At 49.7% G+C, this 266,349-nt stretch overlaps 64 protein-coding genes across 68 annotated transcripts; 30 read left to right on the top strand and 34 right to left on the bottom strand.

Annotated features, from left to right (window-relative positions):
• The first annotated feature begins 8,183 nt into the window (after window positions 1–8,183).
• On the top strand, window positions 8,184–8,720 carry LOC136373228 (proline-rich protein 9-like). The gene has a single exon (XM_066338152.1). The coding sequence runs from the start codon at window positions 8,184–8,186 to the stop codon at window positions 8,718–8,720; it is 537 nt and encodes a 178-aa protein (XP_066194249.1).
• Window positions 8,721–12,837: 4,117 nt separating this feature from the next.
• Window positions 12,838–16,427, bottom strand: LOC136373191 (magnetosome-associated protein MamJ-like). The gene is made up of 3 exons (XM_066338115.1): window positions 16,282–16,427; window positions 15,252–15,885; window positions 12,838–12,881 (listed from the first exon to the last, which is right to left on the bottom strand). Exons 1-3 carry the CDS (start codon window positions 16,414–16,416, stop codon window positions 12,838–12,840), a joined length of 813 nt encoding a protein of 270 aa, XP_066194212.1. The 5' UTR covers window positions 16,417–16,427.
• A 12,490-nt stretch (window positions 16,428–28,917) lies between these two features.
• Window positions 28,918–30,936, top strand: LOC136373190 (TSC22 domain family protein 1-like). The gene has a single exon (XM_066338114.1). It carries the CDS (start codon window positions 28,918–28,920, stop codon window positions 30,934–30,936), a length of 2,019 nt encoding a protein of 672 aa, XP_066194211.1.
• A 23,096-nt stretch (window positions 30,937–54,032) lies between these two features.
• On the bottom strand, window positions 54,033–54,593 carry LOC136373189 (scale keratin-like). Its single transcript, XM_066338113.1, has one exon. It carries the CDS (start codon window positions 54,591–54,593, stop codon window positions 54,033–54,035), a length of 561 nt encoding a protein of 186 aa, XP_066194210.1.
• Window positions 54,594–66,287: 11,694 nt separating this feature from the next.
• On the top strand, window positions 66,288–67,033 carry LOC136373188 (scale keratin-like). The gene has a single exon (XM_066338112.1). The coding sequence runs from the start codon at window positions 66,302–66,304 to the stop codon at window positions 67,031–67,033; it is 732 nt and encodes a 243-aa protein (XP_066194209.1). The 5' UTR covers window positions 66,288–66,301.
• A 10,333-nt stretch (window positions 67,034–77,366) lies between these two features.
• On the bottom strand, window positions 77,367–77,723 carry LOC136373187 (scale keratin-like). The gene has a single exon (XM_066338111.1). The coding sequence runs from the start codon at window positions 77,721–77,723 to the stop codon at window positions 77,367–77,369; it is 357 nt and encodes a 118-aa protein (XP_066194208.1).
• Window positions 77,724–81,870: 4,147 nt separating this feature from the next.
• LOC136373218 (scale keratin-like) lies at window positions 81,871–82,230 on the top strand. The gene has a single exon (XM_066338139.1). It carries the CDS (start codon window positions 81,871–81,873, stop codon window positions 82,228–82,230), a length of 360 nt encoding a protein of 119 aa, XP_066194236.1.
• A 2,562-nt stretch (window positions 82,231–84,792) lies between these two features.
• On the bottom strand, window positions 84,793–85,140 carry LOC136373166 (scale keratin-like). Its single transcript, XM_066338094.1, has one exon. The coding sequence runs from the start codon at window positions 85,138–85,140 to the stop codon at window positions 84,793–84,795; it is 348 nt and encodes a 115-aa protein (XP_066194191.1).
• A 4,534-nt stretch (window positions 85,141–89,674) lies between these two features.
• Window positions 89,675–90,148, bottom strand: LOC136373227 (scale keratin-like). Its single transcript, XM_066338151.1, has one exon. The coding sequence runs from the start codon at window positions 90,146–90,148 to the stop codon at window positions 89,675–89,677; it is 474 nt and encodes a 157-aa protein (XP_066194248.1).
• A 4,431-nt stretch (window positions 90,149–94,579) lies between these two features.
• Window positions 94,580–95,053, top strand: LOC136373226 (scale keratin-like). The gene has a single exon (XM_066338150.1). The coding sequence runs from the start codon at window positions 94,580–94,582 to the stop codon at window positions 95,051–95,053; it is 474 nt and encodes a 157-aa protein (XP_066194247.1).
• Window positions 95,054–96,900: 1,847 nt separating this feature from the next.
• On the bottom strand, window positions 96,901–97,515 carry LOC136373213 (scale keratin-like). The gene is made up of 2 exons (XM_066338134.1): window positions 97,301–97,515; window positions 96,901–97,147 (listed from the first exon to the last, which is right to left on the bottom strand). Exons 1-2 carry the CDS (start codon window positions 97,513–97,515, stop codon window positions 96,901–96,903), a joined length of 462 nt encoding a protein of 153 aa, XP_066194231.1.
• A 4,250-nt stretch (window positions 97,516–101,765) lies between these two features.
• On the top strand, window positions 101,766–102,380 carry LOC136373214 (scale keratin-like). Its single transcript, XM_066338135.1, has 2 exons — window positions 101,766–101,980; window positions 102,134–102,380. The coding sequence occupies exons 1-2, from the start codon at window positions 101,766–101,768 to the stop codon at window positions 102,378–102,380; spliced, it is 462 nt and encodes a 153-aa protein (XP_066194232.1).
• A 3,127-nt stretch (window positions 102,381–105,507) lies between these two features.
• On the bottom strand, window positions 105,508–105,900 carry LOC136373215 (scale keratin-like). Its single transcript, XM_066338136.1, has one exon. The coding sequence runs from the start codon at window positions 105,898–105,900 to the stop codon at window positions 105,508–105,510; it is 393 nt and encodes a 130-aa protein (XP_066194233.1).
• A 1,634-nt stretch (window positions 105,901–107,534) lies between these two features.
• On the top strand, window positions 107,535–107,927 carry LOC136373199 (scale keratin-like). Its single transcript, XM_066338122.1, has one exon. It carries the CDS (start codon window positions 107,535–107,537, stop codon window positions 107,925–107,927), a length of 393 nt encoding a protein of 130 aa, XP_066194219.1.
• Window positions 107,928–109,354: 1,427 nt separating this feature from the next.
• On the bottom strand, window positions 109,355–109,747 carry LOC136373206 (scale keratin-like). The gene has a single exon (XM_066338128.1). The coding sequence runs from the start codon at window positions 109,745–109,747 to the stop codon at window positions 109,355–109,357; it is 393 nt and encodes a 130-aa protein (XP_066194225.1).
• A 1,462-nt stretch (window positions 109,748–111,209) lies between these two features.
• On the top strand, window positions 111,210–111,778 carry LOC136373196 (scale keratin-like). Its single transcript, XM_066338119.1, has 2 exons — window positions 111,210–111,244; window positions 111,362–111,778. Exon 2 carries the CDS (start codon window positions 111,386–111,388, stop codon window positions 111,776–111,778), a length of 393 nt encoding a protein of 130 aa, XP_066194216.1. The 5' UTR covers window positions 111,210–111,244; window positions 111,362–111,385.
• Window positions 111,779–113,209: 1,431 nt separating this feature from the next.
• Window positions 113,210–113,602, bottom strand: LOC136373198 (scale keratin-like). Its single transcript, XM_066338121.1, has one exon. It carries the CDS (start codon window positions 113,600–113,602, stop codon window positions 113,210–113,212), a length of 393 nt encoding a protein of 130 aa, XP_066194218.1.
• Window positions 113,603–115,256: 1,654 nt separating this feature from the next.
• Window positions 115,257–115,649, top strand: LOC136373175 (scale keratin-like). The gene has a single exon (XM_066338102.1). The coding sequence runs from the start codon at window positions 115,257–115,259 to the stop codon at window positions 115,647–115,649; it is 393 nt and encodes a 130-aa protein (XP_066194199.1).
• Window positions 115,650–117,046: 1,397 nt separating this feature from the next.
• On the bottom strand, window positions 117,047–117,439 carry LOC136373161 (scale keratin-like). The gene has a single exon (XM_066338090.1). The coding sequence runs from the start codon at window positions 117,437–117,439 to the stop codon at window positions 117,047–117,049; it is 393 nt and encodes a 130-aa protein (XP_066194187.1).
• Window positions 117,440–119,077: 1,638 nt separating this feature from the next.
• On the top strand, window positions 119,078–119,470 carry LOC136373157 (scale keratin-like). Its single transcript, XM_066338086.1, has one exon. The coding sequence runs from the start codon at window positions 119,078–119,080 to the stop codon at window positions 119,468–119,470; it is 393 nt and encodes a 130-aa protein (XP_066194183.1).
• A 1,474-nt stretch (window positions 119,471–120,944) lies between these two features.
• Window positions 120,945–121,337, bottom strand: LOC136373172 (scale keratin-like). The gene has a single exon (XM_066338099.1). The coding sequence runs from the start codon at window positions 121,335–121,337 to the stop codon at window positions 120,945–120,947; it is 393 nt and encodes a 130-aa protein (XP_066194196.1).
• Window positions 121,338–122,972: 1,635 nt separating this feature from the next.
• LOC136373159 (scale keratin-like) lies at window positions 122,973–123,365 on the top strand. The gene has a single exon (XM_066338088.1). The coding sequence runs from the start codon at window positions 122,973–122,975 to the stop codon at window positions 123,363–123,365; it is 393 nt and encodes a 130-aa protein (XP_066194185.1).
• A 1,416-nt stretch (window positions 123,366–124,781) lies between these two features.
• LOC136373200 (scale keratin-like) lies at window positions 124,782–125,174 on the bottom strand. The gene has a single exon (XM_066338123.1). The coding sequence runs from the start codon at window positions 125,172–125,174 to the stop codon at window positions 124,782–124,784; it is 393 nt and encodes a 130-aa protein (XP_066194220.1).
• Window positions 125,175–126,808: 1,634 nt separating this feature from the next.
• Window positions 126,809–127,201, top strand: LOC136373195 (scale keratin-like). Its single transcript, XM_066338118.1, has one exon. The coding sequence runs from the start codon at window positions 126,809–126,811 to the stop codon at window positions 127,199–127,201; it is 393 nt and encodes a 130-aa protein (XP_066194215.1).
• Window positions 127,202–128,674: 1,473 nt separating this feature from the next.
• On the bottom strand, window positions 128,675–129,067 carry LOC136373171 (scale keratin-like). The gene has a single exon (XM_066338098.1). The coding sequence runs from the start codon at window positions 129,065–129,067 to the stop codon at window positions 128,675–128,677; it is 393 nt and encodes a 130-aa protein (XP_066194195.1).
• Window positions 129,068–130,714: 1,647 nt separating this feature from the next.
• On the top strand, window positions 130,715–131,107 carry LOC136373193 (scale keratin-like). Its single transcript, XM_066338117.1, has one exon. The coding sequence runs from the start codon at window positions 130,715–130,717 to the stop codon at window positions 131,105–131,107; it is 393 nt and encodes a 130-aa protein (XP_066194214.1).
• A 1,416-nt stretch (window positions 131,108–132,523) lies between these two features.
• On the bottom strand, window positions 132,524–132,916 carry LOC136373169 (scale keratin-like). Its single transcript, XM_066338097.1, has one exon. It carries the CDS (start codon window positions 132,914–132,916, stop codon window positions 132,524–132,526), a length of 393 nt encoding a protein of 130 aa, XP_066194194.1.
• Window positions 132,917–134,538: 1,622 nt separating this feature from the next.
• Window positions 134,539–134,931, top strand: LOC136373174 (scale keratin-like). Its single transcript, XM_066338101.1, has one exon. It carries the CDS (start codon window positions 134,539–134,541, stop codon window positions 134,929–134,931), a length of 393 nt encoding a protein of 130 aa, XP_066194198.1.
• A 1,382-nt stretch (window positions 134,932–136,313) lies between these two features.
• Window positions 136,314–136,706, bottom strand: LOC136373160 (scale keratin-like). The gene has a single exon (XM_066338089.1). It carries the CDS (start codon window positions 136,704–136,706, stop codon window positions 136,314–136,316), a length of 393 nt encoding a protein of 130 aa, XP_066194186.1.
• A 1,636-nt stretch (window positions 136,707–138,342) lies between these two features.
• LOC136373220 (scale keratin-like) lies at window positions 138,343–138,735 on the top strand. Its single transcript, XM_066338141.1, has one exon. The coding sequence runs from the start codon at window positions 138,343–138,345 to the stop codon at window positions 138,733–138,735; it is 393 nt and encodes a 130-aa protein (XP_066194238.1).
• Window positions 138,736–140,149: 1,414 nt separating this feature from the next.
• Window positions 140,150–140,553, bottom strand: LOC136373219 (scale keratin-like). The gene has a single exon (XM_066338140.1). It carries the CDS (start codon window positions 140,551–140,553, stop codon window positions 140,161–140,163), a length of 393 nt encoding a protein of 130 aa, XP_066194237.1. The 3' UTR covers window positions 140,150–140,160.
• A 1,622-nt stretch (window positions 140,554–142,175) lies between these two features.
• LOC136373168 (scale keratin-like) lies at window positions 142,176–142,568 on the top strand. The gene has a single exon (XM_066338096.1). The coding sequence runs from the start codon at window positions 142,176–142,178 to the stop codon at window positions 142,566–142,568; it is 393 nt and encodes a 130-aa protein (XP_066194193.1).
• A 1,391-nt stretch (window positions 142,569–143,959) lies between these two features.
• LOC136373205 (scale keratin-like) lies at window positions 143,960–144,352 on the bottom strand. Its single transcript, XM_066338127.1, has one exon. The coding sequence runs from the start codon at window positions 144,350–144,352 to the stop codon at window positions 143,960–143,962; it is 393 nt and encodes a 130-aa protein (XP_066194224.1).
• A 1,619-nt stretch (window positions 144,353–145,971) lies between these two features.
• On the top strand, window positions 145,972–146,364 carry LOC136373185 (scale keratin-like). The gene has a single exon (XM_066338110.1). It carries the CDS (start codon window positions 145,972–145,974, stop codon window positions 146,362–146,364), a length of 393 nt encoding a protein of 130 aa, XP_066194207.1.
• Window positions 146,365–147,732: 1,368 nt separating this feature from the next.
• On the bottom strand, window positions 147,733–148,125 carry LOC136373173 (scale keratin-like). The gene has a single exon (XM_066338100.1). The coding sequence runs from the start codon at window positions 148,123–148,125 to the stop codon at window positions 147,733–147,735; it is 393 nt and encodes a 130-aa protein (XP_066194197.1).
• A 1,636-nt stretch (window positions 148,126–149,761) lies between these two features.
• Window positions 149,762–150,154, top strand: LOC136373201 (scale keratin-like). The gene has a single exon (XM_066338124.1). The coding sequence runs from the start codon at window positions 149,762–149,764 to the stop codon at window positions 150,152–150,154; it is 393 nt and encodes a 130-aa protein (XP_066194221.1).
• Window positions 150,155–151,529: 1,375 nt separating this feature from the next.
• On the bottom strand, window positions 151,530–151,922 carry LOC136373197 (scale keratin-like). Its single transcript, XM_066338120.1, has one exon. The coding sequence runs from the start codon at window positions 151,920–151,922 to the stop codon at window positions 151,530–151,532; it is 393 nt and encodes a 130-aa protein (XP_066194217.1).
• A 1,631-nt stretch (window positions 151,923–153,553) lies between these two features.
• On the top strand, window positions 153,554–153,946 carry LOC136373204 (scale keratin-like). Its single transcript, XM_066338126.1, has one exon. It carries the CDS (start codon window positions 153,554–153,556, stop codon window positions 153,944–153,946), a length of 393 nt encoding a protein of 130 aa, XP_066194223.1.
• A 1,395-nt stretch (window positions 153,947–155,341) lies between these two features.
• Window positions 155,342–155,734, bottom strand: LOC136373203 (scale keratin-like). The gene has a single exon (XM_066338125.1). It carries the CDS (start codon window positions 155,732–155,734, stop codon window positions 155,342–155,344), a length of 393 nt encoding a protein of 130 aa, XP_066194222.1.
• Window positions 155,735–157,433: 1,699 nt separating this feature from the next.
• Window positions 157,434–157,853, top strand: LOC136373184 (scale keratin-like). The gene has a single exon (XM_066338109.1). The coding sequence runs from the start codon at window positions 157,434–157,436 to the stop codon at window positions 157,851–157,853; it is 420 nt and encodes a 139-aa protein (XP_066194206.1).
• A 1,368-nt stretch (window positions 157,854–159,221) lies between these two features.
• On the bottom strand, window positions 159,222–159,614 carry LOC136373154 (scale keratin-like). The gene has a single exon (XM_066338084.1). The coding sequence runs from the start codon at window positions 159,612–159,614 to the stop codon at window positions 159,222–159,224; it is 393 nt and encodes a 130-aa protein (XP_066194181.1).
• A 1,642-nt stretch (window positions 159,615–161,256) lies between these two features.
• Window positions 161,257–161,649, top strand: LOC136373158 (scale keratin-like). The gene has a single exon (XM_066338087.1). It carries the CDS (start codon window positions 161,257–161,259, stop codon window positions 161,647–161,649), a length of 393 nt encoding a protein of 130 aa, XP_066194184.1.
• A 1,414-nt stretch (window positions 161,650–163,063) lies between these two features.
• Window positions 163,064–163,632, bottom strand: LOC136373167 (scale keratin-like). Its single transcript, XM_066338095.1, has 2 exons — window positions 163,598–163,632; window positions 163,064–163,480 (listed from the first exon to the last, which is right to left on the bottom strand). Exon 2 carries the CDS (start codon window positions 163,454–163,456, stop codon window positions 163,064–163,066), a length of 393 nt encoding a protein of 130 aa, XP_066194192.1. The 5' UTR covers window positions 163,457–163,480; window positions 163,598–163,632.
• A 1,452-nt stretch (window positions 163,633–165,084) lies between these two features.
• On the top strand, window positions 165,085–165,477 carry LOC136373163 (scale keratin-like). Its single transcript, XM_066338091.1, has one exon. The coding sequence runs from the start codon at window positions 165,085–165,087 to the stop codon at window positions 165,475–165,477; it is 393 nt and encodes a 130-aa protein (XP_066194188.1).
• A 3,784-nt stretch (window positions 165,478–169,261) lies between these two features.
• Window positions 169,262–169,627, top strand: LOC136373164 (scale keratin-like). Its single transcript, XM_066338092.1, has one exon. It carries the CDS (start codon window positions 169,262–169,264, stop codon window positions 169,625–169,627), a length of 366 nt encoding a protein of 121 aa, XP_066194189.1.
• A 703-nt stretch (window positions 169,628–170,330) lies between these two features.
• LOC136373183 (scale keratin-like) lies at window positions 170,331–171,212 on the bottom strand. Its single transcript, XM_066338108.1, has 3 exons — window positions 170,810–171,212; window positions 170,620–170,719; window positions 170,331–170,448 (listed from the first exon to the last, which is right to left on the bottom strand). Exons 1-3 carry the CDS (start codon window positions 171,210–171,212, stop codon window positions 170,331–170,333), a joined length of 621 nt encoding a protein of 206 aa, XP_066194205.1.
• A 3,554-nt stretch (window positions 171,213–174,766) lies between these two features.
• Window positions 174,767–175,615, top strand: LOC136373182 (scale keratin-like). The gene is made up of 3 exons (XM_066338107.1): window positions 174,767–174,955; window positions 175,097–175,181; window positions 175,257–175,615. The coding sequence occupies exons 1-3, from the start codon at window positions 174,767–174,769 to the stop codon at window positions 175,613–175,615; spliced, it is 633 nt and encodes a 210-aa protein (XP_066194204.1).
• Window positions 175,616–177,152: 1,537 nt separating this feature from the next.
• Window positions 177,153–177,497, bottom strand: LOC136373165 (feather beta keratin-like). Its single transcript, XM_066338093.1, has one exon. The coding sequence runs from the start codon at window positions 177,495–177,497 to the stop codon at window positions 177,153–177,155; it is 345 nt and encodes a 114-aa protein (XP_066194190.1).
• A 6,439-nt stretch (window positions 177,498–183,936) lies between these two features.
• LOC136373181 (feather keratin 4-like) lies at window positions 183,937–184,284 on the bottom strand. The gene has a single exon (XM_066338106.1). The coding sequence runs from the start codon at window positions 184,282–184,284 to the stop codon at window positions 183,937–183,939; it is 348 nt and encodes a 115-aa protein (XP_066194203.1).
• A 4,918-nt stretch (window positions 184,285–189,202) lies between these two features.
• Window positions 189,203–189,550, bottom strand: LOC136373216 (feather keratin 4-like). Its single transcript, XM_066338137.1, has one exon. It carries the CDS (start codon window positions 189,548–189,550, stop codon window positions 189,203–189,205), a length of 348 nt encoding a protein of 115 aa, XP_066194234.1.
• A 4,694-nt stretch (window positions 189,551–194,244) lies between these two features.
• On the bottom strand, window positions 194,245–194,595 carry LOC136373207 (feather keratin 1). The gene has a single exon (XM_066338129.1). The coding sequence runs from the start codon at window positions 194,593–194,595 to the stop codon at window positions 194,290–194,292; it is 306 nt and encodes a 101-aa protein (XP_066194226.1). The 3' UTR covers window positions 194,245–194,289.
• Window positions 194,596–196,751: 2,156 nt separating this feature from the next.
• LOC136373210 (feather keratin 1-like) lies at window positions 196,752–197,129 on the top strand. Its single transcript, XM_066338131.1, has one exon. The coding sequence runs from the start codon at window positions 196,769–196,771 to the stop codon at window positions 197,072–197,074; it is 306 nt and encodes a 101-aa protein (XP_066194228.1). The 5' UTR covers window positions 196,752–196,768; the 3' UTR covers window positions 197,075–197,129.
• A 3,338-nt stretch (window positions 197,130–200,467) lies between these two features.
• LOC136373208 (feather keratin 1) lies at window positions 200,468–200,818 on the top strand. The gene has a single exon (XM_066338130.1). It carries the CDS (start codon window positions 200,468–200,470, stop codon window positions 200,771–200,773), a length of 306 nt encoding a protein of 101 aa, XP_066194227.1. The 3' UTR covers window positions 200,774–200,818.
• A 2,302-nt stretch (window positions 200,819–203,120) lies between these two features.
• Window positions 203,121–203,481, bottom strand: LOC136373211 (feather beta keratin-like). The gene has a single exon (XM_066338132.1). The coding sequence runs from the start codon at window positions 203,479–203,481 to the stop codon at window positions 203,176–203,178; it is 306 nt and encodes a 101-aa protein (XP_066194229.1). The 3' UTR covers window positions 203,121–203,175.
• Window positions 203,482–228,037: 24,556 nt separating this feature from the next.
• LOC136373225 (claw keratin-like) lies at window positions 228,038–228,415 on the bottom strand. The gene has a single exon (XM_066338149.1). It carries the CDS (start codon window positions 228,413–228,415, stop codon window positions 228,038–228,040), a length of 378 nt encoding a protein of 125 aa, XP_066194246.1.
• A 1,847-nt stretch (window positions 228,416–230,262) lies between these two features.
• Window positions 230,263–230,607, top strand: LOC136373229 (claw keratin-like). Its single transcript, XM_066338153.1, has one exon. The coding sequence runs from the start codon at window positions 230,263–230,265 to the stop codon at window positions 230,605–230,607; it is 345 nt and encodes a 114-aa protein (XP_066194250.1).
• Window positions 230,608–232,857: 2,250 nt separating this feature from the next.
• Window positions 232,858–233,334, bottom strand: LOC136373222 (claw keratin-like). 3 transcript variants are annotated; one of them, XM_066338144.1, is made up of 2 exons: window positions 233,016–233,334; window positions 232,858–232,967 (listed from the first exon to the last, which is right to left on the bottom strand). In XM_066338144.1, the coding sequence occupies exons 1-2, from the start codon at window positions 233,332–233,334 to the stop codon at window positions 232,858–232,860; spliced, it is 429 nt and encodes a 142-aa protein (XP_066194241.1). The 3 variants fall into 3 exon arrangements, with proteins under 3 accessions (XP_066194241.1, XP_066194242.1, XP_066194240.1); XM_066338145.1 differs by having other exon boundaries at window positions 233,028–233,334; XM_066338143.1 differs by having other exon boundaries at window positions 232,858–233,334.
• A 1,848-nt stretch (window positions 233,335–235,182) lies between these two features.
• On the top strand, window positions 235,183–235,662 carry LOC136373224 (claw keratin-like). 3 transcript variants are annotated; one of them, XM_066338148.1, is made up of 2 exons: window positions 235,183–235,486; window positions 235,553–235,662. In XM_066338148.1, exons 1-2 carry the CDS (start codon window positions 235,183–235,185, stop codon window positions 235,660–235,662), a joined length of 414 nt encoding a protein of 137 aa, XP_066194245.1. The 3 variants fall into 3 exon arrangements, with proteins under 3 accessions (XP_066194245.1, XP_066194244.1, XP_066194243.1); XM_066338147.1 differs by having other exon boundaries at window positions 235,183–235,504; XM_066338146.1 differs by having other exon boundaries at window positions 235,183–235,662.
• Window positions 235,663–237,842: 2,180 nt separating this feature from the next.
• Window positions 237,843–238,187, bottom strand: LOC136373180 (claw keratin-like). Its single transcript, XM_066338105.1, has one exon. It carries the CDS (start codon window positions 238,185–238,187, stop codon window positions 237,843–237,845), a length of 345 nt encoding a protein of 114 aa, XP_066194202.1.
• Window positions 238,188–240,034: 1,847 nt separating this feature from the next.
• LOC136373221 (claw keratin-like) lies at window positions 240,035–240,412 on the top strand. The gene has a single exon (XM_066338142.1). It carries the CDS (start codon window positions 240,035–240,037, stop codon window positions 240,410–240,412), a length of 378 nt encoding a protein of 125 aa, XP_066194239.1.
• Window positions 240,413–243,271: 2,859 nt separating this feature from the next.
• On the bottom strand, window positions 243,272–243,514 carry LOC136373177 (scale keratin-like). The gene has a single exon (XM_066338104.1). The coding sequence runs from the start codon at window positions 243,512–243,514 to the stop codon at window positions 243,272–243,274; it is 243 nt and encodes an 80-aa protein (XP_066194201.1).
• A 4,328-nt stretch (window positions 243,515–247,842) lies between these two features.
• Window positions 247,843–248,085, top strand: LOC136373176 (scale keratin-like). Its single transcript, XM_066338103.1, has one exon. The coding sequence runs from the start codon at window positions 247,843–247,845 to the stop codon at window positions 248,083–248,085; it is 243 nt and encodes an 80-aa protein (XP_066194200.1).
• Window positions 248,086–256,581: 8,496 nt separating this feature from the next.
• On the bottom strand, window positions 256,582–256,929 carry LOC136373212 (keratin-associated protein 6-5-like). Its single transcript, XM_066338133.1, has one exon. It carries the CDS (start codon window positions 256,927–256,929, stop codon window positions 256,582–256,584), a length of 348 nt encoding a protein of 115 aa, XP_066194230.1.
• An 8,381-nt stretch (window positions 256,930–265,310) lies between these two features.
• On the bottom strand, window positions 265,311–265,685 carry LOC136373156 (claw keratin-like). Its single transcript, XM_066338085.1, has one exon. It carries the CDS (start codon window positions 265,683–265,685, stop codon window positions 265,311–265,313), a length of 375 nt encoding a protein of 124 aa, XP_066194182.1.
• Between the last annotated feature and the right edge of the window lie 664 nt (window positions 265,686–266,349).

The following is a 266,349-nucleotide window of genomic DNA, read 5'->3' as shown; positions in this document are numbered from 1 at the left end:
GCTGCCAAGATGTCACCAGATGTGTCACCACTTGCCAAGGTCCCTGTGGTGTCACCAGATGTGCCACCAGGTGTGTGGATCCCTGCTGCCAGGGGATGACCACGTGCCAGGGAGTGACCACCTGCCAAGACCCCTGCTGCCAGGGAGTGACCACCTGCCCCACCACGTGCCAGGGAGTGACCACTTGCCAGGGGATGACCACTTGCCAAGGAGTGACCACCTGCCAAGACCCCTGCTGCCAGGATGCCACCAGATGTGTCACCACGTGCCAGGGAGTGACCCCTTGCCCCACCCCCTGCCGTGTCCCCACCTGTGCCACCTCTCAGCCCGTCCAGGTTGTCACCAGGTGCTCCGACTCCTGTCTCACCACCTGCGTCACCCAGACCTGCCCCGTGTGCGGCCGCTGCTGCTGCCCCAAACCCGGGGCTCCCTGAGGGGGGATCCCCCCAAAGGAGACACCCCTCAAAAGGAAGAGGAAAATCTTAATTTTTTATTTTTTTCCCCAGGAGGTTCTGCCCCGTTCCCGCCGTTTTTAACCCCAAGAAAAAGCGCCTTTCCTCGCGGGATGTGACCGAGAGATTTTTGTGCCCCCGGGGGTTGTTCCCTCCGCTCCCCCGGGTGAGAGAATCCTCTTCCAGGGATTCCCCTCTTCCAGGGATTCCCCTCTTCCAGGAATTCCCCTCTTCCAGGGATTTCCCTCTTCCAGGGATTCCCTTTCCCATGGATTTCCCTTTCCCATGGATTTCCCTTTTCCAGGAATTTCCCTCTTCCAGAGGGCTCAGCCTGGAGAAAATGGGGATCCGGGGGGAATTTTGGGCTGTTCCAGGGAGGATTTGGGGTTTCCCCTCCTTCTTTCTCCTTTTTTCCTTTCCATGTCTGAAGAAATAAAAGGAACGATCTCGACCTCGGCCTCGTGAGTTTCCTTCCTCCTCTCCCTTCCTTTTTTCCTTTTGTTTCTTTTCCTAAAATCCCGGTTTTTGCTATTAAAAAAATTGCTTTGGGGAGGTCTCAGTGGGATGGAGGAATGGCCCTGGGATGGGAGGGACACACAGAGGTCATCAAATCCTGCCCAGGACATCCCAAAAATCCCTGGGAGAGCTGTCCCTGAGCTCTGCTGGGTTCGGGGTGAGGTTTGGGTTCCCAGGGGTCAGCGCTCCCTGGGGTTTTGGGAGAAGCTTTTCCCCAAATTTACCCCAATTCCCACCCCTGGCCCTTCCCTCGGGCCTGAAATCCCAGATCAATGTCCCAAACTACAGATAAATCAGTGTCTGATGTCCCAGATCAATGTCCGATATCTCAGATCAATATCCGAAATTACAGATAAATCAATTTCTGATGCCCCAGATCAATGTCCGATATCTCAGATCAATATCCGAAATTACAGATAAATCAATTTCTGATGTCCCAGATCAACGTCCAAAATCCCAGATCAATATCCAAAATTACAGATAAACCAATGTCTGATATCACAGATCAATGTCTGATAACCCAGATAAATCAATACCCAATACCCCAGATCAATGTCCAATGCCCTAGATAAATATACAATATCCCAGATCAATGTCTGATATCCCAGATAAATCAATGTCCAACATCCCAAATAAATCAATGCATGATATCCCAGATAAATATCCAATACCCCAGATCAATATCCAATATCCCACATAAATCGATGTCCAACACCCCAGATAAATCAATATCCAATATCCCAGATCAGCGCCTGAAATCCCAGATAAATATCCAATATTCCAGATAAATATCCAATATCCCAGATAAATATACGATATCTCATATAAATCAATATCCAATACCCCAGATCAATCAATATCCAATACCCCGGATCAATACCTGGTCCCCCATTTATCCCCACGGGCTGCACAAACCCCTTTAAACCCCCCCAAAAAACCGAATTTCCCTCGCTCTCCTCCACCCTCCTTGGCGCCTTCCTGATCCCAAATTCCCGGGGCCTGTCCCGGGATTGTCCCGGGAGGATTTGGAGGAGAAAATCCCGCCGGGAATTCGGGCGGGGGCGGCTCCAGACGGGGCGGGAACGTCTGGGATCAGCCAGGGATGTCCCGAGGGCCGGGGATGATCCTCCCTCGGTTCCTCTCCAAAATTCCTCCAAAACTGCCCCAAAACTGCCCTAAAACTCATTTAAAACTCCTCTAAAATTCCTCCAAAACTGCCCCAAAACTCATTTAAAACTCAGTTAAAACTCCTCTAAAATTCCTCCAAAACTGCCCCAAAACTCATTTAAAACTCAGTTAAAACTCCTCTAAAATTCCTCCAAAACTGCCCCAAAACTCATTTAAAACTCAGTTAAAACTCCTCTAAAATTCCTCCAAAACTGCCCCAAAACTGCCCTAAAACTCATTTTAAAACTCAGTTAAAACTCATTTAAAGCTCTTCTAAAGCTCCTCTAAAACTCATTTAAAATTCTTCTAAAATTCCTCCAAAACTTATCTAAAATTACTACAAAATTCCTGTAAAACTGCCCTAAGACTTATCTAAAATTCCTCGAAAACGACTCCAAAATTCCTCTAAAACTCTTCTAAAACTCATTTAAAACTCCTCTAAGACTCCTCTAAAATTCCTCTAAAACTGCCCTAAAATTCCTCTAAAAGTGCCCTAAAACTCCTCCAAAACTCCTCTAAAGTTCCTCCAAAATGTCTCTAAAACTCCTGCAAAATTCCTTTAAAACTCCTCTAAAATTCCTGCAAAATTCCTTTAAAACTCCTCTAAAACTGCCCTAAAACTGCCCTAAAATTTCTCTAAAACGCCTCCCAAATTCCTGTAAAATCCCTAAAAATCCCTAAAAATTCCTCCCCTCCTGCTCCCAAATCCTGCAGTTTTCTGGGAAGGAAAATGTAGATTTAAAAAAAAAAAAAAGGTTTTGGGTTATTTTTTTTCCCTTCTGGTGGAGTGTTTAATGCTTCATAAAATTCGGATTTAAATCGTCAAGCTCTAAAATTTCTAAACCAAAAATCGTATCTAGTAAAGTAAATAAAATAAAATAAAATAAAATAAAATAAAATAAAATAAAATAAAGTAAAATAACTAAAAATAAACATAAAACCAAAATAATAATAACAATAAATTTAATAGTAATAAATGCAATAATGATGATAATAATGATAATAATAATAATAATAATAACAAATTTATTTTTTTTTAAATCTGGAGGAAATCCAGAGATTTTTTTTCCCTAAAAAAACCCAGAGAAAAATCAAAGCAAAGAAGTCAAAGAGCTAAAAGAGATGAGGAATTTTTTTTTTTTTTTAAATTATTTTTGCATAACCGCAGCCAGTTCCTCCTGGCCGGGGATTAATTACTCAGGTGCTAATTGTCATTCTTACCTGAGCCATCACCTTCCGGAGTAAACAGGAAAAGAGCTCGGTGGGATTTGGGTTCCTCCGGGAATGGCTGGATCCCAAATAATTATCCCAAATAATGATTATCCCCAAAATTATCCCAAATTATCCCTGGGGCACGGACTCAGCTCCATGTGAGCCTTGATGTGTCCTCTCCTCATCCTGCCGCCATCCCAAAAATTCCGGATCGGTGGAAAAACGTAGGAATAAATCCTCTTCTTTTTTTTTTTTTTTTTTTTTTTTTTTTTTTTGGTGAGGATTAGTGGAAAAATGTGAGAATAATTTTTTTTTTTTTGTGGGGATCGATGGAAAACATGGAAATAATTTTTTTTTCTTTTTTTTTTGGTCAGGATTGGCAGAAAAAAGTGGGAATAAATAAATTTTTTTTTGCTAGGGAAAATGGGAATCCTGCACAGGGCTTGGAGCTCGACCCCGTGTCCGGATCTGGATAATCATGGAAAGAGAAACACGGGAAATATCCCGGGATGGGAACGGGGCTGGAAAAGGGTCTGGAGATTCCTGAGGGAGCTGGAGGAGCTCAGCCTGGAGCAAAGGGGGATCCAGGGGGGATTTGGGATCCTCCAGGAGGAATTTGGGATCCTCCAGAGGGGATTTGGGATCCTCCAGGGGGAATTTGGGATCTGATCCCAAAGAACGGGGCTGGGCCAGGGTTGGAAATTTGGGATGATTTTTCCATGGAAAAAGGGTCGGGAATCATCAGGAAGGGCTCAAGGAGGGGTTGGATCCCCATCCCTGGAGGTGTCCCAGGAATTCCTGGGGTTTGGGCTGGACTCGACGCTCTGGGAGCTCTTTGCCAACTTCCAGGATTTTGGGAATCCTGGAAAAAAATCTTCGTGTCCCTTCAGCACAAGATGGGATTGGAGCCCCTTGGAGCCGGGGCGGAATTCCCTGACGGAATTCCCTCGGGAACACCCGGAAGAGTCACCAGAGCCACCCACACCCCATGTGACAACTCCAGTGACTCCAATCCCCCACAAACGGAGATTCTCAAATTAACCCTAATTAGTGATAACGACCCAAAACCCCGTGACATCGGATTCCGACTCCCGTGACTCCACGAACTCAATGGAAATTCCCAAATTAAATTAATCCAAATTAGGGATAACGATCCAAACTCCGTGATGTTGTATCCCAACTCCCCACAAATTCAATGAAATTTTCTAATTAAATTAATACCAATTAGGGATAACGATCCGAACCCCGTGATTTTGGATCCCAACTCCAGTGACTCCAATCCTCCATAAACTCAACGGAGATTCCCAAATTAACCCAAATTAATGATAATGACCCAAACCCCATGACGTCGGATCCCAACTGCAACTCCCCAACAAACGTGATGAAAATTTTGTCATTAAATTAACCCAAATTAGGGATAATCTGGAAATTTTCTAATTAAATTAACCCAAACCCCGTGATGTCGGATCCCAACTCCAATCCCCCACAAACGCAATGGAAATTCCCAAATTAACCCTTAATTAGGGATAACGACCCAAACCCCGTGATGTCAAATCCCGTTTACGTCCCACCCCCCAATTAACCCTCTCTTGGAAGGCCCCAAATTTCTCACTAATCATAATTAACAACAGGGTGTAAAAACTACTCGGGGTAGAAAGGGAGGTGCGGAGATGGTTCTGAGGTGAGATAATGAGGAGATAATGAGGAGCTGTTCCGACCGGAATGTGGGATATTCCTCACAGAAATCACGAGCTGGGAGCTGCTCTGGGGCAGGGAAAAGAAAAAAAAAAAAAAATTCCACACTCAGCAGTTCCAGAAGGAGAAAATGAGGAGGGAATAAAAATAAAATTAAAATAAAAAATTCCTCTCCCAAATCCCAGATTTGTTGGGTGGAATTTCTCCTCTCGTGGCCAAGGAGATGTTGAAGATCTTGGAAAAAATTCCAATTTAGACCTTGGAAAATTCCAATTTATCCCCAGAAAATCCTCTGGAAGCAACAGGAGCTGCTTGGTTGGGTTTTGGGGTAGGGGTTTTCCCTCTTTTTTTCCCCTTTTTCCCCCTTTTTTCCACTTTTTGTGATGGTCACGTTCCCACCACAAAATTGATGGTATTGGGAATTATCTGGGAGAAGCGTGGGGTTTTCCATAATCAGCAATAAAATGAAATTTAAATAAAATAGTGATTTAATAAAATAAAATTAAAATTTAATTACAGTTGTAATTTTTTTTTCAATTAGAAAAAAAAAATCCCATTTAAACCAGAGCACTTTTGCACTTTTCTGGGAGGGTAAAACCTCTTTAAAATGAGGATTATTTTGCCTTGAACACCTCGAAATGTTCCTCAAAGCACCTGGAGTTGTGTCCCCGTTGGGATTTCCAAGCACGGATGGTGTCAACCCATGGAAAGGAACAGGCTGGACAGACGAAATAATTTAATTTATCAGGCAAACCTGCCAAATTAAAATAATCTATAAATAAATAATTATAATTCAATAATTGAATTAATTTAATTGATCAGGCTCAAAGTTTCGTGGGAGCGCTGGAGGATCCACTGTGCCTTTCCATGAGAATTAGGACGGGCTATTTCTCATAATAAATCCAATTAATTATCCACCTCCCCTAATAACACCGTTGGAAAAAAACAGCCTCACCTACCAAAACCCGACATTTATGGAAATAAGGTTGTGGAAATCAACGCATTAAAGCCCTTTCTGAAAAACCAATTAATTCAACACCCGCTTGGTTATTATTTTTGGTGTGGTGTTTTTTTTTTAATTACCCATTTTTTTAAATTATCCAATCATTCCCGTTGGGAATGATTGGGATGGGAGCTGAGGCTTGCTCAGCATCACCTGCTTTCCTGGAAGATGGGTTTCCACTAAAAAAAAACCCGTAAATTAGGATGCAAATATGCAAAGCATGTGGAGGTGGAGCCTGCCGGGGCAGTTTGTGGTCACTTGTCCATCCCCCTGGGCTCCCGCGTTTCCGGGGCTGACGTTGCTCCTGCCATATAAAAGTTTGGGATTTTGGAGGCTCCCGCCAGTTTCTTTTGGCTCCTCCGTCGTTCGTCAGGACCTGTGATCCAGGTAAGTCCTCCTGGGTTTTATCAGGGGAGTTGTTTTTAAATCAGGATTTATCTCGTGGAAAAATTGAGTTTATTACGGGGTCGCTTCTTGGGATTTGTGCTGGAAAAATCTCCCCGGGGGTTTTTTGGGATTTTTTGGGGGGTTTTGTTTTAAGGTTTGCTCTCCCTGGAGGGGTTTGGAGATGTCACCTACTCCAAAAAAAGAAACCAACCCGTGGTTGCCTCTCCTGTTCCCGTCCTGGTTAATTTATTCCTGCCTCGTTAAGGCCGGGAATTAAATAAATGGAAGTTGTGGAGCAGCTCCTGGGACTTCAAACAGGATGGGTGAGAAGGAGCTGGAAAATTCCTGCAGGCAAAGCCCAGAGGAGGAACCGAGTTGGAAAATGGGAGTTGCGGCCTCTGGGCCAACCTTTCCCTCAAGGAAGGATGAGCCCCAAAATCCCACCCCCCCCAAAAAATAAAATTCCACCGATGTCCCAGGAGGATCATCAGGATGGGAGAGTTGGGAATGTGGAGCCCTTTCCAGGAGCTCCAGAAGGGATTTTTCCTCAGGAATCGGAGAGACGGGAAATAATGGGGAATGGGTTAATAGTGAAAGACGGGAATTTTAGGTTGGATATTGGGAAAAAACTGAGGGCGTCGAGGCCTTGGCTCGGGTTTTTCCATGGATTCCCCATCCCTGGAAGTGTCCGAGGCCAGGCTGGACAGGTCTTGCAGGAATTTGGTCAGGGTTAGAAGGAGATGTTCTTTGAGATTCCCTCCCAACCCAAACCACGGCATGATTCCATCGGGATAGTGGCGGGATTTGTGGCCTCTGGGCTCTGTGGTTGGGAATTCCCAGCACGGGGTGGGGGATGTGCTGAGGATCTGATAAGGAGGAGATAAGCCCTGGAGTTTCTGCTGGTGGAGCTGAGAACAGGAGAAGTTGAAATATTTTTTCAGTTGTGGCTTCTACAAAGTTGGGCCACCCCGTAAAATTCAGGATTTTTTTTTTTTAAGGAAGTGAGGCTTCTTCCTAATGGGTTCCCAAATTCCATAAATTCGTCTGGCGGTTTGAGCGTTTGTGGAAATGATTCCAACAGTTCAAAATTTCAACACATTCTCGACGATTCAAACGAATTTCAACAAAATTTCAATGATTATTAATTAGATTTGCTATGACCTTTTTAAAAAGGAATCGGTTCCTTCCCAAACCGCCGTGATTCCAGAATTCCGTGGGATTATCCTGGAGCTGAGCCGGGGCCACTCTCTGAAGGGTTGGACTTGGTGATCCCTGAGGGTCCCTCCCAATTCCAGACCCCAGGAATTCTGGGCACACGCGGCTTTTCCTTAAATTCCTTCAATTCTCTAAATTCCTTGAATTTCCCTAGATTGCTTAAATTTCCTTTAATTCCTTAAATTCCTTGAATTTCCTTAAATTCCTTCCCTCAGCCCAACACGAACTCACCGACACCTCCCACCACGAGTCGCTCTTTAATACCCATAATCCTCATTTATTTTATTTTTGTCTCTTCCCCATCTTTTTTCCATCTTTTTACCAGAACCCAGAAATCCTGGGCACAGATGGCTTTTCCTCAAATTCCTTAATTCCCCTAAATTTCTTATATTTTCTTAATTTTTTTCCTCTCAGCCCAACACGAACCCACCGCTTTTTGCGCTTTAACGCTCATAACCCTGATCATTTTATTTTTGTCTTTTTTCCAGGTTTTTCCAGCTTTTTCCCCCCGGTTTTATCCCAGCTTTTTCTCCAGGATGTCCTACTACTACGAGCAGTGCAAGCAGCCCTGCGTGCCGCCCGCCATCTTGGCGCAGAAATGCGGCAAGTGCCCTCAGCCCTGCGCCACCCAATGCGTCGAGGTCTGCCAGGCGCCTTGCGCCACCAGCTGCGTCCCTCAATGCGTGGACACCTGTGCCACCAGTTGTGTCCCTCAGTGTGTGGACACTTGTGCCACCAGTTGTGTCCCTCAGTGCGTTGACACTTGTGCCACCCAGTGTGCCACCAGTTGTGTCCCTCAATGTGTGGACACTTGTGCCACCCAGTGTGCCACCAGCTGTGTCCCCCAGTGCGTGGACACTTGTGCCACCCAGTGTGCCACCAGCTGTGTCCCTCAATGTGTGGACACTTGTGCCACCCAGTGTGCCACCAGCTGTGTCCCCCAGTGCGTGGACACCTGTGTCACCCAGTGCCCTGAGCCTTGTGCCACCAAGTGCGTGGAGCAGTGCCAGGCTGAGGTTTGCAGCACCAAGTGCGTGGAGTCGTGCGAGACCGTGTGCCTGAAGCCCTGCTGATCCCGATCCCGATCCCGATCCCGATCCCGATCCCGGGGCTCCGGTGACCCCGTGAGAAATTCCGGGATGGACAAAATGGCGCAGACCCGTCGGCGACGCAACGAGGATTCTCCTGCTCTCATCGTTCCGCGTTTTCGTCTTGAAAAATGTCTTCATCTTGAAAAATGTCTTCGTTGTAAAAAATGTTTTTGCCTCAAAAAATGTTTCCTCCCTGCTGGTTTCAAGTTTTTATCTTAAATTAATGTTTTCCTCTTGAAAAATGTTTTTGTCCTAAGAAATGTTCTCGTCTTAAAAAAAAATGTTTTCCCTCTGAGTGTTCCCCGTGTTTTTGCTCCTGCTCCTGCTCCTTTTTATTTTTTTGGGAAGTGCTGCTCACAACTCTTCCTGAGATTCCCAGTGTTAAAATATTGGGGATTTTGGTGGGAAATGTCGGGTTTCCTTGGGAATTCCTGACGTTTTAGCATTTGGAATGTCGGGAAGTCACCGTCAGCAGCTGGTGGTGGAGGATGTCAAACTCTTTTCCCCTTCCCTTTCTTCCTTCTGTATCTCAGTCTCATAAATTCCCCGTGCAGCAATAAAAAAAAAAAGGCCACGATGGCAACCGGGTGTCTTTTGTCTTTTTCTTCCCATCAAAATTAAATTAAATTAATCAATTAAGTAATTAAAGTGTTTGGGGAGGGGTTTGTGCCTGAAGTAAAAAAAAAATATAAAGAAGTTTTAAGGCTGAAAAATTTCCTTCTAATCCTACAAGGAAATAAATGTCTGGTCAATCCTTTTCTGAGGGATTAATTTAAACTGTTGGCAGAATTTCCATTTTCAGATGGAATTCTGTTCCTCACAGCTCGGGGTTTCGCAGGCAAATCCTAGAAATTCATTAAAAGGTGAATTTAGGTGGGAAAAAGCATTAAATTAATAAAAGAATTGAACATCTGAGTTTAATTGGGAGAAAGCATCGAATTAATAAAGGAATCGAACGTCTGGAATTTTAAATAAAATTTTAATGCGAAAAATTTGAATAAAGTTTAAATAAAAAAGTAAAATAAATAGAACTAGAACTAGAACTAGAACTAAAAATAAAAATAAAAATTAAAAAAAACCATAATAAAGCATAAAATAAAATTTAAATGCATCTTTATTCCTGATTACCTGAAGGCTGAAGGGGACCCCATTGTCCGGAGGGAGTTAAAACCATTAAAAACCTCCAAAATTTAATTTAAATTTAGTTTTAATTGAATTTTTATTTAAAATCAAATCTCCCACTGTGTCTTTCCTCACCGCTGGCTCGGCGCCGGCCGCGCCATCCCATCGTCTGGGAATGCTGAAAAACCTCTCCCCACCCACCCCCTCATTAGGGGAAGGGTGGGGAATATTTAATCAGGAGAAAAAAAAAAATAAAAGAGAAGATATTTATTTTTAGGGGCGTGCCGGCGCCCGTTTCCAAATCGCATTTTTTAATGTGAGGGTGGGAGCAGGTTCCTCTTTGAGTCGCTGACGACACCCAGGGAGGTGACACCGAGAGGTGACACCGAAATGTGACACCCAAAGAGGTGACACACCCTGGGATGGGGATCACTGGGGGTCAAAAAAAACCAAAAAAACCCCCACAAAAAACATGTTTGGGGGATTTTTGGGGGCAGGTTTTGGAAATTTTTTTTGGAAATTTTTGGAAAAGGTTTTAGGAGTTTAGCAACCCCAGAGTTGGACCAGGAATTCCCAGGGAAAATGGACAAGAAATGAGGGATTTGATAGGACCAGAAATTCCCGGCAAAATGAGGATTTTTCACTTCAAATTCCTCCAAATTTTGGAGGTTTTCCTTCCTTCCACTCATTTTTTATTCCCTGGGAATCTCGAATTTTAACAAGTGTGGGTTTGGAGGGAAAAGCTGAGCTCCAGGAGAAGCTCCAAGAAAAGCCAGGTAAGAGGAGTGGAAAACTGGGAAAAATCTGTGGATTTTTGAGTTTTATCAGGGAAAAATCCTTTGGTGACAATCCCAACGTTGGAAACCAACCCCAATATTTGATAAATATTCCCAGTATTTCATGATTTTCCCAATATTTGGGAATACAGGGAGATTTGGAGATCCAGGCTCTGGAACGTCACTTTTGGGTTTCCTCAGAGGCCTGGGGAAGTTTTAAATCGTGAATCGTGACCAAAAATATTAAATTTCTAATTCAGGAATCAACCGGAGGAAATCCCAAAATTCCAACCCGAAATCCTGAAAAATTCCCCCAAATTCCAGCCCAAAAATCTCCAAATTCCAGCCCCAAAATCCCCAAATTCCAACTCCAAAAATCCCCATGATCCTGATCTGTGGCCTGGAATTTTTCCCAAATTTTTTTTTTTTTTTGGAACAGAGATCAGCTGGAAAATCCAGAGGAAGTGGTTGGAAGGACGTCATGTGATCCAAGAATTTCCTGTGGTCAAGTTGTGGTGGAATTGTTGGGATTCCCGGGATATTTGCAATAAACGAGGGATATTTCATCAGGCGCTGGGAGGAGGAGCCTGGAATTTTTTCCTCGTGTCTTGAGAGGAAAATAAAATTTTTTTCTTTCTTTTTTTGGGGTGGGAAATGGCAAAATTCGGTTCCAAACCAGAGTCTCAAAAGCTGGGGGAGATTCCAAACGCCGCTGGGATTTTTGGGGATTCCTCTGGGTGTTCCCCAGCCAAAATCATCCCAAAAATTCATCTGTGGGGTCTCTGCCCTGGACGGGGTGAAATATTAATAAATTGTTAATAAATTGCTAATAAATTGTTAATAAATTGTTATTAAATTGTTAGTAAAGTGGTAATAAATTGCCAATTAATTGTTAGTGGATTACCAATAAAATGTTAATAAAATATTTTGAAATGTTTATCATTGACTAGATTAGTTAATGATGAATTGGATAAATAATAAATTATATTTAAAATAAAGACATTTAAACATTACATTACATTACATTGTATTATTTTATATTATTTATTATTATTTCATATTGTTTTATATTATTTTATATTATATTGTATTAGATTAGATTAGATTAGAGTAGAAATATATGTATAAATTAAATACAAAATTAAATAGCAATTAAGTAAATATTTACAATTAACATCATTATAAAAAGTCCAAACTTAATATTTAACCATGAATGTGTCATTAAAGAAATACTTCATAAAATACCAACAAATTATTAATAAAATGTAGATTAAATTGTAATTAAATTAATAGCGATATATAAAAATAATCAAAATTTTAATAATGAAATATAAAATATATAAATAGATTAATAATGAAACATTGACCAACTACGAATAAATTAATAATAAATTATCGACGGAACATCGATAAATTAATGACGAAATCCCAATAAAACATAAATAAATTCATCACGAATGACCGACCAACTACAAATAAACGGACAATAAATTATTGACGGGATATTATAAAATTAATGACGAAACATTAATAAATTAATGATGAAACCCGATGGACTCATCCTGGGATGAGGAAATCTCCGCCAGACTTTGGCTTCGGGGTTGTGAAACATTCCGGTCACCGAGTTTATCCTGCGGGGGATAAAAGCGGCTCCTTGGGGATCTCCACACCCTCAGCGGCTCCTCCTCGGCTCCTTCCTCCCGCAGGACACTCAGGTGAGTCTTTACCTGCCCAGGTGAGACTTTTTTGGGGGAAAAAAATTGAGTTTTTCTATCAATTTTTGTCATTTTGGGGTTCTCTCCTTCCAACCCTCAAAAATTCTGCCCACAACCGGTGGAAATGATGAAATTCTGGGGGGTTTTGAGGCTCCAGTTGGAGGTTTGGGATGTTTTTGTCCTTTCCTCCCCAGGTGAGTCCTTACCTGCCCAGGTGAGGGTTTTTTGGGGGGAAAAAATGGGATTTTTCATAGTTTTTTTGTCATTTTGGGGCTGTCTCCCACCAACCCCAAAAAATTCTACCTCTGGTGGGTGGAAATGATGGAATTTTGGGGGGTTTTGAGGCTCCAATTGGTGGATTGGGATTTTTTTGGTCCTGTAATGAGGATCAGAGGTAAAACCCGCCCTAACAAAACCGGGGAGACAAAACCATCCGAGGATTTTTTCCTTCCTTCCCTCTGCTCCTTTTTTATTCCCTGGGAATCGTTAAAAAATGTGAGTTTTGAGGAAAATCCGAGTTCCAGCAGAAACTGCAGGAAAATCCGGGAAAGAGGAGAGGAAAAGTGGGAAAAATCTCAGGATTTGGGAAGCTTTGACCAGGGAAAAATCCTTTGGTGACAATTCCAGTGTTGGATACCAACCCCAATATTTAATAATATTCCCAATATTTGATAATGCTTCAAGCAAAGGAAAATTCAGTTTTATTTTTAATTCGAGCAAAAGAAAATTCGATTTTATTTTGAAATGTGAACAAAATAAAATTGGATTTTATTTCGAATTTTTTTTTGTTTTTAGGCTCGCCCAGGATGTCAGAGCAGCAGAAGCAGCAGCAGCAAATCCCGGCCCAGTGCCAGCAGAAATGTGGGGCCATTCCCAAAGGATCCCAGAAAAATCAGATTTCCCAAGGCCAAGTTTGCCAAAATCAGGCTCAGGCGAGCGTGAAGAGCCCCCAGCAACAGCAGCAGCAGCAGCAGAAATGCTCCAAGCAAAAATAGGAGCAGAAATCCTAAAATCCAAAAAAAAAAATTCTGAATTTTCCCAGACCTGCAGCCGCCCGCTTCGCCCTCCAGCAAAAAAATTAACCTCGTTAATGACGAAATGGGTTTAATTAAGCTTAAAAAAATAATTATAAATCAGTTAATTTCGTTAATTACGGGTGATTTCCCTTTTAATTCTGGGGTTTAATTTGGGATGTGGTGCAATAAAATGATGGAACTGCCTCGTGGTGGGTTTTTTCCTTCAGTTTTCCCTTCACTTTTTAAAAAAATTTTCCTACCCCAAAAAAATCAGATTTAAGTACATGCAAAGGCTGGCTTTGGCAAGCTGAGCCTCGTCCGTTTTATTCCAATAACTTGGAATAAAAATCCCCAAAACACGGAATAAAAATCCCCAAAATTTGGAGTAAAAATCCCCAAAACTTGGAATAAAAATCCCCAAAACTTGGAATAAAAGTCCCCAAAATTTGGAGTAAAAATCCCCAGAACTTGGAGTAAAAATCCCCAAAACTTGGTATAAAATCCCCCAAAACCTGACACAAAAAATCCCCCAAACTGGTAAAAAACTCCCCAAATTTTGGTATAAAACCCCCAAAATTTGGAGTAATAACCCCCAAACCCTGGTATAAAACCCCCAAAACTCAGTATAAAACCCCCCAAATTGGTACCAAACCCTCCCAACACTGAGAGAGGAAATACAGATCACAAAAGTGTGAAAAACACGAATTTAGCACAGCAAAGAGTGGAAAATTGTGAAGTTTTGGGATTTTTTAGGATGGGGAGACAAAATGGCGGATTTGGGGCGGGGCCTTGGGGCCTTCTCCTTGGCCGCCATTTTGTGATGGGTAATATATGTTATAATAATAATATAAAAAATGTAAATAATAATTATAATTATAATATATAAAATAAAATATATTTGTATTACAATGTATTATATATAGTATATATAGTATAATATATAAAATAATACTTATTTATATTATATAGCATATGGTACATATGATATATGATATCTAATATATGATATCTAATATAAAATATATTATATGTCATGTATTTTATATCATAAATCATATATCACATATCACATATCATACATTATATATTATATATTATATATCATATATTATAATATATATGTGGTTTTATGTTTGCCAAATTTTGTTTGCCAACTGGGAGATAGGATTATATAATTATATAGTATATATAATTATATACATTAAAATGTATATCTAATGTTATATATAATTTATATTATTAATAATATAAAAATATAAATTTTTTATAGCCGAATTTTTTAATGAATTTCTCTCTTGATAAAATCCGCTGAGCATTTATTATTACGATAAACAACACGAGAAACCTTGAAAAAAACCGAGACCTTGAAGACATGATTCCATTAATTTTTTTATTAATATTATTTTTGTTCTTTTTCCCCTCTGGGCATTCCAAAGCCGCGGGATTTCAGGGAATAAAAAAGGAACAGGAATTTTTTGGGAACTGCTGGAATTCCCGACGGGAATTCCCCCCCACTGTTAGTAAAAGGATAAAAACGCGTTAAAAGCTCTGCAGGGGATTAAAAAAAACCCCAAAACCCAACAAAAAACCAACCTCCCAAAAAAACCCAAAAAGAGGTTTGGAAAAACCTCTGGATGAGGAAAAATTCGGGATTTCCCTTTTATTTCTGCTCCAGGGGAGGGAATTTCTAAGGAAGTGAGCGCTGCTCTGGGATTTCCTGGAATTCCTGTTTTTTTTCTGGGATGGACACTGGGATTTCCTGGAATTTCTGCTTTTCCTGGCAACAAGGAATGACCACAGGGATTTCCTTGAATTCCTGTTTTTCCTGGGAACACGGGACAGGATCAGGTTGATTTTCCGGGATGGACACCGGGATTTCTTTACATTCCTGCTGTTTTTCCGGAATTTCCTGGAGTTCCTGTTGTTTTTCCGGGATGGACACTGGGATTTCTTGACATTCCTGTTTTTCCTGGGAACACGGGACAGGATCAGGGATGGACACCGGGATTTCCTGGTGTTCCTGTGGTTTTTCTGGGATGGTCACGGGGATTTCCTGGAATTTCTGTTTTTCCTGGGAACAAGGAGTGGGCGCTGGAATTTCCTGGAATTCCTGTTGTTTTTCCGGGATGGTTATCGGGATTTCCCGGCCCTGCTGCGTCTCCTGGGAACACGGGACAGGATCAGGTTGTTTTTCTGGGATGGTCACCGGGATTTCTTGGCATTCCTGTTTCTCCTGGCCACACGCAACGGGTTCAGGGACCGAAACTGGGATTGAGACAGGGATTTCTTTGCATTCCTGCTTTTCCTGGGAACACGGGACAGGATCAGGGATGGACACCGGGATTTCCTGGTGTTCCTGTTTTTCCTGGGCGCATGGAATGGATTCAGGGCACGAAACTGGGATCGAGACCGGGATTTCTTGGTGTTCCTGCTGTTTTTCCTGGATGGACACAGGGATTTCTTTACATTCTTGTTTTTCTGGGATGGAGACCGGGATTTCTTTAGATTCCTGTTTCTCCTGGGCGCATGGAACGGATTCAGGACACGAAACTGGGATTGAGACCGGGATTTCCTGGAATTTCTGCGTTTCCTGGGAACACGGGACAGGATCAGGTTGTTTTTCTGGGATGGACACCGGGATTTCCTGGAATTCCTGTTTTTCTTGGATGGTCACTGGGATTTCTTTCCATTCCCGCTGTTTTTCCGGGATCTCTTCGTCCTCCCGGCAGGATTTCCCCTCCTGGGCCGGGAGTTGGGTTTGGTGCTCCTCAGGTACCAGATTTTCCCCTTTTCCAGGTTCTGGGATGGATTTTTGGGGGATTTGGGGACACTGAGGTGGTTCAGGTACCGGATTTTCCTCTTTTCCTGGGATGGATTTTTCCGGGATTTGGGGATGTTGAGGCGGTTCAGGTACCGGATTTTCCCCTTTTCCTGGGATGGGTTTTTCTGGGATTTGGGGATGTTGGAGTGGGCTGGGTTTGGGGCTGGGTTTGGCCAGGCCCGGGGGCAGCGTCAGCTCCTGTTTGATTTGGGTTTGGTTCAGAGACATCTCTGCGGGACAACGGGACGGCCTGAGGGGGAAAGAGGGAATAAAATATAAAATAATATAAAATATAAAATATAGAATATAAAATATAAAATATAAAATAGAAAATATAAAATAGAAAATAGAAAATAGAAAATAGAAAATAGAAAATAGAAAATAGAAAATAGAAAATAGAAAATAGAAAATAGAATTGAAACCACAATAAAATATAAAATAAAATAAAATAAAATAAAATAAAATAAAATAAAATAAAATAAAGTAAAATATGGGATTTTTTTTTGCATTACTGGGAGGAGGATGACACAATTATTAATTATATTACATCACAGTATATTATACTGTATTTTATTGTATTATACTATATTCATTATATAATATATATTATATTTTATAGTTTATATATATGATATATATTATGTAGTATAGTATAAGATATAGTATATATATTATATATAACAGATATTTTATGCATAATATTATACAATATTAAATTATCTATTGATTCAAAAACAATTAAAATTATAAACAATTATTAACAATTCTTTAAAATATTTTTTATTATTTTAAGTTATTTTGTTTTATCTTTATTATTTAGTATAATTATTTTAATTATTAATACTACTACTACTACTGCTACTACTACTACTACTATTAGCACTACTACTTGTTATTATTACTATTATTTAAAAATAGGCTGAACCCAAATATTTCAGGGCCTTTGACGTGCCAGAAAATAATAATTAAAAAAAAAAAAAAAAAAAAAAAGGGAAAAAAAAAAGGGGAAAAAAAAAAAAAAAAAAAAAAAAAAAAAAAAGAAAAAAAAGAAAAAAGGAAGAAAAAAAAAGAAGAAAAAAATCTAAAAATAGAACAAATCAATGTGAGGCCAGGGGGATGCTTTGGACCTCTAAACTCCAAACAATTCCCACTTTTTGCCCCTCGATTTTCAACTTTTCCCTGGAATTTGGGGATTTTTCCAGCGAGCCGAGAGTTAAAATCAGAGAAAATCCCTCCCATTGCTCCACTCCGGTCCAAAATTTGTCTGGAAGGATTTGAGCTCCTCCCTGAGGCCGCGAGAGGAAAAATTACTCTCTTCCCTTTTTAATTATTTTTTTTTTTTTTTTTTTTTTTTACATCTGATAAAGCCTCAATTAAATAAGCAAGTCTTTAATTAAGATTAAAGAGCGCCCTCGTGCTGCCAAATTTGCATTTTTAAATTTGGTTTTTTCCTCCCCCCAAGGAATATTTTTCGTGATTAAAAATTAAATTACTGGATGAAAATGGAAGGGTTAAAAAAAAAAAAAAAAAAAGGGTTATAAAGTTACAGAAAAATCCATTTGGGTCGGGTTTTTTTTTTTTTTTTTTTCCCCAAAAAAGGAGAGAATTTCTGGATGATTAAAAATTAAATTACTGGGTGAAAATTGATTTTTTAAAAAAAATTTGGTTTATAAAATCACAATAAAATCCATTTTGCAAGAGAGAATTTGGTGCCTTTCCTTGGAACCCACAGAATTCCATCCCACCCCTGCCTCAGGACGGGTCTAATTTAGGATTTAATTACCCCCCGATTTAGGCTCGGCCTTAATTTGCCTCCCGGAGCCGTTTCCAACCGCCCACAAATTCCCTTTCCAGGAACCCTCCGCTGATCCCAAAGCCAAAATTTCCTGAAAGGCTCTGCCCGGGGAGCAGAATCCCAAAAATCCCCCCCAAAATATAGGGATTTTTCAGTCCCAAATATCTCCAAACTATTGGGGTTCTCAGTCCCAAATATCCCCAAAAATCTCAGGATTCCCAACCCCAAAACTCCCCAAAAATCTGGATTCCCAATCCCAAATATCCTCCCAAAATTTCAGGATCCTACATCCCAAACCACCTCAAAAAAAATCTCAGAATTCTGAACCCCAAACCTGCCCGAAAATTCCAAGATTTTCAGCCCCAAAACCTCTCAGAATTCTGAATCCCAAATATCTCCCCAAATTCTAGGATTTTCAGCCCCAAAATCCCGGGATATCCAACCCCAAATATCCTCCAAAATTCCAGGATTTTCAGCCCCCAAATCCCGGCATCCTCAACCTCAAATATCACCCAAAATTCCAGGATTTTCAGCCCCAAATATCACCAAAAATTCCAGGATTTTCAGCCCCAAAATCCTGGCATCCTCAATCCAAAATTCCAGGATTTTCAGCCCCCAAAATCCCAGCATCCCCAACCTCAAATATCACCCAAAATTCCAGGATTTTCAGCTCCAAACCTCCCCAAAATCTCGAGATCCTCAACCTCCAAACATCTCCCAAAATTCCAGGATTTACAGCCCCAAATTCCATAATTTTCAGCCCCAAACCTCCCCAAAATCTCGAGATCCTCAACCCCCAAACATCTCCCAAAATTCCAGGATTTACAGCCCCAAAATCCGGGCACCCCCAACCTCAAATATCACCCAAAATTTCAGGATTTTCAGCTCCAAACCTCCCCAAAATCTCGAGATCCTCAACCCCCAAACATCTCCCAAAATTCCAGGATTTTCAGCCCCAAATTCCATAAATTTCAGCCCCAAACCTCCCCAAAATCTCGAGATCCTCAACCCCCAAACATCTCCCAAAATTCCAGGATTTACAGCCCCCAAATCCGGGCATCCCCAACCTCAAATATCTCCCCAAAATTCCAGGATTTTTAGCCCCCAAAATTCCAGGATTTTCAGCCCCAAAATCCCGGCATCCCCAAACCACCTCCCCGGCCTCACCCAGGCGGTGCCGAGGGAGCAGCGGGAGCGGAGCCGGTGCCGGAGCCGAGGAGATTTGGGATCTTTTATAGGGTTTGGGAGCTCCGGGAACGAGTCCGGCTGGCCCCGATGAGCTCACGGCTCTTTCACAAGAGCCCGGCCCCGCCGCATTTCACACGTAGGCGCTTCCCAGGGAGAGGATCCCGAGTTCATTCCCTGGTGAAATGTGGATTTTTTTTATCCTCTGGAAAAATAGATTCCAGGGGGATTTGTTCCCTGCGTGAATCTCAGGGGATTTCTGCCTGGAAAAAAAAAAAAAAATCTAGGGAATTTATACAGGTTTTTGGGGTTTTTTTCCCCCCCTGGAAAAAGTTTTGGTGAATTTATTCGCTGGATAAAGTTTCAGGGAATTTGTTCCCTGGATGAAGTTTCAGGGGATTTATACAGGAATTTCTCCCCTGGATAAAGTTTCAGGGAATTTCTCCCCTGCATAAAGCTCAGGGAATTTCTACCTGGATAAATCTCCAGGGAATTTCTCCCCTGGAAAAAGCTCAGGGAATTTATCTCTTGAATAAAATTTCAGGGAATTTATTCCCTGGAAAAAAGCCCGGGGTCATTCCATAGCTAAAATCTCCTCTCTGATATCTGAAATTCCTGGGATTTATTGGGAATTTGGGATAATTTGTGCTTCTCTCCTCTGCTCTTCATCAATGAATCCTCCAAAGCGGGATTTATTTGGAGCAGGGATGGGTTTTCCCAGGAAGAACTTCCTGGATTTCCTTCAGCTCAGAAGGATTTCCTGGAAATTCCAGGGATTTCTTCCTGGAAAAGGAGGAATTCCCAGTCAGGGTCTGCCCAGGGAGGTTTTCCAAGGGATTCCTGGACACACCTCAGGGCCTTTGGAAAGGTGTCGATCCACCAAAAATTTGGCTCCATGATCTTGGAGGGCTTTTTCCAACTTTTCCAACCTCAGTAATCCTGGAATTCTCTGGATCAGCAGGGAACTGAGCTATCTCCAGGATTTTTATTTTATTGTATTTTTTTAAACAATATTGAAAGGGGTGGTTTTATTTTTTCCCATCCAAATGGGGGGGAATTCCAGGCCCCGTGGAATTCCGGAATGGGATTTAGAAAGGTTCTCCAGCCTAGGTGTGAGATAAAGGGGAATTTCTTCTCAGGATTCCTAATTCCTAATCTCCCCAAATATCTCGGGATTCTGAATCCCAAATATCCTCCAAAAATCTCGGGATTCTCAACCCCAAATATCTCAGATAATCTCACAATCCCCAATCCCAAATATTCCCCCCAAAATCTTGGGATTCCCAACCCCAAATTTCTCCAAAAATCTTGGGATTCTCAACCCCAAATATCCCAAATAATCTCAGAATTCTGAATCCCAAACCTCCCCCCAAATCACGGGATTCTCAATCCCAAACCTCCCCAAAAATCTCAGGACCCCCAATCCCAAATACTCCCAAAAATCTTGGGATCTCCAATCCCAAATTTCCCCGCAGAATCCCGTATGCCGCACATTCCCTGAGGATTATTTCATCTTAAAATAAAACATTTCTGGAGCTGGAAAACCCTCAGAAATCCCATCCCAATGCCCCAAATCCGCGGGATCCATCGGGAGCCGTGAGGGGAGGACGAATTCCCGCTCTAGAGACGCCGCCGTGTCCCAACCCCAACCCCAGACGGGGAATTTTGGGAATTTCATCACCTTTTGGTCACCCCGAGGGAGGTTTTATCAGATGGAGATCCCGACTGACTGATCCGGTCCTGAATCACCTCCCGGAATTCCTGGGCAGAGCCTGGAAACGTGGAGAAACTTCCTCTCATCCTCTTCCTCAAACCGTCCTCCGGAATTCCAGAAAATCCCGGGATTTTCTGCCCCGTTGTTTTATTTCCTAAAGGTTAGATGGGGCCCACGGAGAAATCCGGGATAATGGGAATTGTCATGGGAATTGTCCCTGGGTTTGGAAGGGGATGATCCCAAAAGTCCTTTTCCAACCCAAACCGCTCCATGATCTTTGGATTTTTTTCTCGGATTTTCTCATTATTCCAGGATTTTGTGTTTCTGTCGTTCCACCATTCCGTGATTCCCTGATCCTCTCATTCCATGGTTTTCTGATTCTCTGATTCTCTAATTCCATAAGTTTCTGATTCCCTGACTCCGTTATTCCATGATTTTGTCATTTTATGATATTACAATCCTTTTATTCCATGATTTTCTGATTCCCTGACTATGTTATTCCATGATTTTATGACTCCATGGTCCTCTAAATCCATAATTTTGTGATTTTTCTGATTCCATCATTTTCTGATTTTCTGATTTTCTGATTCTCCGACTCCATTATTCCATGATTTTCTGACTCCTTGATCCTTTAATTCCGTGATTATCCCATTCTACTATTTCCTGATTCTCTGATTCCCCGATTCCCTATTATTCCACAAGTTTTCCATCATTCCACCATTTTCCCATTCCACAATCCTCCAATTCCATCATTTTCCCATTCCATGACCCCCCAATCCCACAATTTTCCCATTCTCCGACCCTCCACCATTCCCTAATTCTATTTTTCCCACCATTTTGTCATTCCCTGACCCCGTTTTTTTCTTTTTTTGCCCTGCCAAGGAGCAAACAGAGAATTTCACCACCTCCAACCTTCCACCTGGATTTTTGTGCAACATTCCCGAGGGAATTCTCCTCCACCAGCTTGGGACATTTTTTATTTCAGAAAAAAAAAATATATATATAAATATATAAATATATATAAATATTCCTGGAATATCTCGGTGCCAAATTTAAACCCTGAAGTTGCGACACCCAGGGAATTAAACACAAACACCGGGAGGGAGAGACCTGACCCCAAACCTAATCCTAAACCCGATCCTAAACCCCGTCTGGAGATCAGGAGATGCAGCCTGACCTCAAACTGGTTTGGATCCAGTCTGGGAACAGCCCCAGAGGTCACTGAGCTGCAATTTCAGCATAAAAATTCTGAATATTTCTTTTTTAAACTGGTTTGGATCCAGTCTGGGAATGCTCCAGAGGTCACTGAGCTCAACCTCAGCACAAAAATTCGGGATTTTTTCTAATTCCTGAATCTAGTCTGGGAATGGCCCAGAGGTGACTGAGCCCTCTGGATTCAGGAGTTTGGAGCAGACATTGGAGGATCCAGTGGGAATTTTTTTGTCATAAAAAATGAATTTTTTCCCCCTAAATTTGGGATTTTTGGGCACACAGGGGAGGATCCAGTGAGAATTTTTTTCTGGAATAAAATTGATTTTTCCCCCCTAAATTCGGGATTTTTTGGCACACAGGGGAGGATCCAGTGAGAATTTTTTTCTGGAATAAAATTGCTTTTTTTCCCCCTAAATTCGGGATTTTTTTGGCACACAGGGGAGGATCCCGGGGACCTTTTGCCCCGCTGGATTTCAGCCGTGACTCAGGAGCCGCCGAACCGGCCCAGCCTCGCCCTTTCCCTCCTTGCTGTGTCCAGCACCGGGCTGGACTCATCAAACAAAAGATTTAATTAGCAGCTGCTGGATGACTTAATTAGCACCTCCAGCAGCGTCTGCCGGGGTCGGGCTGCGGCCCGTCCTGGAGCAGCTCCACGGCTGGAGAAGTTTTGGATTCCCTGGAAGTGTCTGAGGTCAGGCTGGATGGAATTCTGGAATGGTTTGGGTTTAGAAAGGACCTTAAAGCTCATCTGGTCCCAAATTGCGTTCCAATTCCACTTGGAATTCCAAATTCCAATCCAAATTTGGGACTGGAATGGACTTTAATGTTTGGAATTCTGGAACGGTTTGGGTTTGGAAAGGACCCTTAAGGCTCATCCGGTTCCAAATTGAGTTCCAATCTCAACTGGGATTCCAAATTCCAATCCAGTCCCAAATTGGAACCGGAGGAGCTTTAACGTTTGGGTTTCTGGAGTGGTTTGGAATTCTGGTTTGGAATTCTGGAATGGTTTGGGTTTGGAAAGGACCCTGAAGCTCATCCAGTCCCAAATTAGGTTCCAATTCCAACTGGGATTCCAATTTTCCAATCCAGTTCCAAACTGGAACCAGAAGAGCTTTAAGGTTTGGAATTCTGGTTTGGAATTCTGGAATGGTTTGGGTTTGGAAAGGATCCTGAAGCTCATCCAGTCTCAAACTGGGCTCCAATCTCAACTGGGATTCCAAATTCCAGTCCAGTTCCAAATTCCATGATCCCAAACCATCCCATGATCCCAAACCATCCCAGAATCCCAAACCATCCCAGAATTCTGGGCACGGGCCAGGCAGGGACCAAAGGGGACGTGGCTCAGACGCTCTTAATTATTAATCCGTAATTAAAGAGCTGCAAACGAGCTGCAAGACGAGAAAACTCCTCTCATTAAGAGCCCCAAATTCCCGATTTTGGCGATTTTACAGCGCTCAGGGCAAAAAAAAAAAAAAATCAGAGAGAACGAAACTCCTCACCCAGGTCACCCTGAGAGGGTTTAATGACTTAATTAACTCTCGGTTTTGCTAATTAGGAGCTCTTTTGGTCTGGGCCAGGCCCGGGGGGAGGTTAAACCTGGATTTAGGGTCAGGATAACCCCGGTGACTTTTCTGAGCTCAGGTTTTTTGTGGGGTTCATCTCCTCCGCTGGGATTGGGAGAAAACGGCGAGCCCGGGGTTGTGATTTTAATTATTTTAATGATTTTAATGATTTTTAACGATTAACTCTCACCCCCAGCTCATGGAACTCACAGAAAGGAGTAAATCCAAAAGAAATACCTTTTTTATTTGAATTTTTAAAATTATTTTTGGGAGCTCAAAGACCGATAATGGCCTTTCCCAGCTGCATCAGGAGTTGATACTCTATTAAAAAATCGGAAGTTTTTTTAAACTTAAAAATATAATTCTTTTTTTATTTAAAATTTTTAAAAAATTTAATTTTTCTTTTTCCAAGAGGTCAAGGAAGGCTCAACCGTGTCCCTGTATCCCAAATTCCTTCCAATCCCCTGCTCCTGGAAAAACAGGTCCTGGAAAAAGCTGGGAAAGGATGAACTTGCAGCGAGTCCGTCACCCGGGGGGAAAAATGGAGCAACGGGGGAATTGAGTTCTTTGATGGGATGGGGAAAGTTGTGGGGTTGTTTCAGTGAGGCAACCGGGGCCCTGCGGGGGAAATTAGGGGTGAAATTAGCGCCGGGAATTAATTAGCAGGAGGTTTTTAAAGAGACAAGAAATCAGGGCTAAATTTAGGCTGGGAATTAACCGGAGGTTTTCAAATAGGGAATAAATTTGGGCTAAATTTAGGCCAGAAGTTAGCAGAGGTTTTCAAGGAGCAGGGATGAAATGGAGAATAAATTTAGCCTGGAAATTGGCAGGAGGTTTTTAAAGAGAGAAGAAATCAGGACTGAATTTAGGTCGGGAATTAGCAAGAGGTTTTCAAATAGAGAAGAAATTATGGATTAATTTAGGCCTGGAATTAGCAGGAGGTTTTTAAGGACAGAAGAAATCAGGAATAAATTTAGGGCACGAATTAGGAGGAGGTTTTCAAGTAGAGAAGAAATTATGGATTAATTTAGGTCCAGAATTAGCAGGAGATTTTCCAGGAGCTGGGAAGAAATTAAGACTAAATTTAAACTGGGAATTAGCAGGAGGTTTTTGAATAGAGAAGAAATGATGGATTAATTTAGGCTGGGAATTAGCAGGAGATTTTCAAGAAGAGAAAAAAACTATGGATTAATTTAAACAGGGCATTAGCAGGAGATTTTTCCAGGAGCAGGGAAAAAATCAGGACTGAATTTGGGCTTTCCCAAGCTTTGGGCTGGAGCTTGGGGAGGATTTTTGGGGACATTTTACAGCCGAGTGTCCCAGACCTGAGCAGGAAAAATTTAATCGGAATTGTCCTGATCTTGGGCAGCTTGGGAGTAATGGAAACATTCTGGAATTATTCTGGAATTATTCTGGAATTATTCTGGAATTAATCTGGAATTATTCTGGAATTATTCTGGAATTCTGGAATGGTTTGGGTCAGGAGGGGATTTTAAAAAAGGGATCTTAAAAAATCATCTCCTTCCCACCTCCAACCACGGGACACCTTTGCTGTCCCTGGTGGCTCCAGGTTGGACTTGGACACTCCAGAGGTGGAAAAATCCATGGAATTCCTTAGATTCCCACCCAGGGGAACAATTCCTGCCCCCAAAATCCCATCCAAATTCCATCCCCTGATCCCATTCCTCGGTCCCTGAGGAAAAAAAAAAATCCCTCTGGAGCTTCGCTGGAGCTGCTGCAGATCCTGGGAGGGGCACGAAGGGTTTGGGACGAGCCAAATCCAACTTTTATTTTTTTCCTGGAGACGGGAGAGAGGGAGGATCCCAAGGGAGGATCCCAAAGGATTTTTTTTTCCAGAGATTTTCTTCCCTGAGCAGGGCGATGCTGCGCTCTGGTGGTTGGGGACACTCAGGAGTGTTGGGGACATCCCGATCCTGTGTCCCCTCCTGGGAAAAAAAGGGACATTGAGGAGTTGGAGAATGTCCAGGGATGGGAATGGGAACACTGGGAAAAATGGGAATGGAGAATCCCGAGGGAGCTGGAGGGGCTCAGTCTGGAGCAAAGGGGGATCCAGGGGGATTTGGGATCTTCCAGGGGGGATTTGGGATCCTCCAGGGGGATTTGGGATCCTCCAGGGGAATTTGGGATCCTCCAGGGGGATTTGGGATCCTCCAGGGGGATTTGGGATCCTCCAGGGGGATTAGGGATCTGATCCCAGGGAACGGCCTCGAGCTGGGCCAGGGTTGGAAATTTGGGATGATTTTTCCATGGAAAAAGGGTCGGGAATCATCAGGAAGGACTCAGGGATCCCCATCCCTGGAGGGAATTCTTGGAATTTTGGGGATTGTTCCCAACCTCCAGGATTTTGGGAGATTTTATTGTATTTTTTTCCCCTCACCTGGAAGACGCTGCCAGGTGAAGGAGGAGGGAAAAAATCCCTAAAAAAATAAAAAATAAAACGAACACGAGAGGAGGAGTCGGGTGGGGCCGGAATGAGGCTTTGGGAAGGGCGCCGCGCCCGAAATAGAAATTTTGGCAGCAGAACAAAGGGGGAGAAAAACAAATAAAAAAAGAAAAAAATAAAAAGGAAAAGAAAAAAAAATTAAATATTGGCTCTTTTGGGGGTTATTTTCCTCTTCAAAATGAACCCACGAAGGTGCTGAGCAGGTTTTTAGTGACTTAAAAAAATTCATCTCCTGTTTTTTTATGTTTTTGTGTTGAACCACTGAAAAAATCCCACCCAAATTTTTTTTTTTTTTTTTTTTTTTTTTTTTTTTTTTTTAGGAGGATTTTTATTTTTGGCTTGAGCTCGGCCGGTGTCACCTGAGAGTCACCGGAGTCACCTTCCCGCCAGGTGACAACCCTGGGGACACCCCGAGGTGACAAAAACTTCCTCCCGCCAGCCCCGTGTGACTTCCCCCGTCATCGCCTCCTTATCTCCTCCTTATCTCCCAGCCACAAAAACAGCAATTCTTTTTATTTATTATGATTATTTTTAAAAAGGTAATTAAAAATCTGCTCAGCGCCTTCGTGAGTTCATTAAAAAAAAAAAAAAAATTAAAAAAAAGGAGATAAATTTTTTAAGTCACTGAAAATCTGCTCAACACTTTCATGGGTTCATTGGGACACAAAATAAATTTTTAAAAAAGGGAGATAAAATTTGTAAGTCACTAAAAACCTGCTCAGCGCCTTCGTGGGTTCATTTTGAACAAAAAAATAACCCCAAAATCCAGAAGATGATTTGTTTGCTTTTAAAGTCACTAAAAGTCTCCTCCTGGTGATCCCGAGCAAAGCCTGGCCCTGGTGACACCAACTCTTGGAGAATTTGGGGTTCTTTTTATTACTTATTACTAATATATTATTTATTAAATAGAATCTGTTATTTTTATTTTATTGCATTTTAAATTTTTTTATTTTTTATTTGTATCCCTATTTCTTTTTCAATTTTATATTTTGCTTTAAATTTAATTCTTTCTTTATTAAATATATTTAGCACTACTCATTACTTATTACTCGTTACTTATTAATGAATATATTAAATATATTAGTATAGTAAAGATATTAAAGTTATTAAATATATGAAATATATTACATACTTATCTTCATTATTTATTATTTATTATTTATTATTTATTATTTATTATGAAGGTTTTGGTGGATAATGAGCTGCACCCACCACATGGAGGAATTTATTTCCCTGTTCTCCCTCAGCAGATCCAAATCCACATCCAAAATTTGCCCAAAACCCTCCAAAATTTGCCCAAAAACCTCCAAAATTTGGCCAAAAACCTCCAACATTTGGCCAAAACCCTCCAAAATTTGGCCAAAAACACCCCAAAATTTGGGCGTTGAGGTGAAACCGCAGAGCTGGAGAATTCCATGGAAAAAAATTAGGAAAAATTCCTTTCCCAGGGACGGAAAAAACCCCAAATCCTACAAATCCAAAGGGTTCAATCCCCCCATAAAACAGCCCCAGGGGGAGGCTGGGGCTGCTGGGGATGCCGGAGAGGATTAATTACATTAATTACCTCGTGTTAATTAGCCTGAGAAGGTGACACGGAACCCACTCATTGTCCGGGATGAGTCACCCAAGGGATCGACCCGGCCCTATAAAAACCCGCCGGGATTTGGGATTTGGGTCGCCGCTGGAAGCTCCTCCCGGCCCTCCCCAGGGAGCCGGGTGAGAATTTTGGGGGATTTTCAGGGAAATCTCTGGAATTTGGGGGATTTTCAGGGAATTTTCACGAAATTTTCAGGGAATTCTGGGGAATTTTCAGGGAATTTTCAGGATTCCCGGAGCACATGGATGGGGAATTTGGGGGGAATTTTCGAGGAATTCTGGAATTCTGGAGTGGGGATGGGGATTTAGGGAATTTTCAGGGAGTTTTCAGGGAATATTCAGGGAATTCTCTGGAATTTGGGGAATTTTCATGGAATTTTCAGGGAAATTGGGGAATATTCAGGGAATTCTCTGGATTCCCAGAGCAGGGATGGGAATTGGGGGAATTTCTCCATCCTTAAAATGTTCAAGGGAGAGTGGGGCAGAGTTTGGGGTTTTGGGGATTGGGGGTTTGATGTTTTGGGGATTTGGGGTTTTGGGATTTTGGGAATTTGGGGTTTTGGGGATTTGGGGTTTTGGGAATTTGGGGTTTTGGGGATTGGGGATTTGGGGTTTGGGGAATTTGGGGTTTTGGGGGTTTGGAGTTTGGGAATTTGGGATTTGGGGTTTTGGGGTTGGTGGGTATGCGGGGTGAGGTTTGGGAAAAAAAATAGCGGCTGCTTTTGGGGCGGGATTGGGGGATTCTGGGAAGAAATTTAGAATTGGTTTTAGAAAAAAATAAACTCCTCATTTTGGGGTGGGATCTGTAGATTTCAGGCAGAGATCTGGGGTGACTTTGGAAACAAAAAGAATCTCAGCTCATTTTAGGGTGGGATTCTTGGATTTCAGGGAAAAAAAATCCAGGATGGTTTTATCCTCATTTTGGGGTGGGATTGGTGAATTCCAGGGAGAGATCCAGAGTGGGTTTAGAAAAAAATCCCATCTGGTTTTGGGGTGGGATTGGGAGATTCTGGGGAGACATTTGGGGTCACTTTAAAAAAAAAAAAAATCCCAGTTTGTTTTGGGGTGGGATTGGTGGATTCCAGGGGGAAATCCTGGGTGGTTTTAGGAAAAATAACTCCTGATTTTGGGCTGGGGGTCGGTGTTTTCCAGGGACACGTCCCCATCCGTGTCCTTCCCGTCCCGCCACGCTGTCCCCAAGATGTCCTGCTACCTGCACCAGCACCCCGTGCCGCTGTCCCCTGGTGTCCCCTCCCTGTCCCAGCGGTGTCACTCCACCACCTGCGTCCCCCAGGCCACCCTCGGCCTTGTCCCCCTGCAGCGGGCGGCGTCCTCCAGCCTGTGCCACCAGCAGAGTGTCACCTGGGCCGTGCCACTCGCCAGGAAGGTGACAACGCCGGTGCCACACCAGCTGGGGGTCACCCAGACTGTCCCCAGGGGGGTGACAACGCCGGTGCCACACCAGCTGGGTGTCACCCAGTGTGTGCCACAGCAGCTGCAGGTGCCACAGCGGTGCCCACCTGTGCCACAGCAGCAGAAGATTGTCCCCAGGTGTGTCACCACCTGCGTGCCGCAGCAGAGTGTCACCGGTGTCACCCAGTGCGTGCCACAGCAGCTGGAAGCGCCACCTTCCCAGTGTGTCCCTCAGCAGCAGAAGATTGTCCCCAGGCAGGTGACAAGCTGCGTCCCCCAGCAGCAGAAGATTGTCCCCAGGTGTGTCACCACCTGCACGCCCCGGCCGCCGTTTGTCACCCAGGGGATCCCGCAGCAAGGTGCCACCAGGTGTGTCCCCCAGCAGCGTGTCACCGTGTGTCCCCAGCAGGGTGTCCCCAGGTGTGTCACCTCCTGTGTCCCCCAGCAGCGCGCGGCGCAGGGCGTGTCCTACCAGTGGGTGACAGTCCCCCGGCAGTGGCAGAGTGTCACCCCCAGTGTCACCCAGCAGTGGCAGAGTGTCACCAGCGGTGGTGGCCCTCAGCAGTGGCAGAGTGTCACCAGTGGTGGTGGCCCTCAGCAGTGGCACGGCAGGTGTGTCACCAAGTGTGTCCCCCAGCAGTGTGACAGTGGCGGGGTCAGCGTTTGTGTCCCCCAGCAGAGTGTCCCCAAAGGTGTCCCCCAGCAGCATGGGATAATTTGTGTCCCCCAGCAGAGTGTCACCCAGTGTGTCCCCCAGCAGAGTGTCCCCAAGGGTGTCCCCCAGCAGTATGGGACAATCTGTGTCCCCCAGGAGAGTGTCACCCCATATGTCCCTCAGCAAAGTGCCATCCAGTGTGTCCCCCAGCAAGGTGTCACCCAGTGTGTCCCTCAGCAAAGTGCCACCCCGTATGTCCTTCAGCAAAGTGCCACCAAAGGTGTCCCCAAGGGTGTCCCCAAGGGCGTCCCCAAGGGTATCCCCCAGCAGCATGTGACAATCTGTGTCCCCCAGCAAAGTGTGACCAAAGGTGTCCCCAAAAGTGTCTCCCAGCAGTGTGGGACAATCTGTGTCCCCCAGCAGAGTGTCACCCAATGCGTCCCCCAGCACGGTGTCACCCAGTGTGTCCCTCAGCAAAGTGCCACCAAAGGTGCCCCCAAAGGTGTCCCCCAACAGTACAGGACAGTTTGTGTCCCCCAGCAAAGTGTCACCCCATGTGTCCCTCAGCAAAGTGCCACCAAAGGTGTCCCCAAAGGTGTCCCCCAGCAGTGCGGGACAATTTGTGTCCCCCAGCAAAGTGTCACCCCATGTGTCCCTCAGCAAAGTGTGACCAAATGTGTCCCCAAGGGTGTCCCCAAATGTGTCCCCAAGGGTGTCCCCCAGCAGCATGGGACAATCTGTGTCCCCCAGCAAGGTGTGACCAAGTGTGTCCCCCAGCAAAGTGCCACCAAATGTGTCCCTCAGCAGTGTGGGACAGTTTGTGTCCCCCAGCAGAGTGTCACCCAGTGCGTCCCCCAGCAAAGTGCCACCAAAGGTGTCCCCCAACAGTACAGGACAGTTTGTGTCCCCCAGCAAAGTGTAACCAAATGTGTCCCCAAGGGTGTCCCCCAGCAGCAGGGGACAATCTGTGTCCCCCAGCAAAGTGTCACCCAGTGTGCCCCTCAGCAAAGTGTGACCAAATGTGTCCCCAAGCAAAGTGCCACCAAGGGTGTCCCCAAGGGTGTCCCCAAGGGTGTCCCCCAGCAGTCGGGTGCAGTGAAGATCTCCAGCCACTCCAAGAAATTCTGCTCGGCCCCCAAGTGGCCCTGGTGACACGGAGGGTGACGGGGACAAACGTACGAATATTTTATATTTATATAAGTATGAACTTAAATAAACATTCGTGTCTGATCTCAGATTAAAATCTTGAGTTTCTGCTTCTTGGTGGTTTTTTTTTAATCTAATTTTTTTAAAAAGTGCATTTAAGCATTATTATAATTATTTTATTAATAACTAAACATTAATAATTGATAATATAATATTTACGTAATGCGACATTTATTCAACATGAAATATTTATTTAAAGAGAATGTTTATTTAACAGAAAGACGTATTTAATATTAAATATTTTAAATCGGGATTATTAAATACTTAAAATCAAATCCTGGAATTCTTTGGGTTTCAGGGACTTTTTAGATCCACTTAAAATTGGGATAAAAAATCCTGGAATGGTTTGGGATTGAAAAGGAACCTGAAATCCCAAAAAATCCCATCCCACAGGCAGGGACTTTCCCTTATCCCCGCTTTGGACGTTCCCAGGGGTGGATTTATCCCAAATATCCCAAATAAACCAGCCCAGGGAATTCTGGGATGGTTTGGGATGGAAAAGGAACCCGAAATCCCAAAAAAATCCCCCCCAAAAATCCCACCCCAGTCCCAGGGGCAGGGACAGTCCCTTATCCCAAACGGATCCAACCCGGCCTTGGATATTCCAGAGGTGGAAAAATCCATGGAAAAACCTGGATTGAGGAACAATTCCTGCCCCCAAAATTCCCCCTAAATTCCCCCTGTCCCTACAATTCCTGAGGGAAAATCCCTCTCCAATTTCCCTGGAGATCCTGGGAGGGGCCATTCCCAAAAATCCCCCCAAATTCCACAAAATCCCCCAAAATTCCCGTGACTTTTCCCGTGGAACCTTCCAGAAAATCCTTCTGAGGTGAACAGGGAAGGGCGGGTCCCACGTTTTGGGGTCACGGGGATTTCGGGGACGTTTCGGGGTTGACGCCTGACTCAACCGTGCCTCAATTTCCCCCGGCTTTTAATTGGGAATAATTAAAAAAAACTCCCCCCTCCAATATCCCAGAAACCACCGGGAGATGAAAGGGCCTGGAAAATGTTAATTAAGGAGGTCACTAATTAAGGAGGTTTTTAATGGCAGGTCACAAGAGGGGGGAATTAGCAGCTCCCCTTGATCCCGAGTTTTTCCGAAGGATTTGGGATCGTAAAAACCCGGATTATTCCCGCCTCTGACGCTTGTTTATTCCCTAAAAAAAAAAAAAAAAAAAAAAAAAAAAAAAAAAAAAAAAAAAAAAAAAAATTAGGTGAAGGGATTAAAAATTTAATTGTTGTTGTTTTTTAGGGGAGGGAGAATCCATAAAAGGGAGAAAGAATCTGGGGTGGGGTCGGGATTTTTTTCTGAAGCCCTCAGAATTTTTTGGGATGGGCCTGGAAAAGGAATGTCCCTGTCCCATCCCTGTCCAGTATTAAAAAAAATCCAATATTCGAAAATAAAATTCCAATAATCCAAAATTCCTGTATTCAAAAATTCCAATATTTAAAAACCCCAATAATCCAATATTCAAATTTTCCAATATTCCAATTTTTTTGTTGTTTTTTGAGGGGTTTTTTTGGTGGGTTTTTTTGGGGAGCAAGAAATGGGAATTTTGTGGGGGTTTTGTGAGTTTTTTGTGGGTTATTTTGGGGTGTTTTTTGTGGGGGCTTTTTTGTGGGGTTTTTTGCTGGATTTTTTTGGTGTTTTTTATGGGGATTTTTTAATGGGACAAAGAGGGACCAAAAGCAGGAAATGGGAATATCTGGGTTTTTTTTATTTTTGGGATGAGCCCGTTCCCTTCTCCCCTTTTGTGGTGCCAGTTAAAGCGTCTCCTCTTTGTGACGGGGAAATTTTTTGGGAACTACCAAATCCCAGGAAGGAATTTCCATGTCCCAATAATTATGGGATGGGCCCGAATCCTTCCTGGGTTGACTTTCAAAGGGATTTTTCACCACGGGAATGAGGAATTCCTGCTTTCTTTTTCTGGGGGGTAAAAATTTGTGGGTTTTTTGAGTAAAAATTTGATTTTTGGAGGTGGTTTTTTGGGGTTAAAATTTGGTTTTGGGGGGTTTATTGGGGTAAAAAATTTGATTCTTGGGAGTGGTTTTTTGACGGGTAAAAATTTAATTTTTGGAGGGTTTTCTTTGGGTAAAAATTTTATTTTTTAAAGCTTCTTTTTTTTAGTAAAAATTTGTTTTTGGGGGGTTTTATTTTTGGCTAAAATTTTGATTTCTTTTGCTGGAATTTCAGGATCGAGGATGATATTTCCAGGATTTTATTTGAGGTTTTTCCTGCTCCAATTTTTTTTTTTTTTTTTTAGGATCCAGCACATCCCCTTGAGGAGCCGCACGTGGGTTAAACAAAAATTAAATTAATTAAAGCCTCGCTCGAGCCCAACCCAGAATTCTCCCTGGGGCCATTTTGAGCTCCCATAAAAACCCGGCCGAGGTCGGGATTTTCCTGGGCACTTCCCTCCGGATTTTCTCCTTCATGATCAGGGTAAGTCCTGCAAATTTACCCCCCAAATTTAATTTTTTTTTGTTTTGTTTTTTCTTTATTTTTAATTCCTAAATGAGGAAAAAATCGGGAGGGAATTTGGCCCAAATGGGATTTTTTTGGGGAGGGTTTTTGGGGGATTTTTTGGGGGTTTTTTTAGGATTTGGGTCCATAAAGGGAATTGGAAGAACCGAGGCAGCTCCTCTGAAGGAAACGGAGAAATTCGCTGCTGATTTTAGTATTTTAATTAAAATGATATAATAAATACAAAATTATATAAATTTTAGATATAAAAATAATGTATATATAAATAATATAGAAAAGTAATATATATATAAAAGGAAGGGGAGGGAAAAAAGGAGGGGGGGAAGGAAGAAAAAAAGAAGAAAAGAAAAATAAAGGTATAAAACCACCAGAAAAAAAGGAAAGGAGAGGGAAAGAAGAAAAAAACAAGAAAGGAAAAAAAAAATCACAAAAAACAAACAAACAAAACGGGAAAAAAAGAGAAAGAAACAACAACAACAAAAAAAACCCAGACAAAAAAAAAGAAGGAAAAAAGAAAGGAAAAATAGAATAGAATAGAATAAAATAAAATAGTAAAATAAAATAAAATCTAGATTGTAAAATAAAATAACATAACATAAAATAGAGTAAAATAAAAGAACATAAAAAACCATAAATAAATAAAATCTAGATAATAAAATAAAATAAAATCTAGATTGTAAAATAAAATAAAGCATAAAGCATAAAGCATAAAACATAAAACATAAAACATAAAACATAAAACATAAAACATAAAATGGAACAGAACAGAACAGAACAGAACAGAACAGAACAGAACAGAACAGAATAGAATAGAATAGAATAGAATAGAATAGAATAGAATAGAATAGAATAGGAAAAAAAAAAAAAAAAAAAAAAAAAAAAAAAAACAAAATAAAATAAACAGCGATTTGCCCTCAGGGCCCCAGCTCCGCCCCAGCCCCATTCATGACCCCAAATCCCTTTACGGAATCAGAGTTCCAGAAAACCCCAAAACCCGCCCCGAGCCCGTGGCCACCCCCGAGACTTCCACTGGGCGCCTCTTTCATCTCCCCGAGAACTAAAATTAAAAGGTTGAACCCGGGGAAGATTCTGGAAGAGCTGGCACAAACCGGTCTGGGCGGAAAATCCGGATTTCATTCCGGTTTGCCCAGGGCAGAGCCAAGGGATGGGAGTTTTGTTCTCTCCGCTCCCAAACCCAGCCCGGGTGGTGAGTCATGAAATGGCAAGTTCGGGTGATGGATCATCCCCAAAAGTTGTGGTTTTGGGGTTTTTTTGGTTGGAAATAATTGTATTATTTGAGTTTTTTTTTTTTTTGGAAATAATTGTGGGTGTTTTGTTGAAAATAATTGGGTTTTTTGTTGGAAATAATTGTATTTTTTGGGGGTTTTTTTGTTGAAAATAATTGTATTTTGGGGGGTTGTTGAAAATAATTGTATTTTTTTGTTGTTGGAAATAATTGTATTTAGGGGTGGGTTTTTTGTGTTGAAAATAATGGTATTTTGGATTTTTTGTTGAAAATAATGGCTTTTTTTTTTAATAATTTTATTTTGGAGGGGTTTTGTTGAGAACAATTTTTTTGTTGGAAATATTTGGGATTTTTTTTGGTTTTTTCATTGAAAATAATTGTATTTTGGGGGGGTTTATTCTTGGAAATAATTGTAATTTTGGAGTGTTTTTGTTGAAAATAACCGAGGGTTTGGGGGTTTTTGTTTATTTTTTATCCCCGCAGGTCTGAGGCCGCTCTCCGCCATGCACTGTCCCACCGGGCACCTCCTGCCCGGCCCCAAATTCATCACCGAGCTCCTCCCACCTCACCCCGAACCTTTCGCCAACACTTGTCACCCTCTGAGCATCACCAAGAGCCCGGTGGCGGCGTCACTTTGGTGTCCCCAAAGCGCCACCACCGCTGCCACCGCCATGTCCAAGAACCTGGTGGCGTCACCGTGGTGTCCCCAAAGTGTCACCACTGCTGCCACTGCCATGTCCAAGAACCTGGTGGCGTCACCGTGGTGTCCCCAAAGCGTCACCACCGCTGCCACCGCCATGTCCAAGAACCTGGTGGCGTCACCATGGTGTCCCCAAAGTGCCACCACCGCTGCCACTGCCATGTCCAAGAACCTGGTGGCGTCGTGTTGTACCCAAAGTGCCACCACCGATGCCGCCATGTCCAAGAATCCAGTGGTGGCGTCACCTTGGTGTCCCCAAAGTGCCACCACCGATGCCGCCATGTCACTGCTGCCGTGCCAACCTCTGATCCAAAAGTGCCTCTTGCTGGATCCTTGTGAGACCACCCAACTCCTGTCCTCCTCGAGGGTCTCCGGTGTCCCCCAGGTTTCGGGGAGTCCCCGAAGGGACAAGAAACGGGTGGCCCGGAGCCTCCCGCCCTGCGCTCCGCCTTGTCCCCAACCGTCCCGCCTTCGTTTTCCGCCCTGCGGGATCCGCTGCTCGTCCTCGGCCTCCTGCTGCGGTCAGTGCGGCTCCGGCCGAGTGACCAAATGTCCCCCAAGGTGCGCGGAGGTGACCGGCGGTTACTCGCCGCCTCTCCGAGGTGTCACCGAGTGTCCCCCGCAGCGTCACTCCTTCCTGCGGGATTACCTGCCCACTGAGGAGGTGGTGGCACCGCACAGGTGCTCCAAGGGGTACCCCACGCAGGAGTTTGTCACCTGCTGCTACTCCTCGGAGCAGAGGTTGAGTAGCGCCGGCGGGGCTGTCAAGGGGACAGAGGAGTGTCCCCAGATCAAGGGAGTGACCAAGGAGTGTCCCCCACTCAGGGGAGTGACCAAGGAATGTCCCCCGCTCAGGGGAGTGACCAAGGTGACCAAGGAGTGTTCCCAACTCAAGGGAGTGGTCAAGGAATGTCCCCAGCTCAGGGCGGTGACCAAAGGGACTAAGGAATGTCCCCAGCTAAGGGGAGTGGTCAAGGGGACCAAGGAATGTCCCCAGCTCAGAGGAGTGACCAAGGTGACCAAGGATTATCCCCAGCTCAGAGGAGTGACCAAAGTGACCAAGGAATGTCCCCAGCTCAGGACAGTGACCAAAGTGACCAAGGAGTGTCCCCAGCTCAGGACAGTGACCAAAGTGACCAAGGAATGTCCCCAGCTCAGGGCGGTGGCACTGCTGGAGGGGACAAAGGGCAGGAGCTGCTCAGCGCAGCAGCTCAGCCGGTGCCGTTGTCCCCAACACCTCCGAGGGACCCCCCGACCCTCCCGACTGACCACGGCAGGGGTCAAGCGCTCCGGACACTCCAAGAAAAGTCGCTGCGCTTCCAAGTGGCTCTGGTGAATGAGGAGAGGGAATTGAGCCCTGGTTTGGGGTGATCCTCCCTCCATGGAGCTCAAATTTGGGGTGATCCTCCCTCCAGCCTTTGGATCCATGGAGCCAAAGTTTGGGGTGATGCCCCCTCCATGGAGGTGAGATTTGAGATGATCTGTCTTCCATGGAGCTCAGATTTGGGGTGATTCCCCTCCATGGTGCCAAAATTTGGGGAGATCCTCCCTCCATCCTTTGGATCCATGGAGCCCAACTTTGGGATGATTCCACCTCCATGGACCCCAGGATTGGGGTGAGTCCCCCTCCATGGGCCCCAAATTTGGGGTGATCCCTCTCCATGGGGCCGAGGTTTGGGGTGATCCTCCCTCCAGCCTTTGGATCCATGGAGCCAAAGTTTGGGGTGATTCCACCTCTATGTACCCCAAATTTGGGATGATCCCTCTCTCCACAGAGCCCAAATTTGGGGTGATTCCCCCTCCAAGGACCCCAGAATTGGGGTGATCGCTCTCCATGGACCCCAGATTTGGGGTGATCCCCTCTCTATGGGGCCGAGGTTTGGGGTGATCCCCTTCCACAGACCCCAAATTTGGGGTGATCAATTCCCACTCCAGCCCCTCAATCTTGTTTTTTCCCCCATATCGTGCCCACATGAAGCTCACAGAGCCAATTCCCCGTTTTAATCGACCCCAAATTCGGATTTTCCAGCCCCGGGAAGGTGTCGGGGTGTCTGAGCCATCTGGAACCTCAACCCAACAATTGTGACAAAATTCGTGTTCGTTTTTTACCGTCGTGGGATCAATTCCGCTCTGGTTCTACCACGTGCAATAAACTCACAATAAATTCCTGCTCTCTGCCTCGTTCATTTTTCTTGTTTTAAAACAGTTTCTAATTCCTATATCTGGGGAAAAAAACAAAAACAACAAAAAACAAAAAAACCCAAACCAAAACCCAAAAAACCCCCAAACCGCAAGCAAACAAACAAAAAACCCAACCCCCCCCAAAAATTAAAAAAAATCAAAAAACAAAAAACCCCAAAACCGAACCTTTCCGTGTTGCTGCAGCAGTAATTTGTGTAAAATAAAGGAAATAATCAGAATTTTAGGGCTGGGTTCATTAGCACGGATTTACTTTTGGGAGGGGAAGATGTTTCTTCATGGGAATTCTTAATTCCTTCCCAGAACCCATTTCCACTTTTCCCGGTGCTCCAGGCCCTTGGAAAAAAATAAAAAAAAAAAAAAAAAAAAAAAAAAAAAAAAGAAAAAAAAAGTAAAAATGAAAATAAAAATAAAAGAATTTTTTAAATGAAAATGAAAATAAAAATAAAATCTCTCCCCATGTTCCCTTCAGCTCCTGCAAGGCCACAGTGGGGTCACCCCAAAGCTTCTCCAGGATGAATATTCCCAATTCCCTCTGCCTTTCCTCCTGGAGGAAAATAAAATTTAAAAATGGAGGGAAAATGGAGGAAGAGGCGACGGGAAAACCCCAAAAATCGCCTGGGGCCGGTGCTGCCGCCTGGTGGTGACGGGGGAGAACCGTCCTCGATCCCCAAAAATTCCATCCTCAATCCCGAAAAATTCCATCCTCGATCCCCAAAAATTCCATCCTCAATCCTCGCTTCCAGAATTCAGCTGATAAATCTTACTACAAGGACAATTTCTTCATATCAACCTACGATTTTAAGCAAATTCAAAATTATTATTATTACTAGTATTACTATTATTATTATTATTACAATTATTATTATTATTTTCAACTTCCAAAAGGACTCGCAGTGGCAAATTTTGTAATAATACATCCTTAGAACCTTTGTATTTTTTATATTCTTTATAAATATATATATTTAAATACTTAAATAATATGTAATATGAAAAAATATAAATATAAAAAGTTTTATATAAATATTATAAATATATAAATACATATAAATACATAAAATATATTTTGGGTGGGTTTGGATGCTCTGCAGGTTAAGCAGTGTCGGAATAAAAATCCCAATTTTCCTGGAGTTTTTTTGGTGGTTTTGGGTGGGGTTTTTTTGGTGGAGGAAAACTCCCAGTAGGGATTGGTTCAGAGCCTCCAAGAGATCTGTGGAATTCTCAAAGGACGTGAAATAAATAATAAAAATTTATAATAAATTATAAAATATTTCCAGAAATCTGCAATAATCCCTTATCTTGGCTGGGCTGGGCCTCGACTGGGAAGGAGGAATCCCAACCCTGAATTTTTATTTTTTTTATTGTGGAAAAAACTCTACAACAGCCTGGAATTCTCTTTTTTTTGTGAAGGGATGAGCAAAATTATCCCGATAATGAAGTTCCCACAAAACCATTGGGGCGTGTCCAAACCCATCGGGAATATTCACGATATGCAAAAATTTTTCTCCTTGGAATATAAATTAGAAAATTATACCAGAAGAAACAAATCCAGATCCTTCAGGGCCCTCTGGAATATTCTGCCGGGAGGGAAACGCCTCTTCCAAACATAAACAGGATGTTGTTTTCCAGCCCGACTCCGGGTTATTTTACATATTCATTAAGCAAAAAAAATCAATTTCTCATCAAAAAAATCGCCCTGAAATTTGGTCTGAAGAGGTCCCAGCTCAGCTAAAGGGGGGATTTTTGGGAGCAGGGATTGATTGCCAGGAATTTCCAGATATTCCAGGGAATGTTGGGATTGTCCAGGGAATGTTCCAGAGCCATCCCAAAAATCCCGAGGGTTTTTGTTTTTTATTTTTTGGGATCCTTTCCCACCTGAAGAATTCCCAAATCACCCCAAGAATTCCATAAAAATCCCAGTTTAATTCCCTGAAATCTCCATCCCGGAATCCTGGGATTCTCTCAGCCCCAAGGATCCACCCAAATCCTCGGGAAATCGCCAAAATTCTGTGAAAATCTTTAATTTTCCCCAGGTTCCAAGGGAATTAAAGTTAATTTTTTTCCCCAAATTTGAGGAAATTTTGGGGCATTTTTAGCCCCAGGAAAAATTGGGATGGGAATCTGGGATAGTGGGAATTGACAGCGACAGGAAAAAAGGTTGGAATAGGATGAGAATTAATCGGGGAAATTTAAAATTTTAAATTTCCAAAACCATCCCAGAGATTAGAAATGCAGGCCAAAAAAATAAAATAAAAACAAAATAAAACAAAACAAAATGAAATGAAACGAAATTAAATTAAACGAAATTAAATTAAATTAAATTAAAACAAAAGAAATCAAACGAAATAAAATAAAACAAAACAAAATAAAATTAATAGGAGGAAATTTACTTTTCCTTCAAAAAACCCAATGGGAATCCTTGAGGGGGGGAATCCTCAGCAGGAATTCCCACGGCAAAGGGAATAAACAACTCCCCCCCCAAATAATTAGAGTTAATTACGATTATTACACATGAAGGGAAGGGCAATTAAAACCTCGCGCCCAAAGGGTGCCTCAACTTCCTGGAAGTTGGGGGGTTCTTTATAAAACCCTGGGAATTTGGGGCTCCCCCCTGGATGTTCCTGTGGATTCCTTCCTGGAATTCTGGTGAGTCCTCTCTCCCTTCCCTTCTGTAATTAGGGGGAAATGGAAAAAATTAATAAATTCGGGTTTTGAGGGGATTTTGTGGCTCCAAAAAATTCCAAAGGGGATTATTTTTTTATATATATATATATATATACACACTTTATTTAATATTTTTTCTCTATTTTTATATATACAATATATATTCTAGTTTTCTCTATTTTTAATATTTCTTTTTCTATATTTCTATATATACGATAATATGTATTTGTATAAATATATAGTTAAAATATTATAATATATAATATAGTTAAAATATTAAAGCTATTATTATATACATATGTCTATACACATATATATATAGTATTTATATACTACTTTTATATATACATATATTTATAATTCCTGCTGGGAATTTATTTTGTTGGATAATTTGGGGGGTGAGTCCAGCCTTAGAAATAGGGACGGGAATTCTCGTTAAAATCCAAACCAAATAATTTCTGCTGGAATTATTATCAATTAATGGTCAATAACAATAAATGTAATTTCAGTTTTTTAATTCCAGTGGGATTTGGGATGAGTTTGTCATAAAAATCATGGAATGTTTTGGAGTAAACGGGATTCTAAAGATCGGGATGCTCAGCAACATTTTATCCATATTTTTCCGTTAAAAAAATCTGAGAAAAGCCTGGGATTTCCCTCTCCTCCCCCCCAAAAATTTATTATTCATTAACCCAATTAATGTTCTATGGGATAAAATGGGAGAAAAATCTTTTTTTTTTCTCCTCATTTTCCTGCCGGAACGATCCAAACCAGAGCCCATTTTCCCTAAAAAGTTCCTTCTCCCCAGTTTCCAACCGGACAGGAAATTTCTTTGGAGCAAAACCCCGTTTTTAGTAACAACTTTGGGAAGGAGAAACCCCAATTCCATTGTTTTCCCACCTAAAAAACCATTGGGGAGTTCTCCAAAAAGAGCATTTGATCCCCATCCGATAAATAATGGGATTCCCCCAGATTTTTCCAGCAGAATTTTTGGAGACAAAACCAAGAATTTGATGACTTAAGCCAAGACCTACCTCCGAAGGAGCCTCTGGAAGATCCCGGATTCCTCTAGAGATAAAAAAAAATTAAGGAATTTTTATCAGGAATTATCTACATCCCACAGGTAAAAATCCCTGGAGATATTCAGGAATTAATTCCACAGGAATTAAAAAAAAAAAATAAATCCGGGCACCAAAATTCCCTGTGGAGTTCTGGAATTCGTCTGGAGAAAGGATTTTTTTTGCCAGAATTCCGGGGATTTTGGAGTTTTCAGGGACGCGGATCCGGAGCCGGGAGCGATCCCAGGCTCTGGAATTTGTTCTGGGTAATTATCCCAGCGAGGGTTGGGCACGTTGAGATAAACAAATTATTGGGAAGGGATGGAAAATCCTGGAATTGTGGCCTGGATTAAGCCAGGGTTGGGTGGGTTTTTTTTGGGAAAAGGCGGGTGGGGAAAAGGGGGAACTGAATTTGTGGGGTTCGGTTTCAAAGTAACTTTTTAAAAAATTAAATGGATTTTTTTTTAAAAAATTGAAATGAAAAATTAAATTTAAAAAAATTTGAAAGTTAACGTTAAAGGTTAAAAGGAGCAAGTCAAATGAAAATACAAAAATTCAATTAAAAATTCAACATTCTTTTGGAGATTGACATTACGAATTAAATAAAAACATGACAAACTGATTTTTAAAAAATTAAGTAAAAACGTATGTGACATGAAATTTAGTAATTTCTTTAAAAAGACAACTAAGAAATAAAACAGAACTTTAAAAAAACTGTATTTAAAACCTGATGAACAGTTTAAAAACAACAATGGAAGTCAGATAGAACTAAAAAGAAAAGATTAAAAAAATAGAATGAAATTTAAAAATAACAACGGAAATTAAATAGAATTCTAAAAAGAAAAAATTAAACCCCTACATTTCAAAAATACAACAAAAAATTAAACAGAACTGTAAAACGTAAAATGAAAGAACGAAATAAATTTTTAAATGTAATCAAAAATATTTAATCAAAAATACAGTTAATAATATTACTAAAATACAACTAAAAATACTCTTTTAAATACAACTAAAAATACAACTAAAAATGCAATTTTAAACACAATTAAAAATACAACTAAAAATGCAATCAAAAATTGGATTAAACAAGAAACAGACATTAACTAGAGCAAGACTTTTTTCCTTTTTTTTTTTTTTTTTTTTTTTAAATAACCAGGAATAAACTCTTTTAACTCCAGGACATTTTTGGCTGCTGTGGCTGCAGGTTCTGCTGGATTCTTCCCCAGATGTGCTCGGAATTCCAGGGGCCGTGTCCGAGGCCCGAGGCCGAGGCCTCCAGCCAGCCCTGCGTGGTTTCCTGCGGCGCCTCCCGCGTCATCATCTTCCCTCCTCCCGTCCTCATCACCTTCCCGGGGCCCATCCTCAGCACCTGCCCCCAGGAGACCGTGCTGGGATCCTCGGGAATTCCAGAGGGAATTCCAGAGGGAGGAGCGGGAACCTCCTTGGGATCCCGTGGAGTGGAATTCCCGCGTTGCGCCCCAAAATTCATCTCCAGGCCTGTCCTCAATGTGGATCCACAGGAGAGCGTGCTGGGATCCCCGGGAATGATGTTGGGATCTTTGGGAATGCTGGAGGGAGGAGTGGGAATGTCGCGAACCTCCCTGAGATCCCGCAGAGCGCAAATCCCGGTTTCCGCGGGTTTCATCCCAAAATCCTGCCCCCGGCCAGCGTCGCGCTGCTCTTACATTTTTAATTCCCGTTGGATCCATCCCTGCCGGAGGAGCGGTTTTGGGAACCAGCAGCCGGGTGGGAATGGGGACGAGGAGAAAATTCCAGACCCGGAAAAGATGGGAACGGAAGATGCGGATGAAAGAAAAGAGGAGAAAGAGGTTCTGGAAGTGTGAGGCAGATCCAATCCCCACACAAATTCCTGGAGACTTCTCCAAAGCAGATTTGGGAATTTTAGTTTGGCTTAAATTGGTTTTTTTTTAATGGTTTGGAGTTTTTTTAATTGTTTTTTTTTTTCCCCCTCAGACATTCCCGAGCGGCGGAACGAAGCCGCCGTTAAATTCCATTTTCTCCAAATTTTGGGATTCTGGTTTGTGGGAGCAATTTCTCGGTGTTTTTTTTTTCCCGCGATTTTCCAGAGAAATCAAGATTGGGGAAACAACCTAAATGTGGTCAGACCGGACAAAGCCTTTCCCTGCCAGGCCTAATTAGGCCTAATTAAGCCTGGCTTAGCTTTTTGTGGGAATTATTCATCAGCAAATTCCCTTGGCGTAAACACAAACACGATCCCAGCTTTCGCTTTCACCGCAGGGAAGTCGGGAATGGGGAACAAACCAATCACCTCGTATTTAATTTTAATAAAAAGGGGAAAAAATATTTGTAGGAATTAATTATTTTTATATAAAAATTAACCCAGAAATTTGGCAAAAAAAGGAGTGGATTTTCCAACTTGGAAGTGTCCAAAGCCAGGCTGGAATAACCTGGGATAGTGGGAAGTGTCCCTTGCCCATGGATCTGGATGATCCCACCCAAATCGTTCCAAATTCCAGGATAAAAGTGAAGAACCTTCATCTGGACCTGTGTCTTTTATGCCTTATTTTATTTTATTTTATTTTATTTTATTTTATTTTATTTTATTTATTATCATATCCTATTTTATCCTATTTTATTTTATCTTATTTTATTTTACTTTACGTTACTTTATTTTATTTTATTTTATTTTATTTTATTTTATTTTACTTTACGTTACTTTATTTTACTTTATTTTATTTTATTTTATATTTCATCCTCCTTCTTCCCCCTTCCCAATAAAACTATTCTGCATTATCACAGTGGCTCCCTGGTTTTTCTTTTCCAGGGGAATTTCTCCTAACTGGGAAATCTGGATAAATTCCAATTCCCTGAGTTGTTTTTTGGGGCCTGGGAGGTTTGGACCAGCACTTGAATATTTGGAATTTTGGAATTCCTCAGGGTGGGCTCCTGGCACCAGCCCCAATCCAGGATTTCCCTTCAGAGGGAAAAGGGATTGGGGAAAACCTGTTCAAATATTTAAATTTATATTTAATTTTAAATATTTAATTTAAACAGCCAGAAGGAAGAATTCCAACCTCCGGGGGTTGCTTTTTCCGTGTTTTTTCTCCATATTTCTCTTTCCCCATTCCCACCCACCTCACCCAGGTGGGACACGGGAAGTTTCTTCCACGCTCCCAAATCCCCGCGAACCCGTTCCTGCAGAAAACAAACAAAAACCTCAAATATTCCCTGGAATTTTATTCCCTTTGCATTTCGGGAGCTCCCAAAAATCCTTTTGTTTATCTGGATCCCATTGGGCCAGTGACCTGATTTCCCCATTCCCGCTGATGATGTAACGACCCCAAAGGTGATGTAATGACCCCAAAGGTGATATAACGACCCCAAAGGTGATGTCACGATCCCAAATTTTGTAGGAACAGCCCCGTGAGCCACGAGCAGCTCAGGGATCCCATGTTCCTTGTCTGGCTCTTGGAGGAAAGGTTGGGAAAACTCCGGCAATGAGGTCACGGGCGAGGCGGAGCCCGAGACCTCGGGATTGACTCATCAGGGCTCCACCCCATCCAGAGCTCCAGGAGCTGGACAATCTCCAGTTCCAACCGGGGTTCAGGAAAAGGAGGAAGGGGGATTATTCCCTTTTTCAGGTTTTGAGGTTTGTTTTGTGTTTTTTTTAAGATCCTGGAATTGTTGGGGTTGGGAATGAACTCCAAGGTTGAGTCCGAGCTGTGCCCGATCCCAGAAAAATGTCCAGGGATTCCTGGGATACGTCCAGGGGTGAGGATCCAACCCCTTCCTGAGCCCCTTCTGAGGCCTTTTCCCCTTTTCTAGGAGGTTTTTCCCCAAATTTCCCACTCTGAGCCTCCCCTGGCCCAGCTCGAGGCCGTTCCCTGGGATCAGATCCCAAATACCCTCTGGAAGAGCCTAAAATTCCCTCCTGGAATCTCCTCACTGAGGCTTTTTTGGAGAAGAATCAGCAGCTTTTCCACTGAGAACTCAGAGCTGGATCCTTTTTGGATCAATCTGATCCCCTTTGGATCAATTTCATCCCTTTTGGATCAACCTGTTCCCTTTTGGATCCATCTGATCCAAATTTTTTCCTCTCTCTGAGCCCCACAGGTCTTTTTTGGATCCATTCCCTGTTTTTATTTCCCCCCTCATCAGTCTTTCAAACTGAACATTCTCCACCCATCTGCCTAAGATGATGATGATGATTTTTTTATTATTATTTTATTATTTGTTTATTTTTTATGATTATTATTTTGATTTTCAGCCCAGAAAACCAAGGATGCATCAGGAAATCCTGGATTTTACTGCCAATTTTACTTTTTTTTCCCCGCTGCCTCCCACAAACCCATCCCACCCCTTCCTCTCCCACCATTCCCATTTTTTTTTTTTTATGGCTTCCTCTGTTCCTCCTCCTTGGATTTTCACTGAATCTCGGGATGGTTTGGGGTGGAAGGAATCTCCAGGATGATCCAGATCCCTCATTCCCTTCCCCACATCCCACAAACTCCTCCTCTCAGCCCTTTCCCTTTTATTCCCCCCTTCCCAGCCCCAGTAAAATCCTCATTTATTAGGGGGAAAAGCGGTGCCCAAAAATTGCCCCAGCCTGCCCAAAGGGTTCTCCCTCAGAGGGTGGATCTGAGGCTGGGGCACACCCGGTTATTAATAGAGTTATTCCCAATAACCCGTCATTAAATTCCCAATATTGCACGGCAGCAAAATTCGGGATGAGGTCAGGGAGATCAAGGCTTGGCCCAGGCCCAGGGGGCTGCTTTTCCTTTTTAAATCCCTTTTCAGGCCTAAAAATCATAAAATCACAGAGTGGTTTGGGGTTGGGATGGGAAAAAATAATTTTATTCCAGCTCTTTTCCATTATTCCAGGATGCTCCAACCCGGCCTGGGAAAATTCCAGGGATGGGAAATCCATTCCAGACCCTCACAGGGAATAATTTTTTCCCTAAACTCAACTTAAATTTCGCCTTTTTCAGCTCGAACCCGTCCCCCCTTTTCCCATAACCACAAATTTCCTGCTGGCTTCCTGGAGCAAAGGAGAGCACCGGAATTTCTGACGGGTTTTTTATTCAGGCTGAATTTTTATTCAAGCTGAACCTTCGGCCTTGTTGAGCTGGACCAATCAGTGCTGTACAAATAATCTCAGCCGGGGGAAAAAAAAATCCCAAATATTTCCTCCGGTTAACAAAACTCTACGGGTTTGTTTTGGTGTTGGTTTTTTTTTTTTTTCCCTGGGCAAATTTCCCTTTTCTCCTCCTTAAATCCCAACTACAAATTCATTTTACGGGGTTTTGCGCCAACAGCTCCGGGTTTTAATCCTCGCAGGAACTCAGAGGAAGCTGCCAGGTTTTTCTTGCTGAGGCGAGCAGCTTTAATGAAGCAACGAAGGCAAATGAAGATTTTAATTAATGTCTATCTCATTAACGGGTGATTAAGTTGGGCCTTAGCACCGGCACGCCTCGGTGAGCCATGGGGCGGCGTTGGCTCATTCCACAGGCGCTAATGAAGCATTAAAATTAATTGTTTGCGAGGGTGGAGCTTTCGGGGATGCCCCAAATAACCCCAAAACTTCAGCCGTGAGCACCCAGTTCCCCGAGGAGCAGATCCTGCAGCTCTTTGGGATCCCAAAATTCCTGGGGCTGGGAAAGAATTCCAAGGTCACTGAGTCCGAGCTGTGCCCAATTCCCACTTGGTCATCTGGAGGAATGTCCAGGAATTGTTTGGACACCTCCAGTGATGGGATTCCAAACGCTCCCTGAGCCCCTTCCGAGGCATTTTCCCTTTTCCAGGAGGTTTTTTTCCCAAATTTCCCACCCTGAGCCTCACCTGGCAGAGCTCGAGGCTGTTCCCTCCTGTCCCGGCCCCGTTCTTTGGGATCAGATCCCAAATCTCCCCTGGAGGATCCCAAAATCCCCCTGGATCCCCCTTTGCTCCAGGCTGAGCCCTTCCAGCTCCGTCAGGATTCTCCAGTCCCATTTTTCCAGCCCCGTTCCCATCCCAAGCCACGCTCCAACTCCTCCATGAAGGTCAAATCCTCCTTCTCCTCATTTCTGAGGGTTTGGGATTGGGCTGAGCCTTCACCTGAGCTCTTTGTCCACTCCTGGAGGCTCCAGGTGACCCCAGGACCTCAAAAAACCCCCAAAAAAACCCCCACAAAAAAACTTCAGGGATTTTTGGAGATGGTTCTGTGCACGGCCAATGATGATCCTTGATGGTTCCACCTTGGGATATTTTGAGATCCTGGAGCTCACCTTGACCTGGAGAAGGTGATTTTTGGGGTGGTGGCCACCCAGAAGGGACACCGGGCCCAGCTTTTAAATAAAATTACACCCAGACACTCCAAGCTGTAATTCCCTCGAGTTTTAGCCAGGGAGGAGGTGGGAAATTAAAGATTTAAACGAGACGCATTTTTTGTTGTTGTTGTTTTGCAAGATGAAAAGATTTCATTTTAATGAGAATTGGGGTTGTCGTCGTTGTTCCTGGAGCTGCCAGCAAATCTCGTTGGATGATGGGGAAGGATTCCTCAATTTCCGGGGGTTATTTGTGTGTTTAATTCTTTAATTGCCTCCTTCCGTGGCACAAAAATGTCCCCAGATGTCTCCAGGAGGGTGGAAATCTGAGTAAAAATGGGGTCTTGTCCTTAAAATTCTGAGGGGTGAGGCTGAGGTGAGCAGAAGGAAATGGGAGGGTGCCAAAAAGTTGATTTTTTTATGGGGTTGTGCAGAGGGAATTGTATCAGACATGGACAGAAATTAATATAAATGATCAGAAGTGGACAGAAATGAAAATAAATCAACATAAATTATCATAAACGGGTGTAAATGGACAGAAAAGATCAGATATGGACAGAAATTAAAATAAAATTATATAAACGGACATAAATTATCAGAAATGGATATAAATTATCAGATATGGACAGAAATGGAAATAAATCGACATAAATTATCAGAAATGGACATAAACGGATAGAAACGGATATAAATGGATATAAATGGATATAAATGGAAAGAAATTGACAGAAATTAAAAGACATTAACATAAATGAACAGAAATGGGCAGGAATGAACAGAACTGAAATCCTGCTCCACCCTGAGCAATAAAACAACGCCGAAAACACAAATAATTAATAAACGATTGGCGGTGATTTAACTTAATCCCATATTTCCCCTCCGATCTCACAACCACCCAAAGGAAAAAAAAAAAAAAACAAACCCCAAAACATCATCCCTTTTCTTTGGAAATCGGATTCCAGGCCACAGCTCCAAAAAAACTGCCCCAAAACTGAGACCCCGGGGGTCCGAACCAGCCTGAATTCCGCCCAGAAATTCCCGAATTTTTTAACCTGTTTATTTTCCTGCTCCAAACATTTTCCTGATAAAATCTGGGGAGAGAGGAAGATGAGGGTTGGGGATGATGTTCTGCTCCGATCTGGGCTAATGACACCGGTGATTTTGCCTCTCCGCCAAGAGAAAATTATAGGGAAGGGCAAAAGCAGCCGCAGCGGCTTCCTCTGATTTCATCTCCCCTATGCAAAGCAGGCGGGAAGGATCAGAGCAGAGCCCTGGAATTCCCAAAGCCAGAAAATCAATTTACGGGCCACGACGACAACAACAAACAACGATGTCAACAACAACAACAACAACGTCAACGTGCCAGGAGGAGAAAAAAACCCAAAAAACAGGATGAGGAATCTGGCAGATAAATCTCTGGAGTTGGTTTGCACGAGGTGAGTCTGGAGCTCCTCGGCACCCAAACTGCTGCTCTTTGAATTTTTAATTTTATTTTTTTTTTAATGTTAAAAATACTTTGGATTTTGGTTTTTGATTGTTTTGTTTTGTTTTGTTTTGTTTTGTTTTGTTTTGTTTTGTTTTGTTTCCCTGCAAATCCTTTGTAGAAAAAACAAAAAAAATTCCTGATTTTTGATTTTATTTGTTTGAATTTACATTTCCAGAAGGATTTCTCTTCCAGCTGGGAAGGGAGTTTATCTCTTTCTCTTATCTCTTATGGGATTCTTTGATCCGAGGCAGGTTCAGGGGTTGTGAAAGGAGTTTTGAGCCCGTGCCAGGGGTTTACATTTGGGAGCTGATTTTTTTTTTTTTTTTTTTTTATTGGAAGGATCTCATTGGAATATCAGGGCTGTGAAATTCCACGAAGGAAAGGACCCCATTGAGAAAAAAAAAAAAAATCCCCAAATTCCAGAAACCAAACCCTTGAGATTTTTTGGGGGCAGTTTTGTGCTTTTAAACCGATTTTTTTCTCCGTTGGGAAAAAACCTCCGAGACAATGAGACGAGGTTCTTACGGGCTTTTCTCAAATATTTGGTTTGGTAACTCCCGGAATTGCCTCAGCTGTCAATCACTGTAATTAATAGGTGCTTTTAATTGCCATGAATTAAGTGAGTCAGACTGTTCTGTGCCGCTCATGTGGCTCCTTTGCTCATTAGATCGATTCCAGAGCCTTGAAATGTAAATAAAATCATTTGTTTGGGGCTTTGTTTTTTGCGTTTTCCTTTTGTTTCAATAATTTGCCTGAGAAGGAAGAGGGTTGTTTGTTTTTTTTTTAATGCAAATGTGAGCATGGAAATCACATTATCAGCATTTTTCCAGGCCTTGGGGATTTATTTGTGCTGAGTTTGTGGGCCTGGAGTTCAGGTAATGTTTGCTCCGAGTCCTCTAATTCCTCTCCTCATCTTGGTCTCTAAAAAACACATCCCCAAAAGAAAATTCAAAATTTTTCCCGGTTTTTAGCATTATTTTATGTGTTTATTCTGAAGGGAATGACCCTTGAGATGAGGAATTGCTGATAAAATATAAAACCCTGAGCTTTTATTTAGCTGAATTTTTTGGTGGAGTTCTTGCCCAGGAATTGCTTTGGTACCTCAGAATTCCTACTTGGAAGGTGAAAAGGAAATTACCTGTTCGAAGGACAGCTCCAAGAACACAAATTATAACTTTAAACATAAATTTAAATTTTAAATTCCATTAAAAAACCCCAAGGAGTGAACAGAGAGTGACCAAATGTGCACACAAAGTGAACATATAAGGGAAAATCCAAATGTTTTAGGGGAAATCCACCTGCTTTAGGGGAAATCCACCTGTTTTTAGGAGAAATCCACCTGCTTTAGGGGAAATCCACCTGTTTTAGGGAAAATTCTCCTCAGTAGATGAAGAGATTCCCAGCGAAGGTCCTGGAAGGGTGAAGTACCTGCAGTGCCCATAAATTCCATAAAAACCCACAGAGTGAACACCAAGTGAATACAAAAAATGGATATTTTCGGGGAAAATCCCTCTCAGTGAAAGACAGAATTCCCATCAAAGGTCCTGGAAGGGTGAAGTACCTGCTGTGACCATAAGTTCCAAAAAAACCCAAAGGATGAACACCAAGTGAACACAAAAAATGGATATTTTAGGGGAAAATCCCCCTCAGTGAAAGGTGGGATTCCCATCAAAGGCCCTGGAAAGCGTGAAGCACCTGTGTGGGATTGGGAATTAATATCCCAAGTCCCAAATCCCATAAGAAACCCATGGAGTGAACACAAAAAAATGAATATTTTAGGGGGAAATCCCCCTCAGTGAAAGGTGGGATTCCCATCAAAGGCCCTGGAAGGGTAAGTCACAAATCCCATAATAAACTCATAAAATAAGCACAAAATATGAATATTTTCGGGGAAAATCCCGCTCAGTGAAAGGCAGAATTCCCACCAAAGGCCCTGGAAAGGGTGAAGCACCTGCAGCAGCGCCCTGTGTGGGCCTGGAGGAATTATCTCCTAATCCCAAGGCGTTATCAAAACACTTGGGACGAACGGGGGAGGCAAGAGCCAGGGGAAAAACAATTCCATTTCACAAGGTGGAGGTTGCGTCAAGGTGTCTCCCAATTTCCTCTCCGTGTGATGGGATATAAAAGTGCTCCTGGCTGTCCGCCCCTGGAGCTGCATCCCGCTGACTCGTCCTCCTCACTCCGCCGGGTAAGTTTGGATTTAACTGATTCAGCTCTTTAATTAGAGGTAATTTATTTTATGGGGAAAGCTTTGATCTGTTTTATAGCCCTAAAATCAGGGTTTATCCTCTCCGAACGGGATTTGTGTGGGAAGCGGGGCTCGGGGTTGAGTGGGGGAAAGGGAGTTGTAAAAAATGCCCATGGGAAATTTTTTATAGGAAAATTGGGAGGTTTATCTGTGGAGAATTTATTTATTGATCCCACGGGGATTGGGGTGGGATTGATTCCTGAAAGGAAGAGGGAAGGGAATGACATGGGAGAAGGACAGAGAAGTTCTTCCCAGAATTCATTCTGGGAATAGAGACTGGACAAAAAAAACAAAGAGAAGCTTCGGGGTGATCCAATTGTGGCCTTCCAGGACCTGAAGGAGCCAAAAGGAACATGGGGAGAGACTTTTTTCTTCTAAAAAGCTGTCATTAAAGAACTAAAATCAGAAATATAATGAATATAATATAATAAGTAATAACATAAATAATATAATATAAATCATATAATAAATCCAGAATGGAGGAATTCTTCACCATCCTTCCTATGGGAACGTTTTTTTAACCTCTAAATGGTGACCATTAAATAACTAAAATCACAAATATAATAAATAATATAATAAATCTAGAATAGAGGAATTCTTCACCCTCATTCCCCTGGGAACATTTTTTAATGTCTAAAAGGCAGTGATTAAAGAGCTAAAATCAGAAATTCTTCATTCCTCTGGAAACATCTTTTTAAGCTCTAAAAGGCAGCCATTAAAGAACTAAAATCAGAAACAACCCTTGAAATAAGGAATTCTTCCTCATCTATCCAATCCTCTGGGTTAGAATTTGTGCTTTTAGCGGGTTGGGACATTTTTGTTTTCGTTCTCAGGTTGGATTGGGAAGGATGTCCTCCTACGGCCAGCTGCTGAGCGCCCACTGCGCCTCGCCCTGCGAGGTGACCTGCGGCCAGCCCTACGTCGACTCCTGCAGCCACCCGTGCGTGGCCTCCTGCGGGGACTCCCGAGCCATCGTCTACGCCCCGCCCGTGGTGGTGACATTCCCGGGGCCCATCATCAGCTCCTGCCCCACCGAGAGCATCGTCGGCACGTCCATCCCTGAGATCGGCGGGGGAATGGGGTCTGGAGGGGGTGGGATGGGGTCTGGAGGTGGAGGAATGGGGTCTGGTGGTGGTGGGATGGGGTCAGGAGGTGGGATGGGGTCTGGTGGTGGCATGGGATCAGGAGGAGGAATGGGATCCGGAGGAGGAGGAATGGGATCCTGCGGGGGAGGAATGGGATCCGGAGGTGGAATGGGATCCGGAGGAGGAGGAGGAGGAATGGGATCCTGCGGGGGAGGAATGGGAGGGGGCTCCCACGGCGGGGAGGGCTCCTGCGGGGGCGGCATGTCGCGACTGGGGAGCCTCTATCGCGGCTCCTATTCCTCCGGCTACGGCTACGGCTACGGCAGGAATTACTACCCCTATTTTTCCCGAGGCTACTACAGGTCTCGCTACGGGAACTACGGGCCTTTTTAACCCTTTTTTTAGGGACGTCTAGAGGGGAAAAAATTCATATAAAATAAATAGGATGCGAAGTATCAGGAATTCCAAGCGGTCTCCGCCCCAGCTGATGAGATGGGAGCTGGGGCTGTTTGGATTTTGCTGTGCTTTATCCAAGGTTTAGGATCCCCACGTTCCCTCCCTCTGATCCCTCGTTCCTTTTGTGCCCCCCTGAACCCGAGGAGTCAAACCAGTCGCGGGGACTTGGCTGGAAAAAAAAAAAAAGAATGTCTTGGAAGGACTATTGGAATAATGGGAATGCTGAAGTGATGGGAATGCTGAAGCTGGAATGCTGAAATGGAAACGCTGGAACAGGAATTGCTGAAATGGGGATTCCGTCCCTGGTCTCTGCACTGCCTCATCCCAATTTTTGTTTGTATTAAAGCCCCTTGTTGCATCACAGCCACTGGCTCCGGCTTTTTTTTTTTTTTGTTTCTCCACGGTTTCAGTAGGAAAACGATTAATTCTCACCAGAGGGGAATTAATCCCACTTTAATGAGAATATAATTAGTCTGAAATTCCTCAGCAAGCCGTTTTCCCTTTCTGATCTATTCCACATTATCCAAAAAAAAAAAAACAGAGAATGATTTCCACTAGGGGAAATGAACTGGTGCAGCTCCCAGTTAAAACCAGTTTACCAGCTGGGGCCAGGGTAATGGGGGATTTGGATGTTTGGGGGTGACCTCGTTTTGTGGGAGTCAAAGGCTGAACTTGCTGACCCTGGAGGTTTTCTCCAGCCTGAACAATCCTGGGATTCCGTGGGAAGGAAAAACCAGGAGGCTGCCAGTGCAATTCAGGAAGGCTTTTATTCTTGAAATAAAAATATAGAAATGAACGAAATAGAATAAAACAGAGCAATTTTTTGGTGGCCCAGGGGCAGCCAGGCCACCCCCCGCGGATGACAAAAGCCACTTCACAAGGTGAACACTGAGCCCTTTACAGAATTCCCCACCTGGAAATTCTGAAGCGTTTCCACCCCACCACCAAGGACATGGGAAAAGATTAATTAATCAATTAATTAAAGAGTTCCAGGAGAGACGTCATCATCCCATGGGACAACACTTGATTGTAGATGAGGCACAGGCAGGAGGAAGGCGTGGGTCCACTTTTGGAATTTCCTGGCTTGTGGATCCGGATCTTGGATTTTCATCTTCTGAGCGGTTTTTGGGTTTAGGACGAGCCTCCCAAAATGGATCCGTGGCGGCCGATCCGGGACCTCCGGCCGTAACAGGAGCCCCCAGACCCAAAGGCACCCCCAGACCCAAAGGAACCCTTGGGCCCCCCAGGGTACCCATAGGACCCACGGGAATTCTGCACCCCAAAGGGACCCCCAAATCCAAAGGGACCCTCAATCCCTGAGGAGCTTCTGTAGCCAAAGGAGCCCCCAGACCCAAAGGAGCCCCCAGGCCCAAAGGAACCCCCAGACCCAAAGGAACTCCCACCCCTGGCTAAGCCCCCAGGCCCAAATGATCCCCCAACCCCGTAGGATTCCTCGGAGATGTTTGGGATGGGAGCACCAAAAACGATGGGATGAGAGGCTCCCACCACGCTCTCCTGGGAGCAGGTGCTGAGGGTGGGGCCCGGGAAGGTGAGGACCACAGGAGGAGGGTAGACCACGGCTCTGGAATCCCCACAGGAGGCCACGCAGGGCTCCAGGCTCCTGCTGTAGGCGCAGGGCTGGGAGCAGGTCACCTCGCAGCTCTGCAGGCACTCGTTGGACACGTTGGACATCATTTCTTCTGGATTTGGAGGGGGTCAAGCTGGGGGAAGGAAATGGGCAGTCAGGTTCCCCCAGTTTGAACCAGTTGGGTTTTGTCCTTCTCCCCGTTCCACCTTGCCTCACAGATTCCCATTTTTCCTGCTGTTTCCTTCCTGACCCTTCTCAGCTCTTCCTTTTCTCCCACCACAACTCTTTTTCTTCTGAATCTCTCTCCCCCCAAAAAAAACCAAAACCCCAATCTTCCTCTTTTTCTCCCTGGGGCAGAACTACCTGACCCTTAAACAATTCCTTGCCCAGAAAAGTCCCAATAATTCCCTTTTCAAGGAAATCCACAAGATTCGCCTTCAGAAAATCCCCAAGAAAAAAAATCTTCCTTGCTCTGCTCTTCCCTTTCCCCCGACTTTTTTAAACCCACTCTTCTCTCCTTCAGCTTTTCTAAAACTGCTGGAATTCTGCGAGATTTAAAAAAATAGAAAAAAGAGAAATTTTAAAGTATGGAGGAGTGCAACGAAGTCAGACTCACCTCGTTGTCCGGGAGGGAATAAATCAGGGGAGCTGCAAGAATGCAAAATTGCTCAGGTGTCTCCCCTTTTTATCCCGTTTTTAGACAATGAGGAGGATGTGAAATCACCCATCATTTGCCAAATCCTTATCACTTACAAAGAGAAAAGATCCCTTTAAGCCCCGCCATTGTTTTCATTTTAATTCATAATTACTTCGTTTTAACTCCTTTTGTTTTCATTTTAACTCACAGTCGCTTCATTTTAACTCGTTTTGTTTTCATTTCGACTCACAACCACCGATCGTTTCCAGCCCTGCTTTGAGTGACACAAACCCGACAACCCCCAAATTCTCCTTTTGTTCTCGAGATTTGGGAAGAAAAACCCTCTCAGCATCGTTCTGGTTCCAAAGGAAACAGGAGCTGATCCCGGGGTTTGTTTTCCCTTGGTGACACGCAGCAAGGTGTTTCCCCACCTGTCACTCACACAAATCGGGGTGACAACCCCAGATTTGGGTCTGATCCCTCCCAAATGGGATCACCCGACCTCGGATTTGGGGTCAGGGCTCTTTGTAATTTTTGGATTGAGAGGGATGAGGCAGCAAAAAAAAACACGTTTTCAAAGGGGTTGGAGTGACACGTGAGGTCCTCTAAGCCCTGAAACCTCTGAGTAATTCCTAATCAAAACTCATTTTGGGGACGCTGAGCTCAGCGTTGTCAGCGGGATGTCACCAGCGCACGGCCCTCCGAGGCGGATCCCAAACCCAGAACCTTGGGAATCACCTCGGTTGGAAAAACCAAGGTCATTGAGTCCGAAATTCAACCCACTCGTCACTCAGAGGTCACCATGTCCAAAATTTGGTCACCCAGAGTGATGTCCAGCCTTTCCTCTGACACCTCCAAGGGATGGACACTCCAACCCCCCCCCCCGGACAACCCCTTTTCCAAAACTTGGCTGCCTCTTTCCATAAGGAAAAAAATTCCTCCTGGAATTCCTCACGAGCGGGTTTGACCTCCGAAATGATCTCCTCATCATCGAGGCAAGCAAGTTCTCCAGTGCAGACTTGCAAGGTTGGATGCGTCCAGGCCTCACTTAAATCATTAATTAATAAAAATGAAATAATTTAACAGGCGTGGAGGTCAGGCTCCGTTGTAAATCAAATCATCTCCCGGGATATTGCACAGGAAACCCGGGCTGTAAAATCCCCACACAATGGAAAAAGCCAGATTTTACGATACCACGCTCGGGCTGTATATGTCGAGGGTTGATTCGTTAATTGGAAACGATGAGAATAATTACAGGCGTTAGAGGAGTCACACAGAGGGGGGAAAAAGAAATAATCAGAATTTGGGAAGGGTGAGTAGTTTTATGGGATGTTTCATACCCCAGGAGCTGCCTCCAAAGGGGTATAAAAGCAGGAGCAGCTCTGCAGTCTCCTCAAACCTTCTCCTGACTTTCTCCTGCTACTCCAGGTGAGTTGGATCGAAGCTGATCTTTACTCTCTCTCATTCTCTCGGACAAAGGCTCCTTCTGGGATTTTTTGGGGAATTTTTTTTAGTCAGGAGATGTGGCAGCGAAATCCCGATTTTTGCTGGAGTCTCGCTCAGGCTGGAGCACTTGGAGAAAAAAAAAAGAATTTGATATTTAAAGACAGGATTTTTTGGGGGGTTATTTGGATTTTTTTCTTGTGGCTTTCAAAGCTCCAGGTGCAAATTTGAAGAATTTGAGAAACCAAGTGCCAGGTGTCCCAGGACAGGAGGGTTTGAGGGAGGAGGTGAAGACACCCCTTGATCCTGGGTCCAGTTCTGCATCCCCCAATTCTGAAAGGACATTGGAAAAGGGTCTGGAAATTCCTGAGGGAGCTGGAGGGGCTCAGCCTGGAGAAAAGGGGGATCCAGGGGGGATTTTGGGATCCTGCAGGGGGATTTGGGATCTGATTTCAGGGAATGGGGCCAGGACAGGAGGGAATGGCCTCGGGCTCTGCCAGGGGAGGTTCAGGGTGAGAAATTTGGGAAAATCCCTCTTGGAAAAGGGAAAAAGGCCTCTAAAGGGGCACAGGGAGGTTTGGAGTGTCCAAAAACTCCCTGAAATTCCGTGTGAACAGGCTGGGATCAGACACAACTCAGCGCTCTGGGAGCTCTTCCCCCACCTCAGGGGACCCCAGAATTCCACGAGAATTCACTTTGGGAGGGGCTGTGACATTCCCTGACCCTGTTTTTCTCTTCCTCCAGCTCTTCCTCCAACAAACAAAGAACCATGAGCTGCATCAGCTCCCGGTGCCTGCCCGGCTGTGAGGTGGCCTGTCCTGAGCCCTGTGCCTACAGCAGAGGCCTCGGTCCTTGTGTGGCCTCTTGTGGGGACTCCACAGCCCTGGTCTACGCCCCACCAGTGTGGATCACCTTCCCCGGCCCCATCCTGAGCTCCTGCCCTCAGGAGAGCATCGTGGCTTCATCCATGCCCCAGCCCTCTCCTGGGATGGGGGGTTCCTCAGCTGGCCTGTCAAGATTTGGGGGGTCTTATGGGTCTGGGAGTTCTTATGGGTCTGGAGGTTCTTATGGGTCTGGGGGTTCTTATGGGTCTGGGGGTTCCTATGGGTCTGGGGGCTCCTATGGATGTGGGAGGGTGATCTCCTCTGGATGTGGGGGTCCTTCCTCCTCCTCCTCCTCCTCGGGGGGCTGCTTCCTGCGGAGGTTCTACACCAGCGGCAGCAGCCGCGGGTCCCGCCTGGGAAACTGAGGAAGATGAAGATCCGCGGGGAGCCCAAGAGATCAAAAAACAACCCCAAGAAAAGGTCTCAGATCCTCCACCTGCTCTTGGAGATGGTGAAAACATCAACAGGAGTCACCCCGGCTCAGGAGCTCTGGACCCACATCTCTTCTCCCCTGCGTTTTCCCCCGTTTTGTGTTTAATTAACCGCGGTTAATCACCCTTCGGAGCCGGCTCCTTCTTGTTCCATTGTGCCAAGAGAAGAAAGAAGAAAAGAAAATAACAACTTGAAAGGCCTGGAGTTTGTCCAAGCTCTGACAGGAGAAGAACAATGGGTGGAAAGTGGATTTTGGTTTTTTTTTTGTTTTTCTTGGACGGTGAAGCTGAAGGGGAGGAGTGTCCGCTCGGTGTCATCCCTGTATCCCATTAAAATCCTCCTGCATCATGATCATCACGATTTGTCGGGATTTCCTTTCTCTGCCTCGGCCCCAGTCCTTCCCCTCTGCCTCCTCCAGAGCAGCAATTAAGAGGTTTTATGATAATTGGGCGGTAATTGTTGAAATAATCAGGGTTGTGAAACCGAGGGTTGGATGGGGAACTGGGAATTTAAGCCCAGAGGAGTTCAGGGGGTTCAGAGCTCTCAGGATGGACAGGTGAGGGATGGGACCTAAAAATTTGTTTTACACCCTGGTTCAGCTCAGTTCTTCCCTGCTGAGGGATCCTGTTCATCCCTGGAATGGTAAAAATTCCTGGAAGAGTAAAAACCCCCTCCAGGGATTCTGATTCCTGGAATGGTAAAAATTCCTGGAATCGTAAAATTCCCCTCCAGGGATCCTGTTCAACCCTGGAATCATAAAAAAATCCCCTCCTGGAGGCTGGGAAAAGATCTCCAAGGTCATCGAGCCCAACTTTTTGGTCAATCTCCACCTTCCACCAGACCAGTGTGATGTCCAGTCCTTCCTTGGACACCTCCAGGGGTGACCACTCCAAATCTCCTCCCTGGAAATGCTTTCAAAGGTTTTTTTTCTTCTTTTCCAGGAGGAATTTTCCCGAATTTCCCACCCCTCGAGGCTGTTCCCTCTCCTCCTGTTCCCTGGGAGCAGAGCCCAGCCCCAGCCATTCTGTCATCACGTTTAAAAACAGTTTTTAGGAAGTTTTTTGTGATTTCCTTGTGGGATTCTGAGGTTTAGGAAGGCCAGACATTTTTTTTAAAAATAAAAATAATAAAATAATAAAATATAATAAAAAGAATGAATAAAACGCAAATAATTAAAAAGAATGAAGATATATAAAATAATAAATAATAAATTAGAAAGAATAAAATAGAAATAATAAAAAGAAAATATAAATAATGAAATATAATTAATGAAATAGAATTATTTAAATATCAATAATAAAATGTAGATTATAGCATATAAAATAATAATAATAATAATAAAATAATAATAATAATAATAATAATAATAATAATATAGATGGAAATCCAAGCATTTGTGGATGGGAACTGAAGGAAATCCACCAAAACAAAAACCAAACCTCTCCCTGATTTCTGAGCTGTGACTCTGAGTTTCAGAGTGGCTCATTCACTGCCAAAACCCTTCAAAGACGTGGAGAAACTCCTGCCGGCTGTGGCATCATCTGAGAAAACGATTTTATGTGACAGCAAAAATGTCACCGGGCTGTGCAAGAGAGGATTTCCCAAGGCAGGAGGAGTGACACAAGAGCACAAATCCCCACCCGCTGCTGAATTTTCCTGTCCTTATTGACAGAGAGAACCCCGAGAGAGCCCCAGGCCTAAAAATGAGATTAAACCCCAAAAACTCGGATTTATTCCCTTGGGAAAACACAGGAGGGAGAGCAGGAATTCCCCACACCAAATAAAAAAATGTATAAAAAAGTTTTTAATATTTTATATTGGACTACGGAATGGTTAATATTTGTTAACTTGAGAAGGAGGAAGAACTGAAATACACCACATTTCAGGGAAAAGAAAGATTTCCATGAAAGATTCCAGCTTGGAAAATCGAATTTTTTGCTCTCTGTTTAACCTGAAAAATGGTCTAATTTTTTATTTTTTTTTTTTAATTGACAGCTCGGGACATAAATACAAAATTAGATGACACACGGCTGAAGTTGCACAAATTCCCCGTGTGCTTAAAGAGGTTTAGGAGTTTTAATCTGCCATTAATTTAATGATGGCACGCCATAAATGCATCGGCTCCCAGCAAAACATGAATGGGGCTGAAGGAACGGCTCAATTGGAAAATAATTGGATAATTTGTTTGCAATTTTGGTGGAGCTCTGGAAAAAGGAGGCAAAATTCCCACAGAATTCCAGCTCAGCAAATCCAGGGATGTGTCACAGGGTGAAACCAAAGTCCCAAATTCCTGTTAAAAATGGCCTGAAAGTCATTCCAAAATTTAGGACAGGAGGATTTCAGCTGCCTCAAGGTGGTTTCCAAACGAAGGGTTTGTAGGTGAGAAAGGGTAAAAGAAAAAGTGAGGGGAAATTTGGGATATAAAAGAGGTTTAATGGGAATTACTGGTGGTGGAAAATTTGTTTTCTACTCCTCAAACCCAGCACTGAGTGGGATAAAAGGGCCTGGTTCTCATCCAGGAACTTCCAACCCTCCCAAATTCCTGGAGACTCCAACCCTCCAAAATCCTGGACCTTCCAACCCTGGCCAAGCAACAAAAGGTGTCGTGAGCAAGAAATGGAAATAAATATGAATTATTCCAGAAGTTTGGGATGGAAAAGTCCAGAGGGAGCGGAGAGGGCTCCAACCCTCCCAAATTCCCGGATTAGGCAAAACAACCTAAGTTGGAAAAAGGAGTTACAAAGAAAAGAAAAAAACAACTCCAAACGAAGGGAATTTGAATGCAAGAGAACTTTAATGTCAGCGAAGCGCTCGGGGCAGAGTCACACGCAGGGAACAGCACAAAGAGCCATCCCTGGCGCTTTGGGAAGCGCCGCGGACACACCAAGGCTGGAGGAGGCGATTCCTTGGATGTCTCGGGCCCGCGGCTCCTTCCCCGGGAGCCGAGCCCAGCCCGGGGCAGCCTCATCAATAGAAAAAGCCGCAGTTGCCTCCTCCGAACCTCCCGGAGCCGGAGCTGCCGCCCCCGAAACCGCAGGAGCCGCCCCCGAAGGAGCCGAAGGATCTCCTGCCCCCAAAGGATCGGCGCCCTCCAAAGGATCCACCCCCGGAGCCCCCGAAGGATCGGCCCCCGAAGCCACAGGATCCGCCCGTGGAGCTGCCGCCCCCATAGGAACCCCCAATTCCCCCAGAGGAACCCCCAATTCCCCCATAGGAACCGCTGCCCCCATAGGAGCCGCTGCCCCCATAGGAACCACCAATTCCCCCATAGGAACCCCCAATTCCCCCAGAGGAACCCCCAATTCCCCCATAGGAACTGCTGCCCCCAAAGGAGCCCCCAGATCCCCCAAATGAGCCCCCAGAGCCCCCAAAGGAGCCCCCAGATCCTCCAAAGGAGCCCCCAGAGCCCCCAAATGATCCCCCAGATCCCCCAAAGGAGCCCCCGGAGCCCCCATAGGAGCCCCCGATGGCTCCCCCGGAGCCCAAGGGTCCCGCGGCCCCCGAGGGGAAGGAGGTGCCCACGAAGCTCTCCTGGGGGCAGGAGCTGAGGATGGGCCCCGGGAAGGTGATGACCACGGGCGGAGGGTAGACCACAGCCCGGCTGTCCCCGCACGAGGTGACGCAGGGCTGGCTCCAGGCGTCGGCGACGGGCTGGGGACAGGACACCTCGCACGGGGACGAGCAGCTGCTGCTCACCATCGCTCCTGAGGACATCTCTGTGGCTCGCACAGTCACCTGCGACAGCACGGAAATCAGAGCTGAAAATCCTCCCTCGAATATTCCGGAATGGGGAAAGGAATCCTGCTCCAGGGCAGGAAATAAAAACGGGGAGGGATGGCGCCAGGAGCTTTCAGCCTTCTGAGGTTTGACATTTTTGCTCCTGACAAAAACACTCACATTCTGGAAATACGCGTTCCTTTCCTGAGGGAAGGACAAATTAACAGGCTCCTGAGTTGGCCACTGGGCTCACAGAGGTGTTCCTCTCGTCCCCCAATCCCTGAGCAAACCCCATTGAAACCCCAAACCGCAGCAAACTTCCTCCTTCTTTCTCCTCTCACAACCTGACGGCCGAGCGCGGCTCTTTCGTGTCCTCCGGCGACAGAGGCAGGAGGAGAGTTTGGGGACAGTCGCCTTTGTCCCTTTCCTGCCTTTTCCTGCTGCTTCCCAAAGGGTTTCCTGCTGCCCCGGCAGCGCCGGGGATCCCGGGGAGACAAAGCCAAACTCCGGGAGGGGCCTCGGGAAGCTGCTCATCATCCCCAGGAGTTTGCCGGGCCCAGGGGAGATAAAAGTCCTGCTGCTGCTCACCAACAACCTCCGACCGATCCCAGAGCCCCGGGAAATTCCAGCCCTGGAATGGATCCTACAACCGCTGGCAGGGATGGGGATTTGGAGTTGGAAAGCCTGGAAAAGGCTCCCCAATGGAATTGCTGGGAGCCACAGGTTGTGCAGGAGAGCCCAAAACTCTCCTGGAGACACATTTTGGGATGAGGAGGAACCTCAGGCAGGGGATAAATCCTGGCTACAAAGCCCAAAATTCCAGGTGGAAAAAGAAATCCTGTTCTGGTGCCTTCCACGAGCAGGAAAATTGGAAAAGAAGAGCTTGGAAAGGTTCCTGAAAACATCTTTTGGGAAGGTAGAGGGAAAGACAGAAAATATTTTTCCTGTGTTCACGCAGAGGACAGAGATGATCCAACTCACCTGGCCTGGAGAAGTCTAGAGACAAGGAGAATCCGTGGATGGAACTGCAGAATTCCAGGAGCTCTTTTATACTTTTCCCGACCCCACAGTGGGATGGGAGCCTCACTTTGTTGCAAGAGCTTCCCACGCCTCACCAAACCGTGTTTTGCTGGCTGGATTATTTCATTAATTGTCCTAATTGTTCTCCTAAAGTGATGTGATAAATCCATTATTAATCCCAAGTCACGTTCCGAGCCTTGCAACCCCTTTGGGTTCGGTTCCATTTGCTCCACATTCCGACCCCTCTCTCCTCCAGGAAAGTCACCCCGGAGCTGGAGTCATCCCTGGAATTGAAGCTGGAATGAGTTTAAGTCCATTTGAAGGATTTATTGATCAATAAATAGGTTTGGTACACAATATTTCACTTCCCACTCCAAAAAATTCAGATCTTTTCGTGGGGGGAGCTGATGGAAGCACCGCCACTTCCCAGAGAGCTGAACGGGAGAACCAGCAGCAGGACCCAGGATTTTTGTTTATAAATCAATAATTCCCCACCCAATTGGAGGAATCCAGAAAGTCTCACGTTGATTGAGGAGTCGAGGAGGAATTGCTGACTGGCAGAGCTGTCAAAGCCGGGGATGTCACTGGGGCCTGACAGGGCTTGTCCGGGTTCTGTTGCAAGATCCCAACCCCGATATCGGCTCCTGGTGTTTTCTGTTTTCCAATCGGGTCAGGCGACGCCAGAAATGCTGGGAGTAGGAGTTATGTGAACACCCAGAAGAAACTTCTATCGCGACAGAAATGCGGGATATCGGGGTGATCTCACAGAATTTCGGGGTTGTTGAGGTTGGGAAAGAGCTCCAAGGGTCACGGAGTCCAAGCTGTGGCCAATCCCCAGCTGGTCACCCAGACCAATGTCCAGGTGTTCCCTGGACACCTCCAGGGAGACTTTTCCAAGGTCTGACCACCTGTTTCCAGGAAAAAAAATTGGGATGAAATTCCAGCTTCAAACTGGAGTCGCTTCCACAGCTCCTACTGAGAATCAAATATGGAATCTTGAGTCTTGAATTTCAAATATGGAATCTTGAATCTCAAATACAGAATCTCAAATCTCCAATATGCAATCACGAATCTCAAATCTTGAATCTCAAATCCCAAGATCTCAAATCTCAAATCTTGAATCTGGAATCTCAAATCTCAAATCTTGAATCTCGAATCTCGAATCACAAATCTTAAATCTTATATCTCAAATCTTGAACCTCGGATCTCAAATCTCAAATTTCAAATATCATATCTCAAATATCGAATCTCAAATCTCAGCTATCAAGTCTCAAATCTCAAATATCATATCTCAAATCCCAGATATCAAATCTCAGATCTGGAATCTCAAATCTCAAATCACTTCAGCTGACTGGATTAATAAAGGGGATTTGGCCTGGAATTCTCTCCTCCTATTATTCATTTCTGCCATTCACCAGACGAAGTTTAAACCCTGGAATTCTGCTGCGGCTTTCCCCCCCTTAAAAAAATAACCCCGACCAGTCTTGAGATGCTTTTATTGTATTTTAGATGGAATCAGCTTCATGTACTCAAAAATATTTAATTTTTTTCCCTCCAGTGATGAGTCCTGGACACGTGTCTCCCCGGAATATTGCAGCAGTCCCAAAAGGGGACAAAGGGAGAATTAGGTTAATTAAGTTGACAAAAGGAGAATTATGAAAATTAAAGTGACAAAAGGGGCATTACCGTAATTAAATGCTCTCACACAGGGCATCCCGTGGATGACAATGAGCACCCAAAGAATTAATTTAAGTCCTTTTTAACGAGTTCCTTTGGTTAAACAGGTATTAAAAAAAAAAATTATCCTTCCCATCTGAGGATTTATAAAGACAAAATCTGTGCGTTTTCCCAATTCTGGATTTCCAGGGAATTTTCTAACTGAAAACAATTCCCCTGACAAATTTTTGCTGAGGGAATTCCTGATCCTTCCCTCCTTCCACGCCAATCCCCAGGTCAAACCAGGTCAGGAAATGGCAGCAGTCACATAAAAATAATCTGAAAAAAATTATTAAAGGATTAAAGGAAACCGAAGGGTGTGTGCAGGTATTGGCTGATGAGGAGTTGATTTACCAACCATTAGCACTTATCGAAGCAATTATTACAATTACAAGGCGCTTATACAGCAAAAAAAAAAAAAAAAAAAAAAAGTGTCGCTGGGGATGTCCCAAAGTTGTGTCGCAGGTCCTGGAAGAGTATAAAAACAGGGATTTTCCTTCGGCCTCTCCAGAATCTTCGCCTCACTCCAGTTTTCCCTGCGAGCCCGGTGAGTTCTCCACCTCTAATTCTATTTTTTATTAACTGGGATGATGCTGTCGGTGCTGAATGGGGGAAATAATGGAAATAATTCCATGCCAGAGCTCTGAAATGAGCAGGAATATTGACTTTTTGGGCTCTTTTCCCAGCCAAATAATTCCATTTTATCGATGCTGTCTCTTGGGCCGGGAGGTTGTGGGGTTTTTTTGTGGCAGGGACTGTCGGGAGATGAAGATCTCAGAATGTGAGGTTGTGTTGCTCACAACCACAAAGGGAAAGTGTTAATTAAACCCTGATTATTTATTAGTACAACTTAACTAACTTAACTACCCTGAGCTCGGCTTTTACAAAGGACGGAGAGAAATGAGAGGAGATCTCGTATTTATGGGGCAATAATCCTTTCAAGGAGGAAATTACAGATTTTAATCATCCTGGTGATTGTGCAAAGATCTCTCTGAATATTTTAATTTTACTCCTGTGCGCCGTCACAGGTCTCCCTCTATCACGAAAAAAAAAAAAAAAATGAAATTTTCTAAATTATTCTTCTCCAATTTTCCTGCTCGTGGAAGGCACCAGAGCAGGAATTCTTCTTCCACCTGGAATTTTGGGTGTTGTAGTCAGGATTTATCAGGTTCCTCCTCATCCCAAAATGTGTCTCCAGGACAGATTTGCGCTCTCCTGCACAACCTGTGGCTCCCAGCAATTCCATCGGGAGCCTTTTCCAGGCTTTCCAAACCCAAATCCCCATCCCTGCCAGCGGTTGTAGGATCAGTTCCAGGGCTGGAATTTCCCGGGGCTCTGGGATCGGTCGGAGGTTGTTGGTGAGCAGCAGCAGGACTTTTATCTCCCCCGGGCCCAGCAAACTCCTGGGGATGATGAGCAGCTTCCCAAGGCCCCTCCCGGAGTTTGGCTTTGTCTCCCCGGGATCCCCGGCGCTGCCGGGGCAGCAGGAAACCCTTTGGGAAGCAGCAGGGAAAGGCAGGAAAGGGACAAAGGCGACTGTCCCCAAACTCTCCTCCTGCCTCTGTCACCGGAGGACACGAAAGAGCCGCGCTCGGCCGTCAGGTTGGGAGAGGAGAAAGAAGGAGGAAGTTTGCTGCGGTTTGGGGTTTCAATGGGGTTTGCTCAGGGATTGGGGATGAGAGGATCACCTCTGTGAGCCCAGCGACCAACTCAGGAGCCTGTTAATTTGCCCTTCCCTCAGGAAAGGAATGCGTATTTCCAGAATGTGAGTGTTTTTGTTAGGAGCAGAAATGTCAAACCTCAGAAGGCTGAAAGCTCCTGGCGCCATCCCTCCCCGTTTTTATTTCCTGCCCCAGAGCAGGATTCCTTTTCCCATTCCGGAATATTCGAGGGAGTATTTTCAGCTCTGATTTCCGTGCTGTCGCAGGTGACTGTGCGAGCCCCAGAGATGTCCTCAGGAGCGATGGTGAGCAGCGGCTGCTCGTCCCCGTGCGAGGTGTCCTGTCCCCAGCCCGTCGCCGACGCCTGGAGCCAGCCCTGCGTCACCTCGTGCGGGGACAGCCGGGCTGTGGTCTACCCTCCGCCCGTGGTCATCACCTTCCCGGGGCCCATCCTCAGCTCCTGCCCCCAGGAGAGCTTCGTGGGCACCTCCTTCCCCTCGGGGGCCGCGGGACCCTTGGGCTCCGGGGGAGCCATCGGGGGCTCCTATGGGGGCTCTGGGGGCTCCTTTGGGGGATCTGGGGGCTCCTTTGGGGGATCTGGGGGATCATTTGGGGGCTCTGGGGGCTCCTTTGGGGGCAGCGGTTCCTATGGGGGCTCTGGGGGCTCCTTTGGGGGATCTGGGGGCTCCTTTGGGGGCAGCGGTTCCTATGGGGGCTCTGGGGGCTCCTATGGGGGAATTGGGGGTTCCTATGGGGGCAGCGGTTCCTATGGGGGAATTGGGGGTTCCTCTGGGGGAATTGGGGGTTCCTATGGGGGAATTGGGGGTTCCTATGGGGGCGGCAGCTCCACGGGCGGATCCTGTGGCTTCGGGGGCCGATCCTTCGGGGGCTCCGGGGGTGGATCCTTTGGAGGGCGCCGATCCTTTGGAGGCAGGAGATCCTTCGGCTCCTTCGGGGGCGGCTCCTGCGGTTTCGGGGGCGGCAGCTCCGGCTCCGGGAGGTTCGGAGGAGGCAACTGCGGCTTTTTCTATTGATGAGGCGGCCCCGGCGGTGCGGGCAGTGGCCCCGGGCTGGGCTCGGCTCCCGGGGAAGGAGCCGCGGGCCCGGGACATCCAAGGAATCGCCTCCTCCAGCCTTAGTGGGTCCGCGGCGCTTCCCAAAGCGCCAGGGATGGTTCTTTGTACTGTTCCCTGCGTGTGACTCTGCCCCGAGCGCTTCGCTGACATTAAAGTTCTCTTGCATTCAAATTCCCTTCGTTTGGAGTTGTTTTTTTCTTTTCTTTGTAACTCCTTTTTCCAACTCATTTTTTTGCCTAATCCGGGAATTTGGGAGGGTTGGAGCCCCCTCAGCTCCCTCTGGACTTTTCCATCCCAAACTTCTGGAATAATTCATGTTTATTTCCATTTCTTGCTCACGACACCTTTTGTTTCTTGGCCAGGATTGGAAGGTCCAGGGATTTTGGGAGGGTTGGAGGCTCCAGGAATTTGGGAGGGTTGGAAGCTCCTGGATGAGAACCAGGCCCTTTTATCCCACTCAATGCTGGGTTTTGGCAGTGGGGACAACAAATTTTCCACCACCAATAACTCCCATTAAACCTCTTTTATATCCCAAATTTCCCCTCACTTTTTCTTTTCCACCTTCTCACCTACAAACCCTTCGTTTGGAAACCACCTTGAGGCAGCTGAAATCCTCCTGTCCTAAATTTTGGAATGACTTTCAGGCCACTTTTAACAGGAATTTGGGGCTCTGGTTTCATTCACCCTGTGACACATCCCTGGATTTGCTGAGCTGGAATTCTGTGGGATTTTTGCCTCCTGTCTCCAGAGCTCCACCGCGATTGCAAACAAATTACCCAGTTTGGGAGGGTTGGAGCCCCCCTAGCTCCCTCTGATCCTTTCCCCATCCCAAACTTCTCAAATAAATCGTATTTATCTCCATTTCCTGCTCGCAGCACCTTTTGTTGCTTGGCCAGTTTGAAGCCTGAAATATTTTTCCAGCTGGGATTGTTCCACTTCCTCATCCCCGATTTTGCGTTATCCATGTAAATAAATAAAATATAGGCAGGAGAAGGAATTCGTTCCTGTGTGAGCCGGTCCCAAAGCTCCCTCTGGAGCTGCTCTGGGGAAAGGAATCGGTGCCGGGAAGGGCAGAGCCGGCTCCTCCCGGAGGAGAATTCCTGAGGGATTTCCTGAGGCTGGAACCTGCCAAGGGATGAGGACCTGGAGCTGGGAATGCCCCAGAGAAAGCAAAAAAACGGGAGAAAATCTGCAGGAGGGAGGAAGTGGAGGAGGAGGAGGAGGAAGAGGAGGAGGAATCCTCCTGGCAGGGCTGGAAGGAACTGGGAAGGAATTCTGTTGTCTCCAAACTTTTCTGGAGCTGCCAGAGGTTTCTGGGTTGGGCTGCTGCAGTAAAAGCAGCCTCTGACAGGTCCTGCTGAGCCTGGTCCTGGTCCTTACTCTGATGCTGATTCTGATTCTGATTCTGGTTTTAATCCTGATCCTGATCCTGGTCCTGGTCCCTATTCTGATTCTCCTGCTGACCCTGATCCTCATCCTGATCTTGGTCCTTATTCTGATCCTGGACCTGATTCGGATCCTGATTCTGATCCTGGTCCTGATCCTGGTCCTGGTCCCGGATCCCAGCCCAGAGGAGGCTCCAGGACGGGATCCCAGGGATGGATGGAGCAGCTCTGCTGGGAGGAGAGGCCGGCACAGCCGGGATTGTCCAGCCCTGGAGAAGCTTTGGGGTGACCTCAGTGTGGCCTGGCAGGACCTGAAAAGGGCCATGAGGAACATGGGGAGAGACAATTCCCGAGGGATGGAGGGACAGGACAAGGGGGAATGGGTTCAGACTGACAGGGAGGGGGTTTAGGTGGATTTTGGGGATAAATCCTTCCCTGTGAGCATGGGGAGGCCATCACAGGGGATATTCCATGTATTCCCCATCCCTGGAAGTGTCCAAGGCCAGGCAGGATCACCCTGGGGTGGTAGAAATGTCCCTGCCCATGGCAGGGCGTGGGATGAGGGGATTTTTAAGGATTTTTTTAACCATTCCATTTCTTCAATTCCTTTAAAATCCTCTCCCGGGTGTCCATCCCAACTTCCCAGCTCCAGAATTCTGTGTCAAACTCAGCTGAGGATCAGGTTGACACCACAACCCCAGGACCTGCCACTCCAAACCAGATGGTTTTGAGCACCCCCAACATTTCCTGGGCTCATCTCTCACTTTTTCTCCTCACCCACAACATTTATTGTTTTGCTTTTTTTCTGTTTTTTTTTTGTCCCATCCTCGGCCCTCCGCCTTTTCTCCACTCACACAAAACATTAATTTTTTGCTTGGTTTTTTTTATTTTCCTCCCAACCTCAGAGCTCCACCTTTCCTCCTCACTCAGAACATTTATTTTTTTGCTTTGTTTTGTTGATTTTTTTGTCCTGACCTCGGTGCTCTCCTGGAAACAGACCCATTCCAGAGGCTCCCCTTGGGCAAAAAAAGCCCTGGTTGGGAATTTGGGAAATGCTGTGAGGAAACAGCTCGGGGATGGTTTTTTGCAAACACCCACTCACGTTTTATCCATGCAAAACTTCTCTCTGAAGTTAATGACAGGCTGGGGATATATTAAATCATGTTTAATATTGAATCATAGCGTCCCTGCCAGAGAAATGTGTCAGGGCCACCACCCACGTGGTTTTCTGTGACTCAGAAAACACCTCGGGGGGAATTTCGGATCCTTCTGGTTCTTTAGGATCAAACAGCCCGGCCGTGTGTTTGTTTATCCTAATGACACCATTTCAATCCCCTGCCCCAAATCAGGGCGTATTTGGGGGGTTAAATGGGATTTTCTCACCTCTCAGCGTGCCATGAATTTCTGGAACTCTTCATCCTCTGTGTGAAAAGTCGTTCTGAGTGACCTTGAATAAATCAGGTTTTTTTTTTTTCCCTGTTTTTATTTTAATTTTCTTTGGTGGCTACTCCCTTCGCTCACCCCGAGCTTCCCACACTCCTCCACGCTCCAACATTTTTTCTGGTGACTAAAATGCCAGGAAAGATGCTCACCTTCCCCAAATCGGGGCATATTTGGGGATTTAAATGGGGCTCTCTGAGCTCTCAGGTGAATTTCTGCTTCACCCCCAACACAAATTTGGGCTGGAACTCTTCATCCTCTGCATCCAAAGTTGTCCTGAATATCCTTAAATAAATCAGTTTTCTTTTTTCCCTGTTTTTATTTTAATTTTCTTTGGTGGCTTCTCCCTTCGCTCACCCCGAGCTTCCCACACTCCTCCATGCTCCAACATTTTTCTGGTGACCGAAACCACCAGGAAAGGAACTGGGGATGGAATGATTTATCCCATACCAGGATCCCTCTGAACCATCCCACTTTTCCCAAGAGGGACTTTCCCCTTTCTTTTTTCTTTTTTTTTTTTTTTTTGTGTGTGTGTGTGGCAGAGTTTTGTGTTAACCCGGAGCACCCCCGGCCACATCAACTCCCAGTGCTGTTTTAAATCCCAAAATTCCAGGTTTTTTTAGGGTTGGAAGTGACCTCTGGAGATCCCCCAGGGGCAGGTGACACAGGGACACATCCTCGTGGGTTTGAGATGACTCCTGAGAGGGAAAAAAATCCCAATTTTTCCCCCTCCTTGAGCAGCAGTTCCGCGGGAAGAAATTCTCCCTCACGCCGAGGAGGAACTCCTGGAGTTTTGGAATTTGGGATGAGTGGGATCCCGGGCTCGGACACCAAACGAGGAGCCAGAGCTCAGCCAGGAGTGGCCACTCCAGTCTGGCCATTCCCATAAACACGTCCTGACAAGTTTGGGAACGCTGGTGGTTAATTCTGGGTTAGGCTCTGCTGCAGTCTCAGAGGCCAGGAAAACAAATCCTGGGAATTAAGGAGCTGCAAGGACCAGCCTTGCAAAGCTCGGGACATCCCACAAAGCCGAGCTCAGCCCGGGGTTTTCCACCCTGAAGGAATAAAATCTGAGCATTAAAAACTCTGAAATGAGAAGAATTCCAGGGTAGGGGGGCCCAAACGACGGCGGTCACGTGCTGGCGAGAAACGGGTAATGAACACAAACAGCGAGCAAAGCAGAGCAATTAGCGTAATTACCCCCCTCAAATTTGGTTTGGGGAGTAATGGGACCTAATGCTCAAATATGACGTCGTTTTCTTGCATCAGCCTGGTGGTCCAGCCGGGGATATAAAAACCATTCCTGACTCAGGGAGCTTCCAGCAGGTCCTGTCGGCTTCTCCTCGGTGAACTGAGTAAGTTTGATCCTGATATAAATTCTTCCTAAAATAACAAAACAAAAGGAGTCTAATTAAAAAAAAAAAAATGTTTACATTTAGCTCAGGGCCAAATTTTGGATTTGCGTCCTGGCTGTTCTGGAAGACAATTCAGTTTATTTTCATGGAATAATCAAAATGGTTTTGGTTATTCATCCAGAAGTGCTGCGGGATCGGAGTTTAAAAGCGTATTTGCAAATCTTGATGATATCAAAAACGTTTAATTCCATTGCTTTATGGAAACTTAATGGATGCAACCTTTGGGTAACCTTAAATACCTCCCACATGGGAGTTCGGGGGTGGTTCCGACCTTGTGGCTTCTGATTTTTATCTGATTTTGGGTAGAGCTGGCGTGGGAAATTTAAACTTGAGTTTTGGAAATACTGAGATGGGCAGAGCTGCGGATGGAGCATCCCTGTGGACAAAATTCCAATTTTCTACAGAATTCTTGGTTTTCCTACGGGAATGACCCAAAAAAAGGCGGCTTGGGAAGCAGCTTTGGGTGATTTTTGTTCTGTTTATGCAAAGTTTTGGTTTCATGCAAAGCGAGAGTATTTGAATCCGCTCGGGGTGTTTTGTGATTTTTGTTTAGGTCTGGTTTTCAGCTGTTCCTTCCCTCTGGTTTGGTCTCTGCTCAGGGTGAAGCCAAGGACAGGGAATTCGGAGTTGTGGCAGATTTAAAGGGTGAGAAGCTCAGGAGAGCACCTGGATTAGGGTTTGGAGTTCTGGGTGAATAATTCACATTTGGAACGGGGAAAGAAAACAAAAATGGCTTGAGTCAAACTCAGCCCCACCCAGCTAAAAAAAAACCAAACAAATACTCACCTGGGCTGAACCCGAAATATTCCATTTAATCTGCAACAACAGATTAAGTGGCTCCTTCTCTCGGTGCTTTTGAGGTGGAATTTTGGGTAAGGTTGAAATAACAACTTGAAAAGGATTTTTGTGCTGTTTTCCAAATCCCCGCCCTTAAAATCAAATTTAATTTCAAAACCAGGAAGAAGGTGAGGAGAATTCAGCCCAGGTTTGGGAAGGGTTTTAATCCCTCTGAAACTTAAATTTGGGACTTAAATTCAGTTTTTTTCAGGAACTTAATTCTGGGACTTCAACTTTGGGAAACTTAAATTCAGATTTTCCCTCTTGACCCTGCAAAAAGTTTTTTCTTGGATTTTCTGAGTGAGTTTTGTGCTGAGATATCTGTGGCCAAGGCACCTGGCTGCCCTAAATCCATAATTATTGGTATCCTTATGGATTAGTTTCATCATAGGGATGATGTTCCTCGGATTTTTATCTTCTTAGCCCGGGATTTGTCCAGATTTGGCAAAACCTCTGGTGTTGTCCATTCCTACAGTGGTTTATGTGTTAACCCTCATTTTACTGAGCTCCGCCTCCGGAGCTCAAATTGCACAGGAGGAAACAGATCTGAATTAAACAACAGCCCCAAAGGGGTCATTTGGTGTCCCCAAAGGGGTCATTTGGTGTCCACAAAGAGGTGGTTTGGTGTCCCCAAAATAGGTGGTTTGGTGTCTCCCAAAGAGGCATTCTGGTGTCCTCCAAAAGAGGTGGTTTAGCGTCCACAAAGAGGTGTTTTGGTGTCCCCAAAGAGGTGGTTTGGTGTCCCCAAAGAGGTTATTTGATGTCCCCAAAAAGAGATGGCATGTGTCCCCAAAAGGTTATTTAATGTCCCCAAAAGAGATGTTTTGGTGTCCCCAAAGAGGTTGTTTAATATCCCAAAAAGAGGTGGTTTGGTGTCCTCAAAGAGGTTATTTGATGTCCCCAAAAAGCTTATTTGATGTCCCCAAGGAGGTGTTTCGATGTCCCTAAAAAAAGTGTTTTGATGTCCCTCAAAGAGGTCATTTTAGGTCCTCAAAAAGGTTATTTGATGTCCTCAAAAGAGGTGGTTTGGTGTCCCCAAAAATCTTATTTGATGTTCTCAAAAGAGGTGTTTTAACGTCCCCAAAGAGGTTACTTAATGTCCCCAAAAACCTTATTTTGTGTCCCCAAAAGAGGTGCTCTGGTGTCCCCAAAAGGTTATTCAATATCCCCAAAAAAGGTGGTTTGGTGTCCCCAGCTCTGATGTCCCCAAAGGGGTAATTTGATATCCCCAAAGCAGTGTTTTGATGTCCCCAAAACGATTATTTTATGTCCCCAAACAGGTGTTTTGGTGTCCCCAAGGGGGTGGTTTGACCTCCTCAAAAAAGGTGGTTCGGTGTCCCCAAAAACCTTATTTCACATCCCCAAAGAGCTATTTCTCTGTCCCCAGCTCTCATTCCCATCCCGCCACCTCCTTACCGCTGACACCTGTCCCTTTGTCCCCATCCTTGCAGGTCCAACCCAACCTCGAGATGTCCTGCCAGAAGACCGCGTGCGCCGAGCCCTGCCCGGACCCGCGCGCCGCCGCCTGCACCGAGCCCTGCGTGGTGGCCTGTCCCGACTCCAGGGTCATCATCTTCCCTCCGCCCGTGGTGGTCACCTTCCCGGGCCCCATCCTCACCACCTTCCCCCAGGAGACCGTGGTGGGCTCTTCTGAGTCTGCCGAGCTGGCTGGGGCGTTGGAGACGGGCGTGGCCATCGGGACGGGCCAGAAGGGTCTGGAATGTCTGGATTTCGTGGCCAAGTGTGACCCTCCGTGTGTCACCCCATGTGCCGCGCCCTGCGTGACCCCGTGTGCCGCGCCCTGTGTCACCCCGTGTGCCACCAAGTGTGCCCCGCCCTGTGCCGCGCCTTGTGCTCCACCTTGTCCCCCACCTTGTGCCCCGCCCTGTGCCCAGCCCTGTGCCCCGCCCTGTGCCCCGCCCTGTGCTCCACCCTGTCCTCCACCCTGCACCACCAAGTGCGCCCCACCATGCCCCACCCCTTGCCCCGCCCCTTGCCCCGCCCCTTGCCCCGCCAAGTGCGTGACCAAGTGCGTCCCCACCTGCACCACACCCTGCGCCACGCCCTGCGCCACGCCCTGCGCCACCAAGTGCGTCCCTGAGCGCTCCTACACCTTCTCCACCCGCTGGAAGCACCCGTGCCAGAGAGGGCTCTGCAAGAAGATCTGAGCAGGATCGGTTTTTTTGGTTTTTTGGGGGAAAAACGACCACGGAAAAGAACGAAGGAAAGAAGAGAAGGAATTTGGAACGTGACCCGAAGGATGCCGGAGAAGGAAACGCCGCTGGAAAAACCAGGACCTCTGCGTTTTGAAGTCTAGGATAGAGCTTTAGGTTTTTAGTTCAGGCTTTTTTTTCTTTCTTCTTCTGTTTCTTCTTCTTCTTGGGGCTTTGCGTCTTCTGGCCTGTGCTTTTGGGGTTTTCTCTGCCCAGCTCGACGCCGAGCGTGGATCGGAACTGAGGGATTTTGGGGAATTGTGGGGATTGGAAGGTCTCGGCAAGTGTCAGGGGAAGGGGGCGTCGGGCTGGCGCGGGTGATGTCGATTTTGGGGTGATTTTGGGGTGATTCTGGGCTTTTCTTAGGAGTCGGCTCCTCTCTTTTTTTGTTCTGCATGATCCTCTCTGCCAATGTTCGACTCCACTTTTGCATTCCCATTAAAACGCTGCCGCATCAAACCCGTTTTTCCCGAATTTCCCTTTTTTTCCTCTGCTCCTTTTGGGCTCTCTTGGGGACACTCAGCCTTAGGCAGAGGGACAGGCTTGACCTCCAGACTCTTCCTGGATGGCTCCAAACTCCACTGGAGAGAAAATTTAGGGTTCAATTTCTGGGATAAAATATTTTATTTTTAAAAAACAACTTGATTCTGCATTTTCTGGGATAAAATATTTTATTCTTAAAAAAAAATCTTGCTCTGCATTTTCTGGGATAAATTATTTTATTCCTAAAAAACCCTTTATGGGATAAAATATTTTATTCCTAAAAAAAACCCCTGGCTCTGCATTTTCCAGGATAAAATATTTTATTCCTAAAAAACAACCTAGCTCTCTTCATTTTTGGGGATAAAATATTTTATTCTTCAAAAATAGGATTTTCTGAATTTCTCTGCATTTTCTGGGATAAAACCTTCAGACTGTAGCAGGAATTTTTATTGTCCTGTTTGGTGATCTTATTATTATTGTTTTTTTTCCCTCTCGAAGCAAAAGGAACTGAACCAAACCCCAAATCTTTCCTCTACATTTCTGCATCCCAAATTTTCCTTTTTTTTTTTTTTTTTTTTTTTTTTTTTTTTTTTTTTTTTTTTTTTTCTTTATCCAAGGACTTTTTTCCTCTGTCAAGGAGGGACCTGGAGCAAAATCCCAAATTTCAGGAGCAGATCCCTGCAGGGAAATTAATTTGGGATTCTGGGGAAATTTGGGATTCCAGGGGAATTTGGAATTCCAGGGGAATTTGGGATTCTGGGCATGTCCTGCTCATCCCACCCCAAGTTGTTTTTTATCCTAAAGATGACGTTGGATTCATTCTTTCCTAATGGACAGGTTGGGGATGGAATTTGGAATTCCAGGTCATTATCCCGCCCTGAAATAACCTGGAACAAAGAGAAGAAGGAGGTTCCAGAACATTCCTGGAGTGTGTTACTCCTGGAGCTGGAATTTTAATTTCATGTTGTTTGGGTTGAGTGGCCGAAGAGTGGAATAATCATTATTTGGGAAAGAAAATTAAAAGACAACAACAACAAAACAAACCAAAAAAAGGAAAAAGGAAAAATGTAAAAGAAAAAATAAAAAAGGAAAAAGAACAAAGAAAAAAGAAAAAAAGAAAAAAAAAAGAAAAAACAAAAAAACAAAAAAAAACCCAGAAAAACCTCCCCAAACCCACTAAAAATCCCCAAAACAACAACAAAAAAACTTAAAAAAACCCCACAAAAACCAAAAAACCCAAGCACAAAAAACCCACGAAAGAACAAAAAAAATCAATTCCCCTCAAAACCCACGAAAACCACAACCAAAAAAACCCCTCAAAAACAACAACAACAACAACAACAAAAAAAAAAAAAAAAAAAAAAAAAAAACCACAAAAAAACAACCACAAAAGACCAAAACAAAAATGGAAAAAATACCCTAAAGAAACAAAAAAAAAGAATTTTCATCATTTCATTTTTTGACACTTTTCCTATTTCTTTATCTACTCCGAATATTTTTTCTTTTAGTAAACCGATGATTTTTTTCCACCCTAAAGTTGCTCTTCTTTTGTTTTATGGCGTCAATAATCAAGAAAAAAATTAAAAATCAAAAGAAAAATAGAAATAAAAACAGAATAATAAAAACAATTTTTAAAAAATTAAAATGAAAATAAATAAATAAAAAACTTTAAAAAACCAACCAACCAACCAAACCACCAGAAATAAAACAAGTCTAGACCCAGGATGAGATAAACATCGGGGCTGGGATAAATTTCCAGCCGGGAAATGAGCTCAGGCAGGAATTTGGGCTGAAGGGTTTCCATGGATCCTAAACATTTCCCGTAGATCCTGATCAATTCCCATGGATTCAGGACAATTCCCATAGATCTTGAAATGTCCCATAGATCCTGACCATTTCCCATGGATTTCTGACCATGAATTTTCCATGGATTCTGTGCAGTTCCCATGGATTCCCAACATTTCCCATGGATCTTGGACCATTTCCTATGGATTCTGAACAATTCCCACGGATCCTGAACAGTTTCCACGGATACTGATCATTTTCCATGGATTCTGTGCAGCTCCCAGAGCCGTATCCAGAGGATCCATAGGAACAGAAAGACCTCCCGTAATTGCAGGGGGAAAAAAAGCCAAAATTCTGGATGAAAAACCACAAGAAAAACTCTGGATTTTGATGCATGGTTGGTTTAATGAGAAAGGAGGGAGAGAAATATCAAGGTGAGGATGGGAAAACATCAGGTGGGGGGAAAATGAAGGAAAGGATCCCTCCAGGGCTGGGAATTCCACGGGGAATTCCTCCTGGAATCCCACGGGAAGGTGACACAGCCTCATCCCACCTCCAGCTGGGCCTGGGTCATGGACAGGATGATCCTCAGGTGGAATTTTACAGGAACCATCAGGTGAGGAGGGAAAAAAATTAATCAGAAAAGTGGAATTTACAAAAAATCAGGGGGCTGAGGATGTTCCGGGATTCCTGGATTCGCTCCGTGGTGGATCTTCGCTCATCCCTGGGATATTTAACAGGGCCTGCAGCTCCCAGAGCCGTATCCAGAGGATCCGTAGGAAGAGAAGGACCTCCCGTATTTGTAGGAGCCGTAGGAAGCCCCAGAGCCCAGGAAGTTTCCGGAACCCAGGAAGTTTCCGGAGCCCAGGAAGGTTCCGGAAGGTGCTGAGGATCCCACCATGCTCTCCTGGGGGCAGGAGCTGAGGATGGGCCCTGGGAAGGTGATGAGCACGGGTGGGGGGTGGATGACAGCCCGGCTGTCCCCGCAGGAGGTGACACAGGGCTGGCTCCAGGCGCAGGCCACCGGCTCAGGGCAGGACACGGCGCAGGGCGCGGAGCAGCGGGAGCTGAGCTGGTTGGAGAAGGACATCCTGGCAGGAGAGAGCTGGGGAGGGAAGAGAGGAGATTTTTTAAAATATATATTTTTCCGAGTGTTTTTCTGATTTTTTTTCTGGGTTTTTTTTCTGTTTTTTTTTTCTTTTTTTTCCTGAATTTTTTCCGATTTTTTTCTGATTTTTTTCTGATTTTTTTTCTCTCTTTTTCTGATTTTTAAAATATTTTTCTGCTATTTTCTCTCTTTTTTTTTTCTGATTTTTTTTCATGATATTTTTCTGATTTTATTATGATTTTTTTTTCTGATATTTTTTCCTGATATTTTATTTATTTTTCTGATTGGCAGGAGAGAGAGGAGAGGAGAGAGAATTGGAAATTAGGAGATCTTTTTTCTGATTTTTTTCTGGGGTTTTTCTGATTTTTCCCATTTTTTTCCTGATTTTTTTTTTCTGATATTTTAATTACTTTTCTGATGATTTGCTGGTATTTTTCCTTTCTTCCCCTTCTCCCTCTCCTCCCTCCAAAAACTCTACATAATCTCAGATTTTTGTCTATCTTTTCCTTGTCCCTCCTTCGCTCCCTCCCAAGCATCTCCTGCAAAAACTCAGATTTTTTCCACTTCCTAACCCCGTTCCTCTCTCCTCCCTCCCTCCCAAGCACCTGCTCTGGAAAAAACTCTGATTTTTCTCCCCCTTTCCCTTTCCCTTTCCCTGTCTCTCTCCTTCTCCTTTCCTCCCTCCTTCCCATGCAATTCCTCCTCCAAAAATTCAGATTTTTCTTTTTTTCCCTTCTCTCAGTTCCTCCCTCCCTCCTTTCCAAACAGTTCCTTTCCAAAAATTCCGATTTTTCTCTTTTTCCCTTCTCCCAATTCCTCCCTCTCTCCTTCTCAAGTAATTCCGTCTCCAAAAAAATCAGATTTTTCTCTTTTTATTCCTTCTCTCGGTTCATCCTTCTCGAGTAGCTGCCTCTCCAAAATTCCGATTTTTCTCTTTTTTTTTTTCCCCTTCTCCCTCTCCCTCCTTCCCTCCCAGTCGATTTCCAGACCCGGAGCATCCCCGGACTCACCGAGGTCCTGAAGAGGAGCTGAAATCTTGGGAATTGCGGGACTGCGATGGGAGGAATCGGGACCGGGAGGTTTTTATCCCATCCCGGGATGGCCCCAGGGGGAATTGAGACATCCCGGGTTGTTTCCCAACTCTCTTTTATCCGCCTCAGGACAATTATCGGTTTCTCCCAACACCCTCCGGTTTCTTCCTCCTTTGTTTTGGGGTTGCTTTTTTTTTTTTTTTTTTTTGAGGAGCGGTTTCATTTCCTGCATCGGTTCTGCTGATTTGGCCAAATTGGTTAAAAAAAAAAAAGAAAATCCGGGAATTAATGTATCGTATTTATTTTATTTTATTTTATTTTATTTTATTTTATTTATTTAATTTTTAATTCTTAAAATTTATTTTACTTATTTTATTTATTAGAATTTTAAAAACTAAAGTTTATTTTATTTATTTTTTTTATTTTTAAATTTTAAAAATTATTTTATTTTATTTTGTTTTTAAAATATATTTTATTTATTTTATTTTATTTATTTGTGGAATTGCTCCACAGGCAGGGACAGCTTCCATAGATCAGGTGGATCCAACCCAGCCTTGGACATTCCAGAGGTGGGGAATCCATGGAAAAAACCTGGGATAGGATCCAGAATTTATCCCTAAAATCCCAAATAAACCAGAGAATCCTGGAATGGTTTGAGATAGAAAAAGAACTTTAAATTTCCTTAAAGGATCTCCCACAACTGGATCCGTGCTGGCCTTGGACATTCCAGGGGTGGAAAATCCATGGAATTCCTTGGATTCCCTCCTGGGAGAACAATTCCTGAACAATTGAACAAATAATCCTAAACAAATGAATAATTGTTCAGTTTGGTAATTGCCAATAAATATTGGTAATAACCAATAAATCGGTAATTTATTGGTAACTCCATAAGGTAATTTTCAATCGGTAATTACCAATACATCAATAATTTATTGGTAATTCCATAAAGGAGAGGGATTTCCCAGGGGAAAAAAATCTCATTTTCCTTTGGAAATTCGGGTGTGGGAAAACGCAGAGACACAACAGGAAATTCAATCCATGACTGAGTGAGGAGGGAGGAATCTGGACAAAAAATCTGCTGAAGCTGCAGCCAAACCTCTGCCTCAGCTGGAGCTGGACATTCCCAAATTTTTTTCCATGGATCCCTGACCCTGCTCACCCCGAGTGACTTCTCTTTACTCAGCAGATTCCCTAAAAAAATGGACGTGGATTTTCCTCCTGGAAAACTCCCACCCAGATATTTCACGGTGCTCCATGTTCCGTGCCTGGGGTCGTTCTGGTTTCTCTGAAAATTCTTTTCTGATTTTTTTTTTTTTTTTTCTGAAACTCTTTCTGAAAATTCTTTTCCCCAGGGGAATTTTTTCTGTAAACGGGAAAAATGTAATTTTTTTTCGTGTCAACTGCACCTTATGTTATTAATTCCTTTTCCCCAGGAATGAATTCCTGGGAAATTCCTTCTTGATTTCTTCTTCCTCTGGTCTGACAAATACAAGTTAGGTTGAGGTTTATCATTAATTATGAGGTTATTGTTGGTTTGGAGATTTACTTTTCATTTTTGGGGTTTACTTTTCATTTTTGGGGTTTACTGTTCATTGGGGGGGGGGCATTTTTGTGTCATATTAAATAAACCCATTATATAAAGATTTTGTTCCAGTCTGGAGTTCCTAAGACCCCATTAATTAAAAATTTTGCCAGCCTGGAAGACTTAAAAACTCATTAAATAAAGATTTTGGCAGCCTGGAACCCCTAAAACCCATAAAATAAAGATTTTACTGGTCTGGAGCATCTCAAATCCATTAAATGAAGATTTTTCCAGCTTGGATGGGACCAGCAGGATGGGAACCAGCTCTTCCCAAACCCCAAATTCCATCAGACGAACCGGAGTCACTGTGGGTCAACCACAGGAGGAATTGCACAATTCCCTTTTCCTCGGAAAAGAAAATAAATCCGGGGTGGGGTCACAGCTGTGTCAGCGCCCGGTGCTGACGGATCAAAGCTCTGAGCAATCCGTGAGGCAATCCCAGAAGTCAGAAAAAAACCCCCCATAATAAGAATTACAACAAAAACAAAAAATTAAATCATTAGTTACTCCTGAGTAACACCGCAGTTGTAACAACAAGCGATAATTGCTGAGCGGAATAACGACTTGATCTGGGGGCGGCGAGAGGTGGAGGGAATTTTTGTGGGATCGTTCATCGGGGCCCGTGGATGTTTCAGCTCCAGCTGATTGCCCAAGAAAAGGTATAAAAACCTTCTCGGTTCTGGGGTTGCTCCACACAACCCTCTTGATCCGCTCCGAGCTCCGCGAGGTGAGTCCGAGCCTGGAATTGTCCCCGGGACTGGCGGGATAATCGGAGCTGAGCTTTGCTGGGATCCAGGATTGGGGGGTCAGGCCAGGAATTTGGGGTTGGGTTTGGGGTTTACTGTTGGTTTGGGGTTTACTGTTAGTTTGGTGGTTTATTCTGAATTTTGGGGTTTAATGTGAATTTTGGAGTTTAATGTTAGTGTTTACTTTTCATTTTGGGGTTACTGTTAATTTGGGAATTTACTTTTCACTTTGGGGTTTATTGTTAGGTTTGGGGGTTGCTGTTAGTTTTAGGGTTTACTTTTCATTTTGGGGTTACTGTTCATTTCGGGGTTACCGTCAGTTTTTCCGATGGGTGAACCCATAAAAACATTCCCCGGAAGAGCCAAACCCTCCTCCCAAGATCTCCGGGATAAAGGGATGATTTGGTTCCATGGGTTTATTTTTCATTTTGGGGTTTACTGTTCATCTTGGGGTTTACTGTTAGTTTGGGGGTTCTTGCTAATTTGGGAGTCTAGTTTTCTTTTGGGGGTTTGCTTTTCATTTTAGGGTTACTGTTAGTTTTGGGGTTTATTGTTCATTTGTGGGGGGCATTTTTGTGCCACATTAACTCCACAGTCAAAAGTCAGGAGAAACGGGAAACAACGACATGACAAAATGGGAAAACCCAAATTTTGAGTCTTTTTGTGACCTTTTCCCTGTCCCTTCTCTCCCTTCCCAGCCCAACTTCCATCCAACCAGTCTCTTCTGCCTCAGGTTCCTGTGTTCCAGCCTCATCCCAGAATCCCAGAAGATGTTTCCCTACAGCCAGAACTCCTTGTCCCGCTGCTCCGCGCCCTGCGCCGTGTCCTGCCCTGAGCCGGTGGCCTGCGCCTGGAGCCAGCCCTGTGTCACCTCCTGCGGGGACAGCCAGGCTGTCATCCACCCCCCACCCGTGCTCATCACCTTCCCGGGGCCCATCCTCAGCTCCTGCCCCCAGGAGAGCGTGGTGGGATCTTCAGCACCTTCCGGAACCTTCCTGGGCTCCGGAAACTTCCTGGGCTCCGGAAACTTCCTGGGCTCCGGGTCTTCCTACGGCTCCTACAAATACGGGAGGTCCTTCTCTTCCTACGGATCCTCTGGATACGGCTCTGGGAGCTGCAGGCCCTGTTAAATAGCCCAGGGATGAGCAGGGAAGGAGCGAAGATCCACCACGGAGCGAATCCAGGAATCCCGGAGTCATCCCTGTGGAATTCCCAGCCCTGGAGGGATCCTTTCCTTCATTTTCCCCCCACCTGATGTTTTCCCATCCTCACCTTGATATTTCTCTCCCTCCTTTGTCATTAAACCAATCGTGCATCAAAATTCAGAGCTTTTCTTACGGTTTTTAATCCAGAATTTTGGGGGGTTTCCGCCATTTTGGGTGACCGTGGGAGAATTGGGGGTTTTTTGTTTGGTTGGTTTTGGGGTTTTTGGGGAGTTGGGGTTTTTTTTGGTTGGGTTTTTAGGTAATTTTGGTTTGTTTGGGGGGTTTGGGGGGGATTTTTTTGGGTTTTTTTTTTTTTTGGTGGGGTTTTTTTGTTTTTTGTTTTTTTTTTGTTTGTTTGTTTTGGGGTTTTTTGGTTGTTTTTGGTTGATTGGTTAGTTTGCTTTTGATTGGTTGGTTGGTTTTTTGTGGTTTGTTTTGTTTTGGGGTGGTTTTTTTTGGTGCCTTTCCAGACCCGGAAGGCGCCCCGGGTTCCTTTCGGGGGCGGTGACACACCACAACATTCCAGGAGGGATAAAAAAGTTTTTTGGAACCCTCCCAATTCCACCTGGATCCTCCCTCGGGGCCCTTCCCCATTCCAAAGGAAAGTCAAACACGGATTATTTGGTGTCTCAATGTCTGCCCCCAGGGCTGAGATTTAATTTCAATTCCAATTTTATGTTGGTTTTTTTTTTTTTCGTTGTTTAAAAACAGCTCGTGGGGGCGGAGAAAAAAATCTTCCTTGGAAAAATTCCCTTGGAAATTCCCGCAGGAGTTTTTCAAGGGAAGGAAGATTTTTGCTGGAATTCTGTGAGTTCCTTGAACTTTCCCCTTAAATGAATGAAATGAAATTAAATAAAATAAAGTGAAATGAAACAGAATAGAATAAAAGAATTAAATTAATATTAAATTAAATTGAATTAAAAGAAGATTTGTTAAAAGTGTTCCCAGCAGAGCAAAGAAAAGGTGGGAAGGTCCTGGCACAGCTTTTCCAGGGAATTTCTGGCTGCCCCATCCCTGGAAAACCAGAAATTCCCTGGAAGTGTCCAAGACCAGGCACAGGGAAAGGAGTCCTGGGATTGAAAAGAAAAAGAAAATAAATTCCCGGAATTGAAAAGAAAAAGGAATTCCCGGGATTGAAAAGACAAAGAAAATAAATTCCCGGGATTGAAAAGAGAAAGGAAATTTTCTCGGGATGAGGAAAACTCTCCTCCCGAACCCCAGAGGTCACTGCACCCTCGTTTTAGCCCGAGCTCAGCCCCAGCACAAGGGAAGAGCTGTTAATTGAGATGTAATTAGCAGCTGACTCATTAAAGGTGCCTGAGCCGGATCCCAGCTCAGGGCAGATCCTGATTAAACCTCTGGTTTAGTTATTTATTTATGTATTTATTTAATTAATTAATCTCCAGATTAATTTTTTTTGTTTGATTCTTGTATTTTATTCAATGAATAAAATGTTTATTTATTGAGGGTTTTTTTTAGGTGCTCCAGACTGGTAAAATTTTTATTTAATGAGTTTTTATGGTTTGTTTTTGTTTTTGTTTTTTTTTTTTTTTTTTTTTTTTACCTTCCAAGGATGGAATTATTATATTATATTGTATTGTATTGTATGATACTATATTATATTATATTATATTATATTATATTATATTATATTATATTATATTAATATTTGGGAAATCAAGGAAACTTGGGCTGTGCTCCTCCTCAGGGAGCAGCTCATTGGCAGATCAGTGGGCAAATGGAAAAAATGGGGGGAAATCGGGGGAAAAAAGGAAGATAAAGGGGGGGAAAGTGGAGAAAAAGGAAAACCATGAAACTGCTGTGTGATGCAATGAAATTTTAATGAGCAAGAAACTTCCCTTTGCAAAGCCAGAGATCACAGAAGGCGGAAAATCCATTCCCAGACAATTTCAGGGAAACTGCATTCCCGGAAAATTTTGGGTAACATCCATTCCCGGACAAAATCAGGAAGAGTCCAACCAAAGTCCCGCTTTGTCTGGCTGATGTCCAAGGATATTGATCATTGTGGGTGAAATCCATCGGGAATGGGCTGTCCAGTGAATTGGGAATTCTGGAACTGGGAATGGGCTGTCCCACATTGGATCAATCAATTGGGAATGCCAGAATTGGGAATCGGTTGTCCAATAAATTGGGAATGCTGGAACAGGGAAGGGGCTGCCCAATAAACTGGGAATGTCAGAACTGGGAATGGGCTGTCCCACGTTGGATCAATGAATCGGGAATGCCAAAACTTGGAATGGGCTGTCCCACGTTGGATCAATGAATCGGGAATGCCAAAACTTGGAATGGGCTGTCCCACGTTGGATCAATGAATCAGGAATTCCGGAACAGGGAGCCAAAAGCAAACGAGGAGGTGCCGAACAAGAACCAGGAGGAAAGGTCAGGAACGCCCGAGGGATCCGCGGGAAGGCCGACCCCTCATCCTCGTGCCCACGGATTTGGGATATCCCAGAGGAAAACTCTCCCTCAGCAGGGCCCGCAGGAGCCGCGCAGGAGGCGGCTGAAACGCCTGGATGAGGCTGGAGCGCAGATCCCATATCCAGAGCGGGCTCCATATCCCGGGAAAACCCCAGAGCCGTAAACACCCCCAAAACCCAGAGAACCCCCAAAAGCTGGTGCTCCGGAGGATCCCACCACGGCTTGCTGAGGGAAGGAGCTGAGGATGGGCCCAGGGAAGGTGACCACCACGGGCGGCGGCTGGATGAGGGCGGTGGAGTCCGGACACTGCCGGACACAGGGCTCGTTGCAGCTGTTGGCCACGGGCTGAGGGCAGGCGATGCCGCCGGACGTGGGGCAAAGGTCGTAGCAGGACATTTTCTACAGGAGAAGTGGAAGTTTCTGGAAGGCAGAAGAGGAGAGGATGAAATCTGAGGGGATGAGGAAATGGGCCCGGTGGAGGTTGGGGGGAGTTGGGGGGTGGGAAAGGGAGGGGTGGGATGGAGTGGGATGGGAATGGGATGGGATGAAATGGGATGGGGCAGAAATGGGATGGAGATTGGGATGGGATATGATGGAGATGGGGTGGGGTGGAATGGAAATGGAGTGGAATGGGATAGAATGGGATGGGATGGAGGTGGGAGGGGATGGGATAGAAATGGAACGGGATAGAAATGGGCTAGAAATGGAATGGAATGGAATGGAATGGAATGGAATGGAATGGAATGGAATGGAATGGAATGGAGTGGGGTGGACATAGGATGGAGTGGGATGAAACAGGACAGAGATGGGACAGGATGGAAGGAGCAAAATTAATTCCTTCATCAGATAAAGATATGGATTTAAGACAGTTTTCCTGATGGATATTTGGGCATAAACTCTTCGGTTTAAGAGGGTTTTTCTCAGTAAAAAAGTAGAAATGTTATTTTATTCACTGGGTCAGAGCACCAGTCTACTTTCTTTCTTTTTGACCATGGTGAAAATAACTAAGTAATTAAATATATCTATATTTATATGTATCTATAAATGAGTAGAATTAAAATAAACTCTTCAGCTGGATCATTTCACAGCTCAGGACACAGACAAATTTCCCCAATTCAGCCATGGGCAGGAATGCAGGAAAATTCAACAATTTTAAAGCTTGTGCCATCCTGCATTTTCCTTCTGCTCTCAGCCCAGGAATGGCCAAAAACAAAAAACAGTGAGTGAAAAAAAAAAAATTCCTAAATTAAAAAAAAAAAGCCTCAAACCCTGGATTTGGCTCCTAAAGCCTTGCAGAAAAATACTTGCCAGGATACTACAGAAATGAAAATTTAAAGAATAAAAAGAATAAAGGAAAAACAGAGTCCTGAAAATTAACATAATAGCTGCGAACAGCGACTATAAATAAATTTAAAAACCAAATATAAATTTGAGATTTATATATAAAATTATCTATATAAAATATAAATAAATATAAATTTGAGATGCATAAAGATTTAAATTTTAAAAATCAAAGAGCAAAGGAATCCTGGAGCTGGGACAGGAATGAAAAAGCCAAAAGACTCACCTGAGGGAGAGGAGAAAAGCAGGAGAAAGATGGAAAAGCTTCGCGGAGCTGCTGCTTTTTATACAAACCCTGCGACGCCCCGGGGCTGAACCGAGCCCCGATCACTCCCCAAAGTGATGAAATCCTCTTGCAAAACCAACCCCAAAATCTCGGCCCAGCACATTCCATCTCCCGGCTCCCTTTCATCTCCATCCCACCCAGTGGGAATTAAAATCCCAATTTGCTGAGCTGTGCTTCCTTCATTAGCTTCCCCCTTAATGATTTTAATCAGAGTCAGAACCTGCTGCCCTGGACGGGTTTGGGGTTAAGGGGTTTCCTCTGGGTCTCATCATCATTGTGGGAATTGTGGGATTTATCATGATTTACCCCAATTCCAGGGGCTGGGATTGGGGAGAATTCCCAGTTTTCCCTCAATACCACTTAGTGTTTTATTATATATAGTTACTATATATTTTTAAAATATTTATATTTCTTTTTTATATTTATTATATATTTTTACTTTATTTGTTTATTTATTTAGTATATTTACTTGATTTTTTATTATATATATTTACTATATGTATTTTAAGATAAATATTTAAATTTTATACTCATTATATATATTTACTATATTTCAGCACCTAAAACAGAGTTTAAATCAATTTTTTTCCTTTTTTTTTTTTTTTCCTGGAGAAATGTCAGCGTGTTTTTCACACCAGGTCCCACCTCAAACCCCCTTCATTTGCTTTGTATGGGTTGTTAAATAAATAACATTAAATTAAATAGCATTTCTACCAAAGTTACGCTGAATTTGGGAGTTTTTTTCTCCTGCCCAAACTTTGGGATGTCCCCAGGGGATTACAAGAATAATCTCTCCCTCCCCAAAATTCCAAATATTTTTTGGGTGTGGTTTTTTCAGCACTTCCCAAACCCTCCTTAATGGTTTATGTGCAAAATGGGGTGTGATTATTTCAATATAAATATGTGGTTGTGTTTTAACAGCCCAGCATTTTGAAACATAATTAAAATTAGTCTTATTATTAAAAATAAAATGTAAAAAAATTATATTTTTTCCAAGTGAAAAATTTCTTCTTCACCACCTCAAGGTTTCTCACCTCAGGATTTCAGTGTATTGTGTCATATAATTTAAGTTTTCATTTTTTTGGGGTGAATCCTTCATTGCTGATGTTTTAATTCACATTTTCTCTGTTTTCAGCCTGAAAATCTGGGAGACAAACCACAAATCTTAATGGTTTAAAAAAATCTTTAATTCCCTCTGAAAAACGCCGGATGGTTTTTGCTTGAAACCTAAATTCCAGCTACACTTAAAAGTTGCTGATTCCACCAGGAAGACACCGAGGCTTTTTATCAAGTTTTTTTAATCTGCCAAGGGTGAGAAAGAAAAAAAAAATCTTGCACCTTCAAGCAGAAGAAAATGATGATTAACGCCTGAGCCAGCACCATGATGTCAGCTAATGAGAGGCGAATAAATGAGGCAGCAAAATCCTCACTGTCATCCCCAAATGCTTTTTTTTTTTTTTCATATGCAACGTTACCAGGCCAATTAAAGCAGCCCTGAGATGAAAGGAAATCCTTGAACTGTAATTTATATTTCATGCAGTGTCAGAATTCTGAACCAGCTCATAAACAAAAAATATTGAGCAAAAAAAATCAAAAAACCCTGTTTCGTCACCGCTGGGACGACCCGGGTGTGATAAACGAGTTAAGGATGGGAGCCTGGGGTTCCCCTCCTCGAAACTGCCCCGGGGGTTCCACGGAATCCCGAAATTATTTCAGGTGGAAAAAGGGCTCCAAGGTCACCGAGTCCGAGATGGGGCTAATCAACAACTTGTGATTCCTTAGACACCTCCAGGGATGGAGATTCAAACCTTCCTGAGCTCCTTCTTTCCCTTTTTCAGGAGGATTTTTCCTGGATTTTCTACCTTGAGCCTCCCTTGGCACAGCCCCTTTCCCATCCTGGGATTTTCCAGCCCCTCAATGTCCCCAAGCTGGATTTTTCTGACTGATTCTTCAGGTCCTGGCAGGAGGTAGAAATTCCCCTCTCCTCCTGTCGTTTGGATACCCCTGGGGAAGCTCCGGGTTCTGCTGGGATTCGTTCAATTTTCCAGAGACAATGAATAAAATAAACGATAATAAATAAAAATAAAATAAAATAAAATAAAATAAAATAAAATAAAATAAAATAAAATAATAAAATAAATAAAAATAATAAAATAAAATAAAATAAAATAAAATAAAATATTTTTTCCGGAGACAATGAAATAAATTCCAGATTTTTTACTGCTTTTTAAGGTAATACCTTTTTAAATTCACTTTTTTCCTTCTGTTTCTGGTCAGAAATTCTCTAAATATGGCGATATTCAACAATTTTTTATTTTTTTTTTTTTTTTTTTCTGCAGGAAAATTCACACCCCAGGATGTTTTGGCAGCTGAGGGAAGATAAAGGAATATCTTCTGCCAGATAAGGGAAACTCCCGGTGAGATAAGGATCTGCCTGAATCGGTTTTGTTCTTTGCTGATGGCATAAGAAGATAATTGCATTTACACTGCAGCGCTTTTGTTGGGTTTTAGGCTATTTATAAATCACAGACACAAATTCTGCTTCTATTTAATAGGTAAATAAATTAAAAATAGCCAAAGGAGTCTCGAATGAAGTGAAGGGCTGAGGAAACTGGGAATTTTTCCAGCCTGGAGAAGGTTCTGGGGTGGACTAAATCTGATCTTCCAGGACCGAAAGAAGGGTCTGGAGCGACAGAAAAAGGGGAGAATTGGGTAGAAATTACCAGAAGGGATTTTTAGGCGGGATATTGGGACTCATATAAAAGAGTTTTGGAGAATTTACGTTTCACTGCGAATGAATTTTACTGAATTTATGCTTCACCGTAAATTAATTTTACTGAATTTATGTTTCACTGTAAATGAACTTCACTGAATTTATGTTTCAATGTGAATGAATTTTACTGAAATTGTAAAACAGCCCCGTGGAAGGTTCTCCCTGGATATTTTCCCCCTCTGGACAGGGTTTGCTCCACGTTTTCCTCCTGCAGAGCAGGGAGGTTGGCAAACTCCGTGTGGGTGAGGAGGACACAAAAAACTCAACGCGAGGATTTTCAATGATGCAACAGAGTTTTAATGAGAACGAAAAGATCACAAAACAACAACGGGTAACAACATCAGTACCCTAAATGCAGGCAGAGCCTGAAAGACACCTCAGTCTGTCACTGCATTCAGCCCCGGGGGTAATAAACGTGAAGGTAAGGAGGAATTGAAACCATGGAAGCATCAGGAAGGAATGGAAAAAGAAGGAAAATCTTCATTTTTTCATTTCCGCTGATTCCTTATTTGGGGATATTTCCGCAGGGTTCAGCAGGAGCCCCAGAAGCCGCGGCCGTAGCGGCCGTACCAGGAGGAGTAGGGGCTGCAATAACCAGAGCCAAAGAACCTCCCGGAGCCATAGAGACCCCGGTAACCCCCACAGGACCCCAGACCCCCATAACCCCCATAGCCATAACCCCCGTAGCCATAGAGGCCCCCGTAACCCCCGTATCCAAATCCCCCATATCCCGCAGAGCCAAATCCCCCATAGCCCAGGGATCCCCAAGAGCCCAGCGAGGCCCCGGAGGCCGCCAGCACGGGAGCTCCAGCAGATCCCACCACGGAATCCTGCGGGAAGGAGCTGAGGATGGGCCCGGGGAAGGTGACCACCACGGCGGGAGGCTGGATGACGGCGGTGGAGTCGGGGCACTGCCGCACGCACGGCTCGTTCCCGCTCTCAGCCAGGGGCTGGGGACGCAGCACGCCGCAGCCAGAGGACGGGTACAGGTCGTAGCAGGACATCTCGCAGGGGTTGGAGGTTGGCACAGGCTGAAAAGAAAGACAAAAATCCCAAATTCAGTGATTCACGTTAAAATGACAAAATGGAGCGTGACGCTGTTTTAAACTACAACACAAACTTTGAGATTTAGAAGGCTGAAAATTACTCTTTTATTGTTGGGATGTGGCTTTTCTTTTATACTATTTTATACAGGCCAATCTGATTGTTGAAACAAAAGCAAACTTCTTCAATCCCATTGGTCACACCAGAGAGACATCAAGAAGAAGTCTCTCCAAGGAAAAGGAATGAATAACGTAAGTACAGTCACAAAAACATTTCTCCTGTTTACAGAAAATTCCCTAGAAAAAGAATTTCAGAAAACCAAAACACCTCAGGCACGGAACCAGGACTAGAGGAGTGTTCTGAGTGTTCCCCACTTTCCAATCTCAGCACTTTCTTTTTTCTAAAAAGTGTCTCGTGGACCTGATATTTTCTGAGTCTGAGCTCTTCCCGAGGGAAACTTTCCATCAGTTTTTCTTTTTCCCCAAAACAACCTTGTGTAAACGATATTCCTTTCCAGGCAGAAATTGCTCCTGTGCTCAACCTGCATCACCTGTCAGGAAATCGTGGAAAGCCAGAAATTCTCCCTGAGCCTCCTTTTCTCCAGTCTGAGCTCCTTCCTCTTAGTGCTGACTGACCCTTGAGTTTCTACCACATCCACACAGAAAAAAACTTCCATTATATAACCCATAAAAAATTCTCTGTTGACTGAATGAACCTTTCTGCAAGGTTTTGGAACCTGCGCTGGTAATTCTTCTGATTTCTACTAAGAAGAAAGAACAATTTTACCATTTCAAACTCATCAAAACCACCACAAAACAATCCAAATGTTCAGAATCTTAGAATCTATCTGGATGATCCCATAATCTGCTTGATAAAAGCCGGCAGAGAAGAGAGGCTGGAATTTTCCAAGGGAAGAGAATCCCTCGGAATGCTTCTTACCTTTCTCACGGAGCTGAGCGGAGAGAGGAAGGCAAAGTGAAGAGCCCTGACTTGGGAGAAGCTTTTTATACCATTCCCTAGAGCCCGGGGATCATCTAAAGGTGCAATTTGGGGATGTGGATAATTGGGGCAAACCTCAAATGACAACGCAGGTCCTCGGAGTTCTGCTGACTCTCCTGTTTGTTTTTCTGGCCCCGAGTCTCGTGAAATGTGATAGGGGCATTTCGTCAGAGAGCCCTCTTTCATCTGGAACGGGGACAAAGTCACCCTGGCTCCTGTTATCATTCCATTCGTAATTCCTGGCAGGAATTATCCCAACGCTCTTACGGAGCTTCTCCGTCATTAATGGCAAAAACCCGTCAGCTGGTTTGGGGATCATCCGGTGTGCAGAGCTTTTTTCTATTTTAAATATATATATATATCTATATCTGGAGATAAAAATGGTTTTTATTATTTAAGAAGAGGATTATTATTTAAGAGGACTGATTTATATTTATTTCTTTGTATTTATTTATTATTTAAGAGGACTTTGAGGTGGTCGTTTTTATCATTTTTGGCCTCAACTGCCCAATGTGAGAACAATATGGAACCCAAAGGAAAGCGTCCTGTGGTGGTCCTGAAATTAGTTTTGTGACAGAACCTTGGAGTTATTTGGGTTGGAAAATCCTTTCAAGTCCGAGCTGTGACTGACCCCCAACCCAGGCCATTCCTTGTTTTCCTGTCCCTTGTTCCCTTGGAGCAGAACCCCATCCCTGGAATTGTTTTGAATAAAATACATCTCCTTAAATTCCATGTTTTATTCAGAATTTTTTTTTAATTTCGATTTCTTTTTCATTGGGGAAAAAAAACAAAAGCTGAAGGGGAACACACCCTCCCCCAGAGTATTTGGCCTTGAACTGATGATCCCAAGGACACGAATATCTCCACTGAGGTGTTTGACTGTGATGTCATTCCATAATTGTGAGGCACCCAAATCCAGCTCCGTGCCTTTAATCTACAGGATTTGCATGGACTTGCTCCCTGGAAGCTTGAAAAGATTATTGCCCAAAAAACCCCCCCAAAAGGCTGAGAACCCCACCTCACCATTTAGGGATCATCTGTGGCGTGGAGTTGCCAACATTAAAATGTCCCCTCCATAAATGAGGCGAGATGGAGCCTTTGCGTCACGCATCCCGAATTCCTGATCGTTCCCTCACCCCAGAAACTTCCAGCTCAGCCCTGTTTGGGATTTATGACTGGTGTATCACAGGAGCTCGTGAATTCCTAAAGACCCGAGGCGATAATGCAAAGCATTTCTGTCACATCTTGACTTTTGCACCAGAAAACCCATTTTCCTTACAAACCCCCATGTTTCCTCTGGCTCTTTTTACTACAAAATCCCACATTTCCTCAGGCCGTTTTCCCTACAAAATCCCGCTTTTCCTCACTCCATTTTTCCTACAAAACCCCACGTTTCCTCAGGCTTTTTCAATGTTCTCAGGCACCATCTTTCTCCCAACAACATCAGTCCATCAACACCTGGGAAAAGCCTCTTCAGGACCTCCAACCCCTTTGTGGTTTTAGTTAACTTCGTGAATTCCTCCCTTGTTTATCCCCTAAACCCAAAAAAGCCTCAGGAAGACAAAAGTTCCTCTCTGCCTCCTCCACGGAACTCTCTGGACTCAGCCAAAATTAAGGATTTTGCTCTTCTTTTTTCCCTGCTCGGGATTAAATTCCGGCTTAATTTGTGATTCCGAGAAAACTCATGAGCCGTTCTCCAGGTGTTCTCCAGTTAATACCAGGAGGAGCTGGCTTGGCCATTCCTGATGCAATTCCAAGGAAGCTGACAGGAATAACATCAAGCAATAATTAATTTCTTTCCCCCCCCCAAAGTTCGTCACAAGATGAAAGAATTGTAATCTCTCAGGTGATGTTTGGGTCGTTATTACAAACAAATTTGAAAGGCCTCATAAACGCCAATAAGGAACCCAACAATTTCGTCATCCCGATGGTTGCACGAGTTTGAAATTTGCAAGAGATGCTGATCTGGTCCCTCCAGCTGATATAAAAGCTCCTCTGTTCTCCTCGTTCTTCCAAACGCTTCCCTTGACTTCTTCGAGACTCGGGTAAGTCTGAATTCCCTCCGTTGCTCTCTGTGCATTTTTTTTTATGGTTGGTTTCAACTCGAGTTGATGCCCAACATCCTTTCTGTTGGAATTGGAGTGGGATTGGGAAGGATCGAGGATTTTTCTGTCTCTGGGGTGGCAGAAAAGGGTTTTCAGTGTGGGGAGCCCCGTGGGGTTTTGGGGGGTCAGGAACGCCAGATCTTGAGGCAATAGGATGGTGCTCTGAAGGGGTTGGATCCCCTTCCTGATGGAGCCAGGCTAGGAGAGCTGGGAATGATCAGCCTGGAGGAGAGGAGATTGTGTGGAGACCTCAGGGCACCTTCCAGGATCTGCAGGGGCTCCAGAAAAGCCTTTTCCTCAGGAACTGCAGGAATAGAACACAGGGTCTGGGGTCAGGGTGACAGAGGAGAAATTTGGGTTGGATATGGGGAAGAAATGCTTCCCTGTGAAGGTGGAGAGGCCCCAGCACCGGATATTCCGTGGATTCTCCATCCCTGGGAGTGTCCAAAATCAGTTGGGATGTGTCAAAATCAGCTGGGATGGTGGGAGGTGTCCCTGTCCATGGGACAGAGATGATCTTTAAGGTCTCTTCCCACCCAGACAATTCCAAGGTTCTCTGGTTCAGTCCTAAATAACTAAATAAGTTGGACTTGAGCCCTTTGAGTCACTTCCAGCTGGAGGAAGCCTGAGAATCCCTGCTCCTCGTTTCGATCCATTTAACCCATCTCGAGGTTTGCATAAAAGGTTCAAGGTTGGACAAAGGTGTGTCTTTAATTAACACGTGATAAAGTCATTTGCGTGAAGGTTCTCTCCTTCGCCTCCTTGCTTTCAGGCTCCTCCTCAAGCCTCTGTTAAGGATTTACACAACGTCGTTAGAGATTGGCTCCTTATAGTCCTGTCAAACAGTTTTCTGGGAAAGCCGGGCGCTCACAATCCCATAATCTGCTGTTCCCTCGGCTCTCAGCAGAATTGGGATGAGTGGGAAGACAAAGCTACTGTAATTAAGTCCTCCATAAGCTCATGCAAACCTGCTGAACCCAAATCCGAGTTTTCCTGATGACTCACGCACAGCGACCTTGGGACAAAGTCACTTTGCACTCGCCGCTTTTGCCTCCTGGTTTTCATTGCAATCTGGAGAAATAAGTCGTAGTTGTTTTTCAGGATGTTATGAGGGACAGAGTTTTCCAAAAACATTTCCCACTTGGCCTTCTAAATCTCAAAGTTTGTGTTGTTGTGTTGTTGAAGTTTAAAACAGTGTCACGCTCTACTTGTAATTTTAACGTGAATCGCTGAATTTGGGATTTTTGTCTTTCTTTTCAGCCTGTGCCGACCATCAACCCCTGCGAGATGTCCTGCTACGACCTGTACCCGTCCTCTGGCTGCGGCGTGCTGCGTCCCCAGCCCCTGGCCGAGAGCGGGAACGAGCCGTGCGTGCGGCAGTGCCCCGACTCCACCGCCGTCATCCAGCCTCCCGCCGTGGTGGTCACCTTCCCCGGGCCCATCCTCAGCTCCTTCCCGCAGGATTCCGTGGTGGGATCTGCTGGAGCTCCCGTGCTGGCGGCCTCCGGGGCCTCGCTGAGCTCTTGGGGATCCCTGGGCTATGGGGGATTTGGCTCTGCGGGATATGGGGGTTATGGATACGGGGGTTACGGGGGTCTCTATGGCTACGGGGGTTATGGCTATGGGGGTTATGGGGGTCTGGGGTCCTGTGGGGGTTACCGGGGTCTCTATGGCTCCGGGAGGTTCTTTGGCTCTGGTTATTGCAGCCCCTACTCCTCCTGGTACGGCCGCTACGGCCGCGGCTTCTGGGGCTCCTGCTGAACCCTGCAGAAATATCCCCAAATAAGGAATCACCGGCAATGGATGGATGCAATCCTGACCCCAGAGGAGATGTTGTGACCATGGCCACCCCTCTCCAGTGTCCACACAACTTCTCCTCGATTAATTCATCTCCTATTTGTCATTTTCTGGGCTTTTTTGTTGTGGGGGTTTTTTTTCCCATCTGTGTGTGTGTAATATGTAGGATAAAATGATAATTTATGTTCTTCCGGAATGCAACTTCATTGTCCAGCTGAAGAGAAGCAACCACAGAAGGAGTTGCCTGTTCTCTGATAATCTTCGTGTTCTGCTATGCTTTTCTTTTTCTGTGAATGCTTTTTATTTCCTTATTAAAGCCATTGTGTTCTGCAAAAAAAAAAAAACCAACCCAAAGTTTCTGTTTTAATTTCTCTGGCTGTGGGTTTGCAACACTTCTGTCTGTACAGAAGTGGGGGTAAAATTCATATCCTTTTAACAGGCTGAGGTTCAGATTTTAAAACCATCTGGAATGAAGTCAGTCACTGTTCCTTGATCCAGAATTTGGGAGCAGGAATTCTCCCTCCCTAGCTGTACCGGGCTGCAATAATAACATTAAAACATCATGGAATGGGTTGAATTAAAAAAACCCCAAAGATCTTCTCCTCCCAGCCCTCACCATGATCAGGGACACCTCCCACTAGACCAAGTTGCTCCAGCCTGGAATCGGAAACTTCCAGGGATGGGGCAACCAGGAATTCCCACAAAAACCTGTGCCAGGGACTATCCATCCCCACAAGGAAAAGATTTCTTCCCAAAATCCAACCTAAATTTGCCCTCTGTCAGTTTGGGTCCATTCTCCCTTGTCCTGTCACTCCAGTTCCCAAGGAAAAGCAACTTTTTTCCAGTTCCCCTGTAGATCCTGGAGGGTGGAATCTCACCAGGGCACATAAAAAGGGGGGATTTGCTCGCAGGTTAATTTTAATTTTCCCAGGTCCTCTCTGCTCCAGCTTTTCTTGCTGGTGTGAATGAATCCCTGAAGGTTTTTCTGCCAAAAAAACACCCAACACTTTACATTTCATGACTATCCAGAACGATTTCAGATTTATAATTTCCAATCTGCAGCCCAGAAGACTTATTTAAGGATTTTGCAGGAAATTGATTTATCTTCCTGCCAAGGTTATTCTTGAGGACACAGTTCAAGTATTTGACTGAGGAAATATTTGAGTCAGAACCAGAAGCTCGAAGAGATGAAAGCTTTACCTGGAAGAAATTCATACCGAAACCTAATTTTTCCCCGTTTTTTTGGGCAGGACATTCCTGTCCATATTTTAGGGACAGGTTGGATGAACTTTTAAGATCCCTCCCAACACAAACCATTCCATGACTGGAATTTTTTTGGCTATTTTAGGACATTTTAGACTGTTACTGACACCTGCACTGGTGAGGCTTCCCCAAAAGCAAACAGCAATAGTAAAAATGGGGAAAGAACACCAGATTACGCCAACTTTGATGCAATAAAACTTTTAATGGCAGCAAGCAAAGCAATGAATTGCAGAGTCTCCGATGAACAGGAAACTCTTCTCCAGCCAGAAGCTGTGACTGATGTGGGTTCTTTTCCAAACCCCAGCTGTGGATGTGAACAAGCAGGACCCATTCCAAGCCCCTTTTGTTCCCGAACAAAATGGGAACACAGAAACGAGGTGGGAGAAGCTTTAGGGCAGGCAGCTGAAAGAGGAGGAATTCAAGGGGGGCCCGAGCGGCCACAAATCCATGGTTTTGGGGATGGAGCAGGTGGTCTCGGGCTCTTTGGCTGCAAAACCATCATGTTTCATCTGCTGGTGGGACCTCACTCGGGATTTTCCCCTCAGGGTTTAGCAGGAGCCGCAGCTGCCGCGGCGGTAGCGGGAGAAGCCGAAGGATCTGCCAGAGCCATACAGACCCCGGTACCCCCCACAGGACCCCAGACCCCCATAACCCAGGGACCCATAGCCCCCATATCCACAGAGACCCCCATAGCCCAGGGAGGAGCCCCCATATCCATAGAGACCCCCATAGCCCAGGGATGAGCCCCCACAGGCCCCCAGACCCCCATAACCCAGGGACGAGCCCCCATATCCATAGAGACCCCCATAGCCAAATCCTCCATATCCCCTGGAGCCAAATCCCCCATAGCCCAGCGAGGAGCCCCCATATCCATAACCCCCATATCCCGCAGAGCCAAATCCCCCAGAGCCCAGGGATCCCCCAGAGCCCAGCGAGGCCCCAGAGGCCGCCAGCACGGGAGCTCCAGCAGATCCCACCACGGAATCCTGCGGGAAGGAGCTGAGGATGGGCCCAGGGAAGGTGACCACCACGGCGGGAGGCTGGATGACGGCGGTGGAGTCGGGGCACTGCCGCACGCACGGCTCGTTCCCGCTCTCGGCCAGGGGCTGGGGACGCAGCACGCCGCAGCCAGAGGAGGTGGAGCACAGGTCGTAGCAGGACATCTCGCAGCTGGTTTGGAGGTTGATCTAGAAAAGATGATGGTTTATGTTGGTTTTGAAGGAATAGCAAACTTTGGGCTGTGCTGGAGCAGCTCGAGGGTATCAGTAATAAATCTGGGAAGTCAGTGTGATTCCTATTCCTGGTTTTTCTCCTATCCCTCTGATCTCTGAGCTGCTCTTGACTTCAACCACATCTGCACTCTTCAGCCCTATCTTCGAATTTCCAGATCACATAATTCTTTCAGCATTAAATTACTCTTAGCCAATGATTTCTACTCAGATTTTTTCTTTCTTTTTGTAAACCCAACCAAAATACAGACACATACAGAGGTTATGCTTTATCTCCTGAAACACAGGCAAGGAACCCTTTGCAGTGCTAAAATAATACAAGTTTGGGGTTTGATACCACTCCATGAACCCTTCTCCTGTAGATTAATGAGAAATTAAACACCAAATATCCCTCAGAGCAGCCCGACCACAAACAGATTTCTGGACAGGAAGTTTCAATTTAAAGAATTCAGGGAGAAAAGCGACTTACCTGGTTCACGAAGGCAGGACAGGTGAGAGAAGAGGATGGAAGGTCCTGGTGCAAGGCACCTTTTATAGAGCTCCCTGCTTGCCCACGGGGCACCTGATGATGCTCCAGCTCATAATTAGGTCCCAACCCCAAATTGCAGGGAGACACATAATTCCTCAAAGTGCTGAAATTGTCTTTGCTTGATTGCTGGTGCACTTCAAACCCACACATGGCGTGAGGTGCACATTCCACCCCGGGCCTCTATTGTCTCTCAGGGCTTTATTGTGGGGGAATTTTTTTTTTTTTTTTTTAATGATCCCATTGCTCTACTCAGCATTAGGGGAGGAAATAAAGGTGAGTGGATTTATTTATGAGTCCACCACGATTAGGATGATTGAAGGGCACTCGTGGTAAAGCTCCCTGAGTGTGATCAACAGGAGACGTGGAGCCAAGGGGGTTTGTTTTAGGAGTTCAGATGAGGGCTGGGGAGGAAGAACAAAGGGGAAAACCCCACTGGTTTTGCAGGCTCAGCATTTCTCCCTCCACCTACTCAGGGCAAGGCAAACACAATAATCAAGAGCATCTTTGGATGGACTTTGTGTCATAAAATGCCATCATAGGATGGTTTGGGTCGAAAAACACCTTAAAGATCATTCACCTGACATGGGCAGGGACACCTTCCACAGACCAGGTGGCTCCAAGTCTCGTCCACCCCAGCATTGGACACTCCCAGGGATGGGGAATCCATGGAATCACCTGTGCCACTCTCACAGGTCACGACTCCTTCCCAAAATCCCACCTTAACCTCAGCTCTGTCAGTTTTAATTCACTCCCTGTTTTTCTGCTCTTTCAACACTTAAAAGAAGTCTCTCCCCATGTTGCTTTTTAAACTGTCTCCTGGTTCTCTTTCAGTCCCTGGAAACAGAGAAATATTTCACCTGGCAGGCACAATTCCACAGAAATTGAGTTTTTTGGGTTGCCTCATCCAGTTTTCCTTTCATTTCTCATGGCTTCTCCTCCCATTTTTTACATGTTAGTGATGCAACATTCTGTGTTTTAAATAAAAAAAAAAAATAAAAAAAAAAAAGATTTTATTCATAAGGTCAAAGGCAGGAAGGTCAATGCTATAAACCAAGAGCTGATTGAGGGGAAAAAAAAAACCCAAGTGGCCTCAATTTATCCATTTTAATGTGATAATCTCTTGTAATTGTGGGGTGTTTACACACCCAGGCACAGGTTTTTATATAACTCTGACACAGTAGGAACAAGCCAGTAATGGCTGCTCAGGAGATATTTGAAAATCCCTTGGAATGTTCTCGTAAAACTTTGACATGATTTTTTTTTTTCCCGAGCAGGATAATGGCTCGGAAAAATCCTCACATGTGCCTCCAGATTCGGAAAAAGCTCATAATTTGTAACTAATGCGTGGCGTGAAGATAATCAGGTGGGTGACGATGATAACGACGATAATGACAGAGTAGGACAAACCCGTGGTGTAAGCACCGAGACAGAAACCTCAGCAAATCCAACATTTGCTTTTCCCAGCAGATTTCCCAGCACCTCGTAATTGCTCTCTGCTGAAAGATGCCGTCAAGGACGGGATTAGCTGTAAGATCATCTTTATAAACAAAGGGGTTTTTTATTTCCACTACAGCTAAATTTGGGATTTCTCCTATGTAGAATAGTAGAATGGTTTAAAGTTGGGAGGGACCTCAAGGAATATCTTGTTTCACCCCCTTCCATGGACAGGGACACCTTCCACCATCCCAAACTGGCTTTGAACACTTCCAGAGATGGAGCAGCTCAACGAAACATAAATCCAATTACTAATTCAACGTACACTCTGATTATTCCCTTCTAATCCTTAAAATCATAAATATTTAGGACTAAAAATAAAATAACTATTCAGATCTAAACTCGGGTTAAGGGTCAGAAAACACATAAGACTTTTCTGGATTATTTGTGTCCCCAAACCATTTTATGATTTTTTTCATTTCCGTAGATGTCTGAGCATAATTGTCCTTTAAGACAGATCGAGAATATTTGTGTATAAACAGCTCAGCACATGGTGCCACCCCAGGAAAACTGATATCAATTCATGAATCGTGAATTTCAGGACAAAAGATGCACCAATTTCACCCATCAGCATCTCAGATCAAAGGGCCTGGCCTGACGTAACGCGATAATTGGAATCAAGAATAAACACAAACAGAAAGAGCAACAATTTCATCACTTTGGGGAGCAACAGATACAATTATAAAAAATGTTCTGTGTCAACTAATGAGCTGCTCTGAGCCCTCAGGCAACTCTGAACTGTATAAAAGCTGTTTCCACTCAGGGTTCTCCCAAACATCTTCCCTTCACTCCTTCTTCCCAACGACTTGGTAAGTCTGGAGCTGCTCTTTGCTGCTTTTGGAACCCTTTTTTTGCTGCTTTTTGGAACCTCTCTTTGCTATACAATTCATCTGAGGTGCTCCCTTCCACTGGGGACTCGCAGGCAAAAACATTAGGTGAAGAGAGAAACCTTGCCAAAAACCTTCTGGAGAGGCTGCTCTCTGCTTTGGTTGTTCCAAACCAAACTGAAATTTTCCCATCTGAAAAATTCTATTGGGTGTTGGGTTGCCTCCACCAGGCAAGCTGAATGTTTATTCCTATCCCCTCTGCTTGGTTAAATGGGTGACTGGAAATTATTTGGAAAGCTTTATTTATTATTATTACTAGTATTACTATTACTATTATTATTATTATTATTATTATTATTATTATTATTATTATTATTTAAACCTTCCTGGTTCTCAGGGAATTGTTGAGTTTAGAGGCAAACCTGCCATTAGATCCAGTTTGTTCAATTACAAATCGCCCAAAATACTTTTAATTGAAGATAAACGGGCACAAACACCCCAAGAGACCAGGCACTGGCTTGGAATAGGACACAGAGAAGAACTGAGAACAGTTTAAAACGCTCTGTAAGAGATTTATTTAAGGTTAAAAGGGATCCTGGAGGGAATTTGAGGAGCTGAAATGTGAAGAATTTTCCAAAAGAGTTCGTAGCCCAAAATCAAAACCCTGGGGTGTCAAGGTCATTGTCGGCATCTCAAATCAAATTTGATCCAAATTTGGGACGATCATGTTTGCAATTCCCTTGTGACGGTTTCATCCAAGAAGCGAATCTGAGCAGACAATGAGCTATAATCCTTGTTCTGACAAGGATCAGCACAAAGGAGATCAGTGGAAATGAGGAGCCAGTCACCAAATCCTGAATAACAACACGCTCCACTCCTGGAGTCCTTGCTGATCCCCTGACTCACCAAAGGGCTCCAGCAGATGATTTTGGCTGTCCTTCCTCAATTTCCACCTTTAAGAGAGGCGGGGAAATCCCGGTGATCAAAGGGCTCCTGTGTGGGGACAGGCAGCCAAGTCCAGAGACTTTTTCTGGAGGTAAATAACACCTTGTGCTTGCTGGAATCAACTCTTGCAGATCGACCTCAAGATCTGATCTGGAAATTCAAAGCTAGAGCTGGAGAGTGCAGATGTGGTGGGTTGAGTGTTGGACTGAAGCCAAGAGTAGCCCGGAGGTCACAGTGATAGGAAAAAAACAGGAATAGGAATTACATTGACTTACCAGATTCATTCATGACACCCTTGAGCTGCTCCAGCACAGCCTAAAGTTCACTATTCCTTCAAAATCAACACAAACCACCATCTTTTCTAGATCAGCCTCCAAACCAGCTGCAAGATGTCCTGCTACGACCTGTGCTCCACCTCCTCTGGCTGCGGCGTGCTGCGTCCCCAGCCCCTGGCCGAGAGCGGGAACGAGCCGTGCGTGCGGCAGTGCCCCGACTCCACCGCCGTCATCCAGCCTCCCGCCGTGGTGGTCACCTTCCCCGGGCCCATCCTCAGCTCCTTCCCGCAGGATTCCGTGGTGGGATCTGCTGGAGCTCCCGTGCTGGCGGCCTCCGGGGCCTCGCTGGGCTCTGGGGGATCCCTGGGCTATGGGGGATTTGGCTCTGCGGGATATGGGGGTTATGGATATGGGGGCTCCTCGCTGGGCTTTGGGGGATTTGGCTCCAGGGGATATGGAGGATTTGGCTATGGGGGTCTCTATGGATATGGGGGCTCGTCCCTGGGTTATGGGGGTCTGGGGGCCTGTGGGGGCTCGTCCCTGGGCTATGGGGGTCTCTATGGATATGGGGGCTCCTCCCTGGGCTATGGGGGTCTCTGTGGATATGGGGGCTATGGATCCCTGGGTTATGGGGGTCTGGGGTCCTGTGGGGGGTACCGGGGTCTGTATGGCTCTGGCAGATCCTTCGGCTTCTCCCGCTACCGCCGCGGCAGCTGCGGCTCCTGCTAAAGGCGAGGGGAAAACCCTTCACCTCGGCAAACGGCACCTCTGGACCCTCCCCTGATCTCCTGAGGGAGGGACACAGCACCAGATTTCTCTCCAGACGGTGGGGTCGGAACCCCTCCAGAAATTCTCCTTTTTTGTTTCCTCCTCCCTTTGTTTGGTCTCCCCTTCCTCGCCAAGTGTTCGGCTCCACCATCCGCTGGCTTCTCCCTGAAAATGCTTCCTCCTGACATGAGGCTGAGGGAGCAGCTCCCTCGAGGAACAAGCTGCCTGACTTTGCCTCACCTGTTCTTGCAATAAAAAAAAAAATCCTGCATCCAACACCCGCCTCTGTTTTTTCCTGTTAAACCCCGGAATGGCATTCGGGGGTCCCTCTCCTCCCCATCACAACCAGACTGAGATGCCTTGGGTCAGAGCTGCAGCTGAGAGTCCTCCCTGCCTTACACGGATTAATCCGGTTTTCAGACTTCCAGTATTTTATTACGATTATTTCCATCCGATTTGGCGTTGGGACAGGGAAGAGTCACACCCCAAGGCTGCCAGAGCACAAGGACAATGCTCTTGGCACAGGGTGGGAATTTTGGGGTGCCTGTGTAGGGCCAGGAGTTGGACCCAATCCCTGTGTGGCCCTTCCAACCCGGGATATTCCAAAGTTCCATTTTTTTACAAGTGGTTAATTTACTGCTGGAACTCCTTTTAATTTCGCGTCTTCCAGGCAATATTTTAGGAATCATCCGCCTGCCTTCAAAGACAAAGCTAAAAAACACTGCCCGAAGTTCTGCCTAAGCACGCTCAGAAAAGGAAGGATAGGAGGAAGGTGAACAAAGGGAAGCAATTTTTGAGATAGGTATCTGATGAGCAGAGATGAGGCACTACCTTCCCTTTTTTCATTAATCACTGCCATGATAAAGTTGCCTCGGGGAAGGTTTGGCTGAACCTGTCAGCAGGTGAGGTAAAAAGAACATGAACTGGTGCATTAGAGAGGATTTAGCTCTTCCTTCACCAGGACTCTTTCAAAGAAAATGTCTTGATCAGTGTCAAGGAACAGCAAACCTTATTTTTCACAGGTAATTTCAATATTCTTCCTCGTAAGGGACTGGAATCAATTATTAAGTTATCGATTTATTACTAACAGTCAGATGGGTGTAAATAATAAATTGAGATGGAAATCAGTCCATGGTACTCGTGAATGCAGCTTTCTTTTCATAAAACAAGAGTTCATTTTTATGGGTAAGCAACCACTTATTTGAGAATATTTTGACCAAAAAAATCACAGAATTGTTTAGGTTAGAAAACACCTTTGGGATCATCCAAGATGCGCCTGATCCCCACCTGGTCACCCAGCCCAACATCCAGGAATTCCTTGGACATCTCAAGGGATGGGAATTCCAAACCACCTGAGCCTTTTCCCAAGGTCTGGCTGCCCTTTCCAGGAGGAAATTCCTGCGTCCAACCTGAGCATCTCCTGCTCCATCTCTAAAAACTCTCCCCTGACAGGTTCTGGCTTCTCTGCCGGCTTCATCCTCCCTGTCCCCTCTTTCCTCTCACCGAGGGCAGCTCCTGGGACAACTTTTACAAAACCCAGCTGCTTTTCCCTCCATTTCAATCCCAATCTTCGCTTCCACCCTCAGCCTCCAAGAGGTGCTGGGTGTAAATCACGAGCCCAGCCGAACACCTGAGCTGCCAAATTTCCCTCACTCAGCGAGGCAGTGCCGGGCAGGCACCGGCTTAATTAGTTGTTGTGTAAGACAAGTGCTAAGCCCGAGATAACACCCCTGGAGAGAGCCTTTAACACCTAGAGAACAACGATTACACAGCTTTAATTCGGGCTGGATGCCTGCTCGGGGTGAGCTCACGTCTGATTGTGAAATCCGACTAAGGGCTGACCTTTCTCTCAGTGTCTACTACAGGGTGGAGAGAGTTTACTCCATTCCTTACTCAAGGATTAGGTCTGGAAAAACCTCTAATTATTCATCTGCCTTCCTGGCATTGGCACATCTTTTCGGGAGCGCTGATAAGAGAAAGCTGAGTGGCACTGGGCAGGAGGGAATCGGAGTTTTGGACTGGAAAAACGAGGTGGCAGAACTGCTGGGAGCAGCAGGAACGGAGTGACCATCGTGGGACGGGGCAGAGCCGGGTGCCTGCTGACTACGGGGAAACAAGGTGGTGCAATGGCAAAGAAACTTTCCTGTCCCACCTTCCAGAATCCCAGGAACCAGGAAAACACCTCCAACATCATCGAGTCCAACCCAGGACCAATCCCCAGGTTCTCAACAAGCCCAGAGCAGTGAGGGTCACATCCAGCTGAACCATCTGCGCCAAAACCACTGGTTCAAATCACCTCTGTCGAGTCCTCACACCTCTCACAGTCACACGTGGATTCCTCGCTGCTGTTATCCCAGGTTTTCCAAGCAGTCTCAGTGATCTGGATCCTTAAAATACTTTAATTGTGGTGCAAAAACAGAGTAATAGATGCAGATGGTGCCTCCAAGGAGGGACAAACAAAGGGCGCCTTGGGATTTTATACCCTCAAAGTCTGGGGACATCACCTACTGCTGTGACCGTGAGTGTCCAGTCACCTGGCTGGGTCACAGGTCCCTGTGCTCTTTAAATGCTCTGGAGTAAATACACTAAAAAATATAAAATACCAGATATGTGATAATATAAACAGAACCTCTGAAACCAAGGGAAAAAACACACCCAATTTCCCTCTCACAACAAACACGTCCCTGCTTGTCCAAAACACAGCGTGAATCCAGGAAAAATTAACGGAATTAATCCTGAGTTAACCAAAATGTAGAACACTACATCATACAAACACAGCGGAAATCACCTGAGAGCTCCGAAGGGTAAAACCCACAAGGTACGGCATAGTGAAAAATGGATGGATCAGAACCTGCCCTCCAGCAGTGGAGTGAACAGAACTCTAGAGAAATACGCAGAGAGACAGCAGTTGGATGCAGGAAAACTTTATTGCATTAAGAAGGGGAGGAAAAACTGAGAGACAAGGTGGTCAGGGTGCAGGCAGGCCGGGTGTCACGGGCTGCAGGAGGCCAGGGCAGCTTGTGCCCAGCTCAGCTTGTCCCTGCCGGGCTGAGGCAGCCGCGGGGGTTTTGGCCAGGCTGTGGCGGCTCTAGCAGGGCCCGCAGGTGTCCCAGAACTTCTTGGTGTAGCGGGGCAAGGCGCAAGGGCTGCAGGCGGGAGCAGCGTAGGCTCTGCCAAAGGTGCAGAGGCCCCCCGAGGCCTGGGTGGCGCCGGCGCCGTAGAGGCCGCCCAGCCCCAGGGAGCCGCCAAAGGCCGGTGCTCCGGAGGAGCCCACCACGGCTTGCTGGGGGAAGGAGCTGAGGATGGGCCCGGGGAAGGTGACCACCACGGGCGGTGGCTGGATCAAGGCTGAGGAGTCGGGGCACTGGCGGGCGCACAGCTCATTGCAGCTCTCAGCGATGGGCTGGGGCACGGCCACGCCGGTTCTTGGTGGGCACAGGTCCACGCTGGTTCTTGGTGGGCAAATGTCGTAGCAGGACATCTTGGCGTGACAGAGATGAGGCTGAAAGAGAATTCAGACAAACAGGGGTTAGAAGAGACAGAGTTACCTCCTCATTCAGCAGCACCCCGTTCCCACAGACCCTGAGCGGCCAAAGCCACCCAGCCTTGCCCACCGTGCCCAGCCCTGGCCCTGTGCCCTGCAGCCCCCTGAGAGCCCTGATCCCCAGAGGCAGAGAGCTCCCAAGCCCTGCCCGAGTCCCTGTGCCCGGCCCGGCTGCGTCGGTCCCGGCCCAGGGGCTCCTTCCTTGCTGTGGGCAGGAGGCTGAGCCGCGGCTGGCCGTGCCAGGCTGGTGCCAGCACAGGCTCTGCGTCGGCAGCTCTGGTGGCCAGGGAGGGCCCTGGGCAGCCCCTGGGCCAGGAGGCAGAGCCCCGCAGGCACCCACCTGGCCTTGGGCTGAGCAGAGGCAGGCGGCGGCAGTGGATGCAGCCCTGGCCCAGGACAGCGCTTTTATGGGTGGCCGCAGAGGCGGGGCAGGAGCTGCCCGTGCTGGGGACACGTGTGTGGGGACAAGGCCCGGCCTCATCCCTGCTGCCACGGGGCTCTGCTGCTGCTGCTGCTGCTGACTCCTGCCTTTCCTGGCCGGCCCCAAGCTGCACCATCAGCCCCTGCAATTATCCCGCTGGCACGCTGCCACTGCCACCGCCTGGGCCACAGCAGCTGCCCCCGGGCAGCGCCTGCCCTGTGCCACCGCCTGTCCCTGATGGGCACAGGGCACGGCTGGGCCAAGGACCAAGGAAAGGCAGCTCCTGAGGGGCCCTGCCTGCTCAGCACCGTGCAGCACGGCACAGTCCAGCAGAGCAGGACTCCAGAGTTCCCCGGGCACTGCCAGGGAACTTTGGGACACAGGGGACAAAGAGTCCTCGTCCTTCCTGCCACGGGAGGCACTTGACAGCCAGCATGTCATTCTGCAGAGGGGGTACTGGAAAACCTGTGAGTGTCTGGATGTTCAGGACAGAAGTTGCAGGAGCCTGGATCTTGGAGGGGATTTGTGCATCACAGGTCAGCCCAGTGGAGCCAGAGCTCTTGTGCCTGCTTTCACAGCCCAGGGGGTTCTTTCAGATTGGGAATAAACGCCTGTTGTGGTGTTCTGCATCGAAAGTGGGCAAGGAGCAGAGATCTCCACCCGGCTCAGACTGATTCCAGCCCTGCCCCACCCCTGTGCACCATTCAAGTTGTTCCTGGAGCCAAATTCCTGGGTGCCAATGCTGCTATCAAGGATGTGAGGTGGCAGGAAGGACAAGATGGCCTGGGCAGCAGGAGGTGCTGGGCTGGCAGCTGGGGGATGCTGACTCAGGGAGGGGCAGGGGCCGCACAGCCCTGGTGTCAGCAGCAGCAGCAGCAGCAGCAGGGAGTGTCCCCTGAGCAGATTGGCCCGGCTGGAGCTGAGCAATGCTGGGGCTGCTATAAAAGCCCTGGGCAGGCCAGCCTGGGCCAAGCACTGCCCTGGCCACCTTCTCCTCCTCCTCCTGCTCGTGGACAAGGGTAAGTGTGTGAGCACTTGTGCTGGCGTCTCCCTGCTGCAGCCCCGGCCCCTGTGGCTCTGGCGCTGCCCTGTGCTGCTCTCCTGCCACGGCTGCCCTCTCTTGCAGAGCACCCTCGCATCCCACGCCAAGATGTCCTGCTACGACCTGTGCCCCCCCAAGACCAACCTGGACCTGTGCCCACCCAGGACCGGCGTGGCTGTGCCCCAGCCCATCGCTGAGAGCTGCAACGAGCTGTGCGCCCGCCAGTGCCCCGACTCGTCGGCCTTGATCCAGCCGCCGCCCGTGGTGGTCACCTTCCCCGGGCCCATCCTCACCTCCTTCCCCCAGCAAGCCGTGGTGGGCTCCTCCGGAGCACCGGCCTTTGGCGGCTCCCTGGGGCTGGGCGGCCTCTACGGCGCCGGCGCCACCCAGGCCTCGGGGGGCCTCTGCACCTTTGGCAGAGCCTACGCTGCTCCCGCCTGCAGCCCTTGCGCCTTGCCCCGCTACACCAAGAAGCTCTGGGACACCTGCGGGCCCTGCTAGAGCAGACAACAACAGCCCACCAGCCCCCTGCAAACCTCAGCCTCTCTCCTCCTCTCTCTTCTCTTCCACTGCCCCTCTGACCAGCCCGCCTCTCCTGGCTCCTTCCTGTGCCCACATTCCCGACTCCTCCATGGTCCCGCCAGGCTCTTGCTGCTCTGCTCAACAGCCGTTGCGTGGGACCAGCCTGAAGGAGCAGCTCTGGGGAAGCCTGCAGAGAGATCCAGCCTGTGCCTCATGTGTCTGTGTTCTTTTTTGTGCTTAAAATAAAACAATCCTGCATCGAATTCCTGCCTCTCTGGTGTTCTTCTCAGGATTTGGGGTACAGGGCAGACCTTCCTTGTCCTACCCATGGGCACCAGGGGCTCAGCCAGGGCAGTGTCCCAGCCTCATCTTTGCCAGGCTGAGGTGGCTTTGGACAGATGCCCCAGCCCTGGCAGCTCTCAGCACACACGGGCCTGAATGGGAAGTCCAAGGAACATTTCTGGAGGCAGGCAATTTCTGTTTTGGAGCACTTGAAGCCCTGGGAACCTTCCAGACTACCATCCAGACTGGTAGTGAAATAGTGACATTTTCCTGTGGGACTTGGAGCCATGTAGGGGCACTGACTGCCAGTGCTCCAGTCCCTTTGTGCTTCCACAGCTCTGGTGGACAACTTTGGACAGATATCAAATTCGGAAGTTTCCCAGTTGTTATGTCCTGTAAGTAAAATACCTTTGTCATGACTTCCTCTTCTTTGTCTTCATCTTTCCCTTTGCCTTTTCCGTTGTCTCGGTCAAAGTCTTGGTCCTGGTCATGGTCTTTTTGTGTTTGTCTGTGTCTCTTCCTGTTCATCTATATATTTTTCTTTCATCTTCTTTTTCTCTTTCATTTCATGGTTTCCCATCTTCCTCTTTATATTTTCCCTCTTCTTCTTTGTTAGTCACCCTAGTTATCCTTCACCTTCACCTTCTCCTTCTCCTCCTCCTTGAAAACATTCATCTCCATCTGCTTCCTACACGCCTCGTCTTTAACTAAAACTCAACGATCATTCCCTTTCTTTTAATTTTCGTTGAACTTTATTTCTATTTTCATTTCTACTTTAAGGTCCTCCTTTAGTGTCCCCTCCACCATTTGGCTTAACTTTTCCCGTCCTCTTCCATTTCCCAATTGGCAATTGGAATCAAAACAATTCAATTCCCCTCCCACTCCTTAAATCCCCCAACCCAGCGGATTCCTGATTTGAGAAAAGCAACGAAAGAGACAGGAATTGGATGCAGGAAAACTTTATTTAACTTAGGAAGGGCATCGGTGAGAGGGAAAGTGTTCAGACGGCAGGTAGCCAGGCGGGGTGTCACGGGCTGCAGGAGGCCAGGGCAGCTTGTGCCCAGCTCAGCTTGTCCCTGCCGGGCTGAGGCGGCCACGGGGGTTTTGGCCGGGCTGTGGCGGCTCTAGCAGGGCCCGCAGGTGTCCCAGAGCTTCTTGCTGTAGCGGGGCAAGGCGCAAGGGCTGCAGGCGGGAGCAGCGTAGGCTCTGCCAAAGGTGCAGAGGCCACCCGAGGCCTGGGTGGCGCCGGTGCCGTAGAGGCCGCCCAGCCCCAGGGAGCCGCCAAAGGCTGGTGCTCCGGAGGAGCCCACCACGGCTTGCAGGGGGAAGGAGCTGAGGATGGGCCCGGGGAAGGTGACCACCACGGGCGGCGGCTGGATCAAGGCCGATGAGTCGGGGCACTGGCGGGCGCACAGCTCGTTGCAGCTCTCAGCGATGGGCTGGGGCACAGCCACGCCAGTCCTGGGGGGGCACAGGTCCACGCTGGTTCTTGGAGGGCAAATGTCGTAGCAGGACATCTTGGCGTGACAGAGATGAGGCTGAAAGAGAATTCAGACAAAGAGGGGTTAGATGAGACAACGGGATGTCCCAATTCAGCCGCACACTGTTCCCACTCTCCTGGAGTGTTCAAAGCCACCCATTCTTACCCACCGTGCCCAGCCCTGGCCCTGTGCCCTGCAGCCCCCTGAGAGCCCTGATCCCCAGAGGCAGAGAGCTGCCAAGCCCTGCCCGAGTCCCTGTCCCCGGCCCGGCTGTGTCTGTCCCGGCCCAGGGGCTCCTTCCTTGCTGTGGGCAGGAGGCTGAGCCGGGGCTGGCCGTGCCAGGCTGGTGTCAGCACAGGCTCTGTGGTGGCAGCTCTGGTGTCCAGGGAGGGCCCTGGGCAGCCCCTGGGCCAGGAGGCAGAGCCCCGCAGGCACCCACCTGGCCTTGGGCTGAGCAGAGGCAGGCGGCGGCAGTGGATGCAGCCCTGGCCCAGGACAGCGCTTTTATGGGTGGCCGCAGAGGCGGGGCAGGAGCTGCCCGTGCTGGGGACACGTGTGTGGGGCCAAGGCCCGGCCTCATCCCTGCTGCCACGGGGCTCTGCTGCTGCTGCTGCTGCTGCTGACTCCTGCCTTTCCTGGCCGGCCCCAAGCTGCACCATCAGCCCCTGCAATTATCCCGCTGGCACGCTGCCACTGCCACCGCCTGGGCCACTGCAGCTGCCCCCAGGCAGCGCCTGCCCTGTGCCACCGCCTGTCCCTGATGGGCACAGGGCACGGCTGGGCCAAGGCCCAAGGAAAGGCAGCTCCTGGGGGGCCCTGCCTGCTCAGCACCATGCAGCACGGCACAGTCCAGCAGAGCAGGACTCCATCTGCCCCCGGGCACTGCCAGGGAGCTCTGGGACACAGGGGACAAAGAGTCCTCGTCCTTCCTGCCACGGGAGGCACTTGACAGCCAGCATGTCATTCTGCTGAGGGGGTGCAGTAAAACCTGTGAGGGTCTGGATGTTCAGGACAGGACTTGTAAGAGCCTGAACCATGGAAGGGGAGCTGTGCATCACTGGACAGCCCAGGGGAGCAAGAGCCCATCCGCATGCTCTCAGTGCCTAGGGGGTTCTTTCATATTGGAAACAAGCACACCTCGTGCTGTTCCCCATCGACATTGGGCAAGGAGCGGAGATGTCCATCTTGTCCAGGCTGATTCCAGCCCTTCCCCACCCCTGTGCACCATTCAAGTTGTTCCTGGAGCCAAATTCCTGGGTGCCAATGCTGCTATCAAGGATGTGATGTGGCAGGAAGGACAAGATAGCTTGGGCAGCGGCAGGTGCTGGGCTGGCAGCTGGGGGATGCTGACTCAGGGAGGGGCAGGGGCCGCACAGCCCTGGTGTCAGCAGCAGCAGCAGCAGCAGCAGGGAGTGTCCCCTGAGCAGATTGGCCCGGCTGGAGCTGAGCAATGCTGGGGCTGCTATAAAAGGCCTGGCCGGGCCAGCCTGGGCCAAGCACTGCCCTGGCCAACTTCTCCTCCTCCTCCTGCTCGTGGACAAGGGTAAGTGTGCGGGCGCTTGTGCAGGCGGCTCCCTGCTGCAGCCCCGGCCCCTGTGGCTCTGGCGCTGCCCTGTGCTGCTCTCCTGCCACGGCTGCCCTCTCTTGCAGAGCACCCTCGCATCCCACGCCAAGATGTCCTGCTACGACATTTGCCCACCAAGAACCAGCGTGGACCTGTGCCCACCAAGAACCAGCGTGGCCGTGCCCCAGCCCATCGCTGAGAGCTGCAATGAGCTGTGCGCCCGCCAGTGCCCCGACTCGTCGGCCTTGATCCAGCCGCCGCCCGTGGTGGTCACCTTCCCCGGGCCTATCCTCACCTCCTTCCCCCAGCAAGCCGTGGTGGGCTCCTCCGGAGCACCGGCCTTTGGCGGCTCCCTGGGGCTGGGCGGCCTCTACGGCGCCGGCGCCACCCAGGCCTCGGGGGGCCTCTGCACCTTTGGCAGAGCCTACGCTGCTCCCGCCTGCAGCCCTTGCGCCTTGCCCCGCTACAGCAAGAAGCTCTGGGACACCTGCGGGCCCTGCTAGAGCCGCCAAGAACAGACCACCAGCCCCCTGCAAACCTCAGCCTCTCTCCTCCTCTCTCTTCTCTTCCCCTTCCCCTCTGCCCAGCCCACCTCTCCTGGCTCCTTCCTGTGCCCACATTCCCAACTCCTCCACCTTCCCATCGGGCTCTTGCTGCTCTGCTCAACAGCCGTTGCGTGGGACCAGCCTGAAGGAGCAGCTCTGGGGAAGCCTGCAGAGAGATCCAGCCTGTGCCTCATGTGTCTGTGTTCTTTTTTGTGCTTAAAATAAAACAATCCTGCATCGAATTCCTGCCTCTCTGGTGTTCTTCTCAGGATTTGGGGTACAGGGCAGACCTTCCTTGTCCTACCCATGGGCACCAGGGGCTCAGCCAGGGCAGTGTCCCAGCCCCATCTTTGCCAGGCTGAGGTGGCTTTGGACAGATGCCCCAGCCCTGGCAGCTCTCAGCACACACGGGCCTGAATGGGAAGTCCAAGGAACATTTCTGGAGGCAGGCAATTTCTGTTTTGGAGCACTTGAAGCCCTGGGAACCTTCCAGACTACCATCCAGACTGGTAGTGAAATAGTGACATTTTCCTGTGGGACTTGGAGCCATGTAGGGGCACTGACTGCCAGTGCTCCAGTCCCTTTGTGCTTCCACAGCTCTGGTGGACAACTTTGGACAGATATCAAATTCGGAAGTTTCCCAGTTGTTATGTCCTGTAAGTAAAATACCTTTGTCATGACTTCCTCTTCTTTGTCTTCATCTTTCCCTTTGCCTTTTCCGTTGTCTCGGTCAAAGTCTTGGTCCTGGTCATGGTCATTTTGTGTTTTTCTGTGTCTCTTCCTGTTCATCTATATGTTTTTCTTTCATCTTCTTTTTCTCTTTCATTTCATGTACGGTTTCCCATCTTCCTCTTTATATTTTCCCTCTTCTTCTTTGTTAGTCACCCTAGTTATCCTCCACCTTCACCTTCTCCTTCTCCTCCTCCTTGAAAACATTCATCTCCATCTGCTTCCTACACGCCTCGTCTTTAACTAAAACTCAACGATCATTCCCTTTTTTTTAATTTTCATTGAACTTTATTTCTATTTTCATTTCTACTTTAAGGTCCTCCTTTAGTGTCCCCTCCACCATTTGGCTTAACTTTTCCCGCCCTCTTCCATTTCCCAATTGGCAATTGGAATCAAAACAATTCAATTCCCCTCCCACTCCTTAAATCCCCCAACCCAGCGGATTCCTGATTTGAGAAAAGCAACGGAAGAGACAGGAATTGGATGCAGGAAAACTTTATTTAACTTAGGAAGGGCATCAGTGAGAGGGAGGGTGTTCAGACGGCAGGTAGCCAGGCGGGGTGCCACGGGCTCCAGGAGGCCAGGGCAGCTTGTGCCCAGCTCAGCTTGTGACTGCCAGGCTGAGGCGGCCGCGGGGGTTTTGGCCAGGCTGTGGTGGCTCTAGCAGGGCCCGCAGGTGTCCCAGAGCTTCTTGGTGTAGCGGGGCAAGGCGCAAGGGCTGCAGGCGGGAGCAGCGTAGGCTCTGCCAAAGGTGCAGAGGCCCCCCGAGGCCTGGGTGGCGCCGGCGCCGTAGAGGCCGCCCAGCCCCAGGGAGCCGCCAAAGGCCGGTGCTCCGGAGGAGCCCACCACGGCTTGCTGGGGAAAGGAGCTGAGGATGGGCCCGGGGAAGGTGACCACCACAGGCGGCGGCTGGATCAAGGCCGACGAGTCGGGGCACTGGCGGGCGCACAGCTCATTGCAGCTCTCAGCGATGGGCTGGGGCATGGCCACGCCGGTCCTGGGGGGGCACAGGTCCAGGCTGGTTCTTGGTGGGCAAATGTCGTAGCAGGACATCTTGGCACGACAGAGATGAGGCTGAAAGAGAATTCAGACAAACAGGGGTTAGATGAGACATAGTTACCTCCTCATTAAGCAGCGCCCTTTTCCCACAGACGCTGAGCGGCCAAAGCCACCCAGCCTTGCCCACCGTGCCCAGCCCTGGCCCTGTGCCCTGCAGCCCCCTGAGAGCCCTGATCCCCAGAGGCAGAGAGCTCCCAAGCCCTGCCCGAGTCCCTGTCCCCGGCCCGGCTGTGTCTGTCCCGGCCCAGGGGCTCCTTCCTTGCTGTGGGCAGGAGGCTGAGCCGGGGCTGGCCGTGCCAGGCTGGTGCCAGCACAGGCTCTGCGGCGGCAGCTCTGGTGTCCAGGGAGGGCCCTGGGCAGCCCCTGGGCCAGGAGGCAGAGCCCTGCAGGCACCCACCTGGCCTTGGGCTGAGCAGAGGCAGGCGGCGGCAGTGGATGCAGCCCTGGCCCAGGACAGCGCTTTTATGGGTGGCCGCAGAGGCGGGGCAGGAGCTGACCGCGCCGGGGACACGTGTGTGGGGCCAAGGCCCGGCCTCATCCCTGCTGCCACGGGGCTCTGCTGCTGCTGCTGCTGCTGACTCCTGCCTTTCCTGGCTGGCCCCAAGCTGCACCATCAGCCCCTGCAATTATCCCGCTGGCACGCTGCCACTGCCACCGCCTGGGCCACAGCAGCTGCCCCAAGGCAGCGCCTGCCCAGTGCCACCGCCTGTCCCTGATGGGCACAGGGCACGGCTGGGCCAAGGCCCAAGGAAAGGCAGCTCCTGGGGGGCCCTGCCTGCTCAGCACCGTGCAGCAGGGCACAGTCCAGCAGAGGAGGACTGCACGGCACAGTCCAGCAGAGGAGGACTCCATCTGCCCCCGGGCACTGCCAGGGAGCTCTGGGACACAGAGGACAAAGAGCCCTTGTCCTTCCTGCCACGGGAGGCACTTGACAGCCAGCATGTCATTCTGCAGAGGAGGTCTGTGAGGGTCTGGATGGTCAGGACAGGCGTTGCAGGAGTCTGGACGACAGAGAAAATTTGTGCATTTGTGAATCACAGGACAGCGCAGGAGAGCCAGAGTTCACGTGCCTTTCTTCAGAGCCCAGGGGATTCTTTCAGACTGGAAACAAACATCCCTCGTGCTGTTCCCCATTGAGATTAGGCAAGGAGCAGAGATGTCCACCATGTCCAGGCTGATTCCAGCACTGCCCCACCCCTGTGCACCATTCAAGTTGTTCCTGGAGCCAAATTCCTGGGTGCCAATGGTGCTATCAAGGAGGTGAGGTGGCAGGAAGGACAAGATGGCCTGGGCAGCAGGAGGTGCTGGGCTGGCAGCTGGGGGATGCTGACTCAGGGAGGGGCAGGGGCCGCACAGCCCTGGTGTCAGCAGCAGCAGCAGCAGGGAGTGTCCCCTGAGCAGATTGGCCCCGCTGGAGCTGAGCAATGCTGGGGCTGCTATAAAAGCCCTGGCCGGGCCAGCCTGGGCCAAGCACAGCCCTGGTCGCCTTCTCCTCCTCCTCCTGCTCGTGGACAAGGGTAAGTGTGCGAGCGCTTGTGCTGGCGGCTCCCTGCTGCAGCCCCGGCCCCTGTGGCTCTGGCGCTGCCCTGTGCTGCTCTCCTGCCACGGCTGCCCTCTCTTGCAGAGCACCCTCGCATCCCACGCCAAGATGTCCTGCTACGACCTGTGCCCACCCAAGACCAGCGTGGACCTGTGCCCCCCCAAGACCGGCGTGGCCGTGCCCCAGCCCATCGCTGAGAGCTGCAACGAGCTGTGCGCCCGCCAGTGCCCCGACTCGTCGGCCTTGATCCAGCCGCCGCCCGTGGTGGTCACCTTCCCCGGGCCCATCCTCACCTCCTTCCCCCAGCAAGCCGTGGTGGGCTCCTCCGGAGCACCGGCCTTTGGCGGCTCCCTGGGGCTGGGCGGCCTCTACGGCGCCGGCGCCACCCAGGCCTCGGGGGGCCTCTGCACCTTTGGCAGAGCCTACGCTGCTCCCGCCTGCAGCCCTTGCGCCTTGCCCCGCTACACCAAGAAGCTCTGGGACACCTGCGGGCCCTGCTAGAGCCGCCACAGCCCGGCCAAAACCCCCACGGCCGCCTCAGCCCGGCAGGGACAAGCTGAGCTGGGCACAAGCTGCCCTGGCCTCCTGCATCCCGTGACACCCGGCCTGCCTGCGGCTTGACCACTCTCTCTCTCACTGTTATTTCCTCCCCTTCTTAATGCAATAAAGTTTTTCTGCATCTAATTCCTGTCTCTTTGCCTGTTTTTCCCCAAATAAGTACTCCAAACATTCCCGAAGGAATACTCCAAGGCTGGCGGAGTTCCTGTTGTGGCAAGCAAATGTTGCCTGGTTGGGCAGGGAAATGTAAAATGGAATGCAGAAAGGAGAGTTGAACGGAAGTGTGGCGGGAACAGTGGATGCTTTAGTGGGGAAGAGAATAGAATCAAAATGATAACTGAATTAAAAGATAGCGTATGTATGGAAGGGGTTGATTTGGAGGAGAAGGAGGAGGAGAAGGAGAATTAGAATGAAGAGAGGCAGAATGAGAATGGAAGAAGAAAAATGAGGATAAGGGGAAGGTGGAGGAGAAGAAGATGGACAAGGGGAAGGAGAAGAACGAGAAGAGGAAAGACAAAATGAGAATCAAGGAGAGGGAGAATTATAAAGAAGGAATATAAAGAAGAAAACACAGAAAGGGAAAGAGGAGGAATTCATGAGAAGGAAATTTAAGGGACCGGGTATACTGAGGGGGAAGTCTCTCTCTGATTTCAGTCACTGTACCTTTAGCAAAGACAGGGTGGCTGAGATGGGCGAAGGGTCTGACAGCATTTTCCCTTGGATGGCGCATTCTTTATATTTCTCCATCTCCTTGTTTCTCATCTTTTCTTTCCTCTTCACATTCAACTTCTGCTTGTCCTTCTTCTTTTTCTTCTTCTCCTTACAATTATTATCCTGCTCGTCCTGATTCCTCTTCTGCTTCCTGTTCCCCCCCTAGTCCTTCAACTTCCTCTTGTACCTCCACACCATCTTCTTCTCATTCCCGTTCTTGTTGTCCTCACATCCTTCCTTTTCCTTCTTCTGTGCCTAAAACACTTTAATTGCATTTTCTTATCCACCTCAACATCTGCTCTTCCATGCCCTCATCTATTTGACCAACCCGTTCCCCTTCCATTAACCACTTTCCCCGGCAAACCCAGCACCAATTTTGCCCTTCCCACCGCAGAGCAACCCCAGGCCCAGAGTTTGGTAACTTGGGACGACAACACTAAGAGAAAAGAATTAAATGCAGGAAAATATTTTTATTTAAGAAGAGAAAAGAAGCAGTGAGAGGGAGGGCGGTCAGGGGCAGGCAGGGCGGGTGTCACAGGCTGCAGGAGGCCAGGGCAGCTTGTGCCCAGCTCAGCTTGTCCCTGCTGGGCTGAGGCGGCCGCGGGGGTTTGGGCCAGGCTGTGGCGGCTCTAGCAGGGCCCGCAGGTGTCCCAGAGCTTCTTGCTGTAGCGGGGCAAGGCGCAAGGGCTGCAGGCGGGAGCAGCGTAGGCTCTGCCAAAGGTGCAGAGGCCCCCCGAGGCCTGGGTGGCGCCGGCGCCGTAGAGGCCGCCCAGCCCCAGGGAGCCGCCAAAGGCCGGTGCTCCGGAGGAGCCCACCACGGCTTGCTGGGGGAAGGAGCTGAGGATGGGCCCGGGGAAGGTGACCACCACGGGCGGCGGCTGGATCAAGGCCGACGAGTCGGGACACTGGCGGGCGCACAGCTCATTGCAGCTCTCAGCGATGGGCTGGGGCACGGCCACGCCAGTCCTGGGGGGGCACAGGTCCACGCTGGTTCTTGGTGGGCACAGGTCGTAGCAGGACATCTTGGCGTGGGATGCGAGGGTGCTCTGCAAGAGAGGGCAGCCGTGGCAGGAGAGCAGCACAGGGCAGCGCCAGAGCCACAGGGGCCTGGGCTGCAGCAGGGAGCCGCCAGCACAAGCGCTCGCACACTTACCCTTGTCCACGAGCAGGAGGAGGAGGAGAAGGTGGCCAGGGAAGTGCTTGGACCAGGCTGGCCCGGCCAGGGCTTTTATAGCAGCCCCAGCATTGCTCAGCTCCAGCCGGGCCAGTCTGCTCAGGGGACACTCCCTGCTGCTGCTGCTGCTGCTGCTGACACCAGGGCTGTGCGGCCCCTGCCCCTCCCTGAGTCAGCATCCCCCAGCTGCCAGCCCAGCACCTCCTGCTGCCCAAGCCATCTTGTCCTTCCTTCCACATCACCTCCTTGATAGCACCATTGGCACCCAGGAATTTGGCTCCAGGAACAACTTGAATGGTGCACAGGGGTGGGGCAGTGCTGGAATCAGCCTGGGCCTGGTGGACATCTCTGCTCCTTGCCCAATGTCGAAGGGGAAAAGCACGAGGGGTGCTTGTTCCGTATCTGAAAGAATCCCCTGGGCTCTGAAGAAAGGCACGTGAACTCTGGCTATCCTGTGCTGTCCTGTGATGCACAAATGCACAAATTTTCTCTGTCGTCCAGACTCCTGCAACGCCTGTCCTGACCATCCAGACCCTCACAGACCTCCTCTGCAGAATGACATGCTGGCTGTCAAGTGCCTCCCGTGGCAGGAAGGACAAGGGCTCTTTGTCCTCTGTGTCCCAGAGCTCCCTGGCAGTGCTCGGGGTCAGATGGAGTCCTGCTCTGCTGGACTGTGCTGTGCTGCACGGTGCTGAGCAGGCAGGGCCCCCCAGGAGCTGCCTTTCCTTGGGCCTTGGCCCAGCCGTGCCCTGTGCCCATCAGGGACAGGCGCTGGCACAGGGCAGGCGTTGCCTGGGGGCGGCTGCTGTGGCCCAGGCGGTGGCAGTGGCAGTGTGCCAGTGGGATAATTGCAGGGGCTGATGGTGCAGCTTGGGGCCGGCCAGGAAAGGCAGGAGTCAGCAGCAGCAGCAGCAGCAGCAGCAGAGCCCCGTGGCAGCAGGGATGAGGCAGGGCCTTGGCCCCACACACGTGTCCCCGGCACGGGCAGCTCCTGCCCCGCCTCTGCGGCCACCCATAAAAGCGCTGTCCTGGGCCAGGGCTGCATCCACTGCCGCCGCCTGCCTCTGCTCAGCCCAAGGCCAGGTGGGTGCCTGCGGGGCTCTGCCTCCTGGCCCAGGGGCTGCCCAGGGCCCTCCCTGGCCACCAGAGCTGCCGCCGCAGAGCCTGTGCTGGCACCAGCCTGGCACGGCCAGCCCCGGCTCAGCCTCCTGCCCACAGCAAGGAAGGAGCCCCTGGGCCGGGACCGACGCAGCCGGGCCGGGCACAGGGACTCGGGCAGGGCTTGGGAGCTCTCTGCCTCTGGGGATCCGGGCTCTCAGAGGGCTGCAGGGCACAGGGCCCGGGCTGGGCACGGTGGGCAAGCCTGGGTGGCTTTGAACACTCTGGGACAGTGGGAACAGGGTGCTGCTAAACTGGGACATCCCTGTGTCTCATCTAACCCCTGTTTGTCTGAATTCTCTTTCAGCCTCATCTCTGCCACACCAAGATGTCCTGCTACGACCTCTGCCCACCAAGAACCAGCCTGGACCTGTGCCCACCAAGAACTGGCGTGGCCGTGCCCCAGCCCATCGCTGAGAGCTGCAACGAGCTGTGCGCCCGCCAGTGCCCCGACTCATCGGCCTTGATCCAGCCGCCGCCCGTGGTGGTCACCTTCCCCGGGCCCATCCTCAGCTCCTTCCCCCAGCAAGCCGTGGTGGGCTCCTCCGGAGCACCGGCCTTTGGCGGCTCCCTGGGGCTGGGCGGCCTCTACGGCGCCGGCGCCACCCAGGCCTCGGGGGGCCTCTGCACCTTTGGCAGAGCCTACGCTGCTCCCGCCTGCAGCCCTTGCGCCTTGCCCCGCTACAGCAAGAAGCTCTGGGACACCTGCGGGCCCTGCTAGAGCCGCCACAGCCTGGCCCAAACCCCCGCGGCCGCCTCAGCCCGGCAGGGACAAGCTGAGCTGGGCACAAGCTGCCCTGGCCTCCTGCAGCCCGTGACATCTGCCCTGCCTGCCATCTGACCGCCCTCCCTCTTACTGCCCATGATGCCCTTCCTAAGTTAAATAAAATTTTCATGCATCCAATTCCTCTCTGTTTGGTTCCATTTCTGAAGTCAGGAATCCACAGGGATGGGGGATTTCAGGTGTGGGAGGGGAATTTAATTGTTGTGTTTCCAACTGGCAGTGGGGACACTGAATGGGATGGGAAAGGTAAAAGAAAGAGTGAAGGGGACACTGGAGGACGTTAAAGTAGAAAAGAAAATAGAAAGAAAGGTGATAGAAAATCAGTAAAATGGAGATGGTGGTTACGTTTCAGGTAAGGACAAGATGAGTTGAAAGCAGATGGAGATGGACATTTTCAAGGAGGAGGAGAAGGCGAAGGAGAAGGAGAGAAAGAACGAGAATGAATTTGAGAACGTGAATGAGAACTAGAATGAGAAGGAGGGCAAATGGAATACAAAAAGAAGGCAAATATATAGAGGAAGATGGGAAAACGTACATGAAATGAAAGTGATAGAGAAGGCGAATGTAAAACATAGAGATGAACAGGAAGAGACACAAACAAACCCAAAAAGACCATGAACAAGACGAAGACATTGACTGAGACAAAGATAAAGACAAAGACATAGATGAAGACAAAGACAAGGAAGTCATGACAAACAGATTTTTATTACAGGGCATAAGGATTGGGAAACTTCCCAATTTAATATCTGTCCAAAGTCGTCCACCAGAGCTGTGGAAGCACAAAGGGACTGGAGCACTGGCAGTCTGTGCCCCTGCATGGCTCCAAGTCCCACAGGAAAATGCCACTATTTCACAGATTGGCGGGTAGTCTAGAAATTTCCCTGGGCTTCAAGGGCTGCAAACGGGACCTGCCTGCCTTCAGAAATCTTCCTTGGACTTCCCTTCAGGTCTCAGTGTGCTGAGAGCTGCCAGGGCTGGGGAATCTGCCCAAAGCCACTTCAGCCTGCCAAAGATGGGGCTGAGACACTCCCCTGGCTGGGCCCTTGCTGTCCATGGGAAGGTCATGAAAGCTCTGCACTGTACTCCAAACCCTGAGAGGAACACCAGAGAGGCAGGAATTCGATGCAGGATTGTTTTATTTTGAACATGACAAGAAACACACTGGACACAGACATATGAGGCACAGGCTGGATCTCTCTGCAGGCTTCCCCAGAGCTGCTCCTTCAGGTTGGTCCCAAGCAGCGGCTGTTGAGCAGAGCAGCAAGAGCCCAGTGGGAGCATGGAGGAGTCGGGAATGTGGGCACAGGAAGGAGCCAGGAGAAGCAGCCTGGCCAGAGGGGCAGAGGAGGAGTAGAGAGAGGAGGAGCAAGGCTGAGGTATGCAGGGGGGTGGTGGGCTGTTGTTGGCGGCTCTAGCAGGGCCCGCAGGTGTCCCAGAGCTTCTTGCTGTAGCGGGGCAAGGCGCAAGGGCTACAGGCGGGAGCAGCGTAGGCTCTGCCAAAGGTGCAGAGGCCCCCCGAGGCCTGGGTGGCGCCGGCGCCGTAGAGGCCGCCCAGCCCCAGGGAGCCGCCAAAGGCCGGTGCTCCGGAGGAGCCCACTACGGCTTGCTGGGGGAAGGAGGTGAGGATGGGCCCGGGGAAGGTGACCACCACGGGCGGCGGCTGGATCAAGGCCGATGAGTCGGGGCACTGGCGGGCGCACAGCTCGTTGCAGCTCTCAGCGATGGGCTGGGGCACAGCCACGCCGGTCCTGGGAGGGCACAGGTCCAGGCTGGCCTTGGGTGGGCACAGGTCGTAGCAGGACATCTTGGCGTGGGATGCGAGGGTGCTCTGCAAGAGAGGGCAGCCGTGGCAGGAGAGCAGCACAGGGCAGCGCCAGAGCCACAGGGGCCTGGGCTGCAGCAGGGAGCCGCCTGCACAAGCGCTCGCACACTTACCCTTGTCCACGAGCAGGAGGAGGAGGAGAAGGTGGCCAGGGAAGTGCTTGGACTAAGCTGGCACAGCCAGGCCTTTTATAGCAGCCCCAGCATTGCTCAGATCCAGCCAGACCAATCTGCTCAGGGGACACTCCCTGCTGCTGCTGCTGCTGCTGACACCAGGGCTGTGCGGCCCCTGCCCCTCCCTGAGTCAGCATCCCCCAGCTGCCAGCCCAGCACCTCCCGCTGCCCAAGCCATCTTGTCCTTCCTGCCCCATCACATCCTTGATAGCAGCATTGGCACCCAAGAATTTGGCTCCAGGAACAACTTTAATGGTGCACAGGGGTGGGGCAGGGCTGGAATCAGTCTGAGCCGGGTGGAGATCTCTGCTCCTTGCCCACTGTCGATGCGGAACACCACAACAGGCGTTTATTCCCAATCTGAAAGAACCCCCTGGGCTCTGAAGAAAGGCATGTGAACTCTGGCTCTCCTGCGCTGTCCTGTGATTCGCAAATGCACAAATTTTCTCTGTCGTCCAGACTCCTGCAACTCCTGTCCTGACCATCCAGACCCTCACAGACCTCCTCTGCAGAATGACATGCTGGCTGTCAAGTGCCTCCCGTGGCAGGAAGGATGAGGACGCTTTCTCCCGTGTGTCCCAGAGCTCCCCGGCAGTGCCCGGGGTCAGATGGAGTCCTGCTCTGCTGGACTGTGCCGTGCTGCACGGTGCTGAGCAGGCAGGGCCCCCCAGGAGCTGCCTTTCCTTGGGCCTTGACCCAGCCGTGCCCTGTGCCCATCAGGGACCGGCGGTGGCACAGGGCAGGCGCTGCCTGGGGGCGACTGCTGTGGCCCAGGCGGTGGCAGTGGCAGCGTGCCAGCGGGATAATTGCAGGGGCTGATGGTGCAGCTTGGGGCCGGCCAGGAAAGGCAGGAGTCAGCAGCAGCAGTAGCAGCAGCAGCAGAGCCCCGTGGCAGCAGGGATGAGGCCGGGCCTTGTCCCCACACACGTGTCCCCGGCACGGGCAGCTCCTGCCCCGCCTCTGCGGCCACCCATAAAAGCGCTGTCCTGGGCCAGGGCTGCATCCACTGCCGCCGCCTGCCTCTGCTCAGCCCAAGGCCAGGTGGGTGCCTGCGGGGCTCTGACTCCTGGTCCAGGGGCTGCCCAGGGCCCTCCCTGGCCACCAGAGCTGCCGCCGCAGAGCCTGTGCTGGCACCAGCCTGGCACGGCCAGCCCCGGCTCAGCCTCCTGCCCACAGCAAGGAAGGAGCCCCTGGGCCGGGACAGATGCAGCCGGGCCGGGCACAGGGACTCGGGCAGGGCTTGGGAGCTCTCTGCCTCTGGGGATCAGGGCTCTCAGGGGGCTGCAGGGCACAGGGCCAGGGCTGGGCACGGTGGGCAAGGCTGGGTGGCTTTGAACACTCTGGGACAGTGGGAACAGGGTGCTGCTAAAGTGGGACATCCCTTTGTCTCATCTAACCCCTGTTTGTCTGAATTCTCTTTCAGCCTCATCTCTGCCACACCAAGATGTCCTGCTACGACCTCTGCCCACCAAGAACCAGCCTGGACCTGTGCCCCCCCAGGACCGGTGTGGCCGTGCCCCAGCCCATCGCTGAGAGCTGCAACGAGCTGTGCGCCCGCCAGTGCCCCGACTCATCGGCCTTGATCCAGCCGCCGCCCGTGGTGGTCACCTTCCCCGGGCCCATCCTCAGCTCCTTCCCCCAGCAAGCCGTGGTGGGCTCCTCTGGAGCACCGGCCTTTGGCGGCTCCCTGGGGCTGGGCGGCCTCTACGGCGCCGGCGCCACCCAGGCCTCGGGGGGCCTCTGCACCTTTGGCAGAGCCTACGCTGCTCCCGCCTGCAGCCCTTGTGCCTTGCCCCGCTACAGCAAGAAGCTCTGGGACACCTGCGGGCCCTGCTAGAGCCGCCACAGCCCGGCCCAAACCCCCGCGGCCGCCTCAGCCCGGCAGGGACAAGCTGAGCTGGGCACAAGCTGCCCTGGCCTCCTGCAGCCTGTGACACCCGGCCTGGCTGCCTGCCGTCTGAACACCCTCCCTCTCCTCGATGCCCTTCCTAAGTTAAATAAAGTTTTCCTGCATCCAATTCCTGTCTCTTTCGTTGCTTTTCTCAAATCAGGAATCCACTGGGTTGGGGGATTTAAGGAGTGGGAGGGGAATTGAATTGTTTTGATTCCAATTGCCAATTGGAAATGGAATAGGAAGGGAAAAGTTAAGCAAAATGGTGGAGGGGACACTAAAGGAGGACGTTAAAGTAGAAATGAAAATAGAAACAAAGTCAATGAAAATTAAAAAAAAGAGAATGATCGTTGAGTTTTAGTTAAGGACGAGGCGTGTAGGAAGCAGATGGAGATGAATGTTTTCAAGGAGGAGGAGAAGGAGAAGGTGAAGGTGAAGGATAACAAGGGTGACTAACAAAGAAGAAGAGGGAAAATATAAAGATGAAGATGGGAAACAGTACATGAAATGAAAGAGAAAGAGAAGATGAAAGTAAAACATATAGATGAACAGGATGAAACACAGACAAAGAGAAAAAGACCATGACCAAGACCAAGACATTGACCAAGACAAAGGAAAAGGCAAAGGGAAAGATGAAGACAAAGACGAGGAAGTCATGACAAATGTATTTTACTTACAGGACATTACAACTGGGAAACTTCCGAATTTGATATCTGTCCAAAGTCGTCCACCAGAGCTGTGGCAGCACAAAGGGACAGGAGCACTGGCAGTCAGTGCCCCTACATGGCTCCAAGTCCCACAGGAAAATGTCACTATTTCACTACCAGTCTGGATGGTAGTCTGGAAGGTTCCCAGGGTTACAGGTGCTCCAAAATGGACCTGCCTGCCTTCAGAAATGTTCCTTGGACTTCCCATTCAGGCCCGTGTGTCCTGAGAGCTGCCAGGGCTGGGGCATCTGTCCAAAGCCACCTCAACCTGGCAAAGATGGGGCTGGGACACTGGCCTGGCTGAGCCCCTGGTGCCCATGGGCAGGACAAGGAAGGTCTGCCCTGTAACCCAAATGCTGAGAGGAACACCAGAGAGGCAGGAATTCGATGCAGGATTGTTTTATTTTAAGCACAACAAAGGACAGAGACACATGAGGCACAGGCTGGATCTCTCTGCAGGCTTCCCCAGAGCTGCTCCTTCAGGCTGGTCCTGGGCAGCGGCTGTTGAGCAGAGCAGCAAGAGCCCAGTGGGAGCATGAAGGAGTCGGGAATGTGGGCACAGGAAGGAGCCAGGAGAAGTGGCCTGCTCAGAGAGGTGGGAGAGGAGTAGCGAGGCAGAGGTTTGCAGGGGGCTGGTGGGCTGTTGTTGGCGGATCTAGCAGGGCCCGCAGGTGTCCCAGAGCTTCTTGGTGTAGCGGGGCAAGGCGCAAGGGCTGCAGGCGGGAGCAGCGTAGGCTCTGCCAAAGGTGCAGAGGCCCCCCGAGGCCTGGGTGGCGCCGGCGCCGTAGAGGCCGCCCAGCCCCAGGGAGCCGCCAAAAGCCGGTGCTCCGGAGGAGCCCACCACGGCTTGCTGGGGGAAGGAGGTGAGGATGGGCCCGGGGAAGGTGACCACCACGGGCGGCGGCTGGATCAAGGCCGACGAGTCGGGGCACTGGCGGGCGCACAGCTCGTTGCAGCTCTCAGCGATGGGCTGGGGCACGGCCACGCCGGTCTTGGGGGGGCACAGGTCCAGGCTGGTTCTTGGTGGGCAAATGTCGTAGCAGGACATCTTGGCGTGGGATGCGAGGGTGCTCTGCAAGAGAGGGCAGCCGTGGCAGGAGAGCAGCACAGGGCAGCGCCAGAGCCACAGGGGCCGGGGTTGCAGCAGCGAGCCGCCTGCACAAGCGCTCACACACTTACCCTTGTCCACAAGCAGGAGGAGAAGGTGGCCAGGGCAGTGCTTGGCCCAGGCTGGCCCAGCCAGGGCTTTTATAGCAGCCCCAGCATTGCTCAGCTCCAGCGGGGCCAATCTGCTCAGGGGACACTCCCTGCTGCTGCTGGTGCTGCTGCTGACACCAGGGCTGTGCGGCTCCTGCCCCTCCCTGAGTCAGCATCCCCCAGCTGCCAGCCCAGCACCTCCCGCTGCCCAAGCCATCTTGTCCTTCCTGCCCCATCACATCCTTGATAGCAGCATTGGCACCCAAGAATTTGGCTCCAGGAACAACTTTAATGGTGCACAGGGGTGGGGCAGGGCAGGAATCAGCCTGGAGAAGGTGGACATCTCTGCTCCTTGCCCAATATCGATGGGGAACAACAAAACGTGTGTTTATTCCCAATCTAAAAGAACCCCCTGGGATCTGAGAACAGGTGGATGGGCTCATGCGCCCCTGGGCTGTCCGGTGATGCACAGATCCCCTCCATGATCCAGACTCCTGCAACTCCTGTCCTGACCATCCAGAACCTCACAGGTTTTCCAGCACCCCCGTCTGCAGAATGACATGCTGGCTGTCAAGTCCCTCCCGTGGCAGGAAGGACGATGGCTCTTGTCCCCTGTTTCCCAGAGCTCCCTGCCAGTGCCTGGGGTCAGATGGAGTCCTGCTCTGCTGGACTGTGCCGTGCTGCACGGTGCTGAGCAGGCAGGGCCCCCCAGGAGCTGCCTTTCCTTGGGCCTTGGCCCAGCCGTGCCCTGTGCCCATCAGGGACAGGCGGTGGCACAGGGCAGGCGCTGCCTGGGGGCAGCTGCTGTGGCCCAGGCGGTGGCAGTGGCAGTGTGCCAGCGGGATAATTGCAGGGGCTGATGGTGCAGCTTGGGGCCGGCCAGGAAAGGCAGGAGTCAGCAGCAGCAGCAGCAGCAGCAGCAGAGCCCCGTGGCAGCAGGGAAGAGGCAGGGCCTTGTCCCCACACACGTGTCCCCAGCACGATCAGCTCCTGCCCCGCCTCTGCGGCCACCCATAAAAGCGCTGTCCTGGGCCAGGGCTGCATCCACTGCTGCCGCCTGCCTCTGCTCAGCCCAAGGCCAGGTGGGTGCCTGCGGGGCTCTGCCTCCTGGCCCAGGGACTGCCCAGGGCCCTCCCTGGCCACCAGAGCTGCCGCCGCAGAGCCTGTGCTGGCACCAGCCTGGCACGGCCAGCCCCGGCTCAGCCTCCTGCCCACAGCAAGGAAGGAGCCCCTGGGCCGGGACAGACACAGCCGGGCCAGGCACAGGGACTCGGGCAGGGCTTGGCAGCTCTCTGCCTCTGGGGATCAGGGCTCTCAGAGTGCTGCAGGGCACAGGGCCAGGGCTGGGCACGGTGGGCAAGGCTGCGTGGCTTTGAAAACTCCGGGACAGTTTGAACAGGGTGCTGCTAAACTGGGACATCCCTGTGTCTCCTCTAACCCCTGTTTGTCTGAATTCTCTTTCAGCCTCATCTCTGTCACACCAAGATGTCCTGCTACGACCTGTGCCCACCCAAGACCAGCCTGGACCTGTGCCCACCAAGAACCAGCGTGGCCGTGCCCCAGCCCATCGCTGAGAGCTGCAACGAGCTGTGCGCCCGCCAGTGCCCCGACTCCTCAGCCTTGATCCAGCCGCCGCCTGTGGTGGTCACCTTCCCCGGGCCCATCCTCACCTCCTTCCCCCAGCAAGCCGTGGTGGGCTCCTCCGGAGCACCGGCCTTTGGCGGCTCCCTGGGGCTGGGCGGCCTCTACGGCGCCGGCGCCACCCAGGCCTCGGGGGGCCTCTGCACCTTTGGCAGAGCCTACGCTGCTCCCGCCTGCAGCCCATGTGCCTTGCCCCGCTACACCAAGAAGTTCTGGGACACCTGCGGGCCCTGCTAGAGCCGCCACAGCCCGGCCCAAACCCCCGCGGCCGCCTCAGCCCGGCAGGGACAAGCTGAGCTGGGCACAAGCTGCCCTGGCCTCCTGCAGCCTGTGACACCCGCCCTGCCTGCCGTTTGAGCGGCCTCCCTTTCACTGCCTTTATGCCCTTCAAAAATTAAATAAAGTTTTCCTGCATCCATTTCCTGTCTCTTTCGTTGCCTTTCGGAAGATAGCAATCCCCAGGAATGGGGGATTTCAGGTGTGGGAGTAGAATTGTGTTTTTGTGATGCCCATTAGTTATTGGGAAATGGAATGGGAACGGAAAACTAAAGAGTGAAGCGGGCACTGGCTGATATTAAGGTAGAAAATAATATAGAAGTAAAAGTGAAGGAAAATCAAAAAACTGAGGATGATGGTTAAGTTTCATTTAAGGACAAAATGAGGAGGAAGCATATGGAAATGGACGTTTTCAAGAAGGAGGAGAAGGAGAAGGAGAAGGAGAAGGAGAAGGAGAAGGAGAAGGAGAAGGAGAACGAGAACGAGAACGAGAACGAGAACGAGAACGAGAACGAGAACGAGGGCAAATATAAACCAAAATGATGGAGAAATATAAAGAGGAAGATGGGTAACAGTACATGAAACAAAAGAGGTAGAGGAGACAAAAGTCAAAGGTATAGATGAACAGAAAAAGACACAGAAGAACACAAAAAGACCAAGACCAAGGCCAAGGCAAAGCTAAAGGTTTATTCAAATACAAGGAAGTTATGACAAGGAAATTTTAATTAAAGGGCAAATGGAATGGGAAACCTCCTAATTTGATTTTTGTCCCATATCCTCCACCGGAGCAGTGGAAGCACAAAGGGGCTGTAGCACTGGCAGTCTGTGCCCCTGCACGGCTCCCAGTTCCCCAGAAAAATGCCCCCCCCTAAGAGATTACCTGTAGGTCTGGAAAGTTCCTTGAGCTAAAAGTCCAGCCCAAAAGGGGAGCTGCCTCCTTTCAGAAATGTTCCTTGGAGTTCCCCTTCAGGCCTGTGTGTGCTGAGAGCTGCCGGGGCTGGGGCACCTGCCCAAATCCGCCACAGCCTGCCAAAGATGGAGCTCAGACACTGCCCTGACTGACCCCTCGGTGCCCATGGGCAGGACAAGAAAGCTTTGCCCTGTACCCCAAACCCTGAGAGGAACACCAGAGAGGCAGGGATTCGATGCAGGATTGTTTTATTTTAAACACGACAAGGAACACACTGGACACAGACACATGAGGCACAGGCTGGATCTCTCTGCAGGCTTCCCCAGAGCTGCTCCTTCAGGCTGGTCCCTGGCAGCGGCTGTTGAGCAGAGCAGCAAGAGCCCAGTGGGGGCAGGGAGGAGTCGGGAATGTGGGCACAGGAAGGAGCCAGGAGAAGCGGGCTGGGCAGAGGGGCAGAGGAGGAGAAGAGAGAGGAGGAGCAAGACTGAGGTTTGCAGGGGGCTGGTGGGCTGTTGTTGGCAGCTCTAGCAGGGCCCGCAGGTGTCCCAGAGCTTCTTGCTGTAGCGGGGCAAGGCGCAAGGGCTGCAGGCGGGAGCAGCGTAGGCTCTGCCAAAGGTGCAGAGGCCCCCCGAGGCCTGGGTGGCGCCGGCGCCGTAGAGGCCGCCCAGCCCCAGGGAGCCGCCAAAGGCCGGTGCTCCGGAGGAGCCCACCACGGCTTGCTGGGGGAAGGAGGTGAGGATGGGCCCGGGGAAGGTGACCACCACAGGCGGCGGCTGGATCAAGGCTGAGGAGTCAGGGCACTGGCGGGCGCACAGCTCGTTGCAGCTCTCAGCGATGGGCTGGGGCACAGCCACGCCGGTCCTGGGGGGGCACAGGTCCACGCTGGTTCTTGGTGGGCAAATGTCGTAGCAGGACATCTTGGCGTGGGATGCGAGGGTGCTCTGTAAGAGAGGGCAGCCGTGGCAGGAGAGCAGCACAGGGCAGCGCCAGAGCCACAGGGGCCGGGGCTGCAGCAGGGAGACACCAGCACAAGCGCTCGCACACTTACCCTTGTCCACAAGCAGGAGGAGGAGGAGAAGGTGGCCAGGGAAGTGCTTGGACCAGGCTGGCCCGGCCAGGGCTTTTATAGCAGCCCCAGCATTGCTCAGATCCAGCCAGACCAATCTGCTCAGGGGACACTCCCTGCTGCTGCTGCTGCTGCTGCTGCTGCTGACACCAGGGCTGTGCGGCCCCTGCCCCTCCCTGAGTCAGCATCCCCCAGCTGCCAGCCCAGCACCTCCCGCTGCCCAAGCCATCTTGTCCTTCCTGCCACATCACATCCTTGATAGCAGCATTGGCACCCAGGAATTTGGCTCCAGGAACAACTTGAATGGTGCACAGGGGTGGAGCAGGGCTGGAATCAGCCTGGACAAGATGGACATCTCTGCCACTTGCCCAATATCGATGGGGAACAGCACGAGGTGTGCTTGTTTCCAATATGAAAGAACCCCCTAGGCACTGAGAGCAGGTGGATGGGCTCTGGCTCCCCTAGGCTGTCCTGTGATGCTCAAATCCCCTCCATGATTCACACTCCTGCAACTCCTGTCCTGACCATCCAGACCCTCACAGGTTTTCCTGCACAACCCTCTCCAGAATGACATGCTGGCTGTCAAGTGCCTCCCATGGCGGGAAGGATGAGGGCTCTTTGTCCCCTGTGTCCCAGAGCTCCCTGGCAGTGCCCGGGGGCAGATGGAGTCCTGCTCTGCTGGACTGTGCCGTGCTGCACGGTGCTGAGCAGGCAGGGCCCCCCAGGAGCTGCCTTTCCTTGGGCCTTGGCCCAGCCGTGCCCTGTGCCCATCAGGGACAGGCGGTGGCACAGGGCAGGCGCTGCCTGGGGGCAGCTGCTGTGGCCCAGGCCGTGGCAGTGGCAGTGTGCCAGCGGGATAATTGCAGGGGCTGATGGTGCAGCTTGGGGCCGGCCAGGAAAGGCAGGAGTCAGCAGCAGCAGCAGCAGCAGCAGCAGAGCCCCGTGGCAGCAGGGATGAGGCAGGGCCTTGTCCCCACACACGTGTCCCCAGCACGGTCAGCTCCTGCCCCGCCTCTGCGGCCACCCATAAAAGCGCTGTCCTGGGCCAGGGCTGCATCCACTGCCACCGCCTGCCTCTGCTCAGCCCAAGGCCAGGTGGGTGCCTGCGGGGCTCTGCCTCCTGGCCCAGGGGCTGCCCAGGGCCCTCCCTGGCCACCAGAGCTGCCGCCGCAGAGCCTGTGCTGGCACCAGCCTGGCACGGCCAGCCCCGGCTCAGCCTCCTGCTCACAGCAAGGAAGGAGCCCCTGGGCCGGGACAGACTCAGCCGGGCCGGGCACAGGGACTCGGGCAGGGCTAGGGAGCTCTCTGCCTCTGGAGATCAGGGCTCTCACGGGGCTGCAGGGCACAGTGCCAGGGCTGGGCACGGTGGGCAAGGCTGCGTGGCTTTGAAAACTCCGCGACAGTTTGAACAGGGTGCTGCTAAACTGGGACATCCCTGTGTCTCCTCTAAACCCTGTTTGTCTGAATTCTCTTTCAGCCTCATCTCTGTCACACCAAGATGTCCTGCTACGACCTGTGCCCACCCAAGACCAGCCTGGACCTGTGCCCCCCCAGGACTGGCGTGGCCGTACCCCAGCCCATCGCTGAGAGCTGCAACGAGCTGTGCGCCCGCCAGTGCCCCGACTCATCGGCCTTGATCCAGCCGCCGCCTGTGGTGGTCACCTTCCCCGGGCCCATCCTCAGCTCCTTCCCCCAGCAAGCCGTGGTGGGCTCCTCCGGAGCACCGGCCTTTGGCGGCTCCCTGGGGCTGGGCGGCCTCTACAGCGCCGGCGCCACCCAGGCCTCGGGGGGCCTCTGCACGTTTGGCAGAGCCTACGCTGCTCCCGCCTGCAGCCCTTGCGCCTTGCCCCGCTACAGCAAGAAGCTCTGGGACACCTGCGGGCCCTGCTAGAGCCGCCACAGCCCGGCCCAAACCCCCGCGGCCGCCTCAGCCCGGCAGGGACAAGCTGAGCTGGACACAAGCTGCCCTGGCCTCCTGCAGCCCGTGACACCCCTCCTGGCTGCCTGCCGTGTGAACACCCTCCCTCTCACTGATGCCCTTCCTAATTTAAATAAAGTTTTCCTGCATCCAATTCCTGTCTCTTTCGTTGCTTTTCTCAAATCAGGAATCCACTGGGTTGGGGGATTTAAGGAGTGGGAGGGGAATTGAATTGTTTTGATTCCAATTGCCAATTGGAAATGGAATAGGAAGGGAAAAGTTAAGCAAAATGGTGGAGGGGACACTAAAGGAGGACGTTAAAATAGAAATGAAAATAGAAACAAAGATCAATGAAAATTAAAAAAAAGAGAATGATCGTTGAGTTTTAGTTAAGGACGAGGCGTGTAGGAAGCAGATGGAGATGAATGTTTTCAAGGAGGAGGAGAAGGAGAAGGTGAAGGTGAAGGATAACAAGGGTGACTAACAAAGAAGAAGAGGGAAAATATAAAGATGAAGATGGGAAACAGTACATGAAATGAAAGAGAAGAGAAGATGAAAGTAAATCATATAGATGAACAGGAAGAGACACAGACAAAGAGAAAAAGACCATGACCAAGACCAAGACACTGACCGAGACAACGGAAAAGGCAAAGGGAAAGATAATGACAAAGACGAGGAAGTCATGACAAAGGTATTTTACTTACAGGACATTACAACTGGGAAACTTCCCAATTTGATATCTGTCCAAAGTCGTCCACCAGAGCTGTGGAAGCACAAAGGGACTGGAGCACTGGCAGTCAGTGCCCCTGCATGGCTCCAAGTCCCACAGGAAAATGTCACTATTTCACTACCAGTCTGGATGGTAGTCTAGAAGGTTCCCAGGGCTTCAGATGCTCCAAAACGGACCAGCCTGCCTCCAGAAATGTTCCTTGGACTTCCCATTCAGGCCCGTGTGTGCTGAGAGCTGCCAGGGCTGGGGAATCTGTCCAAAGCCACCTCAGCCTGGCAAAGATGGGGCTGGGACACTGCCCTGGCTGAGCCCTTGGTGCCCATGGGCAGGACAAGGAAGCTCTGCCCTGTACCCCAAACCCTGAGAGGAACACCAGAGAGGCAGGAATTCTATGCAGTATTGTTTTATTTTAAGCACAACAAAGGACAGAGACACATGAGGCACAGGCTGGATCTCTCTGCAGGCTTCCCCAGAGCTGCTCCTTCAGGCTGGTCCCAGGCAGCGGCTGTTGAGCAGAGCAGCAAGAGCCCAGTGGGAGCGTGGAGGAGTCGGGAATGTGGGCACAGGAAGGAGCCAGGAGAAGCGGCCTGGGCAGAGAGGCAGGACAGGAGTAGAGAAACGGAAGTTTGCAGGGGGCTGGTGGGCTGTTGTTGTCTGCTCTAGCAGGGTCCGCAGGTGTCCCAGAGCTTCTTGCTGTAGCGGGGCAAGGCGCAAGGGCTGCAGGCGGGAGTAGCGTAGGCTCTGCCAAAGGTGCAGAGGCCCCCCGAGGCCTGGGTGGCGCCGGCGCCGTAGAGGCCGCCCAGCCCCAGGGAGCCGCCAAAGGCCGGTGCTCCGGAGGAGCCCACCACGGCTTGCTGGGGGAAGGAGGTGAGGATGGGCCCGGGGAAGGTGACCACCACAGGCGGCGGCTGGATCAAGGCCGATGAGTCGGGGCACTGGCGGGCGCACAGCTCATTGCAGCTCTCAGCGATGGGCTGGGGCACGGCCACGCCGGTCCTGGGGGGGCACAGGTCCACGCTGGTTCTTGGTGGGCAAATGTCGTAGCAGGACATCTTGGCGTGGGATGCGAGGGTGCTCTGCAAGAGAGGGCAGCCGTGGCAGGAGAGCAGCACAGGGCAGCACCAGAGCCACAGGGGCCGGGGCTGCAGCAGGGAGCCGCCAGCACAAGCGCTCACACACTTACCCTTGTCCACGAGCAGGAGGAGGAGGAGAAGGTGGCCGGGGCAGTGCTTGGCCCAGGCTGGCCCGGCCAGGCCTTTTATAGCAGCCCCAGCATTGCTCAGCTCCAGCCGGGCCAATCTGCTCAGGGGACACTCCCTGCTGCTGCTGCTGCTGACACCAGGGCTGTGCAGCCCCTGCCCCTCCCTGAGTCAGCATCCCCCAGCTGCCAGCCCAGCACCTCCCGCTGCCCAGGCCATCTTGTCCTTCCTGCCACATCACATCCTTGATAGAAGCATTGGCACCCAGGAACAACTTGAATGGTGCACAGGGGTGGGGCAGGACTGGAATCAGCCTGGAGAAGGTGGACATCTCTGCTCCTTGCCCAATATCGATAGGGAACAACAAACTGTGTGTTTGTTCCCAATCTGAAAGAACCCCCTGGGATCTGAGAACAGGTGGATGGGCTCTTGCTCCCCTGGGCTGTCCTGTGATGCACAGATCCCCTCCAAGATCCAGACTCCTGCAACTTCTGTCCTGACCATCCGGACCCTCACAGGTTTTCCAGCATCTAGTCTGCAGAATGACATACTAGCTGTCCATTGCCTCCTGTGGCAGGAAGGATGAGGGCTCTTTGTCCCCTGTGTCCCAGAGCTCCCTGGCAGTGCCCGGGGGCAGGTGGAGTCCTGCTCTGCTGGACTGTGCCGTGCTGCACGGTGCTGAGCAGGCAGGGCCCCCCAGGAGCTGCCTTTCCTTGGGCCTTGGCCCAGCCGTGCCCTGTGCCCATCAGGGACAGGCGGTGGCACAGGGCAGGCGCTGCCTGGGGGCGGCTGCTGTGGCCCAGGCCGTGGCAGTGGCAGTGTGCCAGCGGGATAATTGCAGGGGCTGATGGTGCAGCTTGGGGCCAGCCAGGAAAGGCAGGAGTCAGCAGCAGCAGCAGCAGCAGCAGCAGCAGAGCCCCGTGGCAACAGGGATGAGGCAGGGCCTTGTCCCCACACACGTGTCCCCAGCACGGGCAGCTCCTGCCCCGCCTCTGCAGCCACCCATAAAAGCGCTGTCCTGGGCCAGGGCTGCATCCACTGCCGCCGCCTGCCTCTGCTCAGCCCAAGGCCAGGTGGGTGCCTGCGGGGCTCTGCCTCCTGGCCCAGGGGCTTCCCAGGGCCCTCCCTGGCCACCAGAGCTGCGCCGCAGAGCCTGTGCTGGCACCAGCCTGGCACGGCCAGCCCCGGCTCAGCCTCCTGCCCACAGCAAGGAAGGAGCCCCTGGGCCGGGACCGACGCAGCCGGGCCGGGCACAGGGACTCAGGCAGGGCTTGGGAGCTCTCTGCCTCTGGGGATCAGGGCTCTCAGGGGGCTGCAGGGCACAGGGGCAGGGCTGGGCACGGTGGGCAAGGCTGGGTGGCTTTGAACACTCTGGGACAGTGGGAACAGGGTGCTGCAGAATTAGGACATCCCGTGGTCTCATCTAACCATTGTTTGTCTGAATTCTCTTTCAGCCTCATCTCTGTCACGCCAAGATGTCCTGCTACGACCTTTGCCCGCCCAAGGCCAGCGTGGACCTGTGCCCCCCCAGGACCGGCGTGGCCGTGCCCCAGCCCATCGCTGAGAGCTGCAACGAGCTGTGCGCCCGCCAGTGCCCCGACTCGTCGGCCTTGATCCAGCCGCCGCCCGTGGTGGTCACCTTCCCCGGGCCCATCCTCAGCTCCTTCCCCCAGCAAGCCGTGGTGGGCTCCTCCGGAGCACCGGCCTTTGGCGGCTCCCTGGGGCTGGGCGGCCTCTACGGCGCCGGTGCCACCCAGGCCTCGGGGGGCCTCTGCACCTTTGGCAGAGCCTACGCTGCTCCCGCCTGCAGCCCTTGCGCCTTGCCCCGCTACAGCAAGAAGCTCTGGGGCACCTGCGGGCCCTGCTAGAGCCACCACAGCCCAGCCCAAACCCCCGCGGCCGCGTCAGCCCGGCAGGGACAAGCTGAGCTGGGCACAAGCTGCCCTGGCCTCCTGCAGCCCGTGACACCTGGCCTGCCTGCGGCTTGACCACTCTCCGTCTCACTGTTATTTCCTCCCCTTCTTAATGCAATAAAGTTTTCCTGCATCTAATTCCTTTCTCTTTGCCTGTTTTTCCCCAAATAAATACTCCAAGCATTCCCGAAGGAATACTCCAAGGCTGGCGGAGTTCCTGTTGTGGCAAGCAAATGTTGCCTGGTTGGGCAGGGAAATGGAAAATGGAATGCGGAAAGGAGAGTTCAACGGAAGTGTGGAGGGAACAGTGGATGATTTAGTGGGGAAGAGAATAGAATCAAAATGATAACTGAATTAAAAGATAGCGTATGTATGGAAGGGGTTGATTTGGAGGAGAAGGAGGAGGAGAAGGAGAATTAGAATGAAGAGAGGCAGAATGAGAATGGAAGAAGAAAAATGAGGATAAGGGGAAGGTGGAGGAGAAGAAGATGGACAACGGGAAGGAGAAGAACGAGAAGAGGAAAGACAAAATGAGAATGAAGGAGAGGGAGAAATATAAAGAAGGAATAGAAAGAAGAAAACACAGAAAGGGAAAGAGGAGGAATTCATGAGAAGGAAATTTATGGGACTGGGTATACTGAGGGGGAAGTCTCTCTCTGATTTCAGTCACTGCTCCTTTAGCAAAGACATGGTGGCTGAGATGTGCGCAGGGTCTGACACTATTTTCCCTTGGATGGCGCATTCTTTATATTTCTCCGTCTCCTTGTTTCTCATCTTTTCTTTCCTCTTCACATTCTACTTCTGCTTCTCCTTCCTCTTTTTCTTCTGCTCCTTACAATTATTGTCCTGCTCGTCCTGATTCCTCTTCTGCTTCCTGTTCCTCCTCTAGTCCTTCAACTTCCTCTTGTACCTCCACACCATCTTCTTCTCATTCCCGTTCTTGTTGTCCTCACATCATTCCTTTTCCTTCTTCAGTGCCTAAAACACTTTAATTGCATTTTCTTATCCACCTCAACATCTGTTCTTCCATGCCCTCATCTATTTGACCAACCCGTTCTCCTTCCATTAACCATTTTCCCCGGCAAACCCAGCACCAATTTTGCCCTTCCCACCGCAGAGCAACCCCAGGCCCAGAGTTTGGTAACTTGGGAAGACAACACTAAGACACAGGAATTAAATGCAGGAAAACATTTTTATTTAAGAAGAGAAGAGAAGCAGTGAGAGGGAGGGCGGTCAGGCCATAGGCAGGCCAGATATCATGGGCTGCAGGAGGCCAGGGCAGCTTCTGCATGCCAGGCTGACGCGGCCGCGGGGGTTTGGGCCGGGCTGTGGCGGCTCTAGCAGGGCCCGCAGGTGTCCCAGAGCTTCTTGCTGTAGCGGGGCAAGGCGCAAGGGCTGCAGGCGGGAGCAGCGTAGGCTCTGCCAAAGGTGCAGAGGCCCCCCGAGGCCTGGGTGGCGCCGGCGCCGTAGAGGCCGCCCAGCCCCAGGGAGCCGCCAAAGGCCGGTGCTCCGGAGGAGCCCACCACGGCTTGCTGGGGGAAGGAGCTGAGGATGGGCCCGGGGAAGGTGACCACCACGGGCGGCGGCTGGATCAAGGCCGAGGAGTCAGGGCACTGGCGGGCGCACAGCTCGTTGCAGCTCTCAGCGATGGGCTGGGGCACGGCCACGCCGGTCCTGGGGGGGCACAGGTCCACGCTGGTTCTTGGTGGGCAAATGTCGTAGCAGGACATCTTGGCGTGACAGAGATGAGGCTGAAAGAGAATTCAGACAAACAGGGGTTAGAAGAGACAGAGTTACCTCCTCATTCAGCAGCACCCCGTTCCCACAAACCCTGAGCGGCCAAAGCCACCCAGCCTTGCCCACTGTGCCCAGCCCTGGCCCTGTGCCCTGCAGCCCCCCGAGAGCCCTAATCCCCAGAGGCAGAGAGCTCCCAAGCCCTGCCCGAGTCCCTGTGCCCGGCCCGGCTGCATCTGTCCCGGCCCAGGGGCTCCTTCCTTGCTGTGGGCAGGAGGCTGAGCCGGGGCTGGCCGTGCCAGGCTGGTGCCAGCACAGGCTCTGCGGCGGCAGCTCTGGTGGCCAGGGAGGGCCCTGGGCAGCCCCTGGGCCAGGAGGCAGAGCCCCGCAGGCACCCACCTGGCCTTGGGCTGAGCAGAGGCAGGCGGCGGCAGTGGATGCAGCCCTGGCCCAGGACAGCGCTTTTATGGGTGGCCGCAGAGGCGGGGCAGGAGCTGCCCGTGCCGGGGACACGTGTGTGGGGACAAGGCCCGGCCTCATCCCTGCTGCCACGGGGCTCTGCTGCTGCTGCTGCTGCTGCTGACTCCTGCCTTTCCTGGCCGGCCCCAAGCTGCACCATCAGCCCCTGCAATTATCCCACTGGCACGCTGCCACTGCCACTGCCTGGGCCACAGCAGCTGCCCCCAGGCAGCGCCTGCCCTGTGCCACCGCGTGTCCCTGATGGGCACAGGGCACGGCTGGGACAAGGACCAAGGAAAGGCAGCTCCTGGGGGGCCCTGCCTGCTCAGCACCGTGCAGCACGGCACAGTCCAGCAGAGCAGGACTCCAAAGTTCCCCGGGCACGCCAGGGAACTTTGGGACACAGGGGACAAAGAGCCCTCATCCTTCCTGCCACAGGAGGAACTTGACAGCCAGCATGTCATTCTGCAGAGGGGGTACTGGAAAACCTGTGAGTGTCTGGATGTTCAGGACAGAAGTTGCAGGAGCCTGGATCTTGGAGGGGATTTGTGCATCACAGGTCAGCCCAGTGGAGCCAGAGCTCTTGTGCCTGCTTTCACAGCCCAGGGGGTTCTTTCAGATTGGGAATAAACGCCTGTTGTGGTGTTCTGCATCGACAGTGGGCAAGGAGCAGAGATCTCCACCCGGCTCAGACTGATTCCAGCCCTGCCCCACCCCTGTGCACCATTCAAGTTGTTCCTGGAGCCAAATTCCTGGGTGCCAATGCTGCTATCAAGGATGTGAGGTGGCAGGAAGGACAAGATGGCCTGGGCAGCAGGAGGTGCTGGGCTGGCAGGTGGGGGATGCTGACTCAGGGAGGGGCAGGGGCCGCACAGCCCTGGTGTCAGCAGCAGCAGCAGCAGCAGCAGGGAGTGTCCCCTGAGCAGATTGGCCCGGCTGGAGCTGAGCAATGCTGGAGCTGCTATAAAAGCCCTGGCCGGGCCAGCCTGGGCCAAGCACTGCCCTGGCCACCTTCTCCTCCTCCTCCTGCTCGTGGACAAGGGTAAGTGTGCGAGCGCTTGTGCTGACAGCTCCCTGCTGCAGCCCCGGCCCCTGTGGCTCTGGCGCTGCCCTGTGCTGCTCTCCTGCCACGGCTGCCCTCTCTTGCAGAGCACCCTCGCATCCCACGCCAAGATGTCCTGCTATGACCTGTGCCCACCCAAGACCAGCCTGGACCTGTGCCCACCCAGGACCGGCGTGGCCGTGCCCCAGCCCATCGCTGAGAGCTGCAATGAGCTGTGCGCTCGCCAGTGCCCCGACTCATCGGCCTTGATCCAGCCGCCACCCGTGGTGGTCACCTTCCCCGGGCCCATCCTCAGCTCCTTCCCCCAGCAAGCCGTGGTGGGCTCCTCCGGAGCACCGGCCTTTGGCGGCTCCCTGGGGCTGGGCGGCCTCTACGGCGCCGGCGCCACCCAGGCCTCGGGGGGCCTCTGCACCTTTGGCAGAGCCTACGCTGCTCCCGCCTGCAGCCCTTGCGCCTTGCCCCGCTACAGCAAGAAGCTCTGGGACACCTGCGGGCCCTGCTAGAGCAGACAACAACAGCCCACCAGCCCCCTGCAAACCTCAGCCTCTCTCCTCCTCTCTTTTCTCTTCCCCTTCCCCTCTGCCCAGCCCACCTCTCCTGGCTCCTTCCTGTGCCCACATTCCCGACTCCTCCACCTTCCCATCGGGCTCTTGCTGCTCTGCTCAACAGCCGTTGCGTGGGACCAGCCTGAAGGAGCAGCTCTGGGGAAGCCTGCAGAGAGATCCAGCCTGTGCCTCATGTGTCTGTGTTCTTTTTTGTGCTTAAAATAAAACAATCCTGCATCGAATTCCTGCCTCTCTGGTGTTCTTCTCAGGATTTGGGTTACAGGGCAGACCTTCCTTGTCCTACCCATGGGCACCAGGGGCTCAGCCAGGGCAGTGTCCCAGCCTCATCTTTGCCAGGCTGAGGTGGCTTTGGACAGATGCCCCAGCCCTGGCAGCTCTCAGCACACACGGGCCTGAATGGGAAGTCCAAGGAACATTTCTGGAGGCAGGCAATTTCTGTTTTGGAGCACTTGAAGCCCTGGGAACCTTCCAGACTACCATCCACACTGGTAGTGAAATAGTGACATTTTCCTGTGGGACTTGGAGCCATGCAGGGGCACTGACTGCCAGTGCTCCAGTCCCTTTGTGCTTCCACAGCTCTGGTGGACGACTTTGGACAGATATCAAATTCGGAAGTTTCCCAGTTGTTATGTCCTGTAAGTAAAATACCTTTGTCATGACTTCCTCTTCTTTGTCTTCATCTTTCCCTTTGCCTTTTCCGTTGTCTCGGTCAAAGTCTTGGTCCTGGTCATGGTCTTTTTGTGTTTGTCTGTGTCTCTTCCTGTTCATCTATATGTTTTTCTTTCATCTTCTTTTTCTCTTTCATTTCATGTACGGTTTCCCATCTTCCTCTTTATATTTTCCCTCTTCTTCTTTGTTAGTCACCCTAGTTATCCTTCACCTTCTCCTTCTCCTCCTCCTTGAAAACATTCATCTCCATCTGCTTCCTACACGCCTCGTCTTTAACTAAAACTCAACGATCATTCCCTTTCTTTTAATTTTCGTTGAACTTTATTTCTATTTTCATTTCTACTTTAATGTCCTCCTTTAGTGTCCCCTCCACCATTTGGCTTAACTTTTCCCGTCCTCTTCCATTTCCCAATTGGCAATTGGAATCAAAACAATTCAATTCCCCTCGCACTCCTTAAATCCCCCAACCCAGCGGATTCCTGATTTGAGAAAAGCAACGAAAGAGACAGGAATTGGATGCAGGAAAATTTTATTTAAATTAGGAAGGGCATCAGTGAGAGGGAGGGTGTTCAGATGGCAGGTAGCCAGGCGGGGTGTCACGGGCTGCAGGAGGCCAGGGCAGCTTGTGCCCAGCTCAGCTTGTGACTGCCAGGCTGAGGCGGCCACGGGGGTTTGGGCGGGGCTGTGGTGGCTCTAGCAGGGCCCGCAGGTGTCCCAGAGCTTCTTGCTGTAGCGGGGCAAGGCGCAAGGGCTGCAGGCGGGAGCAGCGTAGGCTCTGCCAAAGGTGCAGAGGCCCCCCGAGGCCTGGGTGGCGCCGGCGCCGTAGAGGCCGCCCAGCCCCAGGGAGCCGCCAAAGGCCGGTGCTCCGGAGGAGCCCACCACGGCTTGCTGGGGGAAGGAGGTGAGGATGGGCCCGGGGAAGGTGACCACCACGGGCGGCGGCTGGATCAAGGCCGACGAGTCGGGGCACTGGCGGGCGCACAGCTCGTTGCAGCTCTCAGCGATGGGCTGGGGCACGGCCACGCCGGTCCTGGGGGGGCACAGGTCCAGGCTGGTTCTTGGTGGGCAAATGTCGTAGCAGGACATCTTGGCACGACAGAGATGAGGCTGAAAGAGAATTCAGACAAACAGGGGTTAGATGAGACATAGTTACCTCCTCATTAAGCAGCGCCCTGTTCCCACAAATCCTGAGCAGCCAAAGCCACCCAGCCTTGCCCACCGTGCCCAGCCCTGGCCCTGTGCCCTGCAGCCCCCTGAGAGCCCTGATCCCCAGAGGCAGAGAGCTCCCAAGCCCTGCCCGAGTCCCTGTGCCCGGCCCGGCTGCGTCTGTCCCGGCCCAGGGCTCCTTCCTTGCTGTGGGCAGGAGGCTGAGCCGGGGCTGGCCGTGCCAGGCTGGTGCCAGCACAGGCTCTGCGGCGGCAGCTCTGGTGGCCAGGGAGGGCCCTGGGCAGCCCCTGGGCCAGGAGGCAGAGCCCCGCAGGCACCCACCTGGCCTTGGGCTGAGCAGAGGCAGGCGGCGGCAGTGGATGCAGCCCTGGCCCAGGACAGCGCTTTTATGGGTGGCCGCAGAGGCGGGGCAGGAGCTGCCCGTGCTGGGGACACGTGTGTGGGGACAAGGCCCGGCCTCATCCCTGCTGCCACGGGGCTCTGCTGCTGCTGCTGACTCCTGCCTTTCCTGGCCGGCCCCAAGCTGCACCATCAGCCCCTGCAATTATCCCGCTGGCACGCTGCCACTGCCACCGCCTGGGCCACAGCAGCTGCCCCCAGGGAGCGCCTGCCCTGTGCCACCGCCTGTCCCTGATGGGCACAGGGCACGGCTGGGCCAAGGCCCAAGGAAAGGCAGCTCCTGGGGGCCATGCCTGCTCAGCACCGTGCAGCACGGCACAGTCCAGCAGAGCAGGACTCCATCTGCTGCCGGGCACTGCCAGGGAGCTCTGGGACACAGGAGAGAAAGCGCCCTCATCCTTCCTGCAGCGGGAGGCACTTGACAGCCAGCATGTAATTCTGCAGAGGGGGTGTTTTAAAACCTGTGTGAGTCTGGATGTTCAGGACAGGAGTTGCAGGAGCCTGGATCATGGAGGGGTTCTGTGCATCACAGGACAGCCTAGGGGAGCCAGAACCCCTCCACCTGTTCCCGAGCCCAGGGGGTTCTTTTAGATTGGGAACAAACACACGTTTTGTTGTTCCCCATCGATATTGGGCAAGGAGCAGAGATGTCCGCCTTGTCCAGGCTGATTCCTGCCCTGCCTCACCCCTGTGCACCATTCAAGTTGTTCCTGGAGCCAAATTCCTGGGTGCCAATGCTGCTATCAAGGATGTGATGGGGCAGGAAGGACAAGATGGCTTGGGCAGCAGGAGGTGCTTGGATGGCAGCTGGCGGATGCTGACTCAGGGAGGGGCAGGGGCCACACAGCCCTGGTGTCAGCAGCAGCAGCAGCAGCAGGGAGTGTCCCCTGAGCAGATTGGCCCGGCTGGAGCTGAGCAATGCTGGGGCTGCTATAAAAGCCCTGGGCAGGCCAGCCCAGGCCAAGCACTGTGCTGGCCACCTTCTCCTCCTCCTCCTGCTCGTTTACAAGGGTAAGTGTGCGAGCGCTTGTGCTGGCGTCTCCCTGCTGCAGCCCCGGCCCCTGTGGCTCTGGCGCTGCCCTGTGCTGCTCTCCTGCCACGGCTGCCCTCTCTTGCAGAGCACCCTCGCATCCCACGCCAAGATGTCCTGCTACGACCTGTGCCCACCCAAGTCCAGCCTGGACCTGTGCCCCCCGAGGACCGGCGTGGCCGTGCCCCAGCCCATCGCTGAGAGCTGCAACGAGCTGTGCACCCGCCAGTGCCCCGACTCGTCGGCCTTGATCCAGCCGCCGCCTGTGGTGGTCACCTTCCCCGGGCCCATCCTCACCTCCTTCCCCCAGCAAGCCGTGGTGGGCTCCTCCGGAGCACCGGCCTTTGGCGGCTCCCTGGGGCTGGGCGGCCTCTACGGTGCTGGCGCCACCCAGGCCTCGGGGGGCCTCTGCACCTTTGGCAGAGCCTACGCTGCTCCCGCCTGCAGCCCTTGCGCCTTGCCCCGCTACAGCAGGAAGCTCTGGGACACCTGCGGGCCCTGCTAGAGCTGCCACAGCCCGGCCCCAACCCCCGCGGTCACCTCAGCCCGGCAGGGACAAGCTGAGCTGGGCACAAGCTGCCCTGGCCTCCTGCAGCCCGTGACACCCTGACTGGTGGCCTGCCTGCGGCCCCACCGCCCTCCTTGTCACTGCCTCTCCTTCTTTCTTAATGCAATAAAGTTTTCCTGCATCCAACTCCTGTCTCTTTGCCTACTTTTACCAAATCAGGAAGACTCTGACGCTGGGGTAGTTCTTTCAGTGGGAAGCAAGAGTTGCTTCTTTGGCCAGGGAAATGGAAAATGGAATGCGGAAGGAAGATTTGAATGGAAGTAAGAAGGGGAGAATGGATGGTTAAATGGGGAAGAGAATAGAATGAAAATGGGAAAGGAATCAAAAATAGCAAATGTATGGAAGGGGTTGATTTGGAGGAGAAGGGGGAGGAGGAGGAGAATTAGAATGAAGAGTGGGAGAATGAGAACGGAAGAAGAAAAATGAGGAAAAGAAGTAGGTGGAGGAGAAGAAGGTGGATAAGAGGCAGGAGAAGAAGAAGAAGAGGAAAGTCAAATAGAGAACCAAGAAGAGGGAGAAATATTAAGAAGGATATAAAGAGTAAAACATAGAAAGGGAAAGAGGAGTTAATGACAAGGAAATTTAATGGATTTGGTACATTGAAGGAGAGGTGTCTTTCTGATTTAATCCCTGCTCCTTTACCAGACCCATGTTGGCACTGAGGGGCGGAGGCACTGACAGCCTCTTCCCCTGGATGGCTCACTCTTTATATTTCTCCCTCTCCTTTTTTTCTCATCTTTGCATTCCTCATCTAATTCCCTTTCCACTTGTCCTTCTTCTTCTTTTTTGCCTTCCCGTGATTGTCGTTGTCCAATTCACACTTCTTGCCCTTTTGGTTCCCCTTTTCCTTGTCCTTCTTCTTCTCCTTTGTCTCCTTCTGCCCCTTCCACTTCTTCTTCTCCTACTTCTAATTCTTATTTTTGTTTTCCACCTCTGCCGCCTTTACCCACACCGAGACCCCTTTTATTTCATTTTCTTCTCCACCTCAACATCTGTTATCAGATTCCTTTACCACTTTCAACATCACCTTTCCCTTACATTTCCCATTCCCCCATTGGCATCTCAACACGTTTCTGGTCCAGAATATGGAACTTCCAAACCCTGGGTGTACCCATGGCTAAGCAGAAGGAGGCAAAGAGACAAAATTGGATGCAACAAAACTTTATTGTACTAAGAAGGGCATGAAAAGCAGTGATAAACTAAGGCAGTCAAGCCACAGGCAGGCCGGGAGTCACGGGCTGCAGGGGGCCAGGGCAGTCTGTGCCCAGCTCAGCTTGTCCCTGCCGGGCTGAGGCGGCCGCGGGGGTTTGGGCCGGGCTGTGGCGGCTCTAGCAGGGCCCGCAGGTGTCCCAGAGCTTCTTGGTGTAGCGGGGCAAGGCGCAAGGGCTGCAGGCGGGAGCAGCGTAGGCTCTGCCAAAGGTGCAGAGGCCCCCCGAGGCCTGGGTGGCGCCGGCGCCGTAGAGGCCGCCCAGCCCCAGGGAGCCGCCAAAGGCCGGTGCTCCGGAGGAGCCCACCACGGCTTGCTGGGGGAAGGAGGTGAGGATGGGCCCGGGGAAGGTGACCACCACGGGCGGCGGCTGGATCAAGGCCGACGAGTCGGGGCACTGGCGGGCGCACAGCTCGTTGCAGCTCTCAGCGATGGGCTGGGGCACGGCCACGCCGGTCCTGGGGCGGCACAGGTCCACGCTGGTTCTTGGTGGGCAAATGTCGTAGCAGGACATCTTGGCGTGGGATGCGAGGGTGCTCTGCAAGAGAGGGCAGCCGTGGCAGGAGAGCAGCACAGGGCAGCGCCAGAGCCACAGGGACCGGGGCTGCAGCAGCGAGCCGCCAGCACAAGCGCTCGCACACTTACCCTTGTCCACGAGCAGGAGGAGGAGGAGAAGGTGGCCAGGGCAGTGCTTGGCCCAGGCTGGCCCGGCCAGGGCTTTTATAGCTGCCCCACCATTGCTCAGCTCCAGCCGGGCCAATCTGCTCAGGGGACACTCCCTGCTGCTGCTGCTGCTGACACCAGGGCTGTGCGGCCCCTGCCCCTCCCTGAGTCAGCATCCCCCAGCTGCCAGCCCAGCACCTCCTGCTGCCCAAGCCATCTTGTCCTTCCTGCCACATCACATCCTTGATAGCACCATTGGCACCCAGGAATTTGGCTCCAGGAACAACTTGAATGGTGCACAGGGGTGGGGCAGTGCTGGAATCAGCCTGGACATGGTGGACATCTCTGCTCCTTGCCCAGTCTCGATGGGGAACAGCACGAGGGGTGTTTGTTTCCAATCTGAAAGAATCCCCTGGGCTCTGAAGAAAGGCACGTGAATTCTGGCTCTCCTGCGCTGTCCTGTGTTTCACAAATGCACAAATTTCCTCTGTCGTCCAGACTCCTGCAACTCCTGTCCTGACCATCCAGACCCTCACAGACCTCCTCTGCAGCATGACATGCTGGCTGTCAAGTGCCTCCCGTGGCAGAAGGGTGAGGGCGCTTTCTCCCCTGTGTCCCAGAGCTCCCTGGCAGTGCCCGGCAGCAGATGGAGTCCTGCTCTGCTGGACTGTGCCGTGCTGCACGGTGCTGAGCAGGCATGGCCCCCCAGGAACTGCCTTTCCTTGGGCCTTGGCTCAGCCGTGCCCTGTGCCCATCAGGGACACGCGGTGGCACAGGGAAGGCGCTGCCTGGGGGCAGCTGCTGTGGCCCAGGCGGTGGCAGTGACAGTGTGCCAGCGGGATAATTGCAGGGGCTGATGGTGCAGCTTGGGGCCGGCCAGGAAAGGCAGGAGTCAGCAGCAGCAGCAGAGCCCCGTGGCAGCAGGGATGAGGCCGGGCCTTGTCCCCACACACGTGTCCCCAGCACGGGCAGCTCCTGCCCCGCCTCTGCGGCCACCCATAAAAGCGCTGTCCTGGGCCAGGGCTGCATCCACTGCCGCCGCCTGCCTCTGCTCAGCCCAAGGCCAGGTGGGTGCCTGCGGGGCTCTGCCTCCTGGCCCAGGGGCTGCCCAGGGCCCTCCCTGGCCACCAGAGCTGCCGCCGCAGAGCCTGTGCTGGCACCAGCCTGGCACGGCCAGCCCCGGCTCAGCCTCCTGCCCACAGCAAGGAAGGAGCCCCTGGGCCGGGACAGACGCAGCCGGGCCGGGCACAGGGACTCGGGCAGAGCTTGGGAGCTCTCTGCCTCTGGGGATCAGGGCTCTCAGGGGGCTGCAGGGCACAGGGCCAGGGCTGGGCACGGTGGGCAAGGTTGGGTGGCTTTGAACACTCCGGGACAGTGGGAACAGGGTGCTGCAGAATTGGGACATCCCGTTGTCTCATCTAACCCCTGTTTGTCTGAATTCTCTTTCAGCCTCATCTCTGTCACGCCAAGATGTCCTGCTACGACCTGTGCCCACCCAAGACCAGCCTGGACCTGTGCCCCCCCAGGACCGGCGTGGCCGTACCCCAGCCCATCGCTGAGAGCTGCAACGAGCTGTGCGCCCGCCAGTGCCCCGACTCGTCGGCCTTGATCCAGCCGCCGCCTGTGGTGGTCACCTTCCCCGGGCCCATCCTCAGCTCCTTCCCCCAGCAAGCCGTGGTGGGCTCCTCCGGAGCGCCGGCCTTTGGCGGCTCCCTGGGGCTGGGCAGCCTCTACGGCGCCGGCGCCACCCAGGCCTCGGGGGGCCTCTGCACCTTTGGCAGAGCCTACGCTGCTCCCACCTGCAGCCCTTGCGCCTTACCCCGCTACACCAAGAAGCTCTGGGACACCTGCGGGCCCTGCTAGAGCCGCCACAGCCCGGCCCAAACCCCCGCGGCCGCCTCAGCCCGGCAGGGACAAGCTGAGCTGGGCACAAGCTGCCCTGGCCTCCTGCAGCCCATGACACCCACCCTGCCTGCCCCTGACCGCCCTCCCTCTCACTGCCCCTGATGCCTTTCCTAAGTTAAATAAAGTTTTCTTGCATCCAACTCCTGTCTCTTTGCCTGCTTTTCCTAAATCAGGAAGACTCCAAGGCTGGCGGAGTTCCAGCAACGGGAAGCAAGTGTTTCTTCTTAGGGCAGGGAAATGGAAAAGAGAATGCGAAAGGGAAAGTAGAACCGAAGTGTTAAGGGGACAGTGGATGTTTTAGTGGGGAAGAGAATAGAATCAAAATGAAAACTGAATCAAAAGATAGCGAATGTAGGGAAGTGTTTGATTTGGAGCAGGAGGAGGAGAAGGAGAATTAGAATGAAGAGAAGTAGAATGAGAATGGAAGAAGAAAAATGAGGATAAGAGGAAGTTGGAGGAGAAGATGGAGAAGAGGAAGGAGAAGAGGGAGAAGGAGAAAGACAAAATGAGAATGAAGGAGAGGGATAAATATAAAGAAGGAATAGAAAGAAGAAAACACAGAAAGGGAAAGAGGAGGAGTTAATGACAAGGAAATTTAATAGACTGGGTATACTGAGGGGGAAGTCTCTCTCTGATTTCAGTCACTGCTCCTTTAGCAAAGCCATGGTGACAAAGATGGGGGCGAGACCTGACAGCCTTTTCCCCTGGATGGCCCACTCTTTCTATTTGTTCCTCTCCTTGTTTCTCACCTTTTCTTTCTTCTACTTCTTAACTTTTGCTTGTCCTTCTCCTTCCCCTTGCCCTCATTGTCCTGCCTGTCCTTATTCCTATTCTGCTTCTTGTTCTTCTTCTTGTCCTTCTGCTTCTTCTTCATCTTCTTCTGCGTCTACACCGTCTTATTCTCATTCCCATTCTTGTTGTCCTTCTTCCCCTCCTTTGCTTATTCTGCTCCGAAACCACTTGGATTTCATTTTCTTCTCCACCGTAACATCTGGTCTTCAATGCCCATATCTATTTGACCAAAATCTTTCCCTTCCATTAAACTTTTTCCCCAGCAAACCCAGCATCAACCCTGCCCCGCCCACTGCTGAGCTCCCCCAGGCCCAGAGTTTGGTGCTTTGGGAAGAAAACGCAAAGACACAGGAATTAAATGCAGGAAAATATATTTATTTAAGAAAAGAAGAGAGATAGTGAGAGGGAGGGCGGTCAGGCCACAGGCAGGCAGGGTGTCACAGGCTGAAGGAGGCCAGGGCAGATTCTGCCCAGCTCAGCTTGCCTCTGCCGGGCTGAGGTGGCTGCGGGGGTTTGGGCCGGGCTGTGGCGGCTCTAGCAGGGCCCGCAGGTGTCCCAGAGCTTCTTGCTGTAGCGGGGCAAGGCGCAAGGGCTGCAGGCGGGAGCAGCGTAGGCTCTGCCAAAGGTGCAGAGGCCCCCCGAGGCCTGAGTGGCGCCGGAGCCGTAGAGGCCGCCCAGCCCCAGGGAGCCGCCAAAGGCCGGTGCTCCGGAGGAGCCCACCACGGCTTGCTGGGGGAAGGAGGTGAGGATGGGCCCGGGGAAGGTGACCACCACAGGCGGCGGCTGGATCAAGGCCGACGAGTCGGGGCACTGGCGGGCGCACAGCTCGTTGCAGCTCTCAGCGATGGGCTGGGGCACGGCCACGCCGGTCCTGGGGGGGCACAGGTCCACGCTGGTTCTTGGTGGGCAAATGTCGTAGCAGGACATCTTGGCGTGGGATGCGAGGGTGCTCTGCAAGAGAGGGCAGCCGTGGCAGGAGAGCAGCACAGGGCAGCGCCAGAGCCACAGGGGCCGGGGTTGCAGCAGCGAGCCGCCAGCACAAGCGCTCACACACTTACCCTTGTCCACGAGCAGGAGGAGGAGGAGAAGGTGGCCAGGGCAGTGCTTGGCCCAGGCTGGCCCGGCCAGGGCTTTTATAGCAGCCCCAGCATTGCTCAGCTCCAGCGGGGCCAATCTGCTCAGGGGACACTCCCTGCTGCTGCTGCTGCTGACACCAGGGCTGTGCAGCCCCTGCCCCTCCCTGAGTCAGCATCCCCCAGCTGCCAGCCCAGCACCTCCCGCTGCCCAAGCCGTCTTGTCCTTCCTGCCACCTCACATCCTTGATAGCAGCATTGGCACCCAAGAATTTGGCTCCAGGAACAACTTGAATGGTGCACAGGGGTGGGGCAGGGCAGGAATCAGCCTGGAGAAGGTGGACATCTCTGCTCCTTGCCCAATATCAATGGGGAAAAACAAAACGTGTGTTTATTCCCAATCTAAAAGAACCCCCTGGGATCTGAGAACAGGTGGATGGGCTCTTGCGCCCCTGGGCTGTCCTGTGATGCACAGATCCCCTCCATGATCCAGACTCCTGCAACTCCTGTCCTGACCATCCAGAACCTCACAGGTTTTCCAGCACCCCCGTCTGCAGAATGACATGCTGGCTATGTCAAGTTCCTCCCGTGGCAGGAAGGACGATGGCTCTTGTCCCCTGTGTCCCAGAGCTCCCTACCAGTGCCTGGGGGCAGATGGAGTCCTGCTCTGCTGGACTGTGCCGTGCTGCACGGTGCTGAGCAGGCAGGGCCCCCCAGGAGCTGCCTTTCCTTGGGCCTTGGCCCAGCCGTGCCCTGTGCCCATCAGGGACACGCGGTGGCAAAGGGCAGGTGTTGCCTGGGGGCGGCTGCTGTGGCCCAGGCGGTGGCAGTGGCAGTGTGCCAGTGGGATAATTGCAGGGGCTGATGGTGCAGCTTGGGGCCAGCCAGGAAAGGCAGAAGTCAGCAGCAGCAGCAGCAGCAGCAGCAGAGCCCCGTGGCAGCAGGGATGAGGCCGGGCCTTGTCCCCACACACGTGTCCCCAGCACGGGCAGCTCCTGCCCCGCCTCTGCGGCCACCCATAAAAGCGCTGTCCTGGGCCAGGGCTGCATCCACTGCCTCCGCCTGCCTCTGCTCAGCCCAAGGCCAGGTGGGTGCCTGCGGGGCTCTGCCTCCTGGCCCAGGGGCTGCCCAGGGCCCTCCCTGGCCACCAGAGCTGCCGCCGCAGAGCCTGTGCTGGCACCAGCCTGGCACGGCCAGCCCCGGCTCAGCCTCCTGCCCACAGCAAGGAAGGAGCCCCTGGGCTGGGACAGACGCAGCCGGGACGGGCACAGGGACTCGGGCAGGGCTTGGGAGCTCTCTGCCTCTGGGGATCAGGGCTCTCAGGGGGCTGCAAAGCACAGGGCCAGGGCTGGGCACGGTGGGCAAGGTTGGGTGGCTTTGAACACTCCGGGACAGTGGGAACAGGGTGCTGCTGAATTGGGACATCCCGTTGTCTCATCTAACCCCTGTTTGTCTGAATTCTCTTTCAGCCTCATCTCTGTCACGCCAAGATGTCCTGCTACGACCTGTGCCCGCCCAAGGCCAGCCTGGACCTGTGCCCCCCCAGGACCGGCGTGGCCGTGCCCCAGCCCATCGCTGAGAGCTGCAACGAGCTGTGCGCCCGCCAGTGCCCCGACTCGTCGGCCTTGATCCAGCCGCCACCCGTGGTGGTCACCTTCCCCGGGCCTATCCTCACCTCCTTCCCCCAGCAAGCCGTGGTGGGCTCCTCCGGAGCACCGGCCTTTGGCGGCTCCCTGGGGCTGGGCGGCCTCTACGGCGCCGGCGCCACCCAGGCCTCGGGGGGCCTCTGCACCTTTGGCAGAGCCTACGCTGCTCCCCCCTGCAGCCCTTGCGCCTTGCCCCGCTACAGCAAGAAGCTCTGGGACACCTGCGGGCCCTGCTAGAGCCGCCACAGCCCGGCCAAAACCCCCGTGGCCGCCTCAGCCCGGCAGGGACAAGCTGAGCTGGGCACAAGCTGCCCTGGCCTCCTGCAGCCCGTGACACCCGGCCTGCCTGCCCCTGACCGCCCTCCCTCTCACTGCTTCACTTCTCTTGTTTAATAAATATATTTTCTTGCATCCAATTCCTGTCTCTTAGTGTTGTCTTCCCAAGTTACAAAACTCTGGGCCTGGGGTTGCTCTGCGGTGGGAAGGGCGAAATTGGTGCTGGGTTTGCCGGGGAAAATGGTTAATGGAAGGGGAACGGGTTGGTCAAATAGATGAGGGCATGGGAGGGCAGATGTTAAGGTGGATAAGAAAATGATATGAAAGCGTTTTAGGCACAGAAGAAGGAAAAGGAAGGGTATGAGGACAACAAGAATGGGAATGAGAAGTTCGTGTAGAGGTACAAGAGGAAGTTGAAGGACTAGAGGAAGAACAGGAAGCAGAAGAGGAATCAGTACGAGCAGGGCAATAATTGTAAGGAGAAGAAGAAAAGCAAGAAGGGCAAGCAGAAGTAGAATGTGAAGAGGAAAGAAAAGATGAGAAACAAGGAGATGGAGAAATATAAAGAATGCGCCATCCAAGGGAAAATGCTGTCAGACCCTGCGTCCATCTCTGTCACCATGTCTTTGCTAAAGGTGCAGTGACTGAAATCAGAGAGAGACTTCCCCCTCAGTATACCCAGTCCCTTAAATTTCCTTGTCATGAACTCCTCCTCTTTCCCTTTCTGTGTTTTCTTCTTTATATTCCTTCTTTATAATTCTCCCTCTCCTTGATTCTCATTTTGTCTTTCCTCTTCGCGTTCTTCTCCTTCCCCTTGTCCATCTTCTTCTCCTCCACCTTCCCCTTATCCTCATTTTTCTTTTTCCATTCTCATTCCGCCTCTCTGCATTCAAATACTCCTTCTCCTCCTCCTTCTCCTCCAAATCAACTCCTTCCATACATACGCTATATTTTAATTCCGTTATCATTTTGATTCTATTCTCTTCCCCACTAAAACATCCACTGTTCCCTCCACACTTCCGTTCAACTCTCCCTTCTGCATTCCATTTTCCATTTCCCTGCCCAACCAGGCAACACTTGCTTACCACAACTGGAACTGCACCAGCCCTGGAGTATTCCTCTGGGAATACTTGGAGTATTTATTTGGGAAAAACAGGCAAAGAGACAGGAATTAGATGCAGGAAAACTTTATTGTATTAAGAAGGGAAGGAAAAAGAGTGAGAGGGAGGGCGGTCAGGCTGCAGGCAGGCCAGATATCATGGGCTGCAGGAGGCCAGGGCAGCTTCTGCATGCCAGGCTGACGCGGCCGGGGGGTTTGAGCCAGGCTGTGGCGGCTCTAGCAGGGCCCGCAGGTGTCCCAGAACTTCTTGGTGTAGCGGGGCAAGGCGCAAGGGCTGCAGGCGGGAGCAGCGTAGGCTCTGCCAAAGGTGCAGAGGCCCCCCGAGGCCTGGGTGGCGCCGGCGCCGTAGAGGCCGCCCAGCCCCAGGGAGCCGCCAAAGGCTGGTGCTCCGGAGGAGCCCACCACGGCTTGCTGGGGGAAGGAGGTGAGGATGGGCCCGGGGAAGGTGACCACCACGGGCGGCGGCTGGATCAAGGCCGACGAGTCGGGGCACTGGCGGGCGCACAGCTCGTTGCAGCTCTCAGCGATGGGCTGGGGCACGGCCACGCCGGTCCTGGGAGGGCAGAGGTCCAGGCTGGTCTTGGGTGGGCACAGGTCGTAGCAGGACATCTTGGCGTGGGATGCGAGGGTGCTCTGCAAGAGAGGGCAGCTGTGGCAGGAGAGCAGCACAGGGCAGCACCAGAGCCACAGGGGGCAGGGCTGCAGCAGGGAGCCGCCAGCACAAGCGCTCACACACTTACCCTTGTCCACGAGCAGGAGGAGGAGGAGAAGGTGGCCAGGGAAGTGCTTGGACCAGGCTGGCCCGGCCAAGGCTTTTATAGTAGCCCCAGCATTGCTCAGCTCCAGCCGGGCCAATCTGCTCAGGGGACACTCCCTGCTGCTCCTGCTGCTGACACCAGGGCTGTGCGGCCCCTGCCCCTCCCTGAGTCAGCATCCCCCAGCTGCCAGCCCAGCACCTCCCGCTGCCCAAGCTATCTTGTACTTCCTGCCACCTCACATCCTTGATAGCAGCATTGGCACCCAGGAATTTGGCTCCAGGAACAACTTCAATGGTACACAGGGTTGGGGCAGGGCTGGAATTTGCCTGGACAAGGTGGACATCTCTGCTCCTTGCCCAATATCGATGCGGAACAGCACGCGGTGTGCTTGTTTCCAATCTGAAAGAACCCCCTAGGCATTGAGAGCAGGTGGATGGGCTCTGGCTCCCCTAGGCTGTCCTGTGATGCACAGATCCGCTCCATGATCCAGACTCCTGCAACTCCTGTCCTGACCATCCAGACCATCACAGATTTTCCAGCATCCCGTCTGCAGAATGACATGCTGGCTGTCAAGTGCCTCCCATGGCAGGAAGGACGAGGGCTCTTTGTCCCCTGTGTCCCAGAGCTCCCTGGCAGAGCCCGGGAGCAGGTGGAGTCCTGCTCTGCTGGACTGTGCCGTGCTGCACGGTGCTGAGCAGGCAGGGCCCCCCAGGAGCTCCCTTTCCTTGGGCCTTGGCCCAGCCGTGCCCTGTGCCCATCAGGGACACGCGGTGGCACAGGGCAGGCTCTGCCCGGGGGCAGCTGCTGTGGCCCAGGCGGTGGCAGTGGCAGTGTGCCAGCGGGATAATTGCAGGGGCTGATGGTGCAGCTTGGGGCCAGCCAGGAAAGGCAGGAGTCAGCAGCAGCAGCAGCAGCAGCAGAGCCCCGTGGCAGCAGGGATGAGGCCGGGCCTTGTCCCCACACACGTGTCCCCAGCACGGGCAGCTCCTGCCCCGCCTCTGCGGCCACCCATAAAAGCGCTGTCCTGGGCCAGGGCTGCATCCACTGCCGCCGCCTGCCTCTGCTCAGCCCAAGGCCAGGTGGGTGCCTGCGGGGCTCTGCCTCCTGGCCCAGGGGCTGCCCAGGGCCCTCCCTGGCCACCAGAGCTGCCGCCGCAGAGCCTGTGCTGGCACCAGCCTGGCACGGCCAGCCCCGGCTCAGCCTCCTGCCCACAGCAAGGAAGGAGCCCCTGGGCCGGGACAGACGCAGCCGGGCCGGGCACAGGGACTCGGGCAGGGCTTGGGAGCTCTCTGCCTCTGGGGATCAGGGCTCTCAGGGGGCTGCAAAGCACAGGGCCAGGGCTGGGCATGGTGGGCAAGGCTGGGTGGCTTTGGCTGCTCAGGGTCTGTGGGAACGGGGTGCTGCTGAATGAGGAGATCAGTCTGTCTCTTCTAACCATTGTTTGTCTGAATTCTCTTTCAGCCTCATCTCTGCCACACCAAGATGTCCTGCTACGACATTTGCCCACCAAGAACCAGCGTGGACCTGTGCCCCCCCAGGACCGGCGTGGCCATGCCCCAGCCCATCGCTGAGAGCTGCAACGAGCTGTGCGCCCGCCAGTGCCCCGACTCATCGGCCTTGATCCAGCCGCCGCCCGTGGTGGTCACCTTCCCCGGGCCCATCCTCACCTCCTTCCCCCAGCAGGCCGTGGTGGGCTCCTCCGGAGCACCGGCCTTTGGCGGCTCCCTGGGGCTGGGCGGCCTCTACGGCGCCGGCGCCACCCAGGCCTCGGGGGGCCTCTGCACCTTTGGCAGAGCCTACGCTGCTCCCGCCTGCAGCCCTTGCGCCTTGCCCCGCTACACCAAGAAGCTCTGGGACACCTGCGGGCCCTGCTAGAGCCGCCACAGCCCGGCCAAAACCCCCGCGGCCGCCTCAGCCCGGCAGGGTCAAGCTGAGCTGGGCACAAGCTGCCCTGGCCTCCTGCAGCCCATAATATCTGGCCTGCCTGCAGCCTGACCGCCCTCCCTCTCACTCTTTTTCCTTCCCTTCTTAAGAGAATAAAGTTTTTCTGCATCTAATTCCTGTCTCTTTGCCTGTTTTTCCCAAAAAAATACTCCAAGTATTCCCAGAGGAATACTCCAAGGCTGTTGCAGTTCCAGTTGTGGTAAGCAAGTGTTGCCTGGTTGGGCAGGGCAATGGAAAATGGAATGCGGAAAGGAGAGTTGAACGGAAGTGTGGAGGGAACAGTGGATGCTTTAGTGGGGAAGAGAATAGAATCAAAATGATAAAGGAATTCAAAGATAGCATATGTATGGAAGGGGTTGATTTGGAGGAGAAGGAGGAGGAGAAGGAGAATTAGAATGAAGAGAGGCAGAATGAGAATGGAAGAAGAAAAATGAGAATAAGGGGAAGGTGGAGGAGAAGAAGATGGACAACGGGAAGGAGAAGAACGAGAAGAGGAAAGACAAAATGAGAATGAAGGAGAGGGAGAAATATAAAGAAGGAATATAAAGAAGAAAACACAGAAATGGAAAGAGGAGGAATTCATGAGGAGAAAATTTAAGGGACCGGGTATACTGAGGGGGAAGTCTCTCTCTGATTTCAGTCACTGCACCTTTAGCAAAGACATGGTGGCTGAGATGGGCGCAGGGTCTGACAGCATTTTCCCTTGGATGGCGTATTCTATATATTTCTCCGTCTCCTTGTTTCTCATCTTTTCTTTCCTCTTCACATTCTACTTCTGCTTGCCCTTCTTCTTTTTCTTCTTCTCCTTACCCTCTTTGTCCTGCTCGTCCTGATTCCTCTTCTGCTTCCTGTTCCTCCCCTAGTCCTTCAACTTCCTCTTGTACCTCCACACCATCTTCTTCTCATTCCCGTTCTTGTTGTCCTCACATCCTTCCTTTTCCTTCTTCTGTGCCTAAAACACTTTAATTGCATTTTCTTATCCACCTCAACATCTGCTCTTCCACGCCCTCATCTATTTGACCAACCCATTCCCCGTCCATTAACCATTTTCCCCGGCAAACCCAGCACCAATTTTGCCCTTCCCACCGCAGAGCAACCCCAGGCCCAGAGTTTGGTAACTTGGGAAGACAACACTAAGAGACAGGAATTGGATGCAAGAAAATATATTTATTAAAGAAGAGAAGTGAAGCAGTGAGAGGGAGGGCGGTCAGGGGCAGGTAGGCTGGGTGTCACGGGCTGCAGGAGGCCAGGGCAGCTTGTGCCCAGCTCAGCTTGTCCCTGCCGGGCTGAGGCGGCCGCGGGGGTTTTGGCCGGGCTGTGGCGGCTCTAGCAGGGCCCGCAGGTGTCCCAGAGCTTCTTGCTGTAGCGGGGCAAGGCGCAAGGGCTGCAGGCGGGAGCAGTGTAGGCTCTGCCAAAGGTGCAGAGGCCCCACGAGGCCTGGGTGGCGCCGGCGCCGTAGAGGCCGCCCAGCCCCAGGGAGCCGCCAAAGGCCGGTGCTCCGGAGGAGCCCACCACGGCTTGCTGGGGGAAGGAGCTGAGGATGGGCCCGGGGAAGGTGACCACCACGGGCGGCGGCTGGATCAAGGCCGACGAGTCGGGGCACTGGCGGGCGCACAGCTCGTTGCAGCTCTCAGCGATGGGCTGGGGCACGGCCACGCCGGTCCTGGGGGGGCACAGGTCCAGGCTGGTCTTGGGTGGGCACAGGTCGTAGCAGGACATCTTGGCGTGGGATGCGAGGGTGCTCTGCAAGAGAGGGCAGCTGTGGCAGGAGAGCAGCACAGGGCAGTGCCAGAGCCACAGGGGCCGGGGCTGCAGCAGGGAGCCGCCAGCACAAGCGATCGCACACTTACCCTTGTCCACGAGCAGGAGGAGGAGGAGAAGGTGGCCAGGGAAGTGCTTGGACCAGGCTGGCCCGGCCAAGGCTTTTATAGTAGCCCCAGCATTGCTCAGCTCCAGCCGGGGCAATCTGCTCAGGGAACACTCCCTGCTGCTGCTGCTGCTGACACCAGGGCTGTGCGGCCCCTGCCCCTCCCTGAGTCAGCATCCCCCAGCTGCCAGCCCAGCACCTCCCGCTGCCCAAGCCATCTTGTCCTTCCTGCCACCTCACATCCTTGATAGCACCATTGGCACCCAGGAATTTGGCTCCAGGAACAACTTCAATGGTGCACAGGGTTGGGGCAGGGCTGGAATTTGCCTGGACAAGGTGGACATCTCTGCTCCTTGCCCAATGTCGATGCGGAACAGCACGAGGTGTGCTTGTTTCCAATATGAAAGAACCCCCTAGGCATTGAGAGCAGGTGGATGGGCTCTGGCTCCCCTAGGCTGTCCTGTGATGCTCAAATCCCCTCCATGATCCAGACTCCTGCAACTCCTGTCCTGACCATCCAGACCATCACAGATTTTCCAGCATCCCGTCTGCAGAATGACATGCTGGCTGTCAAGTGCCTCCCATGGCAGGAAGGACGAGGGCTCTTTGTCCCCTGTGTCCCAGAGCTCCCTGGCAGAGCCCGGGAGCAGGTGGAATCCTGCTCTGCTGGACTGTGCCGTGCTGCACGGTGCTGAGCCAGCAGGGCCCCCCAGGAGCTCCCTTTCCTTGGGCCTTGGCCCAGCCGTGCCCTGTGCCCATCAGGGACACGCAGTGGCACAGGGCAGGCGCTGCCTGGGGGCGGCTGCTGTGGCCCAGGCGGTGGCAGTGGCAGTGTGCCAGCGGGATAATTCCAGGGGCTGATGGTGCAGCTTGGGGCGGACCAGGAAAGGCAGGAGTCAGCAGCAGCAGCAGCAGCAGCAGAGCCCCGTGGCAGCAGGGATGAGGCCGGGCCTTGTCCCCACACACGTGTCCCCAGCACGGGCAGCTCCTGCCCCGCCTCTGCGGCCACCCATAAAAGCGCTGTCCTGGGCCAGGGCTGCATCCACTGCCGCCGCCTGCCTCTGCTCAGCCCAAGGCCAGGTGGGTGCCTGTGGGGCTCTGCCTCATGGCCCAGGGGCTGCCCAGGGCCCTCCCTGGCCACCAGAGCTGCCGCCGCAGAGCCTGTGCTGGCACCAGCCTGGCACGGCCAGCCCCGGCTCAGCCTCCTGCCCACAGCAAGGAAGGAGCCCCTGGGCCGGGACAGACGCAGCCGGGCCGGGGACAGGGACTCGGGCAGGGCTTGGGAGCTCTCTGCCTCTGGGGATCAGGGCTCTCAGGGGGCTGCAGGGCACAGGGACTCAGGCAGGGCTTGGGAGCTCTCTGCCTCTGGGGATCAGGGCTCTCAGGGGGCTGCAAAGCCCAGGGCCAGGGCTGGGCACGGTGGGCAAGGCTGGGTGGCTTTCAACACTCCGGGGCGGTTGGAACAGGGTGCTGTTAATTGGGACATCCCGTTGTCTCATCTAACCCCTGTTTGTCTGAATTCCCTTTCAGCCTCATCTCTGTCACGCCAAGATGTCCTGCTATGACATTTGCCCACCAAGACCCAGCGTGGACCTGTGCCCACCAAGAACCAGCCTGGACCTCTGCCCCCCCAGGACCGGCGTGGCCGTGCCCCAGCCCATCGCTGAGAGCTGCAACGAGCTGTGCACCCGCCAGTGCCCCGACTCGTCGGCCTTGATCCAGCCGCCGCCCGTGGTGGTCACCTTCCCCGGGCCCATCCTCAGCTCCTTCCCCCAGCAAGCCGTGGTGGGCTCCTCCGGAGCGCCGGCCTTTGGCGGCTCCCTGGGGCTGGGCGGCCTCTACGGCGCCGGCGCCACCCAGGCCTCGGGGGGCCTCTGCACCTTTGGCAGAGCCTACGCTGCTCCCGCCTGCAGCCCTTGCGCCTTGCCCCGCTACACCAAGAAGCTCTGGGACACCTGCGGGCCCTGCTAGAGCCGCCACAGCACGGCCAAAACCCCCGCGGCCGCCTCAGCCCGGCAGGGACAAGCTGAGCTGGGCACAAGCTGCCCTGGCCTCCTGCAGCCCATGACACCCACCCTGCCTGCCCCTGACCGCCCTCCCTCTCACTGCCCCTGATGCCTTTCCTAAGTTAAATAAAGTTTTCTTGCATCCAACTCCTGTCTCTTTGCCTGCTTTTCCTAAATCAGGAAGACTCCAAGGCTGGCGGAGTTCCAGCAACGGGAAGCAAGTGTTTCTTCTTAGGGCAGGGAAATGGAAAAGAGAATGCGAAAGGGAAAGTAGAACCGAAGTGTTAAGGGGACAGTGGATGTTTTAGTGGGGAAGAGAATAGAATCAAAATGAAAACTGAATCAAAAGATAGCGAATGTAGGGAAGTGTTTGATTTGGAGCAGGAGGAGGAGAAGGAGAATTAGAATGAAGAGAAGTAGAATGAGAATGGAAGAAGAAAAATGAGGATAAGAGGAAGTTGGAGGAGAAGATGGAGAAGAGGAAGGAGAAGAGGGAGAAGGAGAAAGACAAAATGAGAATGAAGGAGAGGGATAAATATAAAGAAGGAATAGAAAGAAGAAAACACAGAAAGGGAAAGAGGAGGAGTTAATGACAAGGAAATTTAATAGACTGGGTATACTGAGGGGGAAGTCTCTCTCTGATTTCAGTCACTGCTCCTTTAGCAAAGCCATGGTGACAAAGATGGGGGCGAGACCTGACAGCCTTTTCCCCTGGATGGCCCACTCTTTCTATTTGTTCCTCTCCTTGTTTCTCACCTTTTCTTTCTTCTACTTCTTAACTTTTGCTTGTCCTTCTCCTTCCCCTTGCCCTCATTGTCCTGCCTGTCCTTATTCCTATTCTGCTTCTTGTTCTTCTTCTTGTCCTTCTGCTTCTTCTTCATCTTCTTCTGCGTCTACACCGTCTTATTCTCATTCCCATTCTTGTTGTCCTTCTTCCCCTCCTTTGCTTATTCTGCTCCGAAACCACTTGGATTTCATTTTCTTCTCCACCGTAACATCTGGTCTTCAATGCCCATATCTATTTGACCAAAATCTTTCCCTTCCATTAAACTTTTTCCCCAGCAAACCCAGCATCAACCCTGCCCCGCCCACTGCTGAGCTCCCCCAGGCCCAGAGTTTGGTGCTTTGGGAAGAAAACGCAAAGACACAGGAATTAAATGCAGGAAAATATATTTATTTAAGAAAAGAAGAGAGATAGTGAGAGGGAGGGCGGTCAGGCCACAGGCAGTCAGGGTGTCACAGGCTGAAGGAGGCCAGGGCAGATTCTGCCCAGCTCAGCTTGCCTCTGCCGGGCTGAGGTGGCTGCGGGGGTTTGGGCCGGGCTGTGGCGGCTCTAGCAGGGCCCGCAGGTGTCCCAGAGCTTCTTGCTGTAGCGGGGCAAGGCGCAAGGGCTGCAGGCAGGAGCAGCGTAGGCTCTGCCAAAGGTGCAGAGGCCCCCCGAGGCCTGGGTGGCGCCGGCGCCGTAGAGGCCGCCCAGCCCCAGGGAGCCGCCAAAGGCCGGTGCTCCGGAGGAGCCCACCACGGCTTGCTGGGGGAAGGAGCTGAGGATGGGCCCGGGGAAGGTGACCACCACGGGCGGCGGCTGGATCAAGGCCGACGAGTCGGGGCACTGGCGGGCGCACAGCTCGTTGCAGCTCTCAGCGATGGGCTGGGGCACGGCCACGCCGGTCCTGGGGGGGCACAGGTCCACGCTGGTTCTTGGTGGGCAAATGTCGTAGCAGGACATCTTGGCGTGGGATGCGAGGGTGCTCTGCAAGAGAGGGCAGCCGTGGCAGGAGAGCAGCACAGGGCAGCGCCAGAGCCACAGGGGCCGGGGCTGCAGCAGGGAGCTGCCAGCACAAGCGCTCACACACTTACCCTTGTCCACGAGCAGGAGGCGGAGGAGAAGGTGGCCAGGGCAGTGCTTGGCCCAGGCTGGCCCGGCCAGGGCTTTTATAGCAGCCTTAGCATTGCTCAGCTCCAGCGGGGCCAATCTGCTCAGGGGACACTCCCTGCTGCTGCTGCTGCTGACACCAGGGCTGTGCAGCCCCTGCCCCTCCCTGAGTCAGCATCCCCCAGCTGCCAGCCCAGCACCTCCCGCTGCCCAAGCCGTCTTGTCCTTCCTGCCGCCTCACATCCTTGATAGCAGCATTGGCACCCAAGAATTTGGCTCCAGGAACAACTTGAATGGTGCACAGGGGTGGGGCAGGGCAGGAATCAGCCTGGAGAAGGTGGACATCTCTGCTCCTTGCCCAATATCAATGGGGAAAAACAAAACGTGTGTTTATTCCCAATCTAAAAGAACCCCCTGGGATCTGAGAACAGGTGGATGGGCTCTTGCGCCCCTGGGCTGTCCTGTGATGCACAGATCCCCTCCATGATCCAGACTCCTGCAACTCCTGTCCTGACCATCCAGAACCTCACAGGTTTTCCAGCACCCCCGTCTGCAGAATGACATGCTGGCTATGTCAAGTTCCTCCCGTGGCAGGAAGGACGATGGCTCTTGTCCCCTGTGTCCCAGAGCTCCCTACCAGTGCCTGGGGGCAGATGGAGTCCTGCTCTGCTGGACTGTGCCGTGCTGCACGGTGCTGAGCAGGCAGGGCCCCCCAGGAGCTGCCTTTCCTTGGGCCTTGTCCCAGCCGTGCCCTGTGCCCATCAGGGACACGCGGTGGCAAAGGGCAGGCGTTGCCTGGGGGCGGCTGCTGTGGCCCAGGCGGTGGCAGTGGCAGTGTGCCAGTGGGATAATTGCAGGGGCTGATGGTGCAGCTTGGGGCCGGCCAGGAAAGGCAGAAGTCAGCAGCAGCAGCAGCAGCAGCAGCAGCAGCAGAGCCCCGTGGCAGCAGGGATGAGGCCGGGCCTTGTCCCCACACATGTGTCCCCAGCACGGGCAGCTCCTACCCCGCCTCTGCGGCCACCCATAAAAGCGCTGTCCTGGGCCAGGGCTGCATCCACTGCCGCCGCCTGCCTCTGCTCAGCCCAAGGCCAGGTGGGTGCCTGCGGGGCTCTGCCTCCTGGCCCAGGGGCTGCCCAGGGCCCTCCCTGGCCACCAGAGCTGCCGCCGCAGAGCGTGTGCTGGCACCAGCCTGGCACGGCCAGCCGCGGCACAGCCTCCTGCCCACAGCAAGGAAGGAGCCCCTGGGCCGGGACAGACGCAGCCGGGCCGGGGACAGGGACTCGGGCAGGGCTTGGGAGCTCTCTGCCTCTGGGGATCAGGGCTCTCAGGGGGCTGCAGGGCACAGGGCCAGGGCTGGGCACGGTGGACAAGGCTGGGTGGCTTTGAACACTCCGGGTCTGTGGGAACAGGGTGCTGCTAAACTGGGACATCCCTATGTCTCATCTAACCCCTGTTTGTCTGAATTCTCTTTCAGCCTCATCTCTGTCACACCAAGATGTCCTGCTACGACCTCTGCCCACCAAGAACCAGCCTGGACCTGTGCCCCCCCAGGACCGGCGTGGCCGTGCCCCAGCCCATCGCTGAGAGCTGCAATGAGCTGTGCGCCCGCCAGTGTCCCGACTCGTCGGCCTTGATCCAGCCGCCGCCCGTGGTGGTCACCTTCCCCGGGCCCATCCTCAGCTCCTTCCCCCAGCAAGCCGTGGTGGGCTCCTCCGGAGCACCGGCCTTTGGCGGCTCCCTGGGGCTGGGCGGCCTCTACGGCGCCGGCGCCACCCAGGCCTCGGGGGGCCTCTGCACCTTTGGCAGAGCCTACGCTGCTCCTGCCTGCAGCCCTTGCGCCTTGCCCCGCTACAGCAAGAAGCTCTGGGACACCTGCGGGCCCTGCTAGAGCCGCCACAGCCCGGCCAAAACCCCCGCGGCCGCCTCAGCCCGGCAGGGACAAGCTGAGCTGGGCACAAGCTGCCCTGGCCTCCTGCAGCCTGTGACACCCGGCCTGGCTGCCTGCCGTCTGAACACCCTCCCTCTCCTCGATGCCCTTCCTAAGTTAAATAAAGTTTTCCTGCATCCAATTCCTGTCTCTTTCGTTGCTTTTCTCAAATCAGGAATCCACTAGGTTGGGGGATTTAAGGAGTGGGAGGGGAATTGAATTGTTTTGATTCCAATTGCCAATTGGGAAATGGAATAGGAAGGGAAAAGTTAAGCAAAATGGTGGAGGGGACACTAAAGGAGGACGTTAAAGTAGAAATGAAAATAGAAACAAAGTCAATGAAAATTAAAAAAAAGAGAATGATCGTTGAGTTTTAGTTAAGGACGAGGCGTGTAGGTAGCAGATGGAGATGAATGTTTTCAAGGAGGAGGAGAAGGAGAAGGTGAAGGTGAAGGATAACAAGGGTGACTAACAAAGAAGAGGGAAAATAGAAAGATGAAGATGGGAAACAGTACATGAAATGAAAGAGAAAGAGAAGATGAAAGTAAAACATATAGATGAACAGGATGAGACACAGACAAAGAGAAAAAGACCATGACCAAGACCAAGACACTGACCGAGACAACGGAAAAGGCAAAGGGAAAGATAATGACAAAGACGAGGAAGTCATGACAAATGTATTTTTCTTACAGGATATAACAACTGGGAAACTTCCGAATTTGATATCTGTCCAAAGTCGTCCACCAGAGCTGTGGAAGCACAAAGGGACTGGAGCACTGGCAGTCAGTGCCCCTGCATGGCTCCAAGTCCCACAGGAAAATGTCACTATTTCACTACCAGTCTGGATGGTAGTCTGGAAGGTTCCCAGGGTTACAGGTGCTCCAAAATGGACCTGCCTGCCTTCAGAAATGTTCCTTGGACTTCCCATTCAGGCCCGTGTGTCCTGAGAGCTGCCAGGGCTGGGGCATCTGTCCAAAGCCACCTCAACCTGGCAAAGATGGGGCTGGGACACTGGCCTGGCTGAGCCCTTGGTGCCCATGGGCAGGACAAGGAAGGTCTGCCCTGTACCCCAAATGCTGAGAGGAACACCAGAGAGGCAGGAATTCGATGCAGGATTGTTTTATTTTAAGCACAACAAAGGACAGAGACACATGAGGCACAGGCTGGATCTCTCTGCAGGCTTCCCCAGAGCTGCTCCTTCAGGCTGGTCCTGGGCAGCGGCTGTTGAGCAGAGCAGCAAGAGCCCAGTGGGAGCATGAAGGAGTCGGGAATGTGGGCACAGGAAGGAGCCAGGAGAAGTGGCCTTGTCAGAGAGGTGGGAGAGGAGTAGCGAGGCAGAGGTTTGCAGGGGGCTGGTGGGCTGTTGTTGGCGGATCTAGCAGGGCCCGCAGGTGTCCCAGAGCTTCTTGCTGTAGCGGGGCAAGGCGCAAGGGCTGCAGGCGGGAGCAGCGTAGGCTCTGCCAAAGGTGCAGAGGCCCCCCGAGGCCTGGGTGGCGCCGGCGCCGTAGAGGCCGCCCAGCCCCAGGGAGCCGCCAAAGGCCGGTGCTCCGGAGGAGCCCACCACAGCTTGCTGGGGGAAGGAGCTGAGGATGGGCCCGGGGAAGGTGACCACCACGGGCGGCGGCTGGATCAAGGCCGACGAGTCGGGGCACTGGCGGGCGCACAGCTCATTGCAGCTCTCAGCGATGGGCTGGGGCATGGCCACGCCAGTCCTGGGGGGGCACAGGTCCAGGCTGGTTCTTGGTGGGCACAGGTCGTAGCAGGACATCTTGGCGTGGGATGCGAGGGTGCTCTGCAAGAGAGGGCAGCCGTGGCAGGAGAGCAGCACAGGGCAGCGCCAGAGCCACAGGGGCCGGGGCTGCAGCAGCGAGCCGCCTGCACAAGCGCGTGCACACTTACCCTTGTCCACAAGCAGGAGGAGGAGGAGAAGTTGGCCAGGGCAGTGCTTGGCCCAGGCTGGCCCAGCCAGGGCTTTTATAGCAGCCCCAGCATTGCTCAGCTCCAGCGGGGCCAATCTGCTCAGGGGACACTCCCTGCTGCTGCTGCTGCTGACACCAGGGCTCTGCAGCCCCTGCCCCTCCCTGAGTCAGCATCCCCCAGCTGCCAGCCCAGCACCTCCCGCTGCCCAAGCCATCTTGTCCTTCCTGCCCCATCACATCCTTGATAGCAGCATTGGCACCCAAGAATTTGGCTCCAGGAACAACTTGAATGGTGCACAGGGGTGGAGCAGGTCAGGAATCAGCCTGGAGAAGGTGGACATCTCTGCTCCTTGCCCAATATCGATGGGGAACAACAGAACGTGTGTTTGTTCCCAATCTAAAAGAACCCCCTGGGTTCTGAGAACAGGTGGATGGGCTCTTGCGCCCCTGGGCTGTCCTGTGATGCACAGATCCCCTCCATGGTCCAGACTCCTGCAACTCCTGTCCTGACCATCCAGAACCTCACAGGTTTTCCAGCACCCCCGTCTGCAGAATGACATGCTGGCTGTCAAGTTCCTCCCGTGGCAGGAAGGACGATGGCTCTTGTCCCCTGTTTCCCAGAGCTCCCTGCCAGTGCCTGGGGGCAGATGGAGTCCTGCTCTGCTGGACTGTGCCGTGCTGCACGGTGCTGAGCAGGCAGGGCCCCCCAGGAGCTGCCTTTCCTTGGGCCTTGGCCCAGCCGTGCCCTGTGCCCATCAGGGACCGGCGGTGGCACAGGGCAGACGCTGCCTGGGGGCGGCTGCTGTGGCCCAGGCGGCGGCAGTGGCAGCGTGCCAGCGGGATAATTGCAGGGGGTGATGGTGCAGCTTGGGGCCGGCCAGAAAAGGCAGGAGTCAGCAACAGCAGCAGCAGCAGAGCCCCGTGGCAGCAGGGATGAGGCCGGGCCTTGTCCCCACACACGTGTCCCCAGCACGATCAGCTCCTGCCCCGCCTCTGTGGCCACCCATAAAAGCGCTGTCCTGGGCCAGGGCTGCATCCACTGCCGCCGCCTGCCTCTGCTCAGCCCAAGGCCAGGTGGGTGCCTGCGGGGCTCTGCCTCCTGGCCCAGGGGCTGCCCAGGGCCCTCCCTGGCCACCAGAGCTGCCACCGCAGAGCCTGTGCTGGCACCAGCCTGGCACGGCCAGCCCCGGCTCAGCCTCCTGCCCACAGCAAGGAAGGAGCCCCTGGGCCGGGACAGACTCAGCCGGGTCGGGCACAGGGACTCGGGCAGGGCTTGGGAGCTCTCTGCCTCTGGGGATCAGGGCTCTCAGAGTGCTGCAGGGCACAGGGCCAGGGCTGGGCACGGTGGGCAAGGCTGCGTGGCTTTGAAAACTCCGGGACAGTTTGAACAGGGTGCTGCTAAACTGGGACATCCCTGTGTCTCCTCTAAACCCTGTTTGTCTGAATTCTCTTTCAGCCTCATCTCTGTCACACCAAGATGTCCTGCTACGACCTGTGCCCACCCAAGACCAGCCTGGACCTGTGCCCCCCCAGGACTGGCGTGGCCGTGCCCCAGCCCATCGCTGAGAGCTGCAACGAGCTGTGCGCCCGCCAGTGCCCCGACTCCTCGGCCTTGATTCAGCCGCCGCCCGTGGTGGTCACCTTCCCCGGGCCCATCCTCAGCTCCTTCCCCCAGCAAGCCGTGGTGGGCTCCTCCGGAGCACCGGCCTTTGGCGGCTCCCTGGGGCTGGGCGGCCTCTACGGCGCCGGCGCCACCCAGGCCTCGGGGGGCCTCTGCACCTTTGGCAGAGCCTATGCTGCTCCCGCCTGCAGCCCTTGCGCCTTGCCCCGCTACAGCAAGAAGCTCTGGGACACCTGCGGGCCCTGCTAAACTGAACCCCAATGTTTTTTCACTCTGTCCGCAATGGATAAATGTAGAAATTGTTCATCCCTATGTTTGCCACCATTTCCTTTTTCTTTAAACCTCTTCCTATGCTTTGTGTTTTACTCTATCTCCACTTTCGCGATGTAGGCCCTGATTTTCTCTTTTGTAAATTTAATATGCATAGCTGTTTCATTTTTCTTTCCTTATCCTCGAGGGTTTTTTTAATGTTGTTTATACCATCCTTATGTCCTAATTACATTTATTTCATTCTGCTTGTTGAGAACTGCATGAGCTAAAAACTTTAGCTTCATTTTTTGATCCTCTTTGTACCTCTCATTTTTCCTTCATACTCTTTGTGATTTATTGATGTTGTTCCTGCAATAAACGCTTTATGCATCGAATTTTTTTGTTGTTTTCATCCCTCGGTCTTAAACGGTGCTGAGTATTCACTTGAACTTTTGCCTGCTCATAACAGAGCAGTTCAGTTCCACCATTTCTAGTTGCTTAAATCTCTGGAGAGGAAAGGCCCTGGGATTGCTGGTGCCACTCTGAGAGGAGTAGCCTGTCCCGGATGACACAAAAGGGAAAGTAAGAGCAGGGCAGGGCTGGGTCTGGCCAAACCCAGCGGCTACAAACGATCTGATCAGGGCTGAAGGTTCCTGGCAGCTCCTCCCTGCTTGGCTGGCGCTGTTACTCAGCCCTGGGACATGCTCGTTAAAACAAAAACAGGGAGCAGAAATCATTACTCTGTGCTTTCCAAGTGCTCTCACAGCCCTTCTTCCTCAGAGGCTCCAGAAAATCTGCAAATAGTTGGAGGTTTTCCGCACTGGAACCCACCTAGAAATTAATTTTGTCATTCAGAGAGCGCTGAAACCACGGTGGTTTTAGTGCAAAAGTGGGGAGAGGCAATCACAGAATCATGGAATGGTTTGGGTGGGAGGGGATCTTAAAATCATCTTGTTCCACACCCTACCTTGAGCAGGGACACCTTCCACTACCCCAGGTTGTTCCAAGCAATTTTCAGCCTGGCCTTGGCCACTTCCAGGGATGGGGAATACGTGAATTATCCCCTGTGACGGCCTCCCCATGCTCACAGGGAAGAATTTCTTCCCCAAATCTCACCTAAACCCCCTAACTGTCAGTCTGAACCCATTCCCCCTTGTCCTGTCCCTCCATCCCTCGGGAATTGTCTCTCCTTGTGTTCCTCGTGGCCCTTTCAGGTCCTGCCAGGCCACACTGAGGTCACCCCAAAGCTTCTCCAGGGCTGGACAATCCCGGCTGTGCCAGCCTATCCTCCCAGCAGAGCTGCTCCATCCATCCCTGGGATCCCATCCTGGAGCCTCCTCTGGGCTCTCTGCAGCAGCTCCAGGTGTTCCCTGAGCTGGGAATTCCAGAGCAGGTGGGGTCTCACCTGAGCGGGACAGAATCCTCCTCCCCTGCTGCCCACAGGGGTTTTGATGCAGCCCAGGAGAAACTGAGGGTTTGGGTTTGAAGGGAGTTTGTGCCCTGAGCCAGGGATGAGGCACACCTTGCTCTGACTGCCAGATTTATGTAAAATATAAATCAAAGAAAGAAAATTCCCCCCAGGCTGGGAGGTGTGAGAACGACTCAATCCTTTTCGGTCCTTGGAGAATCTTATTTTTTTTCCTTCCCCTGCAGCAAATACAAGGAAAAATTTTTGGGGCAACAAGTAAAATACATTCCTAAACCCAAATCCTTTATCACCTGCAGAGGAAATGAAAATATTTGGGTGAACCTGGACCACAACAACCCATCTTCATCGTAGGAAGTAAGAGCAGATATTTCATCTCTGGGGGGGGATTTCTCAGGAATGACAAGAAGGGTCTGTAAAATGCACTGGATACAGGTGGAAACCTAAAAGTTATGCTCTAAAAAATTACAGAAAAATGGTAAATAATCACATTTTTTTTGAATGGAATATATAGTTGGGAATAAGACAAATAGAGCAAAGGTGGAATCTTAAATTCACAGAGGATTCAACCACGGATGGGGAAAGATTTTTTTTTAAGCAAGAAAATATGAGCTGCAATAATTATTAACCCTTGACTTCCAATGGCACAAATCATGATTTAATTAAAGGAATGGCAGGCACCACCTTGTTTCCTGCACATTAAAGCAGCTGGGGTTGTGTAAGAGTGAAATGTCTAAATCACTCGTGTCATACAACACGGAACATTAGTTGGGTTGAACAGCAGATAATGACTGTTTGTGAAATCATTACAAAGTATTTTTCTCAAGAAGGGCCAGAGCAACTCTTGATAAGAGATACACCCATGACATTAAAGAAAAACCTTGATCTGCTTCTTTGATTTTTTCCTCGGAATTGGCATCGCAGGACACTTGGCATGGGAACATTCAGCACCACCAACCCTTTTAAAACAGAATTTTATTTCCCACTAAAACTTCTTTAGTTAAACAAAGTGATTTTTATGTGGGATTGATTCCAAACCTTCCACTCGATGGAAAACTATTGGGGAATTGCTGAGTGTCCTGGATGATCTCAGCAGATATTCATGACCCCTTAAATCCATCTAAGACCAGCAAGATCTCTTTAATTAGGGCTGGGAACGACGTTTATTCCTGGGCAGTCCTGGAATAAGCTGGTTTCTGCTTCTAGTTAATTTATCAGATAATTTTAAAGGGCTGTTAAGGAAAAATGCCCATGTCAGCCAAAGACGAGTCTTACAAAATCTTGGAGCAGACAAGCTCATGACAAGGTTGTAAAGGAAGAAGTAACGTGTGGAGTCAGCTTAATGAAGATGGTAATTCCAGTGAGGTCACTCTAATGATGCCAGGAGTTGCCAGTGCCAATTAAAACCAAAGATTAAAGAAATCAGGATGGTGAAACTGCGACATCGCATGATAGGAGAATGCGAACGAAATCGGAACTGCCACAAACTCCAAACTTTCGTGACTCAAAGCTGGTAAACAATTTCTTTTAGGCAGAACCCCCCACCCCAAGCAGGATTCCAAGCCCTTAGGAATGTTGGGATCCTCTATATAAGCCCCAGTGCCCGGGTCCATCCAGACACTTCTCGCAGCTCATTCCCCTTGAGGAGCTTAGTGAGTATGAATCTAATTTTTTTCTATTTATTTAATCAGAGCCCAGTACCAGAGCAGTTGTAGAAGATTCCTTTAGGAATGATGAGGTTTAGAACAGCTTTACAGTGTTTCTGTCTGGAATTACTCTTAATGAAGCCAGTGGGAAATGTGGGATTTGGGAGTCTGGGTATGAGCACAGAAACTCTGAGAAATTTGAGTGTTCCAAGCCAATTAGCAGCTTTTAAAAGCCACAGATAAAAACACTTATTTCATGTGATTATTTTAGAATTTTATAAAATTTGAGGCTAGAATGCAGACCCTTTTCAGGTCCATTCAGTGGCATTCTAAGAGTCATAATAAACCCTCTTATTTCAAGGAAAGCCCCATCTAATTCAAGGCTTTGTCCTGACTTTGGGGATGTTTATGGGAGAAAGGACTGAGGTTTGTAAATTGTTCTTTGGAGCAGACATTTCCAAAAGCTGAAAGACACAACCATGTGGAGCCAGAACAAAGATAAGTTTCTGGGGTCTGGTCATTGTGGGGATGGATTTACACAGGCACAAATTTTTTGATCAAGGCGTTCAGTGGGTGTGGACCATGTTGATCAAGGCAGAACACAAAACAAAACAGCGTGATCTGGCTCATTTGAGAAGTTTTCCTCATCAACTTCCTGTTTTTATAGTTTTTCGTCTCCATCTGTCGAAAACCAATCTTCAAACCCGCCAAGATGTCCTGCTACGACATTTGCCCACCAAGAACCAGCGTGGCCGTGCCCCAGCCCATCGCTGAGAGCTGCAACGAGCTGTGCGCCCGCCAGTGCCCCGACTCGTCGGCCTTGATCCAGCCGCCGCCCGTGGTGGTCACCTTCCCCGGGCCCATCCTCAGCTCCTTCCCCCAGCAAGCCGTGGTGGGCTCCTCCGGAGCACCGGCCTTTGGCGGCTCCCTGGGGCTGGGCGGCCTCTACGGCGCCGGCGCCACCCAGGCCTCGGGGGGCCTCTGCACCTTTGGCAGAGCCTACGCTGCTCCTGCCTGCAGCCCTTGCGCCTTGCCCCGCTACAGCAAGAAGTTCTGGGACACCTGCGGGCCCTGCTAGAGCCGCCACAGCCCGGCCCAAACCCCCGCGGCCACCTCAGCCAGGCAGGGACAAGCTGAGCTGGGCACAAGCTGCCCTGGCCTCCTGCAGCCCGTGACACCCGGCCTGCCTGCCCCTAACCACCCTCCTTATCACTGTTTGTCCTCCCCTTCTTAATGCAATAAAGTTTTCTTGCATCTAATTCCTGTCTCTTTGACTGCTTTTCCCAAACCGTGAAGTTCCAAGAGCCTCATCCAAGTGAGGAACTCCAGGCACCCCCTTCCCACACAAGAGTGAATATTTCCCCCAGGCGAAAAAATAAGATCATGTGAAAACCAGAGAGACTTTTGTGCAGCACAGACAGGGGTTTAATATCAAAGAGAAGAGCAACAGCCAAGCACGGGGAATCCAGGCGGTTCCAGGGGCAGCAGGGGATGCAGGAGTCATGCTCTGGGAGCAGGGTCTGGCTTGGGACCAGGATACAGCCAGGGGATGGAGGGACCAGGACACAGCCAGGACATGGAGCGCTCAGGTCATTCCCAAGGGATGGAGGGCTCAGGGTATTCCCAAAGGATGGAGGGCTCAGGGCATTCCCCAGGGCACGGAGGGCTCAGGGCACACCCGGCGCTGCTGGGCACACTCAGCTGACACTGCCCGTGGCTCCTGCCCGGTGTCCCCATGGCCTGGCCCAGGCTCCAGGGCTGCCACTGCCTCTGGGGGGGCTTTAGAAAACCCCACAGCTGCCGCGGCGGGACCTGCCCCATCTCTGGAAGCCGGGCAGAGAATAGCCCAGGCCCCGTGAGGAGAAGCCGGAGTTGTAGGACCTCCCGCAATTGCCAAAGGAACCCCCATAGCCCCCGAGGGAGCCCCCATAGCCCCCGAGGGAGCCACCATAGCCCCCAAGGGAGCCTCCATAGCCCCCAAGGGAGCCTCCATAGCCCCCAAGGGAACCTCCATAGCCCCCCTGGGAGCCCCCATAGCCCCCGAAGGAGCCCCCATAGCCCCCGAAGGAGCCCCCATAGCCACTGTCACCTCCATAACCCAGGGAACGGCCGTAGCCCTGGGAGCCCCCAAATCCAAGGGAGCTCCCATAGCCCCGGGAGCCCCCATAGCCTGAGAAACCCCCATAGCCCTGGGAGCCCCCATAACCCCCATAGCCCCCATAACCTCCCAGCCCAAAGGAGCCCTGGGAGCCCCCATAACCTCCGGACCCAAAGGAGCCCCCATAGCCCTGGGAACCCCCATAACCTCCAGACCCAAAGGAGCCCCCATAGCCCTGGGAACCCCCATAACCTCCAGACCCAAAGGAGCCCTCATATCCAGAGGAGCCCCTCAAATAGCCCCGGGAGCCTCCATAACCTCCCAGCCCAAAGGAGCCCGGGGAGCTGCGGGAACTGAAGGAACGCTCCGGCCACACTGGGCCCGTCGATCCCACAATGCTGTCCTGCGGGAAGGTGCTGAGGATGGGGCCTGGGATGGTCACCACCACCGGCGGGGGCAGGATCAGCGCTCTGGAGTCGGCGCACTGCTGCACACACGGCTCGTTGAAGCTCTCGGCGATGGGCTGGGGGCAGCTCACGGCACACGACTCGCTGGGGCAGGACATCCTTCTGTGCTGGGGAGGCTGCAACGCACACCAAGAAAGGGCTTCCAAGCTAAACTGCCTGAGAAGAATCAAAATTAAACTCTGTGCCCTGAAATATCCGATAAATTCAAAGATTGTATCAAAGAAATCTCATTCTTGTGCCCACTCCACCTTTAACCTCCCTCTCACCACGATCACCCTTGCGAGAGAAATTCTCTGCTGGATAAATAAAACAAAGGTTTTGGATCCAGAAATTTCCACCTGGCTCTGCCTGAGCTTTCCCATGGAAAATGTGAGGGCCCAGAGTTCATTGCTTTCCTCATCTGGCCACAAAAATCACTCTCTAGACTCTGTCTGCTGTCAAGGTCCCCGAGGTGTCACACACAGATGAAAACATCTGGTGTCATCTCTGGAGAACCCCACACTTTTACACTGTGACAAATTTGGATTTATCTCTTTATAAATTTAATAAGAGCAGCTGAAATCTAGCAACGTATCTATATGAAATTAAGAAGTGTCAGGTACAAAGCAGCAATTTTTGTAGTTTCATATTCTTTCCCAAGCAGCCCTCAGCTTCCAAACAAGGAAATTTACCCTTATGGAACAAATATTCCCATAAGTTTGAAATGATCACTCTGATGTTTTTAAATTTTACAGTCACTCATTGGACCTAAAATGCCTGGGAAATGGTTATTTATCGGTTAATTAATTGTTATCACAAATTACATGGTGAAAATTCACGTTTTAGTCTGTAACAGCCCTCTGTGATCCACAATTTTTAAATCTGCCAATCAAAAATTGGAAATGGATGGGGGAAAAAAAAGAAGGATGGAGTGAAAAAGAAGGATAGGGAAGGACAGAAGAGCTCAAATCGGACTTACCCTGTGCTCACCGAGGCGAATAAACTCAGGAGATGTGGATGGTGAGGCTCGGAGCTGTGGCAGCTTTTATACATCTCCCAAAGTGCTTACAAAGGACAAAACGCCCTCCGTGCCTCCTGTCCCACACAAAAAACAACCCTCGCACGGAGGGATTTAATTCTGCTGGCTTTGCATTGCCACTCCCCACGCAGGAACGGGCGTGAGGCGATGTCAGGACAGACTTGAGGGCATCGAGCTGGTGAATGATGAGGCGATAATCCCCATCATGAGCACCGTCTTTAGAGGTTCGATGAGTTCATGTTTGTTAACTTCGTCTTTTTAAAACTTGGCGGGGTTTTAAGTGAATCCTGTGAAAATTCACGGGAGCCGCACAGAAAGAGGGAGACGGGCATCAAAAACGGAGAGAATTATCAATTATTTCCACAGGCTTTAGAAGTGTGAGGGGGTTTTGGGATCTGTGTTCGCAGCTCAAACACCATGAACTGAGCTCAACCATTCCAAGGTGGAATTCCATTCTCTGCTGGCTTCAGAAGGTCACGGAGGCAGGTGACCCTTTTGGGGATGCTCCAGATCCTTCCAGGACCATGAGAGGCTTTGTGAACACCCACTAGAAATTCATAATTGGTGTGCTAGGCACGAAATGGCAGAAATGTCAGCACCCAAAGCTGGGCCAGGAGCGTCAGTTCAGAGACATTTGGGCTCTGCGTCACGAGGCACAATTTCATGGACAAAATATTTACAGCTGAGAGTCCAAGTGCAGAGATTTCAGAACATCAGTTTGAGACCCCTTTTTTGCAGAACATTGATCGCAAAGCCTGAAAATTCAGATAATTTGCAACCAGGCATTTATTTCTCTCCTAAAATGTAAGATATTTCAGCAAAATGCTGCCTTGTAAATTAAAGAGATGCTGCACCAAACTGACAGACAATGTACCTGTCATAATCATCCCAAACACATATTTAATAGCTAATAAACTAAAGAATTTGATATCCTGAATGAAAATTAAGTCATTGCCAGTGCTGAAATTATTAATCAGAGGCTGATTAGGGAATCAAGAGGAGTGACATTGATTGATATTTTTAAATTATGCTGTTTCATAACAAGGGAGCTCCTAACTCAGAATAAATCCTCATAACTCCCGGCCTTCATTTAATAGGATAATAACAGAAATTGCAAGCACTGACTATTAATGAGTATTTGTGAGGTAGCTTAAAGTCATTATCCTCCAAGTACCTCTCATTATCAGCAAATCCTGATGACACTTCATAAGCAGAGCTATTTTACAATTTAGAGGTAATTTATTGCCTCTATTTTGCAATATCATAAAATTAAAGAAGAATTGCCAGAGGAAAGAAAAGAAATAACCACAGGATGTCCCAGACTCATCCTAATAAAAATATTAAAAATATATATATATTTTTTTTTTTTACTATTATTGCTATTTTGTTGAATTGTCCCTTTTTTTTTTCTGTAGTGGTCAGTACTTTTGGGCGTGGCGGGAAAGAAAATTAAGATTTTCAATGTGTTTCTAATTGAACTTCTGGAAGTCGAGGTTTCAAACGAAATGGTGGAATGTTTGGAATTAGCTTTAGACTGAGGCCACTTCTGGCTGTACCAATTTCTGTTTCCTTGGGGACAGATTTATAGACTCATCCTACTAAAATATATTTTAATTTTTTTTTTACTACTTTATTAAGTTCTCTCTTTTATTTCTGTAGTCAGTACTTCGGGCATGGGGGGAAAGAAAATTAAGGTTTTCAATGTGTTTCTAACTGAACTTCTGGAAGTCGAGGTTTCAGATAAAATCATGGAATATTTGGGATTAGCTTTAGAGGCCAAGGCCTCTTCCGGCTGTACCAATTTCTGCCTCCTTGGGGACAGATTTATAGATGCCTACTCATCCACAGGGAGAATTCGTGTCCTCTCAGAGCCGCAATTTCAGGTCCAATTGGGTGACCTCCACCTGGCGAAGGCGTCACCACAAAAGGACTCCACACCATGGGAGAACTGGCCATTAAAAACCTCCCAAACAAAACGTGACGACATTAAAATTGGACTGAAGCGGGACTGGCTTTGATCGATGACTCCACTCGAGCAACCCCAAAGTTCCCCAAACCCCCCCGAAACTGGCCTCAGAGGGAGCTGATTGCCATCAGGGGTTGTGTCACAGCCACGTGAGTTTGGGAGGGACGGTGCTGAGGCGACAGAATCGAAGCACCCACTACCGCGTTGGTTTTGTAATAAACGAGGACGGGAGGCACAGAGGGTGGGTTGGAGGAGGGTATAAAAGCTCACATCACCCACAGCCCTCCATCCACTGCTCTCCTTCCCATCCTCGCGGAGAACAAGGTAAGTGGTGTCCTCATAAATTCCGAATTACTGCATAAAGTCAATGAGCTTTTTTTGCCTCTTCCTCTTGGCTTCTTCTTCACTGGCTTAACACCTTTGAGTGAATCTTTGCCACAGGTTGTTACAGATTTCTTTCATTTATCCATCACAGAATTTCTCTCGCAAGGGTGATTGTGGTGAGAGGGAGGTTAAAGGTGGAGTGGGCACAAGAATGAGATTTCTTTGATACAATCTTTGTATTTATCAGATATTTCAGGGCACAGAGTTTAATTTTGATTCTTCTCAGCCAGTTTAGCTTGGAAGCCCTTTCTTGGTGTGCGTTGCAGCCTCCCCAGCACAGAAGGATGTCCTGCCCCAGCGAGTCGTGTGCCGTGAGCTGCCCCCAGCCCATCGCCGAGAGCTTCAACGAGCCGTGTGTGCAGCAGTGTGCCGACTCCAGAGCGCTGATCCTGCCCCCGCCGGTGGTGGTGACCATCCCAGGCCCCATCCTCAGCACCTGTCCTCAGGACAGCGTTGTGGGATCGACGGGCCCAGTGTGGCCAGAGCGTTCCTTCAGTTCCCGCAGCTCCCCAGGCTCCTTTGGGCTGGGAGGCTATGGAGGCTCCCGGGGCTATTTGAGGGGCTCCTCTGGATATGAGGGCTCCTTTGGGTCTGGAGGCTATGGGGGTTCCCAGGGCTATGAGGGCTCCTTTGGGTCTGGAGGTTATGGGGGTTCCTCTGGCTATGGGGGCTCCTTTGGGTCCGGAGGTTATGGAGGCTCCCAGGGCTATGGGGGCTCCTTTGGGTTGAGGGGCTCCCGTGGTTATAGGGGCTCCTTTGGGTCTGGAAGTTATGGGGGCTATGGGGGTTATGGGGGCTCCCAGGGCTATGGGGGTTTCTCAGGCTATGGGGGCTCCCAGGGCTACGGCCGTTCCCTGGGTTATGGAGGTGACAGTGGCTATGGGGGCTCCTTCGGGGGCTATGGGGGCTCCCAGGGGGGCTATGGAGGTTCCCTTGGGGGCTATGGAGGCTCCCTTGGGGGCTATGGGGGTTCCCTCGGGGGCTATGGTGGCTCCCTCGGGGGCTATGGGGGCTCCTGTGACAGTTGCGGGAGGTCCTACAACTCCGGCTTCTCCTCACGGGGCCTGGGCTATTCTCTGCCCGGCTTCCAGAGATGGGGCAGGTCCCGCCGCGGCAGCTGTGGGGTTTTCTAAAGCCCCCCCAGAGGCAGTGGCAGCCCTGGAGCCTGGGCCAGGCCATGGGGACACCGGGCAGGAGCCACGGGCAGTGTCAGCTGAGTGTGCCCAGCAGTGCCGGGTGTGCCCTGAGCCCTCCGTGCCCTGGGGAATGCCCTGAGCCCTCCATGTCCTGGCTGTATCCTGGTCCCTCCATCCCCTGGCTGTATCCTGGTCCCAAGCCAGACCCTGCTCCCAGAGCATGACTCCTGCATCCCCTGCTGACCCTGGAACTGCCTGGATTCCCTGCGCTTGGCTGTTGCTCTTCTCTGTGACAATAAACCCCTGTTTGTGCTGCACAAACGTCTCTCTGGTTTTTATTTCTCCTTTATTTTTTCCCTCCGAGGCCAAAGCTTCCCCAGCGCACTGAGGGTTCCTCCTCACAAGGTCTGCCCCGATCCATTCCTTTAAAACATGGAATGGGAGTTTAATTGGGGCACTTAGCACGATGTCCAGGAATGTTTGTTCAGCAATTTGCACGTCATTACCTTCCCCGAGGTTCTGAGTAATCGCTCTTGCTCTGAGGACTCCTGGTGACACCCGAAAGGCCCCTCAGTCACCACTCCGTTTAGCAAGTAATTAAGACATAATTGCATCCTTTCTAAGCTAGCAGAACAACAAAGGAAGAATGAGACTAAGGTTTTCTGTTTTGTTCCTTGGGTTTTAAATGTTCTGCCTGGATTATTCAGCCTGAGGAAGAGAAGCCTCGAGGTGACCTGATTTCATTTTCCAGTGTGTGAATGAGCCGACAAAAAGTGCGAGAAGAAATTATTTCCAAAGGCCTGGAGGGACAGGACAAGGGGGAATGGGTTGGAATTTCTGGAAAGGAGGTTTAGATGGGACATTGGAAATAAATAAAATAAAGTTTTGTTTGTAAAGCAGCTTTAGCTTTCACACCTCTTTCCCCCCAGATGTGATTATTTCATATTATTCATAGAGATATGAGACAAAATGAAAACAATCCCTACCCAATTAAAAAAAGAAAAAAATATTACTCGTTTATATTTACCTGTGATTGTTTATATTTATCTGTGGTTACCTTCTCAGTAATTAGGACGGTATAACTTAAAAGCAGCTCTGCTCGGTACCCACAATTCATGCACAGGCAAATTTCTCCCAGAGAATGCTCTAAAGAGCAAGAGAGAGAGAGAAGGAAAACTGCAAACCACAAATTGCGATGCACCATCTATTTAATGAGCAAGAAGTGGAATTATAAACAAACAGAACAAAAAATCCACAGGTGTAAGAAAGCAGCAGGTTTGAACACAGATTAAAATTAACCACGAATTAAAACAAACCCGTTTCAAGGCAGCGCTTTACAGCTGGACACCCAGCGACAATTGGAGTGACATTTTTCACCTCCCTGGCAGCACAGGAAGGCATCAAACGGCAAAGACCGAGCTCCTGCAGCCCCGTGAGCTCAGGGCAAAGCTGTGAGGGATCAGCAAGAGACAAGGCTGAGATCTTGCATCCCACTTCCTGCTCATTCCCTTCCCGAGCCCATCCCGATCCTTCCTTAAGGCCCACAGCGGTTGGAGCGCCGGGTGGACCTGCCATAAAAACCCCCCAAACCTGAGTACCCCAAACCAGAGAGCCCCGAGGAGCCCCCCGAGGAGCCCCCCGAGGAGATGGGGACTCCCCCAGCGCTCAGAGCATCCCCAACAGCGGCCGAGGCTGAAGATCCCACGGCGGTGTTCTGGGGGAAGGAGCTGAGGATGGGTCCGGGCAGAGTGACCACCACGGGAGAGGGTTGGATCACGTAGGTGGAGTCCTGGCACTGCCGGACACAGGGCTCGTTGCAGCTGTTGGCCAGCGGCGTGGGGCCGCAGGATGTCGGGGCACAGAGGTCGTAGCAGGACATGGCTGTGGCCGCAGGGAATTCTGGAATGGAAGCGTTAAAAACGAGGTTCACTCTATCCCTGGTTTGTGCCTGAGGTGGTTTTGGTTTTCTGAAATTCTTTTCCCAGAAAATTTTCTGTAAACAAAAGAAGTGTTTTTGTAACTGCAAATTTGTTTCCGTTCTTTTCCCTAGGAGGGGTTTCTTCTCGATGTCCCTCTGGTCTGACCAATGGGAGTGAAGAATGTGATTTGTCTCACCAATCAGATTGGTCTGTGTAGAACAGTATAAAAGGGAGACACATCCCAAAAATAAAAGAGTCATTTTCAGCCTTATAAAGTTGGCTTTTTGGAAAATGTTAAAATGAATGTCTGGAGATGCATTTGCACAACTGTTCGCCAGCCAAACCGTGAGTGAGAAAACTCTCCAAACCACCTGCAGCTTTTGTTAGAGCTCTCAGGAATTCGAGAGAAAATCGAGAAAAACAAAACTAAAATAAGAACAGGTGCCTGTTTCTCCTGCGTGAATGCTGTGTGGATAATGTTTAAATAACTCTGCTTTTATTTCTGCTATTAACAGGAACTCAAACATCGTTTTAGAGCTAATAGGATTATGAGTGAGATATCTGTCTGATGGAGATAACACCCAGTGAACACATGATGAAATTAAATGCTATTTAATTAAATAGTATTAATAATAGTATTTAATTAAGTAGTTTTACTATTTAATTAAATAGTAGACCCTGCTACTAATAAAGACCCTGCTAACTATCAGCATCTGCCATCTAAAGAAAGTATAGACCAAGGCCCAAACTGAAAGTAGTTATAAAACCACAACCAAAAAACACTCATGCTCTAAAAAGACAGATGCAGCTAGACAGTTCCTAAAAATGCATAAATATGCATATATTTATACATATTTAGTTTATTTCTACACATTTAGTTTATACATATGCTTCAGGCTGATGTAATTAAAAAAAAAAAAAATTTAAAAGATACATCCAAAAATGAAAAGTGTGCTCTTGGCTAAATGCCAAACACCCACCCATTTTAACCCTTTCTTTCTGTTCCCTATTATCTTTGCATTAAACTTTTTAAATATTACAAAAAAAGAACCCCAAAACCAATCAAACAAACAAAACAAAACCCTCATTTTTCACACAGAAATGAACTAGTCGTAATTAGTGGTGTGATTAAGCTGTGAGGAGCACAAGTGGGGAGTGGAATGAAAGGGTTGGTCTCGGCTTGAAAGTAAATTTTAGGGAAGCCCAAACCTCTCCCCATCACTGACGGCAGCTCCATCTCCTCTCCCTGAGGTTTCTTTTCCCACCACACTCCTTCTGCAGCCCCGGAATGAGTGAGGAAGTGAGGGTTGAAAACAAGGGAAAACCGTACCCCAAAATAGAGGGGGAAAATTTAAAAAAAAAAAAAAATGAAATTCCTTCAGCAAGTAAAAAAATTGAGGAGCAGAATTTTCACCGTGAGGGTGGAGAGGCCTTGACAGAGGTTTTTCTGAGCCAGGGATTTCATTTCTGGAGATGTTCAGACCCTCCTGCCCAGGAGTTTCCCTCTCTGGAGTCATTCCAAACCTGCTTGGAGGCTTCCCCTGCTCCTTCCAACCTCGAATATTTTGTGATCCCATTCCCAGAGCCAAAAACTCCGCATGGATTCCCCACATCCACCCTCAGCCGCTGAGCAACGCTCAGGCAGAGCTTGGAAATGAAAGATTTGGGTGACAGAAATTAAAAAAAAAATAATAATCTGGGGGTCAAGTGCGCAGGAAAAACCTCCACCCTTCACAGAATTCCCCTCCCTGAAGAAAAAGAAATTTTTTCTGCCTCCTCGGCAGAAAAATAAAACACAAAAGCCAGCAACAAGGCAGGAAAAGTGGGAAGCAGATCAAGACTTACCCTTTTCTCCAAGGAGAATAAGGCAGGAGTGGTTTTAGCTCCTCTGACCGGGCTGGTTTTATACTCTGGCCCAGAAAGCCCCGAGGAGCTGGGACACAAATTGTGTTTGTAGCTCATTAGCTGCCAATTGCTAACGATTCCTCATATGCAAAATTCCTTTGGCTGGGGGAATTTACTTTTCCTCTCTTGTTTGTGTTTTCCTGCCTGAATTTCATTTCCTCCCTGTAATGTATGCATTCCTCCGGAGAGGAATTTCTTTTATCCTCAAATCTTAACGAGCCCCTGGTTAATTCCTGGTCAGAGGCTGATTCATCAAGGTTACTCGGGAAATTATTTTGCATCCTAAGGAACCGTGACACAGACAAATGGAACCATCAGGAAAAGGCTCAGTGAAATTTCCCTGCAAAATCGCTTTCCCTCTGCATGGAGGGCGCAAGTTTTGGGCTCTGAAAAGGGCACAAATTCCTATTTCTGCCTCAGAATCTCACCAAAATCCTCTCAAAGAGGAGGAGAGGCACAAAACTAAGGGAAATAAAATCGTTAGAAAGCATTAAGAGCTGATTAAACTCCACCATTCTCAAAAGTACTGGGAAATGGGTTATCTGAGGAAACAGGTTTTATTTTCTTGACTCAGCAGAGAGCATGAAAGAGGATCAGCATCTGATCTATCCCCTTATTATTCAACCACCACTCTCCCCTGACGGAATCCGAGACACAATTTGAGAACTGAGCGTCCAAGTCCTTCATCTCAGGAGTCTCCAGGCTGGGCTTTTCTCCCTACATCAAACTCCAGGACAGCGATTGAGGTCAGCTGGAGGACGCCTGGGAATTTGGGGCCGCTCAAAGACACTCAAAGCCTTGCCCAAGCTCATCTTTGGGGTCATCAAAGACGCCAAACCCTTTTACATCTGCCACTAAACTATTATTTTTCCCCTGATGGGCCTTGCATCATTATGCAAAATTGTTCCCCAAATTAATGGCAGTTGTTTAGAGTCGTTTATGATGTTCCTGTTCTTTTTTTTCTCCCTCTTTGAAAGCCAATTCTGCCTTCCAGTTTGCACGTCTCTTTCTCTCGGCGTGCAGCAATTCCAGTTTCCTTTTCAAAGGCAATTCCCAGATTAAAAAGTAATTGCAGACAATGCAGGAGCAGACTGGAGGGCAGGGCTGAGCATTCCAACCTCTCCTGGCGTTTCATCTCCGAGGTAGAGACAGGCAAATCAACTCCCGGACTTGGGAGTATCTTCCTCAACATCTCCTGGGAAATAAAGGCTGGTTGGAGACTTCTGAAGGGCGAGAAATCTTCAAAGTTCTCCCCAAACATTTCCCTGGACCGCTCAGACATGCAAATGGGGGAGGATCAGCAAATGGGCAGGGACGTGGGGACCCTTTGAATGTGACCAGAGGTTCAAAGGGGCTGGCCGAGAGATTCCTGATGGAATTCCTGATGAATTCCTGATGGAATTCCTCAGACTTCCCCACGAGCTTCAGTCCTTCCTCCTTGTCCTTGAAGCACAAATCAAGATTTGCACAATTCCAGACTGGAATTCCCCTGGTTTGGGATGAGCCCCAGCAGCGACATGAAGGATGAAAACTCTCCCGTCACTCAAGACTGAACCAGATTTTCCCAAAGTTCTCACTGCACGCACAAAAATGTTTAAAAATCTGGTTGTCCAGAGAAGCTGTGGCTGCCCCTGGATCCCTGGAAGTGTCCAAGACCAGGTTGGATGGGGCTTGGAGCAGCCTGGGATGGTGGAAGTTGTCCCTGCCCATGGTTTAGATGATTTTTAAGGCCCCTTTCCCACCCAAACTATTCCCTGGATTTACTTTATAACAATAATTACCTATTGACTCTAAGAGCAGCTTGTGGTTTGAAAGCCAGCTCATCAAAGGTACAGAGACGATAAAAAAAAAAAAAAAAGCCCCAAATTCCACTTCTAAAGGTGACCCTGAGTCCAGCTTGTCTGTCTGGCTCCTTTTTCTCCTCCCAGGAGCCGGAAATTTTGGGATGAGCAGCGAAATCTGAAATCTCCTGGGGCACTTATCGAGGCTGGAATTACTCAGGACTCCAATTAAAACTCTCACTGCCAGGTGTGTGCCCCAAACTGCCAGAAACAAAACCCTAAACAAATCAGGATTTTGACTCATCCCCACTTTGGGAAGGTGGAGCCAGGCGCGATGGAGCCGGGAAGGTTTTAATGGATGTTTAATATTGAATGGATGCAAAACCCGAGGAGATGAAAGAGCGGCCTCTTGGGGTTGTGGGTTTTTTCCATCCGCGGCCAGGACAAACCCAATAAAATAAACACAAACAGTAAACAAACCAATCTCCCTGCTGGGAACGAGGCCAAAGGCAAAGCAAACCCAACAATTCCTGCAGGGGACCAGGTAACAAAAGGTTTGGGGGTGTCTGGGATCATCCAGAAAGCCATAAAAGATTTCCAGAGCTTTCCTGTCTCTTCCCCTCTCCCCATAAACCCACAGGAGATGCTGCAGCTCTGGCTTCACCTCTGCACAATTTCATGTTGAAATGGATTTTTACTGACAGACAAATATTTCTGCAAAAAAAGCACCTCGTGGTATTTTTATTTTTATTATTTTTATTTCTATTTCTATTTTTATTTCTGTGGGAGTGAGTCGTTGCAGGTCTTCAGAAGAAATCCTTCCCCTGTGAAAAACATTGTGCCTAACACGATGTTCCCACTCATTTTCTGCAGCCGTGAATAAATCACTTTTTCACTGACTGCAAACCCGCCCAGATTTCCCTTTTTGTCCTCAGAATTGTGCTTTACTTGTTGCCACACCGACTTTTAACCCCAAAAAGGCAAATTGGGACAGGAATGAGGGGGGGAAGTGGTGCTTGAGGTTCATAATTTATTTTATTTTGAAAAGTTTGACCCTTCTGATGCAATTTTTGAATGCTTGGAGGAAACACCCCAACTCTGAGGGGAGTTTTTGTGCAATCCCAGAAGGGGTTTGATTCAGTTCATGAGAAGGGAATGGCAAGAATAAGGAAATTAATTTTATCCTGAGGAATATCCACCTGAACCTGTCCAAGGCACCTTCTCAGCAGTGCCTCAGCCACAACCCTTTAGACTTTTTTGGAATTCATCACCTTTGATCAGGGAACTGCTTCAGCTGAGATGGCAAAAAACCATTTAAATTAAACGTTTAATCCAGACCAAGTTCCTCCTGTAATAGAACATCAAACTGCCAGCTTTCCACTGTCTTCTGGTGTTTATTAAGAAACCCCCTCCCTCCTTAATAATTCTTTCATTTGCCTCCTTTAATTTCATCCCGCTAATGACTGCAGTCGGTCCAACCTCATCAGCATCTTTAATTACAGCTCAGCCTCGCTCTGGCCAGGCAGATGAAGACTCCGAGGGAGACTTTTCAGAGGGATCAGGAGTTTTATGGGCTGACAGGAGGCTGAGTCACCCAGGAGCCTTCAGGGGAAGCTTTCCAAACCTTCTTCCTTCAGGGAGCAAAGCTCCAGTGTCTAAAACAGCTCCTTAGTCCCAGGAGGAGCAAAGCAGCACCTGGCAAAGCTCAGCTCGGCTTCAAACACCTCCAGAAAAGGGTGAGAACTAAAAATCCTTTAAATTTTACTCCTTTAATCTCTTGGTCTCGGACTTGTTTCCCAGCCCAGCAAATTGCAGAGGGGAGAAACATTTCCAATCCTCCCGTGTCTTCCCTCCTGGACTCACCCGGGGCTGAGCTCAGCTGTCAGGAGATGCTGCAGCCCCAAAACAGCTCCAGGCTGCCCCCAAAACCTGCCCCAGCAGCTGCTGCTGCTCTCCCTCCACGCTTCCCTGAGGAATCTCCCTTCTTTTGAAAGGCTTTGCCCAAGTGTCACATCTTTAAAAAAAAATTCCCTGTGTCCCAGCAGGAGGCACCCACAGCCAGGTCCCTTCGATAAGAGGTCTGGGGCTTGGTTTTAAAAGTTTTCCACCACTGGAGCCTGACTCGTTCTCCTTTGAAATAATTTGTGCCGTGTTTTCTGGGAGTGGGGACTTCCAGAGGCGCTGGAAAAGGGGCTGGGAGAGCAAAGAAGGCCAGGCAGACTCGGAAGGTGATGCAACACGAATTTAATGGGTTGAGGAAGGGAAGGAAGCAGTGTAAAAGTCAGGAATACATTTCCATGGTCCAGGGAGGACAGAACCCACTCTCATCCCCCTCGCAGCGACACATTCAGCAAGTGGAAACCTTCCTTCTTCATTGAGGAAGGGCCTGTGCTAATCCAGCCATGCAGGACAACTCATAACAATTAATATTTTGCTTATTGTCAAATACAAAAAAAAAAAAAAAAAAAAAAAAAACCAACAAAACAACAAAACCAAACGAACAAAAGGCAGGACAAGACGCTCGATCGGAAGTACGGAGCAAAGCACAAAACAAAAGACAAGCAAAAGGTTTTGGGGGAGATGCCAAACTCCCACAGCTCCGGGCTGGGGGATTTGTGTCTCCTGTGGCATCCAAGAACCGTGAGCTCAGTCCTGCTGCAGGGACAGGGTCGGGGGGCTCAGCATTCCTGCTCTGCTTTTCCCCCCTCCTGCCTCAGTAGAAGCCGCTGCGGGAGGGGTTGTAGCGCCGGTTGTAGGGCCGGCTGTAGCCACTGCCCAGCCCGGGGTAGCCAAAACCCCCAAAACCCCCAAAAGAGCCCCCTGAGTTGATGGGGACCCCTCCAGCGCTCAGAGCACTGCCCACAGCCGCCGAGGCCGAGGATCCCACGGTGGTGTTCTGGGGGAAGGAGCTGAGGATGGGTCCAGGCAGAGTGACCACCACGGGGGACGGCTGGATGACCACGGTGGAGTCCTGGCACTGCCGGACACAGGGCTCGTTGCAGCTGTTGGCCAGCGGCGTGGGGCCGCAGGATGTCGGGGCACAGAGGTCGTAGCAAGACATGGCTGTGGCCGCAGGGAATTCTGGAATGGAAGCATTAAAAACAAGGTTCACTCTATCCCTGGTTTTGTGCCCGAGGTGTTTTTTGGTTTTCTGAAATTCCTTTCCCACAAAATTTTCTGTGAACAAGAAACATATTTTTGTAAACTATAACTGTGTTTCTATTCTTTTCCCCAGGAGGGATTTCTTCTTGATGTCCCTTTGCTCTGACCAATGACATTGTAGAGGTTTGTCTTTGTTTCACCAATCAGATTGCTCTGTGTAGAACAGTATAAAAGGGGGACACATCCCAAAAATAAAAGTAATTTTTCAGCCTTTTGAAGTCAAAACTTTTGTGTTGCTGTGGTGTACAACAGCGTCAGTAAACGTGGACCCAATATGTTCTGAGCCTGAGCTTTTCCCAAGAGAAACTTTGATGCTGTTTTACACCACGATGACACAGACTCTGAGATACAGAAGACTGTAAAATGACTTTTTTTATTTTTGGGATGTGTCTCCCTTTTATATTGTTCTACACTGACCAATCTGATTGGTGAAACAAATCACATTCTTCAATCGAATTGGTCAGAGCAGAGGGACATCAAGAAGAAATTCCTCCCAGGGAAAAGGAATGAAAACAAAGTTACAGTTTATAAAAACACGTCTCCTGTTTACAGAAAAACTTTCCGGTAAAAAGAATTTCAGAAAACCAAAACATTCCAGGCACAAAACCAGGGCTACACCCACAATTATCAGGACAAGAGCAACTCCCCAGGGATCTGTCCAGGATGGGGAATTGAGAGTGAAATCAGGGGTTTTTTGTGGGCTTTTAGATGAATTCTCTGCTCAGGCTGTGATGGGTCACACCACTCTGAACAGACCAGAGAATTCACTGCTGAAATTTAATCCTTGGGCCCCAAAACTGCATAAATAACCCATTTAATAAAGAACCCGTTTAATAAAGAACCTGTTTAATAAAAAACCCATTTAATAAAGAACCCATTTATTAAAGAACCCATTTAATAAAGAACCCATACAATAACCCATTTAATAAAAATCCCACAGCCATTTAGCCAACATGGCTAATTCATCATTTTTATAACTCGCCACCAAGACAAAACTCCCTCTTTGGTCTAAAACCTGTGAAGAGAAAGAAACCTGCAAAATCAAGGCAAAAGTTCGTTGTATAAAGAGAATAAATAGTTTCAAACTCACCTTGTTCACGACAGCAAAGGAGGGAAGAGGAATGGCTGGGAGAGGCTAGAGCAGCTCAGGTTTTTATACCGAGTTTGGGGTTGTGATTTATGGGCCACGACTGATTACAGGGTTGTTGGGGTTTTTTTTGCCTCGGTTATTTGTGTTTTTTTACTGCTTGGCTTCCTTATCTTGTGGTTTGTCTATCTGACCACAAGACGCTTTCATCTTAAAATATTCCAGGCCAGGTTCATTCCTGGGATTAATTCAGCAGGGTTTATTCAGCCTTCAAAACTCCTTTGGGATCTGCTAGGTGTCATTAAAGGAGATGAGGCCTCATTTGCATAACGCCGGGTGCCCTCCTCTGCAAGGTAGATCCTGGGGGAATTCAGGAGAATTGCAGATTTTGGTAGTCAAGGAGGATTTCAAGATGCTTTTTATGGAATTCCAGGATCCCCGAGGTTGGAAAGGAACCTCCAGGATCATGGAGTCCAAGCTGTTCCAAATCCCAGGGTTGTCACGGGCCCAAAGTCCTTCTTTGGACACCTTCAGGCTCTCTAGGAGAGGAAAAGGGAAATTTTTTTCCATGGAAAAGGGCTGCCCAGGGAGGTTTGGAATCCCTGGAGGTGTCCCAGGGGACATCGAGGAGTGACCATGTGGGGATCAATCACCAGTTGGGATTGATGATCCCAGAGCTCTTTTCCAACCTCAAACCCAGCCCTGGATACGAGGATTAACCCCCGAGGTTCTGGCTCTCCTGGCGCATCCACTCCCGAGACATGAAAATCACATTTAAATTAACCCTCCGATTTAAATTAGGGCTGTCTCCATGGGGATCCCCTGGGAACAGAGTCTGGCTTGGCTTGGGCAGAGCTGCCTGAGGAACTTCAAAGTTTATCAGCAGCTTTAATCAGGTGCCACCATGCAAATGTCCCATCCCTGGCACATTTCGGATCCCTGACCTAGATCTGAATTCTTGTATTTTATTTAATGACACGTTACCAAGATTTGGGGGGTGCAGAGCAGTAATTGGGCTGTGAGATTGGTGTCATTGTTTCTATCTGCAGGAATTGCAGATGCTTTCTTTTAAATCAAAATGAAAAAGTTCAAGGTTTGGGTTGAGCCATCTCATATTTCAGGAGGATTGTCAAAAAAAAAAAAAATTCCTTGGCTGTTTTTACCTGTACATTCCTCACTATTTCTCCATATTTGAAGGAATTAGCAGATATTTTTAAAAAATATTTCCTCTCTAGGAGTTAGTTGAGGAATTAATTTGCATAACGCCATCCACAGTTTATCTTCATCTCCTTTTAAATTTTCTTCATTCTTTTTATTCCTCCTTCATCCGAGCTTTGCTTGGAAAAAAACCAGAAAACACGTTTAAAACCCAGCTGTGAATTTAAAAACAGGTCTGGCAACATTTTCAGAGCTGTTTGGAGCCTTCCTCGCAAATAATTACTATAAATATTGTTTTAACTTGAGGCTTTACACTATTGTATGCTCAGAATGCCTTAATGGCCTGATTTTGAGATGAATTAAAGTGAGCAAATTAAGAGTTCCCAGATTTTTTGTCATCAAGGCCAGACCTAAATATTCAGATTATAATTCCGACTTTCTTGCATAATGTGAGAACATCCTCCTGAGACAGCACCTGTGAGTGACTGAATGTCTGAAAAAAGAGATTTTTAATCAAAATGGAGCTGGGAGGTTACTCACAGTCATCCCTGGGTAAAGTCTCCAGGCACAGAAGTGACCCCAAAATCCGTGGACAAGCAGAGGGAATTTCCCTGGCCAGGGTGGCATCTGCAATTCGTTTTGAATTGTAATTAATTAGATTGTTATGAAGAATTAGTTCCTCAAAGGCTTGGAGCCTCAGTAAAACTCTTGCAGTTCCTGAGTTCCCTCCTCTGCTGAGATTTGATTTTTTTTTTTCTCAGTAATTCTGGACTGAGCTTGTGGGGATTTTGTGGAGCCATTTGAGATTCCCACCATAATCCAGGATAGTTCCAGAGCTGGACATGATTCCAGAACTGGACATGATTCTAGAGCTGGACATAGTTCCAGAGCTGGACACAATTTTGCAACTGGACACAATTCCAGAACTGGGCACAATTCCAGAGCTGCACAATTCCAGAACTGGACACAATCACAGTCAAAGCCGCTGAGTCAGGAGCACTCAAAGGCTTCACCTAACTCAAGGTAAACACCTTCAGAAACTTTAATTTTTTTACTAAACATTTCTACAATTTATCTTCAATAAAATTAAGCCAAATTTTCATCTCCTTAAAATCCTTTAACTCCTCCTATTTTCTGCACAAGAAAGTTCTCTCTTTTTTTCAGAGTCTTTTTTACAAAAACAATTTTTCTACAGAATGGTTTTCTATAAAAGGAGTGTCTTTCTACTCCCTCTCCTCAGAATCTCTACAACCCAACAACCCGTAATTTTTTAGATATGTTACAAAATTCATTCCTTCTAGTAGGAATCCCTCCTGCTATAAAAAATCGCTTCCCTTTCATCCAAAAAAATCTGAGATAACCCAAGAATGCTTCCTCCTCCTCCTCCCCTCCAGGCAAAGAAACTGCAGCTCTTGGAGGGGAGATCCCATTTTGGGATCTCATTAACAGCCTGGCAGGGTTTGCAGTTCCCTAATTAACACCCGGAGTTCCTCGGAGAGGTCGGGAGCCCTCGGATGGGGAACCAGGACTCAGCAACTCCCATTGGTGGAGTTTCACGCTCTCCACACTCAAATTAACACCTTTGCAGCTCCCGGGACAGGTGAGGCACCAAAGGGTTGACAAATTATTGGGCGAATTGAAATTTGTAGCGTTGTGTTGGAGCCCTGGGTGTGATGGAACAAAGGGTTCAGACGAATGCCGTGTCCCGGAGATGAAAGAAGCTTTGAGGGAGGTTTTTCATCTCACGCCAGGCTGGTTCATAAACCATGAGCAATTTAACTCCTGAGGACAACCCAGCCTGCTGCAGATATTAGCTGTGTAACTGTGAGTTGTTGGAATGCCCCAAACCTTCCCAACAAGAGAATTTCTTTCTTTTTTCCCTTTTTTTCCCCTCAAAACGGACTGGTTTGGTGCTTTCAGTGGCTCTTGTAAATCTAAATCAGATCCTGGACATGCTCTGAGTTCTCCACATTCCAGGCTGAATATTCTCAACATTCCCAGCTCCCACTGAATGTTGATGACGTCCTCAGTGACCAATTTCACCACAAAAAATAAGAACAGGAGGGAAGGAGGAAAAAAAAACAGCAGGATACTCAGGAGATTCTGACAAAAGCATCATTTTATTAATCTCGATTTAATCCTCGAGAGGATTAAAGCCCTGCAAAGCACCTTCAGGGGTCGGTGTGAGGGGAAAGGCTCAGCTCAGGGGGTGACGTGATCCATGGGCAGAGCTCTTCTTCCAGCCCACCCGGAGAACCACATCCCACCCAGTCCCCAGATTGGAGATTTTACACCAGGTAATACGGAATACACCGAGCAGCAGAGCTACAAACGTGCAGGAGTGAAACAGGAGTAAAACAGGAGTAAAACAGGAGTTAAACAGAAGTGAAACAGGAGTAAAACCGGAGCGCTGGTCTTGCTCCAAGGGCAGCTCCGTCCAGGTGGAGCTGGAAGATCCGTGGGCCATCTGACGTGGATCTGACGTGGATTTTTGACACCATGAGCTCAGTCCTGCTGCAGGGACAGGGTCGGGGGGCTCAGCATTCCTGCTCTGCTTTTCCCCCCTCCTGCCTCAGTAGAAGCCGCTGCGGGAGGGGTTGTAGCGCCGGTTGTAGGGCCGGCTGTAGCCACTGCCCAGCCCGGGGTAGCCAAAACCCCCAAAACCCCCAAAAGAGCCCCCTGAGTTGATGGGGACCCCTCCAGCGCTCAGAGCACTGCCCACAGCTGCTGAGGCCGAGGATCCCACGGTGGTGTTCTGGGGGAAGGAGCTGAGGATGGGTCCGGGCAGAGTGACCACCACAGGGGACGGCTGGATGACCACGGTGGAGTCCTGGCACTGCCGGACACAGGGCTCGTTGCAGCTGTTGGCCAGCGGTGTGGGGCCGCAGGACGTGGGGGGACATCGCTCGTAGCAGGACATGGCTCGGGGTTGAGGTCTGGAAGAGAACAGGAGCACACCTGAGAGCCAGGTAAGGGTTGATGTCACACCCTGCATTTCCCTCTCTCGATTATCACGACAGCGACTCCCCAGCGAACCTTTGAGCAGCTGAGGAGGAAAACCAAACTCTTAAATAAAGAAAGGCAAGAGGCTGAAATGTCCTCTGGGCTGTCCCCGGGGGAAGAACTGGCAGCGGAACAAAAGGAAAGAACCCGCATCTTTAATTTAATTGCTGGGGTTTTGATCCAAAGGGCCCCAGCGGGAGCAGGATTTAGGAGAGAAATCCTAAATGGAGCTTTGGTCACAGTTCCACGGGCAGCTGGAAAAAGGAAAGGGAGGACTCTTTTCCAGGCCCCAGGTTTGCCTACAGAAAGGTACAAATTTCAATATCGTTAAGCAGCCTTGGAGAGGAGGGCTTGGTACAAATTTCAATGTATTTAAGCAGACTTGGAGAGGTCTTTGAAATCCTTCCCAGACGTGGATGTGAGGAGAGGGAGGAATTCCCTGTGCCCTCCCTGGGTCTGGTCCCACCACGGCAGCAAAACCAAAATTCTCTGATTTCTAAGGGGTGCTCAGCTCTGCTCCGGTTTTCCCCTTCTTTCCCTTTATCCCCATAATTCCACTTCCCAACATTCCAGGAGATGTCACTGCACTCTGGAACAAAATTTCTGCACCCAGCTGACGTTCCAGGATGGAAAAGACCCTCCAAGATATAAAATGCTGCTCAAACATAAATGAGCTCCTGGATTTTCTGTTTTTTTTTAAAAAGGAGCTGGAGTTTAAAAGGACCTTTAAAGACCCCAGAGTTCCAACCCCTTGCACAGACATTCCACCCATTCAATTCGTTAACCTTTATTAGTTCTTATATTTTCTCTGTCGTTTAATGCGTCTGAAATCTCACGTTTGAATAAATTTCCGTCACAAAATTCAAGGATCTCTATAACCAAGTCAGGACTCCAGAAATTCAACAGCAAACCCCAACTTTTTAAACAGAAAAATTCTCTCCTCCTCCCCCCTCAAAAAAAAGAATCCAGCAACCAGCAGAATACTGTGAGGGGAAAAAAAATACAGATTATTAAAAGGCAAGAACTCAGCAAGCAGAGAAAGGGAAGAGGATTTGAACTAACCTTGCTCACAAAAGAGGAAAGAGGGAAGAGAAGTGGTAGGAAGGAGTTGGGTTGAGTTGGTTTTTATACCTCAGCCCTGATGGCCTGGGGACCACAGACAGCCTTTGTACCTGGAATTAATTCCCAACGAGTACGTCCTGAATGTCAAACCTCCCGCCTGATTAAATGTCTTTTCCCCCACTGCTCATTTACTTTGTTTTTATTTCCTTATCTTCTGACAGACGGATTCCATCCTGCGGGTCTCGTCTCATCTTGGGAATTAGGGACCAAATTTATTCCAGGGCCACCTCTCAGTCACAACAAAATCCAGACTCCGGCGTATGTTTGACTTTAGTCACAAAGAAAAACACTAAGAATTGTCTACAATGCATAATTCATCTGTTCCAAGGCGTTCTTTTATTAAGGGTATGAGTGTAAATCCTTAATAAATTCCTGTCTCCAGTGATGGTCTGCCTCCAGCCGGGCGTCGGGACGACCTCAGCTCGGGGTTTGGGGAAGTTCCTGCCCTGAAGAGCACAAGCAGCCCTGGAATCCCACAGAACCCAGGCAGGGGAGTGCCAGAACTCTGGAATTCAGAGACAAATTGGAGCTTTATCACATCCAGTTCGGGATGATTTTGTGGTATTAAATTCAGAGACAAAAATGCCCATTTTATCACCTCCAGTTCAGGATGATTTTGTGGTATTAAATTCAGAGACAAAAATGCCCATTTTATCACCTCCAGTTCAGGATGGTTTTGTGGTATTCAGTGTGGGTGACACAGTTTGAGGCACAGCTGGGAGAACAAGGGGAGGTTTAATCTTCATTTATCAGTTCTTTTTACAAAGGGAACCCCTAAACCCCTTCTGCACCATCTCAGCTCACAGACACCAGTGAGAATCGTGGAATCATGGAATGGTTTGGGTGGGAAGGGACCTTAAAGCTCATCCTGCTCCAATCCAACCTCCCCATGACCCCAGGTTGCTCCAAGCCTCATCCAACCTGGCCTGGGACAAAGAATTCCTTTCCAAATCCAACCTAAATTTCCCCTTTTTTAGTGTTATCTCCTTTTTCACCCTGTCCTGTCATTCCAGGCCCTTGGAAATTGTCTCCCCAAGTTCCTCATTGGTTCCTTCAGGTCCTGGAAAGCCACAATTGGGTCACCCCAAAGCTTCTCCAAGCTCGGAAAGATCCTCAGAGATTTTACTTTTGGAGATGTGAACATTTTAATTGACAGTTGTCCTTAACTGGGTCAGACTGGGAACGGCACACAAAAGAGTTTTGGCTCCTCTTGGATTTGATCTTGGAGCCACAAGTGAGCAAATTGCTGAGGAGCTGGGGAAAAAAAAATTTTAAATTGTCTTTATTACACTGTGCTTGACTTAATTTCACGTTGAGATTATTAGAGTCGGTCTAAAAGTAGCAGAAATTAAAAGCACCCATAAATTGGGAAGATGAAAGAATTTTTAATGAGTGGATGATGCTTCTCAGGCAATGCCAGCCTCAGCCTAGACTGGAAAACAAAAGCAGGACGATTCCTTTATCAAGGAAAGTTTCCATTAGCAAAAAATGTGTGTGGGAACTAATTAATGCCAAAAAAAAAAATAAAAAAATAAAAAAAGAAAAAAAAAGAAGAGAAAAAATATGCTTCAATAACCCCACAAAGTCAAAAAATACCTACAGTTTTATCACACAGATTTTTTTTTTTTTTCCACCTGAACATCCAAATCATGTTGAAATTCTTCAGAAATCGTCTCACCAATGATTTCAGGCATTGCAGGTGACAGATCAGACACTTAAAGGCAGAAAATTCTGCTTGAAATAGAACTGAGCACCTCCACTTAATAAAAATTTGAACATCTTGCACAATCCCCCTGCCATGCTGGGCTGGGAATGTTCTAGAACATGGCTTTTTCTCTTTTTTCCCATTTCCCCCCTTTTTTTCCCTTTTATTTTTTCACTTTTTTTCCTTTTTTTCCCCCTTTTCCCCCTTTTTTCCTCTTCAGATCAGCAAGAGTAAATTTCAGGGTCTATTTCCCCTCACCCAGACTCTTCAGTCTCCCAATTTCCCCTTCTTCACTTCTTGTGCTCTGTGTTCATTTGCATCAGGGGATTCATGGATAAAATAAATAAAAATGGATAAAATAAATAAAATTAACAAAATAAATAAAAATTGATAAAATGGATAAAATAGATTAAATGGTCTGTTGGTGGTAAATACAGAACACTTTTCCAAACCCCATACATACATTTTAATAAAAAAGAGATTCAAAGTGACTTTTATGCCCCCACACTTTTTTTAAATTGGTAATTAATTTAATTTCAATTCAACATCACCATAAAATCCTCACAGCACCAAAACCTCAGGTGCAACGTTTTTTACCAGTGAATGCCACATCTGGGGTGTCACTTCAGCTGACAATAATTTCTTTTTATTTACAAAAATAACTGGAAAAAGCAGTCTCATCCTAAATATCAGGGACATTTTGGGATTTTGAGGTGCCTCTGCAGGACCAGGGTCACTCCCAGTCAGGATATTCTAGGATTCCATCCCACCTTCTTCCTAAACTCCTCTTCCCCCCACAGATTTGCAAATTTGGGAGTAAATAATTTTTAATGAGCTTTAAAGATAAGCATAAAAGGTTTGAATGGAGAATCCCACCTCTTCTGCCTGTTCTGTGGACATTTGGACCTCCTGAAAGGCAGGAGCCTTCCCTCGAGCTCCTCAAATGTTTGCATCTCACATCCAGGATGATTTAATTGTCAAATAGATTTTATTTCATGGCTTTCTTATTCTCAGATTTCTTTCGGTTGCCACAGTGACAGGGGTTGCTTCGACCATGTTAATATTCAGATATTATTCTGAATATTAATACATATTAATTGAGATTCCTCAAGGGTTTGAAAGATGCTAAACAGGGGACAAGATCAACAGTCCCTCAAGCTTAAAAACCACAACTGCGCTTTAAATATGTCGGCGGGATAAAAAAAATTTGGGGGGAAAATCCTAGAAAGTGAAATTTATTTGTGAACCTGTTCAGTGCTTCTCAGGAGTGTAAAAACCAGCGAAATTACTTTTATTGGGTGTGTTGGGGTAACTTTTGAATGCACATTTTTCCTCTGTGAAGCCCTCGCAGAGATTTTCCGTAATTCTGCCCCAGGGGGAGAAAAAACCACAATGAAACTGTGAATCAGATGCAACATCAGTTTAATGATAAAAAGTCAAAGAAGCATTCAGAAAAAAAACAAAACAAAACAAAGGGAAAATGTGTATTTACGAAAGGAAAAGAAGCCACTGAAAACAATTCCAACTGAGAGACTGCAAGCAAGACTCCACCTCCCCAAAACCCCTGAGTCAAACCCCTCCGCTGACCGCCGCCAACGGGAGAGTTCAAACCGCGTCAGCGCCAAACGTGCCATCACGGAGACAAGGAAATTTGGGAAAGAAGGACTTTGGAGGCTGGAACGGGGCTGGCCACGGGTCTAGAGAGAACATCTCTCCTGGTCAGGAGGGTGTGAGGGGCTGTGGAAAGGCCGGGCAGCAGCTCCAGCCCCAGCCCGGCCCCTGGCTTGGCCCTTCCTGGGGGAGGCTCTGGCTGCACGTCCGGCCCGGCTCTAGCAGGGCAGGCACCTCCGGCCGCAGTAGCGGCCACCAAGGCCAGAGAGCCCCGAGAGCCCAAAGCCCCCCGAGTTGATGGGCACTCCCTCCTCGCTCAGGATGCTGCCCACGGCCGCCGAGGTGGAGGAGCCCACGGCGGTGTTCTGGGGGAAGGAGCTGAGGATGGGTCCCGGCAGAGTGACCACCACGGGGGACGGCTGGATGACCACGCGGGAGTCCTGGCACTGCCGGACACAGGGCTCGTTGCAGCTGTTGGCCAGTGGCGTGGGGCCGCAGGGCCGGCACAGGTCGTAGCAGGACATGGCTATGGTCTCAGGAGCACCTGGGGAAGGGCAGGGAGAGCACTCAGAGAGGTCAGGTACCCACGGAGATGCTGCTGGGCAGGAGGAAACACAACCTGGGGACAAGGGACAGCCCGGACTGGGAGGAAAGGAGGAATTCAACAGAACAGACCCCAAAGTGTTCCTTGTAAAGAAATCCCAACATCTCCCAGCCCAGCAAAACCAGAAAAGAACAACCCTATCTACAGTAAAAACAGTAAAACAAACCCCAGGTCCCAGGAAAAAACAACCACAAGAACCCGGTGAGAGCAGGATGGAGGAGAAAGACTCAGAGAGCGACGAGAGAGAAGCAAAGATCCCATTGAGACCCGAGGAAAAAGAGTTGGGGAAGAGAAGAGTGAGGCTGAGGCCCTTGCAGCTCACCTGTGTCACCGAGGAGGAGAAGGCAGGAGAGCTGGATGAGGGCTCCTGCTCCTGCTCTGCCTTTTATTCTGTCCCACACAGCCCCGGGCCCCAGGGGCACCCTGGGCACAATGGAACGCCTTTTCCCAAGCTCATCCCGCATGCAAAACATCCCCATTAGAGAAATGGGGACACTGCAACGCTGCTTTTTTTCATTTCCCTGTGCACGACATGCCCAGTCAGCCTCCCAGGCTCCTTTCAAGTTGCCAGGATTAGAGGCCAAAATGTGCCCCGAAGGGCAAAGCCACGTCAGCAGAGCTGGGTGATGCAGCTGAGGCTGAGGAGTGTCCCACATCCCAAATAATTCCAGGCCTTTGCCCTCCAGGGCAGGACTTTAAAGTGTTTCCTGATGATGGAGCCAGGCTCCTCAGGGCCCTGAGGCTCCAGGCTGGGCATTGTCCCACGAGGGCCAGTGCTGTCCCTCACCCCGAGTGGGGCTGGGGGGGTCAGTGACCATTCCAGGGATGGAGGGGTCAGTGGCCATTCCAGGGATGGAGGGAAGGGAATGGAGGGGACAGTGACCATTCTAGGGAACAAAGAGTCAGAGACCATTCCAGGGATGGAAAAAAGGGAATGGAGGGGTCAGAGACCATTCCAGAGATGGAGGGAAGGGAATGGAGAGCACAGTGACCATTCCAAGGGATGGAGGGGTCAGTGACCATTCCAGGGAACAGAAGAGTCAAAGACCATTCCAGGGATGGAAAAAAGGGAATGGAGGGGTCAGTGACCATTCAGGGATGGAAGGCAGGGAATGGAGGGGTCAGAGACCATTCCAAGGAATGGAGGGGTCAGAAACCATTCCAAGGATGGACAGCACTGCTCTGGCCTCAGCAGGAGCCGCCCATGGAGTATTGGAGTCTCCATCCCTGGAGGTGTCCAAGGGGAACCTGGACATGTCACTCAGTGCTCTGGACAAAGTGAGGATCAGGCAGAGGTTGGACTCTATGTTCTGGGAGAGCTTTTCCAACCTCAGGGATCCCTTGGGATGAGGGAGCATCCCCAGAGGAGTCCCGTGGTGCCAATGTCCAGCAGGATCTGCCCTGGAGGGGCAGGGACTGGCACCAGGCGGTCAGCTGGACACTCCTCAGCCCTGGCTGCATCACCCAGCCCTGCTGACGAATCATTTTCCCCTGGAAATGTTTTGGCCTCTAATCCCAGCACTTGAAAGGATCCCGGGAGGCTGACTGGGCACGTCCTGCACAAGGGAAATGAAAAGGCAGAGTTGCAGGGCAAAAAATAAAAACACTAATTTTTTGTAATTGGGATGTTTTGCATGCAGGATGAGCTGGGTAAACACGTTCCATGTGCAAAGACCGTCCCTGGGCCTGGGGCTGTGTGGGACAGTATAAAACACAGAGCAAGAGCAGGAGCCTTTATCCAGCTCTCCTGCCTTCTCCTCCTCGGTGAAACAGGTGAGTGCCTTCCTCTGCTTCTCCCTCTTCTCTGTCTTTCCTGGCTCCAGCTGGGGCTTTGCCTCAGATGTGTTTTGCTGGGACGGTTGGTGATTGTCTCCACTCTCTGTGCCACACTGGAGGGCAGAGGGAGAAGCTCCTGACTGTGTTTTTAGGGCTCTCTTGGGGACTGCAGTTCCTTGTCCTTTCTATCTCTCTGTCCACGCTGTCCCTTCTCCCCAGGCTCTGTTCTTCCTCCAGAGAGCAGCACCTCCATCAGTGTCTCACCTCTCTGGGCGCTCTCCCTGCCCCTCTTCCCAGGTGCTCCTGAGGCCACAGCCATGTCCTGCTACGACCTGTGCCGGCCCTGCGGCCCCACGCCACTGGCCAACAGCTGCAACGAGCCCTGCGTCCGGCAGTGCCAGGACTCCCGCGTGGTCATCCAGCCCTCGCCCGTGGTGGTCACTCTGCCGGGACCCATCCTCAGCTCCTTCCCCCAGAACACCGCCGTGGGCTCCTCCACCTCGGCAGCCGTGGGCAGCATCCTGAGCGAATCCGGGGTCCCCATCAACTCGGGGGGCTTTGGGCTCTCGGGGCTCTCTGGCCTTGGTGGCCGCTACTGCGGCCGGAGGTGCCTGCCCTGCTAGAGCCGGGCCGGACGTGCAGCCAGAGCCTCCCCCAGGAAGGGCCAAGCCAGGGGCCGGGCTGGGGCTGGAGCTGCTGCCCGGCCTTTCCACAGCCCCTCACACCCTCCTGACCAGGGCACAGGGAGGCAAACGTGGCCAGCTCAGGCTCCTGCTTGTCCTGCTTCCTTCTGCGCCGTCCCGGGCCCTGCTGTGCCCGGCTCTGCTGGCCCCAGGGGCTCAGCCCCAGCCCAGCGCAGCGGGCTCCTGCTGCTCCCGCTGTCCTCGGGCCTGGGGAGGGCACACCCGGGCTGTGACACTGCTGCCCAGGGCCCCAGCCCGGCCCGGGGCTCTGCCCACCCTCTGCTCTCTTTCTGTCCTCACTCAACGCAATAAAGTTCACTCTGCATTGGAACTGGAGTCTCCTGGAGTTCTTGCCCCCGCTGGGATGTGCAGCCCGGCTGCTCCATGGGGGGATGTGATGTCCTGGGGGGGGTTGGGTGAGTGAAGGGCAGGGATGGACCTTTCCCACACCTGGGCAAGGTGAGACACCTCCAAGGGCCGCAGTCCCTGCAGGTGCCATGGGGCAGGGGAGGGAGCGTGGCCTTGTGTGAGTGTCACCAGGGTGACCAGGAGGTGCCCCAGGGGACACCTGAGCCAGGAGAGAGGTTGGGCAACTTCCAGCTGATGAGTCAAAGCCCTGACCTGATGGTTTCTGGGCCAGTTTCACCCACCTGCCCAAGGCCATGCTTGTGTTTCACCACCTCCAACTGCACCCTTCCCTCCCTTGCTCCAAGCTCTTCTCCCAAGCCCTGGATGCAGAGGGAGTCCCAGGGGAGCTGAGGGGACATGTGCCCGACAGTGCCACTGCCAAAGTCAGCGTGATGTCCCGATTCCTTCTGCTGCTTCCTTTGGAGGGTTTCTCCCCGGGGAACGGGCAGTGCCTGGCCATCCTGTGGCACCTGTGGCACCTGTGGCACCTGTGGCCATCCTGCAGCCATCCTGTGACACTCAAAGGCTGCTCCTCTGCCTGATTTTGGGCTCCAATGTCTGAAATAAATTGATCCCACCAAGTTCCTCTGTCTCTTTACCTGCTGTGCAAACGCCCTCCCATCCCTGTGTGAGCCAGGTGGGGACAGGCAGCAACGGGGTCAAAATGTCACCAGGGAAGGGAGGTGACACCCCCAGGACACCCCTGGGAGAACTGGGTGGGTGAGGACACACCGAGGCTTCATGGAGACCCTCAGGGAGAAGCAGAGAAGGCTGTAAATCTCCATGGAAGGCCAAGATTGAAAAAAAGATGTTAAGGGAATGATCTTTTGGGAAGCTGTGGTGGTAATTACCTGCCCAGAATTGCCTCATAAAATCTCTTACACATTTTAGTGCACTTTCTTTTGGGCAGCCAGAAAACCTGGGAGCTTTGGGAGGGTGCAAAAAGGTCCCATAAATATATATATAAAAAAATCCAAACCTCCATAAATAGTAATCTTGCCTCCTGAAAGTTCATAATTCCAGAGCAGCAATATATAGAGAACTGGGTGAGGGATGGAAAAGTATCAGTGACATAAAGAATTAAATCAATTGTTTGTATCATCTCAGTGAAATTTTTCTTGATTCCTCCAGCGGAACAACAGACAGGATGAGCTGCCCTCATTTTTTTTATTTCCAAGGAGATGAAGCATAAAAGGCAAAGAGTTCAAACGCTATTAAAGTGGAAATGCCGTGGATGGAAACGTAGTGTGTGTTTTGAAGGAAATCTCTCTGTCAGATCTGCCCTGCCACACCTGGGGTTTTTCTTCTGAACGTGTTTGTTCCGGGAAACTTCTCCTGTCAACCTGAGAGCTCCCTTCATCCTCCTGGATGAAGGAATCTGGCTTGGACCTCTGGGATTGAAGGTTTTTCTGTCTCTGATGGAACAGAAGTTTTGCTGGGACAGATGTTTGCCCCCTTTGCCATGAAGGGGGTGTCAGGGTGGTGCAGGTGGTGCCCAAGCAGGGTTGTCACAGCTCCTGGGGACACCAGCTCTTGTCTTGTCACAGGAAATGCAGGTCAAAACTTGAATTCCATCTTTTGATGGGCATTTCTGGGGGCATCCTGGTCCCTGGTGCTCCCCAGACTGGGTTTGCCAGCTCTCAGGTGTCCTGCTTGGAAATGTTCCCGAGTGTTTGGGGACATTGTGTAGAGTCTGGTCAGAGGCAGGGAGGGAAAAAGAAGTGGAGAGATGTCCGTGGGGAAGGGAAGGGGAGAAGGAAGAGTTCCAAAGTCAGATGTTCTCATTAGGGGAGTATTTTTGGCAAGATAATGACCCTGACTAATATTTGTTGTTGAGAAAGCAGCGTCCTTCCTTCTGGAACTGTCCTGTTGTGCTGATTGGAGAGCTCCAGGCGATGCTGAACCAGGTGAAGGGCAGAAGAAACAAGATAATTTCTTCTGAAGGCAACGAGAGATCCCATGGAAAGTTCAGAACCGACCCATGTAGTCTCTCTGATGAATAAATGACGTCTAAGAGGGTTTGAAAGGCCTTGGAGTCACAGACAGCAATGTCTACGGCCAGTCCCCACCAAAACCAACCCTTTAATCCTGGGTTTATAATAAATAAAAAACTGCATTTATTACTCCAAAGGCTGAGAGCTGCCTCAGGAGGGGAAGGTGCTGACATCACCTGGAAATACGGCACCACTCCACCCAGCAGGCTGAAACACCAGCCCTGTCCTGGCTGAAAAACACCCTAAAAAACCTTCTGGCCTCTAATGCTGGCAAATTGAAAGGAGCCAGTTTGGCTGAATGGGCACATCCTGCACAGGGAAATGAAAAGGCAGAGTTGCAGGGAACACAAACAACCTCCAGTTCACTTAATTGGGGGTGCTTTGCATAAAATATGAGCTTGTTGGTAAACACGTTCCTGGCGAAAAGGCGCGTCTGGGCCCGGGGCTGTGTAGGACAGAATAAAAGGCAGAGCAGGAGCAGGAGCCCTCATCCAGCTCTCCTGCCTTCTCCTCCTCGGTGACACAGGTGAGCTGCAAGAGCCTCGGCCTCACTCTTCTCTTCCCCAACTCTTTCTCCTCGGGTCTCAATGGGATCTTTGCTTCTCTCTCGTTGCTCTCTGAGTCTTTCTCCTCCATCCTGCTCTCACTTGGTTCTTGTGGTTGTTTTTTGCCTGGGGACTGGGGTTTGTTTTACTGTTTTTTACTAGGGACAAGGTTGTTCTTTTCTGGTTTTGCTGGGCTGGGAGATGTTGGGATTTCTTTACAGGGAACACTTTGGGGTCTGTTCTGTTGAATTCCTCCTTTCCTCCCAGTCCGGGCTGTCCCTTGTCCCCAGGTTGTGTTTCCTCCTGCCCAGCAGCATCTCCGTGGGTACCTGACCTCTCTGGGTGCTCTCCCTGCCCTCTCCCCAGGTGCTCCTGAGGCCACAGCCATGTCCTGCTACGACCTGTGCCGGCCCTGCGGCCCCACGCCACTGGCCAACAGCTGCAACGAGCCCTGTGTCCGGCAGTGCCAGGACTCCCGCGTGGTCATCCAGCCGTCCCCCGTGGTGGTCACTCTGCCGGGACCCATCCTCAGCTCCTTCCCCCAGAACACCGCCGTGGGCTCCTCCACCTCGGCGGCCGTGGGCAGCATCCTGAGCGAGGAGGGAGTGCCCATCAACTCGGGGGGCTTTGGGCTCTCGGGGCTCTCTGGCCTTGGTGGCCGCTACTGCGGCCGGAGGTGCCTGCCCTGCTAGAGCCGGGCCGGACGTGCAGCCAGAGCCTCCCCCAGGAAGGGCCAAGCCAGGGGCCGGGCTGGGGCTGGAGCTGCTGCCCGGCCTTTCCACAGCCCCTCACACCCTCCTGACCAGGAGAGATGTTCTCTCTAGACCCGTGGCCAGCCCCGTTCCAACCTCCAAAGTCCTTCTTTCCCAAATTTCCTTGTCTCCGTGATGGCGCGTTTGGCGCTGACGCGGTTTGAACTCTCCCGTTGGCGGCGGTCAGCGGAGGGGTTTGACTCAGGGGTTTTGGGGAGATGGAGTCTTGCTTGCAGTCTCTCAGTTGGAATTGTTTTCAGTGGCTTCTTTTCCTTTCATAAATACACATTTTCCCTTTGTTTTGTTTTGTTTTGATTCTGAATGCTTCTTTGACTTTTTATCATTAAACTGATGTTGCATCCGATTCACAGTTTCATTGTGGTTTTTCTCCCCCTGGGGCAGAATTATGGGAAAATCTCTGCGAGGGCTTCACAGAGGAAAAATGTGCACCCAAAAGTCACCACAACACACCTGTGATGACTTTTCACACTCAATAATGTTCACTCTGCATTGGAACCGGAGTCTCCTGGAGTTCCTTGTATTTTGGGGTCCCCAGATGAAGCTGCTCCAAGGGTGTCATGTTCTGGGGGGTTTGCGTGGGATTGGAGGGAGTGTGGCTTTGTGTGAGTGTCACCAGGAGGTGCTCCGGGGGACATTTGGGTCAGGAGGGAGGTTGGACATTGGGTTCCACTTGATGAGGCAAAACATGGACCGTTGATACCTCAGTGCAGATTTACAGGCACCTTCTTAAAGCCTTTATTTTGTGCATTATTTTGTGCATAAATTGTGCATTTCCAGCTACAAATGGTTGTTTTCTTTGCCTGCGTCCAAACCCTGGAGCACAGGGGACAACCCAAGGTCCTGAGGTGACACGTGGCACCCAGGGCAGGCAAAGAGAATTGCGACTCCTGGAAATGGACTGAGGAGGGGTCACTCTTCCTGGAGGGAATCCCAGAATCCTCAAGGTTTGAAAAAAAAGCTCCAAGATCAAGTGGACGTCAATGTCAACATCAATATCAATGTCACTGTCAATGTCCCTGTCAATGCCAATGCCAATGTCAATGTCACTGTCACTGTCACTGTCACTGTCACTGTCACTGTCACTGTCACTGCTGCTGTCTCTCAGGTGAGAGATCATTCCCCTGTGTCTCCATCCCTGTCCCATATCCACATTACACACCCACCCTCAGCAGGTCCCCAAACTCTCCCCTGGCTCAGATGTCCCTTGGGGCACCTCCTGGTCACCCTGTGCACACTCCTGGGGCGTTTGCACAGCAGGTAAAGAGACAGGAACTTGATGGGATCGATTTATTTCAGACATTGGAGCCCAAAATCAGGCAGAGGAGCAGCCTTTGAGTGCCACAGGATGGCTGCAAGGTGGCCACAGGTGCCACAGGTGCCACAGGTGCCACAGGATGGCCAGGCACTGCCCGTTCCCCGGGGAGAAACCCTCCAAAGGAAGCAGCAGAAGGAATTGGGACATCACGCTGACTTTGGCAGTGGCACTGTTGGGCACACGTCCCCTCAGGTCCCCTGGGACTCCCTCTGCATCCAGGGCTTGGGAGAAGAGCTTAGAGCAAGGGAGGGAAAGGTGCAGTTGGAGGTGGTGAAACACAAGCATGGCCTTGGGCAGGTGGGTGAAACTGGCCCAGAAACCATCAGGTCAGGGCTTTGACTCATCAGCTGGAAGTTGCCCAACCTCTGTCCTGGCTCAGGTGTCCCCTGGGGCACCTCCTGGTCACACTGGTGACACTCACACAAGGCCACGCTCCCTCCCCTGCCCCATGGCGCCTGCAGGGACTGCAGCCCTTGGAGGTGTCTCACCTTGCCCAGGTGTGGGAAAGGTCCATCCCCGCCCTTCACCCATCCAAACCCCCCCAGGACATCACATCCCCCCATGGAGCAGCCGGGCTGCACATCCCAGCGGGGCAGGAACTCCAGGAGACTCCAGTTCCAATGCAGAGTGAACTTTATTGCGTTGAGTGAGGACAGAAAGAGAGCAGAGGGTGGGCAGAGCCCCGGGCCGGGCTGGGGCCCTGGGCAGCAGTGTCACAGCCCGGGTGTGCCCTCCCCAGGCCCGGGGACAGCGGGAGCAGCAGGAGCCCGCTGCGCTGGGCTGGGGCTGAGCCCCTGGGGCCAGCAGAGCTGGGCACAGCAGGGCCCGGGACGGCGCAGAAGGAAGCAGGACAAGCAGGAGCCTGAGCTGGCCACGTTTGCCTCCCTGTGCCCTGGTCAGGAGGGTGTGAGGGGCTGTGGAAAGGCCGGGCAGCAGCTCCAGCCCCAGCCCGGCCCCTGGCTTGGCCCTTCCTGGGGGAGGCTCTGGCTGCACGTCCGGCCCGGCTCTAGCAGGGCAGGCACCTCCGGCCGCAGTAGCGGCCACCAAGGCCAGAGAGCCCCGAGAGTCCAAAGCCCCCCGAGTTGATGGGGACCCCGGACTCGCTCAGGATGCTGCCCACGGCCGCCGAGGTGGAGGAGCCCACGGCGGTGTTCTGGGGGAAGGAGCTGAGGATGGGTCCCGGCAGAGTGACCACCACGGGGGACGGCTCGATGATGACCCTCGAGTCCTGGCACTGCCGGACACAGGGCTCGTTGCAGCTGTTGGCCAGTGGCGTGGGGCCGCAGGGCCGGCACAGGTCGTAGCAGGACATGGCTGTAGCAGCAGGAACACCTGCGGAAGGCACAGGCAGAGGGTGAGGCACGGCCTCGGCAAGAGGAAGACGAGAGTGCGGGGAGGAGGGACAGGGGAGAGGGAGGAAGGAAGGATCAGGATCCTCAGTGCCCTGCACTGAGCCCAGGAGCTTCTCCCACCTCGTCCCAGCCAGCAAAGGTTGGGAGCAGGATCTGGGAGCTGAGTTCTGGGCAGAAGCTGCAGAGCAGCAAGGCCAGAGCTGAAGGCAAAGAGAAAGAGAAGCAGGACAAGAGGAAGGCAGAGACAAAGAGAAGGAGGAGAAGGACAAGAGGGAGGCAAAGGCAACGAGAAAGAGGATAACAACAAGCAGAAGGCAAAGACAAGGAGAAGATGGAGAAGAGGAAGGCCAAGATGAAGTGAAGGAAAAGAACAAGAGAAAGGCAAAGACAAAGAGAAGGAGGAGAAGGACCAGAGGAAGGCAAAGGCCCTTGCAGCTCACCTGTGTCACCGAGGAGGAGAAGGCAGCAGAGCTCGATGAGGGCTCCTGCTCTCAGAGTGGATTTTATACCATCCTGGCCAGCCCCAGGGCCAGCCTTTGCTCATGGGATTTGTTTCCCAAGCTCATTCTGCATGGAAAACAATCCCTTTTTCCTGCACCAACCTTTGATTTGGTTCTGCAACGCTCCCTCCCCGTTTCCTTGCTGGTGGCCATCCCCATTCCAACTCTGGGACCTCGTTTTATGTGACTTTAATTAGAGATCAAAGGCTTCTCATGGCCGGCATTGTTGATTCAGGTAATTTAGGCCTTTATGGCCATCCCCCTTGGAAAGCGACGTGTTTTTCCTCCTCTGTCTGGCAGTTTAGTCACTGCCTCGTCTGTCTCGTGGCCATTTCCAAATTAAAACGAAGTCAGACTCATCCCACATAGCTCCAGATTCGCACAGCATTTGCATGTTTTGCATAAATGTAATTGCAGCTATTTTTCCCCGCGTTTTCAGATTGTGCCACATGTCTGGTTCTGGTCTCTCATTGAGAATGAAACTCTGGTTTAAATGAGAGCCTAATTAGGTCACAAACCCTGCGTGGCACCGATTTGTTTTAGTTTTTCCGTCAGCATTCAGCATTTCAGTCCAGAAATCACTATTTCTAGTATATTGTGTCTCTACCTTCAACTTGTGCGGAATCTCCAAGTGCATTTAATAACCAAAATCTGAACGTTTTAAATAAATGTGGAGGTTTTTTCTGAGTCACCTTCACACTTGAAGCCCTTTTCGGGAATAATTTGGGAATAATTCCCCCTTGACCCTCAGAGCACAACTTCTGTAAAGTCTCCAGGAGTGGGATTTTCCTTCCCTTTTTATTATTTTTTTTTTCCAACAGGGAGCTGAACTCTTGTTTCTCAGAGGAAATAAAACATTCAGCAGCTGGTGTTGGTTATGGGATACTGGGCAAGTTGTTTCTCCTGGCCTAATTAGGGCTGGAATATGCTCAGGATTTCTGTCCTGGCCCCACAGAAAATATGCTGACAATGCTGCTGCAGGAAAGGAATGGGGACAATTTGGGAACACAGGGGTTGGTGATGTCCCTGCAATTGCTGGGGACACCTAATTTCAGTTTATTTGTGGCCGTGCCCAAAGCCAGAACCCCAAATTGCTTCATTCAGGTGGCGCAGCCAACAATAATTTCTGCTCAACTCGGATAATTCGAGGGAGTAATTTTGGCTAACCAAGGGGAGGAAGTCTCCAGCTTCAATTTTTCCTCCCCAGAACATTTCTGAGCAGAGAAATATTTCATTTTATTCATTAAAGCAGAGCTTAGCCCGTTGTGACTGCAGCAAAAAAAGCATTAAATTGACCATGAAGGGATAAAATTATTCCAGCAATAATTCAATCCCCAAAGTGGGGGTTTTATATTTCAGAATTATTTTACGATTTCTGTTCAGAGAAGGACCAAATTAACTGGGAATGCATCCTGTGATGATTGAGGCCGAAGAAATGATCAGTTTTGGGATGTAATCCGTTCCAGGCCAGGTTGGATGGGATATTGAGCAACCTGATCCAGTGGGACCTGCCCCTGCCCGTGGAAGGAGAGTTGGAACGAGGTGACCTTCAAGGTCCCTTTCCTCCCCAAACCATTCTATGATTCCACAGCTGATGGGAACTTTTTTTTTTTTAAATCAAAAATAAAAAAGGATATTTCACTGGAAGCTGCCTCCCAGCCCCGTCAGAGCCTCCACCTCTCATTTAGCTCCATCCCAAATTCCGAAGCCTCCAAGGTGTCTGTCTGCAGCTCCCCCGGGGCTGAAAGGCCAATTGGAGCTTTGGCTCCTTGAAAGGGAAGAACTTCAAAGCCAAATCCCAAATATTCATTAAACGGTTGAGACACACGCAAAGCGCCTCAGCCATGGAAATATTGTAGCCACTGCTGCGAAATTGGAATGGGTTTTTTGTCACCTGAGCGACGACGTCACCCGAAATTTGGTTACTCCCTGGGCAGACAGCATTACTGACAGCGTCAGAAACCCAGGGTTATTAATTTTTTCATTAAAAAGTCGTTTTGGTGCACGGTAATGACCTCCCACGGAGCCTCTGGAACAGATCCAAGGCTGCCTGGGGACTCCTGTGACAATTCAGTGCAGCAGCACCGGGGACAGGACGAGGTGGGGATTGGGGGGATTCTGTCCCGCTCAGGTGAGACCTCACCTGCCCCAGCTCTGGAATTCCCAGCTCAGGGAACACCTGGAGTGGCTGCAGAGAGCCCAGAGGAGGCTCCAGGATGGGATCCCAGGGATGGATGGAGCAGCTCTGCTGGGAGGAAAGGCCAGCACAGCCGGGATTGTCCAGCCCTGGAGAAGCTTTGGGGTGACCTCAGTGTGGCCTGGCAGGACCTGAAGAGGCCACGAGGAACACGGGGAGAGACAATTCCCGAGGGATGGAGGGACAGGACAAGGGGGAATGGGTTCAGACTGACAGGGAGGGGGTTTAGGTGGGATTTCAGGGATAATTTTTTCCTTGTGAGCGTGGGGAGGCCCTCACAGGGGATATTCCATGTATTCCCCATCCCTGGGAGTGTCCAAGGCCAGGCTGGAGCACCCTGGGGTGGTGGGAATGTCCCTGCCCATGGCAGGGGGGATGAGATGAGTGTAAAGGTCCCTTCCATCCCAAACCATTCCATGATTTCCCGGGAGACTGACGGGAAATCTCCACGATAACACAAACCCAGGAAATGGATTTGTGACACCCAGGGAAAGGAGTTTATTTGCCTCTGCCTTGATCCAGGTTATTCCATTAGTTATAATGGAATTTATTCAATCAGATTTATTCCATTATCAGTATTTAATTCATTACACTGTTGAGATTCAATTCATTCCGTAATTGGGATTTAATTCATTACACTGCTGGGATTTAATTCACTCCACTATCGGGATTTAATTCATTACCCTGTCGGGATTTAATTCATTCTATTACTGGGATTTAATATGGAAATAATGAAATAATAAAAAGCCTCACGAGGCCAAGAATCGCTGACCTGATTAGGAGCTGATTAGCAGAATGACAGCCGAGCTCTGATCTGTTTATCTCTGAGGACTTTCATTGCTCAACCCGCGGGTGTCTGAAGCCAATTCCACCCTCGGGATAATGACACGGGGACGTGCAGAGCCTTAATAAGCACTTGGGATGGGACATTTCGTGATCTGAGCCTCGGGGCTCTCCCCATCACACCTCATCATTTAAAGAGGAAAAAAAAAATAAAATAAAAAAAGAAATTTACTTGTGTATTAAAGGAGAAATCTGGGGGGCTGAAAGCTGCAGATTTCGGTGAAACAGCCCCAAAAAATGAGTGTGGGGATGAGGTTTTGGTCATCCTCGCACCCTGGCAGAGCCTTGATGCTCAAAGAAGCTTTTCAGAGGTCGAGTGTGCAATGAGGGCGGCCAGAAAAGTCCTTTTTTTGACGGAAAAATAAATAAAAATCTCAATTTCTCTGCGGACAGAACAATTCTCTCAGCCTTTTCTGCATCCTGTCAGGGAGTTCCAGCAGCTCCAGGTCCTGTCCCGGGGCTGGAATTGGGAGTTCTCTGCTCCTTAATTTTAGTGCTCCTCCTGAAAATCCGTTCAGGAGGTGCCATTTCTCAGCAGAGCCTCATCGTTCCTGCTTGGAAAAGGTTTGGAGCAGGGAAAAAATTCCCTCCTCACCGCTGGGGCACCCCAAAATATTTGGAATTTTGGGATATTTCAGCAGGAAAAGGTCTTGTGGTCCTGCCCCTTTCCCCGAAAATCATTCAATTTCCCGTTTTTATTCTTATTTCCCCTCCTTTAATGACTCATCCCATTCCTGGGGCTCCTCTCTGGAATTATTCCCTTCAAAAAAAAAAAAAAAAAATGGGTGACTCTGCAAAGTTCCCAAGGCATCGCCATCCCCGGGAGCAGCCCCGGGAAGTTTGAGATGAAAGGATTTCAAAGCCCTTCGTGAACATTAATGATTTATTCATGTAAAAACACTCATTAGCAGCTTTTAGGGGATGCAGCAGGATCGCAAAAGAGAGTCACAAAGTCACCCTGAAGGACGTGGCAAGGTTGGTAATCGACATTCTCTGGTCATAAATGGATATTTTTAGATGTCTGTAATGAAATATATAATTTAAAATAAATCTAGTGTATCTCTAAGTCTATAAATCTATATTTATATAGAAAATAAAAATCTGTATATATGTAGAAAAAAAAAAAAAAAGCCAAAAGCTGCTCGAGGCCCTCAAGGCTCAATCCCTAATTAAAACCCAGGGCTTTGTTTATGTCTTTCGAAACATGAAGCTGCCACTTAAGAAATCTGCAATTAGTGGGGCCTGCAAATTGCTCACGATGGGGTAATGATCCCCCAGTCAGAAAATAATTCCTTTTTAATGAAAATCCTGCCTCAAAAATCATCCCTTAGGAAATTTTTCAGCTCCCCAGGTATCAGTGTGGATTTTTCTGCTTTTTAATAGTATAAAAGGGGGAGGGACAAACCAAGCAAATAAATAATAATGATAAAAACGGGAGGGGTGAAGCTGTGGGAATTTTCCTAAATTAACTGAAATATTAAAATATTAATGAAGCCTTTTGTGTGTGTGTGTGTGTGTGTGTGTGTGTGTGTGTGTGTGTGAGGTCCTAATTAATTCCGGGTTAATTTTCCAGGATTGAGTCCTGCATTCTCTCCTCGTGGATCACCCATTTGCATTTTCTGACCTTCCCACTCTGCTCGTGTTCCTTCCTCAGGGATGTTTTCTATTCCAGAAGAATTCTCCTTTATTTTTGGACTGCAAGGCTCAGAATTAAAAATGAGAAAATGTCTGTCATAAACAGATGAAATGTCTATAATAAACAGATGAAATGTCTATAATAAACAGATGAAAAAACCATCAAACAGCACACTGGGAGAACGTGGCTACAAAAGAGCATTTCAAAAACAGAATAATTTATTAAAAACCAGGGCTGTGTTTACTGGCGAAGAGTTCCAACTGAGGAGAAGCCATTTCAGGACACATCCCCAAAAGCGCTTCCAGAAGCACTCCCAGCTCCTCCCTTAATCCCTTCCAGAGCTTGGAACGCCCACTCCTTCACCTCCCAGCTGATCCCTGGCTCCTGGGGACTTTTCACGCATCTCACGGTGGAGTCACAGTCCCTGGATGTGTGTAAAAAGGGGCTGGATGTGGCACTCGATCTGGTTGAGGTATCAGGGATGGGTTGGACTCGGTGATCTTCACACAGAAATCACAGAACGACAGGATTCACAGAATCCAGAGAAATCACAGAATCATCACAGAATTCACAGATATCACAGAATCATAAAATCACAGAATCATGGAACCACAGAATCACAGAATTCACAGAATTCACAGAAATCACGGAATCACAGAAATCACAGAAATCACAGAAATCACAGAATTCTCAGAATCACAGAATTCACAGAATCACAGAATTCACAGAATCACAGAATTACAGAATCACAGAATTCACAGAATCACAGAATTACAGAATCACAGAATGATAGAATTACAGAAACACAGAAATCAGTGAATCACAGAATCACGGAATTCACAGAATCTTAGAATTCACAGAAATCACAGAATTCTGTGATTCTCCTTCCCCTCAGGGATCCCAGCCAAGGCCTCTCCAGGAGCTGCCGGGATTCAAATCTGCAGGAACGGGATAAAACATGGAATGGGAGCACCCGGAGTGACCTCTGACAATTCATTTGCCTCCTGCCCTTCCCTGCCTCCAACCCAGATAATAACTGGAATTAAAATCTGCCAAAGGCAACAGAAAAATCTGGTCTGCCAGGGAAGGGCAAAGGAGGTTTTTTTATAGGGTTGGGGTTTTTTATTTCTAAAAAAAAAAAAAAAAAAAAAAAAAAAAAAACAAAAAAAAACCACCTAGAGAGAACAAAATTCCCTGGAAATCCCAAAATGTTTTGCAGAACGAGGGGCTGGGAAAAGGGAATGGGAGGGACACGAGGCACTGAGCAGTGTTTGGGGAGTGTTCACAGAATTCCAGGCTCAACAAAGCTGGGAAAGAGCTCCTAGATCATCAAATCCAACCTCTGATGGATTAAACCTTCAGGTTTAAGGTTTGTGCTGCACTTGGCAGCATGTTTTATACGGATACAATTAATTATTGTCTTTAAAAAGTTGTGTGAGGAGGTTAAACGGCAAGAGGGAAGCCTTACTGTGTGGATTCTGAAATAAAATAAAATATTAAAATATTAAAATAGCAAAAAAACCCCACGCTAAAATATAGAAATACAGAAATAAAAATATATAAATATATTTTTATATTTATATATAAATATATAAATATATAAATACATAAAAATATAAATATATATATCATAGAAATATATAGAATTAGAGGAATATAAAAACAAAAATATTTAAAAATTAGAGTAAAAAATATAAAAATAAATATTAAAATATAAATATATACATTTGTGTCCCTTTATATCTTCCTAAATCACATTTCAGCTGAATGAATCCTGCGGAACAGCTTTCATATCATCCTCGGCAGGTTAATTAAAGTTAAATCTTGGGGCATTCCCACCTGCCTTGGACACTTCCAGGGATGGGATATCCACAATTTTCATTCCTCTTTCCCAGGATTCATATTCCGAGCAACGTGCCAGGAAGTTGAGCTGCCTCCCTTTGTTCCTAATTATTATTTACTCTCCATTTCCCCTCCCAGCATAAATTATCTGCAGCCTGAGAGGGGTCCTAAGGCAAAAAAAAGTTTGTGGGCAGCTGGGAACAAAAGGGTTCGGGCCGATCCCAAGCGATTTATGCAGATTTGGGCAATCAGGGACGCAGCATGGAGGTGGAATTGTGCTTTTAAGGGTGTCCCCAAATATTTAAGTGAGCCGCATCCCGGTATTCCAATAGGATTTAAATTAAGGGTGCCTTTTATGTAGTAAATAAATAAAATTGTCTGGGGACTGTTATCCCAAAACGCTCCTGGGCTGCCTCAGAAATCTATTTCTGCAGGAATCTTGATTTCTTTTTTTATTATGACTTTTTTTTTGGGTTTTCCTGTCATTGATTTCCTCTTTAACATCTTAATAAAAGACATTTTAAGTCCATGTCTGGCTTGCTCAAAAATGTTGATAAGTGACCCACCCCTCTTTTCTCCAATGGTTTCATATTAAACTTATATTTTAATGGTTTTATAATAAATTTGCATCTCTAATTTGTGTTGAATTAAGTTTTCATCGAGACAGAACAACTTCTTGTCTGCTTTTTCCCCCACCTTAGTTCAGAAAACCTGGATGGTTCCAACCTTCCCTTTCCCACAATTTCATCTTTTCCAACCCAAAAACTGAGGGGGAAAAATAAAATAAAAACACCAAACAAAGCAAACCAAGCCCGTGACTTCACCTTGAGTCAGGAGCCACAAGTCGTGGGTGGGATTTGGGTGCCTTTAATTGCACTGGGGTCAAACCCTGCAGAGCCCCAGGGAGCAAATCCAGCTGCTCCACTTCCACCCCATCCCGGGATTTAAACCCACAGCCCCGGCCAGAGGTGTTCCTTGTCAAAGATTTATTGAGAATTATGGAACTGTGAATTTATTTTATTTTTATTTTAATTTTTTTTTTGCTCCTCATCTGTGGGTGTCCGGCTGTATAGGGGTAAAACAATGCCCCTGGGAGTGTTTTTGGAATAAAATATAATAATAATAATAATAATAATAATTCTTGCACTGGGAAATTCTTTTAAAATTTTTAAAAATTAAAAAGATTCTTATAAAATATTAATTTTTTTTTTTTTTTTTAATTATAAAGACAATGCTGACAGGAAACGCTGCCTCTGCAACTCCATTTTCCCAGAACCCGAGAGGGGAAACCCCACCACAAATAAAAGAACTCTTGATGAGGCCCCGAAATAACTGAAATGTGGTTAATTGGCAACAGATCGAGCCCTTTTTTTGGCCCTTGAAAGGGCAAAGTGAATCCTGCCCGGAGGGGATTTGGGGGAAGCTCCGCGAGGGAACAAACACAAACAGGCAGCAAAACAGTTTCATTACTCGCAGAAGTTATGCAGGCAGCAAAGTTTGTTTTGCAACTAATTAAGACTTCATGCAAAGAGGGTGTCACATCCTCCAGGCGCTCCGGGGACGTGTATAAAAGCATTTGCTACGTAGAAGCCTCCTTAATCACTTTTCTTTTACTCTCCTCCTTGGGTGATCCGGGTAAGTCAATTTTGAATCAATTATTGAATTTTGAATCAATTATTGAAATTTAAATCAATTATTGAAATTTAAATCAATTATTATTGTTGTTGTTATTGTTATTATTATTATTATTACTATTGCTATCTGAATATGAAATGACAGGGTGAGCTCCTGAAAGGACGAGGGGGGATGTTTTTCTAGAAGGAGCCTTTTTATTATCCTTTAGTTTGGAGTTAATTGAAGTTTTTTACACTTCAGAGGGGAGAGCACAGAAAACTCCCTCTGAATCCTAAAGAGTCTCAACAGTTCCCCTGGTGCCCTTTTCATATTCTAAAGACTCGGTGTCATTAAAGAAATGATCATTTAAAATTTAATTTCCACGACGCTCTCACCCTCAGCTGTCTTTCCAGGAGGCTCCAGTGTCTTCTAAGTCGGGGAACTCATCCTAAATATTTTCCCAATCCTACAGAGAGCAGAAAACAGATTTTTTTCCTTAATCAAAATCTGCTTCCCTGCTGGCTCGGGTTAAAATATATTTATAGTTTTGAATTCCAAATGCAGGAGGGACATCCAAGTGCTCCTTTTCCACCTCCTTTCAGGAGTTCTGGGGTGAGCTTTTACAAATGATGTGGAATCACTCAACCGTCCTAACCCTCAGACCAATCTTCTTTTTACCCAAAACCAAAATCAGCAGTTTCAGATCCAGCTTTTCAGCTGGAAAAAAAAAAATACTCCGTGGTCACTTTTTCCTCACCTTCAAGTCTAAGGAGATTGGAACTTGAATCAATCGGGGAAAAAACCCCTCAGAATTCTCTGACGACTGGGTTAAATTGGTTAAAATGGGATGTTCAGGTGGAGACGTGAGAAATTCCCCCTGGATTTTGTCTCCCCCACAGATTCCTGGGGTGAAATGGGGACTTTTTTAGGAAATCACTTCAAGGCCACCCTCTGCCAGCCCTTAATTTCTCCCCCAGCAGCTTCACAGGGACAAAACGAAGAAAATGATCCATTTCTCCATTCGTGTTTTCCTTGCCCAATGCGTGTGGGCACAATCCAGGGCAAGCACGGCCTTCAATCTGTAATTAAACAATGCCCAGGAAAAAAAAAATAAAAAATAAATCTGGCCTCGATACCAGGCTGGGTTTGAAGTGCTCTGGGATTTCAAATATCCAGCTGCTCCCTAATGAGGCCCATAAAAGATGGGTGGATCTCCAGCCTGGATCTCACTTGGAACTTGGGTGGGAGGAGGCCACGAGCTTCCAGCCTCCACATCTGGGATTTCAATGAGGATTAAAACCCGAGGTGAAAATCTGGGGTTGAGCTGGGAGTTGTTGTGGTTCCCACTGGAAGGAGGAGTGGGGTGAGCACAGCGAAAATCCTGGAAGAGAAGGAATAGCATAAAAGGCTTTCTTGGAAGGGGTTAAAAATGGTGATGGGGTGAAAAATATCGTTATATTGAAAGCCAGGGAGTTCAGTGAGGGAGGAAAAGAGTTCCCGGTTGGAAAACTGAACTGGACAAATTCGACCCCCGCCTCAGTTCTTTGGAATTCCCAATTTGCCATAAATCCCCATAACCGCGTTACCGAAACCTGGCTGTTTAATGCAGATAATACGCGATTATTTTCATTTTTCCCTCTTTCCCACCCATTTCCAGGTCTGCCCTGCCAAATTTAACTCCCACCTGATGGGAATTCCCAACTCCGAGCTGTCATTCCCAATTCCAAGCCGTCATTCCCAATTTGCCATTAACCGCCATAACGGCGTTACCAAAACCTGGCTGTTTAATGCAGATAATACGCGATTATTTTCATTTTTCCCTCTTTCCCACCCATTTCCAGGTCTGCCCTGCCAAATTTAACTCCCACCTGATGGGAATTCCCAACTCCAAGCTGTCATTCCCAATTCCAAGCCGTCATTCCCAATTTGCCATTAACCGCCATAACGGCGTTACCAAAACCTGGCTGTTTAATGCATATAATATGGGGTTATTTTCATTTTTTCCCTCTTTTCCTGCTCATTTTCAGGTCTGCCCTGCCAAATTCAACTCCCACCTGATGGGAATTCCCAACTCCAAGCTGTCAGTCCCAATTCCAAGCCGTCATTCCCAATTTTTTGCGCAAACCTTCATAACTGAGTTACCAAAACCTCGCCGTTTAACGCAGATATTACATTTTTTCCCCCTTCAATTTTCCCTTCTTTTCCAGGCCTGCCCATGTCTCCCTTCCACGAGTGCTGCCTGCCTCCAGGGCTGGCGTGTCCCGAGCCCTTCGCCGTGACCCGCAACGAGACTTGCGTCATCAAATACCCCGACACCGTGGTGGACATCGTGGAGCCGGACATGCCGCCTTACTCGGTCATCTACCCTGGCCCCACGCTGACCACCTTCCCCCAGCAGACCGTGGTGGGCTCCACGGCCCTGCTGGACATCAGGAACCTCCTGGGCTCGCGGGGATTCCATGGGTTCGGGGGTAGGTGCGGGCCAGGCTCAGGTGTTAACGGCGGGTTCTCTTTTTTTGACGCTTTTTTTCCCTCCTCACTCTTTTGTTGTGGAACTTGCAGGCCAACCTAAACCTTGCCTGGATATCTGTGGATAGACAGAGCCGAGAAAGAACAACCCCCGAGCAGTCAGAACAGAGCCCGACTTAAAAGTTTGTGGATAATGGATTGTAGAAGTGCCGAGCTCCCGAGGTTCCCATGGAGTCCGTAAATCCAGGGATTCCGAGGACTAGGATTTCCAAACTGCGAGAGAAAACTGAAATTTCTCTATTGACCTCATTCCAAATTAGGACGAACCAAAGCCCAGAATTTTTCCAAGAAACCAGATTTTTAAAAAAAATAAATCTCTCTTTTTTTTTTTTTTCTTTTTTTTTTTTTTTGGTTTGGTTTTGCTAAAAGCTGTGTGTCAATAAATTCATTTTTTATGCCAATGCAGATGTTTTATTATCAATTTCTCTCTCAAAATAAAAACAAAAAACAAAACAAACAAAAAAAAATTATAAAATCCACCCAAACAATATGACTGAAAAATTCTTGGGTTCCAAAATGAAAATTTACCCAAAATTCCTTTTCATTTGTGAATTTCGCTGAACCAGCATTTAAAAAGAAACAAATAAATCAGCTCTACTTGGCATTTCTGAAAATTAGGAATTTGTAGCTCCTTGCTGTGCTTTTTTCCTGCTTAGCCCTCACCATGTAATGCTCTCCCAGCTTCCTTTCCTGTCTTTATCTCATTTAATGCAAGTCAGGGGAAAAAAAAAAACCAAATCAAAATATTTACAGCAACTGTAAGAGCAAATCTCTTCTAAAAATCCTTCTGCTGAAATCTATGCCAATCATGGGAGTGGGGATTTGTTGTGGATCCTCCTGGAATTCTTTGATTTTTTATCCTTCCCAGTGAGTTTTGCACTTGTAAATTGAGCTTCTCATTCCCATTAAATGCTGTCATGCAGATGCACTTTTTGGGTTTTGCTTTTTTAGGATGGTTTGGGGCGGAAGGGACCCCCAAAAAATCATCCAGTGCCACTTCCTGCCGTGGGCAGGGACATTCCCAGGTGGATCCAGCCTGGCCTGGGACACTCCCAGGGATGGGAATCCATGGAATCACTGGGCCAGGCTCTCACAGGGAAAAATTCCTCCCCAAATCCAACCCAAATTTCCCCTTTTTCGGTCTGAACGCACTCCCCTGTCCTGTCAGCCCCATTCTGATGGAAAACTTCCTCCTCTACATTTTATTTGGAACTTTGGTGAGTCCCAAAATTGACTTTGGGGCCTTTTCCTAAGGCTCAAAACACCCCGTTGGGTTAATCAGCACTTGGTTAATCAGCATTTGGTTCATCAGCATTAACGAAAACTCAAAACCGACGAGATTTTGCCTTTTCCCAGAGTTCATCCCACCTGGATTTCAAGGTGAGATGCTGCTGCCTCCAAGTGCTGGGCCCAGCAGAAAAACGCAGAATTTTTTTTGTTTCTTTTTAATTAGTTGAAGGCCTGGAATGAATTTTCCAGCCGACTCACGAGGCTGTTCCCCAAAAATAGGGCAAAAATCCTGGGCCAAGCGTGTACAGGCAGGACCTGGGCACTGTCACCTCCCTGGGGCACCAGGCTGGGACAAGTTGGGCAAGGAAAATCTGCAACCTCTGAAAGAAATAAATATAAATATTTTATATTATTGTCAAGGACAATCCACAACGTGTGAAAGAAATAAATATAAATGTTATACATTGTGGGCAAGGACAATCTCCAACGTGTGACAGAAATAAATAAAAATATTTTATATTAAGGGCAAGGACAATCTGCAAGGTGGGGACGTGCAGCTTAAAATGTAAAGGAAATAAATATGAATATAGATATATGAATATGGATATATGAATATGGATGTATGAATATATATTCATACATATGTTCATATATTAGAATATAGAGATAGAAATAGAAATAGAAATAGAAATAGAAATAGAAATAGAAGTATAAATGCAAATGTAAATGTAAATGCAAATGGAAATAGAAATAGAAATAGAAATACAAATACAAATATTCTATATTATGAATATATTGGCCAGTTTTCAGTAAGTAATGAGTGATTAAGCTGAGAATTAATGAGCTCACGTTCCTGCACTGGAATTTCCAGGGAATCACGTTTCCACCGCCCACCCTCATCCTCCCTGCGGCGTTTTCTGTCCACACCAATCCGCTGAAATCCTTGTAATCCGTGAAGGAAATCTGCAAAATCTGCTTTTTCCGCAGATCGGCCCCTGGATGATCCTTCCCACAGTAATGACCGAGGGTTGGGAACAACACTAATTATCTCCACAAACATTAATTATCTTCGTACACAAGCCTTGCGACACCCGGCCTTCGGATTGGGACATCCAGATGTTGGGCAACAGCTGCACTTTAGAAACACGAGGATGGGGATCATTTTCCAGCATTGTTATTTCGCATTTTTGGGGTTTTTTTTTCCTCCAGGAGCTGTTTGGACTTTTCAGCAGAGCATCCTCAGTGCTGGATGAAGGAATTGGCAGAAATTCCAAGGCGATGGAAGGAAGAAATTATTCCCTAGGGGGGTCTCCAAGTGTCCTCAAGGAAAGATTTTCAGGATTTTCCCAGTTTTTTAGGCGGGATTTCCACAGGCAAAGTGCGACTGGTGAGGAATTCACTCTGTGACCCAAGCCCATAACATAAAATATATTTATTTTAGAATCAACGCTTTCCTCTCCAGCAGACAGAAAACCCTGGGAACGCTCATCCCCTTTTTCCCAGGGAGGAGAATTCCTGATCCCCCCGGATATTCCTGGTTTTTCCCTTTCCGCTTTCCCGAAGGGTGGGACCAGCACTGACCCCTCCAATCCATCACATCCTGATTTTTCCCCTCATTCCCCAAATTTTTTTATTCTCTTCGCAGCAAGTTTTTGCTTTGCCCTCTCAAGGAACTTCCTGCCAAGGAGCATTTACAGCTATTTAAAATAAACAAACCCCAAATCCTCATCTCTTACCCCGGTTTTTGCTTTTCCTTCACTTAAACATCGGGACAAAAAAAAAAAAAAACCCGCCATGAATTAAACCACGCCTCATCAGACTCCAAATATTCAAATATCAGGCGATAGCATCACTCAGTTGAGCACAAAAAAACTTCATTAATGAGGCTTGGTTAATAGTCCAGCCACGGAGCATTTGAATTTCCATGAAATTCATCCCCCCCAGGGGCAGGTCGGTGGGAGCAGAGGCTGGAATTTGTCACCCTGGAGGACAGAGGTGACATCGAGAGGGTGCCACACCCAGAAGTTCCTAAAAATGTCCCGCTGCTGCTCCTCCTCCTCACGGCCTTTGTTTACATTCCTGCGGTTTTCACATTCCTGCTCCCATTGAACGACTCAGATTTCCCTGCCCAGAGCCCTCCCAAAAAATAAACGTGGGATTTCCCTGGAGGGGTGGGGAGGGTGAATCCATCCTGGTTTGGGACACTTCCAGGGATGGGAAATCCGTGGAATAACCCAAGTCAGAGAAGGATTTATCAAAAATATCCCATCCAAACTGGCCCAGGGAGTCCTGGAATGGTTTAGGATGGAAAAGGAACTTTAAATCCCAAAAAATCCCATCCCAGTTCCACAGGCAGGGACATTCCCTTAGCCCATAGGTGGCTCCAGCCTAGCCTTGGAACTTCCCAGGGATGGGAAATCCATGGAATAACCTAAGGCAGGGAAGGCATTATCACAAATATCCCAAATAAACTGGCCCAGGGAGTCCTGGAATGGCTTGGGATGGAAAAGGAACCTGAATTCCCAAAAAAATCCCATCCCAGTTCCATGGGCAGGGACATTCCCCCCATTCCAGGTGGCTCCAGCCTGGCCTGGGACACTTCCAGGGATGGGAAATCCACGGAATAACCTGAGCCAAGGCCTCCTCACCCTCCCAGGGAACAATTCCTGCCCAAAATTCCACCCCTGACCCCATTCCCCGTGTCCTGTCCCCGCAGTTCCTGAGGAAAATTCCCTCTCCATCTCCCCTGGAACCACTCCCGGTGCCTTTTCCCGAGTCGGGGCATTTTCCAGGAGGGAATTAACCGGCAAAATCCCCTTTTGGGCTGTAAAACAAAAGGTTTGGGGCCACTGGGAGAAGGAAAATCTCGTGGGGAAACTGAGGCAGGCGGTGCAATGCCAGCCGGGGCAAGCAGAGGGAGACGCAAATTCATCCCGGGAATTCGGATCCGCGGCTCTGCCTGGCCCTGGGCTCCACCCAAACACCAAAAAACAGAATTAATTTACAAAAAACAAAAAACAAAAAAAAAAAAAAAAAAAAAAAAAAAAAACCACAGGAATGTAGGCGTGCTCCGAGCAGATTTTATGTTATTTATATAATTGAATTTGCTTTGCTGCCCTGGCCAAGGCGGCATTTTAATTTTCTTGTAATTATATATTAGTGTATAAATATATAACATTTATGCATTGTATGTATGCACGATATTTGTACATAACGTGTATAATTTACATATATTTATACACGCTTATGCAATAATTATATTATATGTAATAGTTGTGTTTATTTATGTAATAGTTCTATTTTGATAGATAATGTTTATATTTTATAGAACGTTTATATTTTTAGATAGTAGATATATAATTTTATAATGTTTATATCTATATATAATAGTAATATTTATTTCTATAATCGTTGTATTTATATATTGTTTCTACTTTTCTATAAAGTTTATATTTTTATATAATAGTTATACTTATTCCTATAATATTTATATTATTTTATATTATTTATATTTATTTTATATATTTATATACATTCTACACCTCAGCACAGCCCTGGTCAGCACTTGTGGAGAGAGATGTTTTTCTTCTGCCTCCTCCTCATGTTTTTTTGCTCCTCCAGCATTTAATTCCCTGAATTCATCCCACCAACACCTTTCTGCCATTTTTCAGGATTCAAAATCGTGTTTAATTGAACAAGAAGCAGAAAAATCTGAACTGCTGAATTTTGGGGGTTTGGTGGCTCTGTGAAGACCAAAAAAACTCAAATTTCCCCCCAGCTCCGGGGTCCTGCCAAGGCTGGACCATCCTAAAAGAAAAAAATTTCTCTTTTTTAATGAATAAAAGAGCCTCCAGAAAAAGCTCAGGGAGGGAAAGGACCCTCTCATCCACCCCAGGGATGGTTTTGTGCGGTTTTATCCAACCCTCCCTGTGGAGCAGGAAATTTGGGATTGGGGAGGATTTTTCCTGGAACCGCCCCAGAAGATGAGACAACCCTGGGAATGCTCAGATTTCACACAAATAAAATAAAATAAAATAAAATAAAATTTAATAAAATAAAATAAAAATAAAATAAAATAAATATAAAATAAAGTAAAGTAAAATAAAAAATAAAATAAAATAGAAAAAAATATAAAATAAAATAAAAAATAAAATAAAATAAAATAAAGTATAAAATAAAATAAAATAAAATAAAGTATAAAATAAAATAAAATAAAAAACAGGAATCCCTTCACTGGGCGAATTTGGTGATTTATCCCTGCCCTGGTGCTCTTGGGAATAATATTAATGTTAATGTTAATGTTAATGTCAATGTCAATGTCAATGTTAATGTTAATGTCAATGTTAATAATAATAATAATAATAATAATAATAATAATAATAATAATAATCACCACCGAGATCAAGTTGGGTCACTCCTTGTCCTCACCACGAGGTCACCGCCTGGGATTTGGGGGATTTTGGGGGATTTGGGGGATTTAGATTTTGGGATTATCCGACTTTCACCGCGCGAAATCACAGCTCCTGATCGTGCAGAACCTCGGCGGGATGGCGTTAATTGCGTTAATTGCGTTAATGACTCGCTGTCACCAGCGGGATTCTGCTGACGCCGGGTTTGGTGCCGCTGATGTCAGCGAGTAGAAACCTTTTGAAGTGAGGCCACGGAGGGCTGAAAAAGCAGCTCCCACCCCAAAAAAAAAAAAAAAATAAAATCCTCCCCTTTGATTATTATTCGTGGCTGATTATTCCTGACTCAGCCGAGCCCCGGGGCTCCGCTGCCTCCCAAAAACCGGTTTGTCCATAAAAAAACCAAATTATTCCTCATTAAAAGCTGCCCCTGCCCTGCGCAGGGATGTAATTTTGGAAGAAAAGAACAACACTTTAGGATTTAAGGTTTTGTGTTGTGGAGTTTGCAGTCTGCGAAATTCCCTTTGTTACGCTTTGTTGATGGTTCGGGGCTTAAAATTCACCTTAAAATTCGCCTTAAAATTCACTTTAAATCTCACCCAGATCCGCCCCTGCCACGCTCCCGGCTCCTTTCAGCCCGGCCTCGGATATTTTCTTCATTTTGGTGGATTTCTCCTTAAAATCGGGTCTAAATTTTGCCTAAATATTCTGGCTCGGAGAAATTTAGGAGCACTTTTTAGGAGCTCGTGTTTTCTGTGCCGCGGTAAAAGGTGCAAAAATCAAAGCAGGGGTTTTTCCAAAGGGATTGGATTTATGGGAGAAGGAGGGATTTCAGTCTCTTAATTCTGAAAAGAAAATAAAATATTTGGGGAAGTTTTGAGAGCGATTTTTTTTTTTTTCCCCCCAGGAATTCCTTAGGGGGAAAAAAAATTCCTTCCCAATATCCCACCGAAACTTTCCCCTCCTCACAAAACGTGGGTGGAAAAGAGAAAATTCCCCGTGGGATTTCTGAATTTTCGGGGGGATTTTTGAGATCCCGTTGTGCTCCAGGGAATTTTGATTTTCTTTTTTTTTTTTTTTTTCCCAGGCGGGATTTGGCTCCTGGGTTGGGAATTCCCAAATGCCAGAGGAAGGGGTGGAATCCTTTCAGAGGGGTGCATTTCACATTTGGGATGAAAATTCACACTTTCTCCACCTGCTTTCGTTCTCCTGGTGCGGAACAGGAATTTTGGGAGGCATCCTTGGAAGGTGTTGGAGCAAGAAAATTCCAAATGGTGATCAGGGAGACATGGAAAATTCCGGGAGGAGAAGAAAATTGACAATTTTGGGCTCCTCCTCATAGATAACGTCCATCCAACCTCGTTAGGATTAAATCCTGGGGAGGGGAAAAAAAAAAAAAAAAAAAAAAAAAAAAAAAAAAAAAAAAAAAAAAAAAAAAAAAAAAAAAAGGATTCTTCAGCTATTTTTTGGATCCCAAAAGGCTAAGCAGGACCCACACGGCCCAAATTCTTTCCTGCTGACAAAAAAAAAAAAAAAAAAAAAAAATTGTGGTTCTCTGCACCTCTTTCTTCCCTTTTCCCTCCGGAGGGAACCTCTGAGCCTGGAAATGTTCCACATTGAAAGGAGCTAAACCCATCCCAGGGGTTGTGACATCCCAGGAATTTATTCTGAATTTATTTTAATTTATTTTAATTTATTTTTAATTTATTTTTAATTTATTTTTTTAAAAATAATTTATTTATAAGAGACGCCTATATTTTTATTTTTGTCTTTGTCTTTATTTTTATTTTATTTTTTACTTTTATTTTTATTTTTATTTTTTACTTTTATTTTTAATAAGAGACAGGATTTATTTTTAAGAGGCGCCTCCAGAGATCCCGCAGGGCTTCGGAGTTTATCGGGAATATTCCGGAGACATCAGGAAACCAAAAAAAAAAGAGATTTCAAAGAGGATCTCAAAGTTTGTCATGCAGGGAAATCATCTCATGCTAATGACGCTAATGACACCCCGGAGGATCCGCGCTGCCGTGACCTCACAAAGAATAAATTATGGAAAGTGCTTCATCAAACTCCTCATTTTCAAACTTCACAATTGGCATAATTCACGAAGGGCTTCGTGTGTTTTGTTTTTTTTTTTTTTTATTCCAAAGATAACCCCGAGCTTTGCTCTTTAGGTTTGCGCCCTGATTTTAGGAGCGCAATCCCGCCAGGATTATGGAAAAGAATCCCTGATTTAAATTTAAATTTAAATTTAAATGAGGCGTGGACACAATTCCCAGTGTCGGGTTTTGCTTCCATCAGTAAAATCATCTTGGGCACTCCAAGATCTCCCTGCGCACTCCACTTTTTAGACACAATAAGCTAAAAAAAATCATTAATTCTTGCATTTTTGGCACCTCAAGATTCCCCCTGCGCTCTCCAATTTTTAGCCATGATAAGCTAAAACAACCTCATTAATTCTCGGTGTGGTTTTTTTGGGTTTTGTTTGTTTGTTTGTTTGTTTTTTGGTTTTTTTGGGTTTTTTTACTTCTTAATGAGACCAGGAGGGAAGAAAAGCAGGAAATTCAGAGATGAAAAGACCTGGCGGATTCCCCCATCTGCATTTTTTTGGAGGGGGAGAGTTGTTATTATTGCCCAACGCGGATTTAGATAACCATCAACAGCAAGCAAGCAAAAAAAAAAAAAATATTATAATAAAAAACAAAACAATTCCCGCGACTCCAGCAGCGATTAAAATTAAAAGTAATTAAAACTCTTTACACAAAGGGTGTCTCAGCCGCCTCCGGGCAAATAGGGGAGGATTTAAAAAACCAGGGGAGGATTTAAAAAACCAGGGGAGGATTTAAATACCAGGGGAGGATATAAAAACCCTCAGCACATCGGGATTTTTCCTCACTGCCTCTCCCGACTCCTCCTCTCCGCCTCTCTGAGTAAGTTTTTTCTCCTCTAAAAAATCGAGTTTCTGCTCTATTTTTTTTTTCGTGGATTTCTCCTTAAAAATCGGTGCTGAAGGCTGCTTAAATATTCTGGGGTTTAGGATTTAGGAGTGGTTTTTCCTTGCAGGGAAAAATGGTGCAAAAGTCAAAGAGGGTTTTTTTCCAGGGGGTTTGAATTTATGGGAGAAGGAGAGATTTTAGTCTCTTAATTCTGGGAAAGAAATAAAAATATTTCGGGAAGTTCAGTGAATGGATTTAACTTCGCATCTGATTTTGTGGCACGATCAGGGAAGGGTTTAGGGTGGAAAACTGTGGGAAAATCCTGCTTGGAAGTGAGCTGTTTGGATCAAAATTAAATCCTTAATTTAATTGGAGCCTCATCGAGCTGCATCGACGATTGTGGATTATTAATGTACCTGCACCAATAACTTTCATTTCTTACTCTTAAAACTGAATTAAAACTGTTACAGAGATTAAATTCAGCATTCCTGTAGGTCAGTGCTGCCTTCTAACTTGAGGGAATTTGGAGAGTCTTTTTTTCACTTTTTTTTTTAATTATGAGAAGGAAAAATTTAATTTGCAAGCTTAAAAAAAATATTCTGAGGCTGCACCAGGTTTTTTATGTGAGGATTTAACCTGAAGAAATAAACATTCATGAATGAATTCCCCCTAGGTGAAAATGTAATTTTCTTATTTGGGTTGACTATATCGCTATAGAAACATTTCAACACATATATCATATTATTTAAGTATTTTAATTGTATGTTTCTCTTATTAAACGAGCATTTAACACTCCCATTTATTCTCAGCCTTTTGGGGATTTTTTTTCTCCCCTGTATTTTAAAAGAGTATTTTTCCTGCCTGTAAACAACAAGAATCTGCAAGAAAAAAAAAAAAAAAAAAAAAAACCCTAAGCAAGGTGCAAAGCTGATTATTCCACGATGAAATATGTGGGAAAACCGGATTTTTTTGGTTTTATTTCCCTGTGTGGGAGGAACAGGCGCGGTAGGAACGAGTTCCAGCCTGTCCTCGGGAATTCCTCCAAAGGGCCGGGAAGGTTTGGGGCAGAGCCGGGATTTGGGGGTGGATTTTTGGGAGGAGGAAAAAGGAGGAGTTTCTGCTCCTGGAGGAGGAGGAGGAGGAGGAGAAAAAGGGGGAAAGTTTGAGGCAGGAATTCGGAATAAATCAGAGCGGGGAAGTGAAAGGTGGGCAAAAAAATCCCGCGCCTAAATTATCTCAGAGGAGCCAAATTAAAGGAGAAATCAATTACCTAAATTTATCGAAATTGTCCGGTAGAGGATCTTAAAAAGAAAAGTCAACAGCCAAGAGCGCAATTCTGGTCATTATCTCAATTACCTCTAACGAGCCAAATGTCAACAAACAAGCGATCAATTTTTGTTCTTACCCGAAATATCTCTTGGAAAGTCAAGTGCTCAACTCCTGGGTTTTTCTTCCCTGAGTCGTCTTTACTGAGATCTCAGAGCAAAATGTCAATAAATGAGTGCTCGAGTGGAGTTTTTAATCTTGATTTTCTCTAATGACCCCTCAGAGCCAAACCTCAATTAACCGAGGGTTTGACTCGTGTCTTTCTTTACATCAATTACTTTTTACCACCCCTTAGAGCCAAATGTCAATAACCGAGACCCGGGAGGAGTTGATGGTTTCGGTTTTGGAGCTTTGGTGGGGTTTGGTGTGGGAGTTTTGGGTTTGGGTTTTTTTGTTTGATTGGTTGGTTAGTTTTTTGGGATTTTTTAGGTGGAGGTTGGTTTGTGGGGAGGTTGGTTTGGTTTTGGAGGTTTTTTGGGGGAGGTTGTTGGTTTTTTGGGGGGGTGTTGGTTTGATTTTGGGGGCGGGTTTTTGTGGGGTTTTTTTTCATTTTTTTGTTTTGGTTGGGGTTTGTGGGTTTTTTGGGGTGTTTTTGTGTTGGGTTTTTTTTAACCCCTCGAATGCCTTGCAGCCTCTCTCCCTCTTCCAACCATGACTTCCACCCAACTGTCCTGCGCCACCCCCTGCGAGCCGAAATGTCCCCAACCTCTGGCCACCAGCACCAACGAGCCCTGCGTGGTGGCCTGCGGCGACTCGCGGGTCATCATCTACCCACCACCCGTGGTGGTCACCTTCCCGGGGCCCATCCTCACCACGTTCCCTCAGCAAACCGTCGTGGGAGCCTCGGAACCCTCGGAAGTGACCTTGGCAGAGCCCCCGGCCCCTCTGCCCACCGATGTCACCTCCCGGCTGGAAGGGGACAAAGTGGCGGCTCCGGTGTTGGCCCGTCCCGAGCCTCGCTGCGCCCCCAAATATTCCTACACTTACTCATCCCAATGGACTCATCCTTGCAATTCCTACCGCACCGGGAAGCGCTGGTAGAGAGGGGAAACAACAAACAGCAAGGGAAATTCCAGATTTAATTCCAGTTTTGATTTGGGATGAGGCCGTGAGGCTGCTCCGGCTCCTCCTGGGAGCTACAGGAGCTCAGCCCCCGAGGAGGAGCAATTAATTCGTGTTTGCAATTAATTTCTCCTCATTTTCCCTTAGTTTAGAGCTGCGGGAACTCAGTGCCCGGGACAAGCAGGCTCGTTTTTGCAATATATCCTCTTTTTCCCTCAATTTAGAGCTGTTCTCCAGAGCACTCATCCGCTTTCCGCCGCGCTTTTGGCTTATCCCAGATTTTATTTTTTTTTTCGGGCTCTGAGCTTGGAGAGGTGGCTTTAAATGCTCAGAATTGCACACGGCAACGCCGCCGAGAAGGGAAATTAAATTCCCTTTTTTCACAGGCGGCATCACTTGGATGCTGCTGATGATTTGCCAGAGCTGAACCCCTGGGACAATGCCCTTTGTACCCTGTACAGTTTTGTTCTACGATTGCAGGAAAGCTTCTCTTTCCAAATAAATTTTCTGTACCAAAACACGTTTTCTGTTCTCCTTAATGACTTAAAAAAAAAAAAAAAAAAAAAAAAAGTTTGGGTGGAAAATCAGGGAAATTCTTCCCCCAGAGGGTGCCCTGGCTCCCCAGGGCATGGGCACAGCCCCGAGGCTGCCAGAGGTCCAGGAGTCTTTGGACAACACCCTCAGGGATATTTTGGGATTTTGGGATGTCTCTGCAGGGCCAGGGATTGGATTTAGATGATTCCTGTGGGATGATTCCTCCAGCTCAGGGTATTTTATAATTCTATGATAATAAATTCCCTCATTCTGTGATAATAACTTGCCTGATATTCTATTCTTTATTAAACCTGCACCATCGTTTATCATCATTTATAGGTATTCTGTTTCTTCTTGGAGTTTAGATATCACAAAACCCCAGGAATATTTTTTTACACCTTTAACATGTGCTGAACATTTGACACTCCCCAGGACCCTCCTGAAGGAGTCTCGAAAGGGCTCAGGTGAGGCTCAGCCCTTGGTTTCCCACCTCAGGGCTGAGCAAATTCCCCATCCCCTTTTCCCCCAGCCCAAAGTGAATTGTGGATGTTTAGGTGCAGGAATGTGCAGCCCACACCCGGCTCTCACCTGCCCCAGCTCAAAAAGCTCCTCCGGCAGAAATTCAGAGCAGCCACGAGAATAGCAAAAAGAATTCTCATGTCAGGAGGGTGAACCTGGTCAAAGGGATCGAGGAGATGCCCAGGATGGATCCAGGCTGGGCAGCAACAACCCTGGGAGAAGGATTTGGGGGTGTCCTGAGCTAAGCTCCCAGTGTGGGCAGCAGGGGAGGGGGGATTCTGTCCCGCTCAGGTGAGACCCCACCTACGGAGCTGCCCCAGCTCTGGAATTCCCAGCTCAGGGAACACCTGGAGCTGCTGCAGAGAGCCCAGAGGAGGCTCCAGGATGGGATCCCAGGGATGGATGGAGCAGCTCTGCTGGGAGGAAAGGCCGGCACAGCCGGGATTGTCCAGCCCTGGAGAAGCTTTGGGGTGACCTCAGTGTGGCCTGGCAGGACCCGAAATGGCCACGAGGAACATGGGGAGAGACAATTCCCAAGGGATGGAGGGACAGGACAAGGGGGAATGGGTTCAGACTGACAGAGAGGGGGTTTAGGTGAGGTTTGGGGAAGAAATTCATCCCTGGGAGGGTGGAGAGACCCTGGGATGGATTTCACAGAGAAGCTGGGACTGTCCCATCTCTGGAAGTGTCCAAGGCCAATTTGGAAAGGGCTTGGAGCAGCCTGTGGAAGTGGAAGGTGTCCCTGTCCATGGCAGGGGGTGGAACAGGATGAGATTTAAGGTCCCAACCCAAACCATCTGGTGGTTCCACGATCAGAAATTTCCCACCATTGCCCAGTTAAGAGACTAATTTACAATCAGGATAAAGAAATCCATGACGAGAGAAATGTTTCATGCAATGCAGATTCTTTATTGCGGATGGAAAAGGGCCACAGGGCAGCGTCAGCGAGAGACAAACCAGCGCAGCACCAACACACTGGAAACACAGAGATCCTAAAGGCAGCAGCAAGGCCCATCCCGGGGCTCCAGCCCAGACACTCCCCCTGCCCAGGCCGGGCTGGGGGGCTCGGGGCTGCCCAGGGCAGGGCAGAGCCTCAGCCGAGGCTCAGCACAGCCGGCTGGGGTGGCACACAGGGGACAGCTCTAGAGGCAGCGCTGGCAGCAGCCCCAAAGCCACCAGGGCTCTGCAGGGTCACCCTGGCAGGTGACAGCCACCTGCAGCTCCTGGGGCTGCCGGGCCAACCCTGAGCAGGGGCTGCAGCTTCACCCCGGCTCAGGGGCCACAAGGCAGCCGGGGCTGGGGCTGCACAGGCAGCCCCGAGCTGCAGGGGAGGATTTGGGCTTTAGCAGGGTCCACAGAAACCCCCGAGGGACCTGGAACCGCGGCCGCAGCTGCCCCCAGAGCCCCCGTAGCCCCCACAGCTACCATAGCCCCCATAGCCGCCAAAACCCCCATAGCCCCCATAGCCCCCGGAGCCCCCACGGCCTCCAAAGGAGCCCCCGGAGCCACTGGAGACGTAGGGAGCTCCTGCCGAGCCCACGGCGCTCTGCTGGGGGAAGGAGCTGAGGATGGGCCCCGGGAAGGTGACCACTGAGGCCGGCGGCTGGATGACCACCGTGGAGTCGGGGCACTGCCGCACGCAGGGCTCGTTGCAGGTGTCAGCCAGAGGGGCCGGGGTGGCCACCCCGCAGCTGGGGACACACAGGCTGGAGCAGGACATCCTTGGACAGGCAGGGAGAGCTGCAAGACAAGGCGCAGCCACGGCTCAGGCCAAGGGCTCAGCCCAAATCCCTCCTGCCTCTGTCCCACATGGACCCCGTGTCCCAGGACGGGCTCTGCATCGTCTCACACATTCCCAGCACGTCCCTGGCACAGCTGGAATGGTTCCTGCAATCTCTCCCTGCCCTCACTGTGCCCGGCTCTTGCCTGCCCATGGCAATGGAGAAAACCTCCCACATCCCAAATGACCCAGCTCCCAGAGGACTCGAGTCCAGGGCTACAACCCCAACACCCAAACCCTGCCCCAGGAGAGCTGGGGGAGCACGGGGACAAAGATTCCCGGGGAAATGCACAGCCAGAGACTCCCTGGGAAAGGAGCAGCTGAGGAAGGCAGCAGGGAGGGAAGGCTGGGACTTACCACAACGATCAATGACCAGAGTCGAGTGGAGGGAGCTGGATGCTGCCCTGTGGAGCCCCGGGACCTTTTATACACCCCACAGTGCCTGGGGCACCATCCAGGGGAGGGGGAAAAGCCCCTCCTAATTAGCAATTCGAGCTGACGAGTTTCATGACGCAGCTAATGATGGGGGACAGCCCTTGGTCATCCCCTCACTGGAGATATTGGTGTGGATCCGTGCCCGGCACCCACGGGAGGCGATGGGAGGGACAGTCCTGCCCCATCATTACATGACAGACACGGCACTGCTGCAGCTCAGCCCAGAGCCCCAATAAACCCGGATCTGCCCCTAATCCCTCACTTTGCTCACTGAGAATCCCAAACAGCCTTTGGGACACGGCTGTGCCCAGCTGGGGCTGTCCTGGGGCCATGGCCAGGGCCAGCCTGGCTCTGGGGGCTGGGCCAACACCCCCCAGGCCGGACTTTGGGGCCAGCTGGGCAATCCTGGCCCTCCAGGAGGGCTCAACCACGACCCAGCTCATACACACGGCGCTGCAGGAGCCACAGGGACCCGGCACCACCACTACCCTGCTGCTCCTGCCATGCTGTCCCCTCTGTCACAGCTGTCCTGGCCTCTGGCCCACCGCTCTCCCACCACTGGGGCTCGCCCACCACTGAGATCTGTCCCCGCTGCTCTTGGCGTGGCCATCAAGGCAAAATGGAACATGGAAATCCCAAAGTCCACCAGAACCTTTGAGGGGGACAAATTCACAGACATGTCAGGATGCCCCAAAACCTTGGCACAAACATCTTTTGCTAGCACTGGGAGTTGGTGGGATTTGGGAGAAATGCCAAGAGTGGCTTCTCCTTGGGCCCAGAGCTGCCTCTGTTTACCAGCCCGTAAAAGGCAGGTAATGACAGGGGTATGGCTGGGGCAGCGTCTCCAAGAGCTGCTGCAAGATGCCTGGAATTGTTCTGGGTCAGCAAAGTCGGGGATTAGGGCCAGATCAGCCTTTATTGGGGCTGTGAGTGCAGCTCCAGCACCGTGTCTGTCACGTAATGATGGCCCACGGCTCTCCCTGCGAGCGCCTCTCTCCTGTCCACTCATCTCCACACCAACAGCCACAATGGGGGGATGACAGAATTCTCCAGCGTCCCTTCGCTTCATGAAGCTTTGGCAGCGTGCTGAATTCCTGATGACTGGGGGGTCCATCCCCGTCCCCTGGACGATGCCCCAGGCTCTCGGGGCTGTATAAAAGAGCCGAGCTCCCTGCACAGCTCCATCCACACTCCTGCCCTTCACTCCTCTCATCACTCAGGTAAGTGCAGCTCTCCGAGGCCTCTTGGGGAATCTCTCTCTGCCTCTCTCTCTCCACACAACTCCTTCCTCACACCTATGCCTCTTCTTCTTTCCCCGCCGTGTTTTCCAGAAGCCTTTCGGTGTCTCAAAGATGTCCTGCTGTGTCCCTTCCTGCGGCGGCGTGGCCACCCCGGCCCCTCTGGCTGACACCTGCAATGAGCCCTGCGTGCGGCAGTGCCCCGACTCCACGGTGGTCATCCAGCCGCCGGCCTCGGTGGTCACCTTCCCCGGGCCCATCCTCAGCTCCTTCCCCCAGCAGAGCTCCGTGGGCTCGGCAGGAGCTCCCTACGTCTCCAGTGGCTTCGGCGGCTCCGCTGGACGCCGCGGGGGCTCCGGGGGTTATGGGGGCTCCGGGGGCTATGGAGGTTTCGGAGGTTTTGGAGGTTTCGGCGGCAGCTGCGGCGGCGGCTCCTCCAGAGGCTGTGGGCCCTGCTAAGGCCCGGCCGGAGCGCGGCCACAGCCCCAGCAGAGCTCCAGGCACAGCCCCGGCACATCCCCACACGCCGTGGCCTGAAGGAAGGACATCCCTGCCCGCTCTGCCGCCTTCCTGCCCTGCACAGAGCCCCAAGGGAGCTGCTGCCCACTCCCGGCACGGCCCCGGCTCAGCTCCTGCAGCCACGGCTGGGCCCAGGGCCGGGACACGCGGGGAGCCCTCGGCCAGGGCCCCCCTTTCCTGCCCGGCGCCTCCTTCTGCCCCTGCACACCAATAAAAGCTGCCTCGCATTGCAACGTTCACCTGGCTCTCGTTTGCTCTTTGCTCCGCACCCGCTACCCTGAGCCCGGGTGAGTTTTCCCTGGAGGGTTCCGTGCTGAACTGCTGGCACAAGGCACAGGAGAAGTGTCGGCAGCTGCCAGGATTTGTCTTGCCTGTTCTGGGCCACCCCGGGCCCGCAGCGGAGCTCCGTGAGCCGGGCCCTGCTCCTCTGCTCAGCCCAGGCCTCTCCCCATCTCCCTGCCGAGCTCCTGCCTGCTCCAGGCTCCTGCTCTGCTCCCCACCGGGGTCCCTTCCCGCCATGGGCATTCCCGAGAAGCCGGACAGAGCCCCAGGTTCCATTTCCAGCTCCCTTCCTGCCATGGGCATTCCCCAGAGTCTGCCCAGAACCCTAGGCCCCATTTCCTACTCCCTTCCCACCGTGGACATTCCCCAGAGGGTGGCCAGAACCCTAGTTCCATTTCCAGCTCCCTTCCCACCATGGACATTGCCCGGCGGCTGCCCACAGCCCCAGGCCTCAGCGGATTGACTGGGGCACCACTGAAGCCCCCTGAGTGTCCCCAGCCCAACTCCCAGCTCTGGGGTCCCTGAGGCCGCAGGGCAGAGTGAGAACAGCCCCAGCACTGCTCCCGCTCCTCTGATCCATCCCCGCTGACATTCCTGCCCCTGACACCGCCTCCTGCTCCCGCTTTTCCAGCGGGTTCCACGGCTCCTCGGAGTGCTGCTGGCCCTGCCTGGGCCCCGCTGCTGCTGCAGAAATCCTTCCTGGTGTCCCCAGTGTCACCCACCCCAGAGCCTGGGACACGGATCTGCCCAGGAGCAGCAGGAGGAATTCCCACAGCCCAGAACCTGCTGGCCCTCTGCTGGCCCTGCTCAAAATGAATTTCAGCCCCAAAACTAAAATATTATTTAATATATTCTGAATATTGGACACTTTGGAACCACTGTGTTGATATTAATAGAATATGAAATAATATTATCTAAAAGTGATCTATATCAACTTAAAATACAGACATGAAATCCCAAACCCGGGGAGATTTTCCTGTCAGTTTGATCCGGGGAAGAAATTTCCAGACATATCAATAGACAAAGGAAGGGACCTCAGGGCAGTGGGAACTCCAAGCTCCTGCTCCAAGAGCTTGGAGCTCCATGGCCCTGAACCCTGTGGTCACTCCATGGCCCGGAGTGGACACTGGGCAGTATCTGCTCAGGTCTGTCCCCTCCCTTCCCAGCTGCCACTGCCCCAGGCTGGACAGCCCATCCAGCCTGGGACAGGCTGTGGCCATCCCTGCACTTCCCTGAACCTTTCCATGGCACCAACCCCAGCCCAGGAGCTGATGTCAGCTTTGCTGCTTTGGCTGAGCGTTTGGAGGAGGTTCTGCAAGACCCTCGTGGCACTTTCCCCATCGCCAGTCTGAACTTTGGGAATGTCCTGCGTTTCCTGCAGCTGGGAGAAGACGGGCAGCTGCCCGGGATGTGCTCCCCACAGGCCACAGGGTGTGACAGCCACAGATGAGACACACAGAGCCAAGTGTCCCCAGGCTTTGAGGGCACTGCCAGGGCCATTCCAACAGACCAACAGACACCCAGGACATCGGGGGCAGTGGGAAGAAGGAAAACCAGGAGTCAACATTGTAATGCAAGACAGCTTTTATTGCAGGGGGAGGGCAGGAGGGGCTGGGCAGAGGAGCAGGGTCACGGCCAAGGGCTTCCCGTGTGCCGGCCCTGGGCAGAGCCGGGTCACCAGGAGCAGCAGCCAAGGCCAAGTCTCTGGGCTCAGGGCACGAGGAGCCCCGTGGGGCTGCTCAGGCGGGGCAGGGACAGGGCAGAGGTGCTTCCCAAGCTGGCACGAGGCTCCCGAGGTGTGGAGCCCGGTGGTGTCGAAGGCGTTTCCTTGCACGGAGCGTCGGGTCGGGGTGTTCCGGGGATTCTCCTGGAGCTCTCCTTGGGCTGAGGCCGCGCTCGGCCTGCGGCTTAGCAGGGCCCGCAGTTGCCGTTGAGGTACCGGTGGCCGCTGCTCCAGCCCCCGTAGCCACAGCCCCCAAGGCCCCCGTAGCCCCCGTAGCTCCCATAGCCCCCATAACCTCCACAACCCCAACCCCCGTAGCCACCACGGCTTCCATAGCCCCAACCCCCGTAGCCACCACGGCTTCCATAACCCCAACCTCCATAGCCGCCATAACCTCCATAGCCCCAACCCCCGTAGCCTCCACGGCTTCCAAAGGAGCCTCCGGATCCGGCTCCGACATAGGGAGCTCCTGCTGAGCCCACGGCGCTCTGCTGGGGGAAGGAGCTGAGGATGGGCCCGGGGAAGGTGACCACTGAGGCCGGCGGCTGGATGACCACCGTGGAGTCGGGGCACTGCCGCACGCAGGGCTCGTTGCAGGTGTCAGCCAGAGGGGCCGGGGTGGCCACCCCGCAGCTGGGGACACACAGGCTGGAGCAGGACATCCTTGGACAGGCAGGGAGAGCTGCAAGACAAGGCACAGCCACGGCTCAGGCCAAGGGCTCAATCCAAATCTCTCCTGCCTCTTTCCCACATGGACCCCATGTGTCCCAGGACCTGCTCTGGATCATCTCAGGCATTCTGAACATAGCCCCATTCCACTGAAATGCCTGCTCAGATCCCTTGCTGCCTTCACCGTCCCCGAGTCTTGCTTGCCCAAAGAAATTCAGAAAACTTTGACATCCAAAGTGGACGGAACGTCCTCAAGCTTCCAAAACCTCTCAGCCCATGGGTATAACCCCGACCATCCTAACTCTGCACAAGGAGAGCAAGAGGAGCACACAGCCTAAGGTTCCTCGAGAAAACCCCAGACAAAGGTTCCTTGAGAAAGCCAAGGATGAAGAAGGAAAGAAGAGCGAAGGCTTCGACTTACCGAGTTGATAAGGCGAGTTGAGCGGTGGAAGGTGGATAGAGCTCTGTGAAACTCTTGGACCTTTTATACATCTCCGAAAGGGCCTGGGGCATCAGGAAAGGGAGCGGTGGCAAAAAAACACATAATTAGGAATTCAAGCTGACAAGCTTCATCAAAGAGATAATGTTGCAATACAATTATACACCTAAAACATCAGGGAGATATTGGTGTGGAAACGTGCCCTGGACTGATGGGAGGGACGGCCCTGGCCCATCATTACATGACAGACACGGCGCTGCTGCACCTTATCCCACAGCCCCAATAAACCCCAATCTGCCCCTAATCCCTCACTTTGCTCGCTGAGAATCCCAAACATCCTTTGGGATCCGGCTGCGCCCAGGGCCCTCCAGGAGGGCTCAGTCATGACCCACGGGGCTGCAGGAGCCACAGGGACTTGGCCCTGACACTGCCCTGCTGCTCCTGCCCTGCTGTCCCCTCTGTCACAGCTGTCCCAGCCTCTGGCCCACCACTCTCCCCCTTTCCGACAGGTTTGGGGCTCGCCCACCACTGGGATCTGTCCCCTCTGCTCTTGGCGTGGCCATCAAGGCAAAACGGGACATGGAAATCCCAAACTCCATCAGAACCTTAGAGGGGGGAAATTCACAGACATGTCAGGATACCCCAAAACCTTGGCATGTGTGGGAAATGGATCTGTAGATCATTTTCAAAAAAGGCTCACATAATGTGCATTCGTAGGCAAACTTTGAGATAAGAAATGCTGACTTAGAAATGCCATGGAATGAGATGGACATTGTCGAGAGTCTTTTGCTGGCACTGGGAGTTGGTGGGATTTGGGAGACATGCCGAGAGTGGCTTCTGCTTGTGCTGCCTCTGTTTACCAGCCCGTAAAAGGCAGGTAATGACAGGGGTGATGGCTGGGGCAGCGTTTCAAAGAGCTGCTGCAAGATGCCTGGAATTGTTCTGGGTAAGCAAACTCAGGGATTAGGGCCAGATCAGCCTTTATTGGGGCTGTGAGTGTCTGTCACGTAATGATTGGCCACCGGCTGTTCCTCCCATCACTTCCCTCACATCCAGGACACGTTTTCACACCTGTGTCCCCAGTGAGGGGATGCCATGGAATTATCTTGCAACATTATCTCTCTTACGATGCTTGTCAGCGTGAATTCCTAATTACTGAGCTTTTTTTTTTTGCCACCACCCCCTTTCCTGCAGCCTCAGGCACTCTGGGGTGTATAAAAGAGCCAAGCTCCTAGCAGATCTCCATCCACCACTCCTCCACTTCACTCCTCTCATCAACCGGGTAAGAGCAGCTCTCCGAACCCTCTTGGGGAATATCTCTCTTTCTCCTTCCATGCAATTCCTTCCTCACAGCTTTGCTTCTTCCTGGGCGTGTTTTCCAGAACTATCTGCCTGTCCAAGGATGTCCTGCTCCAGCCTGTGTGTCCCCAGCTGCGGGGTGGCCACCCCGGCCCCTCTGGCTGACACCTGCAACGAGCCCTGCGTGCGGCAGTGCCCCGACTCCACGGTGGTCATCCAGCCACCGGCCTCAGTGGTCACCTTCCCCGGGCCCATCCTCAGCTCCTTCCCCCAGCAGAGCGCCGTGGGCTCAGCAGGAGCTCCCTACGTCGGAGCCGGCTCCGGAGGCTCCTTTGGAAGCCGTGGAGGCTACGGGGGTTGGGGCTATGGAGGTTATGGCGGCTATGGAGGTTATGGAGGTTATGGAGGCTATGGGAGCTACGGGGGTTGGGGCTATGGAAGCCGTGGTGGCTACGGGGGTTGGGGCTGTGGAGGTTATGGGGGCTATGGGGGCTACGGGGGCTATGGGGGCCTTGGGGGCTGTGGCTACGGGGGCTGGAGCAGCGGCCACCGGTACCTCAACGGCAACTGCGGGCCCTGCTAAGCCCCAGGCCAAGCGCGGCCTCAGCCCAAGAAGAGCTCCAGGAGAATCCCCGGCACACCCCGACCCGACGCTCCGTGCAAGGAAACGCCTTCGGCACCGCCGGGCTCCACACCTCGGGAGCCTCGTGCCAGCTTGGGAAGCACCTCTGCCCTGTCCCTGCCCCGCCTGAGCAGCCCCACGGGGCTCCTCGTGCCCTGAGCCCAGAGACTTGGCCTTGGCTGCTGCTCCTGGTGACCCGGCTCTGCCCAGGGCCGGCACACGGGAAGCCCTTGGCCGTGACCCTGCTCCTCTGCCCAGCCCCTCCTGCCCTCCCCCTGCAATAAAAGCTGTCTTGCATTACAATGTTGACTCCTGGTTTTCCTTCTTCCCACTGCCCCCGATGTCCTGGCTGTCTGTTGGTCTGCTGGAATGGCCCTGGCAGTGCCCTCGGAGCTTGGGGACACTTGGCTCTGTGTGTCTCATCTGAGGCTGTCACACCGTGTGGCCTTTGAGGAGCACATCCTGAGCAGCTGCCCGTCTTCTCCCAGCTGCAGGAAATGCAGGACATTCCCAAAGTTCAGGCTGGGGATGGGGAAAGTGCCACGAGGGTCTTGCAGAACCTCCTCCAAACGCTCAGCCAAAGCAGCAAAGCTGACATCAGCTCCTGGGCTGGGGTTGGTGCCATGGAAAGGTTCAGGGAAATGCAGGGATGACCACGGCCTGTCCCAGGCTGGATGGGCTGTCCAGCCTGGGGCAGTGGCAGCTGGGAAGGGACAGACCTGAGCAGATACTGCCCAGTGTCCACTCCGGGCCATGAAGTGACCACAGGGTTCAGGGCCATGGAGCACCAAGTTCTTGGAGCAGGAACTTGGGGTTCCCACTGCCCGAGGTCCCTTCCTTTGTCTACTGATATGAATGAAAATTTCTTCCCCAGATCAAACTGACAGGAAAATCTCCCCGGGTTTGGGATTTCATGTTTGTTTTTACCTTGATATAGATCAGTTTTAGATAATATTATTTCATATTCTATTAATATCATAGCAGTGGTTCCAAAATGTCCAATATTCAGAATATATTGAATAATATTTTAGTTTTGGGGCTGTAATTCAGTTTGAGCAGGGCCAGCAGAGGGCCAGCAGGTTCTGGGCTTGGGAATTCCTCCTGCTGCTCCTGGGCAGATCCGTGTCCCAGGCAAGGGATGGGTGACACTGGGGATCCCAGGAAGGATTTCTGCAGCAGCAGCGGGGCCCAGGTGGGGCCAGCAGCACTCCAAGGAGCCGTGGAACCTGCCGGAAAAGCGGGAGCAGGAGGCGGTGTCAGGGGCAGGAATGTCAGCGGGGATGGAGCAGAGGAGCGGGAGCAGTGCTGTGGCTGTTCTCGCTCTGCCCTGCGGCCTCAGGGACCCCAGAGCTGGGAGTTGGGCTGGAGTCTCGGGGGGCTCCAGTGCTGCCCCAATCAATCTCCTGAGCCCTGGGGCTCTGGGCAGCTGGCGGGGAATGTCCATCGTGGGAAGGGAGCTGGAAATGGAACCTGGGGCTCTGTCCGGCTTCTGCAGAATGCCCATGGTGGGAAGGGGGCTGGAAATGGAACCCAGAGTTCTGGTCACCCTATGTGGAATGTCCACGGTGGGAAGGGAGCCCGGTGGGCAGCAGAGCAGGAGCCTGGAGCCGGCAGGAGCTGGGCAGGGAGATGGGGAGAGGCCTGGGCCGAGCAGAGGAGCAGGGCCCGGCTCACGGAGCTCCGCTGCGGGCCTGGAGTGGCCCAGAACAGGCAAGACACATCCTGGCAGCTGCCGACACTTCTCCTGTGCCTTGTGCCAGCAGGGCAGCACGGAACCCTCCAGTGAAAACTCGCCCGGGCTCAGAGTAGCGGGTGCGGAGCAAAGAGCAAACGAGAGCCGGGTGAACGTTGCAATGCGAGGCAGCTTTTATTGGTGTGCAGGGGCAGAAGGAGGCGCCGGGCAGGAAAGGGGGGCCCTGGCCGAGGGCTCCCCGCGTGTCCCGGCCCTGGGCCCAGCCGAGGCTGCAGGAGCCGAGCCGGGGCCGTGCCGGGAGTGGGCAGCAGCTCCCTTGGGGCTCGGTGCAGGGCAGGAAGGTGGCAGAGCGGGCAGGGATGTTCTTCCTTCAGGCCACGGCGTGTGGGGATGTGCCGGGGCCGTGCCCAGAGCTCTGCTGGGGCTGTGGCCGCGCTCCGGCCGGGCCTTAGCAGGGCCCACAGCCTCTGGAGGAGCCGCCGCCGCAGCTGCCGCCGAAACCTCCGAAACCTCCGAAACCTCCATAGCCCCCGGAGCCCCCATAACCCCCGGAGCCCCCGCGGCGTCCAGCAGAGCCGCCAAAGCCACTGGAGACATAGGGAGCTCCTGCAGAGCCCACGGAGCTCTGCTGGGGGAAGGAGCTGAGGATGGGCCCGGGGAAGGTGACCACCGAGGCTGGCGGCTGGATGACCACCGTGGAGTCAGGGCACTGCCGCACACAGGGCTGGTTGCAGGTGTCAGCCAGAGGGGCCGGGGTGGCCACGCCGCCGCAGGAAGGGACACAGCAGGACATCTTTGAGACACCGAAAGGCTTCTGGAAAACATGGTGGGAAGAGAAGAAGAGGCAAAGGTGTGAGGAAGGAGTTGTATGGAGAGAGAGAGGCAGAGAGAGCTTCCCCAAGAGGCCTCGGAGAGCTGCGCTTACCTGAGTGATGAGAGGAGTCAAGGGCAGGAGTGTGGATGGAGCTGTGCAGGGAGCTCGGCTCTTTTATACAGCCCCGAGAGCCTGGGGCATCGTCCAGGGGACGGGGATGGACCCCCCAGTCATCAGGAATTCAGCACGCTGGCAAAGCTTCATGAAGCGAAGGGACGCTGGAGAATTCTGTCATCCCCCCATTGTGGCTGTTGGTGTGGAGATGAGTGGACAAGAGAGAGGCGCTCGCAGGGAGAGCCGTGGGCCATCATTACGTGACAGACACGGTGCTGGAGCTGCACTCACAGCCCCAATAAAGGCTGATCTGGCCCTAATCCCCGACTTTGCTGACCCAGAACAATTCCAGGCATCTTGCAGCAGCTCTTGGAGACGCTGCCCCAGCCATACCCCTGTCATTACCTGCCTTTTACGGGCTGGTAAACAGAGGCAGCTCTGGGCCCAAGGAGAAGTCACTCTTGGCTTTTCTCCCAAATCCCACCAACTCCCAGTGCCAGCAAAAGATGTTTGTGCCAAGGTTTTGGAGTTCCCTGACATGTAGGTGAATTTGCCCCTCTCTAAGGTTCTGATGGATTTTGGGATTTCCATGTCCAATTTTGCGTTGATGGCCACGCCAAGAGCAGAGGGGACAGATGCCAGTGGTGGGCGAGCCCCAGTGGTGGGAGAGTGGTGGGCCAGAGGCCAGGACAGCTGTGACAGAGGGGACAGCACGGCAGGAGCAGCAGGGTAGTGGTGGGGCCGGGTCCCTGTGGCTCCTGCAGCCCCATGTGTATGAGCTGGGTTGTGGCTGAGCCCTCCTGGAGGGCCGGGATTGCCCAGCTGGCCCCAAAGTCCGGCCTGGGGGGTGTTGGCCCAGCCCCCAGAGCCAGGCTGGCCCTGGCCATGGCCCCAGGACAGCCCCAGCTGGGCACAGCTGGGTCCCAAAGGCTGTTTGGGATTCTCAGTGAGCAAAGTGAGGGATTAGGGGCAGATCCGGGTTTATTGGGGCTCTGGGCTGAGCTGCAGCAGCGCCGTGTCTGTCATGTAATGATGGGCCAGGACTGTCCCTCCCATTGCCTCCCGTGGGTGCCGGGCACGGATCCACACCAATATCTCCAGTGAGGGGATGACCAAGGGCTGTCCCCCATCATTAGCTGTGTCATGGAACTCGTCAGCTCGAATTGCTAATTAGGAGGGGCTTTTCCCCCACCCCTGGCCGGAGCCCCAGGCACTGTGGGGTGTATAAAAGGTCCCAGGGCTCCACAGGGCAGCATCCAGCTCCCTCCACTCGACTCTGCTCATTGATCGTTGTGGTAAGTCCCAGCCTTCCCTCCCTGCTGCCTTCCTCAGCTGCTCCTTTCCCCGGGAGGCTCTGGCTGTGCATTTCCCCGGGAATCTTTGTCCCCGTGCTCCCCCAGCTCTCCCGGGGCAGGGTTTGGGTGTTGGGGTTGTAGCCCTGGACTCCAGTCCTCTGGGAGCCGGGTGATTTGGGATATGGGAGGTTTTCTCCATTGCCATGGGCAGGCAATAGCTGGGCACAGTGAGGGCAGGGAGAGATTGCAGGAACCATTTCAGCTGTGCCAGGAACATGCTGGGAATGGCTGAGATGATCCAGAGCAGGTCCTGGGACACGGGGTCCATGTGGGAGAGGGGCAGGAGGGATTTGGGCTGAGCCCTTGGCCTGAGCCGTGGCTGTGGCTTGTCTTGCAGCTCTTCCTGCCTGTCCAAGGATGTCCTGCTCCAGCCTGTGTGTCCCCAGCTGCGGGGTGGCCACCCCGGCCCCTCTGGCTGACACCTGCAACGAGCCCTGCGTGCGGCAGTGCCCCGACTCCACGGTGGTCATCCAGCCGCCGGCCTCGGTGGTCACCTTCCCCGGGCCCATCCTCAGCTCCTTCCCCCAGCAGAGCGTCGTGGGCTCGGCAGGAGCTCCCTACGTCTCCAGCGGCTCCGGAGGCTCCTTTGGAGGCCGTGGAGGCTCCGGGGGTTATGGGGGCTATGGGGGCTTTGGAGGCTATGGGGGCTATGGTAGCTGTGGGGGCTACGGGGGCTCTGGGGGAAGCTGCGGCCGCGGTTCCAGGTCCCTCGGGGGTTTCTGTGGACCCTGCTAACTCCCAAATCCTCCCCTGGAGCTCAGGGCTGTCTGTGCAGCCCCAGCCCCGGCTGCCTTGTGGCCCCTGAGCCGGGGTGAAGCTGCAGCCCCTGCTCAGGGTTGGCCCGGCAGCCCCGGGAGCTGCAGGTGGCTATCACCTGCCAGGGTGACCCTGCAGAGCCCTGGTGGCTTTGGGGCTGCTGCCAGCGCTGCCTCTAGAGCTGTCCCCTGTGTGCCACCCCAGCCGGCTGTGCTGAGCCTCGGCTGAGGCTCTGCCCTGCCCTGGGCAGCCCCGAGCCCCCCAGCCCGGCCTGGGCAGGGGGAATGTCTGGGCTGGAGCCCCGGGATGGGCCTTGCTGCTGCCTTTAGGATCTCTGTGTTTCCAGTGTGTTGGTGCTGCGCTGGTTTGTCTCTCGCTGACGCTGCCCTGTGGCCCTTTTCCATCCGCAATAAAGAATCTGCATTGCATGAAACATTTCTCTCGTCATGGATTTCTTTATCCTGTGTGTGAACAAATCTTTAACTGGGCAATCGTGGGAAATGTCCGATCGCGGAACCACCAGATGGTTTGGGTTGGGACCTTAAATCTCATCCTGTTCCACCCCCTGCCATGGACAGGGACACCTTCCACTTCCACAGGCTGCTCCAAGCCCTTTCCAAATTGGCCTTGGACACTTCCAGAGATGGGACAGTTCTAGCTTCTTCATTGCATGAACGATCCCTTTGCATTTTGGTTTTTGTGGGTTTTCTCCTCTGTGTTTGGCTGGGCAGAACATTCCATTCACTGATTCTGTTCACCGAATCCCAGGATAATTCAAGTTGGAAAGACCTCCAAGGTCCTCATCCAGTTTTTGTCACCGTGTCACCCAGCCCAGCGCTCTGAGTTCCATGTCCAGCTTTTCCTTAGATAATTCCAAGGTTGGGGATTCCAAACCTTCTCTTCCAGTCCTGATCACCATTCCAGGGAAGAAATTCTTCCCCAGATGAAGCTCCAGGCCCAACGTTTACCCTCTGGTGGCCCAGGAATGAATGTGAGATGTTCATCAGCTCAGACACTTTTGTATTGCAGCACACAAAGGATGGAAATAAGTCATTATCCCTGTTCCAAGGCTCGAAGGAAAAGTATCAATTAATTCATTTATTCCTTTGTGCTCCTTCAACAAAAGGTTACAATGTCTTCATTTTTTCCTGCAGTCGATAATTTCAGCAGTTCAAAGCGCCTCTCAGACGCTGTTTTTTATATATTTATAGGCTGTTATTAGTCTATTTAAAGCTTCATTCTCTTCTCAGCTGCTTCTTTATTGAAAAAGAGTCACTTCAAAGGTGCTTTAGTCAGAATTCATTTTAGACCTTTCAGACTTTTCATTCAAATGTGGCTCTGCACGAGCAGCTTCAAGAGGCAGAAATTCCAATTCCAACGAAAATTCCAACGAACTGCTTTGTCTCCTCATCCTCCAAATCTGGGTTTATTTCCAGTTTTATCTTTAGACTTCTTGGAGTGAAAAAAATTACATGTTAAAATTCCATTAATTTTAAGTCTTGCTTTAACTGGGCTGCTGTTAAAGTAGTTAAATCAGTCTACAGGGCCGAGACAGCAGAATTTATTTTATTCTCACTTGAGACACTTCAAGGTTTCCAGTTTTTATTTGGGAATTTGTCTACAGCTCCCCAGATTTTATTGATTAGAGAAAAGGTTGAAATTATGAGCAGTTGTAGCTAAATTTAGGAGACCAGGATACAGCTTGAGCAGTGACTTGAGCTGTGCTCCTGAGTGGATAAATTCATCAAAAATTCATAGAAAGAATTCAGGAAAGCTCTATCCTGAAATTTGCTGGGAATACAACCCCCAGTTTAATCGGGAAAGGTTTTTGGTGAATTTTTTCCCTCGTGTTTTGCACTGAGGCCAATCCAGCTCTATCCCTGTGCTGGGATTGTGCCCTGGGAGGTCTCCAGAGATCCCTTCCCACCCAAAATTCTAGGATTTTGGGATTCTGCGTGTTCAAAGGGCAGCAATTACACTCAAAATTAGGGTTCGAGGGTTTAATTGAGATTTCAAAGCTCATTTGTGCCCAGACTCTGAGACACCTCGGCCATGAGTAATTTGAGTCACTCCTCATCCCTGGTGGAACAGCCTGAGAACTTTACTCCTCCTTTTTCATTCCAGTGGGGCCTGGAGTGATGGGAAAGCGACGTTTTCTGCTCCAAAAAGTGAAATTTTCCCACTGTGGAACAGATGAGGTCTCTCCATCTGGAAAGATGGGGAAATCCCAGATACTGCTAGCACAAAAGTGTGGGAGAATGAGGGGTTTTCTCCCGACTTCTGGTGTTATCCCCCGGAAATCACATTAATTAGCAGCAGAATTAATTATCTAATTAATTAATTAATTAGCCGAATGCGAAGGAAATACCCAGCAAAGCCAAAAAACAATACTAAAAAGAGCATTAAAACACAAACCGAAGGCAGCGGTGTGATGCAAGATCTTTTAATGAGAGCAAGAGGAAGTTACAGCTGGTAGCAGCACAGGAGTAGCCAGAGGTTCACACCGTCGTACACTGAGGAGTAGCTACACCTCGCAGAGGAGGTTTGGGGAGTAAAGCTGGTGTTGGAGAGGAGAGGAGCCGCCAGCACAGCCAGGCCGGGCTCCTGCTCCTCCTGCCCCGCAGTCACGCCTCAGAACACACAAAAACCTCATCCCCAAAGACCCAGAAAGAACAGCAAAAATAAAATTTAAACAAACAAACAAAAAAGCAAATTAATCAGAGTAACAACGAAGACATCCCAAAACCTCCGGAGCCGCCATCAGCGGAGCCGCAGCCAAAATCCACCGGGAGCCTCCAGCCAGGATTTTGGGGTGTTTTTCCCTGCCCTGGGCTGGGCTCAGCACTGGTAGCAGGGGGAGCAGCTGCCGTAGGAGTATCTCTGGAAGTAGCGGGAGGAGAAGGGCGAGCAGTAGCGGGGGCTGAAGGAGGGGCAGCACTCGCGGTAGCCACAGAAGCGCCCAGAGTAGCCCAGGGAGCCGCAGGGGCTGCCGCAGTCGTAGCCGCGGGAGCTGAACACGGTCCCGTAGGAGCACGGGGAGTAGCAGGAATCCTCACACTGCCGCTGGTAGCAGAAAGTCATCGTGGGGCTGTAGGGAGGCGACGCTGCCGGGAGGGACTGGGGAGAGAAAATAAAATAAAACTTTAAAAAAGGCCCCTCAGGTGTTGGTAGGGGACAGCGAGTAAACCCTGAGTAAACCCCAAATAAACCCCGACTAAACCCAGAGTAAATCCCACGGAAGCAAACCACTTCCCAACAACCTCATCCATCACTCCATCCCCCATTTAAATCCGGTTCCTGCCCCTCATCCTCCATCCTGAGCTTGCCTGAGCTGAAAAATGGGGTTGTGAACCTGGACCCTGAGTCAAAGCAGGGCCAGGAAATCCTCAGAGGTGTGTCGGGACAGAGACTTGAAGGGGAAAAGGGGATCCGTGCAGGGCTGGGGCTGTTTCAAAGGCTCAAATATTAAAAAATAAAAATTCAGGGATTGAAGATTGTTTTTGCACAGGGGTAACTCCTAAAGCACCACCTCAGCTCCCTTTGGCTGCAGCATTTGTGGATTAGCAGGGGGAAAAAGAAAAAGGAAACAAAGAAAAGGGGGGAAAAAGGAGGGGGGAAAAGAGGAAAAAAGTAAAGAGAATAAAAGAAAATAGTAAAAAAGAAAAGAGAATAAAAAAAAAGAGGAATAAATAGAAAGAGAATAAAAGAGTAAAAAGAGAAGAAAAGAGAAAAAGAGAGAAAAAAAAGAGGAGACAACAGGGAGGAAAGAGAAAAAAAATAAAAGAGGAAAAAAAAGAGGGGAAAAAGAAAAAAAAAGAGAGGAGGAACAGCCTGAAATCCATCCCCTCATCATTCACCGGGATCTCCCCAAATCTGTCCCCACTCACCCTGGTGTGTAAGGAGCAGGAGGCAGGAGAAGGCAATGGTCTCTCCTTGGAGATTTGGGGTTTTTATGGAGCTCCCGGTCCCGCCCCGCACACGTGTCCGGCTCAGCCCCAATTTCCAGCCCCTTTTCCTGCCCTCATCAATATCCCGATGGTTCCTGGTGATGTGTCCAGCGCCGTGACAAGGGCGGCTCCCTTTGATCCCCAAAACCACTCAGGGCAATTAAAAACCTCTGCCATCATCGCGCTGAATTTGCGTTTTTGGGGGATCAGCAAAGTCCTTGAGGAATTCCCAACGCGGCAGCTTCGGGAAGGGCGGCCTGGCCCTGAATGTGCTTTGTCGTTATTTTTTATTTTATTTTAAATTTTTTTTCGGTTTTTTTGGGTTTTTTGGTTTCGTTGGTTTTTTGTGGGTTTTTTTGGGTTTTTGTTGGGGTTTTGGGGTTTTTTTGGTTTTGTTTGTTTGTTTTTTTATTGTAGTGTTGTTGTTGTTGTTGTTGTTATTTTTTTCCCCCCCTGGAGCAATCACGGAAGGGACACACGAGCCTCTGCTTTTTTGTGAATTTCGTAACTCTTAAAGCCACGTGGAGCATCCCAACATTTCCCGTGACTTCCAAAAGGGGGGAAAGAGTAGCTCTTTGATTTGGGACACCAAGGGGATATTATTGATTCAGCCAGAAAATTGGCCGAATACCAGAAATGGCACGTCCAGATGTATTTTTAGAGCGCAATAATAATAATAATAATAATAAAATCTCCTGGAGACCCAATTCCGAAGTTATAATTCACAACTTCACTAAAGGCAGGAAACAGGAACACCCCAATGCACGTTTTTGGACATTACATAACAGCGGGGTGTAGCAACCCAGCATTAATATTGAAATAATAAATCTCTTTGTGCCCGAAAATATTTAATAAAGTCTTAATGAAGGCTTTGATATTCCAAATGTGCAGAGAAAGGCCCAGAACTGCCGAGGTGCTGCCTGTCATTATCCTCCCTTGGGATGGGAGTAAACAGCAAAAACAGGGTTGGGAGGTGAAGGTCACCTCATCTGGGCCTCGGCATTATTCACCTTCATTAGGACAAATTAAACACCTCAGCAACAAGAAAAATAATTTATATTAAAGAATTTGGGGGAGGGGGGGGTGTTTCTTCGGGAAAACTGCAGTTGTTACAGGGATAAATCCCCAGAGATTTTTGTTGGATTTTTTCATTATTATTTTTCTCCTTGTCAGAAGAAACCCCTGAACAAATCGTTTTCTGATCTGAGTGGAAACAAAACACCCAGCAGGACTTTTTGGAGCCACCAAAATTTGCCTCGCTCGGGCCGTCTCTGCAGGATATTGCGAGTGGATTTCATAAAAGATGCCAGGAGATTGTCAAATGTCATAAAATAAACCTGGAGATTTCACATATCGTTATTTCTGCTTGAAATAATTCAGATTTGTTGGGGATTTCTGCCTGCTCTGAGGTTCATTTAAGTCACTGATGTCTGGTTTTATTCAAATGTATTTCCAGTCCTGCATGAAGAAGGATTCCCATTTCTTTCTACAACTCGGGAGTTTGTACAAGTTTCATTGAATTACTTAATAATATTTTTTAAAATATATATATATATATATATATATAAAAATAATATAAATATTCTGGCCTAAAAATGTCATTTCGAAATAAACAATAAATCACCTCTTGGGATTTTAATTTCGAGAAAATAATTGAGATTCCTCCTCCCTCAGATGAACCCAGAGTCACTGCGGGTTTCTCATATTGACATTCGCCCATTCATCCCAAAATTGGGATTGCGAGCATCCATTAATTCTGCTCCCAATATCCTTCCTTTTCCTGCTGCAACTGGGATTTCGCCACCCCTAATTCCCCAGATGTTAATTTGACCCAGGAAGTCTGGGACATGAAAGGGGAGATACTCACCTTTTTGGCAGGCGGGAGCTGAGTAACGATCCCGAAGCCGGGAAAACAACCCCATCAGCTGCGGGGACGTGACGCCAGCGGGATGAGCTCAGAGATGAAAAAGGAGTTTGAAGCACCACGGGGCCAGGGGCTGATAAATGTATAAAAAGGAGGAGAAATCCTCGGCTCTGCACTCACGCCTTCGGCCTCAGCTTAGCTCAGCGTGGTAAGTCGGGCTTAAGGGAGAGGCTTTGCTGATGGGTTTTGGCTAAAATTTTTTGTTTAAAATTTTGTTTTGTTTAAAAATTTTTTTGTTTAAAATTTTGTTTTCATTTAAATTTTTTTCATTTAAAATTTTGTTTGGTTTAAAATTTTTTGTTTGGTTTAAAATTTTTTGTTTGTTTAAAATTTTGTTTTAGGGGCGATTTTGTGGCCGTGCGATTCAGGGGATTTGTTAAAAAACGGGGTTTTGAGGCGCTGCTAAATGTAGAAATTCGGGTTTACCTAGATGGTGCTACAAAAAATAATTTATTTGGGGATATTGTGGACCATTTGGGGGTTTGTTATTAATTCGCTGTCTAGGGGAGGTTTAGGTGGGACGTCAGGGAATGAGGGTGGCCTGGAATGGAGAGTTGGGCTCAGTCGGGTTCATCCTTCTCTCCTCTCCCTCTTTTTCATCCCCACACGGGATTTTTTCCCAAAAAAGCACTGAATTCCTGCTTGATCTCTGAGCCAGACCTGATCCCGCCATTCAAACTGAGAGAGCAGCTCCAGTGAGGGTGGGGAGGTCCTGGCAGGGGAAATTCCACCGATCTCCCATCCCTGGAAGTGTCTGAGGCCAGCTCAGAGCACTCTGAGCTGGATGAGAGAGGCCATGGCAGGGGTGGATGAGCTTTGATTTTGAATTTTCTGATTCCTCTTTTACCTTCCTGCCTTTTTTCCCCTCCTGCTAATATTTTTTTTCCTCTTTTTTTTTTTCTTTTTTTCCCCCCTATTTATTCCTCTTTTTTTCCCTTTTTTTCCCTCTCTCTCTCTTTTACTTTTTCTTTCTTTTTTTCTTTTTCTTTTTTTCCCCTGCTAATCCACAAATGCTGCAGCCAAAGGGAGCTGAGGTGGTGCCTTAGGAGTTATCCCTGTGCAAAAACAATCTTCAATCCCTGAATTTTTATTTTTTAATATTTGAGCCTTTGAAACAGCCCCAGCCCTGCACGGATCCCCTTTTCCCCTTCAAGTCTCTGTCCCGACACACCTCTGAGGATTTCCTGGCCCTGCTTTGACTCAGGGTCCAGGTTCACAACCCCATTTTTCAGCTCAGGCAAGCTCAGGATGGAGGATGAGGGGCAGGAACCGGATTTAAATTGGGGATGGAGTGATGGATGAGGTTGTTGGGAAGCGGTTTGCTTCCATGGGGTTTTCTCTGGGTTTACTCGAGGTTTAGTCGGGGGTTTATTTGGGGTTTACTCTGCGTTTACCCAGGGTTTACTCGGGGTTTGCTCAGGGTTTACTCGGGGTTTATTCACTGTCCCCTACCAACACCTGAGTGGCTTTTTTTAAAGTTTTATTTTATTTTCTCTCCCCAGTCCCTCCCGGCAGCGTCGCCTCCCCACAGCCCCACGATGACTTTCTGCTACCAGCGGCAGTGTGAGGATTCCTGCTACTCCCCGTGCTCCTACGGGACCGTGTTCAGCTCCCGCGGCTACGACTGCGGCAGCCCCTGCGGCTCCCTGGGCTACTCCGGGCGCTTCTGTGGCTACCGCGAGTGCTGCCCCTCCTTCAGCCCCCGCTACTGCTCGCCCTTCTCCTCCCGCTACTTCCAGAGATACTCCTACGGCAGCTGCTCCCCCTGCTACCAGTGCTGAGCCCAGCCCAGGGCAGGGAAAAACACCCCAAAATCCTGGCTGGAGGCTCCCGGTGGATTTTGGCTGCGGCTCAGCTCCGCTGATGGCGGCTCCAGAGGTTTTGGGGTGTCTTCGTTGTTACTCTGATTAATTCGCCTTTTTTTTGTTTGTTTGTTTGTTTAAATTTTATTTTTGCTGTTCTTTCTGGGTCTTTGGGGATGAGGTTTTTGTGTGTTCTGAGGTGTGACTGCGGGGCAGGAGGAGCAGGAGCCCGGCCTGGCTGTGCTGACGGCTCCTCTCCTCTCCAACACCAGCTTTACTCCCCAAACCTCCTCTGCGAGGTGTAGCTACTCCTCAGTGTACGACGGTGTGAACCTCTGGCTGCTCCTGTGCTGCTACCAGCTGTAACTTCCTCTTGCTCTCATTAAAAGATCTTGCATCACACCGCTGCCTTCGGTTTATGTTTTATTGTTTTTTTTAGTATTGTTTTTTGGCTTTGCTGGGTATTGCCTTCTCATTCACACACACAAAACAAAAACAAAAACAAGAACAAAAAAAAAAAGAGAAAAAAAAACTAAAAAAATTTTTTAAATTAACAAGAGGCACCAGGATCTCAGATCTGCAGTTTTTGGCAGAATCTGAGGGGGACACACTGAACACCTCGGTTTCTGTCTGCTCCAAAACTCCTTCTTTGCCGTGTCCCAACTCTCCACCGAAAACATTCCCTCTTCCAAAGCACCAGCTTTGGAAAAATGTGAAGATTTTAGGGGAAAAAAATGGATCAAAAAAAATGGAAGAAAAAATTTGCTGGAGACATTTCCAGCCCAGGTTCTGCCCCTTAAGAGGCTCCAGGTTGTTCGGACAGACAGAATTCCAGACTCCCTCAGCTTCTCCTCGAGGAGAAGCGACTTTGTGCAGCCTGGGAGGAGCTCAGGGAGCACAGGAAAGAATTCCCAAGCCCGGGAAATCCCGGGAGAGCTCCAGGAGCTGCCAGGGGAGGGATGGACCGAGCGTGGGAAGGACCAGTGGCCACCCCAAGTGACCAGAGAGGGCAAAGTGAGGCTGGAGGGCAGGGAGGGGAGAGGAGGGACATCCCGCAATGTCAGCTGCTGCTGACAGCTTTGGGCTTGGCTCTGTCACCAAAACCCAGGATTGCTGAGACTTCAATCTAGGAAATAAACACCTTTAAAGAGTTGCCTTGGTGCTTTTTTACACCACGACGACACGGACTGAGATTCAGAAGGCTGAAAACGGCTCCTTTATTTTTTGGGATGTGTCTCCCTTTTAAACTATTTCACACAGACCAATCTGATTGGTGAAACAAATCACATTCTTCAATCCCATTGGTCAGACCAGAGAAGAAACCCCTCCTAGGGAAAAGGAACAAAAAACAAAGTTACAACTACAAAAACACTTCTTTTGTTCACGGAAAATTCCCTGGGAAAAGAAATTCACAAAACAAAAAACACCTCAGGCACCAAACCAGGACCCCGAGTCCCGAATTTCTCCTTCAGGCTCTTACAATAAATCCCCTCTGGCTTTACCCCGGGGCAGGGAGGAAGAGGAGCCGCTCCCAGGAAAAGCTGCTGAACTCGAGGACAAACGGTGACACTGCTGGGACAGCTCCTGGACGAGCAGGAGCCGCGGGAGCCGCAGGAAGATCGGGTTTGGGAAGTGATTCCTGGCAGGAATTTCCTTCTCTCCGGCTGTGGGAGCTGAGAGGGAACAGCCCCGAGCTGGGCCAGGGGGGGAATTTGGGGAAAAATTCCTCCTGGAAAAGGGAAAAAGTCCTGGAAGGGGCTCGGGGAGAGTTTGATCCTCATCCCTGGAGGGAATTCCTGGAGATTCCTCTGGCTCATCCCAGAGCAGAAGCGAGTCCCCCTTCCTTCAGCTCAGTTTTGGATTTCCAGGGTTTGGGACTCCCAAATTTTGCAGTAATTTGGGTGGTTGAAGGAACTTTGGAAGATGTCCTGCATTTCCTGAGTTTCCCAGGACAATTCCTGGCCTTCAGTGCCCCTCGACCTTTGGGAGGTGCTTTGGTCACTCCAAAATGATCTGACCGACGTAAACAGCAACAAAATTAAATTTATTTGCCCCTGTCACAGCTTCAATTAAAATAATTGGGTTCCTCTCCATCAGGGATGATTAATCTGTTCTCAGCTCTACCTGACAACACCAAAAAAAAAACCAACCTCACAATTATTTTGTCTCTAAAAAAACCTTTTTGGCTCCTCCTCAGCTTCAGTGACAAAACCCAGAATTTCAGAACAGACAAAGGGGAACTCGTGGGAGTTAAAATTACGAAATTATTCCCTCAGCACATCTCATTAATGCCGATTTTTCAGCCTTCCCAGCACAAATCAAGAGGCTTTTTTTTTTTTTTTTTTTTCAAAATTCAGCAAATACCTCCTTGCATGACCTTCCCCCTCACCGTGATGCAAGTCTCATTTGCATATTTAATGAGGATAATGACTGGGGAAATGCTGAGCCTCCCCGGGATTTGTGGTATCAGCGCCCTCCCAAACAGTCATTAGGGGCTCTGTGTTTGGGTTATTTAAACCCTCCCGGTTTGTTGCTGGAAGGTTCCTGAGCCCCTGAGGCCAAGGGAGGTTTTGTTTTTAAATTTATTTAAATGAATTCCTGACTGTCCCCGGGAGCGGAGTGACAGAAAATGCCACGGCAGCAGGGCAGGGAGCGATTCCTGCTTCTCTGCATTGGGGAAAATCCCTCCTGAGGGGAATGTCCAGCCCTTGTGGAGTCCTGCAGCCCACCCGAGGGGCTGCCAAATTATAGAATTATAGAATTATTACAGAATTATTGTAGAATTATTATAGAAATTTACAGAAGGTTTAGGAAAATAATTCTATATTTTTAACTGCTGTGAATTTTAAGAGACCCGGGTTTCTTCACTAGAGCTGAGGAGGACCCCAAAAGGGTTTTTTAGGATAAAAAGAGAAGATCCTTGGCTCGTTTTTATGGAATGGTTTGGGTTGGAAGGACCTTAAAGATCTCCTGATTCCATCTCTGCCATGGGCAGGGACATTCCCACTGTCCCAGGTGGCTCCAGCCTGGTCTGGGACACTTCCAGGGATGTGAAATCCATGGAATAACCCGAGCCAGGGCCACCTCACCCTCCCAGGGAACAATTCCTGCCCAAAATTCCACCCCTGACCCCATTCCCCGTGTCCTGTCCCCGCAGTTCCTGAGGAAAAATCCCTCTCCAGCTCCCCTGGAGCTCCTGGGAGGGGCTCTGGGCTCTCCACGGGCTCAACATTCCCAAAATTCCCGGCCTGGATCCACAGGGGAGGGGCTCCAGCCCCTTTATCAACTTCCTCTGGACTCACCCCAACAATTCCAGGTCCCTTTTCTGTGGGGGACCCCAGGACTGGGCTCAGCATTCCCGGTGGGATCTCAGAGGGGGAGAATCCCTTCCCTCATCCCCTGCCCAGCACAGGGATAGGTTCTGGGATGAGCTCACCCTCAGGAACCCCATTTATAAACCCCACAAATATCAGGCACGTGAGCAAAACCACAAGACAACATTTTTTTTTTCCAATAATTTCATCCGGAAAAAAATACTAAAAAAAAAAAAAAAAACTGGACCATAAGAATTACCCACATTTCTCAGATGCTGCATTAATTGATCCCGTGCCTCTCCAGGGACAAATTATAGGCAGGGGAAGGACCTGAAGGAATCGATGGAACGCCTGTCATTAATTGTGACCGAGATCCCCGGAGCGCTCGGGGTGATCCTGCTCTGCTCCTCGGCTGGTTTACGTCACCGTCACCCCAAAATGTGCCCTGTCCACCTCCCCTGGTGGGGCCAGGAGGAGGAATAACCAATCCAGGTTCTCCTAGATGACCAGGAATTGTGGCTGGAGCTGTTCCTCGTAGCCTCCAGCAGAAATCCCTTTTTGTCCTGGAAAGTCCGGGAGATGAAAAGAACCACCTTGGCTGTAATCACAGAGCCCAACCCCAGGAATTCCAAACTTGTCCTAAACTGCGGGCAGGAAAACAATTAGGGCAATTGGGGCTGCTGATGTATTTCCCCCCAAATTCCTGCCGTGGCTGACGAAGGGAAGCTCCCAGGGAAAAGCTGCTCCGAGTTCCACGAGGGGAATATAAAAATGCTCCCGGCCCTGGAGCTCCTCACACGGCTCCTCTCGCTTCGCTCTTCCCGCTGACCTCGGTGAGTCCAGATGCACTTTTTCATGGATAATCCTCGAATTCGGGGGGGAAAAATCCTTTGCTCAGGGGTGTTTCCTCCTGGATGCTTTTTAATCTGAGGGTCCTCAACTTATGGAGACGTTTTTGGAAAGATGAGAAGTTGAGTTTGAAGTCCTGAGTTTCTTTTTCTTTTTTTTTCTTTTTCTTTTTCTTTTCTTTTCCTTTTTTCTTTTTCTTTTTCTTTTTCTTTTTCTTTTTCTTTTTCTTTTTCTTTTTCTTTTTCTTTTTCTTTTTCTTTTTCTTTTTCTTTTTCTTTTTCTTTTTTTGTTGTTCCTGTGATGACACCTGGAATTTTCAGAGCGGTTGTGCAAGGAGGAAATGGCTTTTTTTTGTGGCAGGATGTTGCAACGGGGAAATACGGAAAAGTCCCAGGAATTGTTTTTCTGGGGTGTTTTTTTTGTCCCCGGGGCAGCTCTGAGCTTTAGGGTTTAACCCTCGGCTGTCCTGCAGAGTGTCCTTGCTGGAATTGGCACCAACAAAACCCAGGAGGAGGAATCATTCATGTTTAAAATATTATAAACCAGACAGGGAGACTTAATGAACTCCTTGAGTTGTGTCTGAGCACTTCTAAGAACTCCAGAGAACGCTCTGAGGGATCTCAGTCAGACTTTGGGACGTCCCCGCCCCGTGCTGGGAGCCTGGACTCCAAACACCAACAAATTCCTTCTTCAGGAAGGTTTTTGGGTTTGGTTGGGGGATTTTTGTGGGGTTTTGTTTTTTGGTTTTTTTTTTTTTTTTTTTTGGTTTTTTGGTGAGGAGGTTTTTTTTGGGTTTTTTTTTGGTTTGGTTTGGTTTTTGGGTTTTTTTGGTTTTTTTTTTGGTTTTGCGTTTTTGGGGTTTTGGTGTTTTTTGGGGGGATTGGTTTTTTTGTTTGTTTGTTTCTTTTCTTGGAAAGGGTTTTCAGGGTCTGGGAGGGAGGTTTGGAGTCCCAGAGGAAGGACAGGAGTTGGCACTCAGTGCTCTGGGCTGGGTGACAAGGGGGTGGACTGGGCACAGGTTGGACTCGATCTTGGAGGTTGTTTCCAGCCTCAGTGGTCTTGGGGTCCTGGAGTTCTCGAATCCGGGATTCTGGGGTTTGAGGGGTTCTGGAATTCTGAGGTCTTGGGGTTCTGGAATCCTGGGATTCTGGGGTTTTGGGATCTTGGGGTTCTGAAGTTCTGGGATTCTGGGATTCTGAGATCCTGGAATTCTGGAATTCTGGGGGTTTGGGGATTCTGGGGTCCTGGGGTTCTGGGGGTTTGGAATTCTGGGGTTCTGGGGTTTTGGGGAATCCATGACTTTAAACCCCTGCTCAAACCTGGGGAATTCACCCAACATCTCCACCCAACCCCTCACCACCACCACGCTTCTCCCACAACCCCCCTTTATTTTTTATTTTTTTCCCCCCCATCCCTATTCCAGGTTCACCTCCAACCCCCACAAACCCCCCCAAGATGTCCTGCTGCTACTCCCCGTGCTGCTACAGCCTGTGCTGCTCCCCCTGCTACCGCACCTGCCGCCGCACCTACACCTGCAGCCCCGTGGTGTCCCGCACATTGAGCTGCTGCCGCCGCTCCTACGGCAGCTGCCTCACCTCCCGGAGCTGCACCACGCGTTACTGCTACCCTCTGTGCTGCTCCTACTCCTGCTCCTACCCCTGCTGCTACTCCTGCTGCTGATCCCGCTGGAGAATCCCCGCGGAACCCACGGAACCCACGGAACCCACGGAAGACAAATGCTCGAGCCCGCTGTCGATGTTTGCAGAGCCCCTCCACCGGGGCTCCAAAACCTCTTGGAATTATTTTTCTCTTTTTATTTTTTTTTTCTGTCCTTTCTCTCTGTCTCCTTCTCCCTGGCTGTCTCAGCTCTCCTGATATATCCTGGGTTTGAAGCCCTCCCTTGGCTCCCCTCAGAAGTTTTTGTATGAAACTCCTCGAAGGTCACATGAAATGAGATTTGGGGTGTCATTTGCGTTTCCTAAGAGCCCTCCCAGCAAGGTGCTGCAGCCCTCGAGGTGAGGGAGCTGTTAGGGCTGTCTGCCCTCTTTGATCTGGATATTATTTCTTTTTTCTTTTTTTTTTTTTTTTTTTTTTTACGAGGGCCTGGAGGATGAACAACAAAAAGGAATGTTCTGGAGTGCCGTGACTCATCCCCCAGGAGCTGCTCCCAGCATCCCCAAAACTATAATCTTTCTGTGTCTGTGCCAGCTCTTTATTCTTGTTCTATTAAACACTGTCTGCATTTGAAAAATAATAAAAAAAAAAAAAAATTAATACTCTGGAGATCCTGTTGGTTTGTTTTCTCTGTCCTTGGTTTGTGGGGATATCCCGGGAGAATTGCGATTCTGAAGGGATTTTTTTTGGTCCTCGAATCCATGTCCAGCTCGTGGCAAGGGGGACACTGAGGGGCTGGAGAATGTTCCAGGGATGGGAACGGGGTTGGAGCAGCTGGAAAAGGGTCTGGAGAATTCCTGAGGGATCTGGGGGTGCTCAGCCTGGAGCAAAGGGGGATCCAGGAGAAATTTGGGGATCCTCCAGGAGGGATTTGGGATCTGATCCCAGGGAACAGGGCTGGGACAGCCTCAAGCTGGGCCAGGGGAGGCTCAGGGTGGGAAATTTGGGAAAAAACCTCGTGGAAAAGGGAAAAGGCCTCGGAAGGGGCTCAGGGAGGGGTTGGATCCTCATCCCTGGAGGAGTCCTAGGAATTCCTGGATGTTGTTCTGAGTTTCCAGGTGGGGATCAGGCACAGGCTGAGGATTTTGGGGGGTTTTTCCAACCTGGAATTCTGTGATTCAAACTCTTCCTTCCCTTCCACATTTCGAGCAGCTGCTCCCTTTGAATTCACTCCTTTCTTCCCTTCCACCCCTCAGAAATTCAATACAAAACTTCTCCATTTCCTTTTCTTAATTGAAGTTGTTGCCAGATTTAAGGTTAAACGTTTGGGCTGGTGTAGAGCTAAAACTTCATCTCAACAGGGCTGGAATAATCTTTATAATGATGTTTCAAAACAGAAAAAACATCTAGTCCCAGACCTCAATAGAGGGTGTAGAAAATAGATATATTATAATCTAGACATTATAATATGTATATAATAATGTATATATTATAATATAGAGAGGATATAGATATATTCTGTTCAGCTGAGCACAATATTGTCCAATCCCTGGAAACTGAATTCAAATATTTTTGTTCCAGTGTCTCAATTTTCTGTCACTCTCCGATTTAACAGATACATTTTGTGCCCAGCCATTAAAACATAAAATAAATCAAAATAAACTTGTATTGAAATCAATGGGAAAGGTGCCAAGGACTAAAAGCCAGAAGATTGGGGGGAAAAAGTGGGGGGGAAAAAAAAGGCAAATAGTCCTAAAGACAAAAAACAATTGAAATGTCCTTGTTCTCCCTGGACAGCTCCTTCCATGACCTAAGCAGGAGGAAATTTCATTGTTTTGTCTCCCAATCTTTTTCGGCAAAGGATTTCATTTTTGTGTGAGCTCCACCTAATTTCTGGCATTTTCTGGAAAAAAGAATGAACGGGATGCTGAGGCTTCCCCAGGTTTTTGGACACCAAAGATTCCCAAGCTGCCTGAGAAACTCAAATCACAACTTGTTGCTGTGATTTTTCAGCCTTTTGACATTTTTTACGTTTTTGTACCGGAGTTTTTACCTTTGTAACATGAACAGAGATTGATGTTTTGTAAATATGCACTCCTTTTTAGAGAGAAGAACAAACTGATAGACTTTTAGGTTGGCTAATGCAGTCAGAGAAGTGTTAACCTTGTGTTCCAATTCTTGATCGAATTTCAGAGACTATATAAGTCAGAATCTCAAAATAAACCTTTTTCTTTTTTTGCCCTGATGCTAACTTATTCTGTCTTTTTTTTGTGTCCGTCTGGCGACAACAATTAGACCCAGAAACGCTGAATTGATGCAGAAAAAAAGAAAAACCTTTAATAGCAACAAGAGGCAGAGACAACTTTAAAGGGAATTACAGAAGGCAAAAACACCACACTCCCAAAGTCACACTACACACCCACATCATCCAGTCAGAGAGGAGGGAAAATAAAGGTTTTGTACGGTCAAGAGCGTGGAGCTCAGTTTGGTTGGAGCCTTGAGGAGAAGATCAGGCCAGAGAGGAGATTTGGGGTCATGAGGTGGAGGCAAAACACCTCCAACCCTTCAACAACACCACAGAGCCCCTCGGAGCGCCCCGATTTTGGGCATCCCCAAAACTCTACGTCTCCGCTGGCGGCCTCCCCATCAACCAGGAGCAGCTGATGGGGTTTTGGGGAGGTTCTCTCTCCTTCCATCTTCAGCAGCCGTAACAACCGCCATAGCCAAACCTCTGGCCGTAGCGGGAGCCGTACCCGTAGCGGGAGAAGGCGGGGTACCCGTAGCAGTCCCCATAGAATCCCCTATAGCCCCCATAGGATCCCCCAGAGCTGTAGCAGTCCCCGGAGCCCAGCAGACCCCGGTAGCCGTACAAGCTGCCGTAACCGTAACCGCAGAGGCCGCGGGAGCCGTAGAGACCCCCGTAGAGGCTCCCGTAGCCCCGGTAGCCGCAGGGGCTCCCGCAGTCGTAGCCCCGGTAGCCGTAGAGGCTCCCGTAGCCGCAGGGGGAGTAGCAGTCATCGTCACACTGGCTCTGGATGAAGGTCATTTTCGGGAGGTGGTGGTAAAAACCTGCAATGGGGAGGAGAAGAGGAGTAGTGAATACTCAGAGGAGGAGCAGTAAAATTTTCCTCTCCAGTTCCTCAAGGTCAAGGGGAGAGGGAGAATTGTGATCTCAGCTCCTCATCACGCCCTGTTTGTGTAATAAATCTGCTAATTGGCCTGCTGCGTTTAAATTATTTTATATTCTGTATACTTGGCTTTAAATTGTTTTATAGTCTGTATTCATGTGGATTTAATCTATCTGTGTTAAACTATTTTTGTATAGTATAAATTCTATATATATATAATATAATTTTTATATATAAAGTATATTGCATTATATATTTTGTATTATATTATATATAAAATAAAATATATCGCATCACATCATATCACATCATATAATATTATATCATATTACATATATAATACTATATTATATTATAATATATTATAATATAAAATACTGTAAAATATAAAAATACTATAAAATATATTATTGAATATATTTTATATATAATTAATTTAATTTTATATATATACATTATATATGTATATGTATATATATTGTATATCTATGTATTTGTATGGATATGTATGTATATTTATACATACATATATATATATGTATATGTATATGTATGTATAATACAAATTTCTGTATTCCTTGCATTGGTGGAACCCCTGAAGATGGATTCAGCAGCCACAGATCAAAACCTCGCTGCTGCTTCGGGGCTTTTTCTGCTGGTTTGGAGTTAAAAACCCCAATTTTCCTGTAGGATGTCTCCACGTGCTGCATTCGTGGTATCTCCATGTAGGGATGTCCTACAAGCTGTGCATTCCCGGCTCCATCAGGAAAGGCTTCCCAAAATTTTCCTTCAGGTTTTGTGTCCATCACTCCAAGGCCCATTTCAGGGCTTCCCACCCGTTTTAATTGGCACCTGGAAATGCCGAGAGCCCCCAGAAGAAACCACAAACGAACCAAAAAGACCTAAAATCCCACTTAAAATTGGAGATTTAAGGAAAAAAAAAAAAGCACCAGGACTCACAGTGGGGAAACCCTTTCCTAACCGCTGCTGTCCCAAAAATCCCTTATCAAGGAACTCCAGGTAGGGACAGGACCAGGAAAGTTCCACCTGCAGCTTTAAAACTTGAACCCAGCAAGTGAAAAATAAAAATAAAAAAAAGATAAACCTGACAGTCCAGAGGAGCCACAACGCTGACAAAAATTCTGAATGGAAAAATTCCCAGTCCAGGGGAAGAGAGAAAGGAAAAACTTACCGAGTTCAGCAGGAGGAGGAGGAGGAGGAGGAGGCAGGAGAGCTGATGGAGAACCTGGAGTTCTGAGCCCTTTTTATACTCCAGCTTTGCCCTCCCGGCTTATCTGAGACGCCCTGTGGGCTCAAAAGTTCCGGAGCCCCATTGGTTGGAAAACAAATTTGCCTGTGCAAGTCATATCTACAATTAACGTTAATTTTCCTCATTGTTTGGGATTATTAGTGTGTTCCCAGCCTCCCGTACGTCCCATGTATTACAGGTTTCTTTCATCTTTAACGTTTTCTGGGCCAGCAACATTCCTGATACCATTTTATTGCCTCCGTTGTCAAATCCGAGGTTTGTTTTTTTCGTGTCGCAGCAAAAGAAGTTGCTAATTTCTCAAGGTCGTTGGGGAGAGAGGAGTTTTCAGTTGAAAAAAAAGATTTTCACACATGTTTGAAAGTATTTGTGTTCAGCAGGAAGATGCACGTCGGGGTTTTATTTAAAGGAAATGTAAATGTAGAGATTTTACATTAAAACCTTGTCAATCTCAGGAAAAAAAGGACCAAAGCTATAAATAAATCTTAATTCCAAAGTGAATCAAAGCCACGGTGCTGCAGGAGCAGGAGGAATGTTTTTAACCAAAAAATTTCAACTGCGTCATTTGCAGCGTCATTCACTTCAAGGGGAGAATTCAAGTCTCAGCTTGATCTGGAAATAAAGAAACGATCAGCACTAAAAGAGCATTAAAATTAATTAAGTAAACACTAAAAGAACAGTGCTGGTATTTTATTATTTTTTTTTTTTCCACAAGGAATCACCACGTGTTGAAGTGACGATAGCGAGGAACTCTGGAGCTCAGCTCCTTGGGTGACCTTCACCTAATTTCTGGCCTTAATTTGAATATAAAAGGAGCGCAATAATGAGCAAACAGGATGTTGAGGCTTCCTCCGAATTTCGAACGCCATGGCACTTCATAAACACCCATTAATGTTTTTCAATTTGCAAAGTGTTGCTGGATTTAAATATTAATAGTTTGCCACCGAAAGACACCTCTGGATTTAATAACATGGTCTCTCCTCAAGGCCTCTGGTTCCTTGAGCTCCGAGGAAGCCAAAAAATATCCCAAAAATTCACTTTAAACAGGACCGAGCTCCGTGGAAGCCGAAAAATATCCCAAAAAATTCACTTTAAAGAGGAAGGAATATTTGGGAATCTCGCAAGGCGGATGGAAAACATCTATTGGGTTGTTTTGGGGGGGAAATTTGGGACACAAATCCAGCGGGAGATCCCTCGCCAGGACATTGGGAAGGTCACGGAGTGGAGGCTCCTCAACCCTCCAAGCCAAACCTCCTCAATTTGTCCCCAGGCGCCAAAGCCAAGCCAAGGGACCACCCTTAATAATCCAAATACTTCCCCAAATAAACCTCTCCTCCAATATCTCCCCGTCTGGCCGCGAGGAGTTCCGGGCAATTTTTTTTTTTTTTTTTTTCCCCTGGAATTGCGTCCTTGATTTAAGATTAAAGAAATTCTGGAGGGTTTGACGTCGGTGAGGCGACGCCGGACGTGGAAAATATGAAAATGGGAATTATTGGTGATGTAGGGTGGAGGAATGGAGGGTCAGGTGAGACACTTTGGAGGTGAGAAATAGACCCCCAACTTCAAAAAGACATTGTCTCGACTTCTCTTGGTGAAGCGCAGGTCAGTACTGACTCTACTCTCCTGCATGTATATTTCTTCAAATGCCTTTTTGTAGCATAAATAGAAATATTTCTTTGTAATATAAATATTTTAAAATACTACATGTACATATTTCTTTATATTATAAATATAAATATAAGCATAAGCATAAGTATAAATATATTATAAATACCAATAAAATGTAACTATAAGTATAAATTTATACAAATATAAATATGAATGCAAATACAAATATGGATGCGAATATGAATATATATTAAATATATACACTTATTCATTTATTTACTCATTTAATAGGTACTGTTGTGCCCATATTTATTGATATACATATATATATAATATTTATATACATATATATAAAATATTTATATACATATATATTTATGTAACATAAAACCAGTGTCTGTGTGCAGGTACAGACATTCTGTAAGAAGTTTCTCATCTTTTCAGAGCCAGCACCAAACACAAAACTCCCTGCAATCTCAAGGAATTATTTCACTCAAAGCTTTTTTTGCTCTTCTTTCCTGTGCTTTAATATTGGGCTTGGAAATTCACTACCATGATTTTGGTAGTAAAAGGAAATTTTTGGTTCTGGGTTGTATTTATGACATTTTTCTTTCATTTATTTGATTTCTGTGGCAGGAAATCTCAGTTGGCAAAACCCTCACACATTGAGTCAGCACTTTCCAGAAGTTGACGGGAGGGGGAAAAAAATTAAAAAGCATCAGCAGCGAGGTTGTTTGGGATTGAGGAGATTACAAAAAAATAAACGAGTTAATTAAGAGGCTGAAACCGATGCTCAGGAGGGGCCGAGTCGGAGCCTTTGCTCTGCCCTCAGCAGCCCATAAATTTTGTTTCTGGGTGTGTGTTCAGAGCTCCACAAGTCAACAAGGGATGAATTCCTCACAGGGGTTTTGTGACAACGTTTTGTGCTGAGCCCAAGTCGACCAATGACAACTTTTGGTGGCTCGGTGACAACTTGGGGAGCCCCAAGTTCTGCTCCAGGTCCATTTTCTACCAGGAGCAGTGCCAGGATGTTCCTCCATCCTTCAGGAATATCAGGAATTCCTTCCAGCCCTTTGGGGACATCGTGGGGTTGTCCATGTCAACCTCAAAGAGGATATTTTTTGGGAGGCTGACGCTGTTTTTACGCCACAATGACACAAACTCCGAACTTCAGAAGGCTGAAAATGACTCCTTTATTTTTGGGATGTGTCTCCCTTTTATACCATTTTACACAGACCAATCTGATTGGTGACACAAAGGCAAAACCTCTTCACTCCCATTGGTCAGAGCAGAGGGACATCAAGAAGAACTCCCTCCTAGGGAAAGGAATGAAAAATTTAGACAGTTTACAAAAACATTTCTCTGTGCTGCCGCAGTAGTGGGAGTTCCTGCAACAAAATTCAATTTGTTCAACTCTGACCAAAGATGATTTTAGCACCTGCTGTGCCTCACCTGAACACGAGGAAACAAATTTGGGCTGGAGAGCTCCCCCATTTCCACCAGGAAAAACATCACCCACCATCAGGAACTCTTTGCTTGCCAAAGCCCCTTCTGTGGGGCCCATCTAAATACCATATTTAGATGGGTGTTGTTAATTATAATTGTCATTAAACCAAATAATTAGGCTCAATAATGAACCTAAAGAGATATTAGCAAATGCTTCTGTCTTAAAAAGGTGTTGAATCTTCTTAGTGAGACACTCAAGAGCTTTAGTCCTCCGAAGGGACATTTTGCACTCTGAGCTTTTATATTAAAACAGACAAAAATGCATCATAAAATAGTTCTGTCAAAACCCACCAGCAGAATTTAATCATTTCACTAAATTTTCCCGTCTGTGGGGAAAAAAAAAAAAAAATCTCTGCCAGATTTCTTCCTCGCCTGCTTCTCATTTCCATTAAAATGACTCTGCTCAGACGATTTGCTTTTGTCTTGGCTCACCCTGCACCCTAAAGGGACCCTGCAAGGCCAGGGCAGCCCAGACTGGGGGTGGCAGGGACTGTCACCACATCTCCATCTCGACTCCTCCTACCCTGACTCACTTCCCCCAGAAGGAAAGACCTTAACTCACCCCTGACCTTGGTTTTTACCCAGATATTTCACCAGGAAGAGGCACTGCTCCATCGATCTTTGCAAAGCTGGGGTTTGTGCCTGAGAGATTTTTTTTTTAGCCTGCTAAGCAGCTGCTGACTTTTCCCCAAGGAAAAATTCCTCAGGAAAGATTTTTTTTTTTCTCAAAATACTCTTGGCGAACAACTCTCCTTTCCCAAAACAATCTTTGTCCAGCTGGTGATTTTGTAGTTTAATGGCATTAAAGAAGTGTCGTTCCAATTCACCAACCGTGTATTGGAACACTTTATAAAAGGTAGTAAGAATTAGACAATAAAAAGAATCAGACAATAAAAAGAATTAGACAATAAAAGAATTAGACAATAAAGAGCCTTCTTTTTCTACGTTTTTGCCTTCTGAGTTATTTGGAGCCTTTAATGTCAGACAGCAACACCAAAGAGGGAGGTCTGGTCTAATTAGGAGCAGCTCACAGACTCTCAGGCTAATTAGCAAATGAGATCTTTACTCTTTGAAACTTTCTTTTATGAGACAGTTCTGACGGAGTAAAACTTCACTGGACAGCAAACCAACACCTCATCAAACCTTTCTTACCTGTTCACTTCAGGAGAATCCCCTCAGGAGAATCCTGGGAAGCGCCAGATCATCGTGGAATTGCAGCCCAGACCCCTCCCAGGGCCTCCCAACCACCAAATCTCTTTTTTTTCCATCAGGTTTGTCCTGATCTCTCAGGAATATTTTGAGATTTTCCTACACCTGTTTGGGGTGGGTGAAGAGACCCTAAAGATGTTCCAGACCCCAAACACCTTCCAGGTGGCTCCAGCCCGCCCTGGGATGCTCCTTGGGATGGGATGTCCTGTGGCATGGAAGAATTCCTCCCCCAAAATCCAGCCTGGATTTCCCCTCTTGCAGCCTGAACCGATTTCCCCCTTTCCTGTCGCTCCAGTTCCTGACCTTCAGCTCTTCCTTGGAGGCCCCTTCCAGATCCCAAACCCGGGAATTCTCCTCTGCCCTGCGGCTCAGGAAATTCAGGCAGTGGGAGGAAACTCGCCTCGATATCATCAGGACAGGCGACAGCCAGCCTGTTAAATCCATTTAAATAACCGAATTTAAATAACTGAAAAGCAACCCTTGTAATTCCATTGCGGCTCGGGGCTGCCGGGATGGATTCACCAGGGGAATTATCCATTTAAATGTTCCCCTCGGGGAGCCAACCGCAGGGCTGATGGTGCCTCCAGCACAGAGATTCCCTGCCAGGCTGAGGGAAAGACTAAACCCATCCCAAATGAGAATTAGCACCCAAAATAGCACCCAAACTGGGCTGATTTTCCAAACTATCCGCAAAAGAGTGCAGCATTTTAGGTGAAAGGAAGGTGGGGCATGATACAGAGGGGAAAAAAAAAACAAGAGAAACAAGAATTTAATAATTCACCATTATTTAGGTGGGTACTGTTAATTATAATTGTCATTAAACCAAGTAATTAGTCTCAATAATGAAACTAAGAGATATTAGCAAAAATTTCTCTCTGAAATCTTCTTAGTGAGACACCCGAGATCTTTAGACCTCTGAAAGGACATTTCACACTTGAATATTTTATTTCAAAAGGGACAAAAATGCATCAGAAATAGTTCTGTCAAAACCCACCGGCAGAATTCCATCATTCCACCGAGTTTTCTGGTTTGTGGCAAATGTAAAAAAAAAAAAAAAAAAAAAAACCAACTCAGGCCACGAAAGAGCATCTTGAGAGGCCTCAATAAAGTGCAGCTCATCCCCAAACAATCCCAGCAATAAATGTCCCCGGCCTCTGAGGTTTGGGGGATTTCTCTTTTGGGCGGATTGTGTGGTTGGGGAGAATCTGGTTTAATCACCTGCTCCAGAGCTCACCGACGTTAATTACACTCATTACAGCGCCTGGGCAACTTTGTTTTCTTTCCACATGAGGGTAATAATTCCCCAAAGAGTGACTACCCCGGAATAATCCCACATTCTCACGTCTCCCTGCTCCCAGCACGCCACATAACATTTCAAACACGGCCAGGAGAGCTTGGGAAAGGTTCTTCACCAGTTTATTCCCAAAGAAATCCCCAATTCCATGAGGTGGGCAGGGATGGGAAAGGGGCTGGAGCAGTAGGAGAAGGGAATGGAGAATCCTGGGGGAGCTGGGGGGGCTCAGCCTGGAGCAAAGGGGGATCCAGGGGGGATTTTGGGATCTGATCCCAGGGAACAGGGCCGGGACAAGAGGGAATGGCCTCGGGCTCAGACAGGTGAGGCTCAGGGTGGGAAATTTGGGAAAAAAAATTCCTCCTGGAAAGGGAAAACTCCTTGGGAGAGGCTCAGGGAGGTTTGGATCCCCATCCCTGGAGGTGTCCAAGGAAGGACTGGACACTGGTCTGGTCTGAGTGACCACGTGGGGCACAGCTTGGCCTCTGTGATCCTGGAGAGCTTTTCCAACCCTGAGCTCTCCCTGAGGACACCAGGAAACCCAGGGAAGGCAATGCTGAGCAAAAAATCTCCACAGGGACTGGAACTGTGGGGAAGGGAGGGACAGAAGCTGGGCCATAGAGGTGATACACCCACAGAGCTTAGCCAGATAATTCAGGAATTTCACTCTCCTGGCCACAGGAGCAGCCTGGTGCAGCAGGACAAGGACAGGGAGCACACAGAGACACGCCAATAACCTGCTGCAAGGTCTGGTTTAATGAGGAAGAAGAGGTGAGGCACAGCACAGGTGACAAAACTGCCCGCGGGGCCGTGGTTGGATCTGGGGTGACTCAGGGAACATCTGGGGTTGCTCCTCCTGTGGTGACGCCCAGCCCTGGTCACTCAGCAGGGGCTGGGGCACTGCAGAACCACTTTTATCCATCAGGAGCCGTGGAAGGAGATTAAAAACGGAGCTGGAGTGGATCTCGGGGCGGATCCTCAGCGCTGACACAGTCACAGAAGCGTGGAATGGTTTGGGTGGGGGTTTTGAGGATGGTCCAGTTCCATCCCTGCCATGGGCAGGGACAATTTCCACTGTCCCAGGGGTGCTCCAAACCTCATCCAGCCCAGCCTTGGAAACTTCCAGGGATCCAGGAGCAGCCACAGCTTCTCTGGGCACCCTGCGCCAGGGCCTCACAGGAAAGAATCCCCTCCGAATCCCTCCCTAAAATCTAATCTAAACCAAATCTAATCTAAACCCACAAAGATCCCGACGAGCCCCCCAGGGAATCAAAGGAGCAAAGCTTTGAGAGCAGAGTTCTGGGAAAGAGGGGAAAGCTTTAGAGAAAAGGAAATCAAAGAAGGATGGAAACGGATTTCTGAGGCCTTCAAACATCTAAATGTGGCCCCAAACACAGGAGCTCAGACTCAGCCTGGCTTTAGCAGCAGGGTCTGCAGCTCCCCACGGGGTAACCCCGCGCCCACCTGGCCCCACCACAAACTTGGGAGGCTCCAGGGGTTCGGGCAGAGCCGAAACTGCTTCCAAAACTGCTCCCGAGCCCGGTTCCAGCGCTGCCTCCAACTCCGGCTCCGACCGCGGGGACCCCGGCGGAGCCCACGACACTCTGCTGGGGGAAGGTGCTGAGGATGGGCCCGGGGATGGTGATCACCACCGGGGGTGGATAGATGATCACGGTGGAGTCTGGGCACTGCCGGACGCAGGGCTCATTGCAGGAATCGGCCACGGGCTGGGGCACAGCCACGCCGCAGGGCGAGGCACTGCCGTCGGTGCAGGGGCTCAGGGAGTGGACCATGGCAGCTCAGGGGGTCTGCGGGGGAGAGGGAAGAGCAGGAAAACAAAATAAAACAAAATTCACATCGGTTTCGAGGTCGAAGGTGAGAGTAAAAAGTTGCGAAGAGGCTCAAGGGATAGGGAGAATTGTCATGGCTCAGCCCTGGAAATAGATCCCTGAATTGCGTGTGGGAAGAGTTTTAAGGAGAATATTGCTGAGAGTTCACTGAGATCTGCACACATCCTTAAATTGTGTGTTGAACACAAGTGGGAAGAGTTTTAAGGAGAATATTGCTGAGAGTTCACCCAGATCTGCATTTCCTGGCGGCTGCACAGTTACAAATGGATTCATTTACACATTCCCAGACCCACTGCGGTTGGAAAAAAAACCCCCAGGATCACGCGAGTCCAACCCGGGATCAATCCCCGCCCTCTCAACCAGAGCAGAGCCACATCCAGCAGGAGAAATGTCAGAGTGATCCCCAAAAACACCCTCGAAGACTTGGTTAGAGGAGGAATTGAGGAGTTCAGGAATTTAGGAATTTCCACTTACCTACAGCACCAGGGGAAGCGAGACAAGAGGAATGATGGTGCGAGATGCGAGGTCAGGCCCTTTTATACCCGGCCCTAAAAATGCCCCAGTGGGTGAATCACCCACGCCCAGAACTTCCTAATCGATTACTAAC

Source organism: Sylvia atricapilla, chromosome 33 (assembly GCF_009819655.1).
Source record: "Sylvia atricapilla isolate bSylAtr1 chromosome 33, bSylAtr1.pri, whole genome shotgun sequence".
NCBI lineage: Eukaryota > Metazoa > Chordata > Aves > Passeriformes > Sylviidae > Sylvia > Sylvia atricapilla.
Note: the sequence above shows the minus strand (reverse complement) of the source record. Positions and strands in the feature narration are given on the sequence as shown.

Excerpts from the sequence above, each read along its gene's own strand:
- LOC136373183 (XM_066338108.1), bottom strand. The coding sequence starts at position 171,212 with ATGTCCTGCCCCAGCGAGTCGTGTGCCGTGAGCTGCCCCCAGCCCATC. Across the intron at positions 170,720-170,809 it reads GGGCTCCTTTGGGTCCGGAG|GCTATGGGGGCTCCCGGGGC; the intron begins GTTATGGGGGCT and ends GGGGTTTCTCAG. Across the intron at positions 170,449-170,619 it reads GGTGACAGTGGCTATGGGGG|CTTTGGCAATTGCGGGAGGT; the intron begins CTCCTTCGGGGG and ends CTATGGGGGTTC.
- LOC136373176 (XM_066338103.1), top strand. The coding sequence starts at position 247,843 with ATGACTTTCTGCTACCAGCGGCAGTGTGAGGATTCCTGCTACTCCCCG.
- LOC136373206 (XM_066338128.1), bottom strand. The coding sequence starts at position 109,747 with ATGTCCTGCTACGACATTTGCCCTCCAAGAACCAGCGTGGACCTGTGC.
- LOC136373208 (XM_066338130.1), top strand. The coding sequence starts at position 200,468 with ATGTCCTGCTACGACCTGTGCCGGCCCTGCGGCCCCACGCCACTGGCC.
- LOC136373207 (XM_066338129.1), bottom strand. The coding sequence starts at position 194,595 with ATGTCCTGCTACGACCTGTGCCGGCCCTGCGGCCCCACGCCACTGGCC.
- LOC136373161 (XM_066338090.1), bottom strand. The coding sequence starts at position 117,439 with ATGTCCTGCTACGACCTGTGCCCACCAAGAACCAGCGTGGACCTGTGC.
- LOC136373190 (XM_066338114.1), top strand. The coding sequence starts at position 28,918 with ATGTCCTGCTACCTGCACCAGCACCCCGTGCCGCTGTCCCCTGGTGTC.
- LOC136373227 (XM_066338151.1), bottom strand. The coding sequence starts at position 90,148 with ATGTCCTGCTACGACCTGTACCCGTCCTCTGGCTGCGGCGTGCTGCGT.
- LOC136373215 (XM_066338136.1), bottom strand. The coding sequence starts at position 105,900 with ATGTCCTGCTACGACATTTGCCCACCAAGAACCAGCGTGGACCTGTGC.
- LOC136373204 (XM_066338126.1), top strand. The coding sequence starts at position 153,554 with ATGTCCTGCTACGACATTTGCCCACCAAGAACCAGCGTGGACCTGTGC.
- LOC136373205 (XM_066338127.1), bottom strand. The coding sequence starts at position 144,352 with ATGTCCTGCTACGACATTTGCCCACCAAGAACCAGCGTGGACCTGTGC.
- LOC136373166 (XM_066338094.1), bottom strand. The coding sequence starts at position 85,140 with ATGTCCTGCTACGACCTTTGCCCCACGTCCGGCGGCATCGCCTGCCCT.
- LOC136373174 (XM_066338101.1), top strand. The coding sequence starts at position 134,539 with ATGTCCTGCTACGACCTTTGCCCGCCCAAGGCCAGCGTGGACCTGTGC.
- LOC136373163 (XM_066338091.1), top strand. The coding sequence starts at position 165,085 with ATGTCCTGCTACGACCTGTGCCCACCCAAGACCAGCCTGGACCTGTGC.
- LOC136373180 (XM_066338105.1), bottom strand. The coding sequence starts at position 238,187 with ATGTCCTGCTGTGTCCCTTCCTGCGGCGGCGTGGCCACCCCGGCCCCT.
- LOC136373182 (XM_066338107.1), top strand. The coding sequence starts at position 174,767 with ATGTCCTGCCCCAGCGAGTCGTGTGCCGTGAGCTGCCCCCAGCCCATC. Across the intron at positions 174,956-175,096 it reads TTGTGGGATCGACGGGCCCA|GGCTATGAGGGCTCCTTTGG; the intron begins GTGTGGCCAGAG and ends GGGGGTTCCCAG. Across the intron at positions 175,182-175,256 it reads GTCCGGAGGTTATGGAGGCT|GGGGCTATGGGGGTTATGGG; the intron begins CCCAGGGCTATG and ends CTGGAAGTTATG.
- LOC136373169 (XM_066338097.1), bottom strand. The coding sequence starts at position 132,916 with ATGTCCTGCTACGACATTTGCCCACCAAGAACCAGCGTGGACCTGTGC.
- LOC136373210 (XM_066338131.1), top strand. The coding sequence starts at position 196,769 with ATGTCCTGCTACGACCTGTGCCGGCCCTGCGGCCCCACGCCACTGGCC.
- LOC136373191 (XM_066338115.1), bottom strand. The coding sequence starts at position 16,416 with ATGTCTCTGAACCAAACCCAAATCAAACAGGAGCTGACGCTGCCCCCG. Across the intron at positions 15,886-16,281 it reads CAGGAAAAGGGGAAAATCCG|GAGAAACAGGAATCTAAAGA; the intron begins GTACCTGAACCG and ends CCATGCGCCCAG. Across the intron at positions 12,882-15,251 it reads TCCGGAAAAACAGCAGGAAT|TTTCTGCTGGAACTCGGATT; the intron begins GTAAAGAAATCC and ends ATTTTCCTGCAG.
- LOC136373221 (XM_066338142.1), top strand. The coding sequence starts at position 240,035 with ATGTCCTGCTCCAGCCTGTGTGTCCCCAGCTGCGGGGTGGCCACCCCG.
- LOC136373197 (XM_066338120.1), bottom strand. The coding sequence starts at position 151,922 with ATGTCCTGCTACGACCTGTGCCCACCCAAGACCAGCCTGGACCTCTGC.
- LOC136373158 (XM_066338087.1), top strand. The coding sequence starts at position 161,257 with ATGTCCTGCTACGACCTCTGCCCACCAAGAACCAGCCTGGACCTGTGC.
- LOC136373159 (XM_066338088.1), top strand. The coding sequence starts at position 122,973 with ATGTCCTGCTACGACCTCTGCCCACCAAGAACCAGCCTGGACCTGTGC.
- LOC136373184 (XM_066338109.1), top strand. The coding sequence starts at position 157,434 with ATGTCCTGCTATGACATTTGCCCACCAAGACCCAGCGTGGACCTGTGC.
- LOC136373229 (XM_066338153.1), top strand. The coding sequence starts at position 230,263 with ATGTCCTGCTGTGTCCCTTCCTGCGGCGGCGTGGCCACCCCGGCCCCT.
- LOC136373228 (XM_066338152.1), top strand. The coding sequence starts at position 8,184 with ATGTCCTACTACTACGAGCAGTGCAAGCAGCCCTGCGTGCCGCCCGCC.
- LOC136373188 (XM_066338112.1), top strand. The coding sequence starts at position 66,302 with ATGGTGAGCAGCGGCTGCTCGTCCCCGTGCGAGGTGTCCTGTCCCCAG.
- LOC136373224 (XM_066338146.1), top strand. The coding sequence starts at position 235,183 with ATGTCCTGCTCCAGCCTGTGTGTCCCCAGCTGCGGGGTGGCCACCCCG.
- LOC136373203 (XM_066338125.1), bottom strand. The coding sequence starts at position 155,734 with ATGTCCTGCTACGACCTGTGCCCACCCAAGACCAGCCTGGACCTGTGC.
- LOC136373222 (XM_066338143.1), bottom strand. The coding sequence starts at position 233,334 with ATGTCCTGCTCCAGCCTGTGTGTCCCCAGCTGCGGGGTGGCCACCCCG.
- LOC136373212 (XM_066338133.1), bottom strand. The coding sequence starts at position 256,929 with ATGACCTTCATCCAGAGCCAGTGTGACGATGACTGCTACTCCCCCTGC.
- LOC136373189 (XM_066338113.1), bottom strand. The coding sequence starts at position 54,593 with ATGTCCAACGTGTCCAACGAGTGCCTGCAGAGCTGCGAGGTGACCTGC.
- LOC136373220 (XM_066338141.1), top strand. The coding sequence starts at position 138,343 with ATGTCCTGCTATGACCTGTGCCCACCCAAGACCAGCCTGGACCTGTGC.
- LOC136373181 (XM_066338106.1), bottom strand. The coding sequence starts at position 184,284 with ATGTCTTGCTACGACCTCTGTGCCCCGACATCCTGCGGCCCCACGCCG.
- LOC136373177 (XM_066338104.1), bottom strand. The coding sequence starts at position 243,514 with ATGACTTTCTGCTACCAGCGGCAGTGTGAGGATTCCTGCTACTCCCCG.
- LOC136373165 (XM_066338093.1), bottom strand. The coding sequence starts at position 177,497 with ATGTCCTGCTACGACCTCTGTGCCCCGACATCCTGCGGCCCCACGCCG.
- LOC136373154 (XM_066338084.1), bottom strand. The coding sequence starts at position 159,614 with ATGTCCTGCTACGACATTTGCCCACCAAGAACCAGCGTGGACCTGTGC.
- LOC136373164 (XM_066338092.1), top strand. The coding sequence starts at position 169,262 with ATGTCCTGCTACGACATTTGCCCACCAAGAACCAGCGTGGCCGTGCCC.
- LOC136373171 (XM_066338098.1), bottom strand. The coding sequence starts at position 129,067 with ATGTCCTGCTACGACATTTGCCCACCAAGAACCAGCGTGGACCTGTGC.
- LOC136373167 (XM_066338095.1), bottom strand. The coding sequence starts at position 163,456 with ATGTCCTGCTACGACCTGTGCCCACCAAGAACCAGCCTGGACCTGTGC.
- LOC136373175 (XM_066338102.1), top strand. The coding sequence starts at position 115,257 with ATGTCCTGCTACGACCTGTGCCCACCCAAGACCAGCGTGGACCTGTGC.
- LOC136373216 (XM_066338137.1), bottom strand. The coding sequence starts at position 189,550 with ATGTCCTGCTACGAGCGATGTCCCCCCACGTCCTGCGGCCCCACACCG.
- LOC136373157 (XM_066338086.1), top strand. The coding sequence starts at position 119,078 with ATGTCCTGCTACGACCTCTGCCCACCAAGAACCAGCCTGGACCTGTGC.
- LOC136373225 (XM_066338149.1), bottom strand. The coding sequence starts at position 228,415 with ATGTCCTGCTCCAGCCTGTGTGTCCCCAGCTGCGGGGTGGCCACCCCG.
- LOC136373218 (XM_066338139.1), top strand. The coding sequence starts at position 81,871 with ATGTTTCCCTACAGCCAGAACTCCTTGTCCCGCTGCTCCGCGCCCTGC.
- LOC136373199 (XM_066338122.1), top strand. The coding sequence starts at position 107,535 with ATGTCCTGCTACGACCTGTGCCCCCCCAAGACCAACCTGGACCTGTGC.
- LOC136373187 (XM_066338111.1), bottom strand. The coding sequence starts at position 77,723 with ATGTCCTTCTCCAACCAGCTCAGCTCCCGCTGCTCCGCGCCCTGCGCC.
- LOC136373196 (XM_066338119.1), top strand. The coding sequence starts at position 111,386 with ATGTCCTGCTACGACATTTGCCCACCAAGAACCAGCGTGGACCTGTGC.
- LOC136373173 (XM_066338100.1), bottom strand. The coding sequence starts at position 148,125 with ATGTCCTGCTACGACATTTGCCCACCAAGAACCAGCGTGGACCTGTGC.
- LOC136373213 (XM_066338134.1), bottom strand. The coding sequence starts at position 97,515 with ATGTCCTGCTACGACCTGTGCTCCACCTCCTCTGGCTGCGGCGTGCTG. Across the intron at positions 97,148-97,300 it reads GCTGGAGCTCCCGTGCTGGC|TGGATATGGGGGCTCGTCCC; the intron begins GGCCTCTGGGGC and ends TGGGGGTCTCTA.
- LOC136373195 (XM_066338118.1), top strand. The coding sequence starts at position 126,809 with ATGTCCTGCTACGACCTGTGCCCACCCAAGACCAGCCTGGACCTGTGC.
- LOC136373185 (XM_066338110.1), top strand. The coding sequence starts at position 145,972 with ATGTCCTGCTACGACCTGTGCCCACCCAAGACCAGCCTGGACCTGTGC.
- LOC136373160 (XM_066338089.1), bottom strand. The coding sequence starts at position 136,706 with ATGTCCTGCTACGACATTTGCCCACCAAGAACCAGCGTGGACCTGTGC.
- LOC136373201 (XM_066338124.1), top strand. The coding sequence starts at position 149,762 with ATGTCCTGCTACGACCTGTGCCCGCCCAAGGCCAGCCTGGACCTGTGC.
- LOC136373198 (XM_066338121.1), bottom strand. The coding sequence starts at position 113,602 with ATGTCCTGCTACGACATTTGCCCACCAAGAACCAGCCTGGACCTGTGC.
- LOC136373219 (XM_066338140.1), bottom strand. The coding sequence starts at position 140,553 with ATGTCCTGCTACGACATTTGCCCACCAAGAACCAGCCTGGACCTGTGC.
- LOC136373168 (XM_066338096.1), top strand. The coding sequence starts at position 142,176 with ATGTCCTGCTACGACCTGTGCCCACCCAAGTCCAGCCTGGACCTGTGC.
- LOC136373200 (XM_066338123.1), bottom strand. The coding sequence starts at position 125,174 with ATGTCCTGCTACGACATTTGCCCACCAAGAACCAGCCTGGACCTGTGC.
- LOC136373193 (XM_066338117.1), top strand. The coding sequence starts at position 130,715 with ATGTCCTGCTACGACCTGTGCCCACCCAAGACCAGCCTGGACCTGTGC.
- LOC136373156 (XM_066338085.1), bottom strand. The coding sequence starts at position 265,685 with ATGGTCCACTCCCTGAGCCCCTGCACCGACGGCAGTGCCTCGCCCTGC.
- LOC136373214 (XM_066338135.1), top strand. The coding sequence starts at position 101,766 with ATGTCCTGCTACGACCTGTGCTCCACCTCCTCTGGCTGCGGCGTGCTG. Across the intron at positions 101,981-102,133 it reads GCTGGAGCTCCCGTGCTGGC|TGGATATGGGGGCTCGTCCC; the intron begins GGCCTCCGGGGC and ends TGGGGGTCTCTA.
- LOC136373172 (XM_066338099.1), bottom strand. The coding sequence starts at position 121,337 with ATGTCCTGCTACGACCTGTGCCCACCCAAGGCCAGCCTGGACCTGTGC.
- LOC136373226 (XM_066338150.1), top strand. The coding sequence starts at position 94,580 with ATGTCCTGCTACGACCTGTACCCGTCCTCTGGCTGCGGCGTGCTGCGT.
- LOC136373211 (XM_066338132.1), bottom strand. The coding sequence starts at position 203,481 with ATGTCCTGCTACGACCTGTGCCGGCCCTGCGGCCCCACGCCACTGGCC.